Source organism: Prionailurus bengalensis, chromosome D3 (genome assembly GCF_016509475.1).
Source record: "Prionailurus bengalensis isolate Pbe53 chromosome D3, Fcat_Pben_1.1_paternal_pri, whole genome shotgun sequence".
NCBI lineage: Eukaryota > Metazoa > Chordata > Mammalia > Carnivora > Felidae > Prionailurus > Prionailurus bengalensis.
Genome location: NC_057356.1, coordinates 65,663,365 through 65,906,418, shown reverse-complemented (window position 1 = coordinate 65,906,418; position 243,054 = coordinate 65,663,365). Strand labels below are relative to the sequence as shown.

The 243,054-nt window shown below is 43.4% G+C and overlaps 2 long non-coding RNA genes across 2 annotated transcripts; both read left to right on the top strand.

Annotated features, from left to right (window-relative positions):
• The first annotated feature begins 9,450 nt into the window (after nt 1-9,450).
• On the top strand, nt 9,451-19,767 carry LOC122470728. The gene is made up of 3 exons (XR_006293982.1): nt 9,451-10,204; nt 11,069-11,224; nt 19,380-19,767. It is a non-coding gene; the product is annotated as an uncharacterized LOC122470728 (long non-coding RNA).
• Nucleotides 19,768-27,961: 8,194 nt separating this feature from the next.
• LOC122470727 lies at nt 27,962-143,840 on the top strand. Its single transcript, XR_006293981.1, has 7 exons — nt 27,962-28,550; nt 119,726-119,906; nt 120,076-120,187; nt 125,947-126,035; nt 127,690-127,944; nt 142,817-142,894; nt 143,663-143,840. It is a non-coding gene; the product is annotated as an uncharacterized LOC122470727 (long non-coding RNA).
• The last annotated feature ends 99,214 nt before the right edge of the window (nt 143,841-243,054 follow it).

Genomic DNA, 243,054 nt, shown 5'->3' with positions numbered 1-243,054 from the left:
CAGTCCCTTAGCTCCACCAGCTCCCTATCTCCCCTGCCCTCCTTAACCAACTTAGACTTTGGAGCAGTCACTTTACTTCTTTCAACACCCTTGCTCTGCCCTCCCCAATCCCTCTCTCATGCTTGCGTGGTGAAATCCTGGCCAGGCTAAACCCAACACTCCATCTCTTCTAGGCTTTCATCAAGCAACTGAACATTGCCTGAGAAAAGCTGCATAACTGGGTAGGCTGCCGTCACTTTAGATTTATGCTTGCCATCCTCTTGGGCAGACTCCTGGCACTCCCCTTTCCGTCTTTGGCCAGCCCAGGCTGGTTTCTGCTGCTACTGCCCCTGCTGTAAGACCTCCATGTTGGCAAATCTGAAACATGCTTTGGTCTTCATCTCATCAGACAGCTCAGGGCATCCACACAGCTGACCATCCCTCCTTGACACACTCTCCTCTTTTTGGCATTTACATTGATTCTCTCTCTAGCTGCTCTTTCACACTGTCCTTGGCTGGCTCCTCCTGTAAATATAAGCATTCTGTTGAGCTCTGTTCTGGACCATTTTCTCTTTACTGATGCTCCTACCCAGCTGACGTCAGCTCTCACTGTGGCTTTATCCTCCATCTGTGTACCTATGACTCCCAAATCTAATATTTCCAGCCCAGTTTTGAGCATTGGATTCACAGATTTAATTGTCTACTTTACACTTGCATATGGATGTTCCAGAAATAGCATAAAGTTAATGCACTGAAACAGCTCATAATGTTTCCTTCTCAGATCCTGTCCTCTCTGAAAGGTGCCTGTCCCAGGAAAAGTCCTCTCTCCATTCCAAGCTATTCCTTATAATACCCCCTCTAACCTCCCCCAATCCAGTAATACTACCTCTAAAATACACCTGGATGCCCACTGTCACCATTTGGCTGCCATGACCTCTTGCCACTGCTCCAGTAACTCCCAATCGGACACCTCACTTCTCAGATTTCTCCTTCATGCCATGCTCCACAGGGCCACCAGTGCTGTCATATCAATACTCAACTTTGCTCATGTCTGTTCCCTGCTTCAATCCCATCAATGGCTACTGATGGAAAAATGCATCTTAAACATGCACACAGAACTCTGTACCACCATGTTCCTGTTATGTTTTAGCCCACCCTGGGTTTCTCCTGCCCCTTGTCTCTAAGTTCCACACTTGCCTCCTTTCAGTGCCTAAGTGTTGAACACTTTCCACCTCAGGGCGTCTGCAAATGCTGGTCTGTGTGCCCAGATGGGCTCTCCCTTGCTAGTTACCTAGAAACTCCTCTTCTTCCCTCAAGCATTGTCTCCATTACCACTCATCAGAGAAGCCTGCCCAGATCAGCTCCTGACCATGTTCTCCTATCATACTCTCATGGGACCTAATGTCTTTCCTTATAGCATTTTTTTTTGCACCAAGTGATGATAGATTTATTTTTATAGTGTATGTCTCCCCACCAGAACTTAAGATACATGAGGACAGTGACCTTTTTTGTTCTGTTTACTGCTGTATTCTATTCTTAGCTCCTAGCTAAGTGCCTGGCACATAGCAGATGTTCAATAAATAGTTAAATGAGGGAAGGAAGAAGGGGAGGAAGAAAAGGAGGAAGAATAGAAGGCTACAGGTGATTGCTGGAGTGGGAAAACTTCCTTGCACAACTTTACAAGTATCCTGAGTCTTGAATGGTTTAAGAAGGGCATGGGGCCACTCATCAGCTCTGCATTTTTTGTGGCAAGAACTCTGCCATGTCTAACGCGTGTCCTCATTCCCCAGAGTTGCTCATTTAAACCATAGCTGATTTTTATTGTAGGTTTGCAAACATCATTCAGAACTAATTCCTCTTTCTGACTGCCATTGCTCTGGAAGAGGGCCCTTTCCTCTATTCTGACCTTGCAGGTGGAGTTTGAGTGTGTTTCAGATTGCCCTGGAGGGGGCATGCTGGAATGGTTTAAGAGAGAGGGAAAACCAGCAAGCCTGAGAACCAAGGTGCTCTCTCCCTCTGGTGGCCAAGAGGTGATACAGCATCCTGGCCCATTGATATGAGATTGCTTCCAAGCCATCCAGAAGAAAAAATGAGGGGCAATCAGGTTATCTAGACACATGATGTGTGTGACACCATTCATCTGGATGAACTAGAAATGTGCTGGAAAAACCTTATGTTAAATTCAGTGGCTGTTAATTCCTTTAAAAGCCCAATTGAAAAGTGAAATGAAATATATTTCATTAAATCTAAGATGTGATCATCTGTAAGATGATCATTATTTGGTGTATCGCCAAGAAGAAAATGCTGCCAATCAAAATTGCAAGATGTGTGCTGATTTAATAAATTTTGAAATATGAGAACAATGTATATTATATAGTCAAGGAAATATTTTTTAGTGATAGGGCTTAAGTATACAGGAGTGGAGAATGGGTATATTCAGGATTATTTTCTAACCATGACAATTCAAACACTTATATGTATATATATACATATTTTTTTTTTGATGAAAAAATGGCTTACACATTAGGAGTCCTTTAAGAACAGGGGCTTTATCTTGTTGATTTCTGTATTTGTTCTGCCTGGCAGAGAGCTTGACACATAGTAAGCCCTCAATATGTGTCTAATGATTTTGGAAAGAATGAGTGATTGTACGAGGGAAGTACTCTCTCCAGAGTCATCTCCAAAAAGGTACTTTCTTCTCTACCTCTGAGTCTCTCCTGTATGTGGACAACATTTGCAACTACAGATAGAGAAATCAATGCCCAGGAAAGCAAAATAATTATTTCTCACATGGATTTAAGTCTGCACTTTTCGAAGCAAGCTACTGCCTTGTGATGGCAAGAGGAAGCAGAGACCCAGGAAAACCAGCAGCTTGCTGCAAAGTCAAGATTAGACCCAGCTCTCCACCCTGGGCTCCCTACCCTTCTGTTACTCTAACTGCCTTGCAGGGCACAGCTGGGGGATTCAGGGGAGGGGTGGCTGCCCTCAGCCCGTGTCCAGGCCCTCAGCCCAGTTCTATTTCATAAGCACACATAGCCTAAGCAGGAACAACGTGATTGCATCTCCTCTGGGGAACACAGTGTTCCTTTGCCATGGGAATGTTTATCCTGTTCAACTGGGGGAATTTTGGCTATGGGGTAGGATTGAGACGTGCAGCAAGAATGGCCTTGTAAAGAGAAGGTCGCTGTGTCTGGAAAGAGCACAGGCTGCAGAAGCTGAGATGCCCAGCTTCACTCTTTTCTCTGCCGCGAGGGGCTACATGGGCCTCTGTTTCTCCCTCTTCAAAGGGCAATGTGGGACTCTTAGGACAGTGAAATTGCTGACTTGGTTCTTGGCACGTAGTAGGCACTCAGTGATTCTTAGTTTCCTTTCTTCTTGTGCTCTCAAATTGAAGGAAAGATGGGTAAAGTAACCAGATGAAGTACAAGCTGGCTGGCCTGAAACAGAACGCCTTTCAAAAGTTTCCATAAGGCGTTGGCCACTTGTTAAAACTGGACGGTGAAATCCTTGCCTGAGCCACGTCCCGTCTGAAGGCGGCAGGCCTCAGAGCCCATTCCCAACTCAGCTCTGAGCCAGTCCATTAAATCAGCTTCCAAGAACACATAATTATCTGCTTGGCGTGCAAATGCTCCCCTTGGCTGCCCGCACCTCTTCTCCCTCAGAAATATGGACGGAAAGGGCTGTTGGATCAGCCTCATGTCTCTCCAAAACCCAGGCCTTGAATGTTCCCACAAGGGGGCTCCCGAAACACTAGCTCCTCCATCCTCCTTGTAAGAATGCTCTCTGTTGCGCACCTACTGTGTGTCCTTGGACTCCCCCAGAAGCATCAGAGCTGCCTGCACAGTGCTTATGTTTGGGCTTGGGCTTCGGAAGGCAGGGAGAGAGAAGTGAACAGACTTTCAGAACAGAGGAAAGGCAATAGCAGAGGGGATGCGGGGCCAGCTGTAGGAGCACAGGGCAGCTCCTGGGCACGAAAAGACTGGGGCCCAGGCTTTCACGTGGAGACTTGGCTGAGCAAGACAGAGGGAGGAGAACACTCAAGGCCAAGGAAATGCCTAAGAAAATACATCCATGGTTTGTGCCAGGAAATCCCAGTTGTACACCTTGCTGGAATATGGGGAAGGGTGTCAGCAGGCAATAGAAAGAGGAAGGTAGGGAGTCAGAAGCCAGACTGGGAAGAGTTCTCAGTCCCTATATTTGGACCCCAATTCTTGCAATATTTAGAAAACGTGTCTGACTCTATTGTACTAACTTTGAAATTCTTTATTTTTTAATTAAAAAATTTTTTTAAACATTTATTTATATTTGAGAGACAGAGAGAGGCAGAGCGTGAGCAGGGGAGGGGGAGAGAGAGAGAGATACAGAATCTGAAGCAGGCTCCAGGCTCTGAGCTGTCAGCACAGAGCCTGATGGGGGGCTTGAACTCACAAACGTGAGATCATGACCTGAGCCGAAGTCAGACACTGGACCGACTGGGACACCCAGGTGCCCCTAACTTTAATTCTTGACCTGACTTTTTTCTCTAAAGGACTATCTGTCCCTGGTAGCAATGCCAAAGCATGCCCATGCTCAATGGGGAGGGGCTGTGTCCTCTCTAGCACATTCTGGGTGTCAAGGGAGAATGGGGGCTTATGACTGGAGGGGTTTCTTGAGTTGTTGGTGTGAATTAGTGCAGAGCCAAGGCTCTCTCCCTTTCCCGTGGCCTATTGGGATTAAGTATGCCAGTGAACTTGTCATCCCGGGGTGAATCTAAAATGGCCTCGTTTATTCATCATCTACCCAAGCTGAGTTATGGAGGTCACAGCAGCTCTAGAGAAGAAAAAGTGATTAGCAGGTTTTCCAAAATATTTGTTGAATTAATTTTTCCCAAGAGTTTGTAGTTGATGCAATTATGGAAAACAGTTTCTGTGTATATCTACAACCTCAGGATCAAAAAGGATATTCTTCACCTCTCTCAATCAATGAAGGAATCTACTTTTTAGTGCTTCTGACAGTTGGCTGGTGTCCCACGATCCCATGAAGCAGGCTGCTCTCCTTGTGAACATGTCTGCATACTAGAAGGCATTAGGTCTATGGAGCTGATGTCAAGTCCCTGCGGTTTCACCCAGTGCTGGTTCTAGTGCTGCCTTCATATCTGCACAGGATATATGTCCTCCCTTCCCTACATGAGAGCACTTCAAAGATTGATCTTCATCTTCCTTTCTCTGGGGAAGACCTCTAGATTTCCTTTAATTTGGTTCACCCAACAAAGCCCCCAGACTCTCTGCCATCTTGCTTGTGTATCTCAGTGACATCAGGATCAAAGGCAGAGACATGACTCCAAAAGGACCTTGCTGAGTCAGGCTGGGTCCCTGGGCCAGGGCTCTGCTGATTTCTGAGCTCCGTGGACAGCTGTTGAAATGGAGAAATCAGCTGTCTGGGGCCAAGTTGATGCTGGAATGGGGACAGGACAGATCCATGGATCATACCTCAGTGAGGCCAAGGAGGGGATCAAGCCAGGAGAGGCCTCATCCCTTGACAGATAGGGCAGGGAACAGAAGGGGCTGGCCGGCAGCTGGGCTAAGGTGAGAGGTGCCTTTCTCAGGGCTGGCTTGTGTAAGATGTTGGCTGAATGCTCCTTTTTATTAGGGGGCTCAGATTTTTTCTTGGCAGCTCCAGCCCAGCAAGTCTGATGTGGGCTGAGAGGAGCCTGACTCACAGGGCCAGGGGTCGGGCTGGGAGGGATGGGAGTCAAGAGGGAGCACAGCCTCCCCTGGCCCATCTGCAGACTGTCGGGGTTAGAGATGGCTGGTGGTCAGCACATTGGGGGCTCTATTTTCTGGGTTCTCTCGCAGGGGCCAGGGCTGGTGCCTGCAGCTGGGGACCTAACCAGGGCCCAGAGTGGGATTGGGAGAGGAGGCTAGACCTGCATGGATCTCCTCCTTAGATACTGGATCTCCTTGCATTTGGAAGGACATTCTGAGGGGGTCACTGTACCCTTCTCAGCTGACATTCTTTAAGTGGGATGACCCTCTGATGTGCTGTGTATTGAGCCCCTGCTTCACCACATCCCTAAACCAGCAATTACTAAGCCATCAAATTTCACTTCAAGGGCCTTGGCTGTGTAAGTCTGTTTTCTCCCTCTGGGCTGGTCCTCTTCTGTCCAGGTCAGCTCTCAGCCAGTATCCCTGACTGCAGCTCTCCAGCTTCTCTCCACCTTGCCCCTGGTGATGGATGAAATACCTTAAGACATGGCTTGGTCCTGCCACTACTCAGAAAGCTTCTGAGGTGTTCCAAGTCTAAGGGCCTTGCTGCTGGGACTGGGTGCTTACCGCTTTTACCTTTTTTATTTTAAAACAGAATTGCTAGGAAGACATTCTGAGTCTGCAGATGGCTACTTCAGGTGTGTCCCCAGACTGCCCGGGGGGCAATGTGTCCAGTCTCCACACAGGTGGGGGCTACTTGGGGGAAGAGGTGAGTGTCACCGAAGGTGAAGGTAGCCATGTTCTCACTCTCCCATGGTTCTGCTTTGGTGCAGGGGGTGGGGGGCAGGGCTTCATCTGTGCTTGAACCAATCTCCAGCTTCTCTGTAGCACGTACTCCTGTTCTGGACAGGAAGTCTCCTCTGGGCCCACGGCTGCCTCAGGCTCCATTCTGTTTCTTCGTGTGTTGTTCTCCATTACTTCCCTGAATCCTGCCCACATGTCCCAGCCCAATTATTGCTATAGTGCTTTCCTGATCCAGGGACACTCTGACCTCTCCTTTGGCCCATGCAGTGGTTAGGATCTGTTTCCCAGTGCAACAGTCACACACACACACACACACACACACACACACACACTTGTACTCATACATATGCACAATCCTCATGTATGTGCACACATACTCATACATGTGCACTCACATGCACATATGCACTCCGAACTCTGCAAATTCCACACTGCTCTAACTCTCTGTGCACATAATATTTCATACTCTACAAAGTACTCTCCTATCCAGAACGGCATTTGTTTCTCTGAATGATCCCATGATGGGGAGAGGGGCAGGGTGGTGTTATTCTTATTTCACTGGCCCAGAGAAGTGAGGGTTCTCACCTGAGTCACACAGGGCATTGACACAGTGGCTGGGGCTGACCCTGCCTCCTAATGCTCAGGCCTGGGCTCTTTCCACAACACCATCACTGACCCCATGGGCTCTGCCCCCAGGATGTCTCTCTCCCCTCATGCAGAGCTCAGAGGCTAGTGCGGCCTCCATTCTCCCTGGGGCCTGGTTTTATGTAGTTTAGGTTTCATGTGTACAAATACATGCCTCCTTCTGGGAACTGAACCACGGCCTCAAACTGGAACTTCCTATGTGTAACCTGGGGCAGTATGCAACCCCGTTCTTCCATTTGGCAGGGATACAGTTCTTCCGAAATTAACCTCTCCAAGGACTTAGTTTGGCATGTTCTTTAGGCCCCTGGGCTACTCCTCTTCTTTTCAGTAAAACCTTGATAATGTTTTCCCTGCACAGATGTTTATTTTCTAGAAGTGACAGGGATGAGAGTGGGGAGGCAGGGCTGTCCCTGGGATGGTGCAGAAATTGGGACAGATCCCATCAGGCGCTGTCCCTGGAGCCTCTAATCTGGGCACAACTCAGAGTCAGGTGACACTGAAGGCCTTCTGGAGACAGAGTGGAGGTGTTCTTAAGGGGGAGGGGGTGGTGTTGGGTACAGGTAAAGAAGGGCAGTTAAGGGGATGGTGTTAAGTCTCAGGTCTTAAGCAGCACCCAAAGGGGCCCCAGGGCGGGGTTCTCCTAGTGCAGCACCCCACTGCCCCATCCTCCATGCTTTTGGATAGACTTCTCAGCATTCTGTAATGTGCTTGGGAGCCATTACAGGCACTGGCTTCCCCAAGTCACCCTCAGTCTTCAAACATGACCTCACTTTCTGCACATGATGGAAAAACAACTGGGTGAGTAGGGGGCAATGCTGTTTTCAGGGCACCTTCCCTTTACCTTCAGCCAGATGTGAATGCTCCTTCCTTTCAACCCTGAGAGCAGATTTTCATCCCTGACAGCACACAACCATCTTTCTCTTGGGAGCTTTAAAAAAATGCTGATGCCTGGGTTCCTCCTCCAGAGATTGTGGCTTCAGTGAGTGGTCTGGGGCACAGCATGGGCACTGAGAATGTTAAGAGCTCTCCAGGTGATGCTGAGGCTGATGTGCAGCCCAGACTGAGAAGCAATGACCTGGACCTTTGGGTGTCTGACCTTGCAGAACACATTTTATTGCCCTGTTACTCATGGTGCAGGCTGAGGATCAACTACATTTCTTTTTTCTTTTCTTTTTTTTTTTTTTTGAGAAGGGAGGGCAGAGGATGCGAATGGATGCACATATGAGCAGGGGAGGGGCAGAGGGAGAGGGAGAGAGAGAGAATCTTAAGCAGGCTCCATACTCAACGTGAAGCCCAATGCTGGGCTTGATCCCACAACCATGAGAGCATGATCTGAGCTGAAATTAAGAGTTGGACGCTCAACTGACTGAGCCACCCAGACAGACCCTCACTGCATTTCTAAATGCAGGTTCTAGGCCCTTTCTCAGAAGCGGACTTTGCATTTGAATAAGACCTTCAGGTGGTTCCTTTACTCATAAGCTCTGGGAAGCACAGGGGCAGGGGTCTAGCTGGGCAGTGCTCTTGTGGGGAGAAGGCACTGGGTGTGGGGAGCTACAAGAAGGGAGCAGGAGGAGAGGGCCTGGGCACAATCTCCATTCTTTTCAGAACTTTGGCTGAGTGGTGAAAGCATTCAGTAAACAAGTGAAACCAGATTAGATTTGCCAACAGCAAAACCAAAATGAAACCAAAGCTAGATTTATTATTTTAATTAAATACCATTTACATCCTCTACCTCCAGATGAAAGGAGATGGCAAACACCCCAGTCCTTTCCATCATGTGTCTTGGCCTGTGGCAGTTAAATCCCAGCTTCCCACGCAACCTGTGCAGGGCCCTAACCATGGCATGCTCCCGAGAAAGCCAGTTTGTAAGGGGTGCACAGTTTCAGAAATAAAAATGTAGCACCTATGGAAATGGAGGCTCCTCCCATTGTTGCAAATACCTAAATCGAAAACTCACCTTTGCTTTGTAAGCTCGGACAACACCATAATGAGGAGGTGAGGTGGGGTCCTTGTTGTGAATGGCCCCAAAGAGGGCATAAACATGGATTCATGTTGGGGTGAGTCAAGGTTAGGAGGCTTTAGTCATGACAGCCTCATGCTATGAACGTCAGTGGGATGCTGGGGTGGGGGTGGGGGTATGCAGGAATGAAGGGCACTAGTAAGAACATCAGTAATCAAACAATAAGTTCGTGCCATATTGGAGAAGACAGAATAGAGGAAGCCCCGCCCAGAGTGGAAGGGGACATTTCGTGGGGGTAGTGAGAAGAGGAATACAGTTGGAATTGGCAGGCAGGAAGGAAAAAGTGGGAGGACTGGGGCATTATAGGGAGACGTAAGGGAAGTGGCAGGGGAGGGAGGAGAATAGGAGGAAGGAGAAAGAGAAGAGAGGAGAGAAACCTCAGAGTCACAGCACAGTAGGAGGATTGAAGTGCTGGTGGGAGAGAATGTGCTGAGAAGGAGATGGAGCAGGTAAGGAGATGGGCTGGGGAGACAGATGGGCACTCCTGAGCCCTCTGTCTCTGCTCTGAAGGGGCCACAGACTCCAGGCTGCCAGACTCCCTGGCAAGGCTTCTCCCTCCTCCTCCTCTCTTGCATGAGTCCTGTGAAGGATGGAGCAACAGTCTTCCTGGGGAGAGGAAGTGAGCTGTTCTGTCACACTGCCCTGTATGTGGCCCTGGCACATCATGTGGTTCCAGAGACAGCCAGCTCCTGACCAGCTACCGAAGAAGGAAAAGCAGAGGGATCCTGGCGTGGAGATGGGGACTTAATCTAACTTTATCCCACTCTTTCTTCTCCTTCAGCCCTAACCAGATTTACCAAATGAGCTTTCCTCAGATCTCCAAAGAAGCCACTTAGGGTTACAACAGTTGAGTGTTAAAGAAAGTATGCATTTAGCAAGTGGCCGAAGACATTTGCCGAGATGCTTGTCCTCTGACTTCCTGCAGCTTGACTGATGTAATGGGAGAGATATGTTGGCTATATTTATGCAGTCAAGCCTCCGAAGAGATGGAATTTATCTGGACATCACTGGAAAACAAATTTTGTTGTGAAAACTCTGAAGATGTGTTTTCTCGAGAGCATCTGAAAGGAGGGTGAGTGTTGATGAGCAAACTCCACCGGGATGGTCACAGTGGGTGGAACCAAAAGAACATGGCCTTGGGAGTCCAGCCAAATTCTAGCTCTGCCATCTACCATGTACCACGTGGGGATTCCTCCTCATCTGGGAAGCAGAATAGTGATTGCTGCCTCATAAGGCAACATGTAGAGGGCTGAGCAGCACACTACTCCACGAACCGTAGGTGTCACCAAATGTCAGTTTCTGCCTACGTCCTCCCGGCTTTTCTGGGGCTGTTCATAAGCTCTAAAGGCTCCAACTACCAGGAATTTAATGAGAGTAGATTTGCTGATGTAAATATTTAGAAATGTTCATCTTCCTAAAACACTAATTTCTCCATAGCAGATCCTACATTTGATATTGCTTATTAATTCAAATGTTTGTTGAGTACCCACTATGTGTCAGTCACTAGAGATTCATCAGTGAGCAAGACAAAGTTCTTCTTGTCCTCATGGAAACCAGAAGGTACACTGTGAGTGTCCAGGGATGGGACTTCCCTGCTTCCCACTGTGGGGGTGGGTAGAGAATGAAGGTGGAAATGATGGGAGCATCTTTTGGTTGACTCAATGAAGGAGGGGTACCACTACTATTTAGTGGTGAAGGCCAGGGAGGCCACATATCCTGCAATATGCAGGACAAGCCTATATGACAAGGGACGGTCCCCCACAAAATGCTCAGTGAGAAAACCTGGTAAGCCAGGGATGCAAAAAGTCATGAAAGTCAAAAACTTCCCTGTTAGTAGAAAGGTTTTTAATACCATCATTTCTCCAAGATCAACTTTGAAGAGATATTTTAATTGGATGTGAAGGAGTCCTGTGTCCTGTTTCTTTCTGTTTTTCAGAGTTTACAGAGCCATCCTTCTAAGGGTCTGTGATTCCATTGCCTTTTTGGTGGTGCTCCTAATTCCTTCATGACCCGGCTGATACAATTGTGAACTAGGAAGTAGGATTCAACCAAGACTCCAACTTGCAGGCCCCTTGGTCAGTGCTTTGCCTCTGTAAGTGGTCCAGTTCTGGTTAGGGGTACAGATGGGGATCACAGATCAGGGAGAAGACAAATGGCTCATTTGGAGAACCAAACCCATTGTCTTGGTTGCATTAATTCTACACACCAACCCACTAGGGCAAAAGGCAGGTAAAGTACACCTCTCAAAACTGATGGCCCATCTATAACATCTTCAAGGGCTTCTGAGGTTCTAAGACATAAATATTTTGGGGAATATGCCTTCAAATGAGATGATAGTATCACCCACCCAATAATCATATTCTTTTTAGTTTAAGCCTCTCCTTGTCATGTTTAAAAAAGTCATATGTAGTCACTATGAAAATTTCAAATACTGAAGAGCACAGGAAGAATGCAGAAACTTACTGCCACTTCCCAAATGCAGAAATGGCCATCATAAACATTGGGGAGCTGTCCTTCCAGATACCTTTGTGCTCATATTCCTGAGCAGCAAAAGAAAAAATGGAAAGACAAAATTATTTCCTAGAAATAGGGTAATGTCTTATGAGCTATTATTTTTGTTTTGTTTTTGTTTTTTTGAGCTATTGTTTTTTAACGGAAAGTATCATATTTAATTTTGTGTGACTTGAACAAAAGAAAAATGAATTAAAGTGAAACTAGAGAAACTGCTAAACTTCAGATAAATGTTTATTCACCATGGGAAATATTTTTAGTTTTTGTAACCTTTTAAGGTTAAGAAAACAGAAAAAGCATTTAAAAAATTAAGAACTCAGTATCTTTAAAAAAAAAATCCAGGTTTCATATTTAGGTAGTACTGATTGCCTCCTAACTAAGAAAAATAGGAAAACTGTTTTCATATGCTTTTATCAATTTTTACTAATTTTATTATTATTATTATTATTGCATTGTCAAGATTTATACCATTTCATTCCATTCCTTAATTGTAATTCATAATTTCATACATTTCTGTCCCTATCTATTGAATAAAGAATATATATATATATATATATATATATATATATATAGGTATACATAAAAAGGAATTCAGCAATTATCACTAATTTTTTATAGTTTATATGTTCCCAAGTACTTTATTTTATTTCACTATGTGGGTGACATTTTATCACACACACACAATGCATAATTTATATACATATATATTCACAAGAAAGCCCCATAGATGCTTTATCTCTTGAGTTGCTCCATTTTGGAGAATGTTTATATGTTGCTTAAGGGACAAATTTATTCTTCCTTCACATATTTTCTGAGTGTCTAATGAGTGTGCTCCAGAGCTAAAATCTTGACAAAGATTAAAGTATCTCTAAGAATATCTTACAAACTTGCATTGAGACATTCAAAATCCCTTCCAAATCACAATGACAGTAAATGGAAGAGTTCATCTACCCTATTAGGCCATTATGAGGTGTGGCAGCCAACCTCCACAGTGGCCCTTGGTGACCCTTGCTTCCCGGTACTCACAGAGCTGACCTGTGTAACCAACAGGACATCATAGAAAGGAGGTTCTGTCCCTTCTGGGGCTAGGTTTAAAAGACACTGCCACTTCAGCCTTGCATTTTTGGGTCACTTGCTCTGGGGGAACTGCAGCCTTAGGAGTCTGTTGTGGAGAGGAACTGAGACCTCTTGGCAACAACCAGCATCTGCTGGCTAGATGCACAAGAGAGTCATCTTAAGAGCGGATCCTTCAGCTCCAGTAAAGCCTTTAGTAAAGCCATCATTGTGACAGCCATCTCATTAGAGACTCTAAGCCAGAACCACCCAGCTATGTTGCTCCCAGATTCCTGGCCAAAGACATTTTTCTTGTTTTAAGTTGCTAAGGTTTGGGCAATTTGTTACACATCAGTAGATAACTAATACATTAGCCATTAATACCTCTTCAAAGATCTAATTAACCAGTCTCTTAGCAGAAGCCCAGAAAGGTATACTTTTTTATGAAGGAAAAAGGAAGGAATTGATACTTACTGACATTTACTATGTGGTAGGTAATGCTCTCTGTGTTATCTAATCCTCATAGCAACCTTGTAGAATAGTGTAGAGAGCACCTTTTTTAGAATTTGGAGGTAGTCTTCTGCCAAAATGAGACAATAGTGCATATAAGAAAGATCTGTTGGCCTCACACTTTTGCAGGAAATTAGTTTCCTGTTGATTGAACTTCATAGGGCAAAAATGTCTTTTGGGGGGAAAAAAAACCACTTCTGGGTGAGAATCAGTTGTGAAACACAATCAACACACTAATTTAGGAGGAATGTATATGGCCAGCCCTGTGGCTCACTCTGTGGGGACACACCTGAGAAGTACCAACCAGCATTATCTTCAAGGGGGTTTACTTCAGAGATAACATTTAAAGGCAGGAACAGAATCAGAAAGCAAAGTAAGAAAGTCCTGAAACAGTGAATGTGTTTCATCATTTGATTATTTGGCTGTCCTTAGCAAGGACCTCTCATCTGCAAGTCTTGCAGCCTTGAAGGATGTGACAGACATGACCTCCAGCAGCTCTGTCCTTCAGGAGCTGAGGGGTGGTTAGACACATTAAAAAAACAGAATGTAATTTAGGATATCCCATGCTGGAGCCTGTAGGGTGGCTTGCTCAATCCTTCTAGGGTACCTTACTATATCCAAGAGGCTAGAAAGTTAAAAGTCAAATTTCTCAGGGGCGCCTGGCTGGCTCAGTCGGTTAAGCATCTGATTTTGGCCCAGGTCATGATCTCATGGTTTGTAAGTTCAAATCTGCATCTGGCTCTGCGCTGACAGTTCGGAGCCTGGAGCCTGCTTCAGATTCTGTCTCTGTCTCTCTCTGCCCCTCCCCTGCTCCCGCTTTGTCTCCCTCTCTCTCAAAAATAAATAAACATTAAAAAATAAAAAAATCCAATTTCTCAGCTTCTCTTGCAGCTGAGGTTTTAGAATAAAATCAGGCTTTGTCAATTTGAGGCATTAGGCAAAATTTAGAAGGTAGAAGTGAAGCAGAAGTCTTGCCTTTTCAGCTGTTTTCTCCTGAAAGAAAGGTCATGGACAGATGATGTTTTTTGCTGCTCACTGCTCAGCCACTAGCTTTGTGGGTTTGAGGGGCAGGAGCTATAGTGACTTCATGATTCTGGCTTCCTGATTCCTGGAATATAATGGGGGGTTTTTGAACTCAGTAGTTTCAGTGGTGGCCTCAGAGGTAGTAGCTCCTATGGTAGGTCAGTTCTGTAGTGTTTCAGGAGTAATTTCTGGCCCAAAGCTCACTCCTACAACTGTGTCCCCAATTTTGTGAGCCCCTAAATTCCTGTATTAAATCCCTTTCTGCTTAAAATACCTGTAGTGGTTTCTGTTTTATGTACTAAACCTTGACCAATAGATGCCATAAGAAAGGAGACTGGGGCAGGAGGCAGGGGACAAGAGGGAAGGGGTAATTAGGAAGGAATTTTTGGAGGAGCTAACTTTTTAGCTTAAAGGAAGAAGGACTGTAAACAGCCCAACAGAAGAGATGAAAGCCCCTTAGTGGGAGTGATTACAAGAGTCTATTTCTCTTTCCCCCAAGTTGGTACCTCCCTATCACCTTCCACCCTTCAGAAGGATGGGTTATGGCTTTTGTTAAGGCCTGGACTTGAGTGAATAGTCACTTGGAGTTTCAGTTTGTTGTCACTGGAAAGTGTGTTATTTCAGTACGGGATTCAATACCCAGAAAACAGATTCTCATGGAGCCCCCTCATGGATCCTGCAAAGATAAATACATCTGGAGAAGGCAGTGCTTTTCCTTTCCTGTTGCCTTCCTTCATCACCCTGCTGGAAACTGCACGCTGCTATCTGGGCTTAGCTCCTGATCACCTATCTCCCTGGGGGAGGATAAAACAGAGGGACCAGGTGTTCTCTGACATGGCAAATCAGAAGAAAAATCACTGTATTGGGAGTGAGGAGACCTGGGGTCTAAATTTAGCTTTGCTGCCTACCAGCTGTTTAACCTTGGGCAAGTTTAATGGATAACCAAATTTTTACTATCGTGTGAATCTTCCCACTTTTCTCCAGGCTGCAGCCTTAAGTCAGACCATTATCATACCTCCTGTTATAACTCCTGGTATCTGTGTATGCTCCACAATCCGTTCTCCTTGGTGCATTCAGAATAATTTGCAAGAATGCAAATCATGTCATATCACCCCTTCTTTAAGACTCTTTAATGCTTCCCAGTGAACCCAGGATGCCCAAACTCCCAGGCAGGACATTAAGTCCAACTTGGTCTCAGTGTACCTCTCCAATTTCCTCTCCTCTCTCCTCTCCAGAAGAGGCTTCATTTTAAGGTGAACTAGAACCAGGGGTCCCCAAAGTGGGACATTCATCCTGAGGGGTATTGTAAGACACTCAGTCAATTGGGGTGTGGATACATATTAGAACTTCTATGTATATTTTTATCTAAAAATTGAGATAAACTTAAGGTATCCTGGTTCAGATCCTTTTTCAAGTTGTCACATGTCATTTATGGATCTTATGTGCCATACCTTTAGTGTTGCAAGATTAGGAGGTTAGTGGCTATCTATTTAGGCTCTGGAGGAAAACTTTCTGAATAAGTGCTTCTTATTGGTTATTAATATTATTATTATCATTTTGGAATAGAGTGGAATTTCCATGGTACAAAAGGATTGACACAAAATGGACAAATGGATTAGAAAGACTCCTACAAAGAAATTTCAGAACATAAAAAATGACTAATATAAGTCCAAATAAATCACAGGAAAGTGGTGCTATTGCTTCTTCAGTTCTGATTATGTTCTGATGATTCCAGCCACATTAGAAAGTAAAGGCAATGACAACCTAATTAGCCACAATAAGAATTAGGCCCCCAAAATGTCAAAATTATGAAGTCTACTTTAAAAAGGGCTTACATTCTACTACAAAGCTGTAATCATCAATACAGTATGGTATTGGCACAGGAACAGACACATAGACCAATGGAATAGAACAAAGAACCCAGAATTGGACCCACAAATGTATGGCCAGCTAATCTTTGACAAAGCAGGAAAGAGTATCCAATGGAAACAAAGACAGTCTCTTTACCAAATGGTGCTGGGATAATTGGACAGCAACAAGCCAAAGAATGAAAACTAGAACACTTTCTTATACCGTACACCAAAATAAACTCAAATTGGATGAAAGACCTGAATGTGAGACAGGAAACCATCAAAACCCTAGAGAAGAAAGCAGGCAACAACCTCTTTGACCTCAGCTGCAGCAATTTCTTACTTGACACATCTCCAAAGGCAAGAGAATTAAAAGGAAAAATGAACTATTGGGACCTCATCAAGATAAAAATGCTTCTGCACTGCAAAGCAAATAATCAACGAAACTAAAAGGCAACCAATGGAATGGGAAAAGATATTTGCAAATGACATATCAGATAAAGGGTTAGTATCCAAAATCTATAAAGAACTCACCAAACTCCACACCTGAAAAACAAATAATCCAGTGAAGAAATGGGCAGAAGACATGAATAGACACTTCTCTAAAGAAGACATCCAATGGCCAACAGACACATGAAAAGATGCTCAACGTTGCTCCTCATCAGGGAAACACAAATCAAAACCACCCTCAGATACCACCTCACACCAGTCAGAGTGGCTAAAATGAACAAATCAGGAGACTATCCATGCTGGCGAGGATGTGGAGAAACCGGAACCCTCTTGCACTGTTGGTGGTATTGCAAACTGGTGCAGCCGCTCTGGAAAACAGTGTGGAGGTTCCTCAAAAAATTAAAAATAGATCTACCCTATGACCCAGCAATAGCACTGCTAGGAATTTACCCAAGGGATACAGGAGTGCTGATGCATAGGGGCACATGTACCCCAATGTTTATAACAGCACTTTCAACAATAGTCAAATTATGTTAAGAGCCTAAATGTCCATCAACTGATGAATGGATAAAGAAGATGTGGTTTATATATACAATCGAATACTACTTGGCAATGAGAAAGAATAAAATCAGGCCATTTGCAGCAATGTGGATAGAACTGGAGGGTATTATGCCAAGTGAAATAAGTCAGTCAGAGAAAGACAGATATCATATGTTTTTACTCATATATGGATCTTGGGAAACTTAACAGAAGACCATGGGGGAAGGGAAGGGAAAAAAAGTTACAGAGAGGGAGGGAGGCAAACCATAAGAGACTCTTAAATACAGAGAACAAACTGAAGGTTGATGGGGGTGGGGGAGAGGGGAAAGTGGGTGATGGGCATTGAGGAGGGCACTTGTTAGGATGAGCACTGGGTGTTGTATGGAAGCCAATTTGACAATAAATTATATTAAAAAAAATAAAAAGGGTTTACATTGACTATCATTATAGATGACCCTGACCTGTGTATTGTGCCTTGACATATTGGCTGATGTAGATACATAAATATAATTTGTAATTAAACAAACGTATTGGGGTGCCTGCTCAAAAATATTTTTCTGGTAGAACTGCACAGTAAAGAAATTTGGAAACCACTGAGCTAAGGACAGATTTGGGTCTAAACGGTACAAGACACCCCAGATCCAATAAACGTCCTCTGGCCCTAATGTAAGAGTGTGAACTTCTTGGTTATTGATGTTTTTAATGCATTCATAAAGCAGAGTTGTTACCGTGCAGTATATTTTCAATGGATTTTAAAAGAGTAGACTTCAAAATTTGGGAGTATTTTATCTGCAAAATCATTTGATCTGATATTATCTGATATTTACTCAGAATAAAACAAGGTCAATGTTATGTACCATACAAAATTTTGTCACTGATAGGATGGGTTATGTGACTTGCACCCTCATGACGGTGAATTGCCTGCTGACATTAGGACCAACTGGGTCGCACACCAGCTCCATCATTAGAAGCCAGAAAGCAATGCCCTTTTTGCTCCAGTTATTCTTGAAGTAATTTGTTTACCCCAGCCATCAGAACACAGTCAATAAACTGCAGGGATTGACAAAGTGGCACTGTACAGGCAACACGGAAAATTGGAAAAGTGAATTGTAGGTGGTGAGTGGTTAGCAATAAATAATCAGCTTATTCCAGTTGCAGAAATGTCTATGACCAGGAGAAAATCTGACCAGTGAAAATTTTGAATTGGACAAAAGTGGGCCACTTAATTCTCCATGAATACATTCAAGAGTGAATATGTTTGGATTCTCTAAGCAAGACTGCTCTTCACAATACTTGGCTTTGTTAAAATCCTGTCTGCTGACATTTGGATTCTCTCCAGTTACCTGGCATCTGAAATTATATCATTAGTGATTTACTCCTTTGAACTAAACATAGACCTCTTCAGGTATCCTCTTTTGAAAAACAAGCACCCTTGGAAAGATTTAGCACAGTAAGTAAAAGATCCCTTGGTATAACTTGGTCTACTAAATGGCTGCCCCTGCAGGGAGAGCTCTGGAACAGTAAGTATCAAGGCTCCAGGCATCCTGGGGAGGGTGTGTGAGGAGATGGGGAGCTGGGAAAGGGTGAGGTGAGGCTTGAGAAAAGAGTAAAGGTAGAGAAGGAGGGTGCCAAAGGCCAGGTTGAAGGGTTTCAGTTTAAACAAAGAAACTGATTTTAATTCTTTAGTTCAGGTCTAAAATAGACTGTGTCAAACACTGAATTCATCATAATCCTCTGGACTTGGGAAGGCATCATATCTTTCAGAATTAATTCAGTATAATATAACACTCAAGGGACCCCAAATAAATACAATCAACTTTCAGTTTTCAGTGAACCTGCCATGAGCTTGTTGATGGTTGACAGGCAATTGGGGACACAAATCAGCACTCCCTGGGCAATCACACCCATTTTCTTATCAATTATGGACAAACGAGACAGGAAGGTGAATTTCTAGAAAGAATAGAAAAATGCCCTTCAGTGCAGCAAATTGTCCTGATTAGGGACTACCTGTCATACATCTTGCAGGATCCCATTCCTCATTGTTATTGTGGATGATTGAGCAGTGGCCGTTCTGATGGAATCTCTTTGATGATTTCATTTCTGATGTTCACCTCCCTGCTTGTTCAGCAAGCGGCACATCTGGTCAATATCCTCCCCACCCCACACACAACTGATTGATTTAGTAGATTCAGTGGGAAAAAAAAATCAAAGTAGTTCGACAAAAATGTACTTTTTGATAGAAGTTATTAGTCAGTCGCTAACTAAATTGATAGGTTACTTTTATCTTGATTTTTTTATTTTTGTTTTCAGAAATAACAAGTTTAGCTGACTAAAAAGACCAGGTGTCTAATCGACTTGGCTGGTTGTGCTGACAGATATTTGATGTGACATCCATTGACTACACTGACGGGAATTTGAATGAGTTCAAGTCAAAATGTTTGAATTCATCAGTGGGGAGTGTCAACCAATTTTTGCTCTGGAGAAAGCACTCAAATGTCTGCATTTTACAATGAGGAAGTACAAGCTGTTTGGCCTCAAGAAATAAGTGATCCAAGAGGAGATTTCTTTGAAAGGACCTGAGTGATATTTTGTGTCTTCTGATCTCTTGTAAGAACCTGAGTTTGTTCAGGAAAGACCAACTCATGTGCCCATTACAATTACATGGTCTCTGGGGGAAAGTAAAAGCAGTGGAAGTGATTCTGAGTAGAGATGTTTTTCACATTACACCAGAGACCTCATACTAACTCTCTTCCTGAGGTTTCTAGAGCCAGACCATGGGAAAGCAGAGCAGGAGGTAAAAGGGGTTTTCAGTTTTCCATAATCCCTGCTCCCGCCATGCCTCAAACTCCTTTGTCCACCTCTGTCCTCCCTTTATCAGGGTGTCCAACTCTCATACTGTCCCTTTCTAGGGCAAATAGCCTCTAATCCCCCCACGGAAGGAGTGACAAATCATGCTGCTCCCTAAGCCTCCCCAAGAGAGATTACATTTGTCAGGGACTGACATTTTGGTCAAACACTTACTATGAACCAGGCGCTGTACTGAGCAATGTACACATGTTCCTAACAACCACTGACCATCATATGTCTCATCTATGGCCTTAAAAATTTTTTTTAATGTTTATTTATTTTTGAGAGAGAGAGCATGAGCAGGAAAAGGGCAGAGAGAGAGAGAGAGAGAGAGAGAGAGAGAGAGAGAGAGAGAAAGAGAGAGAGAGAGACAGAGTCAGAAACAGACTCCAGGCTTTGAGCTGTCAGCACAGAGCCTGATGTGGGGCTCGACCTCATGAGCTGTGAGATCATGACCTGAGCTGAAGTCAGACGCTTAACCAACCAAGCCACCCAAGCGCCCCTCGTCTATGGCCATTAGTTAATGAAATAACTCTCTTGGCTGAAGTTGAGAGCTGAAATTCTGTCAAATATGTTTGGCTTGGTCTGGGCAGTGAACTAGCACTCCTCGAGCAGGCCCTGGATCCCGGAGAGATGGGGGGCCCTTGGGCATCACGCACGGCCATGCACGCCCTCAGCTGGCATAAATTACTACAGTGGCCAACGCAAAGGCTCTGACTGTTTAGATCTTTCAGCCAGTCTTGCCAAAGCAGAAGTTTCTATGATGAGGCCAAAGGAAAGCTCCCAAGCTTGTCTGAGGAAGCACGTGTCACTCTAGTTCAGCAGAAAAGACATAAAGGTTGAGGGTCCCTAAGGCTTTTTCTCGCCTTACTACAGTTTTGGGTCCCTTAAGTCAATGCTTACTAATAGTTCAGTCTTACTTTCAATGCTTACTACTGGGTCAATCTGATGAGTTCATTTGAGGAAAAACATCATGTAGACTTTTGATGACTTCATTCAGCAAACATCTATGCAGTGGCGCAAATGTTGGCTGGGCAGGGGAAGTCCTGGATCATCAATGGAGAGAGCTAGCCCGGTGGACTGTATGCATATAAGAAAAAAAATCTCCATTGCAATTAAGATGATGAACTCAAAGCAGGTGTACATAGACCCATAAAATATTACATCCTTTAGAAACCTGAATGGTGGAACTGGCCCAGCCTGTCCCTTTCTTACTGTGTGGCTACAGAGTAGTTATATTACAAAGCATGTGCATTGTCCTCTCTGGACATTCAGGGTCAGAGTCTGTTGCCTAAGAGGGGTGGGGAAAAGCCTGGGAAAGAAGGAGATGGTTGAGAGGTCCAGTTCTGGTCAGGCTTTCCTACTTGTCTTATATGTATTAGGTAAGACAGGTGCTTCCCCATAAGTGTACCTTTATTACTTCAGATTTTTTCTTCACAGTGCCCCTCAGGTGGCAGATTGGGCTAAAGTTCAGAGAGGCTACATGACTTGCCCAAAGACACACAGCCAGTGGCTGGTTGAGTCAGCATATGGTGCAGGTTGGGGTGCGTACTCTCTTTTGCTTTTTCCACCAGACCATGTGGTATTGTGCTGATCACCCTGAGGGGAGGCAGCCAGGTTTACTGGAATGAGGCACAGCATGGGGAAATGGCAAAGAATGAGGTTCTGGAGCCAGATTATGCAGGTTGAGTCTTAGTGTCCCCCACTTCCCAGCATCATGGCCTTGGGCTAATTATAGGGCCTGAGACCCCCCCCCCCCCATATGCAAAATTAGGACTGTGGTAATATCTACCCAGAGTTGGCTTCAAGGGCATGTGACCAGTGCAATTGTATATAGTCTTGTGCTTAAAAGGGCCCCAGGCTTGGGGTTTGAAGCTCCACAAGCACCATCTTGAAATTCTTAAGAATTCAAACTTATTCAATTGTTCAAAATCCTAACATTGTGTTTTATATGTGAAGTTTGATAGGTCAGTGGACCATGAAGGGGGGTGACTTGGATCCTTGGCTTATACTCAGTCCTGCCTCCTGCTGCCTCTCCTGTTCTCAACTGCCTTTAGGTGCCCAGGGCCTCTCCCTCCTGGCCCCTCCCCCTGGGACTGCTACTACCCTCTGTGCTCAGGTGCGCACAGGTGTGGGGAGGGTTGGAGTTAGGTGATGCACCCTGCAGCACTTTGGCCCATTCCTGGTACTGGGCAGAACCTGGCACATAGATTGCAGTCCCTTGGGGGTCATGCATTCACAGTGGGCTGGGCTGGAGGCTTGTGGGAAGGGGAGACCCCTGGCTCAACTCTCCAACTTTGGTTGGGGCTCAGTGTGGCAATCTGATGGCTGGTGGGAGGGAAACCTGCAGAGAGTGGATCTTTTGTGTGTACACTTAGTCACTGGGTGGGGCCCTGTGCAGTGAGAGTCTGTGCTCACCTAGCAAGAATCCCTGTGCTTCTGGGACCGCATCATTAAATAGCAGATAAAAACATCATGATAGGTTATGACAGGTCAAGAAGAGAGAGGGAGGGAGTGGTGGTGGGGGTGCAGAGGAAACCACCCAAGGAAGAATGAAAAAAGTTTTATATTTTAGTACCCTTAACTGCATGTTTCCCCAGCTTTTTTTTTTTTTTTTTTTTTTTTTTTTAGTAGGCTTCACACTCCAGGGCAGAGCTCAATGTAGGGCTTGAACTCACAACCCTCAGATCAAGACCTGAGCTGAGGTCAAGAGCTGGATGCTTAATGGACTGAGCCACCCAGACACCCCTCCCCTGCTTTTTAAACAAAGGCTCCATTAAATCTGTATCTGGCCCTGAACTACCCCAGGGCTTGTTGAGGACTGGACCAATGAGGACCTGGAAGCAGTGGAAATGGCCAGTGTATGCGTGGTGCTGCTCAGTTCACTCTTGGCCATTTCCTGGCAGGACACGTGAGCCATGGTTAGGTTCCTTTCCTTTGGAGAGGGAGGGCCACAGCCATGCTCTAAGCAAGGTGGGCGGTGTCCCTCCACCCATCAAGCCCATAATAAAGCAGAGTCATGTGCCCTCTTCCTAACTCCTCACAAGCTTCTTTAAATCGGGCCAGGCACAGAGAGGCAGCTCGCTTTGCAATAGGGCTGGCAGGGGCCAGGGCTGCAGCAGGCATCTCGCTGAACCCAACTGGATGGAAGCAGGGGGATCGTCATGTGGTCACATCCGCTGTGATTCAACTCATTTCCAGCATGATAATGAATTCAAGAACGAGCTTCTGAAATGAACTCTCCATCAGGAGGGAGGCGGTAATTGTGCTGGTTATTAGCGATTACTCCTGGATGGGGGTTAGGGGTGTGAGCAATAGAATTAAATGAATTTCCTTTGAAAGTTCTGCTGCGCAAAGTAAGAGATATAAATGCTACATTATGCGTTTAAAATACCTCCCGGGTTTGGTTTATAGACTTGTTTATATTTATATATTTATTTGAATGTTTATGGCCTTCTCTCTGTCATTTCACGTTGGTATCTCCATACTCATTATGGTTTTATGGCCGCTTTTTGGAAATCAGTGGCTGCACACACCAGCAAATGATTTGATGAGAGAAGGAGATCCAGAAAGGAAAACAAGTTTAATATTGTAGTTAGTGGGGTGGGGCGGGAGGGGGGAGGAAGAGCCTTCCCTTGGGGTCAGAAAGCTAAAAAATGAAGCTCGAGGTCTGCATGCTTTAGTTAGAACCTTGGGAGTTGCTGCTTAGAAGGGCCAGGAGATGGTCAAGTTCCACCCCTCCTTGGAGAGATTAGGAGGCCTTGTGAGGTGGAGACACTGATCAGAGATCTCATAACTTATTGTTCGGGAGTTAGGACAGGGGCCCAGGTCTCCTGATGGCCGCTGTCGCTCCAGACCCACCCTCTTCCGTTCCTATACCCAGGGACACTTCTCTATTGGGCACAACAGGCACTGTGCCCGGAGCCCATGATAGTCTTCAGGACCACAACATTGCTTTAATTTCTTTAAAATCGGAAAGAAAAAACACATATAATCCGGCCTGCATTATATTCATCTCAATACCAATGTGGTCATAAAATATAATTTTTAATATTTTTTTATGGAGAAAGAGACCTATGAAAGCTGAGTGCCTAGGGTCCCCACAAGTCATAACGTGGCCCTGCCAATACCGACCACCCAAGAGGACTGTGGGAGAAATGAGGGAGGTGAGGAGCAGTCCATTGAATCCTCCCCACCCCACCCCCACAGCAATGAGGTTCTGCTTCCTCCCCATCCCCACCTCTTTTAAGCCACCATATCTCAGATGTTTTTCTGTCTATCTCTCCGCAGGGAGATCATTTCAAACAGGAAAGAGGAGGCTCTGAGTATAATACCTTATGATGGGTAAAGAGTGACAGAGATAACCCATGTGGGTAAATGCACACTGAATTGCAAACCCCTGCTGAGTTCAGAAGGCACTTGAGGATGCTCTGAGTCTCAGGGTCTCCATGGTATATGTGAGCCACAAATGCTGTGTGAATGTGGGGGTGGCCTATTTAGTAAAAAAGTAAAGATGTGAGATGTGTCAGGTACCTCTGCTTGGGTACATACTGATTAGCCTGCACCTCCTCAAACCTGATCAGCCTGAGGTCCCCAGTCTCAGTAAGAGAGACTGTCACTCACTGCTATGGACTGAATGTGTCCCCCAAATTCATATGTTGAAACCTACACCCCAGTGTGATGGTATTAAGAGGTGGAGTCTTTGGGAGGTGATTAGGTCAAGAGAGTGCAGCCCTCACGAATGGGATTAGTGCACTTGTAAAAGAGACATGTGAGGACACAGCAAAGATAGCTGTCTATGAACAAAGAACAAACACCAAATCTGGGGCGCCTTGATTTTGGACTTCCCAGGCCCCAGAACTGTGAGAAATAAATGTTTGTTGTTTATGAGCCCCCCACCCCAGTCAATGGTTTGTGTTGCAGCAGTTGGAATGGACTAAGACACCCCCACCCAAGTGCTCTAGACTCTCTCTCACACCCCACACTGCAATGTAGCAGCAATTCCTATTAGTTCCACCTCTAAATTACATCTGGAATTGGCTTTTCTCATTGCCTTCATTGCTAGTGGTGGAGCCTAAGGCACCATCATCCTTCTCCTTGTTTATGTGTCTCAGCTTCCTCCTGTGCCTGCCTCAGTCCAGCCGGAGCAACCTGAGTGGTCCTTTGAGTACGTAGCGCGAGTCCCTTCCCTGCTGAAGACCTCTCCAGAGACTGCCCAGCTTGTGTAGACACAAGCTGAAGTCCTTCTGCCTCCCGCTTGGCCTCCACACCTGACTTCTGGCTACATCTCTGACATCATCTTCTCCTCTGCCTAGAGCATGTTAAATCCACCCCTGCTCCAGGATCTTTGCATGTGCCACTTCCTCTGCATAGACCACCCTCTCCTGGTTAGTCATGGTTCCTCAGAAAGGTATTCTCCAGACACCCCTCTACTGCAGCACCCCATCCCCCACTGACTTTCCATCTCTCTTACCTGTAACTTTCCACAGCACGCTACCACCATCTGACACTCTGGCACACCCCCATTTGTTTCCTGTCCTTCCCTCCCACTGGGATGAAGCTCCTTGAAAGCAGGAACCTTGTTTTACTGTCAAATCTCTAGGCTTCTAACAAATTACGTGTTCAAATAATATTTACTGAATGAACGAATTAAAGTCTGGGGCTGTAAAGTAATTTGTCCTTTAAAAATGTCTGAACATCTGTCTGTATGAGCAGGTTTCCTATTTTCACCCTAGATTTGGATCCTGAAATCTTGGTGATTCCTCTTCTGGCCTCTGCCTAGTTCTATCCCTCATCTCCTCTGAAGGGCATTCTAGAAACAGCCAGGTGGCTGGTCTCCTGCCCCTCCTCCTGTTGCCAATGGAGGGTACTCCTAAGATGGACTTTAGCCTGTCCCTGCCCTGCTGAGGACCCTTGGAAGGCTCCCTGCAGTCTTCAGGGTCAATGGCCACTCCTTAGACCAGTGTCCAGCCCCGCTTTTTGCCCTGCCTGCCTTACCCTCTTGGCTGCACTACCCTATGGTTTTTTTTTTTTTTTCAGTTCCTGAAATGGGCCTCAATACCTCAAGCCGTAACTTCTGTATACCATAAACTATCATGACAGTATCATTGCTCAAAACAGTTCTCAAATTGGAAGACAGAGAAGGGAGAGGGATAAGAAAAAACCACTCCCTACCCCCAATAAATTTCCAACGGAACTACAGGCAGAGGAATAACATGAGGAGCCAAGCTAACACAAGGTGCTGGGGAAACCCTGCTGGTGTATTTTGTCCATGAACTGAGCCAGCATTTGCAGGACACACATAGTCAGCCCTATGGATGTCAGGATGGGCGCTAGTGGGGCAGAGGTGCGATGGTCAGTTTGCAGTGGGGGCAGATGATAGACAGGTAGTTCTGGCCCAGAGAGGGAGCTTCTCTCACCAGGGGAGCTAGTCCTCAGTGAGGAGGCAGGTGGGGAGCCAAAGACATGGGTGAAGGTCAGAGGAGAACATGGACCTTGGCATGGAGGTGAGCAGTGTGGTCAGTTCCAGGAAACGCAGAAGCACAGAGGGGAGTGTGGGCAGATGAGAAGGTGGGCTAGACACCACTCTGAGGAAAGCATGATTCAATAGGAACCCTGTGGGTGGTTGCTGAAGGAGTCTTAGTCCCCAAAGAGATGGACCAGGTGTAGAGATTAGAAATACACTCTCCTGACAATGAGGATTTGGAGGCAGGGATAGCAGGTGGGAGGCTATTTCAGGCAGCTGCTGGAAAAGTGATGACAGGGAGAAGCCATGCAAACACTCTATCTTGGAGACCTGGTTTTGATAGGGTTGGCTGGCAGACAGCTCACAGGGCCATTCCTGGAGGACTGGGACACTGGAGAACCATGTGAGATGGGGAGGCTTCAGTAGGAGGTGGGTGGGTCTGACAGTAGAGGAGGTGGGGGCTGAGTGGCGGGAGGACAGAGCAGTTGTGATGGGCAGTTTAGCGTGTCAGTGTGGCTGGGCTATGTCCCTAGTTACTCAAGTACCGATGTAGGTGTTGGTACATAGGTATTTTGTAGATGTGATTATAGTACATGATTGGCTGATTTTAAGTAAGAAGATGATCCTGGATGATCTGGGTGGGCCTGATTCAATCAGTTGAAATTCCTTATGAGCAGAACTGAAGGTTTTCTGAGAAAAGAAGTAATTCTGCCTGTGGACAACAGCTTCACCCCATGCCTGAGAATTCCAGCTCACCCTGTGGATTTCGGACCTGCCAAGTTAGCCTCCACAATCATATAAGCCAGTTTCTTGCAATAAATCTCTTTATGTACCATGTATTATCTTCTACTGGTTCTGCTTTTCTGGTTGACCTCTGATGATACAACCCCTAGGAGAGAACCAAGCCCAGCCCCTTGCCTGAGGCAGGTCTCTTGGTTCCCTCCAGTAAGTCCTGCCCCAGGCTAGGGTACTTCTTCCCCTTCCTCCTTTTTCAGGAGCTGATGGAGTCGCAGAAGCAAAGAGGAGTCTGTTTAGGGAAGGGCATTATGTACCTGCCCATCCTCTGAGTGCTCACAAATACAAGCACCCATAATTTTAGGACTGGATTTTTGCCTCTCAGAGAGACCCAAACCCACCCAGCCCCATGTGCCTCACTTTAGTAGGTATCCCCTTTCTCTTGTCCTAACCTTGGGCAATTCCCTTTGGGTCTGATGCATCACAGGAGAATCCCTATGCTGGTGTCTTTCTTTCCTTTTTAATTCTGTCTCCTTGCTCCCCAGTAAGGGCTTGAAATATATCCATAGTGTTTTTTAATGACTATCCTGCTCTATCTGCATATGCCTCCATTAACCAAAGTCAATCTCAGGAGTCCTGGGGGTGAGATCAATTTTGCTCCAGATAGCCGTGCCAATTTCCACTGCTTCCAATAGTATTTCAAACCTATCAAGAGCACTTGGCAAGCCAAACATTTCCACATGGTTTACACACATTAATTAATTTAGCCTCATGCCACCATAGCAAGACAGGAGAGGGCAACTGGAGTGCACAGGTAGAATTTATGGAAGGGCTGATGGGGAGAGGTTCCCTATGAACAGGGGAAGGGGGACCTTCCGGAGCAGATGCTTTCCTCCCATCCACAATGGGTGGTTGTCTTTTTCTTGGATGGAATCTGTACTACTCAGCAGGAGAGCCTCCATGAAGCATGAGCAACACAAGTTCTGTGATCCCATTTCTGCAGTGTCTTCATGATTGTCAGGGGACAAAACCTTCTTAATGAGTATGCTTAGGGCAGCCTGCTTGGTCTGATACTGGCTCTCAAGGACGAGGTCAGGCAGACGGAACAAGGACACTGCCCACAGGCTGCAGTGTGTGGGAAGGGGGGTGGGTGGAGACCGGAGGAGAGAAGAGGCTGAAAGCTAGCTCTAGTTCTGTGCCAGGAAATGCGTGGTCTTCTTTGGTCCTAACCCCCACAGCAACCTGGCTAGGTAATTATTGCTATTTTCTTTTTACAAAAGGTGAAACTGAGTCTCTGCCTGGCTTTAAAGTCCTTGCTGTTTCATGTATACACTTCTCTCACATGGAAGGAAGAGTTCAATTGCCAAGCTGGAAAGAGGTGGTGATGCTCAGTGGAGAGTGCCTGGTTTCTAGCCCCAACCACGTGACTTCAGGTAATTCACTTAATGTCTGTGTGTCTCAGTGTAGTTAATGGTTAAATGGAAAGACAGTTGTTTTGTGCAGTGGCAAAAGTGTGGCATTTGAAATCAGACTGCCTTATATTCTAGAATCTTCTATGCCACAGCTTTTTTTTTTTTTTTTTTTTTTTAAATAAAAAATCTAGGCATGCCTGGGTGGCTTAGTCAGTTAAGCATCCGGCTTTGGCTCAGGTCATAATCTCACGGTTCATGAGTTCGAACCTCACATGGGGCTCTGTGCTAGCAGTGTGGAGCCTATTTGGGATTCTCTCTCCCTCTCTCTCTGTGCCCCTTCCCTGCTTGTGCTCTCTCTCTCTACCTTAAAATAAATAAATACACTTAAAAATAAAAATAAAAAATCTGTAATGCCTATCTTCTAGGGTTATTGATGAAATGGGATATTGTATATAAAGTGCTTAGCACAGTGCTGGTGGTCATGTTGTTAAATGCAAAATAAATGTTAACTATCATTAATTCCTCATAGAGACACTTGTGGAGATCATTTTTTTTCAGCTCATTTTTAATGAGCTTCTGCTTTTTGCATAACATTATGTTTGGTACTATAATAGGTATGCAAACACACTGAAAGGTTGTGAGCATACTATTATTTTCATATGAAAGGCAATAGTTTAAAAAGCTGGTTGCACAAGTAGATAAAATTGTTGAGTAGACAGTTGAATAAATAAGGTGGTCAGATTTTAAGGATTAATGCAGAAAGGTTTCACAGAAGACTGAAAGTCTGGGCAGGGTTTGGAAAGAGGAAAGGGCTATGTTTTGGAGAAAGAAGTGTTCATTTCTGGAGAGGGGATAAAATCTCACAGAACGGGGAGGAAATTGTGGGTTTGTGTGCATGCATGTGTGTGTTTGTCTGCATCTGGGTGTGTGTTTGTGCATATGTGTGTGTGTGCACATGTAGGTAAATGTGTCTCTGTGTGTGTGCATGTGTGTGTCTGTGTGCACATCTGGATATGTGTGTCTATTTGTGTGTCTGTCTGTGCCTGTGTGTGCATGTGTGTGCTTGTGCCTCTGTATGTGTGTGTACATGTACATGTGTGTGTGTGTGTATGTGCATGGCTGTGTATTTGTGTGTACATCTAGGTGTGTGTGTGTGTGTGTGTGTGTGTGTGTGTGTGTGTGTGTTGGGCAGTTACCTGGAAGGAGCCTGTTCTGGTGGGGTGTGACCGCTGCCCAGGGTGGAGTCAGAGTAGTGGTATGCCATGAGGTCCATGTGTGGGAGTCTCATTTTGGTAGCAAGACTTAGGCTGTAGAGTTCTTGGCTTGTTTCCTAGAGTTCTAGAATTGAACACTAGAAGACATCTGGTTCAGCTTCCAGTCTATCAGGCTAGTAATATTATCCCAATTTTTACAAGGAATGGAGGAGGTGGTGCCGAGTTGTATGGGTCTGTATCACCGACCCCGCTCCCCTTGGTCCTCCCCTCTGTCCCACCACCTTCTGTTGGCAGAGGTAACAATTGATCCAGGAGAGAGAGGAGAGGAGGGTGTCAGGGAGGAAAGAAGGAAGAGACAAGCGAAACCTTGTCCTCACGACAAAATAAAGACCAAAAAAAGCTTGGTGAGCAAGCCATGGAGTTAGTAGAAAAAACCTCAGTGCCATTTTATGACTGGAGGAGGGCTGTTCACTCTGCTCCACCTGCTGCCATGCCCTGGTTCCCTTGAACCTTGTATCTAATGTCCAATATTCTCTGATGTGTCTTATTTTTAAAACTCACACTGTCCCAGCCAGATCCTAATACTCGGCGTCCTTGTGTTCTCCAGCCTGGTACCCTGTACTTGACTCGTCTGTACCACAGTACTTCTCAAACCTCTCCTCTACCGGCAAATAATCCATCCAAATGCATTCACGCTTCCCTCCACCCCCTAATGCCCTGACTCTGTTCTAACCCTGAACCCATGCATGCTGAGCTCTGCTGTTCAAGGTCCTCACTTAAATCACATTTTCAAAAAGAAACAATACTGAATACTTCATTTGTTGAGAAATTTCCCCCGCAGGTGCTTTTTTGCACCGACCAATGCCTTCTCCACTGGTCAGTCAGAGTTCCAAAAGTATTTACTGAAGGAGTATAGGCGCAAGTTGGTGGGAATGGGGTGGTGTTAATGTTGCTGTGTTGACAACACAGAGCCCGATGTGGGGCTCAAACCCATGAACCGTGAGATCATGACCTGAGCTGAAATGAAGAGTCAGACATTAAATGGGCTGAGCCACCCAGGCACGCCTACTAAAAATTTAGAATTACATAGATACACATTGATGGCTTGTAAGCATTTCTAACCCTGGATCTTTAGTTGTTCCACAATACAGGTTCCAAGTGTCTCTTGGACTCTGTCAGATTGGAGAACAGATCTGGAGAGTATCTGATTTATTATCAACAGTCACTCAAAGGAATGGTCTCACTTTATGGCCCAGTTACTCTGTTCCTAGCCCTTATAAGGAAAGACACTTGTAACATTAAAGGCTAGAGAGTCTGCAGCTCAGATCCAGGGACCTGGGGGTTTGAGCCCAGCTCTGTGGGGCTGGCTATACTGGGCCACCATGCCCCTCACTAGGCCACAGTGCTTTGCGTCCTCTTATCAGAGGGAGCCAGACCAAAGAGGCCAGGGGTCAAGTGCTGCCCCTTTCTGCTCTTAAATGCCTGTTTCTCTTGGCTGTGTGAGGTCTTCAGAGCTGGTAGGAACACAACACGGTGTGTTTTGGCTGTGAAACAGAGCCCTGGGGACTAGGCTCTGCCTTCCAGTCTCCGGGCTCAGGCAGCATGCTTGGCTACTCGGGGGAATCAGCCTCCTCCATCTGCTTCCCAAGGGGGGGACCAGGAATGGGGCGGCCAGGTTCCTGTGAGAGCTGTGTTTGTGGTGTTCAGCCTCCACTGGAAAGTTAATGGGTTAATGGGTTCTGTCTGATATCCTGCTATGCGGTGTTGGCAACAAGGACATCAGAATATTTAGATGTGCAGAACAGTGGCTGAATTTTTATTTATTGTATAGGCATTTGTAGACTCATAGATTGGGATAGGAAGGAGGGGAAAGATTCAAAGATTATCTAGTGCAATCCTCTCATTTTATATGTCAAACAAATGGAACTGGAAGGTGAAATGTCTGTCCAAACTCCCCAACAAGAAGGTGGAAACTGCCACACTGGGCCAGTTCCTCTTGGTCAGCAGGATGTAAGAGCTGCTGATGTTGGTGTTGACTGTTCCTGACCCTGGGGTCACCATACACTTATTTCTGCCCCCGCCAGGGATGTATAGATACTGGACTCTCTGGTCCAAAGAGCTTTTCTCTTTGCTGCTGCAAAGATATCAATCCCACGGTTTCTTGTGACCCCAAAGACCTTCCCCAGGTCTTCCAATGCCTGAGACTTGAAGCTTGGAAATCTAGTGGCTCTACTGATGGTGGGGGGAGGAGGGCTAGCCCCATCACAGCTGTGAAATTGATGAGCCATCTTTGACCCTCTGGCTGCCTTCTTATGGGTGCCTCTTTTGGTGGAGGAAAGCACTCAGGTAAATAGCCTAGAGCCTTGTCACTCAGAGTGTGCTCCTTGGACCACTGCAGTACCTGCAAGCTTGTTAGAAATGTGGAATCTCAGGCTCCTTCACAGACCTACTAAATGAGAATCTGCATTTTGACGAGATGGCTAGGCAATTTGTATGTCCATTTTAGTTTGAGAAGCCTTGGCTTAGAGTATTAGTGACTTAATGCCACCCACACTCAGGGGCTATTTATATTTCAAAAGGGTAAAGAGAAAGCCTGAGCTGTTTATTTCAAAAAGTATATTTCCAATGGGAGTGAGAAGAAGGAGAGTTAAGACCTTCTCCTCTGACATTGATATTTAAGTCTGTGTGTTTGGGTGTGGGGTTGGGGAGGGTGGCAGGCAGTTTGAGAGCTCAGGCTCTAGAACCTGATTGTTGAGATTCAGTTACTGGCTCAGTCGCTTATGTCCATTATGTGATTTTAGTTGGCTACAAGACTTTGGGAAATTTGTCTCAATTTTCTCATTTGCAAAATGGGGATAATGGTGCCACTATATCATAAGGTTGTTGTTATGATGGAATGATTTAACTCATGCCAAGCTTTCGGGACAGCACCTTAGCATACTGTAAGCCCTCAATCAAAGTCAGCTTTTATTCTGATCTCTTTCTACACATGACACTGGGCAAGAGATGCAGCTGCTTGTACCATGCTACGTTCCTATTTCAGGGACCACTACATGGATGACAGGTGAGTCACGATGTTCTGTGTGCCCTTCCATTTCAAGAGTCCGGACTTTGGATCCCTAGGGTGCCAAGACGTTTGGGGAAGAAGGGCCCCACTTGGCTTCCTGCAAGGTGAACTCTGCATGTACATGTGAGCTCCTGAAATTGCCATGTCCTGTGGAGGTTTCCAGAAAACAAAACCAATTCACCTCCAGGGAGCCCTCACCCTGATCTGTTTGAAAATAAACATGCAACAGTTTTATGATGTGAATTATAGTCCAATAGGAAATGAACTTAGAGTGTCCAACTTCTTTAGGATAGACTGTTTCATAGCTGGGGTTGGGGGGTAGTCTAGGCCTATGAGTTCATGCAAAAAAACCCATGTCGTCAGCAGCTCTGATCTGGGGCAGGCAGTGAAGGTGTCTGAGGTGTGCTTTGGTAGAAAGAACTACACTGGGATTGAGGAGCTGTGGGTTTTCTTTCAATTTGCTGGACCTTGCAGGGAGTCACTCTCTTCCCTCCTGCTGCCCTTGGCCCCTCAGCTATGAAAAAAGGGGTGGAGTCTAAATATCCACCAGGGATTGCTGGAGTCTCCTGTGCTCTGAAACAATCATCCCAGCAGAGAAACTGTCACAACAGCCGGCACTTGAGACAGCTCAGCAACTTGAGAGGGAGAGGGATCATGGTGACCATCCCCTTTCCTGGGAAGAGTCAAACCTTGAGAAAGCCTTGTGCTGCTGGGGTCTGAGGGAGCGCTCATACCCAGACACAGAAATCTGCAACCTCTTCAGAATTCCTGGCACTTCTCTGTTTCCCTCAATAGGGCCTCCTGTCTCCCAACCCTGCCCCAGCCTCGCCACTTCCCCCTTCTTCGGCAAGTTAACCAAATTCTCTCTTCATGGACAGTTCAATGGAAAGTTAGTCTGAAACGACAGTATATCATATTTCACGAATTTAATAGGGTTTTCATGATTTTACAAAGTGCCTCCACCAGACACTCACAGCTGGAGGCGGCTCAGCAGGAGGCTGAAGCCCTGCATCTGGGTTTTTCAACTCTTGCCAAAATCCATTGAATTTGATCCGGAATGACTATGAATCTTTGGAATGTACAGTCCCTTTTCTCTTGCCTTATCCAAATAAAAGAAGGGGAGGGGGGAGGGTGGTGTGGGGAAATGTCCTATGAGAATTCCATATGGAAACACTAAACGTGCATTATGAAGGATTTCCTATAAACAAAATCACAGTCAGAGATGTTGGACCCTCACCATGTCGAAAACAAAGGGCTCTTGTGTGTGTGTTTGTGTGTGCTTTAAAACATATACATGTATTCATTCGGGGTATCCTGGCAGCCCCCTTCTTCTCTCTAGCTGACTCTCTCCCTTTCTGTCTTCCCCACCCCCCAAACTAGCCCCAAACTCCTAACAAGAACAAACTTTAATCGTTCTGCGCAGTAAATCCCCTACAAATAAATATCCAGGGCAACTTCAAACGCGCTAAATTGGAAGCACATGGGAAGAGCTGCACAGTCCTGGCCGAGGCCGCTGAGTTGTAATTTAATGTTATGATCTGCCATAAATGTGTGCCATAATGAGCCGAGTTTGGGTTTCCCTTCTGTGTATCAGAAAACTGCAGGTTTAAGTTTTTTCACATTCCTTTTTCTCTTTTGCTTTGCTTTTGTTCGCATCAAACTTCACATTTAACACCCCCACAACTCCCACCTGAACGAAAAGGACAACCACAATCTAAACAAACCTTCTTCTTCCTTTAACCTCTCCCCGCAGCTCCTATGCTTCAAACCATGCATGACTGTCCTGTCTTTCCCTCTGCTGTAAAAGAATTATGGTTTAGGGTTTATAGGGTTTAAAAAAAATGTGTTCTATCACCAGAATGGGAGAAATGAGGCTAAACCACCTCTGGGCCCTCTAATGGCTTTATCATAGAATTATAGCTGGAATGGGCTGGCAGGAACTTGGAGAGGTCATGAATTCCATCTCCCTGCCTCCACACTGCTTTATCTGTAGCACTGAGGTCGACGGGTACCCACCTTCTCCTTAGACATCACCCAGAGAGGTGTTCCTCTAACATTCTCTGGCACGTGAACCCCACCTCCAACCTTACAAGATGGAAAGGCTTTCACAAGTCCTATGGAAGTCACATGATTTAAGGCCATTTCTCCTTATTCCATCCTGGGGGATGGCAGACTTTTAGATGTCAGACTTTAGGATGACTTTATTGGAGAGAACACCTCCAGTCAAGTAGGTGGGAGAAAGTCTGGTTTCAAAAGGAAGGAATCCAATGCCAAGTTCCCTGTGTACAGAATTGCTGAATGCCAGGCTTAAAAGGGACTTCAGAGGCCATCCAGTTCAACTGCCCCTGTGAGTTGGGGATCCCTGAACAGTGCCTCTGACTGGCTGACTTCCAGCTTGGACCCAGGTCCTTCCAGGAGCCCACCATCTCCCCAGTCCATTCTCTTTTTTCAGAGAGCCCCAGTGATCAGAAAGCTGTCTCTCCTCCTGAGCCGAGATCTACATTCCATTTCTCACTTTTGGGGGTCCTCATTCTGTTCTCAGGAGCTACATGGAAGAACTGGAATTCTTCTGAATGACAGTCATGATTTATTATCATATATCATTGTAATATTTATGTGCTATCATTATTATGTTCCTATCATATCATTATATCCATATATCATTGTCATATTCATCCCAAATTTCCCCCTTCCATGGATTAAAAAAACCCAGCTTTTCATTCACCCCCCTCATTTCAATATATGGTCTAGACCACTCAGCGGAATCTTAGTTTTGCTTGTTCTACCTACGAAATGAGGATAATTTTGCCATTAATTCCTACTGTCTAGAATGGCTGCAAAGATTGGAGTGAAGTGCAGTTTTATCCCCTCAGCGTTTTTTCTTCAGCACTGACACCAGCATTGGTTGGTGAGGGTGGGGAGCCTCTGGTGGCCTCTCATCTTCACTATCTGCACCTGCCTTTTCAAGCTGTGTGGGCCCTGGGCCACCCACTTCACTTGTCTGGGGGTTGGTTTCTTCCTCTGGGAAATCAGAGCTGGATTAAACAACTTCCAAGATCCCTTCTAGTTCAATAGACTCACAAAGATGAGTGCTCATGCCAACTGGAGCCAAAGACCTGGAAGCTTCTGTATCTCAGATCCTACTGTCCTCTGCTCATCTATCAACTGGTGCCAGCAGTGCACTAGACCAAGGAAAAGAAGGTGTGGCTCTTGCCTGCTGGGAACCTACCTCCTGACTCATGAGACAAGACATACACAGAGGACAGAATCAGAGGATGCATAACCATGTGCCCCAAAGGGTATCCTGGAAGAAGGTTCTCATTCCTAGCATTGACACACTGGGTGTGTGGCAGTATGTGGCAAGCCAAGCATTATCAGTAACAGTTACGGTACTGAGTTTGTGAGTGCAGAACTAAAAAGATAAGACAGAATGGAGCTGTTTTCCTATAAGGTCATTCCCACCCATGCACGTTCTATTATAGGTTCTTAAAAATGGTAGATAAAGGGGCAAAGTGATAGCTGGCATTTTATCTCCCTCCAAATCCCTGCATGCCCATCCTTCCTTGGGAGCCCCATTCAGCTTGCAGGTGGAAGTAGCTGCAAACCACTGACACACATGACTAGATTGAAGGATGGAAGACAGAATCTGTGAGCTCTAATGGAAGACCAGGGCCTCAAATGGTGCAGTCCACTGGGGCATGGGGGAGGACAAACCAGTCAGGGCCTGGTTGGAGCCCCCATTGAGCATCACCTGGACTGTTGCAAAGGCTGCCATTCTGCCTCCACTCTTATTCGTTTACAGAGTATTCTCCACCCAGCAGCCAGAAGGATAGTTTAAAAACAAGTTAGATCAAGTTGCTTCTCTGCTCTGGATCTTTCAATCCTTTCCCATCAGACTGGGAATACAATCCCCATGTACCAAGGCCTCCACAGTTAATGAGACTTAGCTTCTAGCTATCTCCACTACCTGACTTTCCACCCCTTCTCCTTTCACGCTCTGCTTCTTAGCCACACTACCATTCTCTATGTTCCTTGGACAAGCCAGGGACACTCTTGCCTCAGGGCTTTTGTACTGGTTGGTCCCAGATATGTGACTCATTCCCTTATACTGAGGCTGTCTCAGTGCCTAGAGCAGCACTCCCTGCCATTCTCTCCTCTAGCCTACTTCACTTTTTCATAGTATTTATTACCACCTGATAGTATATTACATATATTTATTGGCATATTTGTTTATTACTTGTCTCTGTCGTAGGTGAACAGGGAACTATGTCTTATCTACCTCCATATTTCCAACATGCTCAATAAATACATGTTGAATGAATAACTGAGTGAATGAATAAAGCCTTCCCTTTCCCAGTGAGAGATGTTGTCAGAGGGAGAGACTTGAACCTGCTTCAAGTGTGAGATAGGGTGTCACTGGTTCCTGCTCAGGATGAGGCAGTCCAGCGACTCACATTCACAAGGAGCCACCCATATATTGGATGGGTCATCACAGCATCTCCTGAAAATGGCTCGAGAGGAGGGAGAAAGGACAGGAAGGGCCTGGGGGCATCTCCAGTGGGGTGGGAGTGGTGTCAGGACTGGAGCAGGCACCAGGAATGGGAGGCTGGGGCTCACCAGATGGAGCAGAGCACCTTGGCTATTTCACTTTTATTCCCTGAGCTCAGTGCTACAGGTGAACTAAGCTGGCTGTACCTTTAAAGGGGAAAAAGGTAATTTGAGTATTCCTGTGAACAGAAGTTTTCTAGAATCTTGGCTATTAATCTTTTTGTTTCAAATATTATAGGAAGTTGTAATTTTACTTAAAAAATTTTTTTTAATTAAAAAAAATTTTTTTAACATTTATTTATTTTTGAGACAGAGAGAGACAGAGCATGAACGGGGGAGGGTCAGAGAGAGAGGGAGACACAGAATCTGAAGCAGGTTCCAGGATCTGAGCAGTCAGCACAGAGCCCGACGCGAGGCTCGAACCCACGGACAGTGAGATCGTGACCTGAGCCGAAGTCGGATGCCCAACCGACTGAGCCACCCAGGCGCCCCAGGAAGTTGTAATTTTAGAATGTCAGAGCTGTAATGGTGTCCATTCATTCATTCATTTAACCAATATTTGTTGATTACCTGCTATGTACTGTTTTAGGCATGGGAAATATATCTGGTTATGAAAACAGACACAAATCCCTTCTCTTTATGGAGCTTATATTCTAGAGAAGGGAGATAAAGATCAAATACATAAATACAATTATGCTAGGAGGTGATAATTACTATGAAGGAAATAAAATAGGGGAGGGGGTTTCAACTTAAACAGGGACATCACCAAAAGGTGTCAGGTTGGGGACATGGGGACCGTAAGAAGGTCAGAGTGGCTGAAGGCTAGAGAAAGGGGAAGAGGGGGAGGGGATGGTGCCAGAGAGGTGGGGTGGGGGCAGTCTGACCCTAGGGGGAGGTAGGAAGCCATGGAGTTTGCTAATACAGGATGGCATGATCTAACTTACGCTGGTTGCTTAGATGGGCCCTTTCATTCTAGTGATAAGGAAAAGGCTTTATGCTTTGCACAGCTTATTTCTGACAGATCCAAGAAAAGAATCCAGGTTTTCCAGTTTCCAGTCTTTGCAGCTCTCACTAAGGTCTGCTGCTTTTAACCTCGATATCCCAGCATTTAACAGTTTTCCAGAGCATTTTCATAAACATTGTTTTGTTCGATCAGAAACCTGCTGCCTCTCAATGTCAGATTACAGAAGGATAAAGCAAACTACAGAGATTATGGGATTTTCTGAAAGTCCCACAGAGCTGAGCTGGAACCCATGACTTCTGATGCCCAGGCCACTGCTTTGGGAGTTGCAGACTCTCCTTTCCAAAATGAAGGCCTTGTATTCTCCTCCCTGAGGCTCCTATGTGGCAGCTTACCTCCTCCACTAGTCAACAGGTACATTTTTAAAAAATTTTTTAATTGTTTATTTTTGAGAGAGAGAGAGAGAGGGAGAGAGAGACAGAGCATGAGTGGGGGAGGGGCAGAAAGAGAGGGTAACATAGAATCTGAAGCAGGTTCCAGGCTCTGAGTACAGAGCCCAACATGGAGCTCGAACCTACAAGCCCTGAAATCATGACCTGAGCCGAAGTCAGATGCTCAACCAACTGAGCCACTCAGGTGCCTCTCAACAGGTGCATTTCTGTCCACTTCCCATTCACATTTAACTTCTGAAAAGTTCAGCCTCATTATCTGTGTACCCACAGTCTCTAGCAATCATGTGATGGGAGGAAAAGTCCTAGGGGTTGTGGGGGGGGGCAGGCAATTTCTGATGCTAAATTGGCATGTGGAGCAGAGGGAAAAGTACATTTGGGTGTTCACTGGGTGCCTTCAATCTTACACTTTGAAAGCTGGAAAGAAGGTGTAGTAATTAATAAGTGCTCAGGATCCTAATGGAGCAGCCATATGGGTCAGAGGGACATGATGTCCTGCTGAAGTGCAACAGATTCTTCTCTTAATCTAGCCCATGGGACAAGCACTGTTTCTGCCTAAAGTTTTAAAAAGCAACAGCATTTAAAAAATCACTGACAGTATCCTGAAAATGACAGCTGTCCATGTCACTCTGTCTCTGTGTGGCTCTGACTCCGATTCTTGTGCTGTCTGTCCCATACTGGCAGCCACTAGCCACATGCAGCTAGTCCCAGAGGAGATGCCCTACTTGTAAAATACACACTGGAATTTCAAAGATTAAATATGAAACCAACAATATAAAATAGCTCATTTGTAATCTTTTGTAAGGATTCGATGTTAAAGGAAAATTCTGGGTATACTGAGTTAAAGCATTAAGATTAATTTTGGCTGTTTCTTCTTACAATTTTAGTTGGACTACTAGAAAACTTAAAATTACATATGTGGCTTGCTTTCAGTGGTGGGCTAGAACCATATGGCTCATGAGAGCCAATTGTGTACTGACTCTGTGTCTAGTGAGTTCACGTTAGTAGCTTACAATCAGTCATGGAGGGGGTTTTTACACCATGGAAACTGGAAAGTATTGCAAATTATGGCTTTTTTTTTTTTTTTTTGAGAGCTGGTTTATCAACATGCCACTCCTCATATTATATTTCTCAGTTCTATTCTAGATGTTTTGTTTTCCTAAGATTTATTTTCTGGGTGTGCAGGTTGAATATGGGAGTTTGTGTGCTTTCTTATCTCTTTTCCCTAGTGCCTGTATTATTTCATTCATCCACAAACACTGAATAAGTACTATGTATAAAGTACTGGCTTAGACCACAGAGATTTACAATGAATAAATCACATTCTGGCTCTTGGAGCACTCAGGATCTGGTGGGAGGGGCAGCAGTGATAGAAGTTGGAGCAAACCACCATGGCAGTGGTGCAGGTAGGACCCAGTGAATAGGACAGTCTGCAGTGCCTGCACAGGGGTGAGAAGCAAGAAAGGCTTGAGAGAGGAAGGACTATTCGAGTTGGGTCTCTAAGGATAAATAGGAGTTTGTCAGGAGAGATTCTGGGAAAGATCATTCCAGGTGGGATGGAGTTGGCACCTCATGGGGGACAGGAAAGAGGAGCAATGTTAGATGGGACCGGAATATGATTTTGGAACACAAGGGAGGCTTTGTATTACATGCTAACAAGCCTCACACATATTTTCTCTTTTCCTCCGATTCCCCAATATCTCTTTCCAGCAATGGAGAATTGGAATGGAAAGCATTTCATTTTTCAAGCCTCATCTCCCAGGGGCCAGAGATTCCATGAAAGAGACAAGGCACTGGTGGGTGGTGAGGAGATGAGACTGGCACTCCCACCCCCAAGGGCCAGGAGTGAGGTAGATTCAGAGACTCCATGTGTGGAGACTAGAAGTCTTTGTTTAGTCATCTGAAATGTACCTAAGGATGTGGGTGGCTCCAGAATTTCCAGGGATGTATGTATTGGAGATGCAGAGTGAAGACGAAATAAAATCTCTGCTTGTTGGTGCCAGTGGCAGGGTGGGGGTGGCATAGGGAATAGCAAAGGGTATAGAAAGAGCACATGGCCAACAGCTTGCTATGTATGTGACATGGGAAAATCATCTCCTCTCTGGACCTCAGTTCCTCATGTCTAAGATGAGAAAGTCATACTAAACCTTGTGAATTTTAATGTTTATTATATTTGTTGATTACTTTATCTTTTCTCTTAAATTTTAAACACGTGACTAGAGTATTTTCTATTTCTTATAAAATCAAGGCTAAATGAATTTATTTTGTACTGATGTGGCTTTGGTCAGTATCACAAATGGTTAGTAGTACATAATGGAAAATAAAAACCTTCGGGAGCTAAGCCTGGGTGGCTTAGTTGGTTGAGCGTCCAACTTCGACTCTGTCATGATCTCATGGTTTGTGGGTTTGAACCCCACATTGGGCTCTGTGCTGACAGCTCAGATCCTGGAACCTGCTTCAGATTCTGTGTCTCCCCCTCTCTCTGCTCCTCCCTCTTTTGTGCTCTGTCTCTCTCTGTATCTCAAAAAATAAATGTTCAAATAAATGTTCAAAAAAAACCCCCAAATCATTTTCATCTCTACTTTATACCTCTGTTCTACTATGACTGGCAATACTAAGACCTAAAGTGTGGAATTTCTAACCCTGGAGCAAAGGGATTTGCACATTTTCCTGGCATCTCTGGCCCTATATCATTTCTTTCTAATTAGTCTTAGTCCATTCTGAGATCAGCAATTGTCTTATTGGGTGCCAGAGGTAGAGACTAGGTTGCCTGGCCCATGGTTGCCCATGGTAAGCCCTTCCTTTCATCATCTCCCCATGGCCAGGGGTTCTTCCTGCTTCCCAAATCAGTGGGTCAAGAGCACAAGTTTTCTGAACTGGATGGTATCTTGCATATTGTACTGGACTGTTTACCTTTTCATCTAGAGCTCCCTCTTTGGTTCACTCTGCCCACCTATCAGAAAGTGCTTTTAAATGACATCTTTTGTCTTGTTTTTTTTCCCTCTTATGCCCTAGAGCCATCAGTGGCTTCTTGGGGCAGACAGAGCACATACTTCCCCTGGGTGAGTGAGGCTTCAGCTTTGCTTCTGCAGCTTCACTACTCCCTTGATATCATCCTATGAGCTGTCCCCCAACACCCTTCCTTTTCCTCACCCTGATGAATTTGGTCACCACAGATCCAGAGACACCTCCAGTTTCCTTTCTGCCACCTCAGTTTTTCAAGACTCTGAAAGTTCTCATTTCTTCGTTTCCCTTAGTCTCCAGCCTGCACACCCCTAAGCATCTACAAATGCTTGCTGTGGGTCCTCTTTTGGTCCCTCCTGTCTGTACATTGTCTTCCAAAACAGGCAGTAAGTCTGGGAGTGCAGGGATCCCATAGGTGGAGGAGCAGGGTGAGACTGCTGCCCGCCCAAGAAAGGACTGTGAGACAATGGGCACAATATTTCACCTCTTTGGCAATCTCAAGTGCTTTGTCTATAAGATGGGAATAATATCGCCTGTCCTCCTTCATTCTTGGAGTTGGACATCTACTGGGAGAATCTGAATCATGTGTACATTCACTAAATGATGAACTGCATGGTGGCAGGTTCCTATTACTCACAGCACTGGGATCACACTTCCTCCTCTCAATGCCTGCCATTTAAGGAGTTCTGAAGGTTATTCTGACTCCAACATTGAATCTAGAATTTCAGCTGGGAAATGTGGTATTAACAGAGGGGCAACTGGATTTGTTAACTTTCAAGTCTAAGGCTTCTGAGTTGTAAGGGATGAGGAAGGGGCCCATTAGTCTTTATGATAAGTTTTATAGCCTCTACTATGGAAGCTGTGCTGGTTTTAAAACATGCTCACAAATTCTTTGCTACCCTTCCATCAAAAGGTGGAGTCAAATTCTCCTCCTCTTAATTATGGGATGCCTTAATGACTTGCTTCTTACAAATAGAAAGTGACAAATGATACTGCAAGACTTTTCAGTTAGCTCATAAAAGGCAATGATAATGTCTACCTTGGACATGTGCTTTTGGAGCCCTGAGCTACCATGTGTACTAACCATACTTTTCATTTTCTATATTTTGACGCTTTGACATCTGAAACTTTGCTGACTCTGGAGGGACTGCCCTCCTTAGGATTAGTGAATTCCTAGAGATGGCTAACAACTCACCTGGGAGTGCATCTTTCATTTGTTAACTAACCAATAAAGGGCCCATACCCCTAATTGCCTCCTTTATCAGGCTCTCACATTGTAGGCCACTATCCACCCGCTCTCATCACCCTAGGGCCAGGTACCAGACAACTAGGGGACAGATCCTATGCTCCAGAGCCTACTGAAATTAGTCAAATTAGTGGATCCTAAGGCTGCATACTTTGCCTCATCTGTTCTTTCCCACAGAGATACAATATAGGCTTGTACCTATATTCCACCCCTCTCCCACCCCTAGTGCTTCTCCATGTGGTTCCCCATAGCAAGGCATGCCCCTTCTTCTTAAGATCTGTCAGTATAACAAACTACCTTTTAAATGGCAAGTGTCTCTTGATACACTGGCCTCACCATACTAAATAATAATACAACCTTATGTTTTAAAACACCATGTAAGAAGTCTGGGTACCTTGAAGCCACCACGCTGGAGGGACAATATGGAGAGATGACATAGAGAGGAAGGAATGCCTGAGGAGCCCCAGCTGTTGTAGCCTTCCCAGCCCAGATGCCGGATATAGAAGGGAGCCTTCAAGAAGACCCCTGCTCCAGCCAACTTCTGACTGCAACTTCATGGAAGATCCCAATCAAGAACTATCAGCCACTCCAGAACTATGAGAGATAATCATATTAAATGACTATTGTTTCATAACACAGTTTGGATGGTTTGTTACAGAAACACAGGTATCTGAAATAGAAGGGGTGATCAAAAAGAGTGGTTCTGCTGATTACATTCATATTCCCTTTGACAGCCAAATTCCTGCTCATGCCTTTTTAGTACCATTTAATTCCTGAAATTTGAAATTCCTCCAGTTCTAGCAAGATGCCACAGACTTCCCCCCGCCCCTCCCCCCACCACCCCACAGTACCAGTAATAGCCCACTTGTATCGCTTTATGCAGTGCCTCAAAGAAAACATCTAAAACAATTTAGAAATAATTCTAGGGGCAATAGGATGAAATTTGGAGCTCAGCATGGTCAATCAGAAAAAAGAAAAAAAAAAGAGAAGGTGGCAGGGCGGGGGGAGAAAACAAGACAAAGTAGGCTTTCAAAGAAAATTGAGGATCTGGAGAGCCTTCAACTATTTTGATTTATATTTAAACATTTCTTGAGATTGAAGTCTTGATTAGCCCAGTCCTCTCAAGTTCTGCCTTAGCCCTGATTTATGGGAAAGCCAGGCCTGAGCAAAATGAAAGCAAAATGAGGTATTCTTTAAAATTACCTTGGAGCACTTGAAGGAGGGCACAAGTGCTAACGTGGAGATTAAAAGGGAAGTGATGAGATGAGTTTCTGAAACCCAAGATCTGTAGATGCCTGGCAGTGTAGGGAGGGGAGCCTATGAAAGATGGGCTACAATCTCTGCATGTGAGACCCCTGCAGGATGCTTTGTTTGGTTTGGCTCGCCATAGACTGAGCTCTCCATCAAAGGGTGGATCTGAGAGCCCAGGCTGGCATTTTGATTCAGTGACTCTTCCATCACCAGCTGGAAGTGAGAAGCTTCTAATATGGAGAGAATGGTAGGGGTATGGAGGGAGGGGACTGGCTCACAGTGGGTTGTGACAGTAGAATCCTAGCTTACCATGGCTCAGGGGCTGAATCACTGTTAGACCAGGAGACGGGAGCCCCTGATCCATCTCTCTACTCTTGACTGTCTTCCAGCCATACTTTCCACATGGGCGGGAAAGCCATGCGAATAAGAAGATGTGCTCACCTGGAGTGTGTCCTCTTCTAGATTTTACCATTAGTTCCTGGGATCTGTAATTCCCTGACATAATGGCTCCAAGCTCACTTCTAGGGGCTGCATGAACCTCCTCCTTGGTCCATTCTTCTGAGGACAGACTATATCCCAAGACTTGAGGGGTGGCTAGGTGGTAGCTATTTACGGGAGCCTGTGGAGGCACTTGGACACATTGTCTGGGATGTTCACATGCATGAGCATAAGGCCTTTACTATGTGGGTGGAGCCAAGGGTGAAAAAAGAGAAGAGAGGTATATGGCAGAGGCTGGAACCTACACATCCCCAGGCCTGCAGGTTTGGTACAGAAAACTGAGAATTCTGAGAATTTTAAATTGAAACTTGGCTTTCTTGGTTGATATAAAAGTACATCTATCAATAGAGGAGGAGGGAACATATTGTATTTGACAGTTGTTATCTTTATTTATAACTCTTACATATGTAGCCATATGGCACATGTGGGCCTCCATATGTACTCTTGCCCTGGTCCTACAAATATTAGGAGAGGTCTGTGCAAAGGACAGAGGCAGAGTGTGCTGTTGGTCTGCTGTGTCAGCTGCAGGGAACTCAGACTTTCTCCAGCCTTATCCCTGACGGTTGGATGGTATTGTTTTCAACTTTGACTTCTCTCACAAACCCCTTCCCTGCACCCCAGCTCAAGAGTCAACAATGATTGTTCTCATCTACAGGAAGAGTCCTGAAGGCTTATGAAACATTCTGGGCCCAATCTACTGTCCTAACCCTACTTCCCATCACTCTTCTTCCCCTCCATGAACCTTCTATGTGGTAGTATAAACCTATTCCCTACTCCCTACTCCCCTCTGCCTGCCTCTCTCTCTCTCTCTCTCTCTCTCTCTCACACACACACACACACACACACACAGTTTTCCTCCTCTCAATTTACTCATGACATTTATTCTGCCTCAAATGGCTTTCCTCGTCTTCTCCACCTATCCAAATTCTACCTATTTTTAAAGATCTAGTTCAATTTGAATTTCTTACACTGTGTTTATTTATTAATTAATTTATTAAATGGACTAATCAGTGAAACTCAGTCATGTACCATTGCCTGGATTATAGTCATCTAGAAATTTTTTTCCTACTCTAACTCATCTTGATCTTGATCTTGATTTTTCCTAATTTCTACTTCATATGACATCATTACTACTAAATTTTAACAAAATTTCAACACTGCTTTCTTAAATTTTCTTATAGATTTTATATCTAAATTGGATGACAGATTTCTTGTGAGCAGGAGTGCTCTGTTGAACTATTTTCATATCCCACTCATTGGCAGGCATAGTTTAATAGTATAAAGTTGATATGCAGCAAAGACCCATTGACTGAGTGATAGGCAGATTGATGGAGGGACCAACTGATTTGTTGCCAAACTTCTTTCCTTGCAAAGGAATTTGCAAAGAGCTCGGGTGGTCTGGCTTATATTCTCTCCTTGCCATTTTTTATCATTCTGCTGGATTATTTCTAATGCATTTTGTATCTATCATGCCTGAATTTATTTCAACCCCTTTGAACATATTGATATTTTGGCTTGAAGTCTTAATAAGAGTGATTTCTTTACTACAAATTTGAGTTTTTATTTGTAATTTACACCAAATTACTCTTATAGACAAGCATGTGTTGAAATAAATAGGTTAAGTCATTTATTATTTCTTATTATTTCCATATGATTTTGGTTTGCTTTTCTAACATCTCTTCTCTTAGGCCTGAAGTCTCTGTTTCTATCTGTTTTCTTTTAGGAAATAGTTTGTATTAGAACAGTGGTCCTCAAAGATGTGGTACCTGGGCCAGTACCATCAGCACCACCTGGAAACTTGCTAGAAATGCAATTATCAGGACCTGGCCCAGATCTATTATTTGAACAAGACTTCTAGGTGATTCTGATGCATTAGCTAAAGTTTGAGAATCACTCTATTATTTGAAAGAACACTGAGCTGGCAGGGTAGACCCTGAATATTGGCTCTGACTCTATTATTAAAAGCTGTATGACCCATTCTGAATGTTAGTTTCCTCATGCCAATTCTTCTGTCTGTCTTGGTGTCTTTGGGGACAAAGATGAACTATTCTCCTTTTAGGTTTTTTTGTTTGCTTTTGTTTTCATTTTTTTTACTGGTGACATGGTAAAAATAGTAACAATACCTACTTCACAAAGTTGTTCCAAAGATGAAATAGTTTTTTATTTTATGAAAAAATAATAAAATAAAATAATTCACTGCATACACATCCTTACAGGATTTTCTTTCAACTCTCAGAATTCCCAAGGGAGCCCAAGTTCTCATTATTTTACACCGGATCACATAGTAAGAAATCTTGGTTTCTACCATATGTAAGTGTTACAGCCCCTTGGGGAATGAGCACATACATGGTTGTGTGTGTATTTAAAATGTCTGAATAAATGGTACTTATAATGAACAATAAACTCAGAAGAGGAAGCAGCTTCTGAGAGCTATGGTGGTCACACAGAGAAGGCTGCATATCAAAGATACTTGTTGAGTTGAGACATAAAAATAGGCTACAGAGAGATGGGTGGGTGGGGGAAGGACACTTATAATCAGCCCTAGTAGGTAAATGCCAGGATTAAATATGTAGACTAAAATGGGGGTGCAGAGGAGGACAGTGAGTTTACCAACTACCAGCAGTTGGGTGTGTACAGAGAGATATAGTGGAGGAAAATTTGAAGGGGATGTTGAAGCCAGTTGTGGAGGGTCTTGATGGTAAGCAAAGTGATCTGGAAACTCATATTGAGAAAAATCATCACTAGTCATGATTTAGATTCCTCTAGGGTCAGTGGGCTATTCACCTGGTGATGTGTTGGGGGCATCTGATCACATGCTTTCAGGAAAGAGGACAGAAGTCTGAGGCCTGAACACTTGAAACCTATCTTGGGAACTCCATGGCTGGCTCAATGGAGCCAGTCTAAATGTGTATGTGTTAATTAACTCCTAATATCTTTAAAGACTAGCCCAACCACAGAGTTTAAGACACCCCAGGGGAGAAGAAGCAAGTTCATCATATCAGTGGTTCTCAACCTTGGCTACACAGGATCACTGGAGAGCTTAAAAAGTCCATATCAGGAACTCTGCCCCAGAGATTTTGATTTAATTGGTCTGGGGTGGGGTCTGTGTACTGTTATATTTTAAAAGCTCCCCAGGTGATTCTGAGGTTCAGCTAGTGCTCTGAACCATGGTCCCTGCAGAGTTCAGAAGATATAATTGTAGGACTCAGATAAAATTTGATCAACCCCAATGACTTGTAACATATTCTCAGTAAGTAAGTGTTTCTGTTGTCTCAGACATCGGTTGTCTCTGATTTTTGGTGGCTCTTCAAATAATGTGGCAGATTGCCATGGTCTTGGCAGGCTGGGGAGTCTGGCAGACACAAGTGATCTTGGCTGGAGTGTTAAAAAATATGAACCCAGAAAAGAAAACATAAGGTGAGGTGGAGCAGTGGAAAGGACTCTGGGTAGGACATCTGAAGACTTCTATACAACACCAGTAAGAAGTCAGGAACTGCAGATCAAAAGCGCAATTATAAAAACATTGTCCGATTTCCTAGACTTTATAACCATCACATGTTTATTTTTTATACTTCCTTCCATAGCTCCACAGAAACTACCAGTAAATCTCTGGAATTGAAAAAGGATGGAAGGCTTGTTGTCAGGGCCTGAAAGGAAAACTGGAGGGCTTTGTGGCACAATGTCTTGGAGGGAAGGAACTCTCAGGCCAGGCCTGGGTAGGGACAGTTTTCAAGAGAAAAGAGAACATGGCTTCTGGGAGGACAGCCAGAAGTCTCTTGTAACTTCACTGTGTTTAAAAGTACAACTAACCCATTACCCAGCACACAGCATTAATTAAATACATATTTGTCTAATTGACATGTGTTCTAGTCCTGGCCTCTACTCCTTCTGGGTTGTGTATCCTAGAATATCTTCTTTATTCATCTAGTGTACTTCTTCCAAGTGGGGTAAATCATAATCTAATTTCCAGTCTTTAGGAAGTGCCCCAAAGGCATGGGCAAATGGACTGATAAATTTGAAGGAGTCTAGGTTTAGAGGTTAAAGTGACATGCTTTTGATGACATCATTTTCCCAAGCCTGAAGTTTTAGCTTAGAAATTTATATATGATGTGCATTCATTCATTCATCAAAATTTTAAATGTTTATTTATTTATTTTAAGAATGAGAGAGAGAGGCATAGAGTGAGGGAGAGAGAGAATCCCAAGCAGGTCCCACACTCAACACAGAGCCTGATGTGGGGCTTGACCCACTACCATGAGATCATGACCTGAGCCAAAATCTAGAGTTGGAAACTTAACCAACTGAGCCACCTGGGCACCTCCATTCATCAAAATTTTACTGAGAGTCTATGATAAGCATGGCATTACCCTAAGAACTTCAGACTCAGCAAGGAATCACTAAAATAAAAAAGACCCTAGTCTCATGTTGTTTCTCTTCTAGTGGAAGGAAACACAATAAATTATAATTTATCTGTTTGTTTAATATAAAAACAAGGAAACATTATTTACATGTTCAAATTCCTTAAAACCCCCTCTACCCTTGCTTCATCTTGGTGTCATATGAGGCTCCAAGAGGAGGTATAAGGTCTGGGCCCCTGGCCATGGTGGTATACTGCCTAAAGCACATGGTCCCACGTGGGAAAGCTGAGAAAGAATATTGTGAGGATCAAGTAAGAGATGGAAGTCACTCAGTCGGGAGACTTCAATATACTGTGTAAACTTAAAGGATGAATACGATTTTTATGATTCCAAGTTACGAATGCACTCTGTGCCAGAATATGGTGGACTCACTCAAGCCTGTGAGCTGTGAATACTCTAAACTGCTGTCTTACTCTCATGTGCCCCTCAGGCCACAGTAGTTGGGTACATGAGGGCATGGGGTGATATCAGAGTTGATGTTGGCCACTCAGTCTGCTTTGGGAGATGTGAGGAAGAACCTGTGCCATGGTGCTTTGATATCTACCATTTTGGTTAAGTGCCAACCACTATAATCCATGAAGAACTTCACTTCAGGGTAAGGGTTGGGTGAGGGATTGGGGAGACTGCAGACTAGGCGTTCAAGAACATGTACAATATCATGGAGTTTTAGAGCCAAAGCGTAGTCCAGAGTGGTTAAGTGGCAAGTTCAGGATCACACAGCTAATAACGGTTATAGCTGGAATGAGAAAAGACAGCTGTTTGTCTGTACTTCTTTTCTGTTAAGAAGTGTTGACTGCACCACCAGTCCATATCACTCTGTCACCAGCTGGTCCCCCTCAAAGGCACACACTTGCTATAGGTTGAAAGATAAATGTTTCCTGTTTATCTGGAACAGATTGATACAACTCCAGCTCTTCATTCCTGACAACACTATACTTTAGCACAGGAAAGAATGATGAGAAGAAATCAATAATGTTGTAGTTTGAAACACCATTGCAGGGCTTTTAGTCAAACTCTCTTGATTAGGGGTGGAGGTGGGTGGGCTACAAACTGCAGCCTGAAGAAGGAATGGTACTGGCTCAAGGTCACATGTCTGGTTAGTTGATAGCTGGGAAAGGACCTCAGGACTCCTGACTTCCATGCCAGGGCTCTGTCTCCCACTGTCATTGAGAACGGATATTGGTGTGGACCAGCACTCTTGGCAGACGGATTATTTAATGAGCCAAATTATTTTACCATAATGGCAAGAACATTTCATAGTAAATCAGGTCCATTGTCACTACAGCATCACTAATTACCCACATGTAGTCAGCAAGGGTGAACTTTCCTCTTGAAATCGCTATTTCATAGAATATTGATTTCCCAGATACATTGTGAGATGGCTAACATTGGCTAGGATGAGATATGAAGTCTGGATAAACATACCTTGATGTGCTTTTTATAGCCTCTGATCCCTAAATCTTGAATTTTATTTTGTAAGGAAGAAGCTCATAGTAGATTCTATAGGAATAAGGAAGTATAGAATTGGTATATTAATGAATCATTTAGACTAAAGGGGTTCGTTCAAGGTTAAGAGATGATTTTTATTTCAAGTAGGGAGGCATCTGGGAACATTTATAGGCTGTTGATAAGGAACCAGTGGAGAGGGAGGTACAAACTCAAGAAAGGGCAAGGGTAGATCACTGAGGGAGTAAAGTTCCTGAACTGGTAGGGTGACTGGATTTGGACAAGAGCAAGGCACTATATTTTCTCAGACTGGAGGTTAAGGATAAGCGAAGATGGAAATCACCAGAAGATTGAAGGTGTGTGATGGGAGGCAGTTGGGATGAAGGGAGGGGGTCATGAGGGGTGCAACTGAAGCCTATTGCCCTCTTAGTTAAAGAAATGTTGGAAGAACAACTTAGGCTGGAATAGGTACCCAATGTTCAGGGAGAAGTGAGAGAGTGGGGATTTCATCTCACCCTCATCAACCTAACTTCAATCCTACTCAGACTTCTGCAGGTGCAAGTGATCTCAGGCTATGCCAGCTTACAGTAAATTCCTCTTCTTTTACTCCATCCAGGGTTTACCCCCAAATCCATAACATCCAGAATATGACTATCCATAGTCCTGTATTATGATCATTTTGTCGAAGACCTACACACCTTGTGTCCCTGTATCAGTCAGGGTTAGGTTAGGTTGTGCTACAGTAATAGCCTCCCACATCTCTGAGGATTAAAACAATCTAGGTTTATTTCTTGCGCGTACTAAATGTCTCACTTGGGGTATGAGGGTGGGGGTTGGGCTCTGCACAACACTGTCCTGCAGGGACTCAGGCTGACAATGGAGCTGCCTTCTTGAAGTAGCTGGTCCTCATGCCAAATATAAAATAATGTTTTGTGAGGTCTTGCCTCAGCAATTAGATGTTCTGGCTTGGAAGTAACGTGACGCTTTTGCTCACAGCCGATTGGCCAGAACCGTTCTTCTACTACCCCGCACAAGGAGCAGTAAACGTAATCCTATTATGTGCCTTGAATGGGGAAGGGTGGTAGATCTTTAGCCAACAGAACTAACACTACTATACTCCTCCGGTCAGACCACATGCTCTCTGAAAGGAAGGCCAGCCATTCTGGGCCTCCTGCTTCTCTAGCAGAGGTGCCGAATATGGCAGCCCCAGCTCCAGTCACAAGGCAGGGATGTTCTAGCTGCACCCGCCCAGCTCACCAATTAGCCCAGTCCTGAGGCCACAGGCTACAAATCTCATGAAGCGGGCCAGGCAGGGAGGGGGGAGGCAAGACCTGCTGGGGGTAGCAGTGGAAGTGAAGGTCACAAGGAGATAAGGAGCAAGTAGTAAGAAACATAAAGGAGTCTGCTCACAATGACAGGGGCACTGATGTTGCCATCTTGGGTGGTTCAGCCCCCACAGTGCTGGGCACGTACAGGAGTGTCTGAAAGAGGGTAGGAGAATAGCCCAACAGCTATGCTGGTTTGATCGCAGTGAGTTGAGTGTAAGAACATTAGGAAGAGTAGGCTGGATCAAGCCCTATGATATTGAGGGGCAGGCTGGAAGAGACCATGGCCACCCTTCTCCACGTCTTCACAGCCTTCTCCTGAACATCCTCAGGTGGATCTGTTATTCATGAAATGATCTGAATTTGCCTGGTGTTTTTTAAAAAAAATCTTTTTTTATTGGTCTCCTCTTGAGGTAACTGACCAATTTGCCTTTGAACCCAACAACTCCCCAGTGAAGTGGTCAGCCAAGGTGGAGGCCCAGAGAGGCAGAAGGCTTACTGCAAGCAGGGAGGCTAACGATTGGGAGTCCCACCTCTCTCACTTTCCTCCTTGTGCCACATGGTCACTAGGCTAAACCCAGACAAAGGTTAGTTTCTTCAGAAGTAGAGTGAAAAGAACCTCAGGCTTCTGAATTAATGGATACTCTGACTCCTTCCCAAATTTTAAGGTGTCCTAGACATTGAATAAGATAAAGAAGCTTCCCTCTGTTCAAGGACAACAGCTCAAAAGAAGCAGACAGATCTGGACTGTCCAGCCAGCTTGCTCTCTCTCAGCTGGGGTCCCTTTAAGACTCGAGAACTCGGAGGTAGGGAGGTCAGACACAGGCCAGTGGAAGTTTCCACACTCTATGTGTCTGGGCCAGAGTCTCTGTCTATCTCTGCTGGGGAAGGGTGGGCCCTGTTCCCACAGGCCTGAGATTTATGACTTCAGTCTGGGAGGGGGCGTTGGCCTTTACTTCTCGGCACGAACAATGGTAAACACTTATGAAGAACATTTGGAACTGGTAGCCCTCAGCCTGTGTCAGGCTAACTCTCTAGTCCTCTGTCTTCTTGTGAGTTGTGCGCACCAGCACCTCTCACAAACCTGACCTCTGAGCAAAGCTGGAAGTTTTCTCAGCCTGCACTGCCTTGCAGTTATCTGTTAGTGGAGATAGCATCTCCTGCCCCTAAGATTCTTCCTTTAATACACGGAAGTATTAAGGGGCCAAAGTTGTATGTGGAGCTTAAATGGGAGTCAAAGATCAGTAGCTAACCGGCTGAAGCCTTAATTATCAGTGGAGGGACAGTGACAGGGAAGGAAGTCTGGCCAGATGAGGGAGGCAGTGATGTGTGCGTGTGTGTGCGCACATGTGTTGGGGGTGACAGCATGGAGAGGGCTGACATCAGCTTCCTATTTAGAGGATTTTTAAGTGGCTGCATGTAGAGGGGTTCTGGTCGGGGTTCTGTGCTTATGGAAGAATTATCCCATTTTCTTCTGTTGAAGGCAGTAGACCATAGAGGTTAAGACACAGTCTCTGAAATCAGACTATCTGAGTTGAAATATCCTGGTCCTGCTACTTCTACCTGTGTGACTTGGGCAAACTCCTGCACTTCTTCTAAGCCTCAGTCTTCTTGTCTATAAAATGGGCATGGCTAAGAAACTGACATTGTAGAGTTGAGATTGCTGAGTGCCTAGCACAGGGCCAGAAATCCGCAGTTACTATTACTATTTTTTGATATTCTCCCTGATTTCCTCACCTGCAGCAATGCCGAGACCATTGAGAACTCCTTCTATGGCAGAAATGGCCTGTCCCTACTTGCTTCCTCAAGAAAGCAATACACAAACCCACGTCTACTCTGCCACTGAAGCAAAAGGCACACCTCCCCCGAGCCCACCATCCCACCTGACACCCAGTGCCTGTGGCTTTAAATAGGGATGAAGCTGGAGTGGAGGAGGCAGGGTAAAAGGACAAGGCAGCTTTCTTCTCTTCTGAGTCAGGGCTGGGTGGGGGATGGATAGTAACAGAGTGACCCAAGGAGGAGGCAGGTGGCCTTCAGACACAGCGTCCCCCCTGCCACCCCTCGTGCCTGGAAAGCGCTCTGCCCATGGATAGGCCTGTCAGGGTACACTGATACAGTGCCCCAGAGGAGGCCGAGGCTGTGTGGGGTGCATGTGGTGACGAGTGGCCTGGGAGTGGCTCAGTATTCTGCTACCGACTGACTGCAGAACCCGGGACAAGCTGCCTCACCTTTCTGGGCCTCAGTGTCCTCCTCACATGTCAGACTGATGTCCGCCGTTATGCCAGGCCATCTCTCCTGCATCCTTCACACAGATCCCTTAATTCCCTCTCTTTGCACACTCACACAGGCACATGTGCACACACACACTCATGCACACCCATACAGAGGCACACATACGTGCAAAGAGTGCACCATAGGTGCGGGTGCACATGTGTACACACACATGTGAACATAAGTGTGCTCCTCCTCAGCCGTCTGACTCACACCCAGTTCAAGTTCCACCTCCTGCCTCCCTGGTCTTCCCATTCCACCCTGATCTCCTGCTCTTCTGAACTTTCATGGTGGCCCGCACGAAGTCTCCCTTCAATTTCCTTGTCAACTTTGGGGTGTGTGTAGTTCTGCACTATTTTTTCCTCCACATGCACAGTAAGCCCCTGACAGTCCAGGTTCTAGGTCCTCCCCCCCAACAACTTCCATGGTACACAGAAGTGAATTTTCTGTGCCACTAATGATGTGTAAGCTTCACGGCCTTCCTCAACACCGTGCTTACATGGTCACATGTTTGCACACAGTTGGTGAATGCAAGATATTTTAGCTATGATCTGTTAACACCTGCATTTCTCTCACCTCTGATTTACCCCCTGTCACGCTTCTCTGTTTGGTGGCATCAGAATGCCAGTTTGGAAACTAACTAAGGAGCAGCTGAGTTGGGGGTGTTGGGTTTGCATTGAGCGGGATGTATTTAATGTGGTACTTAGTCCCTTCTATAGAAGCAATTCACTGTTGCTAGCTGTCACCGTGGAGCAAAGGCTTCCAGGGACAGGCTGCTGCCCACTGTGCAGAGGTATTCTGTGTCATGCCACAAAGAGCCACCGGAAGTTGTGTGGAGACCTGAGTGAATGTGTCCTACAGTGTCCAGCCCTGGAGGTACATGGAGAATGGAAGAAAAACAAGGACTAACATGTACAGACCCCAGAATCTAGCTGGTGGGGGATTCCTCCAATCATCAGGCAGGTGAAATTGTAAGCAGAAGATTCTATTCTCATCACTGCCTAGTCAAAATGAAAGTTCTCTCTTGTCAGGAATATACTCTATCATGCAAAGTAATACAATTACAAATGCACTATTCATTTTGTTTCTTTTTTGAGGCGAATTACCGACACAGAATTTATCAGAACCCCCATGTTTAAATGTCTTGCTGATTTGACAGGAAATACTGACACTGACAGAGATAACAGAAAACTCATTATACGCCACCACAATGAGGACATCGATGACAATCTGGTTATAAGTTTCATAAATTCAAAGAGTATTTTAGATTTGTCACTATAAATGAGAAGTTGAAATGCCCTGAAATCTCATAGCTCATATATGAAAGATACTTGACAGAGGTTTTCCCAAAGTTGATAACAATCCTGAAAATTCACATGGCATTACCAGTGACAAATTGAGAGACTCAAAGAAACCTTTCCAAACCGTGAATAATAAAATACAAAAATTGGATCAACTTGTTAGAGGAGAGACTGAATTATCTTTGTATTCTCTCTACAAAAATGATATTGAAAAATGATAGTCATTTAAAGAGATGATCAAAGAGTTTGCAGCCAAAAAAAAAAAAAAAAAAGTAGGAAGAAGGGTATTATGGATGCGTATCAGACACTTATTCTAGATTATGTGGTGCCTGTGGAATTTGTCAGTGTTTTACGGTTTGTAATTTGTTGTGATTTCTTTTGTTTTTGTAAATACAACTTCACTTTCAAACATAATTTTGTACTTGGAATTTTGAATTTTTTCCCTGCAACAGGGTCCCCTAAATTGTGAAAGTTTCTGCCCACCCCCGCACCAAGGTGGGTCTGCTCTGTGTAGTCCTAGGTCCCTACCAAGAGCTGCCTTGGCCCGTGGCTGCCAGCAGAGGTTCTGGATGTGGGGACAGGTGTGGGTGGCACTGACAACAGTGGCCACATTAGCCGCTGGGTGACATCATACATCCTTAGAGACCACCTGACTCTTACTCTAAAAGGGGCAAAAGTTCTGTCACACCGCCTATGAGGGGCAACAAACCTTTCTACCAACAGTCTCGTCGGGGCCTGGCTGGGCCCCGCCAGCTCTTCCCCCTCCTTGCGTTTCCTTTTAATAAAATTTAATGTTTTCATTTTCAAAGACCTAGAAAATCCAAACACTTTTTAAAAGCCCCGAGGAACTATAAAAATTAATAGCACAGGGATAATTTCTTTTTCAGTGGCGACTCAATTAAACCTGCCAAAGTCAGACAGTGTGATTTAAACGCACCGCTTGCAGAGAGACCCGAGCAAAGCAGGCAAACATGGAATGAACAATAATATTTACCAATTACCCTCTTGGATGTTTCCCACCCGGCCCCTTCCCCCCGGGGAGAATTTTTTCCTTCCCTCCCTCCTCTCTAGGGGCCAGAGGTCAGCATCCCTAATTGTTTTCTCCTTGAATGGTCACATTGCTATCAACAAGTGACTGAACTTCTTCTCTGTTCAGGGTAATGGAAAAATACCACCCGGGCTGGCTGCCCAGGGCAACAGGCCACGTGGACATTATCCGGACTGTGGGGCTGAGCTCAGCTTTGAAAATGGAAGAATGGCTCCCCTCTGGCTCATCTCAGCCAGGCGCTCCAGCCAGACTAGACATCTCACATTCCACACTTAGTCCTGCCTCAGGGCACTTGCTCCTGCTGTTCACCCTGCCAGGAATGCCCTCTCTCCTGTTCACTGACTCTTACCACAGAACACTTAAATATTATATTTTGTTTGAGGCCCCTATCAAGATCAAGTTCTTTTAAGAAAGCTTTCCTGATAAAATCCATATCCATGTAGATTTCCTATGTAATCTCATTGCCTTCAACTTCTCTTCACTGAGTTGATTGCACATTATCTCTTAACTCATAAGGGCTGTCTGGGCACTGTCCTAGCCCAGAACTTTTAACCTGCAGGCTGGTAACTGGCTTCTCCCTACTTCCAGACTGTAAGCTCCTCTAAGGCAGGAACTCCTCTGGATGTATCATTTGCATTATTCATTGCCTTTAGTTGGGTGTTCTGCCTGTGATGGAGGCTTAAAACTTGCATGTAGACTGGAATGGAGAGTCTCAATATTTTCTCTCTAACAGGAGAAGGAGTTTTGTGCCTCAGGAAATGGTACAAGGATTTCAATGCAGCATTGTTTGCATAAAAAAATTAAAAAATAAATAAATTACAAGAGATAAAAAAGACCTGAGCTAAGTGTCCGACAGTGGGGAATGGATAAAGAGAATATGGGATATAGTAACATGCTCTGGAGCAGTTAAAATTAAAGGAAATGGAGTTGAATTATCAATATGTATAGATTCCCAAAACAGAAACATTGACTGCAAAAGGCAAACTGCAGAATAATATGTTTGTTAAGATATAATTTATGATGATTCAATGCCACATAAACCAATACTATGTAGCATTTTATGGGTCCATATGAACATATCCATGTGTGAACACATGGATGAGAAAGAAATACACACAATTCTTGCCAGGGGTTGCCTCTGGAGAGGGGGGGGGAAAGGAATGGGGAATGGGACCCAAGATTCTTCATCTTGGATATCTTTTTCTTCTCATTATAAAACTCTGAAGCAAACAAGAGAATGTTAACATTTGCTAATTCTGCTTGATGAGTACATGGGTGTCTGTGGGGGAGAGAGTGGCAGAACGCCCACCTCATGGGCTCCCCCTCCTCTAGTTCACCCTGGACCCCCTTTCCTGGCCTCCTCTGTGGCAGCCATGTGACTTCAGTCTGGCTGGGGAAGCGGGCAGGTGGGTGGGAATGATAAGACAGTGGCTCCAGGTCTGGCTGCTGAATACCTGGCCTGGGTCAGCAGCCCTAGAAGCAAGCAAACCAGCCATTCATTCTGCTGTCACCCTCCCCAGGGAGCTTCCCCGGATTAAGCCGGACTGCAGGGAACAGGAAGAGCCAAGTCCAGGGGACTTTTGTTGCCTGCAGGATGCAGGTGAAGCATCCAGTTGCCAGCCTGTGCCCCGCAACAGGCACTTTGCCCTTTGATTCATGTTAGCCAGCCTCCTCACTGTCCCCAGACCACACTTTGCTCATTTCTGATCTGCTCGCCACTAGGGATATACCCCTACATTGCTTTTTCAGCACATACTCAACCATCAAACCTTTCTGCCTGGCTCAGGCTACTGTCCTGGTGACGCCACATCCCCTCATCCCAACCTATTCCCAGAACTCTATCTGTACTGCTTGTTTTGGCTTTAACCACACACTGTCCTTGCTGTTGCTTATATCTTCGTGACAGGGACAATGCCTTATCTTTGCATTGTCTGTCAGGGAAGGACCTAAGTTGACTTTTTCTGTGCTGCGCGGGGTGGGGTGGTGGTGGTGGGGCGGGGGGGGAGAATAACAAAGTCTAGTCTGGTGCCCTCTGCAAGTCTGATGGGTTTAGAACACATTGTTTGGAGTTTCCAGAATTGAGGTAAAAGAGATCCTTACTGGAGAGGGGTGAGGGGGGCATGTGCCCCAGTGAGAGCACAGCAGGGAAGCCCCCTTATGAGGAGCTGTTGGGGAAGAGGGTTCTGAACCCCCAGCTTAGATTCATTCTCATTGCAGAGAATATCAAGTTTAACTCCAGCCGGGTTTCTTAACATTGCTTGTTTCACTTCTGGTTCCTCTGTAGGGACTCCAGATAAGATCCCATAGAATGCAATAGTGTCTATTTCAGAGGCAGCGGGGAAGGTGGGGAAGACATCAGGAAGCAGCATCCTATTCCTGAGGTTTATCTGTAGAAAGGAGGTGGCCGTGTGGGAGCCTAGGATGGAGAGAAGATCCTGGGGGCAGGGATGGGGTCCTCATCTGGGACGTAGCAATGGCCAGTTACAGAGGCTCCCTGAGACTCAGGTTCCTTATTTTTAGAAAAGAGATAATACAACTTTGCTGGGCTGCTGAGGTCGAAGTGAATAAAATCCATGAAAGGGTTTATCAACCTGTGAGTGCCATGCAAATAGTCGGGATCTATGTGTCTTTAACAGATGTGGATAACAAAATAGATGCCAGATAGAGAGAGGCCTGTCAGAATGAAAAGGCTACTGAATGCGTGAATGAAGGGATGAGGGAATGAGCTAGGGAGGGGGCATATGCTCACAAGGTGGTCCAGAGGACCAGGGCATGGTCACGTGGGCAGAGGCAGTATCTAGACAGACACTGAGTAGGGACTTGGGACTACACCCAGGAAGCATGACCTTGATGTGGTTGATCCCTTGTCTCCTACTAAAGACTGGAGGGCTTGGTCAAGCATCCTCTTCCCCAGGGGAGAGCAAATACCTGGTGCCTGCAGCTAATGGAGGGTTCCCAGGGCTCTAGCACCAACCAGAGCCCCAAACTGCGTCCACTCCAAGGAGGACATGGGAAACAAAGCCGTTCCTCAGATGTTAGTAATCTGGACAAATGGCATGCAGAGCACCATTACTGCATGTTTAGAAAAGGAACAGACAATCACAAATGTAATTAGGGGAGACCCTGATGCAAACTCAGGATGGAAATACTTTGGAGGAGGGTGTAAGGACCACACATGTTTTATACTACAGAGTTTTGTCTCTCTGAGACGCTTACCTTCCTACTTCCCTGAGAAATATAATCTGAGCATTGTCTTTGGACACTGGAGCTTTCCACAAACGGGCCAGCTGGTCCTTCTGGTGTGTTCTCCCACTTTGGCTGCCTTGCACAAACTCCTTCCAGTCCATGGGTCCCATCACCAGGGCACTTCTCAAAGCTCACCTTCTTCCCAGTGGATTCAGACCTTCCCCTCAAACTATGTCTTTTTGTTTTCACACTCTCCCATTTGTATCCTCCACATGCTCGGCTGCCCCTACCCTCCACTGGACACACCATTCTCTGCCTAGCATTCCACCTGTTTGTACCTCACCTTTTCTTTCACACTGTGAGCTCTCTGAAGTTTAGTTTACAATTTCTGTGCCCTTTAATCCCCCTAGCACAGTGCTGGGCATATAGGGAACCCCCAAATATTTGATGACTTGTTGGGAAGATAGCATTCTTCATGACCCAGTAACACCTTGTCCCTTGTATCTGTGGCTAAATGGACAGTTACGGGCAGTCACAACTTTTCATGCTTGCCAAGGTGCAAGCATCAGCAGGCGACACCTGGCTTCAGCTCCCACCTCCAAATACTCCCCTTCCCACCCCGTGTGTGACGCTGGACTCATTACTAGACCCTACATAACATGCAGCACCTGTGTAATCCTGCCTTGGTGATGCTGCATTTGCTGTTTTTCTCTCAACACTACACTTCAATGCCTAACCACTCCCCTTGTGCTCCTGAGAAACAAACTCACAGCCCAGGGTGATCTCCCAGAGGATGGGACATCCTCCTCAGTGTCCCTCCCTTTTCATTCCCACCTTCTTTGCATTGTGTGGTCCCCTCGGGGTGGGGTGGGAGAAACCAGATTCGCAGACTACTGCCACCTGTGCAGGGTCAGATGCGTGACGAGGCTGTTCAGAGAGGGTGAGCTCAGTTCCAGACTGGGGGTGGGTGGGTGGGTCCTCAAGGATATAGGAGGCGGCACTGGAACTGAGCAGTGAGGATGGGCAGGATCTGGACTGGCCGAGGAGAAAGCTGCAGGAACAACAGGGCAAAGAGTGCCTGGGAAAAGTAAATCCAGACAGTGGCTGGGAAAGAGGAATTATAGGACATGGGGCAGAAGTTAGATGATGGCCCAGGACGGGGAATTATCCAAAACGACACAGTATTCGTACCTGAAGTCTTTCTGAGCGTCTATGAGTGCCCACCTTGTGCTGGACTAGAGACAACCAGATTGGCTCGTGCCTGTGCCACTCTCGGAAATACCCAAATCCTCAGGCATGGGGTGAATTCACTCTTTTCTAGCCAAATGGGAGTTGGGGGGAGGGCATCCTTCTTGGTCCACACTCATGTGGGACTTAAGGATGGTCCTCTTAAGTGCCTTATCTGCTTTGGGAGTGTGACAGTCACTAGGCAAGATCAGTCAAGTGGGCAAGGCTGCGTGTGCTTCAGAGAGAGAAGGCTCACCGAGAGAACAGGCAAAATAAAAGAGGAAGCCACATGAGGGGGATGCTTACACACAGACCCCAGGCCTAAATGTGGGGACTCTGACATGTCTTATGAAGGCAAGAACTTCTCCTGGCCATAATTCAAGTGCAGAAAAGTGGGACCCTGAGAGAGGCACTGTTGAGGACATTTTTGAGGCAACAGAGGAGTGTGTCAAATCCAGCTGCTCCAGGCTATTTCCAAATGCCTTTTCCTTAGGAAGCTCAGGAATGCAGAGCCTCGGCACTCAAGCCCACTGGGTGAGGGGGCTGAAAATGAAATGCAAACTCAGACACGTCACGGGGGCTCAGTAGCCTGGCCTGAGCATGCAACCCCTTTAAGAAAGACACTGGCAGGGAGAACACCCAGACCAGCATGGCAGGGACTAGAGGAAACCTCCTCTAGGAACTCTGAGAGGAGGATGAGGTGCATGGGGAACGATGACAGAGGGCACAGAACAGCAGTTGTCACTGGGTTGAGGCCTTCAGCTCTGTGGACAGTGCTCCCATGAGAGCAAGACTAAGACTTGGAGGATACTGGCGTCCTAACACCCTAGGGCTATTGTGCAAGCACGGGAACTGCCTGCACCGGGATCGCCTGGTCTTTCTGAGCACCTCTCATGTGCGGGGCCTGATGCTGTGTCCCAGCACAGTAGAAAGCTGGCCATACTCAGGCTCACAGAGACCACATTTTGGCCTTTTTGGAACATGTAGGGGAATGCTTTGTTTGGTAAGAGTATTCTGAAGATATGCATAAACGTTTCATAATGAATAGAGCAGTGTGCTCTCAGGAGTGGGAAAGTGACATACACGTCCCCCTCTGTGGGTGATCCATGTGAGGAAACGACTCTTTACAGAAACGACGGCCGGCCGGCATCATTTTTGGCATGCACACTCAACTCATCCTGAATCGGGCTACACACAGATTGCAAAGAAGGTCGTATGTAAATATAAATACATTGTATCACATAAATAGAAATTTAGAATTCCAAGCAGCAGCATAGAAATCACAGCAACATATCTCATTTAACACTCATGATCATCCCATGTGGTGGGTGCTATTATCTTCATTTTACAAAAGAGGAAACCAAGACATGGAAACATGAAGCAAATTGGCCAACGTCACTTAGTTGATAGGTGGCTGAGGCAGGACTTGAACCCAGAGCTAAGGTCTTAGTTTCTATGTTCTATGGGAGGGATGTAAACACAGGAAGAAGGGTGCCTTGCCAGAGACACCGATGGGGAGTTGCTGCCTCAGGGCTGGGGTGGATAAGGTTCCTTCCACCTCTACAGGTCTATGGTCTGGCCTCTACGGTTTTCAGGCAAACACAAACATATGCCCAGTTGGGCACAGCCTCCACAACCCTAAGTAATTCAAAGAATGTGATACTGGGGAGGCAGAGAAACAGCCACAAAGGCAAGGCTAGGTGAAGTCTGTTTGTACATTCCTGAGTCCCTGTTCTCTTTGCAATTGTTCTTGCTGCCCCTTTAAGGGTACCTGGCCCCTGGGGACTGAGCAGCTGATCTGTCTTAACGAAGGAATATTAAACAGCCCAATGGAGAAGATGGGGTGGGAGGCCTCAAGTCCATCTACTCCAATCCATGGACCCATGATAAAATAAATCCTCTTCATCTCAGGGAGATCCAGAGATGCTCTCATTTTTGGTGGGCTGGAAAGTGCCTATCTTGCATACTGAAGTTAGTTTATGAATCCTCACCAGCCGGGAAGGTTCTGTGGAGCATTTCTTTCTATAGACTGTATTAGGAAAGTCTCTTGTCTTAGAAGCAGACTCTTTGGTTTTCCAAATACAACACTGTATTATACTACTGAATATTCTTTCTTTTTTTTTAAATTTTTTTAATGTTTATTTATTTTGGGGACAGAGAGAGACAGAGCATGAATGGGGGAGGGGCAGAGAGAGAGGCAGACACAGAATCGGAAGCAGGCTCCAGGCTCCGAGCCATCAGCCCAGAGCCTGACGCGGGGCTCGAACTCATGGACTGCGAGATCGTGACCTGAGCTGAAGTCGGACGCTTAACCGACTGAGCCACCCAGGCGCCCCCTGAATATTCTTTCTTAAACTATGAATGCCTTCTCCCTCCCCATGGAGTGTGGTATATGCCTTTGGAAAGACATGCCATCCTCTCTGCTGTCCTTACAATTGAGAATCACCAGTCTTGTGTAACGGTTGTAGCTGAGAAGCCAGAGATATGAGTTAATTTGGCCATAGTCACAAAATGGCTTATTCGGCTCATTCATTTCAGTTCTACTGAACAAAGATTTATTGAGCAACTACTATGTGCCTTGGATCTTAAAGATAACAGGTGCACATGCATTTTCAAATCTGTCTTGGAGGGGGCCCTTTGACCAAAGGACTGGATATTTTCACTGGTAGAATTTAGGTACCAGTAGGGTACATTCTCTTAGTTGGGAATCTTTGGATACCACTAAAATCTCACACTGTGGACAAATCTGCTCAATCAGTGCAAAAAGGGCCAGTCCTGCATGGGTACCCAGCTTTGAAGATGGCAAAAATGAGAAAGATTAGACCTCTCCCTAAAGTAATAGCATCTCCCTGCTGCCCCTCTCTTGTCAACACCCTCTTCTCCTTGGATTTGGCCTTATACCCTGCCTGCTGTGTTCTTACTAAATTGGGCAGAAGGGCGCCTCCCCCTTTATTTCTTCCCATCCCCCCCAACCCGGTTTCTTCCCAGCACAAGGTTCCATTCTTCATTAATGCTGTTTTAAAGCCAGCATGGAGCTGTTTTCCAGATGTGGCCATGCGCAGACAGTAATTATGCTCTGTGATCCCTTCCAGCTGCTCCCATCGCTTGCCAACAACCCCCTCCCCACCCCCACCTTGCAGCCCCAGGAGTCCATGTTTGGGGGCTGCAAATTAGGGCAAACGTTGTAAAATGATCGTGTGCTACACACGGCCTTCTCCGCAAGAATTATGGACTTTATAACTGAGCTAATTGGCATTAGGTCTTGCCTGAAAGGTCAACAGAGTGGCAAAGAAACAGGATCTTTGTAAATTGATCGGCTGGTTCCCCCTGCGTGTCCCCCCAACTCTCTCTCCCATTTTGAAATACGGCCTACCTGCCTTGCAGAATTGCTGACTCTTGTAAATTACTGCTTTGACTGTGTGGGACTGTGACACATTGTTTCACGTCACCTCACGTGGAAGGTGGTGGGGATGTTGAAGGGGAGCATAATTAAACGCTGTGAATTCTTCTACCATGCCACAAGCTTCAGCCTTCACACACCTCGGTGAAGCAAGCAGTGCATCGTAATGCTCCTGACCTTCAAATCAAGCGTGATTTATCCAAAGGTAGCATACAGGCTCACGATTATTGATTGATTGATTGATTGATTGCTCCAAATACACGAGTTCCTTTGGGATGATCTTGTCTTTCTTAAATGGGAACATTTGTATAATTTTTTTTTTCACTCCACACATTCTTATTGAGCACATAGTAGTGGCAGGGTTAAAGACTGACCTTAGGAGGGAACAAAAGTTGTGTTTCTGGGAAACTGAGATGTTACGTTTTTATCTATACTTTGTGCTGATCTTTCTGCGCAGGATGAATTGAAGCCTTATGGTTTCAAAACGTCTGTCCTCCCCATCTGGTGCTCACTGTTGGGGTTAAGCATTGGAAGTCCTTGTTCAAACATGTATGGTATCTGGGAGAAATAATGCATCAAATTTGTGGTTCTTACTCCCTTCCTTCTTCTTTTTCTTCATCAGGGACCCTTGAGAATCTAATGAAAGCTGACCTCATATTGCACACACACATGTTTTGCCTACAACGTAGGGCTGTTCTTGGATCTTCCAAATCCCTGCTATGGATCAACTCCAGGTTATGAATCCCTGCTTAGTTATCATCCTTGCCCACTGACAGTCTAGCTCACATGGACTTATTAGACCCCTTCTAGCAGGGAGACCTCAGGGAACAGGTCTTAGGCTGGCCAAGGTAATGGGAAAAATGAGAGAAGCAAAATTTCAGTGGCCTGCTTTTGGGCCACAATGCTAGGGGAGGTCTGAAAATCATCTACTCATTAAACTTGCAGTCTGCAGACCTAATAAACAATGCAACATGCACATATCCACATGCAACTCTTTTCCAAATGTATGTAAATGCTGTCGAGATGTGAACATTAAGTGTTGGCCTAATCAACAGATACAAAAATGGTAACTGTTGTGCTGGGAGGTTATTTAATGCAAAAAAAGGGATCTGAGCTGGGAAGTTTAGGAGGCCTTGGTCTACTCTATCAGTGATCCAGGTCACCATCCCTTCTTACCTTGATTGCTAATACAGCCCGAGTATGTTTCTCCCTCACATCCTACCCCTAACACTGTGGCCAGGGTGGTTTTCCCAGATGCCAGGTCTCCTAAGCCTAAACCCTCCCATGGCTGCCATCCCACTCTGGGTCCTAGCCAAACCCTTGTCATGGCCTCCTGCTCTGCCCTCATCTGCTGTTACTCTCCCCTTTGCTCATATCACCGCAGCCCCTGATGCTCCTCAAACAAGCTGGTCAAGCTACCAACTCACATCTTTTGCCCTTGCTGTTTCTCTCTGCCCACAATACACCTGTGTCAGGTGTTCTGATGGTTGGTCTCCTCCCCTTTCCAGGTCACTGCTCATGTTTCACACTTGCTCCTCACCTCATCTAACACAGCCACCACCTGCCCCACTACTCCCAATCCTTCTTCCTTGCTTTATTTTCTCCCACAGCCTCCAACACCACCTGACTTCATATTTACTTTTGTCTGTGTCTTCCCACCAGAATATCAGCTCCTTGAGAACAGAACCTTTGTTTGGGGCGTCTCCTGCTGAATCCAATGGCAATAGATATTTTCCTGTCGGTGAGCTCCAGGCCGCCGGACCCCATCTGCTGCAGCTCTGTGCTTTGAGCATTGCAGTGCAGCTTCTCCTTAAGAGGTTTTCACAAGTTCAGAGCAGTCCTGGGTATTGGGGAGTTGAAATTATTTTTACCCATGTGCAGCTGAAATAGCCATCTGCCATCACACCGCCCAATTCCCCACTGTGTTTAAAATCCATCTGGAGTTCTTTTTTTTTTTTTAATTATCCATATTAAAAAAAAAAATCAGTGTCTTGGTGCAAAAGAAGGTGCCTTGTTTTCATATCTTTTCTGCCTGTGGAAGAACCTGTCCTAGAACAGAGGGATAGATTTAGGGCTACTCATTGCTTGTTTCAAGCTATATGGATTAATTATTGTTTCTAGGTGCATGGTTGTTCCTTGTTCTAGGGATGTTTATCTTCCTGTACCTAAATATAATTCAAAGCCCAGCTCATGTTATCTCCTCCACAAAGCCTTCATGATTACTCTAGCCTTCCCTTCTCTGACATCATCATGGTAGAAATGGGTAGCTCCTTAGAACAGTGTCCTTACTTTTCTTCTGTTTTCCTCAGCTGTGTTGGGCTTGTACTTGTCAGCTCTGTGACAACTGAGACTATACTTCACGTTGATCTTGCAACTGCCACAGAGCCCAGTCCAGAAGGGCCCTTATAAAGTCTTGGAAAGCCTTCTAAATCCTTCTTTTCCTTCAAGGCTCCTCAGATCCTTTTTGAACAGCTCAGGTTTTCACCATGTTTGGACTCGTAGAGTGTCATCTAAATAATCTGAATTCAATACAGTACCTACGTTCCTCCTGCTTTGCCAAAGCACTCTGTGAGCTCTGGATTGTGGGGAAGGTATCTCACATCCCATTGCCTACATAATGACCAGACCAAAGCGATGCTCAGTGAATAATTTTGATTTAAATTACGATGGCGATGATGATGGAAACACTCAATCATTGTTCCTACCTTCAAAGGGCTCACAGTCTATTAGAGGAGAGAGATAGATGGCGGGGCCGGGGAGGGATATGTGGGCACCTCCATGTGATTTTAAAAGGAGAAAGCAATGAACTCATCATGAAATTTAAAAATGCCTAACATTTGAACTTGAAGTTTCAGGAAGAGGATGCACAAAGGCACAGAATTAGGAAGAGTCTGGTGGATTCTGGGAGCAGCTGTGGTTCTGAGTGGCTGGGGTATAGGAGGCATAGGTGGTGCTGAGAGGTCAGCCTTGGAAGGTAGGAGGGTTGGGCAGGGGGCCCCATCCTGCTCTGTTAGACACGCCCATCCCCGCTCTCCCTGGTCATTTATTCCAATCTCAATGCGTGCATTTATCTAAACTCTTTGGTAATGAGGTTTATGGGTTTGTCCTCCTCTAGGTGAAGTGGGACCTCCTTTGATTCACCTTAAATTGTGGGTTGGGGCTCTGGGGGGTTGATGTCCTTCAAGTTCCTCCTATTCCTTTCAGTCCAAGTGACATGTCCTTTATAAAAAACAAGACACATACAGACAAGTATTTGGAAACTAGGTGTCTGGAGATAGACCCATCTATTATTATCTTCACGACTTTGGACAATTTCTTTAACTCCTCTGAGCCTCAGTCTTTTCACTTGAAAAACAGAAAATAACACCAGGCCCACCTACTTCATTGCTCAACTATAACATAACAATCGGTGTAAAAGAGCCTCCAAACACGTACCACTCTGCACAAATGCAAGGGCTTATTACCCTGACGGAAGGAGACAGCCGCTCCTTCCTCCCGAGAAGACTCCCTTGCCAGGCGGTACAAACGTCAGTGGGGGTCCCTTGGTCTCCCATGGCAACTCGCCTCATCAACCCACTGGCATTTTTGCCTCCACAGAAGGCAGCACTTGCTCATTAGGCAGAACAAATTACCCACGTTCCATTGGGGTATAGATGGAAAGCTGCGAGGTAGAATAGATTTCTTCCCCTCTGCTTCCCTCCCTCTCCCTTTTCATGTTCACAAGTGTCTCCGGAACAAGCTGTCTCCTGTCTGGGGAAGGCAGAGCCCAGGCCGCGCAGAGGTGGTGTGAGAGATTTGAGAATGCAGCTGCTCCAGCCCTCTTCCCCAGTGCGTCCCACAGGGCTGGCTCTGGCCCTGCCATGCTTGCAGCACATCTGAACATCAGCCGTTCGCGTAAAATGTTAGCCCCAAACACTGCAGACCTTCGTCTGGGGCACCGAAGGTTACTGGCTCCACATACCCTCTGGGGGCAGGGCATCAAGGGACAGGAAGGAAGCCAACTTCCTATTTCTTTACCTGCTCCCATCTAGTGAATGGTGAAGGAGCCCCTTGTGGCCACATTTCCAGCCCCTGGTCCATTTTACTTCCATTCAAGCAGCAGCACATATCCCAAATCCTGAATGGGAAGCAGGGGAAATAAGCAGTACAGGAAGACAGATGGGAGAGAGGCAGGATGGTGGGACTGATGAAGAGCACCCACTTCACTCTCTGGGGTTCCTTCTTTTAGGCCCTTGGGACCTCTACAATGCCCACTTCACATGTCCCAGCACCCTCTGCCCCAGGCTCCAACAGAGGTGGAGGTGACTTCAGGCCAAGAAAAGTAAAAGCATTGTCCAATGCTTTCAGAGATTCAATTTGATTTGGTTTGCTTCAATGGGATTCGATTCAATTCAACTCCGTTCCCACATATTCAGCACTATTTGTGTGTCAGGAAGTTTTCTCAGTCTTGGGGATTCTCAAATGAAGCCAAGTCAATCCAGAAATAATTTCAAAAGTCTTAAAAGTTAGGCTAATCTGACTCAGCAATTCTTTTTCTAGGAGCTTAAACTAAGAAGATAATCTTGAATGTATGGGAATATTAGCTATGAAGACGTTCCTCTTTGTTTAAAAAGCAATACAAATTTCTCAGGGATAGGAGACAAGCATTAGATGTATTTAATACAGGCCTTACAAGCTCTAATGACATAGTCAGGCAGGTTGAAACCAGTCAGGCAGGAGGAAAACCAGTTAGTGCAATATCTTTAGATGCACAAAGAATGTGCCAAAGGTTCCCAAACTTTGTCTCAGTAGTATTTTTATAGCACCCATAAACCAAAATAGGTGACACATGGTTAAGTTTATTAAGGATGTAGGGCCAAATAAGCTGATAAGTATTTATTTCCTAACAGCTTAGTAGCTGTTTGAAAAAATATTTCACATAAGTTGAAAGAAAAAAATATTTATAATTCAGTCTTAAATAATCATAATCATTTACCAATGGAATATGTGCACCTATTGGCCATTGTACAATTAGTCAAACCTTGGAATCAGATTGGACAGATCCACCCTAATTTCCTGTTCTACAATGATTTTTGTATGGTACTTTCTTTTTAATACATCAACCAATGAAAACCCAGAGTTGCAAAGATATGATGATATCATATATATGTAGCATGATATAATCTCTCAACTCCCTCAGGCCGGTAATTTGTGTAGTATCTGACAGTATTAAGTACAATGGTGCATCCTTTGATAATTAAAGATATCTTGTACTACCCTTATGGGTTCCCTGTGGCACCCTGGAGTTCCTTGGGACAAAGTTTGGGAACTGCAGAAATATGTTCAATTCCATTTTGTTGAAACAAACTGCCTTCTTTATTTTCCCTTTTGGTTTAGCTTTTGATAGACATAAGAATACAAGAAATATTTTACTTTTCTATTGACTGTAGAAAAGAAAATCAGTCCAAGACTCTTATAAATAGCAACTGACCCTTAATTTTAGTTTAGTTTCAAGGAGGCCATTGGTCATGGTGGGGACTGAGGCAAAGAGTGAACACAAGTTCCATCTAAAGAAATAAGCTTCTACTCAGCTTCCCCCATGTAGTTTGATGAGAATGTGATTATTACCATTTTTTTAGAGAGAAACAGAAATTATGGACTTTTATGTAAAGTCTCCCAATATCCAGATACTGGCAACTAATTCTAACATATTCTTTTTATAACTATTGGGTAGCTCAATACTATCCTACACAGAAAAGACATACCTTTAGGTGGTGGTATTTCACTTGTGAGTCATTGGGTTTGTGACACATAATAAGTTATTATGTCACCATTAAAAATGACATTATTGATAAACATATAATCACACTAACACATGTTCATGGCAAGTAGAAAAAGGTAACAAAGATCATACCATTTTTATAAGGGCTATTTATGGATAGTAAGATGACTAAAAGGATATATAACCAATTGGATAAACTTGTTTTTGCTGGGAAGAGAATCATTGCTGTTCTGTATTTTCTAAGTTATTTTTACAATAATCATATATTGCATCCACAATTTGTTTTGTTTGTGTTCGTTTTAAAAAAGAAGCTTAGAGCAATTACCATGAATAAGACACTATTAGGCACAAACACAAATACAAATCAAAGTTGTATGAGTCATACAGAAGCTTATTAATGAATGGGAGAGACATCACATTTACTAGTGATATATTAATTGATGAAACAAGAGGGAGAGTTACATGATTATATCTAAGTTGTTGAAGGGGTTCAAGATAGGGAAGCAACTGGAGGGTGGCATGCAACTGGAGGGGGCATGGCCATGGAAGGCAGCTATATGTGGGGTCCCGGAAACCATCCCCGGGTCAGTGGTTCGGGACTCAGCTTAGGGTTGCATTCACAGCTAAGATTTACCGAAGTGGAAGGACACGAAGCATAAGCAGCAAAGGGAAAAGGCACATGGGGTGAAGTCCAGAGGGAACCAGGCACAGTCTTCCAAGAGTTTTCTCTCAGTGGAATCACATAGGACAAGCTTAACTCTTGCGCTGAATTGTGACAACACATGGGAAGTACTGTCTATCAGGGAAGCTTATCAGACATGAAGTGCTCAGGGTTTTACTGGGGCTGGTCACACAGACACCGCCTACCTAGCATGTACCAAAATTTTAGACTCCCAGAGGAAAGCGGGTTTCAGCATAAAGCACATAGTTTGTATAGTGTAGGCACAGTGAGCCATGCTTGCCTATTAGGGAATAGTCGGAACTTTCCTAAAATCCAAGTTCCCAATACCAGCCAAAGACAACCTTGCCTGCAGCACACTTTTCTAAGGATAGCAATCTCAGGCCTTCTGTTTTATCTCTCCTCTGCACAGAAGCCTTCACAGGGGAGATGAGATTTGAGCAGGGCCATGATTTAGGGAGATGGAGAGAAGAAGGGAAAGTGTTCCAGGTGTGGCCAATACTCAAAACTAAACCTCTTTTCAGAGATCAGAGAATCCTAAAATTGGAAGAGGTCATAAAAGTCATCTAGTCTAGTACTTCCAGAGGGCAAGCATATGCCATCAGCAGTATGCCAGTCCATTTTAGACTACCCATGGATGAATGTTGAATTGTTTTAATTTGTATATATTAATGTTCATATATTCATCTTGATGCACAGTTACAGGCATACCTCATTTTATTGTGCTTTGCTTTGTTGTGCTTCTCAGATATTCTCAGTGTTTTTTACGAATTGGAGGCTTGTGGCAGCCCTGTGTTAAGCATGTCTATTGGTGCCAACTTTCCAACTGCATTTTTTCGCTTTGTGTCTCTATGTCACATTTTGGTAATTCTCACAGTATTTCACATTATTATTATATTATTCATTTTTATACTTGTTACGCTGTAATCACATGGACACATGTTCATGATCTATTAAGTAAAAACAGGTAACAAAGATCATGATACCATTTTTATAAAAGCTATGTATAGATATTTATGACATTTGTTAGGGGGATCTATGATCAGTGATTGCAACTCTCTGAAAGTTGAGATGATGGTTAGCATTTTTTGGCAATAAAGTATTTTTCAATTAAAGTATGTACATTTTTATACATAATGCTAAGTATAGTGTAAACATAGCTTTCATATCCACTGGGAAACCAAAACATTTATTTGAATTACTGTATTGTGATGTTTGCTTTATTGCAGTGGTCAGTAATGAAACCCACAATATCTCTGAGGTATGCCTATACATATATAATGTAAAGTTAATAATAATATTTTATAATATATCACAGACATTATGTATATATGTGTATATTTCTACGTATCTATCTGTTATCTGTATAAAAACCTGATACTGTAGGTACTATCTAGGATTAGGCTAATTTTTTTTAATGAATATAACTTATTGTCAAATTGGCTTACATACAACACCCAGTGCTCATCCCAACAAGTGCCCTCCTCAATGCCCATCACCCATTTTCCCTCTCCCCCACCCCCTACCCATCCTTGGTTTGTTCTCTGTATTAAATAGTCTCTTGTGGTTTGCCTCCCACCCTCTCTGTTTGTATCTATTTTTCCCCCTTCCCTTTCCCCATGGTCTTCTATTCAGTTTCTCAAGATCCACATGTGAGTAAAAAGGTTAATTTTTTTTTAAAATGTGTTAATTGAAAGACAAATATTAAATAATATTAAGTAATTAATAAATATAGAATAATTAAATCTTAAATAAATCTCAAATAATATCAAATATTAAATAAACAACAGCCTCAGGGGGCTGAGGCCACATCCAACCCCTGAGGACAGTACAGTGAGCAAATGGCTGATGCTGATCAGCCCAGCCTCCCTCCCACCACGGAAACCTCACTATCACGTTTTTACTTTGGTTATGTAGTGTCATATGCTACCTGTGTAAAGGAAGAGCTTTTTGCTAAACTTCTAGGGTACCTTCCAGATCTACTAGACAACACTTCCCTGATTCTATGAGACCTTGTAATGTAAGTCAGTGGGAAAATGGAATTCAACTTTTACTTATTATTTTAAGAATTCTTTTTTTTTCCTGTATAACTCAAGATACTTCTTTATGGATACTATCATTGTTTATCCACTGCAGGAAGTTCATTGAAAAACGAAAACACACAAATCACCCAGAAGCTTCCTGTTGTACATTACTTTCTGCATCTTAAATCCAACTTCCTCATCTCTCTGTTCTTTCACCAAATTCCACTCTAATACCTTTTACGCATGAGACACTGACTGGCATTGCCGACTTGGCCTGATTCTGTTTCCCTTGCCCATCCTTCAGGAAAGGCAGTCCTTGGTGACAATATTTTGGCTCTGACTATCCACTCTGGGTTCCAGCGGGACTTCTAAAACCACTCACTGCAGTTCTCAGCCATGCCCTCTGAGATTTCTGAGCCCACAGAGACTAGGAAGTTATTATTAAGCAGAGAAATATACCTTTGTGATAGTCCTGGAGGCTATTTCAGGCAAGTGAGCTGAAAACCTAAGTGAGGCTTTTTGATTGTTGATGCCTGGGGGACCCAGAAGCAAGAGCCCCTCTTCTCTTTCATCTAACAAGCCCCTAGGATAGATGCACCTTATAATGTCTGTCAAAGAACTTAGCTTGCTGTCAGGAAGAGGTCTCTGCCTTTCAACATTATTAATTCACTTAACAAAAGAAGTACCTGTTTTGTGTAAGACCCTGTTCTGAGCATTGGGGACACGCAGTGAGTGTGGTGCCCTTGATTTCTGTCCATATGGAGATTACATTTCAAGAAGCCTTAGCCACAGGCAAAGCAGACAGCCTGATGACTTTACACAAGTCCCATCCGCCTCTGTGCCCACTCCCAATTCTCTCCCTTTCTTTCAGATGTGAAAATCTAGATCTTATTTTATAGGTAAGGTTTGGATGTCTAATGGCCACTAGACAGTGTTAGATCAAGCGCTTAAGTCAGGCACTCTCTTAGGTCTGGAATTACACCTCTATCCACTTACATACGAACCAACATTTAAGGCTCAAATAAAGTTAAACCTCTTCTGTGAACTATTCTGTATTAGAAACTCTGAGAAAACCTGTCTTTACTCAGTTCTCCCATGGGCACAGGTCTGCTCCATTCCTTTACCTGAGCAGTCAAGCTGGTGCCTGTGAGCCTGTCTCTTACAGATAGGTGACTGGACTACGGTGGGCACCTGATCCTGGGTCAGCCTATCTATCTCTAGGCTGGCCAGGTGCCTCTGAGCAGGTCTTCGTTTGAGAGATTTGCTTAAAGGAGCAGTGTGACTTCAGTGGGCCAGTCTGGCCTCTGAATTGGGCTTACAGGGCTGTTGACAGAGGAAGCAGATAAGAGGAAGGGACACACACACACACACATACAGCTGCATCATGGGAGAGGTGGAACTCTGGCAAGAAGACGGTAGACTCCTGCTGTCAAGGGGCACTGCCAGAATGGCCTTAGATCTCAGTGGTCTTTGATTCCCATTTATATTATTGTCCTGTGAAGAGGCCCCACTGTGCTTGAGGTATTCTGAGCTCCTGTTCCTTCTAAATCAAAGGGCTGAGGTGAGATGTTTCTTCTCCTCCAGCCCCATCCCCTCCCTCTTGTCATCTTCCCTCACATGCTTTCTCTCTTGCCTCTCTGGACCAGAGCCTTACAGAATTCCTGATACTTAGCTTCTTAATCCCAATAACTTGTGAAGTTTTTGCAAAGTGCTCAGTCCTATGCCAGGTGCCAAAAGGGATAAGAAAGGAAGTAAGATGTCCAGCCCCAGCCCGCAGGGAGCCTCTATTCCGGCAAGACAGGGAAGGCCTGTGAGCACCACCAAGCTTGGTAACCCGCCAAGCCAGGGTCCGACTATCCCTGAATGCAGTGTATTTGGGTGCCTGTGAAGTCAGAGGAGGCCTCTGGGCACTGGGGGAGGTGAGAAAATGTGGCTGGAAGGAAAGGATTGGGGAGATCATCCCAGTTACAGAGACCAACATGAGCAAATGTCTGAGGAAGGGAATGAAGCTGGTCGAGGGGGCCAGGAGGAAGGTCCAAATGGGGAGAGGAGAAGGGGGCTGGAGATGGCTTCACTCTGCAGTCCTTACCCTGCCATTAAATCTGGGGGGGTAAAATGGTGAGCTGGCCAACCTGCCCTCTCAATCACCTCATCAGGCATGAATTACCCGGGATTAAAAAAAAAGAAGAAGAAGAAGGAAAGGCCTCATTATGTGGTTGGAAATCCTCATACCAGAGATAAAATTTTATGAGTTGCCTATTGCTCAGCACCCCATATTTTTGACATTCCCTGTTTCACATACAGTATTTTAAATACATGAGACACAGACATTACTGTTTTTTTTATTTTTTTTTTTTACCCTTTCATTTTTTTTTCTTTCTGTCATGGCTTAGTGGGTAGCTCTGAAGTTTTTAATACTGAAGGGCCCATTTCATGTTATTTATTACCCTGCTTGCGTGAAAGCTGAGGCCTATAAATCGTCAACACAGGCCGTCTAATTCCAGCAACAGCAGGGCTTCGTCACATGTAATTAAAAGATCCCAAAGCCATTGGAATGTAATGGATTTGGAAATGACACCATAGGGGCGCGGGGAGCAGGCCCAGGAAGAGGCAGCCGTATTTCAAAGGCTCTCCTGCGTGGTCTGGGATCGATGGGGCTGCCTGGCTGGCCTCCAGCAAGGCTGGCTGCAGTAGGGATAGAGGAACGGTCTGGATTTGATCTCACCCTCAACTCGGAGATCTTTCCAGCTCCCACCTGCATGGAGGCGCACCTGGCTCTTGGCTTCACAAACTCCTTCAGCCTGGCCTGCCAAGGTGCCACCTCTGGTGGCAGAGAGCATCCTAGCAGGAGTGTTTCTAGAAGTCAGGAGGTAACCCCGCTTCACAGACAGAGAGCCAGTCTAGGATGGGTGGCAAGGGCTTGGTTCCACCTTCCCCACAAGTACAACTGTCCTCTCATTCTTGGTCCCCCATCTGTCTCCCTGAAGCTGTTTCCAGCTGTTCTAGACAAGGTCACCCGTGTACAGCTCCAAGTTTGGCAGTGAAGTTTCCTTGACTGTCCACATCCACCTAGAGTCCCCTACCTCTTCCTGTGAGCCCCTGGGGCACCTTGTCTGCCCAGCTGTGAGACACTATGGGGCTGGAAGCGGGTGTTCATTTGCCTGGCTGCCTCATCATCCCTGACAGCTCCTCAGCAACAAGGGCTGCATTTAAGTTGTCTTAAAGTTGTTAGCCCAGTGGCTTTTACACAAACCTGCTGCGTGGTAGGTGGTCACAGGGATGGGGCAGGAAGGAAGACAGGGAGGAGAAGAAAGGACAAAAAGAAAGAAAGGAAAAAGGGAGAAAGCAGAGAGGGATCTTTGGTGATCTCTCCATCTCCTGGTTTTAAATAATAAGCTAACCAGACTCCAAGATGCCCCCAATGACCTCCACCTCCTGCTAGCACATCCTTGTGTCCCTCCCCACCCAATGCACCGGGTTAGTGTTTGTGACTAATGGCATGTGGCAGAAGTGTGGTACGTCACTTAGGAGATCAGGTTATACAAAAGACTGCAGCTTCTTCTTTTCCCCTCTCCTTCTCTCTTGAATTTCTTATTCTGGGGAAGCAAGCTGCCATGTTGTACGAGCAGCTGTATGGGTAGGCCCGTGTGTCTGGAAACTGAAGCTTCTGGCCGGCAACCTGACTGCAATCCCACTAAGCTGCTCCCAGGTTCCTGACCTCAGAAGTCACGTGACTAAATGAAGATTCTTTAGGCTTCTCAGTTCTGGAATAATGTATTGCACAGTGATAGATAACTACATACAAACACCATCCGTATGTTGATGACACCAAATTTTTGTTTCCTACTCAGACCTCTCTGCTCAACTGCAGAATTGTATACCCAACTGCCTCCTTTACCTCTCTGCCCTACATTCCAAACTGAACTCCTGATCATTCTCTTAACCTGCTTCCTCCTCAGTTTTCCCATGAGAGTTGGTGTCAACTCCTACCCGGAGGCTAGCTACAGCCTCCTCTCTGCTACCTGCCTCCTCCCTTGGCCACTGCAGTCTGTTTTCTACCCCACAGTTGGAAATCCCAATCAAACATAAGTCAGACTATGATACTCTGAACCAAAATTTGCCACTCAACCGCCTGAATTCCCAGGCCTCATTACTCTGCTCTTCTCACCATCACCTTTTTATACAACACTTAGAACCTTCAAGAATATTATACAATTAGTTTATGATGCTTACTGCTTATTGCCTATCTCTGCTGGTTTGTAAGCTCCACGAGAAGAGGGGTTTTTGTTGATGTTTTCTATTTTGTTTATTGTGGCATCTCCTAGAACAGAAGACCCAGAACTATGAGCCTGGGACATAGTGGTAGGCAATAAATATTTGTTGAAGGATGGAAGGCAGGGAGGAATAGATGGTAGGGGGTCAGGATGGTGAAGGAGGGAGGAAGGACAACTCTATGAGAATGCTTCATTTTAATCTGAATTGTTCCTCTCCTTGTAAGATGTTTGAAGGTGGGAGAGGCTATCCTACCCCAACATCTGGTGGCAGGCTTGCTGAGACCAGGAGTCAGGGAATGTATATGAATGATCTGCTTGGGCCACCCAGGAATCCCTCAGTTTTGCTGTTCTCCCCATCCAGAAAACCTGGATATTTTCACTTCTCTGGTGTTTTGCTGCTTTTCACATCCACCTCTATGCTTTTCTGGCTTTGTCATGGGTTGACTTGTGTCCCCCTAAAAGATACGTTGAAGTCTCAGCCTCTCAGTACCTTAGAATGTGACCTTATTTGGAAATAAGATTGTGGCAAATATAATTAACTAAGATATGGTTACATTGGAAAAGTATGACCTTAATCCAATATGATTAATTGTCTTCTTAAGAAGAAGAGACACACAGGGAAAATCACATGTGAAGACAGAGGCAGAGATTGAAGTGATGTATCTACATGTCTAGGAGTGCCAAGGACTGCTGGCCATCACCAGAATCTAGGAGAGAGGCATGGAATGGATTCTCTCTCAGAGTCCTGGAAGGAACCCACTGTGCCAACACCTTGATTTCAGATGCTCAGTTTCCAAAACTGTTAGAGAATAACTTTCCGTTCTTTTAAGCTACCTAGTTTGTAGTCCTTTGTTATAGCAGCGCTATGACACTTACACACATCTCCATGCCTTCTCCAAGACTATCCCAGTCCTGCCTTCTCTCAGCATTAACAGACTATTAGAACACAGCAGTTTTGGCGACCCCTGGGTGGCTCAGTTGGTTAAGCGTCCGACTTCAGTTTGAGCTGAGTTTGAGCACCGTGTTGGGCTCTGTGCTGACAGGTCAGAGCTTGGATACTGGAGCCTGCTTCGGATTCTGGGTCTTCCTCTCTCTCTGCCCCTCTCCTGCTCATGCTCTGTCTCTCTTTCTCAAGAATAAATAAACACAAGGAAAAAAAAAAGAACACAGCACCTTTGATTTGCCACAGAGTGTTTTTTCTCTCACGTACAATAGAATGAATCTCATATCCTCCAAGAAAAGAAGCCCTCTTGGACAGCTTGAGAAGAAGGAGGCCAAAACTCTTAGCATTCTAGTATTTAAAGGTTAAACTCTAGAATATATGGTTTCTTTCACATTTAATGTGCATTCTACTGGCTTGAGAAAATGTAGATAGTCCATCTTATCTATTTTCTTGACTTGCTCATTCATTACCATTTTGTCACTCTGATTAAATGTCATCAAATGATAAGAAACAGATGTGTCTCCTTCATTGCCCATAGTTATAAGTCCAACTGTGGTAAAGAAAAGGCACTCATGCTGACTGATAAGGACTGTTTGGTGAGTAAGGGTCTGGTTGTCTGGTTTACCTATTCCCTTTCTATTTTACAAATGAGGAAACTGAGGCCCAGGCAGGAAAAGTGACCCCGAGAGATGAAGAACCACCAAATGTTTCCATTTTATCTCCATATAGGATCTCTAACACTGGGGCTTTTGCTCAAAGTCAAACAGTTACAAATATAAGCCCTTGTATAGTCATTGCTAACCATATACCAAGAGCTATATTCAAATCCTAGCCCCATCATTCTTTGCTTGTACAATCTGGTGCAAGTTATTTAACCTCCCCAAGCCTCAGGGTCCTCATCTGAAAAATGAGGGTGGAAATACCAACCTTGCAGGGTGGGAGGGGGATGCAATGAGAATGTCATCGAGGAACTGAGCCTGTGTACTGTGGGAATGCAACAAACGTTCATTTCTTAACTTTTATTCCCATCACATAAACTCCAAACTAGAAAAAGGTAGAAACAAATTACATTTTCAACAAAATCTTGGTCTATTTGTCACATTCAGCTTAAGTTGGAAAAGTTGTCAGAAATAATGGAAGTGTGTAAAATAATCTATCCCAGCCTTGTCACTAATAGCAAGTGTTATATAGTGCTAGCAAGATCCTTCATCAGCAAACAAAGGCCCAGTGATGTTCACTAAACTTGACTGAGTATAAAAAGGAAATGGGAACCCGACATTTTGGAAAGATTTCCAAACACCAGAGCAGAAACAGGAGGAGCTTTCTGGTTGCCCCATGGTAAAGGATCAGATATCATTGCACATGGGAAAGTGGGCAAGAGTTACAGACATGGAACAGACCTTGGGTCTCATTAACTAGCTAATTCACTTAACCAGAATGCCTCATTTTCTGAGAATTTCAGTGAACTGAGATTTTACAATATAGTAATATTTGGAGGATATATTTTTTCTTCCCATCAATGGCTGCAAAGATGTCCTGTGTGGTGCACTGAACAGCCTATAGGGCTGATAATAGTAGTGCCAGGATTTAAGAACCAGCTCTACCATTAATCGACTATAGACCAGCCAGTGCACTCGTCTAATCTCAGGGTCATCCTTCAGCTAATTCAAGGTAGGACTAACGCTCTCTGAGGTTCCTAAATTTATAATTTTATATACTGCCGCTCCATGTTCAACCCTTTGTCCAGGTTACACATCCTCCATGAAGGCCCAATTTGTCCCCTGCTTGACCTTGAATAGATAACTGTAAAATGTAAAAGTTGGACCAGATAATCTCCAAAGTTCCTTTGACACTTCACATGTTATTGTTTACGGCAGTATGATATCCAAGGAACTTTAGAGTTTATGTGATCCAATCTCACATTTTACAGATACTTGTAAGTATCTGGAAGAAAGTGAACTTCTTTACTATTATTAATTAATTAGTTAATTAATTAAAGGGTTAAGTTTACAAGGCCTTCATCTCAAGTGTTTATGGTGAAAGAAAATGAAAAACTTCATAAAGCTGCCTCAGAAGGTGTTATAGACTGAATGTCTGTGTCTCTCCCAAAATTCCTATGTTGAAATTCTAACCCCCAGTATGATGGTGTTAGGAGGTGTGGTCTTTGGGAGGTAAATAGATCATAAGGGTGGAGCCTTCATGAATGGGATGAGTACTACAAGAAGAGACACAAGAGAGATGGTCTTTCTGCCACAAACTTTCTATAAACCAGGAAGAGGCCTTTCATCAAGAACCCAAACATGCTGGCACCCTAATGTTGGACTTCTGGCCTCCAGAATTTTAAGAAATAAATGTTTGTTGGTTAACCACCCTCCAGGCCCCCAGTCTACAGTATTCTGTTACAGCAGCCTGAACTGGCTAAGGCACATGTATGATGGGGAAAACGCTGGTCTTGAGTTTGAGTTCTTACCAGCTGCTAACCAGCTTTGCTATCCTGAGTAAGTCAACACACCTTTCTGTACTTTTTTTTTTTTTCTATCTATAAATTTGGATGCTTGAACTAGTTAGTCTTTGGGCCTCTTCCAGCTCTCTCTTTCTGAGACTTGCCATAGCACTGTAGAATTATCTCTCCAACTTCAGCAACATCTCATAAGGGAATAATTTACAGTGAGGAGTAGAGTGGAATTTGTAGAAGGAATACATGCAAAGTGAACTCGTAAGGTCTCTTCCAGCTCAAAAGTTGCAGCTTTAGTTCCTCAGACTTAAAGTACCTCCCTGACAGAGTCGCAATTTCACCACACCTGGATGTGAAGCCCCAAAGCCCAAGACAGCTTGAGATCCTAAACAAAGGTGTTTATTCTTTTTCCACCTTCTTCCCGATTTGAGTTCTTGAGCCTGGCATGTTTGGCTTTATAAAACTGCTGAGACAGATTCAGTCATTAGAAAAAGTGGGGCTCAAATGCAAACCCCTGGGTGAGATTAGTTAACCACTTCAGCTTGCCAGTTGGCATCATTTGATCTCTCCTGAAAGCAGTCTTTGACCTTGGCCTCTGGACTCTAAACAAAAGGAAGGTGATTTCTAATAAGACTTCCCCCACCAGAAGTGATGCTATAGTAAACACATTAATTAACATAGACTTTGAAATTGATCACATAAAATGAGTGGAGCCACCACTTTTCAAAGGACACATATAAATCTGAAATGGCTCCAGGTTCATAGAAACTTCTGTGTAGCAGAATACCTGAAGCTCCTTTGGCTGCAGTTGCCCTGAATGCTTTATCTTACCAAGAATAATACCCCAATGCTACTTCAGTACCACATTTATTCAGAGGCCAAGCTAGTAGCAGCTTGGACCTTGGACCCTATGGGCAAGGACAAGACCCTTCTGGACAACTGAAATAGCTTCCCACAGAATATTTTGCAGTATGTGAAGTCCATGTACCTTCTCTCTCCTTAGGCTATCATGCAGCACTTTATTGACTCTTATTCAATACACGGCTTCAACACAGTCATAGATGGTTGTCAAAGCTTACAGAAGACTAGATATGGAGAATCAGAACTGAAAGTGGGTTATGAGAGGCACTGGCATTAGGAAGAAATAAGATTGACAGTATAGGATCAAAAGAAAAAACTTTTTAGACTTAACATGAAAACATAGCAATACAAGGACATTTTTATATTAGGGCAGGTAGCCTCATATAATTCAGTAACCCATGAGACTTTTGCACTGTTTAATGTTTATTTATTTCTGAGACAGAGAGAGACAGAGCATGAGTGGGAGAGGGGCAGAGAGAGAGGGAGACACAGAATCTGAAGCAGGCTCCAGGCTCTGAGCTGTCAGCACAGAGCCCAACGCGGGGCTTGAACTCACGGACCATGAGATCGAAGTCAGTCGCTCAACAGACTGAGCCACCCAGGCGCCCCTGCACTGTTTAATAATGGGTTATGGAGAAGAAGCTACATTCAATTTCAGAGTTTCCTTTATATAATAGTAGGGAGGAAATAATCTTGTCAGGGAAATTGCCAACAAAAATTGTCCTCCCCACCCCCATCACGGTTATTATTGATGAGATTCATCTGAGCTCAGGTACTCTGATTTGTACCTCTGTGTCCCCAGTACCTAGCACACTGCCTAGTACACAGCAGGTGCTCAACACTTGATGAATGAAAAGAAGGCATGTTTTGAAGGGTTGTATTTTTTAATTTCTGGAAAATTCACTTATGTACGATATCATGCTTTCCAATGATTCACTGAATAAAAATCTTTGTGGAAAACCTACAAACTAGGGAGGCAGGGCCTTCCTTCTTAGGGAATGGTGCTGGATCAATGACAGCCCCTTGCAACAGTAAGTGTGAACCATCCTGATGCCTGGTTCTGAAGATTGGGCATACTTTGGGACCCTGGAGTTTTGTGCCTATTTGGAGAAATTAGAGGCCGTAGGGGAGTCCATTCCAGACACTCGTTTATTTTAAACCCTTAGACACAAGATAGTCCTCCACCAAAGAGCTTCAGGGAGGGAATCCCACATACGATTGGCATGCTGAAGAACACACATGAGGTGTTATTTCACTCCACCTTCCTGTACCTTGGGCTCTTTTGTTAAATCAAAGCTACTTTTCTCTTGCTGGCTGATTAACTACAACTCAACCTTAAGTCTTGGGCCTCAATATGACAAGGCTAAAGATTTCAGAGAGAGAGGTTAATAAGCTAGGGATTGACATATGGGTCAAACTATTGAAATCAATCTATTACTGGTGACTTATATGCCCAGCAAACTATGTCAAGATCTTTACTAGAAAGGGACAAAGAAATAGGAGACCTAGACCTTTTCTTATAGAAAACCATGTAAGGGCTAAGATACAACCAGCTTGGGTTGTAGGAGGTACAACTTCTGCCTCTTGGATTTACCCCAACCCCCAGGGTTCCTCACATAGGATTATATACTTAACACCTATGTGGGTATATGGCCAAATAACCAATGGTTAGTGGATCATAGTGAGATAGTTTTTTTTTTAATTTTTTAATTTTTTAACATTTACATCCAAATTAGTTAGCATATAGTGCAACAATGATTTCAGGAGTAGATTCCTTAGTGCCCCTTACCCATTTAGCCCATCCCCCCTCCCACAACCCCTCCAGCAACCCTCAGTTTGTTCTCCATATTTTTGAGTCTCTTCTGTTTTGTCCCCTTCCCTGTTTTTATATTATTTTTGTTTCCCTTCCCTTATGTTCATCTGTTTTGTCTCTTAAAGTCCTCATATGAGTGAAGTCATATGATTTTTGTCTTTCTCTGACTGACTAATTTCACTTAGCATAATACCCTCTAGTTCTATCCATGTAGTTGCAAATGGCAAGATTTCATTCTTTTTGATTGCCGAGTAATACTCCATTATATGTGTGTATACACACACACAACACACACACACACACACACACACACACACACACACACACACCACATCGTCTTTGTCCATTCATCGATCGATGGACATTTGGGCTCTTTCCATACTTTGGCGATTGTTGATAGTGCTGCTATAAACATGGGGGCGCATGTGTCCCTTTGAAACAGCACACCTGTATCCCTTGGATAAATGCCTCGTAGTGCAATTGCTGGGTCATAGGGTAGTTCTATTTTTAGTTTTTTGAGGAACCTCCATACTGTTTTCCAGAGTGGCTGCACCAGCTTGCATTTCCAGAGATAGTTGTTTTTTAAAGAAATCTTTTACTGCACCAGGCTAAACAGCTGTTTTGGTTATGTTCATCTTCCCACTGCTGACTTTGTTTGTTATAAATTGCTGCCTAACAGCACAAAAATTTATTATTTCTCATGATTCTGTGGGCCAAAAATTTCAGCTCTTTTGTGCCCTCATGTGAGCTGGAGTCACTCATTCAGCTGTTTGCCAGAGAGGAAGGTGCAAGAAGGCTTCACTCTCATGTCTGGTGCCTTGGTTTTCCCTCATGTAGTCTCTTTCTCTCTAGGAGAGAAAGAGTAACAAGTGATTAGTGGTATCTAATCATTCAGAAGTCTAGCCTAAGGTTCTATACAGCTGGCTTCCCCAGAAAGCAGAAAAATGGAAGCTTCTAGTCTAGGTCTGGCATTGACACAAAGTCATGCTCACCTCAGTTTAGTGGTCAAAGAAACTCACTAGGCCAGCCCCAGAGGAGATGAAATAGCCTTCCCTTCTTGATGGAAAAAGCATACAGGGAAAGGCAGAATAGATGGCAGCCATCCTTGGATGCTTTCTAGCATAGGCTTTTTGTTCGAATCTTTGTTTTCCAATTAATTGAATAGATTTTAGGGTCTAGTAACTTGAGTGCCAGGACCAGGGATTGCTCTTTTGTGTGTGTATCTTGAATATTTCCATGGTTCTGGTTTAGAATGAGTCAGTCAGACTTTGATGGAATCAAATGTGGACTGTGTGTGTTTTAACTGGGAGTAGAGGAATGGAGTTCCTATTGGCTGTATGATTAACTCATTACCGAAGCAATCTGAAACAGAACACAACTGTATGTGATTTATGACCAGGGTGGTAAACACTCCTGATGCTACAGGTTCTCAGCCCAGGTGAGGAAACTGGTGTAATCCTAAGATGTCAGAATGTCAGTGGGCCTTCTTCAACAACACTGATTTTGAAGTCTAATTTAAAACTACAGGAATGATACTGAAAGCTTACTGGCAGCTTCCAATGTCTGCCTCTTTGCTTAAATCTAGAACAATCCCGTTCCTTTCAGATACTTTTTTGGAGGAATTCCTGAGATGGTTTTGAAATCAGAATGTCTTCATATGTAGACATAGAGAGACTGAAGAAGTGTGTGTGTGTGTGCACACGCACACACAACTATTGTGAATAGTTGTGCACCTGGTGAAGGGAGCAAGTATGGTCTGAAGTCGAACCTGTGTGCCATAGTCAGTGTGGGGCTGTACCTGCCTGGAGGTAGGGGAAAATAATTTCCACAAGAATGTCCTAAGGTCCCTTTAAGCTGGTGATGGTTCTATGGGCAATACACACACACACACACACACACACACACACACACACACACACAGCCAGTTTCCTGCCTTAATTATAGGACAGTGTTCCTTGGAGGTAAGTAAACTTCTTTTCTTGGAAAGAGTTGTTGATTTGGCCCCAAGAATAGCTTTCTGGGAGAGAAGTTGTGGGTGGTAGAGAAGAGTCACGAACTGTAATCACATTTGTACACCAATTTGCATGTTTTCAAAGCACTTTCAAATATATTATTGCACTCAATCCTCACAATCTTGTAATACAGATATTGCTATTTCCATTTTACAGTTGAAAACACAGAGAGTAAGTGATTGTTCAAGAGGCCACAGCTGCTAGATGTGACAGTTAGAACTGAACCTGGGGCTTTGCCATGGCCTTTCCATGTTACTGGTAGAAAAAGCTTAGATTTATGTTTTTTCTCTAAATGTTTTTTTTTCTTGTAAAAAGTTTAAAATAGCTTAAAGTATGAATTGGGCAATTTCTGTAATTCTATTGCTATTGCTAATTTTAGGGGCAACATTATCTTGCTTTTCTCGTAAGCTGTTTTCTATAACATCACCAAACATCTTTATCAAATACCTCAAATCTACATTTGATTTCATCTACATCATCTACAATAAATAAGACAAGTAAGGAGGTGTGCCGTTAAGATTTTCGAGATGAAAAATGGGATCATGAAGGTGACTTTACTCCTAATCATTTCATGTTTTGGATCCACTAGCATTGCCTCATTAGCTGAAAGGTGCCATCTAAAGATTTAGGATCCTACTGCTCAACAGAACCTTGAGAAATCTGTCACCACAGGACACAGCAAGTCAAGCTTTGTTTTCTTGGAGGAATCTTGGGAAAAGACACTGGAAGATCTCAGCTCTGTCATTCACCAGCTGTGTGACCTTGGGCAAGACATGCCCCTCTCTGGGTCTTAGCTTCCTGACCTATAAAATGAAGGCTTTGTTAGGTGATCTCTGAGATCCTTGTAACTCTGATATTTTATGTTTATAACTTTCCATCTTGTCTACCCATCATCTAGTATTCTGATTTTGAAGAATCTTCTTCCTGTTCAATTCCTTCTTCTTTAATTACATTTCCTCTATTTGTGCTCTGTGTGAGGTCATGGTAAATTTCATAGCTGCTCCCTCCTGGCCTATAAAGTCCCTGCTCCAGATTATCATAAAAGATTGAGAAAATTAAAATCCATCCCCCTTAGCCTGGCCAATAAGGCTTTTGCAGTCTTGCTCCACTCAGCTTGTCTGCAGTGTATTTCTACTTCCTCTTCTGCAGGAACTTCCTGTTGCAGCTAAGTCAGATATTCTACCCACATCCCCTTCCTAATGGCTCGGTTTTCTAATATTATATACCCTGTGACTTTTTACTACCTATCAAATTCGCTCCATCACTTCTTCTCTGAAGCACTACTTTGGACCTACTGCTTTCCATTATTGGATTTTTAAAAAATCTTTCCAAGTAAATTACAAGCTATTTAACTCAGATATTGTGTGATGCTTCCTTCTGCATCCCCAGAGTGCCAAACACAGTTAGTGTGGGTCTATTGATAGGTGAGGGTGTCTATTGGTTAGAAGAGCTTGTCTCCCAATTAGGCACTGGAATTAGGAATTAACATCTCACTGCAGTGTCAAAGCATCCTGACAATGACTACTGGTCATGTCACCCACGGTTCTCTTAGATTACACCAGCAAAGAAGCTTTTTTATTCCCTTCAGCTGGACAAGGAATCCCAGGGACTATAGTCCATGAGGGGTCACTGTTGGGAAGAGAATGGTTGTGCAGGGTAGGCTATGCTACCACAACGACCCTCCCTGCATAACCCAAATATTTACAGCCACAACATTAGTTCATTTTCTCTGAAGCTATCTTTCATACAAAAAAGAATATTTCTATGCCTTATGCATTTTTTCTTCATTTAACCAAATGAAATGATGCTTTTATTGACCACTTAGCTTTTTTAATTCCTTTTTGCTTACAAATCTCCTTTGAACTAGTGAATTGATTTTGATGGGACTTGTTGGGATATTAAAGGGCCCCAAGGTGTGCCCTGAATTCCATGGTGTCTCAGAGGACAGTGAGAAACAAAATGATCACCATCAGCTGCATTAAAAATGGTACACCTGCCATCAATTTAAATTTGTACAGTTGGAAATTTGAAGTTGCTGTTGCATCAGGTGCGTTCATGGGCCAGAGTTCATCTAGAACGCCATCAGAGAATATATTCCTGGTCTTAGGAGTCTCATCTAAAGTGTGAAAATAATTCTTGAGCAGATTTACAAAATGCTAATTGGAATGCACAGCAAATAGGTCAGTTAAGTTCGTGAGCATTTTGAAATTATCATGGGTGATATAAGCATATTTTTATTCCTAGTGTTTAATAAAAGCCATTTCTGCGTTTGAGCCAAGGGCTTTGGCACATGCTCAGTGCAAGTCAAAGGACTAATAACCAGTAATAAAGGGAAATTGAGCCAAGGAATATCTAAGCTGCATATCTCTAGGGATCTTGGAAGCGGCAGAAGGGACAGTCCTCGAGACGTGCAGGGTGGACTGCACTCATGTCACCATAATCAATCATTCACTGCAAGCCCAATCTACCAGACCGTTCCCAGGAGAAAAGGCCAGGGCTGATCTCATGAAGTCCTTGCTTCATTTGCTTATTTCTATGATTAACTGCAAGTAATTCTGTTTGCTTCATTACCAATAGAAACCACATTAAAGAATTGCCAGGTAGGTGGGAGCAAGAATTTTAAAGGATGGGCAGAGGCAGGAGAGAGGATACTTTATGGCATTTCACTTGGTAATAAAGGAGCTCCTCTCTCTGTCTCTATCTCTTCCTCTGTCTCTGCCACACACACACACACACACACACACACACACACACACACAAATCATCTGCCTTGGGATTTCCAAATTACTTCATCTTTGGTGACCAAATGTGGTGAGAAGATGGGTTGGGAGGTCTCCTGAATTCATTCTAAAAGAAATCTCACTGAATTTTGAAGAAAACATTCCTTTACCTTCACGTGCCAGAGTCAAGACAGGAGGGCAGAGGTCTCCCATGTCAAGGTTAGGCTAGGGGGTAGAGCAAGGCAAAATTTGGGAAAAACCTTTCAGCTTTAGGATGAGGGAAAATAACTTTAACCACACTGCCCAGACCCCTAGTATTTCATACAATTTAAAGCATTTTACAGAGGGGGATGGGCACAGTAGGGAAGAGGACTAAAAAGTACAAACTTCCAGTTGGGGATGCAATAGTACAGCATGGAGAAAATGATTAATAATATGTAACAACTTAGTATGGCGACAGATGGTAGCTAGATTTATTATGGTGATCACTTTGTAAAGTACATAAATGTTGAATCACTATGTTGTACACCTGAAACTAATATAATATTACATGTCAACTACACTTCAATTTAAAAGATTTTTACATATATCTTCTACTTGGATCATTGAAAATATCCTGCACACTATGGTGGGGTTCATCGCTCTTAGTTTGAAAACAGAAAATTCTGAAATTCAGATGAATAAATCAGATTGTTTGTCCAAATACACCTCATGGGAGGCAGCCCTTGTACCAGAAACTGCTTCTTTGATGCCATGCTTTGCTCTAAGCCAGACAGCATGACCCTGTGGCAGGTGCTGCAGCTCTGAGAGTTTCTGGGAAACCAGATGGGGTAAACAGACAGAATCTGAGACCAGGTTCTCTTCCTGGTTCTGTCACATATTTAGACAAGACGCTCATTGGCTTTCTCAGCTCAGGATTCACCATCTGTTCACTGGTAATGGTGATGGGGTGGGAGCAATCATGCCTACTCTGTGACTCTCAGGGAAGGTGTAGGGGTCTGTGGACACCCATTTCTGGGATAGGCGCTTCTCCCATTTGATCCTGACAATAGCACTTCGAAGTCAATATTATCTCTATTTTATATGTCATATGACAGCCTGGAACTCAGAGAGGTTAAGTAACTTGTTGAAGGTATGTGATTTGGTAAGTGGCAGATGTTAGGATTCCAATGCAAGTCTTGTGCTATTTTTACTGTGCTTAGCACCCTAGATGGGATAATGGCTGTGATAGTTCTTTAGATATATACAAAGTTATCCTAATGTAAGAGGAACTGGGTGGTGTTTCAACAAGTATCTGAAGTCTGGAGCAAGCTGGAAGGAGACCAGGGTGAGATAGAGGGGGCCCAGAGCTCCTTGATAATTATGGCAAAGCTGGACACAGTCCCCCACCTCTTCAGTCATCTGTTCTACCTATGTTGAATGTTCTAGATTAATTCACTCATTTGTTTTTTAAACAAGTATCTACTGAGCCTCACCAATGGCCAGGCACTATGCTTAAAACTGGGGTGGCAGCAGGGACACAGGGGAGTAGCAGGCCATCACAGTACATGTGACAGGGGCACTCAGAGAAGAAAAACAGAAGAAATGGAGGGACTTGGTATCTAGAAGAAGCATGGAATGCAAGGTGGGGGAGGAAGGGGGAGCTTCCAGGACAGAGAGTCAGGAAGTGAGTGAAAAGATGTCCAAGAGCAGGCAAAATGGCCAGAGAAAGGCATTTCCCACTCAATTTCAGGAACTAGCATTGCCAGGAATGGTTCAATAGGTGAGACTGACCACAGACAGAATCCATGGATGTGGAAGCCATGGGTCACCCAGCTTGAAATGGTCATCAAAGAAAACAGGCCTTCTTGATGACTCTGAGAAGAGAGTACCTTTGTGTCTTGAAGAACCAGCTAGAAAGCCAGTTGGAGGGGCTCCTTCCAATTTACAAATGACTGGGAACAGGGCAAATGCCTTCAGAGAGAGCATGTGGCATTGGTTGCCTCCCTTGGCAATGAGCCACGCTGCCCTCATCTGCCATAACCTGGGTCAAGCTCTGGAAGCCTCTCTGTGAGACCCTGGCTGGGGCCCCAGCCTGCATGTCTCTGTCCAGCCTCACACACTGTACAGGGCTCAGAGGGAGGTGTTGCTGGGGAGTCCAGCTGCAGTCAGCGAATGCTAAACCTGGAGCCAGCAAATGAGCATTTAGTGCCCTCCCTGCCTTGCTCTTCCCCAGTGGCTTCAGGATCGTTTTTCTGCTTTTCATACTAGAATTAGACTCTTTGAGGACATAGGCTTTGTATTTTTCATGGTGACTGACCCCGATCTGGGCATGGAGTAGGTGTTATTTGTTAGTTGAAGGAATGCTAATTGGTGCTGTTGTAGAACAAACTGCTGTGGAGATTTGTAAGGGAAGCCACTCTGAGTTTGAAGCTTCACTTAGAGCCACAGAATCATGGAATGCAGGAGCTGGCAGGGTGATGGTGCCTATACCTCATTTTACAGACAAAGAGAATGAGGCCAGAGAAGGCAGGTGAGTCATGTAGGTGCTTAGAAGAATTACATCTACACTTGTTGTGTTTTCATTTCTGGGCCATATTCTTGCCACCAAGACATCACTCGTCTCCTCTCTAAGTGAGCCCTGAACTAGGAAGAAGAATGAAATGCTCAAGTTTCACACACACCTGCTATCTGTTCGCTGTCCCATGGGCTGGATAAAGAACTGAGGTCAGTGTGCCTTGCCTGCTGTGGGTGATCAGGCTGCTCTAAGTTTCCTCAAGGTCTTGTCCAACCTTCCATCTCTCTTTGGGTCCAGTTGGGCTGGTCCCACACTGGGTCAAGTGCACATCCCTCTTAATGTCTTTGTCTTCTCTTTTTCCCGCCCTATTCAAACCCTGCCAGGTCTTCAAGGGCCAGCTGTGTTCAGTGCAATGTAATTCAATTCAACAGACATTTATTGAGGGCCTCATGTATACAAGGCATTGTGTAGCCAGACATTTACTGGAGGTGTTGAGGACACTAAGTGAATAAAACACATTTTCTGTTCAAGGCTCAAGGGGAAGACATATCTGTAAACAATCAAGACCCACAGCTCAAGGCTGAGAGTACTAGTAATAAAGATCATTTATTGAGCACCCACAAATTACCGGACTCCGTCCCAGGCACTTAATATTTGTTACTGCCAATCCTTCCAAGGCCAGAAAAGATAAGTATTAGATGCAGCCCAGTGCCTTCAAAAGAGCTCCAGTTTTGCAACTGGTCCTAAGACTAAATTCCATCTCCACTCTACAAATTATGTGTCTTTGGGCAAGTTACTTAACTTCTCTGCATCTTTCATTTGCAAAATGAAGACAACAAAACCTTTATAGGAAGGGTGTGAGGATTAAATGCTAAAATGCACACAAAAGACCTAGTGTTGGCAAAGTGCTTGACAAATGTGACCAGAGGCCCAGATGCTCCAGGAAATGTAAGACATCTGTGAGGGAAGACCTCAGTGAAGCTAGCCATGGATTGGGGCAGGTCATAGGTGGGAGGCATCATTTGAGTTGAGTCTTTAAAGACAGGGAGGAACTGGGTGGGGTTAGAGAATGGTGGCCACCAAAGAGCTCTGGTTGCTGCTGCCCTGAGGGTCCTGTCTTCGTGACGCTTCCCTACACTGTAGGGTGTCTGGGCTGGATTACCCAGACCTCATATAGTATTAGAGGCTTGGGGGAATTTCTGGGCATTTCCCCCCATTATTTATTTAATCCCTTCCTCAACTGAGTATCAGCTACAATCCTCACCAGCTTGAAAGTGAAGACCTCTGAGTTCCCATTATCTTAGTGATCTGTGTAGACTACAGACTGCTGCAGATCATCTACGGGGTTCTGTTTAGACCCTTGGGCTGCTCCTGACTTGAACCCTAAATGGACCAGTTTTTTGGCTGCATGTGTACAAAGACGTGTGTGTTCTGTATTAGAATTTAGCGGTGCTGGGAACCTCAAGCAATCCAGATTGTCTAAACTAGGCCTCCTTTAAAATGTCTTCTGACTTCCATTGCCCAAGGCAATGGGGTGTAGCTGTTGGGTAATATGATTTTCCAATGACCCACATGTCAGTGAGAATCAGATGAGAGCCTGAAGAAAGCAGGCAAGCAAGCAAATGAAAATCCTCATGCAGCGAACAACAACAGCAGCGACAACAAGAACCCTGAGAAGAATCGATAAATAGTTGTGGTGCGGAATGAATGAATGAATACATGAATGGAATTTCCTGAAAAAAGTCCTCTTACCAAAACCATCAGCTTCTTTTAGAGCACGAGGGAGAACTAGGCCCGCTTCCCGGGAGCTGTCAGTGCAGAATTAAGTGTGCTTGGTGGCATTTCCATTCCGGGTAGTGAGTTATGTAGGACTGTCCCCTCCCCGAGCAGAATGAGAGACGGGCGCTGACGGGTGCTGCCAGGAAGCGGCTGCACCTAAGATATGGCAGGGTTAAAACTCGCCTTGGTCTGAAATGTTAAGGGCAAGCCTGCGAGGGCTCCCTTCCCGAGTTTATCACTGCAAACTAGACATTTTCTCATGGGCTCACAGTGTTTATGCTTCTAGGGCTTAGCTGCTTGGATAACAAGGCTAATGAAAGAAATCCTTCCTTTTCACAGAGCATCATACCCATAACACGACACCAGCGTGCCCACGGCACTTTATTTCTGAAGGTGCTTTTGTGTTCACACTCCCATTTGAAACCCACAGTAACCCAGTGAGGGAGACGTTATCTCCAGTCATGAGACTCGCAGGCTGAGGGTCAGAAGAGGAAGCTGACTGCTTTAACATGACTCAGGAGGCAAAGAATCAAGGCAGGATTAGAACCCACAACTCCTGACTCCCAGCCCAGTGTGCTTTCCTCCTTGACAAGCTGCCCCCAAATGAAGCATCTTCTCAATGAGTGCACACAATGCTTGAGCCAGTTTTCCCATATAGCTTGGAGTAAATGCTTTCTGGTGATGTTCCCTCCCACTTATTATAAGCACAAGCCTGTTCCTGCTTGAGTCCCCAGAATCAGCTGGCAGTTTTGTACAAATACAGATGAGGGGCCCAACCCCAGATATTCTGATTCTTTAACAAGATGCATTTTTGACACACACATTAAGTGATTCTGATGCATGTTAAACTTTGCAACTTGCTGGTTTAGGGAATACAGTACATTCTCAAGATCACTTGAGCCAGACATGATCTCACATATAAATCTGTTCCCTTGAAAGGTAAGTGAAAAGGGGCGTCTGGGTGGCTCAGTCGGTTCAGCGTCCGACTTCGGCTCAGGTCATGATCTCACAGCTCGTGAGGTCGAGCCCCACGTCGGGCTCTGTGCTGACAGCTCAGAGCCCGGAGCCTGCTTCACATTCTGTGTCTCCCTCTCTCTCTGCTCCTTCCCTGCTCATGCTGTGTCTCTCTCTGTCTCAAAAATAAATAAACATTAAAAAAAATTAAAAAAAAAAAAGGTAAGTGAAAAAGAAGAAAAAGAAAAGATAAAAAAGAAACATCCTTTTTGGCAGCCTTTTCCAAGACTACTACTTTTGCCTTGACACCCCCGCCCCCCTTTCCTTTTACTCCCAACCTGCCAAGCTTTTCTGACCCTCTCTCTGCGCTAGTGTCTGCTCCCTGAGCTGCATCATACTTACATGACTATGTAGTCACTGTGGGTCGGCCTTGTGGTTTTTGGTCCCTATCCTGCACAATCTCTGAGGGTGAGTCTTCTGTAAGAGTCCTTGGCACAATACTGGAAACTGCAAAGATGCTTTTGGCACATTCTTGGGATGAACCTCTTAACTCTGTTGGATGCTGCCTAGCACCACTCCCTGCATCGATTTGGACAATCAAGTGTGCTTGCTACAGATGCCAAGTCCATTATCAAATAGGCACTGAGTTCCTACAAGGTGAAAACCTAAAATCTCAAAACCCCCCTTCAAAAATGTGGGGACTCATAAATATGGATGTACAAAACATGACTGTTGATGGATTGGCTGATACAGAATTGTGTTGGAAGGTGCAGAGGGTGGTCCAGCCCACAGGTGGGCCTGTTGGTTGGTCGTCGACATCACTCTTGCCTGGGCCAGCTGTTCAGATCCTGGAGGATCTCCCAGGAGGCAGGGGAGAAGGTGTGCACGCTGTCCTACACAAATACGTAGGTCCTACTCAAGCAGTGCACAGAAAATCACCTTTGTCATTCAAAGGAATGGAATGCAGGCCTCTGCAATTGTAACAACTATGATAATAACTGTTTATATTTGCTCCCAACTTTGCCATTTACTAAGTTCTTTCAATGATCTTTTCATAATCACCTACATATTAGGTAAACTGCTACTTCCAAGTTTAGGGAGGAGGAAATGGATGTTCCCAGAGGTGAAATGAATTGTCCCAGGTCATACAGCTAGATGTGTTAGAACCCCACTTTCCTGATGCTGAAATGTCATGCTCTCCCAGGACACCATGTAGCTTGTCACCTGTAGGCCACACCTCTTCAGGATGTAAACTCCCAAACACTTTTCCATATAGATCTAACTCATTTTACATGCAGAGTTTATTCCATAAATCATAATAAAAAAGAATAGAAGGAACTGCAATTAAAAATGTTTTTAATGTTTATTTATTTATGAGAGAGAGAGAGAGAGACAGAGTGCGAGTGGGAGAGGGACAGAGAGAGGGAGCCAGAGAATCCAAAGCAGGCTGCAGACTCTGAACTGTCAGCACAGCACCTGATGCCGGGCTCAAACTCATGGGCTGTGAGATCATGACCTGAGCCAAAGCTGACACTCAACCGACTGAGCCACCCAGGCACCCCAGAAAGAAGAGTGATTTTAAACACATTTAATCAATCATTTAAAAAGTATCAATATAGTCCTTAGTACTATGAAAACATTGTGCCTGGCACTATGGGGGACACAACTGATGTGTAAGGCATGCCCACGGGCGCAAAGCGCTCTAAGCACTGCACAGGGGTGGTTTCCAGTGAGTGAAGGTGACAGCAGCTGCCAGTTCCAATGCATGTATGCAGAGCCCTGCTGAAGACCAGAGAAGCTGGGCGAGTAGCTTGATGCCACTGCCAGGTACCTGGTGCCTGTCCAGCTTGTTAGTTCCTGGTTCAGGACTCACTCCACCTGACTCTGGCTTAGCTCAGAGACCTCACTGTAGGGTAGAGCCCAGAGCGTTCTTACAGCCACAGGGCTTCCAGACCAAAGGCCCTCAGTAATAAAAGAGTAACAGGAGAAAAACAAACAAAAGTTTAATAACAAATATATCTCCTTTATATATGGGAGAGACCCAGGACAATCAAGTCACTCTTTGGAATGGTTCAAGCTATCGCCCTAAATATCATCTTCAGCTGAAGATAAGATGGTGTGGGGGCCTGGGAAGGTAAAGGTGCATATGGAGAGCTGACCAGGAAGGGCACAGTAAATAAGGGTAAGGATTGTTATGCAGATTTAAGTCACCTTCTCCACTTCTAAAGAGTTTTAGATATTTAGAATGATCTCTTCCTGATACAAAGAGAGACATTCTTACAAATAGAGATTTCCCTTACAAATGTAAATGTCTCTTGCAAAAGGTAACTGGGTTTACTGGATTTTCAGAGCTTCTCCTCTGTTTGCTTCTTAAAAATAATCAGCTGAAGGGGTGCCTCTGTGTGTGGCTAAGTGGGTTAAGCTCCACTTCAGTTTAGGTTGTGATCTTGAGGTTCCTGGGTTCAAGTCTTGCGTCGGTATCTGTGCTAACAGCTTGGAGCCTGGAGCTTGCTTCTGATGCTGTGTCTCCCCCTCTGTCTCTGCTCCTCCCCCACTCACTACCTGTTTGTCTGTCTCTCTCAAAAATGAACATTAAAAATGAATTTTAAAAAATCAGCTGAAGACACTCCTTAGGTCCAAAAGTCATATTATGGGGTGTCCTATTCTGTTCCCCTTCACCAGTTAGCAACTAACAGAGAATTATGAGTCTGGGATCCCCCCTGGGGGGGTGAGCAAGTGAGATGTGTGTGTGCTTGCATGTGAGCTTCTGTGTGGGCACGGGGCTGTGGGAGTAGAAGATGATCCAAGTTCAGAACTAACACCGGGGACTGTGAATGGGCAAATGATTTCCCTGGAGGGTCAGCATTCCATCTCCTACAAGAAGCCATCAAATGGAACTATGCCTGGTTCAGGGGTAGCTAATCTGCAAGGGAGATTTTTTTTTTCTTTTCAGTCCGAGCCCCACCTTGCCTTTCCTGCCTTCGTGGATTTCAGTTCATTTATACATGGATTCAGCTGCTTGTTAGTGCGCTCTGCGGTGCCTCCCTAAGGATATAACTCTGCAGATGGACGACATTTTTTATTTTCTTAATATTATTCTTGGCTTTTCAGAGAAGAGTTTTTAATGATTATTCCTCCCGGTATTATTTTAGTCTCCAATTACAATGTGGGTATACTCCAGCACACTGCTATTTTGTAAATGGATGTATATGCTTATTGTTAATTGATTCCCCAAACAGGCCCCAAATGCTTGCATTTAGATTGTGTATTATATTACTTGTATGCCACTGGGCTGGCCCCCTGCCAGCTGGGGCTCTCAGTTCACCAAAATCACCGGTGGACACATCTTGTTTTCCCTAACACCTGTGCAAACTAGTTTGCCTGTCCTTGGCTTTGCTCTCCAGGGAAAGGGAGTTAAGGTGGCACACTATTGAAGAGATGTTCAAAAACCTGAGATCCATCTGTTCTTTTTTCATAAGAAAAGGAAGAGAAAGAGATTTCAACTCCAGTCCCTAGATTATCCATCATTTTGTGAAAACACAAAGGAAAGTGAGCTCTGGTCACCATGTCTTAATGTCTGACCATCAGTGGCTGAATTCTGACAGCAACAACTTGAACCACTCCTCCATGAAGCTCTTCCTGGGGACCTAGCATGTTAGAATTCCTTGCTCTGGGTTGTCTGTCACTACTCCATCCCAGTGCGTACAGGGCTGCTTTACTCACTAACGTGTCTATATCACCTCCAGACTGCACGTGTGGGCTGAGTTCTCTTCTTTCCCTGAGTAATCCTGGTGTCGAGAACTGTACTTGATAGCTGCTAAACTGAATGAATGACAAACAGCTGAATACAGATGCTGTCACAAAAGAGTTTTACTGAAGTTTAACACTGGCTACATGCAAAAAATGGACATGTGATTTTTAAACAAGATGATTATCTATTTTTTAAAATCACAGTATTCAATACAGTATGAAAGCTAAAGTGCATAGCACATGGTGAATAGGGATCTGATCTGTATCAACTGCGAAATGAAATGGACCATCTCAAAGATGTCTTGGAAATGCTGTGGTGATCCAGAGCTATGATCTATGCTTTAGCAGGTAACAGCTCTTATAAAGCATGGAGTTGCAATTGGGAAAACATATTATACATCTTATTCCTTCTTCTATATGATGCAGTAGAGACCAGATTGAATCTAGATCTGTGTTCTTTATCATTATCATTATTATTATTATTGTTACTTTTTTGCATTTAGGATATCTAATCGAAGATGTCAAAGCTAAGGTATGGTATTAGTTTGAACATTCCAGTTCCACGATCTTCTAAAACAGATGCAACAAAACACATTACCCTATAGAAGTCACCCATTGAGGAAGTTGCTTCTTTCCTAACTCTTCTCTGTTACCAGTGTACTTTTATTTTTTTGCGCCCCTATGAACCTACTATTCCCTCCCAGAAAAAAGAGGGATTAAAGTCTTCAGGAGAATGCCCCAAATCCCAAAGGTAGAATTCCAGGCATCAGTCAAAAGGCGAGAAAGCTCTGGGAGGGAAGGTCACTGTATGGGGTTCCTCAAGGTACAGGATTTACAACTCCCAGCCAAGAACTGGTGGCCACCTTCACCTCCGGGTGAGACTGGCCTTGGCCATGATAAAGCCTGTCAAAAGAAGCTAATTCGGCAGTTGGATAGCAGCATGAATGTTTATGTAATGCTAGCCTGAGGTTTAATGCCACAATTAAAAGAATAACAAACCCTCCTGCTGAGGAGCCTTTTGGCTACTCCAGACCCTTTAATTCCCTTCAGAAAACAGCATGTCACTTCCAAGGGTTACCCACAACAGGGCTTGCTTTGGAGACCTAAAGGGGTAATTATCTATTGGGAGAGGCAAGGCTGAGGTCAGTCTGGCTGGGGTGAGGGCCTGCCCTTTGTGCAGATATTGGAATGTCTCGGAATCCCAGCCAAACCGAATCAGCCAGGGCCGTGTCTCATGAGAAGTTACTTCGGGAGGTCATTTTGTCTGCCCTGCTGCTGACTCAGGCGGCCTTTTCCAAGCTAACTAGAGTCAGATGAATTCGTGGGAAAAGCTCTGTCGTCACCATCGAGGACCCAAATGGAGCTGGGCCCTGAGCCCACTGGGTTCTTTGGTGGGCTGTCCACGTCTCACCAAACGGTGATGTCTGGTTCACCTCTGTGTCCCCATGCCCACGCACAGACGGCACACGGCCAGGACTGTGGGGGGAAGGGGTGGCCCTCCCTGTTTCCTGTGTGCTCTCCCTTCTTTCCTTTCAGATGCCACCCATCTTTGAAGGCTTAATTCAAGTTCCATCCCTCTGTGCATCTTCCTCTGCTGCTGACATTGCTCCCTGATCTGTCAGTGACCCCTGCACTCAAGTACCCCATGGTGAGTGCCAGAGTCCAGGGAGCCCCTCGAGCCACGGGGTCCCTGCCTTACAGTCCTCCTGGTTTCATTTTACAGGGCCAGCACCATGTCTTTTACATGACAGAAACTCAATAAACACTGGAAACCCACTCCCCTGGTGTGTGAAAGGACCTTGGAGATCAAGTGGCCCAGTGGGTCTCTAACATTTTGTTTTTAAAAAGCAAAGAGAACACTTTAATCTTTTCAAACAAACTATTATGAAGTCTCCTCCCCTGTGGAAAGCAGATAAGAAACCAGCTTCCTGATTGAGGAGAGGGCAGAGGGCTGCAAGCCCCATGTCTGATCTTTCTCTCCCCCACTCAGCCCCCTGAGGCAGCATCTGAAAAACCACTGGTCTGTTCAGACCCTTCACTTTATACATGAGGATGCTGAGGGCCAGAGAAATAAAGTGACCCCACTAGGTTCACACTTATTTCAGTGGCAAATTTGGGAGGAGAATTAAGGTCTCCAAAGTATTGCCTGGGTGACCTTTCCAATTTATGATACTGCTTTACTTTAGGCTAAGAGAAAGGAAGGAAGGAGGCTAGGAAGGAAGGAAGGAGGACAGGAAGGAAAGAAGGAAGGGAGGAAGGAAGGAAGAAAGGAAGGAAGGAAGGAAGGGAGGAAGGGAGGATGGAAGGAAAGAAAGAAAGAAGGAAAACAGTGGGGAGAGGGAAGGGAAATAAAGAAAAACATGAAAATTCAATATGTTCTGGATAAGTTTAATTTAATGTTCTCTTTGATTCCAGCATCAACACAGCCTTATACTTGGTATAGCATACCCCTTGCACTCCCAAAAGTCCAACTGTGATGTTTTTTTAATGAGAATCTTCAGAAAGGGAGTTTAGGAAACCATATCAATGATTAACTCAATTACTTATTAATATTAAGATTTCACACTGCCTATCAAGACTTTGAATTTTCACAGTGAGGAATTTCCACTTAACAGGGCAGTTTGGGTATGCAAGGTGCCTCACACTTAGGGAACACAAAGGAGAGCAATGCAGATCAGACCCTGATTAATTCCCAAGAACTAAGGGTCTGTGTTAAATTCTTCTTGCTCCAGGTCCTGTTTCCTGTGAGGGACAGTTTCTCTGCCCCAGGAATGTCACCCCCTTGTGACTTTGCCCACCCTGCTTTCACAGGCCCCATGTGTCTACATTCCATAGGGGGTGAGCTGTGGAGGGTGCCCCCATTGGATGGGAGGTGCTCCTTTTCTCTCCTCTGTGCCTCCTTTTGACTATGCCTCCTGCTTATACTGCATTTCCCAGACTATTTTGTTAGGAAACAGAGGCTCAGAAAGATGAAAGGACCTTCCCAAGGCCAACCTGGCTACTTGATATTAGTCAAGCTCAGTACCCAGGTGTTTGGATACAAATTTACATTCTGTCCACAGTCTCCATGATTGCTCCTTAAAATGGATTTTAGCTCAGTGATGCTACAAGTTAGTATGACAAGGCAGTTACTTTAAAATCATAAGTTTCAGAATCTGTAGTTGTATTAAGAGCACTTGAGAACTCTTCCATTTTCAATCGATCATTCATTCATTGAACAAATATTTATTGACAAATCACTTAGTGCCAGGCACCGTTATGGTGCCGGGCATACACCACCAGGTATTTTAACAGTTCTGTGAATGAAGCGCTCATCCTGTTTAGCTAACACACCCCCCTCAACCTGCCCCGGGAGAATGCCATTATGATTAATGCTGTTCTTATTGTTTTCTTATTAGGTTTCAAGAGAATCACTGAATCTGGTGCTTGCATTTCAATTTTTGATAAATTGGGGAACAGAGGAAAGAAGATAGCCGTAAGGGTAGGAATAAAAGCATTTATTAATATATAAATTAACATTTTAATGAGTATTAATGGCTATATTAGTAGCTATCTCAGTGCCATGTAAGCAACAGGAAGTTTGCCATGGGTGGATTTCCACCTAAATCTTGAGGGCATGGGTTGATCTTTATTCATCTTTGTATCCCTCACAGAATTGAGCCTTGCCCATCATAGATGTGCAATAAAATTTGCTGATTGACTGGTATGCTTCCCAATATCACCATTTACACAACAAGTAATATAGGCCAGGTCCCCCTAAGAACTCTCACCTAAGGCATCTATGGGAAATTTCTAACAAGGCAAGTTCGTCTACAGGGCCAGATTTGCATTTTATCAGAGTCGATGTTTACCTCCACGGTATCATCCTTGGGGGAAGCTTTTTTTCCCCCATCTGTGGCTGATGCTATTGGTCTGATTAGGGCTGACTTGTGGTTCTAGAGATTAAACCAGGAGCTGCAGCATGGAAAGGGCAGGATGCCTACCCAGGGAGGCACAGGAAAGGTTACAGTTTTTCACCACTCCAGGGCAGAACACTTTGTGGAGGTGGAGATGTTCTCTTAGTCTGGGATCCCCATGGAGATTGGGTCCATTCTCAGCTGGTCAAAGGAGAAACTTCTTCCATCATGAGTCTGAGTAGGTATAGTGAGAATAGCACAGACCAGGTAAATATCTCATTCTTTTCACCATCAGACATCTGGGGCCAGGCACTATAGGCCCAAGTCAACTATCAATTCTTTGCATATGTGTAGGTAAGATCTAAACACATTTACCCTTCCTTCTTTACTTTGGGGCTAAGGTCAAACTGTCATTATTATAATTACACGCATCACAATTAATTTTGTATTTGAGTCCTACAGGCCCTAATTTGGAGCTAGTGTTGTGACTCAAAGAAAGGCAGTATCATTACACAATGGTATTACAAAATGTGTTTTGTCTGTGGTGTGTATCCCTCCTATGTATTCCACACCCCCCCATCTCATAAATGTAATGATGCTGGAAATTTCTTTGCCAGAGAGTTAGTGATAAGGCTGAAAGTGGAGGTTACTATGGGAAAGAGAACATAATGACTTATGTTTACACTGGGGGGTAAATGACCAGTTTGAGAGTTTTTCTTAAAGTAGGTTTTGGCTCCGAGACACACAGAGAGGGAAGTAAAGGCTGGGGTATATCAGATCAGGATATGCCTCAGATGGTATTTGTAATAGAGACCTGTGTTTGCTACTAGCTGGCTCCACTGACCTCTACAGTGGCTCCATGATATGAACTTTCGGGGCATCCCTTCACCGAGGCTGAGGTGTAGCCATGGAATAGTGAGCCATCATTGGGCACCTCTCTGGGCACCACACTGGTTAGTGGTAAGTTTCTGGAGACCATCTATACTGAAACTTGGTCAACAGGGATCCTCAAAGAAGCCCTTTCTCTGATCACAGCCCAGAGTAGACAGACCCTTGGTAATGGATTTACCAAGTACTTGAAAGTATTCTGAACTAGACACGACCCTCACTGTTGAGAAATGATGTCTGGGAATTCCCCTCTGCCTTCCCCATCCTTCCAGCCCACCACCCACTCCAGTAATGGCCTTGTGATCTCATCCCCTCAGACAAACTCTGAAGGCATAGTGAACCTGATGTATGTAAATCCTGTGCCCGAGCCAGACTCTCCCAGCAAGGCTGCCCTGAAGAAAATCTATTGCTCTAATCAATTACCAAACTTCCAAATGAAATAGATCGTTCTTTCTTGCTGGAAGACTATCAAGCCGTCATTTTTCTTGGTAATGAGCAATAGTGCAGAGGGGGAATTGCACTTTCTCTGTGGCACTGGACGGAGGGTTCCAGTAAGCAGGGCCTGACCAGGAAAGCTGGGAGTTACCTGCCAAAATGATGGAAAGGTATCTGGAAACTTCTCTCACTCCTAAATGCACTCCAACAAATCTCTCTTGACTGCTTCATAGGGATCAGGCAGTTTTCTGGGTGTGGGAGGTGTAAAATTGAAAAAGGACCCTTCCTCCTGGCCTGGGAATCTCCTAATCTGGCTTGTGCTTCCCTGCTCCCCACTCCTTCCTTGCTGGGCCTGTTTACCCCAATTCACGAGCTATACCTGGTGAGGCGAAGAACTCATTTGGGAGCCTCACCTCCACCATCTGATGGACAGTGTATAGTCTGTTGCTCAGGGATGCTCCATGGGCACTGGTATATAGTCTCCAAGCATTTATCTTTCCCCCAAAATGTGCTCCTGTACGTGCATCTGGGTTCCTGCTTCAGTTTCCCTTCCCAGCCTCCTAATCCCCCTGTGGGCTTGAAACCACATCTCAAACTTTAGTCTGTTAGGCTGGGTTCTTGCTAGGCTTATTCCCTGAGAACCGAGAGCCCATTTTTCTAGCCCCACTCTTCCTAGGAGGGCCCTGCCATGAGCAGACTGATGAGTCAGTGCCTTGAGGCCACAGCCTACCTGTTTTCAAATAGTACGTGTCCCTGGGCATTTTCTGCAGTAATGCTTTGCCTACTGTAGCAAACCTTCTGATATACAAATGGAGGCCTGATCCCTGTGTGATATCATCCCACCCCTTGGATTCTGGACTCTTCTTCCAAGGCAATGCTTTTTCCAAGATCTGTTTTGGGGACAGGACTTAACACAAATGGGAGAATTCTTGTGGGAGAATTTGGGACACTTGGATTAGGTCTTCCTTCTTTCCCACCTAGTTCCAACTGCGTTCTCTCTCAAGCTTACATCCCTGAGATCTCACTTGTCTCCTGGAGCTGTTCCTGGGTATGGCAGTTACCCACCTAGTGCTCACCTTCTGGATGGAAAGACATCTAGATATTTAGCAGATAAAAATGAACCATTGTGATCAGGCAAAGATAAAGGTATGTATAAAGGGCCATGGAGCAAGCACAGGGAAGGGGTTACTAATGTCATTGGAGTATGGAATGGAGCCAAGGACGTCACAAGGAAAACAGTGGAAATGGACCTTAAAAGAGAGGTGAGGGTTGATTTGGAGGACAAGGGTCTTCCAAGGAAAAGTTACCCTGAAAGGGTCCACTGTTATGAGTAATATGTGAGAGTCTGAAAAAGAAGCTCTAAGTTACTATATACACCCTAGAATTTCAGAGCTTGTTGCCTCAAATATAGTTTCTGCCCCACCGAAGCTATATCCTGGTTGAAAAAAGTTCCTCACGTGGTAAACAGTTGACTAAGGATGCAAGGCTATACATAATAAAGTGCTACTTTGAATACAGACAAGTACCATGGATGTGTTAAGAGCCAAACTGTCTGGCCCAGGTAATGCTCCCTGTAAAGGCTGGGAAGAGAACAAGGCTATTGGCTTGGGGTGACTCTGTACACAATTAAAAGGGAGTTACTACATCAGCTAGGAACAGAGACCTTTTTGCTATCTGTAAAATCATATCATGTGGGTGGCTGTCTTCTTTGGCCTGTGCCCTGCAGAGGACTCTATGGGATCTTCAGGAGAGAAGGAGAAAAAAAAAAAAAAGACAATAAAAATAACAGGACTTGATGTGCATGTGTATGAATAAGTGTGTGTCCAAAGAAATGTCTAATGGTGCAACTAGCTCTGAGCACTGGCTGGTGGGGAGGTGTCTGAATCCAGAGTGGGGAAAATGGCCTTTGTAAATGCCAGCTGGAAATGCTGCTGTGCTGTGCAAGCAGGATGAGAACAAGCTAGTGAGCTGTCACCTTTCCAAGTAAGTTTCCTCTCTGAGTTCAGGGGATCATCTAGCTGTTTGGTGTGGGGCTTTGGGCATCTTGAAGCCTCTTTCAGTGAGGCAGACACCTGTGTGTGGGGAGCAGGGCTGAATGCCTTTTTATTCCACAGCTGGTTGGGCCACTTTCTGGAGGCAGGATCCTGACAGGCAGGCCAAGGGGAATGTGACATTGTGATACTCCATGAAAGAGTGGGCCAGGCTGCTTCCCTGTGAGCTTGGTGACCTACTTCTTCACTCCTACTGGTGGCGGGGTTGGGGGACAGAGCAGCGTGGAGAGTCTGGGGAGTGTGGGAGGGCATGGTCATTGGTCCAAATACATCTCATTTTCTCTAAGCCTGTGCTAAGTACAGCTGTGGGGGGGTGGGGCAGGGGATGGGTCCTGGATAAACTGCTGGGATCAGGATTCAGATTCTGACTCTACAAGTTTCATGATCTTAAGGAGTTCGCTTAATCTCACAAAGACTAATTTTTCTCCCCTAAGTACGGGAATTTTTATGACTACTGAAAAACGCAGAAATGTCAGGTTTAAACACGAAAATAGTTGTAAACACTTGTTACTCTACAAGAAGCCCTCAGAAATGCTCTCTTCCCATGCTCCCTAATTCTGTAGTAAGAACTCTGAGGCTCAGAGAGGTCAAGCATCTCACCCAACATTGCCCATTAGAGATGGTGATGAGGCAGGAACCTGGGAAGCACAGTGAGAAGGTGGTGGAGAAATGCTCTGGGCTGGCTCTGCCCCAAACTAGCTGTGGAATTTTGGACAACCTCATCTCTCTCGCTTCAAGTTCCCTCTCTGTTAAGCACAGGATGGATCAGACACTCTCCAAAGCCTCTTCCAGTCCTGACACTGAAGGAGACTTATTTACTCCTCTGTGCAGCAGAGGCCTGGCCTATGACCCATAATCCTATGTATTCCAGAAGAAGCAACCATGTGGGCTCCAAGTGAGATAGCTCTACAAAGAGAATTTATCTTAGCAGAACTTCTCAAAGGCTTTGGCCCCAACACCTATTGTGAAAACAATCAAAGGGAGGCAGGGGGTGAGGGCCAACAGAATGCAGAATCACGGCCATTATAGCAGCAGATTGCTGACATAATATAACCCAGCCTTTCTGGGTCTTAACTTTTCAATTCTGTCCAATTTATTTTTCCTTCCCTGTCCCCTCAGTGACCTGAAATGCAGTCACAACCTTATCATGGCTTTCCTGTAAGTGTCTTTTCTTCTTCTTTTAAACCTTGATCTCCTTCATGCTAATAAATTAGAACTGAGGCTCACTGTGACAAGGATAGGGGGTTTCTCCCCAAAATATAACTGTGTGCATGTAATAGAAAGAGACAGAGACTGTGAGGCAGAAAGAGATAGAGAGAAAAACACAGAAAGGAAACTTTTGGAGAATTTGTGAGAGAGACAGGTTTTTTTTTTTTTTTAATTTTTAACGTTTATTTTTGAGAGAGAGAGAGAGAGAGAGGGAGACACAGAATCCAAAGCAGGCTCCAGGCTCTGAGCTATCAGCACAGAGCCCAACATGGGGCTTGAACCCACAAACTAGGAGATCATGACCTGAGCCAAAGTCAGACACTTAACCAACTGAGCCACCCAGGTGCCCCTAAGACAGACAGGTTTTGACAGAAAGACAAAGAGAGGAAGATAGGGAGCCGATGACACAGATGGATAGGCAGAGATAGGGACATTGGTCCATCTCCTCTTTGTGTCCCTGGCTACAAAGAGGGATGGGACAGAAACTGCCAGGTCCACAGATGAGTTGGGTAAGGTGTGGAATGTATTCCATGAGGGGGCATATGGAGTCTTTATTTTCATCCTTGTTCTTTTCAAAGAGATTTCAAGGCCTTTGGCTATACTGGAAGCTCCAGGATAGACCAGCACCATCTGCAGTCCCCAGGCTAGGGCCAAGGATCCTTCATCCCTGAATTTTCCCTTGGATCGACCTGAAAGCAATGATTTGGAGGATGCTGGCATTGCTACCCATGATATCAGCTCAGAGGTCATCCTTGATTTCCAAATATCTCTACATTTTGTGATTCCGTTTACATTTTTACATGTGTATGTTTGGTCTCCACAACCAGATTGTAAACTCCTTGAGGACAGGTGCTTTTGTGTGTGCATGATGCCTTGAACTAAGAGTCTTTAACAAAGTCTTGTTGAGTTACTGGGCTCACATCTTCAGACCACTTTCAATGGTCCATATGAATGGATGCTGGAAGGTTTGAGGGGACTCACTAAATCAACACTGGTTACTTGTATAGGAAAACTTTGTAGATGGCTAGGCACCCATGAATGGGTTGGCAAGCAAAGAAACAATAAAGGACCTGTTTTTGAGGAACTTAGGACTCTCTTCCAAGGGCTGAGAGAGAGAAGAGAATCACACCAAGAACATACATGAAGACCAGTCTGTAACAGTCAGCATAAGAAGATTCAGGAGGCCGGCCACTACTGGGAACAGATCTACCCCAATCAGTCTTCCAGAGAGCTAAGGTGCCTTGTTGATGATATTGAATGATGGCATTTCTGAAAATTATTCTAGTCTTTCTTACCTTTGAGAAAAGCAAAGGACAGTGAATCTATTTTGAGCTTGTATTTTAGGTTCAGAGTTGTACTTGGAAGGCCCTAGTTTGTGCAGGGATATTTGTCCCTGTGCCAGATGGCCCCAGATGGCCATGTTTTTCTAACTGATTATTCTTCTTGCCTTTTCTTACTGTTCCTATTTATTCCTGTTGTATGTTTCTGCTTTTTTTATTTTACACATACTCAAATGAGGGAGAACTAAAGGAAGCCCTCACCATTCCTGTCAACTAGCCAACTTTTATTCATTTTTCAGGTAGCTTAAAGTCATTTCTTTTGGGAAGATTTCCAAGCCCCTCAAACTAGGTGGGACTCAGCTTGAGGTATCCCTCTGTTTATGTTCTTCACTAAAATACCCACCACCTTGAACATAGTTACATGCTCAATGATCGGCCTCCACCATCCAATTGCAAACCCACTGAGGGCAGAGGCTGTGCTCACCACTGACTCTTCAGTGCATGGGCCACTGCTGGCTATATGGTGAGTGTTCAATATGTATTTGTTTAATGCATGGATGTGTGCAAGCTGAGGAAGAGTCTTATTTCTCCCACGGAGCAAAGTACATCCCTTGGTGCAGGGATGCTGGCAGTGGAGTAGACACTACCAAAAGATGACTTTTGGGTGAGTGGGAATGTGGTGTTCTCATGGTCTTTCTTGCTCTGCCCTGGCCCATTTCCTCACTGTGACCCACTCATCCAACCTCTGCATGTTACCTCCCCTTGGCCCTTGTGTCTAATGCTCTCTCTGCTCCTCTCCTTTACCAATCTGTGCTTGAGATCAGTCTGCCTCCTCTGCCGGGCCTTCACTGACATTGCCGCATGTGAAGTTCTCTTCTGATCCATGATGGCTTTTTTAGTCTGCTTTTCACAGTGGGCACTTGGGCTGATAATGTCCTCATCCTATGTAGTTACACTCTCTCTTTTTTGTATAGCACATATAATACTAGACCTGCAAGAGGTCATAGACATCATTTTCTCCACCTCCTTCAATGTGCAGGCCAGGATATTGAGGCCCAAGGGGCTTATGTGACCTCTCTGAGGGGACATAGCAGACTAGATCCCCTAGTGGCAAATCTAGGGCTGATTCCAATTCCCATTTTTAGAATTTTGTGCATCACGTCACCCTTGCCTAGGGCTGCTTTACCATAGTACTACAAATTTAGTGCCTTAAAACAACAAATTTATTCTTTCACAGTTCTAGAAGTTTGAAGTCCAAAATCAAGGTGTTGGCAGGGTCATGCTTGCTCTGAAGGCTCCAGGAAAGGAGCTTTTCTTGCCTCTTTCAGCATCTGGTGGCTCCCAGCATTCCTTGGCTTGTGGCTGCATCACTCCAATCTTGGCCTCTATCCTCCTCTCTCATTTCCTTTTCTGTTTCCTCCATCAGTGGATTTAGGACCCACCCTCATGCAGATGATCTCATCTCAGGATCCTTACCTTAAAGATGTCTGCAAAGACCTTCATCTCCTAAAGTTTGCATCCTGAGGTTCTGGAGGGGACAACTTTGGAGGGGACCACTAATCAACCCACTATGGCTCTAAATGCAGCAACAGCACAGTATGTCCTGATTCCTGACTGGAAGCAGTGCTGCTGAATGTGTGGCCCGGCCCACTGGCCAGCTGTAGGGAGGTTCTGTGGAGATGATTAGCTTTGACAGAGAAAAGAAGGGAGGTTTTTCCGTGTGAAGGGCAGGGTCTCAGAGGCCGGTGGGAACGGGGCTTGAAGGTGACTTGAGGATGATAGCCCTGGCTAGTGTGTGAGTCAGAGCAGGGGAGGGACATCTGCTGGGCGGGTGGTGGGAGAGGCCCCACCACAATCTGGGGCCAGGGGTGGGAAGAGGGAGGCAGGCGTCTCTCTCCCAAATCTCTCCTTTCCCAGGAAGGTGACTTTTTGCTCTCCATTTGGCCCTCCCCACCCTCGGTTCATCTGAGAGAACCCCAGCACAGAGCAGACTGGGGTGAATGCAGGTGGCCCTGTCACATGTCCCAGTCAGCCACTTGAGAAGAAAATGAGAGAGGCAGTGATGCTAGGCTTTGTGTCCCGCCTCCTGTGAAACGCGTAGGCGGGTCTGTACACAAACATCGGCTCATACAAATAAACCAAACCTGGCCAAAAATAACAGAAAAGGCAACAGATGCTTCCAATTAAAATGTCAGCGTCTCCCGAGAAGCCGCATTCTCACGTGGTGTGGGTGCTCTGGGGCCGAGGACTGCGGGGAGGGACTGCATATGGAAATCTGTGTGCATTATACCATGTCCCAGATGCCACGGAAGACACGGGCCTGACCCTTGCAATTAACACAGTGACTGTTTCTGGGGTGCAGACATGGACTCAGGGAAAAATCAGGAAGTTGTGAAACAGAGAGACTGTTCCCACTGTGTCCCATAGATGAGGAGGAGTCCAGGAGCGTTCTCAGAAAACACTACCCTGGGGGCTTCCTCACACCTTCATCCTCTTTCCTCTTTGCCTTCATTTCCTCATATTCTTTAACATTATCATAAAAGGAAGATCAATGCACAGGAGTAATAGGCAGTCAGTGGGGAAAGGCTGTCAGAAAGATGTGTGTTGGGGATAAAGGGTCAGTACCCCTTGTTCCCTAGTGGTGAGGGTCGGGGAATGATGGACACATGCTGGTGTAGGAAAACAGCACACCAACTCATAGCCTCCCTGACGCTGCTGGTCTCCTAAATCCTTCATAAGATAGTTTCTTTCCAATTGGCTTTGCTGTTTCCTGGTAGTAGGTCCTCATTCCCCTTTCCTTTCAGGGTAGCCTTGCTGTGTTTTCTTTCGGTTTTCCCCAAACTCTTTCTGGCCCCGGTTGGGTAATAACTAAGGAAAGCAATTAAAGAGGCAAGGAAACAAAATGGCAGAAGAGCAAAAGGAAACCAACATTGTTCTTTCCAAAATTTCACCATCTCCTCAGACTAATAGGAAATATGTATTTGAAATGGTGCCTTATTCTAATAAATGAATCTCTTTCTTCTCCTGATTATTTTTATTATCATCACTATTATCATAAAATCCACACTTTATAGCTGAAGAACCAACTACAGTAATGTCCATGGACAGGAAGAGCAATGGGGAAAATTAATGAACTGAAACCTCATTTGAGTTTCTATTGGGAAAGATGATAATTTGTTGATTTTAATAAGCTCCTAGATTGAGTTGCTACCATAGGCCAGGGCTGGTAGGCCTCAGTACCCACTAGGCAATACAAGATGTAAAATTTAAATATTTTTATGTGAACTCAAACACATTTTAATTTCTTAATGGTCACTATTACTAACCAGATAAGAGAAAGACCTGTCTGCATAAAACAAACAAATAATTAGTTTTGACAACAGAAGCTTAAACAGGACATTAATTAGCAGCCATAGAGATAGGGAGGTCCTGGATGGGAACAATTACACAGACAAATCCACAGTATGGCTACAATGTGCCAGGGTCCCATCCCTCACCATATGGCTGCAGTCTGGCGAATGGCTCGTTGGCAATTCATTACCATATCGCTTGGAACTCAGGAGCGAATGGTTTATGATTAGCCAATTCATTATGCTATCCTTGGTACCTCAAGGGGGCCCTGAGGGCTTGCCTCCCCCATTGTGTTATTTTAAGGACATATGACAGGGAAGGAACAGCCTTCCCTTCCCCAGCTGCCTCAAAGTACTGTTTGCTGGAAAGTTTTCTGGAATTGAGATAGAATCTTTCAAAAGAAAATAAACAAGCAAAAAATCCCTGCAGTCATGAACTGTAGCCACAGCTGGAACCATTGGAACATTCCAGGAGATGAAAACAAAGATTTCCTCCTCCTTCCCTTCCATCCTACCGAGGACACATCAGCCAACCTTGTGAGTACACTTTAGCTATGCAAGAGCGTGATCAGAGGGGGAAAAAAAAGGACTAAAGACAATTAGACCAGCATACAGGAAGTCATGGTTCTTGAAGGGGCCCTATTACTAACTAACTTTAGGTAAGTCAGCTTGATCATTGATCCTTAGCTTCAAAACCTGCAAAATGGACACAATCCTTTACAATCCTTTCTGTCTCACCCATTTCCCAGTGGTGTGGGAAGCCTTGTGAGAGAAGAGTCTTTGATGGGGAAAATTACTCTGAATCCTCGAGGCTGATTACAATGCAGCAGATAGCACTTGAGCCATCAGAGGGATTTATTTTCAAATCATTAGCACAGGTGGGCAAGGAAGAAGGGGGCACAGCCTCTCTCATTGGATCTACTACAGATGGGGTCCGCCTACCTCTGTAAGTAAGTATTTTAACTAGAGTTGCCAAGAAAGAGTGTACAAGATTTTGCATAAGGAAAAAAAGTGAAGATGTGCCCAAGGACTGAAGAAAAGGAACCCATCTCGCAGGGAGCCTGACATAGTAGCAAGAATACCTGAAGAGTCAGAAAACATTAATATAGGTGGGTTACAGTGACAACCCAAATTGAAGGAACAGAGAATGGAGGGAGGACACATAAAACCAGACATTGAGTTAGTTGCATTAATGTGATTCACTAAACATTTGGATGGGCAGGGACATAGCACTGAAGAAGAGAAGCCCCATTGGCAAGTGCAGAGCACAGGATGGTTCCATTTTGGTTAATGTGCATAACATGGAGATGCCGTTTGTAGAGCTTGTTCTGTGAAATCCACTGCAGTCTGTTCCTCAATCCTATAAAAACCTGCCTCTAGTAATAATCCCAAGGCCAAGACAAGGTCCCCATTTCCTGAAAACATACTCAATGCTATCACATGTCACAAACACTATAGGCCACTGCATCATAAATCTGACCTAAAAGAAGCATGCTTGCTACAATCAACAGTAATTACACACTTAATTAGCTCTAATTTTGTTTCCTTCTTAGAATTCCAAAGGGCTCTGGGGAAGACTTTCCATGGCCCAGGTTCTTGGTAAGAGCTGTCCAGGGAACTTTAAAATGATGCCTTCTTCGTGTGACAAATATCCCTGTAGCAAGCAGTAGAGGCATTAAAAAAAGAAAAGATTTTATTGACCCTTCTTTGAAAAAAGAAAACACAAAAACCAATACAGGTTCTCAGAATCTTACGGCTTTAAGGAAGCTCTGCCCAGAAAATCCAGAGAACTGGGTCTAAGTTTTGGGCATGACACTGATTCAGGGTGCAATCTTTAATTTGTCAGTTAGCCTCATTAGGCTTCCATCCCCTTGTCTACAAAGTGACTGTAATTACGTTGGCTAGATGATCTCTGAGAAAATGCTTCTCAGAGCATAATCCTACAGACTCAAATAATTGCAAAGAGCCAGAGTTGTGCCTTTGCTTTAGGGATGCTAAAGAAGGGATTTGGGTACTTTTCAGTTCTATCGCTCTAGCATCCCGCCATTCAGTACTGTTGCCATATTTACGGTATATGGGGATTACCAGTGATGCTTGTCAACAACACAAGCCCTAGATCTGAAACCGTTCCCATGGGAATGGGTGTATTTTTTTGGCTCATTCTTGAGCACAACCAAACACCTATCATGTGCCAGGTGCTCTGCCAGGCTCTGGGGTACAAGGATGAGGAGACACAGGCCCTGTCCTGGAGTCTGGTGGGGGGAGTCAGACCCATAAATAGATCATTTCAATACAAGATAGTATGTGGAAGAATAGACTATCACAAAGTTTCTCAAATCTTTTGCCCCAGGGCTTAGCTGCATTGGAAACAACTAGGGAGTTTGTGAAAGGCACATTTCTTTCCATCCTTGCCTCATGAATCTGAATCCCTAGGAGCAGAACTTGGGAATCTCCCTGTTTAATAAGTCCTCTAGGATCTTCTGCCTAACAAAAAATTCATTATGGGAAAAGTTAGCTGTGGGAACTCACAAGGCAATGGCACAGCATCTTGTCTTTATGGACCACTTATTTGAGCTCTGTGCTCTTCTAGGTTCTATGGGAAATCCAATAACATCTGAGACAGAGTCCATTCCCTTTGGGATCTTACAGCCTATACTTTTGTCTAGAGCCATAAAAACAGGAAACCATATCCAGGGATAAGGGGGGAAAAGCAAAGTTGGAGCTCATCTCTCTTGGTATTTTTGCTCTAGCCAGCTGCAATGACCTGTCATCTTCTTTCCCCACGACTCTCCTTTTCCCAGGCTGGAAGCCACTAAACTTAACACAGGAAGACTTAGCTCTGCCCAAGGCTCTGGGACCCCATCGATCCTAGGAAGGTTTTAAGCAGCATGTGTGGGGTCCCTTGTCACTGCTAGTGCTGCTATGACCTAGTAATTCATTATCAGACCTCAGCTGCATTCTAGGCTCCTGCTTCATTCTTATCCAGTGCTCTAGGACCTCTGTAGCGTTTGCTCTTTTGTGTCTATGCCAGGGACGTGGCCTTCAGCTGCAGCTCTGCGAATGGAGGCAATGCCACCTTCTCTATCTGACTATGATGAAGTATTTTCACAAATATCACAGCATTTGAATTACACAACTTACACATTTCCTAGAGAGATAATGTTCTGTTTATTTTATAGGTAAGCATGAGGGACGTAGTTAAGTTTACAAGACTTGCGTCTTCCATTTCAGACTGGAGTCTTCTTATTCACCTATAGTCTGTGTCTATCACATAATAATCAAAGGTCCTTTATCAAGGGGAATGTCTGTGGACGGGACATAACTGGAGAGTTACTCTTTATCTGGGTGTGCCCAATACTTGGAAAGATCTCTGACACCTATGGTGAGCCAGTCTGCAGAGTGGAAATGGTCTGGAATTTGGAGTCCCTCTGTTCCTTACTCTCTATGTGATCTAGGGCAAGTTTTAGCCTTTTTGGCCCTCGGGTTCTTTGCTGGTAATATGGGACAATAATCCCAGGCCAGAGGGTATTTGTTGAATGAAATAATGTAGGTAATGTCCTTGGCTCAGTAGATATTAGCTTCCCTTCCATTTCGTTATTCTTCTTCCTCTCTACATGGAACCCAAGACACTTTGTTGCTCCTCACTTCTGGAATGAAGGGCCAGTTTTGCACCTCTCAGGTCCTAGAGACTGTTGAGAAATGCTTCTTGCTCTGTTATTTGACTCTGACAGCATCCCTGATTTGTCTTCACCAGATAATAGCTAGTCCTCCCTTCTCATAGCACCATGGAAATCCCACCTCTTTCTGAAACCAAAGAGAACCTGGTGAAAAGGCAGAGATGGATCAATCTTAAGCTTGATAATTTGTCTGCACCTGTCCCTGACCTACTGCTCTGAACTTCAGCTGGGCACAGCAGGACACAGAAGAAAGGACTGGGAACAGAGAAAGCACAACAGTTCCAGCTGCTGTGCTCTTTCTTGGAGAGCTGGAAACCTGTGCACACCTACTAGAGGCTAGGAATGCTCATGCATCAAGGTAAAGCCAGGATTTCAGGTCAGGAAGTATTTTATAGCAACCCAGTATACCAAAGAGACATGCGTGCTCCTTGGGGTGGATTCAAATATAGGCCAAGTGGCTAGAAGGAGTGATTATTTCTACAATGGATAATCTTTCTCACACACTATATTCTTTCTCTCCATGTCCCCTTTATAAAAATAATAAGTAGCCAATTATTATCAATTTATTTGCTGCTTCTTATAATTACATTATCCATGATTAACTCACTGGAGTCTAATTTGACTCTAGAGTTATTTTGTAGGAATGCTCCATCACTGGGCACGGTGGGACTCTTGTGAGCACAGCCTCACTCTGCTGGGCTTATGGAGCTCAATTAATGCACATGGAGAGAGACAAAGAAGAGGATGAGAAATGGCAGGCACCTCGGTCTTGCTGAGTTGCAAAGCCGCTCCACATTCATTATTTCATTTGATACACATAGTGGTTCTATGAGGTAGCTACAAAAGCTGTTATCTACAGTTTACAAACTGGGAAGCAGACCCAGGTCAGATCATAAGATGATGCCCAACAGAGGAGTAAAACCCATGTTTACACCCTGCTAGTGCACCCCTAAGGATATTGATCAGTGATTTTAATGGTAATCATTTCTGTAGTGCTTTGAAGTTTGCAAAAATGTTTTTAAATTCCTGATCTCATTTGACCTTTACAACAATCCTGTGCCACAGAGAAGAAATTATAATGCCCAATTTTACCGAGGAGGTAATTCTGGTTTAGAGAGGTTACTTGATTGAGCTTTTAAGGTATGAAAACTGGGATGGGAATCATGGGGTCCTTCTGATAAAGTGTGTGACTCCATTATAGCACCCCTGGAAGCCAAGAACTTACTAGAAACATGTGATTTAACAGCAATATGGGGTAGACACATGACATTATAACTGCATTTTGTACAAAAAGCTATTCTCTGGGGAGAGGTCCTTAATTTAGGGAGTCCATGAGCTTCTCCTGAAATAACGCATATCTATCCTATCTATCTATCTATCTATCTACCTATCTACCTATCTATCTCTATATGTCCATATGCATGTATATGTAAATATAAACTATATTTTAGGGAGATTCTTTAAAACGTCCATCAGATTTTCGAAAGAGTACGTTAACCCCAAACATCCAGGGTGTTGAATTATTCTGGTCTCTTTTCCACCAATGGACTAAGATGGTGGTCTGGGGAGAGTGGACCAGGAAGGAGATGAAAAGGCTTCAGAGGAGCACAGGGGAAAGGCATCATGTAGGCTAGAGGAGACAACTATTTTAAGATGTTGGGTCCAGGCAATGGTTACAGTGACAAATGCTGTAGAGACCAAACTGAGGCTTGGACAAGTTGGCATATCTGGCAGAGGAATTTCTGTGGAATTGTGGGACCAGAAAGCAGACTGTGAGGTGTTAAAGAAGGTGGAGATGAGGAAGGGAAGACAGTGAACACAGAAGTACTTCTTTAAAATCTGGCAATTAAGGAAAGTGGAGAGATGGGGTGCTAGCCTGGGGGGAAAGCAGGACCAAGGAAAATTCTCTCCCTCTTTTTTTTTTTTTTAATCTCCTTAAAAATGGGAGATGATGTGTTTGTGGAGGAAGAATCTAACTGAAAGGGAGAGACCAGGTGAGAACGCAGGAGCCTAATTAGGAGACAGGCGGGGATGAATCCTGAGCTGAGATGGAGCGTTCACTTTAGAATAGATTTGAGACTCTCCTGAAGCAGGCGTGGTGGTGGGAGGGAGAGGTGAAGATGCAGAGAAAGTGTGAGCTTCACGCACTTTTCCTGCCAATTTCGTCTACAGCACTACTTATGGCGCTTACAGCGAGCAGCGCGCTCCCATCCAGCTGGGCTGTTCCTGTCACCTCCAGGCACAAGGCCTCCTGGCTCAGGGTGTCTGGCAGCCTCTTGCTGACCTTCCTGTTCTGAGTCTCTCCATCTCTGGGCATCCGACGCTGACCCTGTCCAGGGGCTTCTCCACCTGCTCCCTTATGGCTGCTCCTTGAGCCCCCAGCAAACAAAATTCTCCTGGGCTGATTTCAGTAATAAAATACAGGAATCTATTTGGGCAATGGTTTTCCTTGTTGTTGATTTATTTGATTGCTAAACCTTTTAGAAAACTTGTGTTACACAGGGTACAGATACATTATCACTTTATAGCTATACAATAGATGATGTATTTGGCAATTTCTGTATAAAGGTTTTTTTCTGGGTCTTGGACAGAAACAGACTTTAATATTGTTTCTAAGGTGCAATCAGAGACTTGTTATTATTTTACTTTTAGCGCCTTTAATTAATCTATGAAAAGCACTCAGACTGGTGTTTGACACAGAGGGTGAGTGTTAGCTAATGCTGTCATTATCATCACTGTTGTTAGGAGCTGTATGACCAAGGACAATTCAATTCTGACTTAGGGCAGCAATGTCTTCATTCATAAAATAAGGGCAAGATGTTCTCTTTTCAGAGCATGTTCTGAAGACTTTGGGCTCCACCCCATTGCACACCACCATTTTAATTCATTTTACCCATTTCCTTGGGGTTTCACAGAATGTTCAGTTGAAGAGGGGTTCTCAAAAAAAAGTTACGAGCACTGCACCAGACAGTTGAAGGCCCATCCTCAATAAAAGTACTTGACTGTCTATGTGAAAGAAACTATTGACAATGGACAGAGAGATGAAGTGGTCTCAGGGCAGGTACCACAAGCCAGGGAAGGCTCTTTGGAAGAGGTGAGTTGGAAGGTTAGAATCCGGGTGTTTTTAGCAGTTGATGAGCCTAGAAGAGAAACTGCAATTCCTAGAGTGGGGGGTATAAAGTATAAGTGCAGAAGGACAACTATGGGGGGAGAAAAAGGTTAGCAGCCCAACTCAGACCTATCCCTGAGTGGTAGAAGCCAAATGGGCAGATAAGGGCTTCAGGTATAATTACCCAAGTGGAAATTTGACCAAAGTGTGACGGGATTAACAGCAAAGATGATTGGCTCCACTGAGGAAGCCACCTAGTCAATGCTCTTTCTTGCATGGACAGGAAAGCAGTGTCCAGAGGAGGCAAGCTCCTGTCTAGGGGCACAAAATGCATTACTGCTGACTGGGAGCCACCACTAGCTGTTAACCAACTAGCCTCTCCCCCTCTTCCTTAGCATTAGAGCTCCCAGCTTTTTAGCTGGGCACACTGCTGACTGCATTTAACAAAACATTTCCTAGCCTCCTTTGGGGTTAGGAATGGCCAATAAAATGTCCAGGCAAGTTACGGACTTCCAGGAAAGAACTGTTGGAGGGTATAGGATGGCCCATAGGAAACATTTTGTCCTTCCCTGCTTCTTCCTGCTTCTGACCTTGATGACTTTTAGTTGTGGGGCTGTCTCAGAACATGAAGTGACCCTGGAGATGGAACTCATGTAACTAGGGATGGCAGAGCAGAAAGATGGAAAGAACCTGAGTCCTGGAGAGATCGCACAGACATTGTTATCAGCCCCGGACTGCCAACCTCTGAATTCTTTTATGTTGAGAGAGAGAATGTCCTATTGTATTTAAGCCATTGTCATTCCTGGGCCCTGTTCCTAGCCACAGAATGTTCTTGATGCCCTGGCAGAGCTGGGGCTGGCGGAGCCCCCTGTGTGCCTTGACTATTTTGCTTGGCAGCGCTTTGTGCATGACCCCGCTGCTCCCGTGTGTGGAACTGTCTCGGTGTGTGTGCATGAGCAGAAATCCAAAGCCAAAATAATCTTCAAAGCTGTCAGCTCTGTTTCCTGCAGACTCATGCTCCCCACTGCCTTCTCATTTCCACCGGAGGAAAGAGAGGCTGCTGGTGAATAACTTTTTCTTTCTTGAATTGTTTACTATGTCACACACTCAATATCCACAGCACAGAATGGTACAATGTTCACATCTTGCTGAATTTGTTTTAGCTTTTTTTTTTAATTAATGAAATAAAACATTGGTTCAGTTGAATCTTCTGTGTACTATCCTTAAGCCTATTAGCCTCCTCCTTCTGAAAATGATTCTCCTGAACTGCATGGATCTTTCTCTGTGTTTTTATGTTTTTACCACACCTATGCGTGAATCTGTAAGTAATAGTATTGTTGTATATGCTTTAAACATGGATGTAAGCGGTACACTGATATGATATGATTCTTTTTGTTTAACTTGGAATTTCCAAAATAATCCTTCTCTTTTTTTTCTCTAAAATAATCCTTGATACATGAGTCTAGCTCAGGGAGGCTCACTGCTATGAAATGTACAATGCTTTTCCATTGCCCTATTGATGAACATTTAGATTGTTTCCAAATTTTCAATATTGCACACCATACAATAATAAACATCCTTTTACAAGTCATATTACACATAGGAGTGAGTTTTGCTAGGGTATATATCTAGACATAAAACTAGTTGTCATAGAGACACATATCTTCATTTTTACAAGATTTCTCCAAATTGTTCTCTAAAGGGGTTAAATAATGCGCTCCCTCTAGAATGACAGTGCCTATTTCCCTCAAAAATTCAGCACCGTTGAACTATTAATGTTTGACAACTGGGTAGGTGTGAAATGGTATCTGTTTGCTATAATTGGCATTTCCTTGATTATTAATGAGGTAGGGCATCTTTTCATGTTTTTATAGGCCATTTTGATTTACATTTCTATTTTTATATTTTGCCTGTTTTTCTGTTGGGCTGTTTGTCTTTTCCTTGTTGCAGTGTTTTACCAACATATTTTAGATATTAATCCTTTGTTGGTCAAATGCATTGCAACTGCCTCTTACAAATATCTCACTTGTATTTTGGCTTTGCTCATGGTGTCTTTTGTCTTATAGAAATCTTAAGTTTTAATGTGATCCACTTTATCTTTTTCTTTTGTGCTTTTTTTGAATCTTAAGAAATATTTCCCTGGTTTGATATAAAAACATCTTTCTGAACTTTCTTCTAATAGTTTAAATTAAAAAAAATTTTTTAACGTTTATTCATTTTTGAGAGATGGAGAGAGACAGAGCATGAGTGGGGGAGGGCAGAGAGAGGGAGACATAGAACCAGAAGCAGACTCCAGGCTCTGAGCTGTCAACACAGAGCCCAATGTGGGGCTTGAACTCATGAACCATGAGATAATGACCTGAGCCGAAGTTGGACAGCTAACCAACTGAGCCACCCAGGCACCCCATTCTCCTAATAGTTTAAAAGTTGTTGTTGTTATTTGAACTTTTAGCTTCAAATCCACCTGGAGTTTATCTGCAATATTCTGTTATTTAGTATATGAAATAGAACTCTAATGTTAATTTTCGAGTATGGGGAGACAATTGTTGTGACACTAATATCAAAAGTCCATACTTTACCTATTTATTTGTAATCAACTGCTGTCTTGTACCCAACTTCCCAAAATGCATGGGTCTCTTTCTGAACTTTCTAGTTTATTTCATTAATCTCTGTATCCCTACACCTCCATCACAAGGTTTTATCATGAGTTTTGATGTCTGTTAGGTAAGCCCCTCTTCTTTATGTTCTTTCTCAAAACTCTTTGGCTATTCTTGGCCCCTTTTACTTTATGAATTTTTAAATTTATTTCTTCCAGTTTCATTGAGATATCATCAATGGACAGGCAATGGACATGTAAGTTTAAGGTGTACAGCATAATGGCTTGACTTCTGTATATTGTGAAATGTATATGAATATTGACGAGTCTTTTAAGGCAATGCCTCCTTACTACTTCTCTCAGCAGGTGCTCCCCACCATCCCATCCCCACGCAAAGATCTGGGTTCCAGCTCCAACACTGCCACCAGATGGCCAACTGTTCTTAGGCCAGTGGTCTAACCTCTCTGGGCTTCAGCTTCATCATCCCTTGTTAGATGTGCTCTGCCTACCTCACGGGACTGGACTGCTGAGTGGAACAAATGAGGTAAGGATATAAGAATTTTTTGGAGAATTAAAAACACAGAGCTAAAGTCAAAAAGAGTCAAAAGCAATAAACTCAGGACTGGCCTAAGATAAAAGGTGAAAGTTGGACATTTTTTTCCTCCGCTTTCTGCCTTCTCTACCATTCCTACTCCTTTCTCCCAAACTTCCAGGGTTATGAGACACAGCTCTTTCACTGGGGTGGACATACCATGAAAAGGTGGTGGAGGCAACTTGTGTTAATAAGGTCCGGCTCCAGTTTCAGACTCTAACCTGTGACTTGAGGTAAGTTACTCAAACTCTTTGAATCTCAATTTATTCATTTTTACAAGGGGCATAAAATGTTCCTTCCCCAAGTAGTATTGTCAAATTAAAATGAAATAATGGACATGAAAGTTCTTGGTAAAAATGTGAAGCCTTTATAAAAAACAGAAGTTTTTGTTAGTGTTTTTGCTGACAGTTACATGTGACAAAGGACTTACAGGAAGGTAATGGTGTTTACTGTGTTGAAGTGCTTTGCTGTCACCAGTTGAATCAATGCATGTAGGAGAAAGAAATCTACTTTGTAAGTATGGTAGACCCAGTGCAGTATCTACACAGATTTCTAGAAGATGCAAGAAGTCCCTATCATTTAAAACTATTTTTTTAATGTTTATTTTATTTTTGAGAGAGAAAGACAGAATGTGAGTGGGGGAGGGGCAGAGACAGAGGGAGACACAGAATCCAAAGCACGCTCCCGGCTCTGAGCTGTCAGCACAGAGCCCAACACAGGGCTCAAACTCATGAACCATGAGATCATGACCTGAGCTGAAGTCGGACTTCAACCAACTGAGCCACCCAGGTGCCCCAAGAAGTCCCTTTCTTAAATACCATTTCCTTTAGACATTTTCAGTCTGGATGTGCAAAGAAGTGGAGGTGGTTGAGATTCCATGAGGTCTGTGTGGAAAAAAAGACTAAGCTAACCCTGGTGCAGGTATTGGGCTCAGCACTGACTAAAGACAGTGAGCGTCACAGAGACTCAAGGGTGGGAACATATCAGTCTTTGTACCCTCCTCACATATACCATTTTGTTAAAATTAACATTAAGGTTAGCCCTGATGTTCTGTGAAAAGACTTCCTGTGGAGTGAGCACACAGCAATGCCTCCACATCTCTCTACCCCTTGGTACTGAGATGACTGGAGCATCCTGTGCTCTTGTGCCAAAATCAGACTTGGCCTTGCACCAAATGACATCCATGGGCTAGATGACATGAGACCACAGCTCACCTGCTTAATCTCATACAGAACACCCTTTTCCTTCGTAATTTGGTTCCTGTTCTTTCCTCAGTTCTACTGAAACAGGACATCTTACCTGTTCCCTAGTCACCTCCATGGCTGATGATGGACTGCAATGTCCTGACCAGTCTCTGATGGAAGTTGCTGGAATCCTTCTAAACCAATTAGCAGCATTACCACCCCTGCCTGTAGCCTCTGCCAATGTCCACTTCTCTGCTGTGGCTTGGGAAGAGTCCTGGACTTTTGACCTGGGTTTGGATCTTAGTTGCCAGAACTTGCAATCTGTCTGTCCTTTCCTTTGGGGTCCACACCATTTCTGACCCAGTCTTGTTCTCCTCTTCCCATGTGACTCCTTCCTGCTTTTGCTTCCATGTTCATGCAAGTCTCCTTCTAGACCCTGTCTTGTCTTGCTATAGATGAATCACTTTGCAAAATCTGTCAATTAGGTATCATTCAAAACAGATCACAGCTGACTTTATTATTATTAATTTTTTTTTTAAATTTTTTTTTCAACATTTATTTATTTTTGGGACAGAGAGAGACAGAGCATGAACAGGGGAGGGGCAGAGAGAGAGGGAGACACAGAATCGGAAACAGGCTCCAGGCTCCGAGCCATCAGCCCAGAGCCTGACGCGGGGCTCGAACTCACGGACCGCAAGATCGTGACCTGGCTGAAGTCGGACGCTTAACCGACTGCGCCACCCAGGCGCCCCTTATTAATATTTTCAAACGTGGGCATGAAACATAGGCACAAGTTCTCTGGTAGAAGCTGTGATTGTCTGCTTATAAACTTCTTTCATCAATGAAGGACAAATTCCACTAGCTACTGGGAGTTGTCCTCTCTGAAGAAAGCAGACTTGTTCAAGATCACAACCTTTCGTTGGGGCAGCCCACACCCTGTGACTGCTTGATGTGGTCACAGCAATCAGAGGGAAAGAGTTTAAAGGCTGAGACCTTGATGACAACTCTGAAGGGCCATCCCCTTCTTGGATTCTCATGGGGTGAGCTGAGGCTTTGGGAAAGCCTGCTGCCCAGCGCCTCTCTCTGCCCATTCCTCCCTCCTTCCCTTACCCTGCAGGGCTTGATCCTAAGCATTCTTACTTCCAACAAGTCTCCAAGTGGAGTCAGAATCTTAGAGACTCTAGCCTACCACAAGGGTCCACAGTTATTTTCTTGCTCAAGCAATCAATGCTCTATCTCACCATTTTCTTTCTCCATAAATTCATTCTCCCTGTGATGGGCAGACTAATGCCCATCCCCACCCAAAGATGTCCACACCCTAATCCCCCACAACCTGTGAATGTGTTATCTTCTATGCTAAAAATGGACTCTGCAGATGTGAATAAGGTTATTGACCTAAAGATAGGGAGATTATCCTGGATTATTCAAGTGGACTCAGTCTCATCACATGAGTCCTTAAAAGCAGAGAACCCTTCCTGGCTGTGGTCAGGGATGTGATTACAGAAAAAAGATCAGAGAGACCCAATATTTCTGGCTGTGAAGATGGAGGAAGGGGCCACAAGCCATGGAATGCAGGCAGCTTCTATAAGCTGGGCAGGGCTAAGAAATGGATTCTCCCCAGAGTCTCCAGAAAAGAATGTAGCACTGCCAACACTTTGATTTTGGCCCAGTGAGCCCTGTGTAAGACCTCTGGCCTATGGAGCTGTGAGATAATAAATTTGTGTTGCTTTAAGCCACTAAGTATGTGGTAATTTGTTACAACAACAATAGGAAAGTAATATATGGCTCAACTTAATATTTGTGCATCTATATGATCTTGGATATACACTTCACCTATGTAAGTCTTACTTCTCTCATCTATAAAATGGTTATTTGGGGCCATATGCTTACAAAACCCCTTATAACTTGATATTTTATGGCCCTAACGGGCTAGATTCCCTACTTAGCAACATTTATTTTTTCCTTCCAATGAGGCAGTTGTTTGCTTGTTTTTGATGATGATACGAGGGCAAGCCTATCTGAAATGCTGCAGGAAGCAACAGAATGGCCATGCACCAGGGTCGGGAGTGGGTATTCTTTCTTTTTGTCTGTCTGGCCCTTCTAGTCTGTCTTTATGTTGATTTCTAAATTTCCTATTCCCATAACTCCTCATGACCATAGGAAAAATGCATCTCAGCTGGTGAAAAATTTATAAACCAAAGCCTGATAACAAATAGATTCTGTCATTTTTCTCTCTACTGGTAGACCTTCAAGTACAATTTAAAAAATTTGGTTATGCTGAAAATAATTCATTAAAAGTTGTAGGTACCAAGCTTAGAGGTAAGGTCGCAGTGTTCTGGTTGCTGGTGAAAGTTAGCATTTCTTTAGGGAAATCTACCATTTTTAAGATTAAAAAAATGTCCTTGGCCTGATTTTTGTTAGGAATAAGTATAACAAAGTGGCACTGTAATTAAAATACTGATAAACCCACTAGATATAGCTGTTGTGGAAAAAAAAAAAAAACTGGACACTAAAATGGGATAAAAATAGAGCCTCATTTGGCCCCGTCACCCTCCTAGTGGGAAACCAATACAGTTGCCACTTCATTAACTGCTCTGCGTTAAGAAAAGCTGAGCTGACCACAAAATAATAATGGCAATAGCACAGTGATAATGATGACGCCTACTACATTTATTTAGCACATTATGCTTCTCAAAGCACTTTCTGTCTATTTACTTGTTTGAGCCCCTAGGTCTCAGTATTTCCATAAGAAAGTGGGGGAGGTGGTGGAGAGCATCATCCACCTGATTTGACAGATGAGGGAATCCTGACCTACAGTGTCTAAATGACCCTCATGTCGTCACAGCTGTGAGCAGCAGGTCTGGGCCTGGGGGCTGCGCTGTACATGGAGATCCACGTTTGTTATAGCTCACTGCCCCTGGCAGTTGGAGTCACCCAACTCAGGGTCAAACACTATCTCCAGAGACATTATTTATACTGCAAACCTAAGGCTAGTAGAAATATTTTTTTTCTCTCAACAGAAAGAACAAAGTCACTAAAGAATTAAAAATTTTTTTAATGTTTATTTATTTTTTAGAGAGAGAGAGAGAGAGAGTAGGGGAGGGGCAGAGAGAGAGAGGGAGACACAGAATCCAAAGCATGCTCCAGGCTCTGAGTTGTCAGCACAGAGCCCAACACGGGGCTCTTAACTCATGAACCGCAAAATCATGACCTGACTGAAGTCGGACGCGTAACTGACTGAGCCACCCAGGAGCCCCTAAAGTCACTAAAGAATTAGTCATTAACATCAGCTGGGAAAAGTCCGAAGAATTGAATGGAAGAGAAAGAAAACGGTAAGAAACCTAGAAGTGGTTTTTAGTCTGTCACCCATATCACTAGGATTGTGGTGCTGGCCAGTGTGTCTGTGTATGAGCCAGAGTGGAGGAAAAGTACCCCCTTTTCCACCTTCCTGGGATCCTGCTCATGTTCCCTGGTACAGTTTCCAAGAGCCCCATGTGTTATGTCCTCTGTAAAATGACATCAACACTCACTACTTGCCTCTATCCCCATCCCACAACCCAGGTCCAATTAGCCTGACTAATCTGGAAGGAGATAAGACAACCTGAGGCCAGTGGCACAAAACGGAGTAGCCCTCAAAGGCATCCCCATTTCATCTGAACAATGAGGGGGTGAGACTAGGTCTCCTCAATGATTCCACTTGTTCCAACAATTTCCTATTTTACTTCTGGTGCAGTAGTATCATTTGGACTTGGGTTTGAGAGCCAAGTGGTAACTCTGTGAGTGGGCTACAATGTGACCTTGGTTATTATCACTTAGCCTCCATGAGGCTCAGTTCTCTCACCTATGAAATGGGTGTGATAATAGTGAGTCTCCTTCCCACTTTACACCATTGTCGTGAGAGTCAAAAATCCAAATGTAAAGCACTGTTGATCAAGGCTCGTCTATGTAGATCTTGCATAGAAGAGATGTTATGGATTTATTATTGGTGGTAGTGCTAATTATTATAATTATAGTTTAATAGTAACAAGGATCTTATTAGAATCAACAACTGTGGTAGTGCTGGTAAGGCATTTCAGAGATTATTCATCATATGTGGATATTGGCTGGAGAAGTCACTGGTGTTGAGAAAATGTGTACCATGCCCTTTCTCGAATTATTTCCTTGGGGCTTTACAACAATTCTAAGAGTCAGAACTTGTTACTGTCATTTGACACAACAAGAAGCTATGGCTGAGAGAGAGAGAGAGAGAGAGAGAGAGATAGGCAAACAGACAGAAGTGATTTTAAAGCTGGTATCATGAGAACCTAGTGGCTTCTGCAGACTTCCAGCATTGGCAGGCATATCTAGCACTTCTTATATAGAACAATCTTTAGAGCCTTGTTACCAGGGGCTTGTTGCCTTAATCACAAGAAGGGGGTATGGTTGGTATTAGAAGTTCCTTCAGGGGCGCCTGGGTGGCGCAGTCGGTTAAGCGTCCGACTTCAGCCAGGTCACGATCTCGCGGTCCGTGAGTTCGAGCCCCGCGTCGGGCTCTGGGCTGATGGCTCAGAGCCTGGAGCCTGTTTCCGATTCTGTGTCTCCCTCTCTCTCTGCCCCTCCCCCGTTCATGCTCTGTCTCTCTCTGTCTCAAAAATAAAATTAAAAAAAAAAAAAAAAAAAGAAGTTCCTTCATAGGAACAGAATGATTCACTATTCAAAGTCATTGATGAGTCAACTGACTCTGAGTCAACTGCTCTGTGATTGATGTACAGATGCCCATTAAGAATTTTCTCAGCAGGAACTCTCTACACTATGGTTTTTCCTCACAGAGCCCATGAGGTGTGTTCTCCTACCACATAGTGGATTTGTTAGGAAGTGACTGCCAGTCATGGACTAACCCAAGGCCTTTTTTATCAAGGTAAGGCCCATGTGACTAGTGCTCATCGATGGGATATAATGTGTATCAATCACAGGCCAAGGTGGGTAGGAAGTGGGTGTACCATCTTCACTTTCTTCTTCCCTGTCAACCAGGTAGATGAAGAATATAAAGCATAAAACTCAAAGGCCCTAAAAGATGGTGAAGCCACAAGACAGGAGACACCTGGGTTTCTGAATCACCACTTTGATAAACACCCAATGGGGCCTTATAGAAGGGAAAAATGATCTATGGTGTTAAACCACCAAGATTTGAGTGTTATATGTTACACCAGCTATTGTACTGTAGATCCACTGAAAGATCCACCAGTGTTTCAGACCTGGTCCTAATTCCCTGCCATTTAAAAACTACTGCATTCCTTCTCCATGGATACCAGCTCACCCATCCTAAGCAGATTTCTTTGTGTTCTGTATAGGTGTAGAGAAGCTGGTCTGCTTGTCAAACAACCAATAAATCTATGTTAAGCAAAACAGTAGTTTTCATCAGTAAGTGACCTTATGATAACATTTACATTGCTAGAGAAATCATTCCAACCCTGAACCAGGGGCATCCCAACTCAGGCCCTCCTGGTGGCACATGGCAAGGAAACTAATGAAGTGTGGGGATTATTAATGATTTTATCTTCTCACTTACCCATCCCCTTTCCTTTTACAAACTCACAAATATGTCCAGTAGTGTCAGATCTGTTCATCTATTTTTGACATATAAATAGAACCTATCCTATTGGAATTTTGCAGAGAAAACAGACACTATGTGATTATGCTAGCTTATGTCTGAAAGCAGCCATGCATGACTGAGCTGGGAAGACAATGACTCAAGGGGAAGAAGGTCTTCATATGACCTAGCTGTCTCAGGTACTTCTCATGCGCTCCTAGTGACCTCAGAGGGGAAATTTTTTTTTAGTTTTCCATGGCAGCATTACTGGTGGTAACAGTTATTTCAGAAGACACAAATATAGAAAGTTCTAGAACATACTCACAATTTCTTGACAGTGGGGTCAGTGGGTTCTACAAAGAGTCCTGTGAACTCCTATTTAGGTGCCTTCAAGTAGTAAGCAATAAAAAGTCCTGTAAAGATAGACAGTGGAGGTCAACTCTAAATTGCTTTGGGTTTGATTAAATAACATGTGCTCTTTTTTGTTTTAATTGTAAGCAAAAATGTTCATTTTAGAAAAAAATAGAAAATAAGTATTAGGAAACAAGACATAAAACTCATCTGTCATCCCACCATCCAGATATAACCACTAGTTAACCCATGGAACACTTACAGATTGTTTCATGAGTATTTATGTATATATGGATATATTTTTTTTTCTACTGTTTTTCATTCATAGAATTGAGATCATACTGCATATGCTGTTTGGTGACATGCTTTTCTTTCATTGAATAAGATGTTATGAATATTTTTTGCCACCAGATAAATGTCAACTGTGTGGTACACAGCCTGTAAGATGGTTCCCAGGGATCCCCACTATGTTGCATCCTCACCATTGTGAAATCCATTCCCCTGGAGCGTGGGCGGGACCTCTGGTTTACTTCTAACCAATAGAATATGGCAAGAGTGATGGGATGTCAGTTTGAGATTAGGTTACAAAATCGCTCTGGCTGCTGTCTTGCTCACCCTCTCCTGCTCTCAGGCTCCTTTGCTGTGATGAAACAGCTGCTGTGTTGTGAACTGCCCCAAGGAAAGGAGGGCAATGGAACTGAGGGAGACCTCCACCAGCAGGCTTAAAGGACCTGAATCCTGCCAACACCCACTGGAGTGACCTTGAAAGTGGATTCTCTCCAAGTTAAGCCTTGAGATGGTTCAAACACCTTGACTGCAGCCTTATGAGAAGTCCTGAGTCCGAGGATCCAGTTCAGCCACTGCCCACAGACTCCTGACTCACACTGTGAGATACTATGTTTGTTGCTCTAAGCTGCTAAGCTGTGGGGTAAAGCAGCCATAGATAGCTAATATAAACCACACAGTTTGTAATAGTTGTTTAGTATTCCAGTGTAAGGTTTACTCAATCTTCTACTGTTGTGTGTTGCTTATTTTAGTTTATTTATTTTGCTATTATAAACAGGGCAGTAATGGATATCATTGTAGCTAAATCTCAGTACACATCCTTCATTCTTTCCTAAGGATAAATTCCTTGAAGTGGAATAGCTGGATTTCAAAGGGTTTTAACCTTTAATGCTTTTGAGATGCTATTTCCCAGTTGCTCTCTGGTAGAACTGTACCCTTTTACACCTCTGCTGGCGGCATTGTGGAGCGGCTGCTGCCCACACCCCAGGGCTTACGTTTCTGAGCCATACTTTTGGTTAAGTTCAACCACTCTCTCTTGAGCTGTGTCTCTCTGCAAACCAGTTAGAAACAAAACCAAAACCAAATCCAAAAACCCAAGAATGAAGCCTAAGGTTGACTCTTCAAAATTACTAGATAATCTGATGCTAAACAGTTTCGTCAAAGTATATTGTTTTGAAGTCAGGCAGATGAATTCAACCACCCTCAAATTGTTATTCTTATCTCTCAGTGAACACTGAACTTCTGAAAAGATGATGATGCTCAAGTCCCCAAGAACTTTGAGAGGGAAAACCACAGTGCTAGTTGAAGTCAAAATAATAATGAGCTATTCTGAAAATCTTAGTTTATTTCAGTCACACAAAGGACTGTCAGTAAATTCAACTTTCTAAATTAGCTGGATGAATTCTATGTTTTCTATATTTTACATATAGATATAGATAGATATAATTTATTTTTTTAGTTTTGCATACATGGATATCACCACCATTTCCAAATTGCAACTTCACTGTTGGGGAAAGAATAAATATTTTAATGACTATACATTTTAACAGGCTTTGAACCCTGTGGTTGGTTTAAGCTAAGGGTGCAATTTCAGGCATCTAAATAAGTAAATAAATGAGGAAGAAAATCCATGTTAATTGCAGTAATTTGCGGTACTTTCAAATTCTTAATTAAGAAATAAAATAGGATTCATTATCCATGCCCACTGTAGATGGCACACATAGATCACCATTATGACCAGACACAAGACCTGAAGTTATTGCCATAAATGAAATAACAGAGAGAAATCACTGTTATTGGTGCATTATTGGTCAAAATGTGCAGGCACAAGGAGGGAGGAAAGAGGACACACAAAATGCCTGTTCTCCATAAATGCCCTTCTTTCTGACCTGGAGATTATGTTATCCCCAAATATCTCCCCTGAGCCTCAGGTCCTGCCCCTCCCTCCTACTCTCTGGGATAGATTCTTCCTTCAAACCTCACATAAAAATTTCTGAGCCTGTCTGGACACCCTACAGCATCAAATTTTCCCCAGTCACCTGTTCCAGGTCACTTGTGTGCTGGGACTTCAGGTATCTGTGTCATTCTTCTTGGTGTCATTCTTTTGGTGAGTCCTAATATTCTTCTACAAAGGTGGGAAAAAGAGAAGGACTTTTCTTATAACCAGAGGCATTCTGACTCATGCTGCCTTTTGAAAATCATGTATTAAATTAAACTAGGGACAGCATATAATTTGTCATACAAAAATCACTTTTGATTGGGACACATGCTTAATTTGAGAGGACACCAGACATAACCTGGGACTGTTCTAGACGAAGCAGGATGCTTGTGTCCCTAATGAAAATCCATCAAAGTCCCCAGGATAGGGGTAGGGTTGGTGTGGACACAGGTTTTCAGGCAGGTAAGCAGGGAGGTATTCTGCTTTGGTGATGTGGGCGGGAAGGGTAATATCATGTACGTCTGGAAGGAAGAGCACTTATGTGCTGGTTGTAGGCTGGTCATTGTGCTTTTGTTTGGAGTATTTATAATAAGGACTTTGGGTATGCATTTCCCAGGCTCTCCCTTTCCTGTTGTCCTACCCATCTTGGTCTTGCAGGCTGGCATAGATAGTCCATGGTCAGTCAACATGACTCTGGGTTTCATGTCTGTCAACAAGGGCAGTTATGGGCAACAAACTGCAGTCAGCTCAGCAATGAGAAGGGTGCAGAGTGTAAGCAATTTGGAGGAGTTTGAGTGACCCAAGACAAAGGAAGAAGGGAAATCATCCATTGAAGATCTCTTAAAGGAATGAGGAATCTTGTCAGAGATTAGGCACTGAAGTTTTTGAGCAAGTAGGACAGCTTTTGGTTTTACCTATAAACCCAAGGACAATCAGAAATTAACATGTATATTTCTCAGATGCCTATTATATCCTATATGGAAGGCATAAGAATAGTCTGAGACATACATCTTATTCTCAAGGGACTTAAGGAGTAGATTCTTTGAGTTAAAGGCTCCTGTCTTTTGGAAGGGAAACCAGAGAGAAACCTGGACTTGGTATCTCTTCTGACAGCCGGGCTGATCTTTTCTTGGATCACATACATGCTAAAGACCGCCATGGAATTCACAAGGGCTGAAAAGAGTGTCTGTATCTTACAGTGTTCCATGTCTCAAAGGATCCTTCCTCTATGGTTGCAACTGGATGGAGTCCAGACCACAGTGGGGCCCTGGGGGGACCTGGGGAAATGTGAACAATTCCTTATTTTTTATATGTGATCCTTATATAAGGATCCTTTCTTACCAAATCATGGCGCAGAATGACATTCTGCTTTTATTTTCTGATGATTTATGGTAAAGAAGATACAGGGCTTTTCCAATTTCAGAAGTAAGCCAAGGAGAAACAATCATAAAATGCATCCATAAAAACGGGCTAGATACCAAGCTAGAAAGAAAACCCCACTGTATAAAGTGTTTCTGTAGAATTTACTGTTTCATGGGTACTGGTACTCCAAGCTTCAATAGTAAGTGACATCAGGATGCTAAGAAAAGGTGTGAAAGATGGGAGGAATGTGGGCAGAAGATCTTTAAACCATGAGAAATGCCTTGGGAAATATGCCTTCTTATGCTGTAGCGAGGAGGAACCAGATTAGTTGCAGAAGGTCTTTTGAAGAAAGGTCTTAAATGCAGTTATGTCTCAACTATTACATTTGAGAACTGTTTGTTCATTCTTTCATTTATTCATTTAATCTAACAAGTATTTATTGAGGATTTTCTCTTTCCCAGATATAATATTACGTGCTGGGGATTCAGAAGGAGCAAGACAGGGATTTACAGCCTTTTAAAGGGGACTTCTACTTTTAAGATGATAGTGTTAAGAAAGCCTTGCCCACTTCTTTCTAAATTCATTCCCAAACAATAAGGAAAATGAACAAGCAGAAATACAAATTTCACCTTTGTTGAGGAAAATCTGTCAAATGCAATAAAACTCCAAAAGGAGCAGGTAGATGTTGAAGGATGTCTTGGGCCAAAGACCTCAAGCAAGGTTGGCAGAGCACAGAGTTCATCAAAGAGAACAAAACCAACACAATCTTTTGGGAAACAACTTGTCTACAGTGAATCAGCTGTCTGTGAGAGAATCCCTGGACCCTTTCTGGCTCCATCAAGAAACAGGGAATATGGTATAAACAAGAAAACAGCTAGGGGTGCTATCTCTGGTTGGGCAAATAAGCACAGACAACCAAAACAATAAACTTTAATGGAAAATATCACTTATATAAAATAAGAACTCAAGGAAGAAATGTCAAGACCACTGAAAGAGATAAAAAATGAGCTAGCAGAGCTCAGGAAAGAAGTAGAAGAGACATAATGTCCTCACAAAAATTAGGAAGCCATCAGAGGCAACAAGAAGGTAAACAGATAATGCTCAAAAAAGTGGGCTTAAGAACTGGAATGCTAAGATGAGCAAGACAAAATGGAAATGATTAGTCAACAAGGATTAGAAAGAGAACATGGTAGCTGTGGAAGATGAAACAGATCAAATAGACGTATGTGTATACATAAATAGACCAAGCAGTGCTTGATAAAGAATATTGAAAAAAAAGAATAGAAATTTTATTTGGAGAATTATAATCACAGAGATAAGATATTTAAGTCTACGTACAAAGCAAAGCCCAAACCAAGCAAAACTATCTGAGAAAGTCAATACAGAACCAGCAACCCAAAAGGTAAAGAAAGACTCTTTACCATAAAAACAAATGAAACAAAACAAAACAAAACAAAACGAACAATACAAAACTAAAATGTCTTTTCTAAGGGGAAAAATTTGGGGTTGTTTTCAGACTTTTCCATGGTAACATCTCATGCTAGGAGACAGTGCAACTGTGCTTACAAAAATCTCAGTGAGAATTAAATTTAAGGAAGATGTGCTTGGGTGGCTCAGTCGGTTAAGCATCCAAGTCTTGATTTCAGCTCAGGTCATGATCTCATGTTTCATGAGATCCAGCCCTGTGTTGGGCTCTTTGCTTGATAGCATGGAGACTGCTTGGGATTCTCTATCCCTCTCTCTCTACTCTTTCCTCTGCTTATGCTCTCTCTCTGTTTCTCTCAAAAAAAATTAAATTAAAAAAAATTTAAAAACGTTACATTCAAATTTTTGTTCAAGTACAAATGCTGCTACTAAACATCTGACAACCCAGAAAATGTGGTCACTAGGATCCTGTCTGGAATAAATTGCACTTTAACCAACCAGTAGAGAATAGAGAAAGTGTGGCAGAAAGACTAGTACTGGGTTTTTAACAATTTAGTTTAGGCTTAAGATGAAAAAAAAAAAAACCTTAACAAACACTGACCTGTGGCAATTATGGTTCTAGAAAATGATGTACTTTCTAACAAACTAGAACAACATGAAAAACAGTAAAACTAACACAATTCAGGGGTGCCTGGGTTGCTCAGTTGGTTGAGTGTCTGACTCTGGATTTAGACTCATGGGATCAAGTGGTTCATGGGATCGAGCCCTGCCTCCAGCTCTGTGCTAACAGTGCCAAGCCTGCTTGGGATTCTCCCTCCCTCTGTCTGCCCTTCTCCTGCTTGCATGTGCACTCTCTCTCTCTCTCTCTCTCTCAAAATAAATAAATAAACATTAAAAAATAAACTAACACAATTCAGAAGGTGAGGAAAGAGAGAAGCTGGGGGAGCCAAGAGTCAAAATTACCATGTAGGGCTAATGAATCAAGGAATAGAAAGAAATATATATTAAAAATTATAAAATTAACAGAAATATTACCATCATTGCCATTATTATCACCATCATCATCAACTAAAATTGGGTATGATAGGAAAATGAGAGGCAGGAGAAGAGTAAGTATGAAAATTTCATCATCTTGCAGAGCTATATTTAAGGATATAGAGGATCAAGTATATTATATTTAGTTTACTTAAAAATTAAGAAAAAATATTAAAACTTTCTAAAGCATCACTATGAGCCCATGCATCTATTAAATTAAAAGAGAACAAAACAAAGACCATCTAGTAAAATAAAAGCAGAAAGCATATGATATTAAGACTGGTTCTAAGTATATCTAGCAAATTAAAATTAATAAAAGTCAAATGTATCAAGCAAAAGAAATAGATCCTCGGTTTAAATTACAAATAAAAAAAACAATCATTATTCTGTGTACAAGAGAAACAAGTAAGACAAAGTGACTGGAAAGTTGAAAATAAAAGGTGGGCAAGGCAAACCAGCAAACCAAACCAAAACCAAAACAAGGAAAGATCCCAGTTTTAATATTAGACATGTTTCAGACAAGGTTGAGTTCAGGGCACAAAACAGTAGATGATGCAAAAATGGGAACTTTATTGCAATCTCACTGATGCTATAATTATTAGGAGGATTTATGTATGCCCATTTTTTTTATAGCAGTAACATTTATTTAAATTTTTTTAAATGTTTATTTATTTTTGAAAGAGAGAGACACAGAGTGTGAGCAGAGGTGGGACAGAGAGAGAGAGAGAGAGAGAGAGAGAGAGAGAGAATCCGAAGCAGACTCCAGGCTCTGAGCTGTCAGCACAGAGCCCGACAGGGGGTTGAACCCACAAACCGCAAGATCATGACCTGAGCCAAAGTCAGATGCTTAACCGATTGAGCCACCCAGGTGCCCCTAAAGCAGTAACATTTACTACGCTGAAAGGTGGAACATATAAAAATAAAGGCAGAGACACATGAGTAGTAAAAGACTAATACAATTCCCTCCATTCAAGTAATTGAGGATGCTTTCAGAGTCACATAACAATTCATTTTGAGATTATCTGTATTTTTCAACTTCCTGTATTTGTACAAACAGCTATGAGAGATTCTTACAGTGTCTCTCCCTTGCGCTAAAGCCTTCCAAGCTCCCAGTGCCTGCTGCCTGAAGTCCTAAAGCTCCTCTGTGATCTAGCCCCTGCCTAGTTCTCCAGCCTTCCCCGACTCTTCATGTGTTCAGAGACATCCCCACAATGGGGGGTTCTCTTTTCCACACTTCCCTTCCTTTGTCTTGGTCCATGCTGTTTCCTCTCTTTGGATGCTCTTTACTCTCTGAGAGCAAGCAGATGTAACCTTTAAGACTTCACGAACATGTCACTTTTCTGGGAAGCCTTCTTTGTCCCCAGTCCTGCCAGCTACAGGACTGTTAGGGCATGCTTGCGACTCCCTATAACTAACCCCGTTCTTTAGGATCAAGGCAATGATGTCTTTACTCCAGACAATGATGTCTTTACTCCAGAACATCCTTCATGCTCCGCATGCAAACAGGTACTAAGTCCTACCTTTTCTTCCTTTTTTAGTCTTCATTCCCTCTGTACCCATCTGACCGTTGCCCCCTGCACTCCTGAGCTCCTCTTCTGTAAGTATTTTGCCACCAGCCTCACCCTGCGCCCTGTTTATTCAGCATTCTACTCCTGTACCCATGTGCCTAAAGCACCCCTTGGTCAAGCCAGCTCCTTTGCTCCAAAGTCTCTGATGGGTTCCTTTTCCTTTACGATCAACTCCTTCATATGATGTCAAGGCTTTCTGCAACTGGTCATGATGCCCTTCGTGATGATTGTTCATCACTCCCAACTATTTCATTCATACTGACAACCCCTCCAACCATGCCATCACCATGGGCTTCCTGACCTGCTCCTTATGTTCCTCATGTTCTCTCTCCTTTTCTCTGCTTACTGATCCAAATTTTGCTTCAAGAGCAACTCCATGGTACCCCTCCCTGGTCTACCAGCCCAGTGATTTCTTTTTTTTTTTTTTTTATTTTTTAAATGTTTATTATTGAGAAACAGAGAGACACAGAGCATGAGCATTGGAGGGGCAGAAGGAAGGGGAGACACAGAATCCAAGGCAGGCTCCAGGATCTGAGCTGTCAGCACAGAGCCCAACACGGGGCTCGAACCCACAGACCGTGAGATCATGACCTGAGCCGAAGTTGGACACTTAACTGACTGAGCTACCCAGGTTCCCAGCCCATAGATTCCTACTCTGAGCCCTTTGGACATTTATTATCAACACCCTAGCTTGACTTTTATCATAACTCATGCTAGGAGTTGTGCTTATTTGTACATGTTTATCTCATTTGATAGACAGTAAGCCTCAGCAGTAAGATCTTATGCTTCTTCTACACTATTCTCGACATCTTACAAGGGATTGAGAATATGGTAGGTGCTCAGCAATCATAGATGCTTTTTTAAAAACAGAGAATCTGTTGCTTCCATCTGTGTCATTTAGCAGGATGGCAGGTCACCTGAGTCCCGAGCCTTAAGCAGCCTCCTTCACTGCCCTCCTCCCTTCCAGGGTTGTAAGTGACCCAATTTCCAACTGTCATTTTCTAATCATTTACCTAGCCTAATTAATTACGATAGAGTTGCTTAGTATTTTAAAAACTGCTTCCCTACCCATCATCTCAGTGGACCTGCACACAATAGTGTGTTGTAGGCAAGGTGGAGATTTATGGGGAAATAAAGTCAGTGCATCTGGTGCCAGTGAGACCAGACCCCTGGCTTCTATTTCTAGTCTAATAGCCTTTATGGCCGGGCAGGCTGTGTCTCTTCCCTAAGTTTCTAGAACTTCTCTCTGGAAGTGTGAATGTGTGTTTTTAAAACATTGATTTTTGCTCAAATGGCTCTTTATTTTGCTTTTGATTTCTCCTTCCTAGTGAAGATACTGCCCTCCCCCCCTGACGGCAAGCATTCTTTTTCCTTCCTGAATGATGGCCCCACTTGGTCCCCCTTTGGTTTTCTTTGCCTGAGTTTCCACTTAGCCCCGCCACCCCCTGGAGAACCATTCTGGCTTAATGCCTCCTGCATCCTTTCAAATTGTTCTTGTTCCTCAGCTCAGGATTTCCTGCAGGGCTGGCCTTCTTGGCTAATGAGGAGCCTCTAGCTGAAGGCACTGTTCCTGACCAAGTTTCCCAATCCTGCTGGGAGGTGGGGGTTGCGGCTGGCGGGAGACCGGGTTGCAGTCCTGCACTGATACTCTGCGATCACAGGCAGGAGTCTCTGCTAATGCAGGTCTGGTGAGCCTTGGAACTTGCTGGTACCTGGTTTTGTTTTGAATGACCCACTCTCTTCACACCCCCCACAACCCCAACACTGCATCTTTAAAGTGACTCACTTTACTTTCCTCCAGGAAGGCTCGTTCATATTGTGTTTTCTCTTTCTCTAAATTGTCCAGTGCTATTACTATAATTTGTGGAGGTGGAGTGGGGAGAGTACTATTTATGTTTCAGACTAATTGAGTAGGAGTGACCTTGTATTATGCATTTTGGAGAGATGCTGGGGGCACCCCTCAGCATAACTGTCCATTAAGTAAAATGGGTTTCAAGTTATCACAGTACTAGTAGCAGAGATCTATGATTTTTGTTTCCCCTTCTGTCTTTATTAGCCATAAAGGTGAACAGGCTTTGGCTATCAGACTGGTCCAAGGGGTGCATATGGGACCCAAGCCAGGCCAGCCAGAGTTCTTCCCTAGGAGTCGCAAAGTGGAGCTGGGCAGAGGAAGCCAATCTTGCCGTCCGGCTATTGAGCTGTCAGGATATGAAACTGCAGGAGCTGATGCCAAATTCTAAACAACAGCCAATTTGAGGAAATGACATAACACCCACCGAGAAACGTAAATGGAGATTGAGGGATGGGTGGCATTAACATCTCCAATTCTAGTTATTCATGAAGCTAGCTCCCAACCCTGCTTTTTCAGGAGTCTGGCTACATGAGCCTATAAATCACTTTTTACTGCTGAAGCCAGTTTAATTTGTTAATTGCAACCAAGAAAGTCCTGGCTATACAATCCTTCCTGTCCGACTTGTCTCATCAGAGGCTCCAGATGCCCTTGTATTGTCCTTAGCTGCCCCAAACGAGGTGTTCTTACACAGCATCCTTGGGGCCTCCTAGGGGGGTTGATTCCTGCCTGCATATGAACCCTAAAAGTCCTGCCCTCATGGACCCAGTCCCATCATTGGTAGAAAAGGCATAAAATGCATGTGTCCCTATAAGAATCAGAGCTCCACGAGGTAGGGACACAAGGAAACTTGCCTGCTTTCTCTCTGATGTGCCCATCTATCCAGACAGGGCTAGGCACACAGTGGGTACATGGTGAATATTTCTTTTTTAAAAAATTTTAAAATATTTATTTATTGAGAGAGAGAGAGAGAGAGACAGACAGAGAGACAGAGAGAGACAGGAACAGCACAAGTGGAGGATGGGCAGAGAGACAGGGAGACACTGAATCTGAAGCAGGCTCCAGGCTCTGAGCTGTCAGCACAGAGCCCAAATCAGGGCTCAAACTCATGAACTGTGGAGATCATGACCTAAGCCGAAGTCAGACACTTAACCAATTGAGCCACCCAGGCACCTCAAATACTTCTTTTTAAGTAGTCTCCACGTCCAGCTTGGAGCCCAATGCAGGGCTTGAACTCACAACCCTGAGATCAAGACCTGAGCTGAGATCAACAGTTGGATGCTTAACCGACTGAGCTACCCAGGTGTCCCCATGATTGGTATTTGTTAAGCGAAAGAAGCACTGAATGCGGCCATTCATTCATTCATATGCCTTTCTTCTTCTGATTAGACGTCTTCAGTCACTGCCTACTGCACTCTGAATTTAACCCTCCCTCAGCTCAATTTCAACCCACCTGTCTAGCTTCATCTCTCACTGCTCCTCCACGTGTTCAAAGAGCCTCCTAGTATGAAGTAGGAGTTAAGCTCACCAGATCGTAGCCTGTCTCTGCAGCCTCTGTGCCTTTGCTTGGGCAATTCCAATCATCTGGAAGTCACTTTTTCTCTGCACTTCAAAATCTCATGTTTTGAACTCATGCCTCAAGGCCTGGCTCAGAAGAAGCTCATGCCACGTGCTGGCCCTGTTCTTCTCATTCAGAAAGAATCTCATGCTTTTTTGAATCTTCATAGCACCTTCTTTCAGCCTTTGTCTTCTGAATTTGCAATAATAAGAGATACTGAGGCACGTTCATTCTCTTGCCCAGTGGACTCCAGGCTCCTTGGGCACAGTGCTCCTGTTTCTCTCTCTTTGTCCATCAGCTTCTCCTTCTGGCCCTCCTCTTCACCACACATCACCACATTTTCTTACCAACTAGATCCTAGCACAGCCTCACACAAGGTGATGTCCAGTGAATATTATTATGCATGAGGAAATCTGTGCACATCAATGCAAAACAGTAAACTCTGGCCTGACTGGGACAAGCCCGTGGAATCACTGTGCATGGCTTATCCATACAGTGGAGTCAATAAAACTACAGACTTTACTGGGGTTGGCTAATAAAATACATAGCTTATGCAAAGTGCTTAGTCCATGCCGGCACATTATTAGGTGCTCAATAAGTGTTGATTGTTGTTATTGAACAGGTCTTAGGTACCCAGAAAGCCAAAAGGACATTTTCTTTCCATTTTCCATCCAGGCCAGTTCTCTGACATTTACAATCGGATAGTTCTCTCCATTTCATACCTAGCCATGTGGCTTGCCACACATCTACCCCATTCAAGAGTCTTCCCTGTGTGGCTGCCTTCCAGCTAGCCAAGCAGCCAGCTTCTCCCCTCACTACAAACTGTCTCGCCTGCTAGACCAAAGGAAAAGGAAAGGAAAGGGAAGATCAGGCCAGTCAGGGACTCCCCGGCCTGGGCCTGGGAGAGACGGGACAAAACTGACATGTGAAGCAAGGCTGGCTGCTTCCATTAAACTAACTCCCTCTGTCACCTGAGCTGCTGACAATGAGGCCCCACGAGGACATGGATCTGGTCTGGGTGCTTTTCTGTCTTTGCCTCTCTGCACACTCCTCTTCTCTTGCTGGATGCTCAGATAGCTCCAGAGGCTTTCAGGGAGGTGAAGTGCTGTGACAGAGCTCTCTTCTTCTCTCCCTCTCTTTCTGTTTCTGCACTACTCTCTCTGGCTCTGGCTCTCCTCCATCTGTCTTGTTCTACAGATCTGCTTTTTATTCTCTTTAGCTGACCTCGCTGCAATTCCCATCTCTTGCTTTTCTGTCATTTCTCCAGCTATCCCTTTATTGTTTCTGTCTCTCTTAGGCTGACTCTTCCTCCCTCCCTCCTGCCCTCCCCCTGCTCCCCACTCCTCCACCTGCAGTTTGGCTCCCTTGCTCTCCTTTTCATGGCCATAATGCTGCAGTGGTGAGAAGGGGACCATCTATCTGTCAGAGACAGGCTCCGCCAACCTCGACCACCTCTCTCCTGCTGCTGGCAATTATCTGGAGGTTGGCACAGGGCCCGGAAACTGCCGCTTGCACCACCCCGCGGCTCAGGGTCTGTTCCCCCAACCCAGCCCCCTTGGAGGACCGCTTGGTGCCATGCCCAGGATGTGACAACCTGCAAAGGTCACACACACTCCAAAGAAGATGGACTGCTCTACGGGTGGAATTGACATTGGGCAGATTTGCAAATGTCCCTCCAGACTTGCTAGTGTTTCACAGAGGCAAGGAATGAGGTGCAAAAAATAGAAACTATAAATTGCACACAGTGCCCCTACCTCCCCTTAACACACACACTTTAACACTGCCATACATCCAGATTTTTACTTTCTTTATTTTTTTTAAAGGGTGGCTTTCGAATCTGCCTTATTTGAAATATTCATACAAATTCATCCATATGACATCACTGGAAGTTAGTGTACCTGGTACCACCAGGCTGGGAGCTGACCTGTTATTTATAGGAACCTATGTGGCTCTGTAAGCTGAGTCACAGCTGTGACCTGGCACTCTCTTTTTCAGAAGTCGATGAGATTTCAGAGCTGACAGAGACTTTTGAGGCTGTTTATGCCAAGACTCTCATTTCGGGGCTGGGAAATCTGTAAACAAGAGTGGCTGAGAAAGGTACCCAGAGTCAACCGGCAAGTTGGTAGCAAAGGCCAGGGACTCCAGTTTTCAGGCTCCTGGTAAAGTGCCCATCTCACTCTGTACTCCACTGCCTTTAATGAGGGAGGAAACAGATCTTCCAGGAAGACAAATAGTTCTACCCAGGTTACTCAGTTATTAGGTGTTAGAGTCCCAGTATCTTCTGATATCTCATTTATTTGTCCTTGAAACCAGCCAACCAACTCATGAAGCATAATGGCAATCAGAGATATTGAGAAAAGGCTGGGCTAATTACCTTGGGCTGATTTGGGCCTTTGCAGATGGTTCCAAGCATGGAGACTCTTTTCATCAATACTGAAGCAAAGGTATCAATACCGTCAGAAAGTGCTTACGTATGTTCAATGAGTCTTTCCCCCAAGGTCACCATGTGTTATAGGTTCATTTCATGGTAGGGCACCCTGTACCCGCTGTGTGCATGCAGCCACATTCCACGTGCTCACTCAGAGACCTTGTGTCCAGGGTTAGTGGCTCACTGCCACCAGCCTCACGGTAGGCTATATGATATGTGCTGTGCACTGTGGTGTTGCCTCACTTGACATGTGGAAAACCCCAAGTGGAAATGGAGGCATGCAGAAAGGGTGACTGAAGGGTTAGAATATGCTATGAACCTGGCTGTGACCAGATCACGGCTCACTGTTGGGTCAAGTGTAAAGTTGCAGACTGAATGGCCTTGGTTGCTCCCCTGTGGCCACCAGTTAACAAGAGTTGCCATTTATTGGGCATCTGCAGCGCACCAGACACTGTGTCAGAGGCTCCTGCAGCATCATCTCCCTTAATCCTCACTGCCACCCAGGATGGTGGGGTCACCATCACTGTCTGGTACCCTAACTGAGGCTCAGGGAGGCCAAGCCCACAGGGCTGTGGGGAGAAGGAGTGGAGTGCTGAATTGAGGATTTCTAGCCACAAGGGCCGTCCCTGTTCTTTATCCTCTGTCCAACTGCCTCCTGGTTTGTCTATTTACACGGACTCCAGACCCAAGGCTCCTGGAAAAGAAGGGACAGCAGAGTAGTGCAGGTAGTGCAGATGGGCCTGCTTATTTGGGAGGTGAACCTTCCTGTTTACTTTCTAGGCTCCCAAGGGCATCTCAGGATATTACAGAGCGAATACTTATCAAATATCATCCACCCTAAGGGAAACAAAAAGTTAATGCATGCTCAGAATGTTCGTTTTATTTTTTAAAAAAGAATTTTTAAAAACATTTTTATTTAATTTTAAGAGACAGAGAGACAAAGTGCAAGCGGGGGAGGGGAAGAAAAAGAGAGGGAGACACAGAACCCAAAGCAGGCTCCAGGCTGTGAGCTGTCAGCACAGAGCCCAACACGGGGCTTGAACTCATGAACCAGATCATGACCTGAGCTGGTCAGATGCTTAACCGACTGAGGCATCCAGGTGCCCCTAGCATGTTTTGTTTTAAAAGGGAAGGAATAATCCTAATGATGTGAATGATAATATAGAGAAACATTGAGAATACTGAGTACTTAGTAGGTGATAAGCAGTTTGCTATGTGCCTCACATATATCATAGACATCTGTGAATTAGGCATTATCCCATTTTGCAGGTGAAAAAAACTCAAGTCCAAAGGTATTAAAAGCAAATAATCCCCCCACCCAAACCTCTTCATATTTATTCACATTTTAAGTGTGGGACTAGGATTCAAATGTCAAACTGCTTGCTTCCAATGCTTTTCCACCATCCTGCTCTCAAGGAAGTACACATTACCAGTTAAAAAGCTTTCTATTAAATAATTAAAACTTCAGAATGGTCCCAGTCCTAAAAGGGATACATTTCAATTACCTGGAACAGTCACCGAGGCAGAACAGCCTCTCTGTCTATATACTCTTCCTCGACTCACTTTCAAATCATGTATCTCGAAACCCTCAGGCTCAAGTGGACAATATACACATCCTGCCTGGCAGCTTCATGAGGGGGCCCTAAAAACTGGGGAATTTACAGGCCCTGCTAGACGGCCTACAAGGCCCTCGCCTGCTCGGCATGCAGGACGCCGGCTGGCCAAAGACTCTGTGGAAACAAGGGCCCAGTTCCAGCAGTCAGCTGGGCTCTAAAAGTCTATGCCTTTGGTACTGAGGTTTTATTTTCCCTTTCGATGCTGTTATGGGGGACAGTTGAAGAGGAAATTCCCTACAGTTCAACAGACTCCAGATTTATGGAGTAGTAGGAAAATATTTGCCCTGTGTTTGAAACTGCTGAAGAGGGGAAAAGAAATGTTGTTTTCTACAGATTTATGAAAACAGAAACATTGATTTGTTTTGCTTGGGGTTTGTCACTTTTCTGAATGATGGCTTGATGTTCTCGGGTGCTTTGAGAGGGCCACATTTCTTTCAGGTAAGCCTGGCACCTGGGAAAATTGTGAGGTTTGTCTCCTGCACCTTCTTCCCCATCCTCTGTGTCCCTCCCATCCTGTGTTCCCTGTAATCTAGACTTTCCCAGGGAGGAAAATAATCTAGCATTAATTCATAGAAATTATGAAGAATGGATGGCTCACAATTCCTTTTGTATTTGTGTCTTTTAAAAAATGCTGAAGGTGAGTAATGATAGCTAACTGAAATATATTCTCACTCTCAAATGATATGATTTTAGGCACTTGGGAGAGAAATAAGTTTGAGTGGAATCTGAAGATCTTTTCACTGCCCTTCATGCTGTATCATATAAGCAAAGGTGGGTTCTGACTAAACAGGAGACTGGCTCTGGCTATAAACATAGATTTTGCTTTAGAAGTAGCTCTTTAGAGAGCCAAAATTATTCTAGACACTTTGATCTCAAATATCAGCATGAGGATTCCAAGCACAGTTGAGTGATAGATCCCAGGGCCAAAACTAAATTAGAGTAGGTCCTAAAAAAGGAGATTAGTCTGGGTCTACCAAAGGATAGCTCAGAATGCTGCCCCTAGCAGAGGAGGAAGAAAGAGAAATGCAATTCTCATTAACAGATCGCTCAATTACACCCAAGCTAGGCAGCTCCTGGAGATGACCGTGTCACTCAGATTCATCCTCACATTCTCCAATGTCCCTAATGCAAAGGAGCATCTCTGAGAAGTGACCACAGTAATTCTCTGCCCCGTGCAAGTTCCCCTAATGCAATAAAAATTAGCAAACTCTGATTTACTTCTGCATGTCTGCTCAGCAACCACGGCTGCCAGGACCAGCAGGTTGTCAGTGTCGGGAATAATAAGAAACAGAAGGACTTGGAAAGAGTACAGTAGGAAATAGAAAGTAGGGATAAAGTTTTGGGGGGACAGTGAAGATGAGTTGGGGAAAACAATGTTGAATGGCCTTTGAGAGGGAGGTAAGAGGTGAAATCTGGTAGGAAGGATTGGGGCAGGTGCCCAGGGCCTATGACATTATGTATTGAGACGGGATTTGAGAAATCTCCACTTGGCATCCAAAAAAGTTAAATAAAGGCAAGCCAAAGCTTTTCTCTCTCCAGCTTCCAAGTCACACAGTGAGACCCAGGAGGCAGGAGCCAATAAAATCTTAAAAACACCCAAGGACCAGGCCCACACATTCCAAATGCTTCTTAGGGTGAGTATTTTTTGCAACAAAGCAAAATGAATTTACAAGTATCTCATTAAAGCTGCAGGGGAGGAAGAACGTGAGAAGTTTCCAGGGAGGGAGGGATGGTAAATGGAATTAATAGCACAGAACTCATTAGGACCCATTATTACTAATTTAAGATATGTGAAATGTTACTGATATTTTCTTTATTTGGTGCATAGTCTCTGTTGTTGGTTGGAGTAGATTTCATTAGAGCTTCTTTAGGGTTTTTAAACCTAGACTCTAATCCTATTTTACCTAAGTTGGAATTCACAAACGAAGATTCTCTTATTGTGGACTAGTTTTGGGAATAGTCAGGAAGTTCCCCTGAATCACAAATTCTGGGCGGGCCCTACTGCAAGGTGGATTGGGCAACCCCAGAGTGTACCTGTGGGGACAGCACCCCAATAGAAGACTTCGCATAGAAGCGGTGGTGGGAAAACAGGTGAGGGGTCAGTGTGTGATTTGTGGAGTGCTGTCAGTGAGGAGTCTCAGCCTCTACCTCCTCTCCTTTCTACATCCTTTCCTTTACCTGCCTTTGGTGGCTGTCTGAGATGTATATGTTGGAGCCGTCACTGGTTTAAGGCAGCACTGTTTCCTGTCAGATGAGAATATGCTTGAGGAGGTAATAGATCACAGCTTCATGAAAATGGCCTCTCAATCCGTCAGAAGCCAATGGCTCTGTCTTCAAGAGAAGTTTTGAGTATTAAAGGAAGTTGGAAGAGCCCAGAATATAGAGTGAACTAGTGACCAGAGTGGGTAGACAGGGGTGGGAAATGGCTGAGGGTAGGAGGAAGGAGACTCAGTGAAGGGGTAGGGGAGCGAAGATGCTGGGGCTGAACACTCAGTTTTCTTGTCTTCTGGTTTGGTCAGGCCAGGCCTGCAGCACACAGTTATAGGTTCTTCTAAAGAACCTCAAAGCCATGATGAAAACCACCCACTGAAGTGAGACAGGTCATAGCTTGAACGCTTCTAGCTTCCAAATCTGGTCCCCAAATGTCAGAACTGGATAGGGCTACATACTCCCTTGATTCCTGACTATTTTCTTAGCAGCTCTATGGACCAGGCACTGGGTGGCGTCTTGGGAATAGAAGGTTGCAACTTGCAGGGCACTTTTGGGAGATGGATGGCAGGTTAGAGTCTTCTACTTGAGCTGGCACTCTTTTCATTGCTGGAGGGAGTTTGGATCTGACAATCACCTTCATGGAATCACTCATTCAGCAGAGGGATCGCTACAAATCCACTCTAGCCCAGAACTGATGGCCATGCACGGTCCTCCCATGTCTAATCTTCCTCCGCTATACAGACAGCATCTCATTATAATTGTCTTATTTTAACTGTCATTTGTACCCCAAGGTACAGTTTCCGTATATCAGTATACTCACTTGCACCAAACATTCTGTGAGTTATTCTGACTTTGCCAGAACTGTGAAAGGTCATGAGGCAGGATAACTCAACTCACCATCTAGATTTCAAGTGACATGATTCTACCTCTACCTTGCTGTCACAGCTCCACAAACCTACGAGGACATGGGGGCTCAGACATCATATCATGGCTAGTAAATGTGCTTTTGGGCAAATTAAAAATCCTTCTGGGTGCCAGCTTGCTCTTGTATGAAAAGAAATATTCAAAGCTTTCTTCTAGCTCTAACCTGATCACTGAGGTAGGGATGGCTGACGAGCCAGTAGAGGTGGTGCTGAAATCAGTGCATGGCTAGCTGATCATTTCAAGACACTGTCAGGAAGAAAAGACTCTTTAGCAAAGGGAGAGTGGGTGAACAGATTTGGGGGGTGTGGGTAGCCCATGGCCCAAAGGGAAAGGCTCCTCTTCCTAGGGTCACCACGAACGGGGGGTTTCCTGCCCAGAAGCTGCAGGGCCACTCTGGGTTTTGCAATGATGCCAATTCTCCTTTCCTAATGTTCCGGGAAGAACGTTTTCATGGAACACAAATCACTGGTCCTTCATTCTGTGACAGCAAATGGAGACTAATGATAGGAACTGGGACTTAAGAGATGCCTTTACATTAGTGTCTGTTTCTGCAGACTTGTTCCAGAAAGCTCCTTTGTGCTGCCTGGATTGTGGCCTGAGGGCCTCCCCCTGGAGGCTGCAGGATGGCAGATGTTAGGCAGCAGTGCCTCCCCTGGGGCAGGCATCTCTTCTACATCTATCTCTCTTCATGCTGTAGCCTGAAACCCCCAGTTCCCTCATACCCACAGCAAAGCCCCAGCATGGCATCTGCCCTTTGGCACATCTCTCAACATCATTTTCCTGGGACAGCCTGCATGTGCTTTTCCTCAGCTTCCTGCCACCCTTCTCAGCCACTTTTGATCCTTGATGTTCAGTGCCCTGTTGGAGTGCATCTGGATCGAGGATACCCCTTCTCCTCCCACTTCTAAGAGGTAGCTACTCCTATTTTCTCCATTTTACAGATGGGAAAATGGAGGCATAGTGAGGTAAAGTGATTTGGTCAAGGTCATGAAGATGGCAAGTTTCAAAGCCAGAATTGGAACCCAGGCAGTCCAGCTCCTGAGATTGCTGTTGACCTTGTGGTTCTTTATTATTGTTATTATTATTATTTATTATTATTATTGTTATTGTTATTATTATTATTATTTTACCAGCACAGTCTTCTGACTCCCAGTCACAACTTCCTGGTCCCCATGAAAAAAGCCACCACCCAGAGACTCTTTCTAAACTGTTGCTTTCAAACAATGCTTCTAAGATTCTAGAAGTCTCCCAACTGCCTGTGGACCTCAGAGAGAGGGGGTAAAACTGACCTGAAGCAAACCTGGCCACCTTCATGAATCTCCCTTTGCCACCAGAGCTGGTGCTGGTGAGAACCCCAATGAAGAGGTGGGCCTGGGCTGGGTGCTTCTTTTCATTTTCCCTTCTGCATGTACATGTAGTTGGTTTTGGAGGCCTTGCATCAGGGAGAGAGAGAGAGCATGTGCTGCCCTCTCTAAACTCTACCAGGGATGCTGAACATCTGGGATGGGGTAGGGGAGCTTTTGGGCACCACTGTTAAGGAATAGGTTGCAAATGTGCTATACCATTTATTCTGCCCTACTGATCCAATCTTAAATAAAATCCAATCTTACTTGATAACTGAATCTGAGACTCAAAGAGATGAAATAGGTAAGAAACAAAAAAAAAAAAAACAAAAACAAAACACCTCTTCATAGACTGCAAAATACTGTGCAAGATGTGCTTTGTTATAACTTATTAACATTCAACTTTCACCCAAAGTGGAATTGATTTTTTAAAATTCATATTCATGCATGCTCCCTAATTGGGGGGAGTGTCTGGCAGCCCTGAGGTCTCTAGGTCCCTGCATCTCATGGGTCCTGTAGGCTCTATCCCTCCAGGCACATCTCGCCTGGAATAATAAGGCATTTCTTCACATTCCCTCCACCCCACTGCCCATCTTGCATTCATTCCAAAGGCTGTCTTTACCTCAGCTTTGAGAATCTACAACAGCCCTGCAGCTGGGAAGAGAGTGTATCATTTGGCTTTTTGCCCAGAAAATAAGATGCTTCAAAAAGGTCATCAAAAAAAAAAAAAAAAAGTCTCTTGGGGGAGAAAGGGGGGAAAAAAAAACCACCTTCTCTCTCTCAAGGTTAATTGAGTGGAAGGTGAACTTTCATCACATGTTGTCCTTTTGTGAAAGCACAGCCTTAAAGATGTGGAGAGGGCAACTGACAGGATGGCATGGACTGGGCTGCTGTGCAGGGACATGGTGCCTCCAAAGTTGGCTCTGAGCTTCCCAGTCCTTGGACAGTGTCCCCACCGAGCAGGAGCAGAAGGGAGTATACAGGCATGCAGCCAGAGCCCAGCCTTCATAGGATATAAAGGAATGTAGGCTGGACGCCTACCCTCAGGGAGCCTTTGCTCTGGAGGATGAAAGGAGGCCCACAGCCAGCCTGTGTGAAATGAATCAGAGACCAGTAGTGTGTTGTTGGTGCTGACTCTGCAGGTGGTGGGTGCTCAGGGCTGACGGGGTTGCCTGTGACCGAGTGCTGCTCTAAGGTATGGAAAAAGCCTGACCTGTTTGGGGCCTTTGCACTTGCCTCTTACCATGTGTGTTGACTCTGGTTCTAGCTGAGGATAATTTTGCTCCTTAAAGGGCACGTGGCAATATCTGGGGACATTTTGCCTGTCATGATTGGGAGGGAAGTGCTACTGGTATCAAGTATGTAGAGGCCAAGGATGCTCCTAAACATCCTACAATGTGCAGGTCACCCCTGATCCAATAAAGAATTATCCAGCCCCAAATATCAATAGTGTCAAAGTGGAGGCACCTTGCCCTAGAACTAGCTCCCACCACCTCCACCCTGGCCACATAACTTCCTCTTTCCTTCACTTTATCTAGGTGTTTGCTCAAACCACCTACCAAAAATCCCTTCATGACCATCTTATATAAAAGAGAAACCCCGATCTCATTCCACCACTCCTTTCCCTCTCCCCATGATTCAATTTTTTCATGGCTCCTATCCTTGTCTGATATGTGCATGTGTGTGGTTGTGTTTGTTTATTAACTGCCTTTCCATGCTAGAATGTAAGCTCTGTGAGAGCAGGGATGCTGCCCCTTTCGCTCCTTACTCTGTTCCCAGTGTCTACAACAGAGGATATAGTAGATATTCAGTCAACATTTGTTGAGTTAATGAATAAATGGACACTAATCCCAAGCAGCTGTGTGACCCTGGGCCAGTCACTTAGCTCCTGTAATATGCACTGAAATTCTCATGTGAAAAAAAGAAAGCAAAGGATTAGAATGTTTCAATGGGTCTTTCCAGCTTAAAGTTTTTTCTATTCTCCAAGAAAGAGCAATCTGGGAGTATTGGATGACCCAAGAGGGCAGGTTTCAGTAAGGCAGCACTGTAAAGGCACAGCACGTGGGGTGGAGTCCTACCTGGAGGGGATAGTGTCTGGATTAAATAAGCAGAGCACTTAGCCCAAGGCCAGCTTCCCACCAAATGCGTGGTGAATGGCAGCTGTTGTTATTTATGAAGAATTCAGGGCCAGGATTCGGGTGAGGCAAGAGAGGCACTAACCTCAGGCACAGAATTGAAGGTGTGACCAAAAAGCTCTGCCATCTAGACAGATAATATTTTAATCCAATATTTTTTAAAAATAAAAATTAATGCAAAAATCCACAAAGAAGGAAACACCAAGATCTTAGCTAAAGACAAGATCAGTTTGACTGTTTCCTTTTGCTTTAGGCTCCCATAGGCCTTGGCACAGTGCTGCTACTGATGCTGTCTTTATTTGAAATTTTGAGATATTTCTCATCAAGGATTTTTTTGGCATGAATTTTGATTTTTAAAAAACATGGCACTGAAATATGATTTGTCTTGATTACTGAGATCTCCATCACTTCCTTCAGTTTTGTGCCTGAGGGTGAGCACCTCACCTTCTTCGCCTGGCTGGAGAGCAATGGACTGTCTAGAAGCAGAGAGAAGCTCCAGACATCCCTCTCTGAGGAAGAGAAACAGGGTGAGGGACGGGTTACACAGATGATGGGGATTAAGGAGAGGGGAGCTTTTGGACAGCAGGTGGGATCTTAGAATTTGAGGGCTAGGTTTCCTAGGCAGACTGGGGCTGAGGAGATGGTCTGATTCCAAGTGAAAAGGAAAAAGACCCCAGGGCTGGGATGGCAGGTCCTGGTTTGCTTGGGACAGTCTTGGGTGCACCAGCTGTCTCAGCAGTGATGAATAATTCCTCCTCTTGCTCTCTAAAGTGTCCAGGGCTGGGCCACCCAGGATGTATGGTCATCCTGGGTCCGGCTGCTGTCCATGCCAGTGCTGTAGTGGGCCTCTCTGAACCCCTACAAAGGAGAAAGACACTGCCCTCCACCTGAGACCCGGTGTCTGATGATGTCTGGTGCTGCTGGAAGAATTCCTCAGACCCATCTCAGACCTTAGCTATGCTTCATAGCTTACCCTTTGCCCTGTAGCCATTTTTCATGTTTCTGACCTTGCCCTTATCTTGCCAGACTCTTTGCCCCTCATGGCCTTGCCGTGTGACCTGCTGCCAACACCACAGAGTAGCTGTCCTGGGAGCAACACTCACAAAGAAGCATGGCATTGTTTTAGTCCATGGTGTTGGAGAGAAGAAAAAAGTGAAATTGACAAGAAAAATAATCAATACATAAAATTAATGTCAAATTTTTTAAATGCCCTTATTTCTATGATATTAACCTACACTTGGATTCCCTTTCACTTGCATTGTTTGTCCTGAGCTTAAAATGCATGTATGGACTAATGTGCAAGGTACCTCGCCAGAAATAGCAGATTCCCATATCACTTATGCATGGTATGAACTAATACAATGATTTAGTGTGTGGTATGTAAAATTAAGCAGTAAGAAGCTCTGAAACCAGAAGGGCATGCACTGTTTTGATGACTGCAAATAATGCCCTTTGATTTCTTTTTTTTTTTTTTAATGTACTTGTTTTCATTATCATTGCATATTGGATTAAGTTTTCAGACCCTGGACTACATATTTTACGGGCACTGTCCCTTTTAACTTTAATACATACAGCAATTCTGACAGCGGGTGCTATTGCTTCCATTTTAGAGATCAGAAAATTAAGGCTTATAGGAGTCAAGTTGCCAAAGTCACAAAGTTGGCACATGGCGGACCTGGGATTCAAACCCAGTCTTTTCTGAGTTCAAGCTCTCAGCTAAACCCAAGCACTGTTTTGCCTACCATGGAGGGTTAAACCAGCAGCCAAGGACATCTCTTACACATGTGTCCAGTCTTCTGTCAAAGGGGCATGTGACCAGACCTGTCCCTACCCTTTGTATGAGCACCTCCCACCCCCAGTCCTAAAATGTTCTGCTTAACTGAGGTTTGAGTTACTGAATGGGCAAACAGATAAACCAGGAGGTAATTATTTATATAACCAGCAAAATAATCTTTCAAAATAGAATATCATTAGTCCTTTGAGTAGTTTATTGATGACTCATGATTCTTAAAATCTCTGATAGGAAAGGAATTTAGAAGTTCATCTGATGCAAACTTCCTTGACTACTGAATTGAGATGCCATGAAACTTAAACTAAAAGAGTCTATTGGAGTGAAATTGTGGATAATCATGGATATCATCTCTAAGATGATAATGTGAATGTGAATAGGAAGGAAGAGTTCACTGGACTCAATCTGATTATTTATTTTTCAAGTATTTTTATATCCAATTTTGGGAATAAATAATTTTATCCAAATCTTCCTCTCCCTCCTTTCCATAATCCAAATTCTGTCCATTCTTCAAGTCCTAATTTAATTGTAAGTTTTTTCATGGAAATTCCTCAATGGTGGGACAGCTATTTTTCCTTCTGGACTTCCATTTTTCTCAGTCTTGTTTATGTCACTTAGTGTTTGATTTTCAGACTGCATTCTAATAGTTTCATCATTCTAACTGATTGCGTGAAGGACACAGAAAGTGTATATTCAGTTTCTTGCTTCCCAGAAGCCCCTCACTTAGGGATTGACTTTGTAGCAGGTGCTTTCAGGGCCCCGCCCTACTCTTTGGACCCTTCAGTGGGCTCCAGCTAACTTAAAAATGTCAGTATCTGCCTTTGTGTGCCTGAAGGCTCCCCTTCCTTCACCCTCAGTAGGGGAAAGCTTGCTCTTTGTATATATGGCAGGCCAGAGTTTCAAAGAGTTACCACCCTCTAGCAATAGCCCTCAAACTAATGAAGCTCTTAAGTTGGTATATAAACACCCCAGCTCCCTCACTCCTTGAAGTGGTTCTGAATCATGTGCTTTGCACCATTTCCCAGAGTTTTCTTGAGACGTAGGCTCCAGCGGTCCATAGCAGTAGCTGGCTAAAAAAGTCATGTACCCTTTATTTATTGCATTTTCTCCTTGTGTTACCTGCAGTGCCCAAGTAGATAGTTTACACTCACATCAGGATCTGCTTCTGGGGAACTCAAACCAAGACAGGTATAGAGGATATTGTCAATATTGACTTATTGGTTGGATGATTAGCTGACTGTCAGTGTTTTTCCTTGCAGGTACAGGGATTGTGCATTTTTTTTCGGAAGCCATGGTGCTTTTCTGCCCAGTGGTACTCATTCATTCCTAGTTGAATGGAACAATGATGAGGGCAAGGATTCCCACCCCAGGTTCATCTAGCTCTGTTCACTACTCTGTATTTGTGATCTATTACTGACTTCGGTAAGTAGCAAAGAGCCCAGGGGAATTATGTCAAACCTCTATTCCCTCTCTCCCATCCCTGCTGCTACCAGCTGCATGCAATTCTCATGTTTTATTGTCTTTACATTGATTACCTTCTGACAAGGCCAGGAAGAAATGCTGACCCTTGGTTACAACTAAGCAAAGGCCCCTTCCCTTTGGAAACACAAAAAAGAATGAGAAAATGAACAACAGAAAGATGTTTCCTAACAGGGCCATGTCAAATTTATAGATAAATAAAATATCAAAGATCAAATGAGGCTAGATCAGCAGTTTGGATCTCTCCCCAACCAAGCAGAGAATATGCTGTCGACTCTGTCTTGGACTGATTTCCAACTTTGTGATTCACAGCTGTAGCCAGGCAGAGTACGTCCAATAATGCTATTTGTTTTCCACTTAAAAAGAAAAAAAGGCTGGGGAAATATATAAATGGCTCATAGGAGAAGAGGGCATTAGCAGACAGTCAGTCTGACCAAAGCGAGACAGGCAGATGGTTTGTGGGCCTGACGCCAGCTGGGTGTTTCCATAAGTGATCGCATATCTCCTCTCTGTGCCCCAGCACTCGGCTTGATTAAGAGGTCAGGAGCAGGCTGCCACAGCACGAGGCCAGAGCACACATGATATACGGCCAACCTGTCGGTCGCCTAGAAACAGCTCTGTAAAGGGGCCCAAAGACAAATCAATTTATAAGCCCACAAGTTTGGGCCCAGTAGTCTTGGCTGTTATTAAAACATGAAGTTTGATTCTTTGGGCTTGCTTTCTCAAATGTCACTCAGCCCCTTTAACTTTGACCGGACATCACTTCTTTTCCTTTTTAATACAGTAGTATCTTTGGATAAGTGATAATACCTTCCAGGTGGGATTCCGGGAAGTGAGTGAGGCTGGAGGCAGGCAGGCAGGAGAGGGATGCATTCAGGGAAAACTGAGGTGAGGTCTGGTTCTCCTTTCTTCATTTGCTGAGCACTGGGTTCCCAGTACTGTGGAGAAGTAGAGGGAGAGGAGGACACATCATCCTTTTCTGGATGGTGAAGGTTTATGTGTATAAAGCAGGGCAACCCAAAGATGTAAAGGGCTGAAATGAGTGATGTGGATAATGCAAATTTTTAAATGGTCGGCGAGGTGGTCAGAAAAAGACTTAGAGAGGAAGTGGAACATGAGGTAGGTGGGATTCACACAAATGAAGAAGTCAGATTTGCAGAGATGCAGCAATCATCTGGGTAACCTTCGGAAAACCTCTTAACCTGTATATGCTTCGATAGATTTTATCCTTGCTTTTCAGAGAGCATAGGATTGAGAACTTTCCAGAGAGAGGACTCAGAGAACAAAGGCTAAGCATGATACTCTAGGGCCAATGAGGCACTAGTCTGCCTGGAGTGGGCCTTAAGACTTTGTTCACCGATCTGTGAGTAATCCTATTCTCAAGTGATTTCCACGGCAGACCTGAATGGCTCTTGGAATGCTGCCTGCTGGCCACACCTTCCCCTGCTATGTCCACTCTGCAAACTTATCTGTCCAGTTACAGATTCTGGTTAGTGATCTGGATTGAAATTCTGTCTTCATTCCTGATTAGAAAGATGAAGGATTGTGCTTCCCAACTATAAAATCTGTTTAGTAAATGTTTACTATATACCTACTTTTAGCGAGGCACCAATGTAAGCATGGATGGAAGAGTTAAAAGTCTGCAAGTATAGTCTGTCTCTTACTGTAAGGAGTTTGCAATCTCTTTACAGGGTGGTTAAAATAAATAAATCAAGGCGCAGCAAGCCTCTGAGATAGGCCCCAACAGAGGTGTAAGCAATGTGATGGGGGTTAGAAGTAGTGGTCATTTCTGGTTGGAGGGACCGGGAAAGGTTTCCTGGGGAAGACTATGGGCAGCCCAAAGTTGCCTGAAGTTGAGGGAAGGCAGCAGTCCAGCTTTCTATCTAAAACCCTATGTGGTAAGCAGCAGTCAGAGGTAAAAGGTGACTCTTCAATTCACAACACGGTAAAGGCAACCCAGCTTGAAGGGTAGGTAAAGGCCATGCTAATTTTTGAAGGTTCAGTCTTGGTTTGCCTAGAACGCTCTCAATTTACATATTATTATTAGTAACATCCTCTTTCATTCTCAAAATTGTCCTGGTTTGGACAAGAATTATACAGTCATCTTCATTATAGGTAATGTTTTCAGCAGCCCTTCAGGAGCAGCCAATCTGAGCTATACCAACATAGTAGACTGGGGATGTTCCCTTGAACCAAGAAATCCTCTTTATGTTGCCTCCAAACGAACACACACAGATCAACAATGAGAAAAAGCCAAGGTATTCCTTTCCTGTAGAATGAACCAAGCAATGGAAGCAGGTGGGCACGCCAGACACACACCCATTGTCGAGGTACACTGATAGAGCATGGAATGATCACAAAAAATCTATTAACACACTCGAGCCACATTCAGTCTTGTTTTGCAGATAAACATGGTCTGTGATTATTTTACAACACTGTGAAGGTGCTGGGGGTTGTCCCTCATTTATTACTTGACTAATAAATACTTTAATTACACTTAATAAATAATGTAAGCAGGGCTCACTGAAGTGGTAATTCTTTAAATTAATTATTAACTGCATGCAAAAGGCTGCACTGCCAGTACCACTAAAAGAAAATTCAGCCTTTAATCTAAAGTGATTATTCATTATCTGGTATAAAGGCTCCATTTGCATATTATTAGGGAAATAAACTTTGGCCTCCTTGGCAATACAGATAGATCTCAAAGTCCGTGCATTATGAATCTCCAAATACTAAAGTAATGATAAACAATATGTAATAAAGTCTCCAGTTTATAGCTTTATAACAGCTGGTTTTTGATTTTCCAAATATATTACAATGATAAAGTGACCAGTTAATGTATAAGCTCTTTGTGAAAGGTGGTGCCTACAGATGGTCGACTGATAGGAAACGGTAAATGTGCAAACTGCTCATTTCCCTTGAGATTGGAGCCATAAAATGATCTCAATAAGATATGAGAAGAAAATCTCTCTTTAACCCTTTTCTTAGCTGCAATCCAAACATGGGGCTGCGTTTAGCTGTCTGGTGTGTCTCTTTCTCTGCTCCTCCCAGACTCCCACCTTTCCCCTGATAACAAGTGAAGGGGGAATATCTGGATATGCAGACCTTGTGGTATCCCTGACTCTACCTTGGGGCAAAGAGGTAAGGTAAGGTTCCAGTCAAAAGAGAAAGATGATCTATAAAACAAGCAAAAGACCAAAATTCATGTGCCCCTTGCATTCTCTAACTTGGTACTTTCTCATTGAGCCAGGGCTTCTTCCAGAGGAAGTGACTGACCCCAGATGTGATGGCTGGGGAGCAAGATGCATGGAGCAGCCTCCTAGCATTTAAACTATAAAATTCTGTGGAGAAATTATTGAAAAAGAGGTTTCTGAAGGAGAAGGAGAAATCTCTCTCCTTGACTCCCTTTGGCACAAGTAGGGTTGGGGGACAGGGGGAGGGGATAGGGGGAGGAGATAGGGGGAGGGAAGAGGAGGAGGAGACAGGACGCCAGGAACTCATGAAAATGGTGACAATCACAAGGAGGCAGGGATGACCTCTTTCCCCATTTCATACCCCATCCTATTCATCTCTCTGAACCCCATTCAGAGACTATCTCTTTCAAGAGATCTTCCTTAACTCTCTGTGCATTCCAGCAGCATTCACCTACAGTGTGGGCCAGTCAATAGTCACTGATTTCTGGGAGGTGGGAAAGGGGCTACATGAGAATGAGGGGTGTCCTTTATTTTTTAAAAAGTTTTTATTTATTATTTTTTTTCAGAGAGAGAGAAAGAGAAAGAGAGAGGGGGGAGAAAGCGTGGAGAGAGGAGGGGCAGAAAGGGAGGGAGAGAGAGAGAATTCCAAGCAGGCTCTGTGCTGTCAGGGCAGAGCCTGATTGATGTGGGGTTCAATCTCATGAACCATGAGATCATGACTCGAACAGAAATCAAGAATTGGACATTTAACCAACTGAGCCATCCAAGCATCCTGAGGGGTGTCCTTTAAAGTGGTCATTCCAAGAACTGAAATTCGTTGCAATACTGTTGCTGTGCTCCAAATATGGTTGAAAATCTTTGAGAACTGCCTTTCATGTTTGTTTTAGTCAGTTTGCACTGCTATAACAAAATACCATACACCTTAGGTGGCTTGGATAACAGACAATTATTTACCATAGTTCCACAGGATTAAAGTCTGAGATCAGGGTACCAGCATGGTTGGGTTCTTGGTGAGGATTCTTTTCTTGGCTTATAGATGGCCACTTTATTGCTATGTCCTCACAGGGCAGAGAGAGAACTCTGAGTCTCTTCCTCTTCTTATAATGACACTAATCCCATCGGGGGCCTCTACCACCTAATGGCTCTTCCTCCTAATATCATCATACTGGGGATTAGGGCTTCAGCATATAAATATGGGGGTGGGGGCACAAACATTCCATCCATAATAATGTTTTTATGAACATCTTCAGTGGGAGAAAAGTCATGTTAATAATAATCACTCTCCTCTGAGTATGAGTGATGTATGCAAATAGTTTCATGTTCATTATCTCATATTATCCCCATAGTACACTAAGAAGTAAATATCATTAGCCAATTACAACTGAGAACACAGAGGTTCAGAGTTCAGTAGCTTGCCTAAGGCCACATAGCTGGTAAGTAGCATACCCTAGATTTGAACTGAGTGACTCCAAAGCCAAGGCATTGATGAGTATGCATACTGCTCTGTCTTTTGAAGGTAGACTAAAGTCTGGGAAATAACTAGTAGTTAATGTCTGAATGTGTTTACCTTCTCATATAATTTATATCACCAATGGAACTTCTCTGGGCATTTTTTTTTTAGCTCAAAGGGAATTCTTTTTTTTTTTTTTCCCAAAGGGAATTCTAAGAGTAGGAGTTTTAAGCATACTACTTCTCAGTGGCATGATGCCTGGGGAGAGAAGGGCCTCATTGACCTTCTGAAATCATGCCTTAAAGGCAAGTGCCTAAGTGCCTTCTGTGGTACACACATAGGGCCAACTTCATTCTCATCTAGCCTAATCTGTAGCTCCTTGGGCCATAAAGTGTAATTAGTGTTCATACTTATTATCTCCTTCTGTCTTCCCACTATCCCCAGGCACTAGATTGGTATTATTAATATTTTCATTTTAGAGATGAGAAAACTAAAGCACAGACAGGTTGAGCAACTTCCCTAAGTTTACACAGCAAATGAGGGAAAGACCTAGGGCTCAAATGTAGGAATCTCTGTTTTTATCAATGAAAACTCAATGAACAGATGGATGGTACATCACAAATGTTTCTCATGTCCTATCAAAAACGATGTCAATTTGACAGAAAGAGCGAAAATTCATCTGTACATTTTTTCCCTTACCTACAAGGTTCCCATCCATTATTCATGCATTCCTTCATTGTTCCTGTCACTCACTGATTAATTAATTTAATAAATACTTTCGAAGCACATTACTTGGTGCCAGCTACTGTCCTAGGTACTGGCTATCTAATCTAAATTTAAAAAAGGAAATTGAACCAATGGGCTGTTAACTGAATTGACAAAGTGATCCAATTACTTTGGTGTTGGTGGAGACTTCGTTAGAGACCCCTCCATATTCTCAATCTCCCAGAGGCTCCAGGAGAGATGTGGGGTCTTCAAAAGAACTGCAGACGCACAACTACCTGTGAGCTTCGCCACTGGCTCCCACTTTTGAAAAGATGACTGCGTGATTTCTGATTACAGCCATTAGGCAAAATAAAACACAGAGAACGCTGGCTCACCAGTTTCATCCTGCTTAATCAAATAGCCTCATTCATCATATTCACTCACACTATTCAGGGAAAGTGCTTTTCCGTACTTCAAAGATGGGCATGAGCAAGCCTGATCTGTACTTCCCATTTTGCTCTCCTTCCTTTTTAAATACAAGCAGATGATCTTTCCTTCCTTTTTTCTCCCTTCCAATTCCTGATTGAGAGGCACAGCCTCAGCACAGTAGCAGTCCAGCCAGGAAGAAATCCAAGCTGAGGACAGTATTATCCCTCATGACACTCATAATTCAGCAGGATTTCTTTCTAACTGACTTTGGGGCTGGGCCTGAGCAGGGACCAGAATATCATAGAATGTCGGGCTAGCAGCATCCACAGAGAGAACGCATTCTGGCCACTCATGTTACAGATGAGGCCAGAGAGGGGAAGAAGCTTGTCCAAGGTCACACAGCAAGGTTGTTGCAGAGCAGGGGGCACCAGTTCCCAAATTGGCAATTCCCAAGCTAGTGCCCTCAACTGTCTTATCACCATGACTATTGCTAATACCACAGGAAACCCCAAATGGGCTTGGGTTCTTCAGCACCTTCCCTAATCCTACATTCAGGTAAATTGCTGATGGTTTCACACAGGAACCAAACCTTCTTTGTTTATGATAGAGGCCAATTTGCAAAATTGGTGATATTCACTCTATTGTGCTTCTACATCCTCCCTCTGGGTTCCTTTGCCATTTCTGGGTGACTCATTCTCTAGGCACATTCCCCCAGAATTTCATACTGCTAACCAGGTTTTCTCCACAGAACCCAGGCTCTGGAAAGACCCCTTCCTCCTCCTTCCTTAGTCCTAGGTTTCAAGTAAAGAGGAATGCTTTACACTCTCATTTGAATTGAGATCTTACTGGCTAGCAACTAATCTGGGATGAATCTCAAGGTTAAATTTCAAGGGGTTTAGATTTTAGAAAAAAGATTTTTTTTTATATATTTTGCAAAAGGTGTGCATATATAACTGTCCATTTGCCAGTATGGCTGGCCCATATATTGTTTTTAATTTTTTTTTTTTTACCATTTATTTATTTTTGAGAGAGAGAGAGAGAGAGAGAGAGAGAGAGAGAGAGAGAGAGAAGGGGAGGGGCAGAGAGAGAAAGACACAGACCCAGGCTCTGTCAGCTGAGAGCTGTCAGCACAGAGCTCGATGTGGGGCTTGAACTCACAAGCTGTGAGATCATGACCTGAGACAAAGTTGGATACTTAACCAACTGAGCCACCCAGGTGCCCCGACTGGCTCATATACTGACATTGTATGGACGTAGCCTAAAACTTCCTATAGCCTAGCACCTCCCCACCTCCCAGGCACACACACATCCTGGGTAACTTAGATGATGTGATTGATGTATATGGGAGGTGATTTTTTCCCTGTCATCTGGCCTAGCTAAAAATAAATCTTTTGTAAATCAATGTTTAGCAAAAAAATAAATAAGTATCAATGAAATAGCTTCCTTTATCGAATGCTTATTTTGTAATGGAGATTCTGTTAAGAACCTTATACATATATGTCATACTTTTTAATTCTTACAACAATCGTGTTAGGAGTTGAACTGTATCTCCTCCACTTCCACCCAATTCAATATGCTAAAGTCTAACCTGTAATACCTCAGCATGTGACTTATTTGGAAGTAAAGTTACTGTAGATGCAATTTGTTAAGATGAATTCAAACTGAAATGGAGTGGACTTCTAGTCCAATATGACTGTTATCCTTATAAAAAAAGGGGAAATTTGGCCACAAGAGACAGACACACGGATGGAATGTGATGTGAAGATGAAGAGAGAGAGATTTGGGTGATGCTTCTACATCAAAAGACTGCCACAGATCACCAGCACATGACCAGGAACAAGGAGAGAGGCATGGAACAGAGTGCTCTTCACAGCCTCAGAAGGAACCAATCCTGCTGACCCTTTGATCTCGGACTTCTGTACTCCTGAACTGTGAGATAATAAGTATCTCTTGAAGCCACCCGGTCTGTGGAACTTTGTTATGGTGGCCCTAACAAATGAATATAAAGCCTCTATGCACTATTTTCTTTATTTTGCAGACAAAGAAGCAGAGGCTCAGAGAGGTTAAATAACTTGCCTTAGATCACACAGCTGGTAAGGAGCAGAGCCAGAATTTAAACTTAGTACTGCATGCTTTGTTGCTTTTATGTGGGAATCTGTTCTGGAGAGGAATAGAAAAGGTCAATTTTCTCTGTATTTCAAGCAGGATGTGATATATCTTCTTTCTCAGCCTGGCACAGGGCAGTTGGGTCTCCCAGTCCACACCTCATCACCAACTCTGAGGTACATCTTCTATTTCCTCCCACATTTTTCCCCTTCCAGCAACAGCAGAACCCCAAATCAATTGCCTCGGGCTAGCATTAGAAAAATAAATTTTCTGGGGTGCCTGGGTGGCTCAGTCGGTTGAGTGTCTGACTTCAGTTCAGGTCATAATCTCGCCATTTGTGTTCGAGCTCCACATCGGGTTCACTGCTGTCAGCACAGAGCTGGCTTGGGATCCTCTGTCCCCCTTTCTCTCTGCCCCTTCCCCACTGGTGCATGCACTCTCTTTCTCTCTCAAAAATAAACATTAAAGAAATAAAAAGAAAAATAAATTTTCTCACCCCAGTCTTCTTATTTTATTTGATCTTATTTTAATTTTTGTTTAGCCCTGGGAATACATCTGAGGCCCTCAAGTACAGTGTACACTTTCATACTGTTTCTGAGGTGGTAAATACCAAAATTCACCAGGAGTGGAGAGAAGGGTCAAGTATAAAATCAAATGCTCCCTTATTCCTGATCTCTGTGGTCAAACGGCCCTCTTGCTGCCTGGTATTCATCCATTCAGCCTTCAAACACACACACACACACACACACACACACACACACACACACCCCTGAAAGTTGAACTGGGCTCTTTTACCAAAGCCAAACAGACCAGCTTCCTCCAGGGCCTCCTCATCTTACCGTCCATCCAGCACTAAGCTCTAGTGGGCCCACCCTCAGATCGCTTCTCCCACCATCTTTCCTGAAGCCAAGATCCATGGTGGTCTTGCCTTAGCAGCTATGGCATTCCTGTCTCAGGGTTTTGACTGGGTGGAGAAAAGGGGAGCCCTAGGATAGAGAAATGGCCACCAGCTTGGATTGGATTCCATTTCCAAATCATTTGAATCTAGTGCCCCTCAGCAGGAGGGTACTGGGAGACTTATCCTTGGAATTTCTGCAAGGAAGGACTTCTCAGCATTTCCCAAGCTGAGAAATTATGTAAAACTATATTTTTTAAAGGGGACACTGTTAGTTTTCCAATCCATTGGCCTAGGACGTTGGTGTGACAAGGATGCAGACAATCTGCCAAAGTGGAGGGAGAGGGGGCATGGTTGTCCATCAGAAGGGACAGTCTGGGAGCAGGCAGAAGCAGGTCAGGCAGTTACAAACCAAGAGTGCAGCCTTGAGCCAGGCAAAACAGGAGACCAGAAACAAGAAAGTAGGTCAATACTAGATCAAAACTGTGCAGCCCCAACAAGGCAGCCTTGCTACTCCTCAGACAGGAAGCTCTTTATTTCCCTTGACAGAGTAGGAATCAACACCTAAGTCCCAGGGCAGCACCAGATTGAGACCTAAGAACTCAAAGTGTCCATCATTCTGAGCTTATGGAAGATTCTTATCTATGACTCAAAGTAACAATAGCAATGGTTTTCCTTTATTGCACAGTGTCTCTGTGTCTTGGGTCAATTCAAGGACTTTATCTTTGAGGTAGCTTCTATTACTCTCTTCATTTACAGATGACAAAGTACAGAGGATAACTTGCCAAACGTCACACAGCTAGTAAGAAGTAGTGCCAGCCACTCAGATAATTTACTCTTAGAATTCTGTCCATCAGATAGGAAAGTACTTTTAAGGTTGTAGTCTTCAGACCCTGTCCTCTTGTAGGTTAACCTCCCATTTACTAGGCTTACTAGGTTCACCTCCCTCTTAGTTGCTGATATGAGTATTCTGGTGCCCAGAGAACTCTTTTAACTTCTAATAAGCTGGAGAAGTTCTTCTCATGAGGAGAGAAAAGAAAACCAGGTCCAGAGTTTATGCTGAAATCCCAGGCTACCCAATTGCTGTTATGGTCCTGGAGTGAGTGCCCATAGGTGGACCTGGCCAGGGCTGGGGGTGGATGGAGCATTAGGAGGCAATCACGTAGGATTCAGAGTATGTATGTGAGAGCAAAAGCTATAGAGCAATACTTCTGGATTTAGTCCAGGCTGTCACGAATTAATGGCTGACAGAAAGAAAAGAAAGACTTGGAAAAAAAATTCTTGAAAGCTGTGTTTGCATGGAGAGGAGCTCAGTCTGAGCTGCCTGGAGAAGGCCTATATTCATGCCCCTTTGGAAGCCCTGGCCATCCATTTTCATTAGTTTTATGATTTGATCAACTTACAAAGGTCACTTTTTAGCTTCCTGTGAACCACAATATTATGACTGGGCTTAAATAATGCCAAAGCGATTCATTGAGAAGGGAAACATTCAGTTACACCAGTCACTGGGCACTGAAACTAGCTTTCCAAAGCTGAATTGCTCCCTTGTAAGGCAAGGGTCTTGCTTATGAAAACAGAGCACAGAGTCTCCAAGGACTGCTCCATATAGGGCAGAGCCTGGGGAGACTGTCCAGGTAGGAAGTGTGAGCTGGCACCACTTCTCTCCCTGGAGAGTGGTGTGGTCTCTTTTCTTTGAGTTCCCCCACACTGTGACTCCTGTGCCTCTCCCACCCCCAACACTTGCTAGTGTAGACATGGTGCCATCTTCTTGAAAATTCTGCACCAAGTGTAGACACAACTCTTCTGTGTTTTTCCTTAGCACAGCAGAGACCAGTCTACAATGATGTGGCTAATTACATGTAATGATTTCTTTGGCATCTCTTCCTCGCTAGCCTCTAAGCATCATAGGAGCAAGAACTAGATTGGCTGTTTTCATCCCCACATCCCGGCACCTACCACAGTGTGCGAAGCCCATTGTAGATGCTCCAGGAATAGCTGCTCATTGACAATTTTTTTTAAAGGGAAAACCAAAAGAGAATATCCCAGAAAATACAGACAGCATGAGAATCAGTAGTTTCTTTACTGAATACTGCTAAACATCAAATCCCTTATTCTAACCCAAGTTAACCACACGTGGGAATCTGAAAAGCAAATCATATACCTTTGCTATTTCAATGCCAAGTCTGCAATGTCTTTCCCTGATCTTGAGATGCTATAGGTCTCAGATAACATTGGGGTTACATAGGGTCATTGGGAAAATTAAAGGAGATACTGCACAGAAAATGCCCAGTGCCTAGTATGGCCAATAATGAACTCCGTGTGTGTCCCTCATAGCTCTGTGCTGGGTTCTTAGCCAGGTAACTTTGTTGGCACTGGATTACCTCTAGGCACTACAAGCTGGTCTTCTTGTCTATTTTCGTAGCATAGGACAGACATGAACCTTTAATTTAACTTTCTTCTTAGATCATTACTACATTTTTACTCTTGGTTTCTAATCTGAGGGATGCTATTCATTGCTTGCTTGAGTGGAAATGGTATTGTTTAGCCTTCAGCAGAATGGGTTTCCTTTAAACAGTTGCTTTGGCTATTATATATATCATCTTAATCAGAGTCTTATATAAAAATCTCTCTTTCTTTTGTAAACACACATGCATGAACATACATGTGTGCACACACATGGAGCCTTTCTTTAAAGTTGTACCTGACCTCTGTCAAACTAGTTTGTGTACATACAGATAACAGGAGGTGAATCCTCTCGGCTGTAGGGTCAAAAATATTTCTTTGTGTTTTTCAGGCAGGGTTGTGGTTTCAATAGTAATAGAAGGGACCCCTTCCCCCATTAGCATATGTTCTCCTTGACCTGCTTGAGCCAGTCATGCAGGAAATGCTGATTTGCTGCCTACTATCACAGGAATGATTTTGAAGGTTTAATTCAAGTGATTTTATTTAACCAACCTGCACTGAGCACCTACCATAAACAAAGAACTTACCACATTTTGTACTTAATAGGAGTCTTTATTTTTGTCTTTCCATATCCTTGAGGGCACCATGTTGCTGTTCATTTCTACAGCTTCAGTGCCTGGCACAGTATATAGTAAGTGCCCAATAAATGTTTTGTTGAATGTATGACTGAAGACAGAAGGGCAACAGGAAGTCAGGAGTGTAAGAGTATTTGTAACTCAAGCTTACCAGGCCCTCAGAAGGCAGCAGGGAATCACATACAATAAGAGTATGGGTTTTGTTCTCAGTATGAGTGTGGATTTTCCTTCTGGCAGGAACTATCTACTAAGAAGTTAATTATCCTTTTCAAGTCTCAATCTCCTCATCAATAAAATGGTGGAAACAACAGGTGATTATGAGGGTTAACCCACTGTTGATATGCCATAGTGAGTGTTCAACACACAAGTACAACTCCCATACTGCTGCTGGGGTGATGGTGAACATTTCTGCATAGTGAACACTTAATAATCTCCAATGTAAGTTGTGTGTGGGGAAAAGACAGATAGGGGCCATGTGAGATGGAGGTGGCTGGGGGGCTGGAGCAGATGGGTCAGCTCTCTATGGGGGGGCTTAAATGAGGTGGGGACCCTTGCAGTGTACCGTGATGGTGGGCATGGCTGGCTCTTTGGTGGGAGCACATCTGGTATCAGCAGAAGACAACTACCTTGTCTGACAGTAGGGTTCTGGATGAATGACTATATCTCCTCAATGTGTGTTCCACCATCTAGAAACAAGGAAGTGCCAGCCCCATAGCCCTGATCTCTTTTATGTCCCCTTAGGGTCTGCCAGTATTAGCTGTGTCTCAGTAAGGTACACTCTCTGGTCGCTTTTTACCAGATTTTAGAGTCTAACCACAGCTCTCAAGGACCTTGCTTAGAGGGCCAGAAAAATGGGAGGGAAATGGAAAGAAGATGAAAAGACAGAGCAAAGCAGACTGTGGGGGGTGGGGGAGGGGGGAGGGCAGGTCTGGAATGGAAAGCACTAATTCAGAACAGCATTCCACCCTCTGTTGTCTATTCCTTGGCCCAATCTGGCTGAAATCCTGAGCAGAGGACTATGCTTTAGAAGAAAATATGCAAAGAAGTTCAAGTGTGCCTTTCCTTTTTATTTGCATCTCAGTTCATTTTAATCAAGCACCCTCCCCCTTTCCTTGCAACCTGTTTTTTGGGTTTGTTTCTTTGTTTGTTGGGAATGCGTGCCTTTTGGTTTTACCTGCTCTACTGCAACAGTTTTGGGTTTTGACTTTTCCAAAATGAAATCTCTAGCCATTCTGACTTTCTCAGCTTCTGGCCCCACTGGCATCTCCATTTTGCTTTAATTATCCAATTACTGAAGCTATCCAACCTATTTATTCAGGCAATCAAGGCTTTAAATGCATGGATTTATCATCACCTCAAATCACTTGTCACTGTGGTTGAACAAAAATAGAAAGGTAACCAGAATGCTGCAGGAGGTTTGAATCAACATACTTCTCCTGGTCATTACTTTCAAGGTTTCCATATGCAAACACAAAATTGTAGAAGGGGATGCTCTGACAGGGGTGGGGGGGAGAGGACAAAAGAGTGTGCACAGAAAGGGGATGAAGACTGGAAGGGTTTTGTTTCTGTTCCTCTGAGGATTGGCCTGTACTCCTTACCTGATTTTCCCCACATCCCTCCTTCCCTGCTCTTCTCTCTGTAAGAGGGGCACAGATTGCTGCTTCTCCCTATTTCCTCTATTAACAATGTTGTTGAGTACCCATGTGAAAAGATACAGAGGACTTGGGGGTTAATTTTTATCTGTCAGTTGTACCTTAATAAAGCTGAAGAATGAAAACAAAAACACAGAGCTTGGGAGTTATCAGAGGAAAGAGGAGTGGTCTATAGATCTGGGCTGTTACAGGAAATTCATCTGCTTTCTGGAGTTACCCAGAGTAAGTCCATTTCTTCATTTATCAGACTGCTCTGAACATACTTAAAAACAGACTACTTTTTAAAACATAAACAGCCTTATTTCTTTCAAGCATTTCTCATTCATCATTCTAGGCATTTTACCCCAATGTATCAACTTCTTTATTAAAGGGTGGTAACGCTCAAATTTAACATAAAACTCCAAGGGTGTTATGTGCAGTGAAGGGCAATCACCTCCCTCTCTCCGGGCATGGTATTACTATTAATAGAGCCTCAAAACTTTTTAAGCTTTTTTTGGCATGTCATATGCTGCTGTTTAGCCACGTTCCCCATAATGTGCTTCCTTGGTTGTGAGCTTTTGAGAAACCTACATACAGAAACTTATACTTAGCCTTCTACATTTTAATAGGTTAAATGTGGCCCACTGTATGAGCCATAAAGACCAGTTTAGATTGCAGCATACCTTTCAATGTATTTACCACTTTTACTAAAACTGTAGTTTTCTGTATCCTCATCCTTGTTATTAAGGCTGTCAATCTAAACAATGTTGATACAGAACACTGGGACAGGACACTAGATACTACCCTATTGCTCCATTAATCAGTATTCTCAGGGTTAGCTTTCCCAATCAAAGGCAAAATCTTACACTGTTAGGTCCCTGGTGTCCCACCAGCACTAATATTTTTAGTATGAAAGTAAGAATAATGGACTAGCTTTGTGAAAACTGTCTTAGTACGACACCAACTTAAAAGAGGACTCTACCAGGTCCAGACCCATCCACAACTTCACAATTTGTGTTTTCTCATGTGGGTGATATCATAACACTAGCTGATGCTGTACTCACTTTTTATGTATAAATTTCTCAATAATATACTGTGTGGTAACAAATGTAATTGACCCATTCTATTTGTTTTCTCCAAATTAATTTAAAATACTCTCTCACTTCCTTTGTCTTTGAGTTTGGCTAATATCCTCACACTTGCAGGTTTCCATCTGTGAGTTTGGTCAAAGCAAGTTTATCTGCAGAATTTCGAAGAATCAGCTTCATCTCCACTTGGCAGCATGTGGTAAATGAACGTATTTCTGGTGAGATTTATTGTATCACCTTCGAGGAAATGCTAACTCCAGAGAGGAGCAGATTGCACAGAACTGTATATTAAAGTTCCTCTTCCTATCTCTGGGCCCAGGTGGAGGGGACAAATGGATTCTTACCTGACTGCAAAATATGATATATTATTATAAACAGAGTCTTGAATTATAGAAAATACTAGTTAGCATAATTACATTACCATATTTTTATATGGAGATTATTATTCAAATACCAAACAGGCAATCTTCCATTGGAAAAAAACCAATAAACACTCTCAATCCAGACTTCCACTGTTATGTATGTCACAGTACAAAACAATTTTAAAGTTTAAAACCCATTACATTACAAGAGCTATTCACTTCAAGTAGGTGGCAATTTGCTTCTTTTTTTTTCACCCCACGTTTTGATAGCTATTCACCTCTATCAATTCTTATCTTGCCCATTCTTTAGAAACCAATTGCAGTTTAAAAAGTGCCCATCTATTTCTGATTGAAATCTTCACATGCTGGTTTTTTAAACTATTTTTCAATCTCTTAATAAAATAGATTGCCTCCAGGCTGTCAGTTAGTAAACCCACTAACAATGTAGTGATTCCAAGGACTGCCCTAGCTCATGGGTTTTCCTTGCTCTTGGTTCTGTCCAAGAAACCCCAGATTTCCATTATTGCTGCTACATGTACAAAACAGTTTAATGGATTAAACTTACGGAAACTTGTACAAGCAACAAAAACAATATCCTGATTAAATTGAGTTAACCTCTCAGACTTTTAGTCCATGAAATAGAAAATAGGTCTTACACCTTTTTCTTTTATTTGTTAACAGTTGACATCTCAGAGTCTCGTCGGATTGAAAAGTCTTTCCCTATCATTGAGCACAACCTCCATTTGTAAGAGGGGCTCTCAGTCCATCAGTCTTAGAGCAAATACTTCTTAAGGACCCACCCTTGTCTGGAAAGTAAAGGAAGCATAGATATTATGTTGGTCCCTGAGGGCTCCTGCTTTAGAGAGAGAATAATATGAAGCAATCTACAAAGTTAAAGGGGGAGGTTCAGACTACGGGATCACCTGTGATTCAGAGATGGAAGAAATAAGGGGGTGAAGGAGTGATCCCCAATACCCAGGAAGGTCCCTCAGAGATGGTGATGAGGTTATGTGAGGTGGAGAGGACCATCTGGTGCTGAAGAATAAGTATTATGAGCATGGGGTGAACCAAAGGCAGGGAGAAGTTGGCCATAACGACACTTTCCCCTCCATCCACCTCATCTCAGAGGAGGAAAAGCCACATTTTCTTTTCTGTTGTACCACAGTCATACTCAGTGCCCACTCTGGACTTTCATGCCCATTCCACAGCCTGGGTCTCATCATTCCCCAGGGTTTGAATGTCCTGTGACTTTAAATGATTCTCACATCATCATGATTTGAATCAGATCAAGGTAAATTCCTTCCCAAACACAAATACGGGAATCAGGAAACTTTAGGATAATGCAACTCCACAAGCATTTATTGATCTCATGTCAATTGATGACATTGCACATTGTCAGACTTCCACATCCTTCTACCTCACAGAAGTGTGACAGATAAGGTAAGGGCCATGAGAATAGCAGGGAGAACTCTGAGAGGGCATTTCCTGTTTGGAGAAATCAGAGCAAGTTATATGCATTTGAGATGACTTTTAGAAATGACTGAGGCTTTTATATTCATCATAAGAAGAAGGCCTAGAAATATAAAAGCATAGGAGAGGCAAAGCATGGACATAGGTAAGCTGAGATCACATTCAAGGAAAAGCAAATAGTTCTGTTTGGCTAACTGCATTGACAATACAATTTTATTAATTATAAAACAATATCTAGTGCATGCTTTCTGTTAAAGGCATCACATTCTGCTCTTTACAAGCATTATTTCAATTAACTCTCGCATATATATCAGCATGTGAGGGGGTACTGAACACATGGGGAAACTGAAGCTTGAGTAGGTTAAGGATCTTGTCTGCAGTCTCTTAGCTAATAAATGTTGAGGCCAGGACGTAAGTCTCATCCATATTGAGAAGGATATAGTTTGGGGAAGATAAAGATTTATTTTGAGATAGGTAACACAGAAGAGTTGATGGAGCACATCTCCAGAGAAAAGGAAGAGAGATCACTTAGAAAATTTGCTGTCATGACAAATGAGAGCCTTTGTAAAATATACAAAAGGAATTTATTTGCTAATATAAGGGAATCAAAATTTCAGACAAACTCTTACCCCTGATGTTGGATTTGATGACTCAAGCTCAACCCAGCAGACACTTAATAACTGAGGCTGTGTCTATGTGCCATCAAATCCCATCTTGAGATCCCATCTTCCACCAGGCTGTCCTGAGCATCCACATGACCCTATACTAGGGAGACAAAAATGCTGGATAGTTGTAGTCCAGGCCTTTGTAGAGAACCATGTGAGAACCATGAACACACCACAGGTGCCTCACAAGGCCAAATCAAGATTGAAGGTCAGGGGCTTGCACATTAGGGAACAGCAGAGCAATTGGAGTTGGTGACTTCTCTTGGGCTCTGCCTCACATTGATCATGCTGGCTGTTTTCCAGCACAGAAACTAGCTCTCCTGGGTTAGGATGTATGTGCTGGGCTAACTCCCTGGGGTATGATGAGCAAAAGTCTGATCAGAGACTGAGTATTCTAGGCCACTTGTTAATTAATTACCCCTTTAGTGTTCTAGCTACTTTCTTTGGAAGAAGGCTTCATAATGGTGATTTCCCCAAAGCTACACCGGAAACTCCTTTCAGTCACCTGGGACTGCTCTGCCCCTGCAATAGGGGAGTGTCTTGTCTTTTTTTTCCTTCCTTGCCATGAAGAACACTGAACAAGGAGGGTGACATGCTGAGGAATGCTGTTATCCTTTCTAACACTGCTATTTTTATTATAAAAGATGGAGACATAGTAGGAGGTTAATGGCTGCTCAGAATAAAAACAAATAGTGACTAAGAACAAATATGCAAATGAGGCATTGTCTTGCTGGGGGAATGATATTCAACAGTGAAGCTCTGTGCTCCAAGCCTCTTTGCACAAACCAGGGGATGTGTGGACTCCTCTACCAGCACTGTACTGACTTCCATTGTCAAGTAACCTAACAAGGAGACTCGGTTGGAAAAGTATGAGCCCTCCAAGGGCCAAGGGCTCTACCCAGGGCAGTCTGCTTCTTCCTCTCCCCAGCATCACTCTTCCCATTTCTTTCATCTGATTGAATGAATCATCATTTCACAATGACTTTCCTGTATGCCTTGCAAAGCCCAGGCCTGGGCACCGAGGGGCGAGTGATCCTGATAGGCCATCAGCCCTACACCAGATTCACTGGGCTTGGGTAATGCTTGTTTCCTCTGTACAGTACACACTCTGTAGAGTCCACAGCACACACATCACTGCTCCCCGGCACTGCTTGCTGACAACTTCCAATTTCTAACATTTTCTAACTGTGCTGACACAGTGTCCTAACCTCCAGCCTTCTGTTGTCCCCATGCCCAATTTCCCCACAGTGTTCCGTCTTTGCAGTTATGAAAGAGGAAAGAGAACCAACCTTATTTGGGTGCATAATGTGCTAGGCGCTTCATAAGTGTTTTTATCTTATTTACTTCTTTTGATAATCCTACAAGGTATCTTTATTTTACTGTAAAGAAACTAAGGCACACAGAGGTTTAGTAAATTACCCAAGGTCACTGAACTAGTTAGTAATAGGCCAAGATTCTTCATTAACCAGACATTGCATGCACACACATACACCACACACTCATTCACTTGCTAGGCATGTGTGTATTTTTTGATTGATAATAGGCATGATATATATAACTTCTTAATTCTTACAAAATACTGTCTCCAGAAATCCCTTGAGAAGAGAGTCTAATGGTCACTGTCAGACTTTAGCATGAATAATGCCATATAAAGAGCTATTCCCTCTACCTATTCAGCATTTAGCTTTATCTAATTATCAACCTAAATGAAATGTTTCATTATTGTTTCCAAATACAGTATAAGAGATCTAAAATCAATTATGGAAGATCTTCTACATTCTTCTTCACTCATCTGCAGATCCTTTGTATCCCATGCTTGGGTCCTAATCTCCTTGTTTCCTCCCCCTTCTAAAATTAAGCCATTCACACCCAGCCAGAGAAGTCTCCTTAAGCATGGGGCTCACACTGGCCAAGGGCTAATGGAGCTCTCTGGCTTGCCCACTCTACCTGTTAGCTCCATTGATCTATAAATCTCTGTGTTTTGGAGGGTAGTGTGCAGAACTTCTTTCTTACCACCATGCGAAGTCCATCCACCTCTGCGGTCCCTCTGTATCTGGGTTATGTTTGCTTTCCAACCTGCCTTCTCAAGATACTCCCTTCAGCGTCTTCCTGAGGTCACAGTTCCCTTCCATAGGCAAAAACTGACAAGAGACTCCCACCCATACCACTCTCTCCCTTTTTCCTGAAATCTGTTAGTCAGTGTTAAATGGGTTACCACAATAGCCCTCTCATTTCTCTTGTGTATGTTTTGCCTATTCAATTTGATTTATAGCTTTGAGGGTAGGAGCCAGGCCTATGCTTTTCTCTAACCTCTGGTAGCAAATGTTCAACAAATCTAACTGCTAAAATGAAGCCATAGAAAGACACCGAGTTAGTGATTTGGAAACCTGTCTTTCATTCCAACCCTGTTACAAACCAGCTATACTTAACTCTCAAAGACCGTTTTCCCCATCTGCAAAAATGGTGATGTGTGAGCAAATGGCTTCTAACACCTTTTTCAAAGTTTAGTGAACTGGTTAAACATTTGAAGAGAGAGGAAATTACAAAGAAAGACCTGGCCCAAACACTAATTAACACACAACTGTCCTGAAAATGGAGGCTGAGCTGTGAGCTATATGAATGAAGGAGCAAGAGACAGCACAGTTAATTAAGGCAGATTATTAAGTTTCCTTTAAAAAATCACTAGGTCCAAGCAATCTGGTCCTCCTTAAGTGAGCCTTTAGGGAATGATGAAAAGAACTTTTGGAGGAAGACTGTGGCGTAGGAGGACACTGGGCTCACCTTGTCCTGCTGATCACTTAGATTCCACCCATATCTTCCTAAATAACCCAGAAAACCGCCAGAAGACTAGCAGAATGGACTCTCTGGAGCCAAATGTAGACAAGAGGCCCATGGAAGAGGGTAGGAAGGGCGGAGAGACGGTGCACGCTATGCAGACTGGCGGGAGGGAGCCGGGTGGTGGAGGGGTAGCCCACCTGGCAAGGCAGAGCCCCCGAGTCTGGCTTGCAAAAGCAGAGGGGCCAGACTGCATGAGTTCTGACAGCCAGAGGGACTTAACATCTGGAATGTTATAAGTCAACAGCTCTGCTCAGAGAGTGGGAGGGCGAGAGGACACCAGGAGGGAGTGGGGTCAAGCCCCGGAAGACAGAGCTCAGCTTGAGGGGAGCAAAGGCACTGGCCAGTGCCATCTCCCTCTCCCATCCCCCAGCCAAAATCCCAAAGGGAACCAGTTCCCATTACTGAACTTGCTTGCACTGCGCAACACCCAACGCTGTGATTCTGTGGATCCATCCCTCTGATGGGTTGGCCTCCCTCCCAGTGCTGCAGGGCCTCTCCCACAGGGGACCACCACCAGCAAAGTGAGCTAAGCCTGCCCCTCCTGCCACTGTGCACCTTGCGGATCCACCCCGGCTAATATGCCAGATCCCATCGAAGAAGCACCACAAGCCTGGCAGTGTGCAAGTGGCCCAGACAGGGGCCACACCACTCCACAGTGAGTCCTGCCCGTGGGAGAGGGGAAGATAAGGTACACACCATTCTTACTGTGGCCCCAGCAGTGGGCTAGAGACAGACATCAGGTCTGACTGCGGCCCCGCCCACCAACACAAGTTACTCCAGACAGCACAGGGGAAGTGCCCTGCAGTTTGGCAGTCACCCCAGGGACTATCCAAAATGACAAAACGGAAGAATTCTCCTTAAAAGAAACTCCAGGAAGTAGTGACAACTAACAAACGGATCAAAAACGATTTAAGCAATATAACGGAACAAGAATTTAGAATAATAGTCATAAAATTAATCGCTGGGCTTGAAGAAAGTATAGAGGACAGCAGAGAATCTATTGCTACAGAGATCAAGGGACTAAGAAATAGTCATGAAGAGTTAAAAAATGCTATAAATGAGGTGCAAAGTAAAATGGAGGCGACCACAGCTCGGATTGAAGAGGCAGAGGAGAGAATAGGTGAATTAGAAGATAAAATTATTTAAAAAGAGGAAGATGAGAAAAAGAGAGATAAAAAAATCCAGGAGTATGAGGGGAGAATTAGAGAACTAAGTGATGCAATCAAACAGAACAATATCCGTATAATAGGAATTCCAGAAGAGGAAAAGGGAGAGAAAGGGCTAAAGGTGTACTTGAACAAATCATAGCTGAGAACTTCCCTGATCTGGGGAAGGAAAAAGGGATTGAAATCCAAGAGGCACAGAGAACTCCCTTCAGACGTAACTTGAATCGATCTTCTGCACGACATATCATGGTGAAACTGGCAAAATACAAGGATAAAGAGAAATTCTGAAAGCAGCTAGGGATAAACACGCTCTAACATATAAAGGGAGACCCATAAGACTAGTGGCAGACCTATCTACTGAAACTTCGCAGGCCAGAAAGGAATGGCAGGAAATCTTCAATGTGATGAACAGAAAAAATATGCAGCCGAGAATTCTTTATCCAGCAAGTCTGTCATTCAGAATAGAAGGAGAGATAAAGGTCTTCCCAAACAAACAAAAACTGAAGGAATTCATCACCACTAAACTAGCCCTACAAGAGATCCTAAGGGGGATTCTGTGAGTGAAATGTTGCAAGGACTACAAAGTGCCAGAGACATCACTACAAGCATGAAACCTACAGACATCACAATGACTCTAAACCCATATATTTCCATAATAACACTGTAAATGGACTAAATGCTCCATCCAAAAGACACAGGGTATCAGAATGGATAAAAAACAAGACCCATCTATTTGCTGTCTACAAGACTCATTTTAGATCTGAGGACACCTTCAGATTGAACGTGAGGGGATTGAGAACTATCTATCATGCTACTGGAAGTCAAAAGAAAGCTAGAGTAGCCATACTTATATCAGACAAACTAGACTTTAAATTAAAGGCTGTAATAAGAGATGAAGAAGGGCATTATATAATAAATACAGGGTCTATCCATGAGGAAGAGCTAATAATTATAAATGTCTATGCACCGAATATGGAAGCCCCCAAATATATAAAACAATTAATCACGAACATAAGCAACTTTAGTGATAAGAGTGTGGTAACTGCAGGGGACTTTAATACTCCACTTACAACAATGGATAGGTCATCTAGACACAAGATCAATAAAGAAACAAGGGTCCTGAATGATAATTGGATCAGATGGACTTGACAGACATATTTAGAAGTCTGCATCCCAAAGCAACAGAATATACTTTCTTCTTGAGTGCACATGAAACATTCTCCAAGGCAGATCACATACTGGGTCACAAAACAGCCCTTCATAAGTATAAAAGAATTGCACCATGCACACTTTCAGACTACAATGCTATGAAAGTTGAAATCAACCACAGGAAAAAGTCTGGAAAACCTCCAAAAGCATGGAGGTTAAAGAACACCCTACTAAAGACTGAATAGGTCAACCAGGCAATTATAGAAGAAATTAAAAAATATATGGAAACAAATGAAAATGAAAATACAACAATCCACACGCTTTGGGATGCAGTGAAAGCAGTTCTGAGAGGAAAATACATTGCAATCCAGGCCTATCTCAAGAAACAAGAAAAATCCCAAATACAAAATCTAACAGCACACCTAAAGGAAATAGAAGCAGAACAGCAAAGACACCCCAAACCCAGCAGAAGAAGATAAATAATAAAGATCAGAGCAGAAATAAATAATATATAATCTAAAAAAAATGTAGAGAAAATCAATGAAACCAAGAGTTGGTTTTTTGAAAAAATAAACAAAATTGATAAACCCCCTAGCCAGGCTTCTCAAAAAGAAAAGGGAGATGACCCAAATAGATAAAATCATGAATGAAAATGGAATTATTACAACAAATCCCTCAGAAATACAAGCAGTTACCAGGGAATACTATGAAAAATTATATGCCAACACACTGGACAATCTGGAAGAAATGGAAAAATTCCTAAGCACCCACACACTTCCAAAACTCAAACAGGAAGAAATAGAAAACTTGAACAGACCCATAACCAGCAAAGAAATTGAATCAGTTATCAAGAATCTCCCAACAAGTAAGAGTCCAGGACCAGATGGCTTCCCAGGGGAATTCTACCAGACATTTAAAGCAGAGATAATACCTATCCTTCTCAAGATGTTCCAAAAAATAGAAAGGGAAGGAAAACTTCCAGACTCATTCTATGAAGCCAGCAGTATTTTGATTCCTAAACCAGAGACCCAGCAAAAAAGGAGAACTACAGGCCAATATCCCTGATGAATATGGATGCAAAAATTCTCAGTAAGATACTAGCAAATCGAATTCAACAGCATATAAAAAGAATTATTCACCATGATCAAGTGGGATTCATTCCTGGGCCGCAGGGCTCGTTCAACATTCGCAAATCAATCAATGTGATACATCACATTAATAAAAGAAAAGATAAGAATGATATGATCCTGTCAATCGATGCAGAAAAAGCATTTGACAAAATTGAGCATCCTTTCTTAATAAAAACCCTTGAGAAAGTCGGGATAGAAGAAACATACTTAAACATCATAAAAGCCATTTATGAAAAGCCCATAGCTAATATCATCCTCAATGGGGAAAAACTGAGAGCTTTCCCCCTGAGATCAGGAACACGACAGGGATGTCCACTCTCACCACTGTTGTTTAACATAGTGCTAGAAGTGCTAGCATCAGCAATCAGACAACAAAAGGAAATCAAAGGCACCAGAATTGGCAAAGATGAAGTCAAGCTTTCACTTTTTGCAGATGACATGATATTATACATGGAAAACCCGACAGACTCCACCAAAAGTCTGCTACAACTGATACATGAATTCAGCAAAGTGGCAGAATACAAAATCAATGTACAGAAATCAGTTGCATTCTTATACACTAACAATGAAGCAACAGAAAGACAAATAAAGAAACTGATCCCATTCACAATTGCACCAAGAAGCATAAAATACCTAGGAATAAACCTATCCAAAGATGTAAAATATCTGTAGGCTGAAAACTATAGAAAGCTTATGAAGGAAATTGAAGAAGATATAAAGAAATGGAAAAACATTCCATGCTCATGGATTGGAAGAATAAGTATTGTTCAAATGTCGATACTACCCAAAGCTGTCTACACATTCAATGCAATCCCAATCAAAATTGCACCAGCATTCTTCTCAAAGCTAGAACAAGCAATCCTAAAATTTGTATGGAATCACAAAAGACCCCAAATAGCCAAAGTAATATTGAAGAAGAAGACCAAAGCAGGAGGCATCACAATCCCAGACTTTAGCCTCTACTACAAAGCTGTAATCGTCAAGACAGCATGGTATTAGCACAAAAACAGACACACAGACCAATGGAATAGAATAGAAACCCCAGAATTAGACCCACAAAAGTAACGCCAACTAATCTTTGACAAAGCAGAAAAGAAAATCCAATGGAAAAAAGACAGTCTCTTTAACAAATGGTGCTGGGAGAGCTGGACAGAAACATGCAGAAGAATGAAACTAGACCACTTTCTTACACCATTCACAAAAATAAACTCAAAATAGATAAAGGACCTGAATGTGAGACAGGAAACCATCAAAATCCTAGAGGAGAAAGCAGGAAAAAACCTCTCTGACCTCAGCCACAGCAATTTCTTACTTGACACATCCCAAAAGGCAAGGGAATTAAAAGCAAAAATGAACTATCGGGACCTCATGAAGATAAAAAGCTTCTGCACTGCAAAGGAAACAATCAACAAAACTAAAAGGCAACGACAGAATGGGAAAAGATATTTGCAAATGACATATCGGACAAAGGGCTAGTATCCAAAATCTATAAAGAACTCACCAAACTCCACACCTGAAAAACAAATAATCCAGTGAAGAAATGGGCTGAAGACATGAATAGACACTTCTCTAAATAAGACATCTGGATGGCCAACAGGCACATGAAAAGATGCTTAATGTCACTCCTCATCAGGGAAATACAAATCAAAACCACACTCAGATACCACATCAAGCCAGTAAGAGTGGCTAAAATGAACAAATCAGGAGACTATAGATGCTGGCAAGTATGTGGAGAAACGGGAACCCTCTTGCACTGTTGGTGGGAATGCAAACTGGTGCAGCCACTCTGGAAAACAGTGTGGAAGTTCCTCAAAAAACTAAAAATAGATCTACCCTATGACCCAGCAATAGCACTGCTAGGAATTTACCCAAGGGATACAGGAGTGCTGATGCATAGGGACACCTGTACCCCAATGTTTATAGCAGCACTCTCAACAATAGCCAAATTATGTTAAGAGCCTAAATGTCCATCAGCTGATGAATGGATAAAGAAATTGTGGTTTATATACACAATGGAATACTACATGGCAATGAGAAAGAATGAAATATGGCCTTTTGTAGCAACGTGGATAGAACTGGAGAGTGTTATGCTAAGTGAAATAAGTCATACAGAGAAAGACAGATACCATATATTTCCACTCTTATGTAGATCCTGAGAAACTTAACAGAAGACCATGGGGGAGGGGAAGGAGGAAAAAAGAAAGGTTAGAGAGGGAGTGAGCCAAAACATAAGAGACTTAAAAACTGAGAACAAACTGAGGTTTGATGGGGGGTTGGAGGGAGGGGAAGGTGGGTGATGGGTATTGAGGAGGGCACCTGTTGGGATGAACACTGGGTGTTGTATGGAAACCAATTTGAGAATAAATTTCATATAAAAAATAATAATAATAAAGAACTTTTGGAGTGCAGCGGATCACGTTCCTCAATCACAGACCCTCACTGGACCTGGCTGCAATGGCAGGTTCCCCCACTGCAGAGATCAGAACTCGGCGACCCCAGGGGAGCCACAGAAGAATTCCAGGTGCCCCAGAAGGTAGCTTGACTTGGAAGATCACACTCAAGCACTCTGTCTTCCTTTTACTCTAGACTCTTATCACAGACTAGAATTTCTTTGTGGGGCTGAAATGTATGCAAAATGTTAAGTTAATTCTATTCTAAGACCGGCTAGGCTGGACAGGGATGTCTGACTATGAGTGGGGGTCCTAGGAGCTAATGGTTGTCCATATCACAGAGTTTGACAAGAGGGAATGGAATGATGGGATAGGGCTTTTCCAGTGCTACTATAGAAAAGCCTGAGGGCTGTGCAGGTGAGATGGTCCTCCTTGAGCCTTTCCAGCATGCTTCTGTTCAGATAGGTCCTTGCCTCTCAAAACATCTGCACAAAGAGTGGCTTCTTATGCTTAGCCGTAAGTCTACTGTCACAGGCAGGTTCTTGCTAGAAATGTGAGCATCCCAGACTCCTGGATTGATGGATTTAGCTTTTAAAAATGTAACTGTGTTAATTTATCCAGTAAGTATTTTTACTTTTGCAAAAAATGAAAATACACAGTATATATTATTTTATAAGGTAATTTTTAATTTAATGATACATTATAAACATCTCTTCATGCCAATAAATTCAGCATCTAACATCTTTGTTCTTTTCTTCCTTGTCCTTATTGCATAACTCCATTTGTGGTCCCGATCAATGTTCCTCCATATATATAAGACAGTGAATTTTGCCTTTGCTCCCTGGACTCTCTTTCATCCCTGTTCATTAATACACCCGTTACTCAGTCCTTTTATGCATCAGGCACTTGTGAGGGGATGTTGTCAATGCTTACAGGAAAAGTACATGGATTTCTCCCAAGAGAGCAACAGATTCCCATCTCCTCCCAGAAATCTAGAACCAATGGTAGAGAACAAGTTTTGGGAGCTCATTAAGAATCAGTTTATCACCAGTTCATCATGATGAGCCACTATTCAACAAGAACTACTAGTCATCATCCTGAATGACTTCAGGGAAGCTGAATTTATGTCTTATATTTATTAAATAGATCCCAAATGGAAGTTTCAGTTAGTTTTCCTTCTTTTGGCTTGGGGTAGTAAGTGGGGCAGGATTTTTTAAAGTGCAATCCCAGGGATTGGTCCTTTCTATCATTAAATCTGCTATTCCTTCTGCTCACTTCCCTACCCTGACCCATGTCACCTTGAAGTGGTCCTCCCCCTTTTTGATTTTCCAATTATAATCCACATTTCAGGGCAAACTTATATGGTATATGCTCTGGGGGTTATGTGCCCATAACCTCCAGCTCACAGGGGCAGCTCTCTCTCTAGCCCTCAGGGATTTCCCACAATTTTGTGGTGCCCATTGTCAGTATTGTTCTCTGCTTATATTCATGTTAGCACTATTTCCCTCTGTACTTCCAATATTGTGTACAATTTCTTCAGTTACAATTCTGCAAAGCAGGTTTTTTTATTTTAAAGTTATGGTCTGTGGTCGCCATTTTATAGCTTCTTAAACATGGATCATTTCTATTCAACAATCCAAAGAAGTGACACTGCGCCCTTGAAAGGTGTTGTTTTATTTGAGTTGGATATAATACTGCTAAGACATATGCTATCCCCAGGGACTGGCTGTGTTGTGAGTTTTCCTTGTAAATGTCTAGCTTCCATCTTTAATTCCCAGGCTGGTGCTCCTTGTGTTGAATGACACATCATCCAGAAGTAATGCAGGTATAGTAGCAGGGTAATTTGCATATAAGCTTTCCCTCTGGGACTCCCTTTTAGGAAGGTAGGCTTCTTACATGGAACGAATGGACTTCAATCCAGATAGACTTGCTAAAAACAGTGAACTCTTTCTTACTTGAAAACAGTGTTGTATACCTGTCAATGCTCTTTCATACATCTTATTTCAGATCTTCACTGCACCCTTGTGTGAAAGGTAGGGCATTTATTTTAATCCCCATTTGACAGATAAAGTAAGTGAGGCCTTGAGAGATCTTATGACTTGCCTAAGGTCACGTAACAGCCAAGTTAGAACCACATGCCAGATACCCCTACCTGGGCTATCTCCTTGGCAACACAAATGATGATGTTCTGACAACCGTATCTGTTTCTCTACATCATTTTGCTTCTAAAATATGATCATATTTCTAATCCCATTTAATTCTCAAGAACCTTGGAAGAAACTTATCTGCATCATTGTTTCCAACTTACAGTCAGAGAAACAAACACAGAGACAAAAGGGGCTTTGCTGATCACATGGGGATCAATGGATGAGGTAGGAGAGAACTTGGTTCCCAGACCCTCCAGGTGGAACTTTGACACCCTTTTACACACACACTGTATACCTCAGAGGTTGGTCTCCCTGCTGCCAATAATTTTAAGTAGCATGAGTGTCAGCAGGAACTTCTGGGTGGTCTTCAAAGGAAACATGCCACCCAAATGAACCCATCACTTGGTACTAAGTGACAGGCAGGTGTGCAAGTGGTGTGGTCCCATGGAAAGAACCAAGGGGAGGAGGTCTTGGGCACAGAGCCAGGGTAAGAAGCCAGCTCTTCTGACTTCCAGGCCAGTGCTGTTTTTTTCTAATCCCACTAATAGGAGAAGTCAACAGCTTTTACCATGAAGAAAAATTAAGTGAATGTCCGATCAGGGATTTGGTTTCACCCATGACAAATATAAAGAATCACTCTTACAATCTTCCAGTGAGAAGGGGTTGGGTGTCCATTTCCAAGCTACTTATGTCCCTCAGTAGGCATTTTGGAATGACTCAGTCACTATTAACTAAGTAAAATGACCCAGAGTCTCAGCTCAGCCAATACTAATATTTCCCCAATTCTGTGTTGAAGAAGGAATGAATATATTTGGCATCTTAAGAGGTGAAAAGAGATGGTTACAATGCAGTCATTCCCTGAGGGAGGACAGCAGATGGATAGATTTCCTGCTGTTGTGATGGGTGGTCCAGAATCAGCAAAAGAAGGGACTTCCTCACACAACCATGTGTGACCAATGCAAGTTCCCTGGGGCAGAGACAGAACTGTGGGACAGCACTGTGCTTCCCCCAGAAAATGTCCAGTCTTATTTAAGAGCCATTATTCCACTGAGTACACATATGTTTTGCTCACTCAGTTCTGCTTTGTGTTGTGAGGCCTAAGTCAGGATATACTCTGCTTAGAAGTCATTTTTAAAAGAAACTAACATATTCTATGCGATTAGCAAAAGTAAACCATAGCAAGGAACAGAGATGAAGAAAGTATGTCTTCCGCCTTCAGGGAGGCTATATTCCAACTGGAAAGTCATGATTACACACCTGACAAGTCAGTGAGCAACTGAAGAATAATAATGATGAATGACACCCAGTGAAGAACAGAAAGACTGGCTGTCATCGCCCTGGAAAGGGAAAGGTCCAAGGTAGGTGGGACAGTCTGGACAGAATCAGAAGTGTGGGCTTGTGTTGGGTCTTGACTGCTGGATGGCTGCTGGATAGGAGCAGTCACCAGGCAGGTGGTGCCAAAGGCAAGGAAGGAAGTGCAGATGGGAGAAAGCAGGCACACTGACTTGGTCATTTTCCCCAACACAGACTACCCTTTTGTGTCCAGGGACTTGCTCTCTCATAGTCACAAAGGACTACAGAAGGCAATGTGGATGACTCAGGAGAAACTTGCCTCCACTTCCAGAGGCTCAAAGAGCATCCTGGGTGAGAAACACCATTTCTGAGATGGAGGGATAAAACACAATTTTTCAGACAAATAAAATCTACCTCCCCCGCCTTCCGCCCCAATTTGAAAAAAAAAAAAACATCTGGGCTGTGTTACCTACCTATAGAGAAAACTTGAAGGGAAATGTGGAAACAGGGATTGCTTTGAAGATCTGCAGAACGTTAATGTCATGTTTGTCAACTAGAAAGTAATGGACAACTTACTAATATATACAAAGGCTTGACTGAAGGAACAAATTCTGGGACACACCGGAGGTAGTGTAGTACTTCCTGTGAGTATATTTTTTAAAGGTGGCAAGAATCCCAGTGCCCTCTCCCAAGGCAAGAGATCTCTTTCTGAGCCATCTCTAAGTACTAGCCATCTAGCCTCTTGTTCTTGCAACTGCTTATTCCATTGATGTACCAGCACATCAGTGGGGCTTAGTAGGGACTGAACCAAGGATACATTTCTAGAGTGGAGGAGACTGTGGAATCATGGTGTTAAGAAGGGAGAGATTAAGACAGCACTGAGAGGTTGGAAAATATTGCTATATGCTTTGCTTATGTCAAAGCAAAATTGAAGCCTGGGCCTGCTACCCTCATCAACTGTTACTATTGTCCTGCCATTCCTATAAGAATTATTCAGTATCTCCTAAGTCATTAACTAGGGCTAGAAGGCCATCTAAAAATAAGAGTGGGTGGTGGAGGACCACTATTTGGATGTTTGGGTGGTATATTACCATTGTAGAGCTATTTTGTCTATGCCATATTTAGAAACTTCTTTCAAGAGTTTTTGTTTTCACATTAAAAATCACAGCTCTGGGGCACCTGGGTGGCTCAGTTGGTCAGGTGTCTGACTCTTGATTTTGGCTCAGGTCATGATCCCAGGGTCATGGGATCAAGCCCTACATCAGGCTCTATGCTATCAGCTTGGGATTCTCTCTCTCCCTCTCTCTCTCTCTCTCTCTGCCCCTCCCCTGCTTATGCTTTCTTTCTCTCTCTCTCTCTCAAAATAAATAAATAAACATTAAAAAAAAATCACAGCTCCTAAATGCACTGGATATGCACTTGAGATCTATAAGATCAAAACTGGCCTTGCCAGTAGGCAGTCGTGTCTGGGTTGTACTTGGTGGATCATAAATGCTCTGTGAGAGGTTGTTGGATGAATAGAAAACTTAGGGAAAATCACTTAATTTCCCTGGGACTCAGTTTCCTCATCTCTAAAATAGGGGAAATGGTTCCTAGTATCCTAACTAATAGGGTCATGGCGGGTGAAATATGAGGTAATGTTGTTGTTTTTTTTTTAATACACTTTAAAAGTAAAAAGTTCTGTAGAAATGCAAGTGGTTATTATTGCAAACTGAGTGGGAGAAGGCCTGTGAGTAGGACCTAGGAAACTTTGGAACTTGTCCAACTCAGCTCATATACTACACCTTGGGAAGTCTATTACCTTCCTGGAGCCTCAGTTATCTCCTATGTAAATGCAAGATTATAGAATCTGTTTACTTCACAGGGGCGTTCTGAAAGTTAACAGAGATGATTATGAATTGCTCTTCTTTGATACACAATAAAAAAGTTAAGTTATGAGTGCCTAAGTCTTGCCTGTGCTCAGTTGTGATTTTGGAAACAGTTTGCCCCTAGAGAAGTGAAGCTTTTACAGGGAGCTCCCGGGCCTCCCTTTCTTCCTGCTTCTCATCCTCCATACCATGTGTTTTCCATTAGCCTCTCCTTAGCATTCCCCTTCCGGCCCATGCTCCTTGCAATCATTGTTCACCATAGCCCGGATGCAGTCTCCACAGAATCCCAGAATGTTAGAGTTGAGCAGGGTCTCTGAGTCTACAGAACAAACCCCCTTATCTTAGACATGAAAGCATGGAGGCTCAGAATGGTTATACAGCTATCTGGTTGTAAAGTCAGAACCAGAACCTGGGTCCAAGTCCAGTGTTCTTTTTACTGCATGTCACCTTAGGCCTTTTAAACATTGTAATTCCCAACCCCATCTTCTTACAGGAAATCCCATGTGCCCAGGGTTCAGCTGAGATTCTTAATAGATACTGTTATGTGAAGTCTGTGAGTCTGTGCCGTCCTCCCTCTGCCATTTCAGGCATCTCCCTGAAAGCCAGCCCCAAGAGTGGCATTGGTTAGCATGTCCCAAATTCAGTGGGGAGGGGCTACTCCACTCAACTCCAGTGTTTTCTCTCTTTTTCAGGAAGGCAAAAAAGAGATGAGTAAGGGATAGAAAAAACTCCACCTCAATAAATCTTGGGTGGAATGATGCAGTTTGACAAGGTAAATCAAAAATGGAGCACTTGAGCACCAACTCTTGAGACAAAGGCATGCAAATTACCAGGGCTTCTGTTTATTCTGTTTTCTCAACATAAAACATCAAATTAGAATTACTCTATGTCATAATCTGTGGGTTTTTGTTTCTACTTAGGACAGTTGAGCAGACATGCTGGATGTCACATCTGTGATGTATTTAGCAAAACAATTCTTTTAAGAAGATATTTTTTGACTGTCAGAAAGCTTAGTTTCCTATCCTGAGGTTGTCATTATATGTGTGCCCTGGCTGATCACATCCCATGTGTGAGCTCTAGTCTCTTATCCTGAGGTTGTCATTATATGTGTGCCCTGGCTGATCACATCCCATGTGTGAGCTCTAGTCTCTTCATCCGTGAAATGGGTGGGATAGCCTAGATGCTCACTAATGAATCTTTCCATGTCAGCGATTCACTGTAGCCCCTCAGCTTATGCACACTGTTGTTGAATATGAGAGCCTTTTAAAAATTAGTGGTCACCTGTCTTTACTGTGGCAGTTCCTCCACACAGGAGCTTCAGAGCAAAGGGCTGTCACCAGGGCAAATTCTGAACTGTCAAGCGGTGGCCGATTATCCTGTCTTTCAGTTCCTGTTTCCTGACAATTCACATAACCATCCTTCAGAAGGACATGATAATGCAGTGTCTGGATTGTAAAACTGCTCATAAAACATTATGGGATTGTGGGAAATCTGGGTCCCTGTAAGGACGGTGCTGGAATCCAACTTGAGCCTGAGTGGAAAATAAATAAGGAGCTATTTGAAACCGTCATCTTTTCCCCAAACGCAACAGAGAAAGTGAAGATAAATGGAGATACTATCAATTACTGTTTTTCCCAGTGGGAAAGTGATAAAGATATTTAAATAATATGTGACACAATGGAGTGTGGGTCCTAATGGAGGGCTTCCCATCCTTAACAGTGGGAAATTGTAGGTAATGGAATGAGTAGAAAAGCTAGGAGGGGAGAACAAAGAAAGGGCACACATAAATGAGAGGATGGGGGAGCCAGGCTGAGTCTACACATAAAAATAAAAAGCTGATTGAAACAGAGCACAGGCTTACACAAAGTTTGATTGCTATTGTTTAAATGGAGATCCAGAAAGGAAACATAGAGGATGGGACTCCCAAAAAGGGGTTGAATGGAGAAATGAAAAAGCTTGGGCTGTAAGATCTTAGACAGCAGCACCTTTAGCTACCATTTCTGGGCCATGAAAACATCTGGCTAAGGGGATGGAGCAGGGTTTTGGCTAAGGCTCAGACTTGACACTGGCTTTCTTTCTCCCTGCAAGATCCTCCTCAGAGGTTTGACCCACCCACTTTTAGGGTCTCTCACAGGCTGCTCTATAGATGACTCCTTAATCTACCCCTTGGGTTCCATCCCCTTTCCTTGGGTCCAGTCCTCCACCTCATACCACTCCTCTTCAAACTGCCCCTCTACCCTCCCACTCAACCTAAATCGGCATTCACTTCCTTATCCTTCCCGTATGTTCACACTATGACGGTGGCACCAACTATTTCTCATATCTCTCTAGACTCATTCTTGCATTTCTTCTACTCATCTTCCCTGTTTTATAGCTTCCAAATTCAGTTATTTTTTTCTAGTGAAAACTCTGCAGACACAACCTACATTTGTCAGGACCCTCTCACACATTGTTTCTAAACTACTCTAATAGCTCCTTGCATACTGACCTTGACTCCAGCTTCTTCTTCCCATTTGAATCTACTCAGTGCCCTCTTGACAGTCTGATAGTCCTCAAATACTCTCAAATATCTCCAAGAGATCACATTTTCAGCTTTTCTTTTCCATGTTCTCTTTGCTATTCTACAAATATTCTTATCATTTCCATTCACACTCACTTCTGTAGTAGAACCTCCTGTCCCATTGGAGGTCTAATATCCTATTCAAGGCCAAAACCAAGACCCTTTCCTCCAGAAAGCCTACTCTGACTACTGATACTGATGCTGACACACTTATTGCCACATATTGCCATTCAGCATTGGATTAGAAGCTGATCTACATTATCACCCTAAGGTTTGGGGCCAAACATAATTAACTCTTAAGCATTCATTTTTCCATTCCTAAGATCTTCTCCAGGCCTCTCCTACATGCTTGGAAAGAAGAGCACTGGGGGTTCATTGATAATCAATGATTATCTGATCAGCTATACGGCCAGTTAAATGATTTGCAAATTTGACTTTTTTTGAGGAAGGAGCACAAAGCTCAGTCATTTAAATGCATATTTTAAAAATACTGACCATAAACATTGCCTTAACACATGACCATATAACCAATGCTGTCCATCCCATCAAGACATTCTGATGAATTCTGGGGCTAGCACAGTCCTCTCCAGGAGCCCAGTGCATTCTATTTCTACCTGTCATTCTGTATGCTTTCTTAGAATCAATTATGTTTGTTCTCAAGCCCTTTTATGCTGGTTGTAGTTGTAAGTATGCAATTTATGTGGAAATTATGCAAAAATGTGAAATATGAATGCAAAGAGAGTTGTTTCATTGATAAAAACCAAGTCCAAGTTGATTGCTTTGGAAAAAGTCAATAAATAGGAAGTTGATTTTAAAAAAATGATGTTGAATTGACTGTGGGTGAAGCAGCTTTAAGAAATTAGCCAAAAATCATAAAGGTCTTGACAAATTCTGTTTTCACATAGCTTGGAAAATACATTTTAGATTCTAGCTTTACGTTAAAGAAACCAAAACTAGATTATGTAAATTATGTATTCTGGGAATGGTTTTGGGGAAAAGATGATGCAGAACTTTAATTAGAAGGTCCTTACTCAAAGGAAAATTATTATTTTCTCATGAAAAAGAAAAATGAAAACATTGATAAATGAATGCGTATTTATAAGCATAAGCTACAATAAAAGGCTTACTTTCTAAATGTATGTTTAAAGTACTATGACCCATCGAGGCACCTGGGTGGCTCAGTTAGTTAAGTGTCTGACTTTAGCTAAGGTCATGATCTCATGGCTCATGGGTTTGAGCCCCACACTGGACTCTACAGTGAGAGTGCAGAGCCTGCTTGGGATTCTCTCTCTTTACCTTTCTTTCTGCCCCTCTCCAACTTGTGCTTTCTCTCTCTCAAAAATAAATAAACTTTAAAAATAAAATAAAATAAAATAAAATAAAATAAAATAAAATAAAATATTTTGACCCATTATCAACCATTATTCCAGACTATGTCAGATTAAAGCAATTCTTCTCCAATGAGCATTGCTTAACCTTAGTACAGGTAAAAATTTTCCCAGAGTTTTTGATCAGAAACAGGGAAGTTTCTCTTCTTAATACCAGAAGTTCATACATTTACTTGTGAGGTACAAGATATAGCACTTCTGTGATAGGCAGCCTCTAAAGACACCTCCCAGTGATCTATAGTCCCTGGAGTTCACACCTGTGTAATTCCCTACCTCATCCAATCAGGCTGTCCTGTTGCGTGACAACAGAATATATTATAATAGAATAAACACAATATATCGTACAGCCAGTAGAATGAATCATTAGTGGTAGTGTGATTTCTAAGACTGGGTCATAAGGGCTTTGAGCTTGTTATCTTATATTACTTATCCTGGGGGAAGCCAACCACCATGTTATGAGGACGCTTGAGCAGTCTGGTGGAGACCCTGGTAGTGAAGAAGTGAGGACTCTTCACAACAGCTAATATCAACTTACTTGCCAGCTTGTGAGTGAGCCACCTCAGAAGTATATTTTCTAGCCCTAGCCAAATCTTCAGATGACAATAGCCCTCCCTGACATTTGACTGAAACCTCCTGAGAGACCCCTACCCACCATTGCCTAACCAAGCTATTCCTAAATTTATGATCCTCAGAAATAATGAGATACTAAATTGTTATTATTGTTTTAAGCCATCATGTTTTGGAGAGACTTGTTATGCAGTTATAGATAACACACAATCTTCCAAATAGAGCTGCTATTTCTAGCCAGGGAGAACCTGATATTGAGAACTAATAGCAAGAAGAATGCCTACTCTACTGAGAATACAAAGGACACATTGCTTTTTGTCCTCATGGATCTTATAAAATGAAAAAGGAGAAAGAAGAAGAACTCCATTTTCAACAGCTTCTGGGACAGAACCATAATACAAAAGAAATTTGCTCAATAGTTTGATGGTCAAGAGCAAGGCAGAGTAAAGACACCAGAGACAGAATTGTTTACCCTTCTATTCACACTTTAAAGCTCATCTACAGATGTCACCCCCACTAACAGAGTCAGAGGGAGTCATGAGGAGCCCCAGGGATCATCCAGGTCAGGGTGGGCTTCATGAACCCCACATTCCAGACACAATTCTGTGAAGATTCTCCACCATGTAGTGTGAACATGTTTCTCTCTTTTTTATTTTTTTTAACGTTTATTTATTTTTGAGACAGAGAGACACAGCATGAATGGGGGAGGGGCAGAGAGAGAGGGAGACACAGAATCCGAAGCAGGCTCCAGGTTCCGAGCCATCAGCCCAGAGCCCGATGTGGGACTCGAACTCAGGGACCGTGAGATCGTGACCTGAGTCAAAGTCGGACACTTAACTGACTGAGCCACCCAGGCGCCCCCATGTTTCTCTTTTTAATATCTAAGTAAAGCACTCTTGGGTCTAACAACAGCAATTCTCACTGGCAGATTGATCATAGCTTACTGAGTGTTGGTCAGTACTGATCACTTGTTTCCTCTTCACAAGTCTTGTTAAAACTTGAGAAATCAAATGATGATGATGAGTCTGGCTGTATCTTTGGTGCTTCAGCCTGATCAGCCCAACTACGACCAGTTGCATATTCCTAACTATTCTCCTACCTAATTGTTAAGCCACGGATCTGAGGCTTGCACACCGAGGGATCCTCTGATCACTTCTAATATAGTACTTCAAAGCCATCATTAAAAAGGAAATGCATTTCCGCCCGCCCCCCCCCCCCCCCCCCAGAATTAAAACAAGAAGGAAAGCTAGCTGAACAGGGACTTGGGGTAAATCCACCTTTCCAAGTGATAAAACAACTTCTGAAATGTCTTTCTCTTTCTCACCCCAGTCTCATTTAAATTTTCCTACAGCTTTGATCAGATCAATATTCTACTTAAAACCTGAAATGACTCTCTAATCACTCAAATAAATGTCCAAGAATCTTAGCATGACACTTAAAGTGTCATGGTAATGACACTTCAAATCTAGCTTGAAAATACTTGCCAGTCGTATGTCTACCCACAACTCATGGATGTGAACCTGGAGCCCCAACAAATACTGACCAGCCTCAGAGCACACCAAACACTTCTGCACCTCTTGCTTTCACTCCTGCCATCTTTTCTCCCTGAAATGCTCTCTTTCCAATCACCAGCCCTCCATACCTCTTTAGAATCTAGAAGTTTGAACACCACAAAGTACAGGAACCCTCTCATGACAATACCAAGACTATTGTCATCTCTGGGCTTTTATGCTACTTTCTTACAAGAAGTTGGTTTCTCACTCAACAGTGCAGCTACTACCTAGGGTCTGTACGTATTTTATCTGCTCTTTAAGCTGGTAAGGCCCTAGAGGATAGGAATCAGATTTCATTCCTTGCCATTTCCCCCACGGCACCTAGCAGTATCTTTGGCATTTACAAGAACTTAACTCATTGATGCATGAATGAATTACTGTGTTCCCACTATTGCTCTGTGTCTTTTCCAACTCAACTTACTGCCTGCCCCAAGCACACATTTATTTCCAAGGGGGAACTGCAAAAAAGACAAGAGCAGGGATCTGATATGGGATGGGCAGTGCCATTTCCCTGAATAACTTGACTCAAAATCTGCCCACTTAGCTACTTTTCACCTCCAAATCCAATCAGTTAACTTCATTTAATTGGACTGACTGCAGGTTTTAGAAGGTGGTAAAGTACATGGCTACGCTAAAGGTAAAATTGGATGGGGATTTTTAAAATGTTCCTTCCTCCTTCAATCCCTTCTTTAAAAACACTATTCTTTACTGATTTTTAAAAATTCTTCCATTTGAGATTTAATACTTAGTTTTTTTTTTTATGTAACTATTCTTGGGAGAGGCCACACTTAAGGTGTGAAAATTATTATTAATGGGATAACCGTGACAGATGACCTGTAAGAAATATGACTCTAGGACTAGGAAAGCGCAAGAAGAAGGCGCAAGAGAAAGGGTCACTGAAAATGGTAAGTGTTAAAGTCCCCAAGAAAACAACAATTTGGTGAATTTGCTGAAGTTTGTTCTCATCCCTAGTAGAATTTTACGTGGCAACTTTTCATGGATCAGAAAACCTCTCTGCTGATGAATAACAACAATCCTGACATTTTTTTTAACCCCCCCATCCCCCACCCCCCCCCATGCTCTAACATAATTGCCTGTGACAGAGCACCAGCTGTATCCCTGTGATGTAATTATTTTCTTTCTGGGGTCCATCCTGTGGGCTCATGTACCTACACATGAACGCCGGTGTGGGTGTGCATACACGTGCATGCTGTGTAGGCACAGAGACAGCTCACTGGTCCTTTACACCCCATTCATTTTCCCTCCTAATATGCTACATCAGAAGCACATTGAAATTTCTGGATGTGTAGTAAAACATGAATTTATGGAAAATAAATTAACCTAGTAAAATCCATTCAAATGATCAAATATCCTGTAAAGGTAATTTAAGAAGAAAAAAAAAAACTACTGGTTTTGATGGCAGTTTAAAATATCTTTTATTTCTCATAAATAATAGGCTAGTTAAAATGCCCATTTTACTTATATCATGGTAATGAGTTCTATGTGCCGTTCTCAAATCCTCATTCTTCTCTCGTTAAGCCTTCTCAGTAATAATAATGACAATAACAATAATAACAATGGTCATATACAACAAAGAGTAAAGATCATTCGAAAGTTTTCTTCCTCCAAAGAGGAATTTTTGAATGGCTGCACTCTGTGTCTTGAATGCATTATGGTTAATTTCAGATTCCGAGGATGATTAACTCTGACTGGTGGAATAAAAGGCCACGACCAATTATTATTCAGAAAAATCCTGCTGTTTAGCCAAAGAGCGTACAGTGCAATCCAGTCCTTGATGTTCCTGTGATAAATGCTCACATGACAAGGTTATTTGGTGTAGAGCAGCCAGAGTGGTTGCTATGGCAACCTGTTCACAATGCTCATAAATCTGAGGTGTAGTTATCCTTGCTGTGTATGCAAAAAAAAAAAAATAAGGAAAGAAAAAGGAAACCTACAAAGCCAACTCAAGCGGTTTAATTTACAATGCTGCCTCAAAAAAAGAAAAAAATGGGCAAATGAATTCTAAGATAATAGACCTCTCCATATTATATTCTTTCACAATACGGGCACTTAGGACTCAAACGCTCTCTTCAAAGCCAAAAAGACTTTTAAGATAATCATTATGGTAGAGAATATAGGTCATCATTAGCACCAGGAGTGACAAAAATAAAAGAGGTGGTTAGAAATTCGAGTTTGCGGGCATCAATTGTTTTCCCTTGGCACAGTTAGCAATGCAAACAGCTGTTGACAGCGCATCAGGACAGGTACATTCAACGGGGAACAAATGGCTTTTTTAGTCGCTGCTTCCCAGAAATGATGGGCTGTAAGTCTAAGAGGCCAAAGGTCAAGCAGACAATGATGAAATATCCCCCACAGACCCAGTGTCAGGTGGTTCGATGTTAAGATCACTCTGATATGGTCTCTCGGCCTCGATTTCAGCTCTACTCAAGCCCCATTAGAAATAAGGGCAGACTATTAAACCAGCAGGTTGCAAGGGTTTCTCATCTTGGGTATAAGCTCCCTGGCCACCTGGCTCTTTGACCCCCTGTGGCTTATTTCAACCATTATCAGTTTTCTAAATAAAAATTGGGGAAGAGTTGAACCCTTTGAAGTGGCAATTTTTTTAACACTCAGGAATGTGAGAGCGATTGGCTCTGAAGTTACCTAGAATGACAGAGAAGTCTAGTATGTTAATGGTCTAATTTAAATTAAGACTAATATTTGACTTATGCCATCTAACAGTGGAGATGGCTCAATTAGAGAGCTTTGACGGGCACGTTCAGTATGTGATCAAGACTCAGCATATTCACATATTGCAGCGTTCCGAGGAGTCCAACAAACCACACATTTGCTTGGACAACAATGTAAGTACTCAGTTGTAGAAAATTGGAGAGACTGATGACAGAAACACACCTGCTGCCCTTGGGCCTTAATTCTGAGCCACAGCTTAAGTCTTTCCACTAGTCTGTGATAAAGGATACCTACAGGATATGGGACTTCTAAACCTACCCAGTAGGCCAAGGAGGATCCTGACCAACATATTTGGTAGCCAAATAGCTGGTTTACTCACTTGGTCAGCAAATACATACCCAATTTATCAAAATTTGCTCCACCTATTCTTTTAAGAATGCCTAAAAATATGTCATTTGAGATCATCTTTTTGGTTTAAGATGTATCTTCTCCTTTTAAAAAGCAGACACCCTTGTGATCTGAGAAGAGGTTAGAAATGTAGGCTTGTGTGCAAGGTAGCCAGGCAGACTTTAGTACAAAGAAGCTGAGCAGACTGTTTGCAGAGAACAAGTGAACACACCGGGCATTCAGGATGGGAAGAACCATAGACGGAGAAGAAGGATGACTGAAGATTTACAAAGATAATCTCGTTTCCAATGCCATGAGACCCTTGAGGATAGGCACTATATTTTCCAATTATTGTATCTTCAATGCCCAGCACTGTGCAAGGCACGTGGAAAGGTCCACTGGATCTTTGAAGAACTGATGCAATTATGTAAGTATGTGGAGGATAAACTTTCCTCTGGAAAAGTAAATTGCTCGTGTGTCCAAATGTTCTAATGCACTCCTCATTATAGACATGGATGGATCAGTAGGAAGAGAGAAAAGAGTGATGAAAGAAAGACAGAAGAAGGAATTTCCTTCCTCTTAAATTGTTGGGTTCTCTTCGAAGATTCCTCTGTCCACAGACATTTATTCTAGGATTCCAAAAAACTTGGAAAGCTCTGTGCCATTGTTTATTATTTAACCAGGGCCACTTTCCAACTAGTGGCATAGAGGGTTGGACTACATGCACTGTGCCTCAACTCAGACCTACAATGCTGCACGCTGAGTGCTGGGCCTGGAGGGGCACATTCCTCCATTGGCCAGGCCAGAACTCATCCACCACCAACATGACACTAAATGTGGCTTTGCCTAGGCTGACTTGCTGCATTTGCAATGAATTAGAAATTGTGCAGATGTACCCTTATTCTCACAATACTCCATACCAAAAAGTATTTGTGCTCCTGTTTGATAATACGGACTCTCTTTAACTGAGAAGCTTTTAAAAATGTGTATTTATTTTTGAGAGAGAGAGTGTGAGTGGGGATGGGGCAGAGAGGGGGTGGGTACAGAGAACCCAAAGCAGGCTCTGCATTGACAGCAGTGAACCTGATATGGGGGCTCAAACTCATGAACTGAACCATGAGATAATGGCCTAAGCCGAAGCTGGACGCTCAACCAACTGGGCCACCCAGGGGCCATGAACTGTGCATGTTTTTAAATGTCAGGTGCAGATCTCTGTGTTTCACATATAGACCTATGCATGATCTTCTCTCTTATCAAACTCTGTGGGATACCTATAGAGTTTTTTATGCATGTAAAATTACATATATGATCTCATTTGTTCCTCATAAAACAATCAGGAAATAGGTACTATCATTACCTTATAAAGAGATGAGAAAACTATGGCTTAGGCATCAGGTTAAATACCTTGGCCAAAGTCACACTGCTAGTATGAGAAGAAAGAGACTGCAATCAAGAACGGTTGCTCCAGAACCCTACATATTAACTACTATGGCTCAGCACTGGCAGAAACAGGGAAAGTCTGATTACTTGCTGAATGACAAAGTTGACGAAAAAGCAACCATGTTTTAGAAAGCACTGGAATTCTGAATCTCAAATGTTCCCATTACCTTAAAGTTCTGGTTGCTCCTTTTTCATAAGCAAAGACAGGAAAGAATGCCTTACTGGAAGTCAGGGACTTAGATCTGAGTCCAGATGAGGAAAGAGGAAAAGGAAAGGAAGCTGAAGAATGCTGGCACAGTATGGTTGTTTGACTATATTTTAACTCAGGCATGTACGTGATGCAACCACCTTCAGTAGCCTTCTTACCACATTGCAACACAATTCTGTAAGCAATTCTACAATTCAACAAGCTAAGCAAAGAGACCCTTTTGGCAGAAAAACCTTCTTTTTCTGGGAGCAGAAACAGTAAACTTTTTTGTTACTAAAGAGAGGAGATTCTCAACAAAATTGCCTAATAAAACTTTGCAACACTCTTTCTCCAGATAACATTAGATAACATAAGCTACTGTGTATAATGATCTTTGAATACATGGGCTTTAGCTCTCCCCCTGGACCATTGGCTCCTTTAAATGGGCACATGGTTCCGTTTATCTTTATCCTCTTCCTAATGATCGATAAAAGGCACTTCAGAAAAACAATAACAACAACAAAACTGACAAGCTGAAGATAGAATGCCAGAGTTCTGCCTTTTCTTTAAAAAAATCAGAAAATGTGGCAATACTAGTCCCAAATTTTTGCATGGAGTAGCAGTTACCCTCGCTAGACAGGTCTTGTCACAGTTCTACCTGACCACTCTGCTTATCTAGCAGCCATGTGAACAGCTGAATTTAAGAACACCACAAAAAATAAGTGAGAAACAGAAGGGCAAGGCCGCCTGGTTCATACACCTCATAGTATTCTACCATCTTGGGGTTGGCCATTCTGGTTATCCTGGCCATGATCAGCACCTATGCACCCTTTGACTTTTGTCCCACTTGGATGTGCTTTATCTTACTTTGTACACCCAGAGATTTGGTGTCTTCATGGTAAGGGAATTTAAGGGGACTGAGGACAAGCAAATAATTCTTTGGGGATGGGATTCTGGGCTTATCCTCAAGCTCAAATCTGGGGATTATATCAAATCAAGTTATTATAAAAGTAGGTATGTGAACTCCTGCCCATGAGGGTAGTCTCCACTCTGAGCTGAGAATACAGGTCAAGGTGCTAAGATCAAAGATTGCATTTAAAAGTATGCATTAGAGGGCCTGAAACCTTTCTGTTTTCTCTTTTCAGTTCTAGTTACTGCTAATTTACCCATTATCAGGTCAAAGAGTTATGCAAAAAAAAGCTTAGAACATGATGACAAAAATACCTGTGGGATGTACATTTATTTCCCAGGATAAAACATTGTTCCGTATGGGAAAAATCCCCCCAAAATTTTGATTTGCCAAACCTCCTAGCAAAGCTGTCACTCTAGGGATAAGACTGTGGCCTTACTCTGCAATCTTCATTCAGCTGTTCAGCAGTTTGTGCCAGGTGGTGCTTAAGGCAGGAGATGCAATGGCGAACAACAACAAAAATACCTGGCCCTCGCTTTCAGGGGCACACACTCTATTTGGAAAGACAGATACTAATCAAATAAGTGCCAGGATGAAAAAGAAAGGAGTCCTATGGGAGGCTACAGATCTAGTCTTGGTTGGGACTGTATGTGTTCAGGGCATGTCTCCAGGGAAAGCTTTCTTGAAAAACTGGCCTGGGGTGCCTAGGTGGCTCAGTCAGTTGAGCGTCGACTTCAGCTCGGGTCATGATCTCACAGCTCCTGAGTTCAAGCCCTGCATCGGGGTCTGTGCTGACAGCCTGGGGCTTAGAGCCTGTTTCGGATACTGTGTCTCCCTCTCTCTGCCCCTAAGCCACTCGCATTCTGTCTCTGTCTCTCTCAAGAATAAATAAACATTAAAAAAAATTAAAAAAAAAAACAACAAAACTGGCCTTTGCGGGGGGTGAGAGAGGGCAGCCCATGATATCTGTTCTTGTGCCTTACATAGAGTAAATGCTGTGGACCCTTGCACCAGGGGATCCCAGCCAGGTCACCATGCTCATTGGTCTTTGTCTCTCAGTTCAAGCATCTTATCCTCAGGGCAATCTTTATTAACATGTACCCTCCCCCTTACACTGAGTCCTCCTCAGCAGTCTTCCCATATCTCCCAATCAGCCCATAACATTGTGGCAAATGTAAGATGAAGACCTGTCATCTCTGCTAACCAGGACCTAGTGCAGCTTGGGTGAGTGCTTGCTGCAGAGTGGACAGATGATCTCTGAGAGAACAGAGATGACATGATTTGCATTGTGGGTGTGGGGAACTGAATCTGTGTTATGGGGAGACTCAAAATTGACTTACACCAAGATAAAGCATCTTTGGCTGGATCAGAGCTCTTAACACAGTGACATTTGGTTTTGAAGCCTGACTATTTTGTTTCTTAAGACTCAGCTGACTGTTTTTCATTTATCCTAATAAAGCATGAATGCTCATTTAAATTAACAACTTTGGGTGAGATTAACAGGTTAAATAGAAAAGTACTGCATAAATTTGCTAATTATATTCCTCTATAGTCAGTGTCTGTTACTTAAGTAAATGACACAGGTGTGTGTGTGTGTGTGTGTGTGTGTGTGTGTGTATAATCAATTCTCAGTATTTGAGGGAGTTATGTTCTAGAAAGTTGCTTCTAATACTGGTTTAGTGAATACTGAGTCATTTCTCCTATGGGAAATACAGGGTTAGGTTCCTGAGAGGCTTTGGTCACATTTTTGCCAACCAACCAATATATAACTTTGTTTTATGTGTGTTTCTGTTTAAAGATACCTTATATAATATATATTGTTAATTCACTAACATTTAAGTCATGGCCAGCAGCATGATATCACTCATGAAAATATATCAAAAATACCATAACTATATATATAATTCATACCTGAATGAAGCTTATCTAACACATATATTTTCTCTGTAAGGCACACCACAGCCTTTTTGAACTTTAGGAATACTAGACAGGACCTCAGCACTGTGCTGCAGGCCATTTTAAACAAGAAAATCACAAATTAAAAGCACAAAAATGCAAAAAAATGTGTGACATTAAATAAACCACAAAAAGACACTTGTTTGTTGTATGACAGCTGAAACAAAAAGGAAGAATGGCTTCCTGTTCAACTTAGCTGAGAATGTGTGAGTCAGACAACTCAAAGTTTTCACCATTCTGCACAGGTCCTTGAATGACTTTGAAAACACTATGAGTATTGATTTGGGGATTACAAATAAATTTTAGCATGCAGACGAATTTTCAATATGAAATCTGCAAAGAGGGATCCAATATCTATAAAAAGATATATATATATATATATATATATATATATATATATATATATATATAAAATTATATTCTTCTGCACATTATCTGGCATACAGTAAGTGTCCAATAAACATTTTTTGAATGAATTAATTAATAAGATTTGCTATTTAATACAGTAAAAATAAAACATTTTGGTTAAGAGAAGGCATTCTTGGTTGACAGTTTGCTTTTTCATTTTGACTGCTTTAAAAATATCGCCCTACTCTCTCCTGCCTTGTTTGGGAAGAAGATCTTGTTGAGATAGATGATCCTTTCTGGTGTCTGTTACTGCATGCTGACCTCAGAGCCCTCAGAGCAGCGTTGGTTAAGAGAGAATTCATATGCTTTATATGAGGTATGTAATAAAGTATATTTAGTAATAAAGTGCTACTGAACATAATTTAACCCTAGGATAATGTGCCTCATAGATTCCTATAAAGATCATCCCAAACAACCTCACCATGAAAGTTTATAAAATTCACTTAAAGTTAAATAACTTCTAGTTATTCTCTAGAATATACCTCTCGTGTGGATTTGGGGAGTAGGGATTTGAAGTACAAACAATTATTTACTTAATACTTTTGCTTCTTCATTTCCATCTAGGAAAAGTCCTGAAAATGTTCTTTGGAAAAAAGGGGTGGGTGGAAAGAAAGTTTGTCTTGAAGCTCAGTGGGTCAGGTTTACTTTGAAAGAGGCAATACCACCATATAAAACTTTAGAATTTTCTGTTTCATTTCACTACTTTAGTCATAAAAGGGTTTAATAATTGTTTGTTGAGGGAAGCCTAGGTGGCTCAGTTGGTTGGGTGTCCAACTCTTGATCTTGGAAAAGGTCATGGTCTCATGGTTCATGGAATTGAGCCCCATGTCAGGCTTCTGTGCTGACAGCGTGAAGCCTGCTTGGGATTTTTGCTCTCCCTCTCTCTCTCTGCCCCTCCCCACCATCACAAATAAATAAATAAACTTAAAAAATAATAGTTTGTTGAGTAAAGAATCATAGGTACCAAAAGGTTTGATGATAAATAGTCTACTCTATATTCAGAAAAATAAAAAGTCAAGAATGAGCATTAAGGTAGGAGGAGAAGAAGGAGAGAAAAGCTGAAAGATGAGGGAGTAGCCACAGGCCCTGACATCACTCCCATAACCAGTTGTCAGTGGCCCTGGTAATGATGATAAAAACAAAAACAGTAGCTCACATACATATTACAGTTTTCAGTCCTCATATAAAATATCTCATTTAGTCCTTATAACAACTTCTTGCAGTTGATCATTTTAAGAGTGAGGGGCAGAGACCCAGATGCATTTGTTGACTTCTGGAATCTCACCTCTGGTAGCAGAGTGGAAGTGGGACTTGTGATTCTAAGTCAGTGCTCTTCCAGCTGCCCGTGGAGGGCTGTAACTGGAGGGGTTGGAGCTTTGAGCCACATGTTTGGGGAGCAGAAGTCAACAGATACTTCAATGGTTGAGTAACTGAACCACTTCCAGAATCCATTTGGTTAAATTCATAGACTCTCAGAGCATTGGTTAAATAAAATAAATCTTAGGGATAATGTTGTACATCTCTATTTTTCAGATTAGGAAACCAGTCCTAGAGGGGTAAAGTGAATTACACAGTCATAGAACTAGTTGGTAGTAAAGCCTCATGCCTCCAAATTCTGGGTCTTCTTCTGCCAGCCTTATGCTATTTCTACTTTCACTGCACTTTTTCTTCCCCACTGCCAACAGCTGCACAATTTTGAATTTTCCTGATGGAGTTTCAAATACATGGTGTGGGGAAATCCTCTCTGTGGTTCACAGATAAGAATTGTAGACTTCCCCACTGTATTAATTAATGGCCTCATTAATCCACATTTAACTGTTCAATTAAATGTTTAATGTAACGCTTAGAGGTGCCATCAATTACCATGTACGAAGCAACTCTTGGAGATCCTAGCCTAGAAGCTGCTATGTACATGTGCAAAATTACTGTCATTCGGACACACCATGTTATCTCCTAGAGCTCTATTCAGGGAAGGTGCATTACAGCTCTGGTTTAACTCAGGGTGGATTAAATCAGCGCGTTAGAGGAGAATGGAATTAAATGCTTTGCTGTAATGACTCACATCCTCACAAGTACCACTCATTAATTGTAGGTGCTACATGACATGAATGTGCTAGGGGATGGCAAATATAATATTTTGAATGCTTTCCTTTCCCAGAATTACCCCCAGAGAGGGAGAGAGAAATGATCTCAGTGGTGGTTACTGAAAACATATGCCAGCTTGATTTCCCCAGCAATGATATGAACAGTGAAGACTAAAGCATTTGTGCCTTCGTTCAAAGAAAGGCAGCTCAATTTTCACCAAATGTACTTCAGCCTGACCTAGGTAATAATTAAGCAAGCGACGTGGGGAGGTTCATAACTGCAATTGCTTATTATGTGAGCGAAAATGGTAAGATTTGTTTCTGTGGCAGAGTTCCTCTACGTAGGCTCACAGATTAGAGCTTGCAGTTGCCCCTTTGCAAAGCCGCCAGATGTATGTGACGTGTTGTTTGAATGGACAGTGGTGCTGTCTCCCAGCGCCAGGTCTATGTCTTGCACTAGCTGAAAGAATACAGGATTTTAAAAGTTTGGATCAGGCAATTAACTCTTGTTGTGGGTGAGTGCAAACATTTTGCTTACTAACTAGTGGTTTAGGTATCGAGGAGACTCAGCTTTTATGAGGAGTCTTTGGAGTGAAAGGTGAGAATAACTGGTACCTGGCTCCTCACAGTCTGCTTCTTTGAAGCCTCATGTATCATGAATTTCCTTCCAAGGTTCTGGGTGGGTCTGCTCAGTGTCAGGACAGGAGGAGATGGGGGGTGGTGTGCAGTGGGAGGAAGAGGCAGGTCCAAACCAGGCAGAGTCCAACAGCAAGGCTCAGCATCCAGAAAAAATTCTTGCTAGAGATAGCATTCAAAGCACCTCTTCTGAATGGACAACTGGGTTAAAATTATGAGGTGGATTCAAATGAAAGGAAAGACATTCAGGAATGAGTCTGAGTTAGGCATGAATGGGGGACCATGAGGTAGAGCCATACATGGTCAAACCTGGTCAAAATCTTTGCAGGCAAGGAGGTTTCCATCTGGGTGTTGGGTGGAGTCAGGGGAGTACAGTGGAAGATGAGGAACTTCTAGAATGAAAAGACCCTAACAGTGGGGATGGAAAAGAAGTGGAGAGGCAAGAAAAGTGGATTTTAGAGAACTATTGCTATGTGTTATAATTTGGACCTCAAAGATACCAGCACAGATTAGATATTTTTAATTGGCTTTGGTCATTAAATTTTATTTCTTTGAATATGACACTGTCCTGAAACAGAACCATACGGTACTAAGGGTTTATTAGGTTATATTTTCCTCCATGTGGAAGAATTAGATGGGATAAATCCTGATACTGACTGCTATTTCAGCAATAAGCACTCTCTGATTTCTTTTTATCTATCTATCTATCTATCTATCTATAAATAAATGTTTATTCATTTGAGAGAGAGAGAGAGAGCACGAACATGAGCAGGGGAGGGGCAGAGAGAGCGGGAGAGAGGGGGACAGAGGATCCAAAGTGGGCTCTGTGCTGACAGCAGCAAGCCCAATGTAGAGCTCGAACTCACAAACACTGGTTTCATGACCTGAGCCGAAGTCGGTGTTTAACCGACTGAGCCACTCAGGTGCCCCTCTCTGATTTCTTATTGAGGTATACAGGAATTTCTGGATGCCCTGGATTCATCTGGACTCTGCTACTTCAACTCTTTGCTACTTGTATCTCTCCCGGCTTTAGCTTGCTGATGTGTTTTGCTCACTGATGTCCTTCTCCCTACACCTTTTGCATCCCAGAGCTCCAGAGCTGTTTCAACTGTTTTTCTGCCTTTTTTTTCTTGGAACTGTTCCTGCGCATCCTCAGATTGCTCTTCTGCCCTGGGGGATATTCTGCAACTTTCCAGACACTTCCATAAAGTGACCTGAGGGCTTATCAAGTAAGTAAGCACACTGTTACCATGGAGTGACAAAATGCCAACTGGAAGAGACATAGATTTTCTGGTCTAAGGTTTTGCAAATTATATGCTAGAGAGCCCTGGAAGTCCCGCACGGAAGTGTCTTGAAGGCTTCTCAGGACAGTGCTGGTGGAAATGAGAATGAGGCTGAGTGGGAAGTCCTCTTCAGCCTCAGCCATTTTTTGTTTTGTTTTTTTTGTTTTTTGTTTTTTGTTTTTTTTGGTTTATGTATCGGGTTTCTGTGCAAGATTTTGTTCCACTGCTATGAAAATAAGACTGACAAACCCTAATCCATTTGTACTCTTTCTACATGCATAGAAACCAAGGTAAAAATCTAAAGAAATGAATGACCTTACCAAGGAGGCTCAGTTCATCAGTGGCCAGACCAGATAGAAACTTCAGCTTTGGTCTTCTTTCCACTGTACCAGTGGTTGCCACCTGGCTGATCACAGAGACACCTGGAGTCTCTCCTGGGGAGATTCATTCACTAGAAATAGGGGGTATAGTCTGATAACATGTAATCATAAGTTTCCCAGGAGATTCAGACAGATTTGGGAATTACTGCATCATTCCCACTGTCCACCAAGCTTCCCATTCCAGTAAGTATGAAGCACTATAAGAGAGACATCTCCCATTTATGGGAAGAAGGAGGAAAGGGAGGGAACTCAGGAGTTGGCCAAATTCTCTGAGCTCCCAAGACCATAAACTTTCTTACACATCTATGTACTGCACCAGCTTCTGATTCATAGATTAGAATCTAGCCTTATTATTACATAATGCAAAATTAATAATATCATAATACACTTGGCTAATTAATCATGTGTGTATCAGGCATTGTGCTAGATAGTAAGATATACAGATAACAGTGTCATATCTAATGGAGGGAGACAGGCAAGTTAATGGACACATATAATTCCAGATTTGGATAGAAAGCAATAAGAGCCCAGATAGTGTGAGAACCTCCAAAATTTGGAGGAAGTGAGGGTGTCTTGATACCTGAACTCAGCCAACCAGATAAAGGAAGGGTCTTTCTAGGCAGCATGAACAGTATGAGCAAAGACACATATGTATGGTAGGGCTACGAGTAGGCAGAAAACTGCAAAAAACTTAGCATGTACAGAGAGGGAAAAAGGGGCTGGTGTCAAAGTGAGAAGTTCTGAGCTTGGAAGAGTGGATTTAGGTGGATCATGGAAATCCGTACCAGCCTTCACCCTCTGGATGTAGGGAAGCTACTAAAGCATTGTAAGCAGAGGAATTTGGCAATCAAATTTGATTCGTATAAAGTATCCACCCACACATCCATCCATCCATCCATCCATCCATCCATCTCTGACTGTTTCAAAGGAGGATACAAAGGAGGACAGATAAACTATAGTCCTTACCGAGCATGCAGGGTGAATAATGCTGAGGCTGTGAACTAGGTTATGGAGTGTCCAGTAATTTCCTGCCTGCTCCTGTGCCCAGGGTGCACCCCTGGTACAGACTCTCTGGTCAGCTCACATGAGAAGAAGTGAGCAGCAATGCAGAGAGCTCAGGAATAACCCATTTTAAGGGTTTGAGAGACAACACTATATCCATATATAGTGGATATAACCCAAAGTTATGGAACACTAATGTCACTTCCAAGCAATTATTACCATTACTAGCTTAAAAATTAAAAAAAAAAGATTCTGTGATAAACTTAATTTATTATCCTTAGAATTCTATGATAGAATTAATTATTATTATCCAGTTATAGACTGAATTCTGTCTCCCACCCCATTTTTATGTTGAAGCCCTAACCCCTAATGACTATATTTGGAGATAGGGCCTTTAAAGAGGTAATTAAAGTTAAATAAGGTCATAAGGTTGGGGAACTAATCTGATAGGAAGAGGAAAAAACAACAGAGCAAGAGCTTTCTGTGCAACATAAGGGAAAGGCCACGTGAAGACATAGTGAGAAGGTGGCTGTCTTTAAGCCAAGGAGAGAGGCCTCACAGAAACCGAATCAGCTAGCACCCTGAACTTGGACTTCCAGACATTAGAACTGTGAGAAAAAAAGTGTCTGTTGTTTACACCATCTAGTCTGTGATATTTTTTATGGCAGCCCTAGGATATTAATACAACCTGTTAAGGAATACTGAAGTGTCTTATTCATAACAAGAATTTTTTAGAAGCTAGGAGCTGAAGGAAGATCCATCCTAAAAGTGTATGCAGGGGTGGTGAAGCCCCAGATGCCATCCTATCAATGGCTCACACCTATGACAGGAAATTAAATTCTACTTGAGATTAGTTAAATCCTGTTACATCTCCACTGTTCTAGATTTATGCAAGAGGTCTGGGTTCTGGTCTCAGGACAGCCACCAAATAGTCTGCAAGCTCCTCTCAAGGATTCAGATTCCTTGTTTGTAAAATGAGGATGTTGGGCAGGGGCTAGGTTGGGGGGAGTGGCTGAATTCTAATGATACCCTTAGACAACCAAGGGACAATGATTTTATTATTCTTTTCCTCCTGGTCTTCTAGATAGATATTTCAATATTGACAAGATCTACTGAGACATTCACCAGCTAAACACACCAATGGTATAACAATCTAGAAGTGGCCCACTTGCAATAAACCTGATTGGGGAAAGAAATGGACAATTAATTTCAGGCAAACAATAAAAATGTGTGAAAATTAAAGATGTAGAGAAACTAATAATGACAGCGATGAGGGCTGGCTCTGCCTTTATTAGTGTCTTTTGTGTTCTTTTATGAAACGTCTATTATCGGAGAACTGGCTGATTATTCTCTCATAATTACTTCATACAGAATAATTAAATAAAATGCAGACAATAATCTTTTATAGACATTTACAAAGAGAAACATTTTTATGGGAAGAAAGGAAAGGAGGGGGTGTTAGGTAAGAAAGCTAGAATGCGATTCCTCATTCTTGGGTTTTCATGGGGGTTCCTTTGCCAGCTCCTGGCTCTCTGCTAAGACCTCCAAAGGGACTGTAGGCCTCTGTGATAGGTGTTGAGGGCCTAGATCATCACTTCTTTGACTAGAGGGGGGTTTGGCTCCCTGGTACGTAAAGATGTATGGACAGATTTTTTAAAGCAATTCTTGATCCAAATATTCACCTGCTAAACCTTATTCTCTTATATACATCTAGGGATGTCAAGGCAGTTATGATGACAGGCTTTGAAGCTAGAGAGGCCCAGATTCAATTCCCTCTTCTTGAAACTATACCTTGGGGATCATTACTGATGCTTCCTTCTTCCTCACCCATCACATCTAATCTATCACCAATGGCCTTAGGGAGTCTGTCTCCAAAATATCCCCTAAGTCTTCTACTGTTATGTCTACTGCCACCACCCTAGGCAAACATCTCTCTCTTGGACCACTGTAACAACCTGCATACACCTATCTCTCCTAAAAATCTTGCCCCTATATAATTATTTCTCCATTAAACAACCAGTGTGATCTTTGAAAAATATAAGGCAGATTAGGTCACTCCTGTAATTTAAAACCCTGTAGGGACTTGCTGTGGCACTTATATGGAAATGTACCAAATCCTTTTGCTGAACTACACAGGCTGGCCTGGTGTGGGTTCATCTGGTTTCTCTGCCCTTGACTTTTTTTCCCCTAGGTAACTCCTACACATTGTTCACAATCTTTAATGAGGACAAGGATTTTCATTTGTTTTGGTCACCTAGCATTGTGCTTACCTTCATTAAGCCAGTATTTTTGAAGGGGTGGGTGGGTTAATAAAGTAAATACATTAAAATACTTATGATATTATATAATAATAAGTGATTGGGAAAAACTAAAGCAAGAATGATGGATAAACTACGGCTAGGTCTGGTGTCAGAGGTCGCCATTTTATATAGGGTAGAAGGGAAGGCCCACGAAGATGAAATTTGAGTAAAGATGTGTAGGAGGCAGGGAGTGAGTCTTGCCATTGAGAAGTCTTCAAAGCAGCAACACCCTAGTCGGTTTGAGCACATCCAGCACCCAGATCTCAGTTTCCAGCTGCCATCATCCACTAAAAAGAACCAGGCATCCTTGGAGGAATGGTTGACTCCAGGGCTGTGGCAGGGAAAGTATAATTCAATGAAGGGCTCAACGAATGACATAACTAGATGAAAAGGACTCAGGAGCCAGATTGAAAGAACTCCTGTTGGCCAAATCTAGGACAAAGCTGAATGTCAAAACAAACAATGACAGGAATGGATTATGACCCATTGAATGAAGTAGAAATCCATGAGTCAATGTTGATATACATAAATGAATACAAGCATGGGGTGAAATTAAAGCTCTTTGTTACAGGAGAATGCCAACTAATAAATGTAGAAGGAATGAAGGAATTAGGAAATCACCTTTTGTCAATCACAGTAACAGGCAAGAAAGAAACAACAGAGGAGGCTAAAAATAGCGGATGAAATGGGACCATGAAAGAGATCGTTACATTACCTCAAAATATCTACACAAAAAATATTTATTAAGTACAAAAGGGAAAAATAATTTCATAGTGGGGAAACCTGGAACATGCCATCTTAATTAGGTTACTACAGTACCAACACAACCGGGACAAACTGACACTGCATGCCACCTGAGGGGTGCCAACATGCAGAACAGCATTGATCCTGTGGTTTCCTGCCCAGAATGCATAACATGGGTCAAATCATGAGGAAGGATGCAACCAACCCCAGTTAAGGGACATTCCACAAAACAACTGCCTTGTAATGTTCAAAAAGGTAAAGAGCATGACACTTGAGAACAAACTAAAAGACTGTTCCAGATGGAGGGAAGCTAGAGAGATGTGACTATTGGGTGCAACTCAGCATTCTTTTGCCATAAAGGACATCATCGGAGCTTGACTGGCATGATTGGCTTGATGTGTAGACTGATTGGCATCTCTGGATGAAGAGTATATAAAACCTCCTTGTACTATTCTCGCAACATTTTTGGTGAGTTTGTTTCAAATAATATGACATTAAAAAAATTTACCCTAAACTTCCATACTTCAAATACTGCTAGGTGACAAGCTTCTTGCAGCATAAATTGCAATTGACTGTGATGCGGCCATGAATGGAGACAAGACAGTCGACTGCCTCAGGTCTGTAGGACCTTTGGGACCACAGCTGATTGGTGAGTATGAGGAGGAAGAAAAGAATGGAGAGGATGTTGACGGGGTGGCTTTGCCCCTTGGCTCTTACTCTTCGCATTTGCAAATTCCTCTGCAGGAGTAGTAGCATAATCAGACCCCTTTTAACTCTAAATGTAAGCTCACCAGTTTTCTTCCTGTGTGGTTGGGAGTGTGTGGGTGGCAGCAAATAGAAGAAAAATCTGAAAAAGTAGAAAAAAATAGATGCAAATGGAAAAAGAAGTTCCATCATAATATATATTCTTCTCCTCCCCTACAGCCCTACCAAACAGAATAATGAAAGGAAAATAAAAAACAAAAATCAGCCACCAGCAGGGAACCTCCCAAGTTCTTTACTGCCAAAAAAACAACAGAAGCCAAGGAAGTGGCATTTCACCCACATGGACTTCTTGACGATGGACCTCAGCTGGGTCTCCCACGTCTGGGATATTTATGAGGCTCTGGGAAGGTGTTCAGAACTGGAGATAAACTCTAAACTCCACCACTCAGAGAAGTGTGATGGCTTCAAAGCCTGTGGGTCGGCCAGCTCCTCCTCTGCTGGTTCAGGTGCTCACAACTTGGGCAGCAGATCCCCCACAGGGGACCTCACCCCGGCTCTGGCACTGCCTCTACTGCTTAAAGCCGAAGGTTCTCCTTAGACTCTGGAGCTCTAGTTTGCTTTGCCAATTTTAGCACAGGGGGCAAGAGCATAAACTCAGAAGCCAGGTTGGGTTCAAATCCTGACTCCAGCCCTTACTGGCTGTGTGAACAGAGGTAGGTTTCTGGACCTCTTTCGACCTCAGGGTTCTCATGTCAAAATTTAGAGCATTAATAAGACCTACTTCTTGAAATTATTATGAGGATCGAATGAGATGGAACTTAGTCTAATAAGTGAGCATCTACGGTATTTTTTGGCTCTTTAAATATACTTTTTATTGTGGTAAAATATACATAACACAGAATTTAACCATTTTAGAATGTGTAGCTCTGTGGCATTAAGTATGCACACATTGTTGTACCATCTGTCCATCTCCAGAACTTCATTAACCTCAACTGAAACTCTGTCCCCACTCAACAACAGCTCCCCACTCCCTGCTCCACTCAGCCCCTGTCAACCGCCATTCTGCTTTCTGTTTTAGTAAGTTCGACTACTCCTATAAATTCCTGTAAGTGGAGCTGTACAGTCTTTGTCCTTTTGTGTCTGGCTTAGTTCACATAGCATAATGTCTTCAGGTTTGTCCATGTTATAACATGTGTCAGAATTTCATTCCTTTTTAAGGCTGAATAATATTCCACAATATATATAGAAAACATTTTGTTTATCTGATCATCTATCAACAAACATCTGGGTTGCTTCCAGCTTTTGGTAAATAATACTGCTACGAACACTGGTACAGAAATATTTGTTCAAGTTCCTGCTTTCACTTCTTTTGAGCACACTATTGTTTTATAGTAATGTCTGCCCACCCAATCCCTGCTGCTTCATGATAAGAATCTGGCCTGATGCTCAAGACAGCTTGGAAGTGGCATGGTCATTTGCTTTCCCTCAAGAACCTTGGCCTTCATTATCTGATGTTGGTCAAAAGTAAACATCCAGCCTTAATGTCAGCCATACACTCAATGCAAAGAAATCGGAAGAAGAAAGGTTGATGGGGAGGGCTTTGGACTCTGAAGAATTCCTTTAGAATCCTGGTGTGTTATCTTAAAACTCCATGGGCCTTGCCTTATTCATTTAATCTCCATGAGCCTCAGTTTTCCTATATGTAAAATGAATTCTGTACATAGAATATCTACTTATTTTTGTGTGTGAAAATTAACAGAAATTATATATGTAAGCTCCTGGGACATAGTAGGCCCTCAGTGAATGCTACTTCCTAAATCCCCCATGAGGATTCATGTCACAAGTAATATCAACTGGCAGGTGATTTATTTGTATCATTATCATCATAATCATCATTACTGCTAATTCTTGAGGGTCTACATGGAACAGGCACTGGAGTAAGTATTTTATCTTTACATAGATTAATTTATTCAATTCTGTAAATATTTCTTTAAAGAGGTAAGTCCTATGGTTATCTCTAATTTACAATTGTGATAACTATGGCTCAGAGGGATTCATTAATTTGTGCAAGGTAGTAAGTGATAGAGCCTGGATTCAAACTAGGCAGGTCAACTCCTGAGCTGTATTCTTTACCTTCCTACACCACCGCCCCACTAACTAACTTCAATAATAAAAATAACAAAATAAAATGAATAATAGAAAGTAAAATAAAACAGGAGGAATTCTCACAGTTTGTTGAATGAACATGTATCTGAGTAAATAACTGACCTTAAGGGTACAGGTTAATGAACCACTATAAAGATGGAGAAAAGTGTCTAGTAGAGTTCCACAGGACTCTTCCCTTGACATGATCAGCAGTTTTATTTTATATGAAGTTATAGAAGGAACAATTATACAATCATGTGGATCTGGGAGGGCTAGCTACTAAGATGTCAAAAAGTTCTCTATAGAGATAGATGCAGAACAAACAACATAAATTTTGATAAAAAATATGCAAGGCTAAACTCAGGTAAAAAACAAAACAAAACAAAACTGCACAACTGGAATGTAGATGAAATGACTTGCCAGAAGTTAAATGAGAAAAGATTAAGAATGACTTATTTGGCCAGAAATGCTTCATGCTCTAGTTATGGGATATATTTGCCAAACATCTAATGTTCCCTGAGGCCTTTCAATTAGTGGTACAGTATCCGGATGAGGAAAATGGGCAAAGGACTTAAATAGCCATTTCTCCATAAAAGATCTAGAATGACCATCAGGTGTATGAAAAGATGCTTAACATCAGTAAACATTCGGGAAATGCAAATGAAACCAAAATGAGATAGGACTTCACAACTGCTAAGATGACCAATATAAAAAAAAAATAGATAATATTTTAAAAGTAATTTCTACTTTGATAGTTTGTGATTCTAAATTTAAAATAACTAAAACACTGTGAGTTGAAAAGGATACTACAAACCTCACATATATTTATGGCGAAGCCTGAGGACTTGATTCAGTGTCTCTTAACTTTCAATTTATACACCATTCTAAGAGCTTGATTCTTTTACTTCCAATATCTTAAGAAATTATATGAAAGCAAATAAAGTAAAGTAGCAACTTACATCAGTGGAAAGTGACTCCTGACAGCCTGGTATGCAACAGAACAATGAGAAGAAGTAGGCACAGAAATTTTCAATTCAATGTCATTTGTCCTCGTATAATACTTTGAGCAATGAAAGTATCATTGCAGCACAGCAAAGCATTTAATGTGCATAATATTTCTGGTTTCATTAACAAGGCAAATGATAAAAGGCTGACTTGCCTTAAGTAGGCAGACTTGAATGAATTAAGATCATCTGAGAGGGGCCCCTGGGTGGCTCAGTCGGTTAAGTGCCAGACCCTTGATTTCAGCTCAGGTCATGATCTCATGGTTTGAGGGTTGGAGCCCTGCATCTGGCTCCATGCTGAAGGTGCAGAGTCTGCTTGGGATTCTGTCTCCCTCTCTCTCTGCCCCTCCCCTGCTTGCTCTCTCTCTCTCTCTCTTTCTCTCTCTCTCTCTCTCTCAAAATAAACAAATAAACAAACAATAAGAACAAATTTAAGTAAGACCATCTGAGGTACAGGGTTAAGGATGGGCTAAGAGCCTGGAGCCTTTTAGACCTGAGAGTGGATCCCACCTCTGTCACTTACTAATGGTGAGAACTTGGGTCCCATTTTCTCTTCTGTAAAATAGGGATTATGATACCACAGAGAGCTTTGGGGTCAGAATTCAGCAGGATTATAATGCTTACAAGGTACACTGTCTAGAGCAAGAACTCAGTGAGTACTGGCTGCTGCTCTGGTATGGAGAACTGGCAGAAAAATGGTAGTGTTGTCCATCCAGCCTGCAAATCAGGCCAGAGTTATGCCAGAAAGGGTGGGGAAGAGAGTCAGCCTTATGTTCCCTCAGTCAACCTGGAGAAGGTGAAGTCAGAGTGGATGAACCAGGTCTACTCCTAGTGACTCTCAAGGGCTTCAAGATCCCTCCCACCTCGTGGGCTATCCAACCTTCAAAAGCTTCTGAGTATTGTCTTGTTTCAGACCTTGGCTTTCCATGATGCACAGGGACAAACTATTGTCACAACCTTTTCTGTAGAAAAAGATGAACTGATGCGTGCTTCCCTGTTAAAGCAGCAAGCGATGTGCCATGTCTCCCAGGAGTGCATACATTTTATAAATTTTTGCAGCAGAGGACAAGGTTTCAATTAAGGGAGTGACTCAAATACCAGCAAAATTTTAGGCATGGGTTGGCAGAAGGGAGCAAGGCATTTTCAGGAGTTTGGGTCTTCCTGGACCCTTTTGAGTTATTTCAAAAATAGGTTAAGATCATATGCATACAAAATTGATCTAAAATGTATCAACTTATAAAACTGATACAAACTGATACTATCACATAGGTACAAGGGGAAACATTGAGAGAGGAAAGGCTTTCCAGTCAAAGTGGGTTTTTTTTTGTAGAAAGAATGCTAGTGGAGACAATGAAGAAAAATCTTTCATGCTCTATCTTCACCAAGAATTTACTGCTTTCTTGCAAAGAAAATAAGTTGGTTCACATTATTAGAAAGCAAATGTGCTCTTAAAAAGAAAATAAATTTAATCCCAACATTTTAAATACTGAACCTTCTAATTGTCTACACATTTTTATTACAAAGTGAGATAGAAAAATTATACACATACATATTTGCATATACATATGTTCAAAGGTTCAGATACAAAGTCTACTGTCACACAAAATGATACCTTATTTCAGTATTTTAGATAAGGGAATTTTTTATGTAAGCATGTTATGTGCCAGTTAAAGCGAATAGTGTATACAATAGCCATTTTAGTAGAAGATCTTTAAAAAATTTGTTATTCTACTCTGGCCCATTTTAAGCAGAGCGATTAAATGTATTCTGACATTTTATGGTGAACTCCAGGTCAACACTATGCACACTGATTACCATGCTGTGCTGTGAAGAAACGGTGCTTTCATTGGCCCCAGTAATACCTGGGGCCAGTCATCTGTGTTTTTTCAATCTCCTCCCTAAACATTTAGCAATGAGAATGCATACACATCAAACAAAATTAAAGTCTTAGATAGAAAGTGAAAAACCAGCATATTATAGATGAAAAGCATGTGTGTGTGGAGAGGGAGAGGTTGCTGGTGACAGTGTGTCCTGAAGGGGCCAAATGGCCTTGGGTGGCTGTGCTCATTGTGGTTAAGCACAGTGAAGATCTGGGGATTTGGAACCTGCTTTCACTTCTTTCTGTGTGTCCAGGACAATGTATTTACACTCTGAATGCTGCCTACCTCATCTGTAAAATGGGCAACAGCAATACTGACTGCCTCCCCCTGGTTATCGTGAGCATTCAGTGAACAGTATGGAAGGTCCTCAGCTCAGTGCCTGGCCCCATTGGCCATTCGTGACAGGTGGCAATTATTATCACTTTCACCCCTGACCAGCCCAGCCAAAATCACATCCCTATTCACACTCACCTCCTAACTCCCTTCCCATTCTCTATATACCCTATTTTATTTGTGCATCTTTTAAAATTACCTGTCTTGGATAATAACATGCAGGCTCCTTTAGGGTAGGGTTTTCTTTGTTCACTAAGTGCCTGGTGTTTAGCAGGTATAAAGGGAACACTTGTTTAAAAAAAATTTTTTTTTTAAAAGGTGATTTTCAACGTTTATTTATTTTTGGGACAGAGAGAGACAGAGCATGAACGGGGGAGGGGCAGAGAGAGAGGGAGACACAGAATCGGAAACAGGCTCCAGGCTCTGAGCCATCAGCCCAGAGCCCGACACGGGGCTCGAACTCACGGACCGCGAGATCGTGACCTGGCTGAAGTCGGACGCTCAACCGACTGCGCCACCCAGGCGCCCCTAAAAAAATTTTTTTAACGTTGATTTACTATTGAGAGACAGAGAGAGAGCATGAGCATGGGAGGGGCAGAGAGAGAGGGAGACACAGAATCCGAAGCAGACTTCAGGCTCTGAGCTGTCAGCACAGAGCCCAACATGGGGCTGGAACCCACGGACTGTGAGATCATGACACCTAACTGACTGACCCACCTAACTGACTGACCCACCCCAGGAATGTTTGTTTAATAATGAATGAATACAATGGGGCACCTGGGTGGCTCAGTCGGTTAAACATTCTTCTTCAGCTCAGGTCATGATATTGCGGATCGTTCAAGCCCCGCGTCGGGCTCTGTGGTGACAGCTCAGAGCCTGGAGCCTGTTTCAGATTGTGTCTCCCTCTCTCTCTGCCCCTCCCTCACTCATGCTCTGTCTGTCTCTCTCTCAAAAATAAACATTAAAAAAATTTTTTCATAATGAATGAATTCGCTGATGAGGGTGTGGGGCAGATAGCACAATGGACACAAGGTGGACAGCCATTCCCACTGTGAAGCTTAGTGGACTGCAAAACCACTTACTCCATCCTGACTCTCCCATTCTCAGAGCCCCACAAGCTAGCGAGGCAGAGATGAGGTACTGCCTGAGGTTGTTCAGGGCTTGCCTCACAAAGCCCAGTGACAGGATGGCACATAGAACACAGAAAGCAGGGCAGATATATGTCTCTCTTTAGCACTATCTGGACATGCCAGGGTCTGCGCCAGAACTCAGCTCTCTCCCGGTGCTCACATCACCCTTATCCTGCAGCCTGGGATGTAGGGAGAATAAGGGGCCACCCATGCTCTGCAGCTCCAGGACCTATGGAAAGGCCCTTTTCCTCCTCTCAAATTCTCTCCAAATGTCCTTGGGGCTTTTGCATGCTACAAAGATGTTTTAACTTAAAGTGTAGATATCTGTCAAAATGCAAAGATCTTTAAGCAGGGTCAACATTTTTCCTCCTTAGAGTGTGAAATCTAATCTATAGATCTTTTGGAATGGGGATGAGCATGGGACACTCAGCTCAGGAAACAGGAGAGAAAGGAGAGAACCATTAGGTGAGGTATCCAAACTTTATCAGTTTTCTTATTTTGCTTAAGACCTGCCTAACCCTCTGGCACCTATAAGAAAAATATCCTCAAATATAAAGCAACTTCAGTTCTCTAGCTGAGTAACTGTTTGAGAAACATTTTGTAGCAGAACTCTAGAATGTCACAGTTTTGCAATGCTGACCTGTTAGCTTAATCCAAGGAAGACAGAATGCTGGTTGAAGTTGATTTGGGACTCTGAGAGTAACTACAAGAACAGTGCATTTTATCCCGGAAAATTGGTCAGATCTTCAATATGAGGAATGGTATGAATGAAGAATAAGACAGTTTTTTGGAAAAGCTTAGTTTGGCCACTGGGTTGACCATTACTTTTGGAGAAAATTCATGGTTCAAAAATCATGAACATGGAAACTGTAGCCCATATTTATGAAAAAGAAAATTTATAAAGCATCAAACCAATATCAAAATTTAGTCAGAAAAACAAGTTGCAAGCCTGTCCTGAAGTTAGCACACATTCTGTACCATTACTCAAGCTATACACTTCAATAGCTGCCTATTAACTGGTTGGAAAGATGATCTTTATCACCAGCAAATGGCTTCAGGTTGGCCAGCTTCCTCTCTATACAAAGCTTCGCACTTGTGTCATATATTTTAAGAAGATTTCTATCAAAACAATTTGAAATCAAAAGATTTTCTCTCTCAAATGGTTAACTCTTGTGCTTATCCATGCCAGATTACTGTGTGTCTATTTATATGCACATATTTTTATATATGAATATTTATTTGTGTCTTAATTATTTATTCAATATTTAAAAAAACTCCATGAGATGCTTCTAGCACATCAGCATGCCTTCTTTGAAGGAGCCAACCCACATTTGGAGGTAGAAGAATCCCTTGGCTTTACAGTCCTATCACGCACAAACATATACCTATGTGCACCTGTGGCCTTTATGCTCCCTCTATATTTATGGATTGCAGTGGAGGATTTGTGATCTGTACCTCTTCTCCATGCAAGTGCTGAGATACTCTTCTTTTCTAGCTAGCATGTGGAATCAGAAACATGGGTGGAATTCCTATCTTTTTCATGATCTCTTGGGGAGTAAAGGAGGATGGTGGAGATGAAGGGTTAGCGGTTATGTATCTGAATATATACAAATGATCAACTCCAGGTACTGCTGGCCTTGGGGCATTGAAGGGAAATGCCAGAGTGGCCCCAGCTGCTGGGAAGGAAAGGAAGGAGCTCTCAAATAGTTCAACAGCTCTTGTTGTTAAGAGCTAAGAAGTGAAACTCTTCTCTATCTGTGATAAAGTAAGGCCTTATTTCAGGTTCATGATTTCTTTAAGATATGAACAAGGTGACTGGGGACTCTTCCTTCTCTGAGCATTCCCAGACTGTACACTGCCTTGAAAAATCAGGTCAAGAATGACCTCCTTCCCATATAGCCTGACCTTTCAAGGGATCAATCTATTTTTCAGTCTCTCCTATGGACACAGTATATACCAGCTCTTATGCCTTTTCTACAAGTAGCTGTGGACTGTCTTTCAGCTATGTTATGTGTAAGTGCTATTTCATGTGCGAATCAGTTTTCTGAGGCCAAATAATCCCTTTAAGTTACTAACTGCCATAATAATTCATACAACTTTTTACATGTAAAAACACACAGTGTGAATAAGAGGGGAACAGAACTGTGACCAGTACCACCCCTTTGGACTTGCCCTGAGGATATCTGAAATTTCTACAAGCAGTCATTGAGAGACTTTTGATCTAAGGCATTGATCTTTACTGGGAAAGATAACATAAATGTGAACAACTATATTCATTCAGTTATTCACTCAAAGATTTCTGCTGTGCATTTACTGTGTATAAGGCACGCTGCTGGGTAAATAAGAGGGGCAGTGCAAAATGGAATGGGATATTGCCTTTGCTTTCCAGAAATGTAGTACCCACTACTCATTCTCACCAATAGCCAGTTCTCCTCACCTTGAGGGTGAGGAGGCACATGGTAGGATTGTATTTACTGCCTCCCTGTGTTGGGGACAGGGTATATGATCAGTTTGCCTATGAGCTGTGGCAAGAAGTCATGGGTTCTACTTTCATGCTGGAGCATTTAAGTGCTGGTGTGAGACCCTCCCAGTACTCTTCTTCATGCATGGTGACCAGGAAAGTGTGAGATGGTGGTTGAGTCTGGCCCCTGAGTGACTGCCACGAGCAGAGCCCCCCAGACGATGGACAAGGAACGTGAGAGAGTGAGTGTTTAAAACCTTTGAGACTGGGAGTCATTTGATGCTGCAGCATAGCCTGGCCTATTTTGACTAAAATAGGCAGCTCATCCTTATAAGACAGAAACAGGACGTGGGCAAACACAACTATGTTATAAGGAAGAAAGATGTAAAGGAGATACAGAAAAATTCTTATGGAGAGCGATTCCTTAATGTGTAGAGTGTACGGGAAAATCCAACGGAAGAAGTGGCAACTGGGCTAGGCCCAGTTTAGAGAAAAACTATAATTTAGATACGAGCATTCCACAAACAGTTTGAGCCCAGGTCTGGAGGGAGAGAGAGTTAACATTCATAGAATGTTCATAGAGAATAATTCAGATTGAATCACAATTCTATTACTACTAACAAGCTGCTATTTATTGCATGTGCTCATCCTGTGCCTGGTTATATGCCAAGTGGTTTGCATACATTACCATCAACCTTCACAGTGTCCCTGAAAGGTAAGTACTGTCATCATTCCATTTCTACAGTTGAGGAAACCGAGGTTTCAGGGAGGGTCAAGTAACATGCTGGAGGTCCCACAGCCAGTTGATATCGCTGCAAAAACTCAAATCCCAGCCAGAGTCCATGCTGACAACCACAGTGATGTTCTGCTTCTGAAAGCAGGCCCCTTGAATGGAGGGGGACTCTAGGATTACATGTTAGCAAGACTCTGTGTAACTGTTAATGTAGCTGTGCACACTGCCACTCAGCAAGAAGTGAGTCTTTTGGGGATGGGACCCCAGGAGGTGAGCTATGATGGAAGAAGGGGAGAAGCCAGGTATGGAGGCTATGCTTGGGTCCATTAGGGGGTGCTGTGGGCCTTCAGACCACAAGGTTGCGGTTTGCCCTGGTTTTCTAAGACCCTCCTGGGCTCTTTGATTTGTAGAGGACACTGCAGGAAACAGCTCCAACTCCAGGTGTCATGAAAACTGAGTTCCTTGTCACCAATCCTCACTCTACCTTGTCTTCTCTTCAGTTTTAATATGATCTCCCCTCCCATCCAAGAAATTTCCACAAGACCTTTGACCCTTCAGTTTGGGTTTTAAAAGCCAGCCAGAAGTAGCTTCCAGCTGCAATTTTTGAACCCACTCCAGCTAGGCAGATGTAATTTCTCATCTGGTCCTCCTCATTTACCCCAGAATAACTCACCACCATCACTTGCACCTCCACCATTTGGCATATGTTCTTTTCTCTGCTGATTTGAGTCATCTTTTGTCAGTGCAGCTCTCAACACTGAACCCCAAGCACCTCTCCTTTCTGGGCCAAACAATCTCCTCTCCTTCAAATAGACCCTGAACTCCTTGAGGGCAAGCACTGTGCTTTTCACTTCGCTCATGGCACTCAATGCAGTCCTGGGGACATGGAAGGGGCTCAGGGAAGACCTCGGCTGCTTCCAGTTTATTTATTTTCATCTTATCTGAAGCCATTGATTGGCTTCTAGTCTTCCTCTTACTTTTCCGTGTAACCTCTAGAACATCCTAACATCTGCAGTACCTCATTTGAACTCCTGTGTCCATCAGAGCCATTTACTTTGAAGGCTTTTAAAGTCAGTTCTGCATTCAAATTATGACTCCATAATTTCCTAGCTGAGTTATCTTGGGTGAGTCAGTTAAATTATCTACACCTCAGTTCTCATCTGCAAAATGGGAAAACAGTGATGTAACCATGTACTATTATGTGAGGATGCTAAATATATAAAATACTCAGCACCTGGGACATAGCAAACACTATATGGGTTTTTAATCCCCCCACTCTCCCTCTAGTTCATTTTCAAGCTTTACTGGAAACAGTCTGGTTCTTCATCTACTAAATCTACTTCCTTGTGCCTCTGCTAAGTTCGTTCGTTCGTTCTTTCTTTCTTTTTTTTTTTTCTGTTTAAACCCAGTACCTCAGCACCCTGGGAAGAGGGCTGAGCTGTGCTTCTTGGGGGAGGTTGTGACCTAAGGGTAAATAGCCTGCTGCCAAGCCAGCAGCAGCCCCCACCATTGGAGAGCCGCCCTGTGACTCCTGCGTGCTTAGAAGCGTTATCAAGTTGCAGGGAATTTGGTAGCACTAATCAAACATTTGCTGTGCACCACCTGGAACTGGTGTGTACTTTAAGATAATGTCTGGCTTCAGATTGGATGCTGGTGATTAGAGCAGTAAATTAGCCCCACTTCGTGGCTGCAGGTTTTCTTGGCCCACTTAGCACATCGGAGCAGATTTCAGCGTGCAGATGTTTTTCAGCTTCCCTTTTCATCTCCAAGGAGAACAATTACAATATCCTGATGTTCCCCTGCCATCCAATTATTCCCATTTTGCTTCTGTGCTTTAGCTCATCAGTAGCAGAAGGCAGGTAAAGCTTGAAAGCCCCCTGGTCATCTCTGCTTGAAGGTGTTACCGTGCCGGTAACCAGCGAGGGGCTGTCAGCTGAATGATACCTCGGTTAAGGTCTCGCTCGAGTCACAGAGAGCTTTCACCTAATTGAGGACAACTGGCCATTTGGGTTTTATACTTACGTGCCATCTGCCCTCAACACATACACGTACATACACCCTCCTGGGTCCTCAGTTTCTTTGTGGTTTTCCACTTGAACATGAGGTGCAAGATAGATTACGAGAGGGGACCACAGAGACAGTGGCTGGGCAGCTGGGGGTGGACAGAACACCTTGTGGGGTCAGTTGGCTACATACCACCCAGCAGAGGGCAGCAGTGCCTAACAGTCCATCCTAAATCCATCCCTATCTTCAGAGACAGGTCAAGGCAGATGGGGATGACTTTGGAGCATCCTCTGCATCCACAAGAAAGTGGGGAATGTTTCCTTTATAAAGTCTGTCGGCTGATTTCCATTGAAGAACACAGAAAATCCTAGCTCTATGGAGAGAGAACCCGCAGAGAGCAACAGTCTGATCCATTCACTTTATAGCAGCAAAACTTGTTCATGGATTGCCAGGAAGGGTTCCATGCTGCTCTTTACTCTGAAGGTGAAATCAACTGTTGGAGGTGAAGCCAGGATGTCACAGCCAGGGGAAGAGAGGATCTATATGGTGCCCTCAAGCTCTTACTCCTCCTTTTGGTGCATGAGTTAGGTCCCAGTGGTTTAAGAAAAAGTGCAAAGGCTTCTAGTCTCAGCTCTTTCATTTTCAAAGAACTGTAATTTACATCCAGTCTCTATTTCCTTCTGCAGTGCCTATGCTAGCATGCTGTATATAAGAGCAATTCTCTCCCCGCTCTCAGCCAACCCAGAGACTCTTCTTGGCTTCCTATACTTGTTCATGTTTCTGGGGATTTACCCTTGATATTGGTCCTTCTCAAATCCATTCCACAAATGAATCTCAGATTAACCTCACTCATTCTTCTCACCTCATCTCACTGTCAGAGGCCCCTTGGGGACTGCAGTGAGAAAGAAGAGGGAATTGATAGGTCCAGAAGTGAAGGAAGTAAAGAAGCCTGGAAAGCAGAACCCAGGGCAGCCACCCAAGGATATTTTTCAGATTGCTTTTATATAACATTTGGCAGGGATAGTGACGCAGATATTTTGAGTTATGGAACAACTTGGGGCAAGACTAAGCCTGGTTGAAGGTCTACACTGAGAGCATCATAAGGGTATGAACACCTGGAGGCCCATGAAAGGAGCCCCAGGAGGTTGGGGAGAAGTAGAGAAGGCAAGGATGTAATGGGATGATGGGAGTGTAACAAATCTAAATCTTGCCTACATCCAAATTTTGTTTAGGACCATCAGGGAAGCTGCCGACTGGCTGGATAGTTTTACTAGACGACTGCTAAGCCCATTTTAACTCCCAGCCTCTGGGATTCTAAGAGCTGGACGGAGTTCGGAAGTGCCTTTGGCTGAAGGCGCTTCCATATGGTCACTATGTTTTCCACATGGAGCTGAGCTGTTTTAGCATACAATAGGCCAATGTCCTCTATTTTCTGCAGACAGCCAGCATAGAACCTGCTTCTGGGGGCTGCCTAGGATTATAGGAAAAGCAATATACTTGGAATCAAGAGACATGGGTCTTGTTCCTACTTGGTCTTAACTCATTGTGTGATCTTGGGCAAGTCACTTTCCTCTCTGGTTTTTAATTTGCTTTTTTTTTGACAAATCCAGGTACTGGAATACATCAGGGAAGGCAAATGTGTAGCACAAAAGCCAAAAAAAAAAAGCCAGGCAGTCAAGGCCCACAGCACATAGTGCTAATAGATTATGGTACTCTTTCCTACTGAACTAGACTCAGAATTCCTTTCAACGCTGCATTTGAAACAGCCATTATCAACCAAACAGAGCTTTTTCTTGAGAGTAAAACTGTTTGCCATCACTGGATGAGACAATTTTAAAGGTTTTCACAGTTCTAAACTAAACTCTTCCTCTGCCATATATTACACAAGACTGCCATGGTCACAGAACAAATGCATATCTAGCAGCTCTTTTCAAAACAGTGACATGAAGTATAAAAAAAGACATTTGAAAATATTGGTGTTATTTGATATATTAGGAGTATTTATGAAGTGCCCACCAAGTGACCAGAACTTTCATAAGTTCTTTATGTAGAAATTAGGCCTAAAATAAATTATTTCCAGGGACTAATGGCACCTAACTTAAACTCACTGTAACCCATAAGGGCATATGGTTCTTTCTAATAATGCAGTGTGGGTAATCATTTAGTTTCTAGGTAGCAAAAGTAGGGTGGAAAGAGTTTACTGGGGAGAACCTGGGAGACGTAATATGGGTAGCTGGGATGCTGCAGAGCAAGTCATATAGACTTACTCTAGCATAAATAACTTTTTTGCATGGTCTTCTCCTATACCTTTAAGTAGAATGAAATACCATTGCCTTGACACTCATTATATTCCTCAATACACTCTGACATGTACTATCTTTCTTATAATAGCATAAACTCTTTGAAGGTAGAATTTGTGTTATTTTCTATATCTCCAACATCTAGCACAAGTATTATTCCAAAATGTTACTTGAATTAAGCTAGAGTCACATTTTTGTCTCCTACCAGTCTGCCCCTTAAAGCATTTATAGTCCATATTACTGGATCCCTCAGAGCTATTCTCAAGACACAGTGAAGAAGAAAATAATAAAATATTAACTCAAATGCTGAAGCTCTCAATTGGTTCAGGTCAGGATCTGGAAGCAAAGGGAATATATAAAATCCCATTCTGTGTCTTTGTGGCTCATGTAGTTTGGGATGATTATAGTCAAAAGACCACAGAAAACTAAATGCAGGAGGTCTTTTCTTTTATGATCCTTAATTTCTTAAACTATAAAATAAGAGGCTTGGTCAAGAATATGTCTAGTGTCTTCCAAATCTAATATCCAATTATGTTTTGATTTGAAGAGTGCAATGATTAATTAATCAAATATATGCTCAGTGTCACTATCAACTGCCTGGATTAAGCCTGCTAGATTCTGTCCTACAAGACAGCTCAGCTTCCGCTGGTGGAGAAGATAACTTACTGTCTAACAAGTGAGGAAGACTGGCTAGCTTCATCTATGGAGAGAGGTTTATCAGAAGAATTCAAGAGCAGCTTTCTCAGAAGACTCAAGCTATGAAGTTCTAGGTAAGATGTGTTAGCTCCTGAGGGGTAATATGAAGGTAATATGGCTCAGGAAAACTTGAGAAATTCTACAGGTCATGGATCTGGAGAACAGAACTGGCCAAGGCAGTTCCATATTTGTCAAACAACTGTAGAGTTAACAAAGCATTTTCACAAACGTTACTGCTTTCGATCCCCAACACAGTGCTTAGAATTGTGATTTCTGTTTTCCAGATGAGGAAACTAAAATTTAAGGAGGTTCAGTAAATAGTTAAATTAATTTTGGAAAAGAAAATAAAGAACAGCTCCTGACATCGGAAAGCTGGCCTGGCACTCACATCTAGGTCATGTTATTCTCTTATTGGACAAAAACAATCTCAAAGAATATTAAATTCAGACAAGGTTATTCTGAGACCATAATAAAATAAGACAAATCAAGGTCACTTCATAATTTTGTCTAAACATAGACAAAAACAAGGCCACCATGCCACCCACAAATTATCAAACTGTGGGTAAAATGAGTGACTTTTACTTCTTTACCAGTCATAGATTTATCCTTATTCTCACTGTAGATGAGATGAAGATAAGACTCTTCCCCACTTGTTATAGCATCCAATCTAGAGAAAATCTTTATTTCCTTAGACCCTGTCTCACATCATGCAACCAAGGCCCAAAGACTGTAATAGGCTCTTTCTAACACCCTATTACTGCAATGTCCTGTGGTTCCTCATGGTGTGCATTCTCCCTTGCTGCAAAGAGTAATAAGCCCAACATGTTTAACTGTAGTATGCTCCTGATGGTCTTTGGCTGGAGGATATTGAGAATTTCCATAAGGTTAAATGGATTGCCATGGAAAGACACACAGTAAGGGCTAGGCTTGTGGTACCTAGCCCCCCCATTCTTTCCAGGGCATGATACTACTGAACAGGGCTGACTTTTACCACCACCATAGGGGAGAGGCCCAGAGAGTATAGTGGATGCCACCAGGAGATAGTTGTAAGGCACAGGGATTTGAGGAGAATGAATCACCTTAATAATTTCTACTTGAGTCTCTGCTTCAATTTTTCAAATCCCTTTCAAATCTAACTTTAAAAAACATTCTTTTTACATATACTTATTTTTGATAGGGAGAGACAGAGCACAAGTGGGGGAGGGGCAGAGAGAGAAGGAGACACAGAATCTGAAGCAGGCTCCAGGCTCCGAGCTGTCAGCACAGAGCCCGACATGGGGCTTGAACCACAAACTGCGAGGTCATGACCTGAGCTGAAGTTGGATGCTTAACCAACTGGGCCACCCAGGTGCCCCAAATCTAACTTTTTTATTTGAGACTTACATTACTCTGGTGAGGAAGGTAGGATTAGTATTACTGTGCTATTTGGTAGGTGAGATAGGAAATGATCATCCTTGGCTGGTTTGGGGAGAGTCCCTTTCCTTATCTATCATATTACTCCTACAAGTCCATGCATGGAGGACATGCATAACATTCTTTTTGGCCATAGTCAAATACTGTGATAACCACAAAATTAGAGGATGGGGAGGATTTTATCTAAAATGGGCATGAAGTTTAATATAATAATAATGTAAGCAAATAGTGATGAAGCTCTGATAAAATTTGGTGTGCTCCTGGGCCTCATTAAGCAGTGGATGGGGCTCAGTTGTGGAAGGTAAGTAGTTTCGACAGAGCATAAAGACAGTATTTTTCTCAGGTCTGGGAACCACATTTTAGAGGATCAGTGGGTACTTGTAGCACATTCAGAAGAGGCTAGTGATTATGAAGAGTGGCTCTGAAACCAGGTCATAGAACAGTTGAGAGAATGAGGGCAGGAGCAGTTAGCCTGGAGAATAGGTCACATGGTGGAGACATGATAGCTTCCTTTAGACATGGGAAAGGCCATCACATGGAAGAGAAAATAGATTCACCATGTTACTTTGGAGGCAGAATTAGGACTAGTGGGTGGAATTTATAAGAAGCCAGCTTTGGCTAAATATAGGAATTGTCTTTTTAACATGAAGAGATGTCCAACAATGTAGATGTCAGAAAGCTTATTATTCTTAAGGGAATTTAAGTACAGCCTGGAGGACATTTTGTCAAGGACACTTGAGAACAGAACCTGTACTAGGTGGAAATTTGTATTCCATGACACCTGTGGCTATTCCATCTCCACCATGTCCATCTGGGTTGTTCCAGGCAGTGTGTTAGATTCTAGGTGGGAGTGAGGGTCAGGTAGGGGATTCAAGGATTAATAAGATGCAGTCACTTTCTATCTTTTTTTATTTGATCATTTGCTAATTTTATTAGCTCTTTGGTCAGGTATCATCTCCCTATCAGATCTATTTGATTAAAATGTGTTGCACACTTATGTTTTCCAGGCTCTGTGGATACCTTGCTGTATAAAATAGACATGAATCCTCTTCTTATAGATTTCCATAAAGATCCCAAACTTGAGGTCAGGAGCTATATCATAGTCTAATTTTTACCTCCCTAAGAGCATCAGTGAAATGGCATATTAATATGGCTGCATATGTAAGAATAAATTAGAATTCAGGACAATTGTCTAAGCCCAGATACCTTCTGCTGAATCACTTGCCTCTATTATGTTATCTCAAGAGTTTTAAAGGAAAAACTACTTCCGGAACCCTTTGAAGTCAGTTTCCACTAGAGATGGGAGATGGTAATCCAATTGCAATTCTAAATGTGAGCTGTGCTGTAGCTCAGAGATTCTTTTCAAGAAGTAGTTCTCCAAAGATTTTAGTCTAGAGACGAGGAATAAAGGGAACGGTCTTCAGACCTCTTTACCAATATTTCAATTCAGTTCAGTTCAATTCAATTCACTTCTTAATGGGAGCCTTTAAGGCACTGTGTTAAGTACTCCAGAGAATTCAGAAACAAGTAAGACCTAGCCCCCAGTCTTAAGAGCTTACTGTCTAGTTTGGAGCCCACAGATAAATGTAAATTCAAAGTAAAATATCTAAGTGCCTTAGGGGAGAAATAAAGAGATACATTATAGTAGTTTTTGCGTCAAAGAAGGAAATGATAATTTCACAGGAATTTTGATGTATATGTAAATTTTTATGGTAATTGTTGGGGGTAGGATCTTCCAAGAAGAGAGGTGAGCTTGAGAAAGCAAAAGAGATAGGAATTTGTGGGACAACTCTGGAAAAGTCAAGATATCTATAACTGGGTGGTTGAGTAGATAGTGGTAGGGGCAAAGATAGAAGATAGGGCCACAGAAGACAGAGGCTCAGATGCCTAGACCAAGGGTTTATTTTAAGTTCAGTAGGTAATAGAGAATCATGGAAGGCTTTCAACCAGAGAAGAGGAATAATAAGAACCATACCATAGAAAAGGTACATTTGGCAGTTTTAAATGGATTGGAAATAAGAGTGATAGGGCAGGTGTCTGTGAGGTAGAGATTACCCAAACAAAAGGGTGAACCAAAAATAAAAAGAAGAGGATGAATCTGAGATGCTAGAGTGGGAGAATCTATAAGGCATTAGCTTTGGAATAAATGTAGCTGGGAAAGGAAAGGGGGAGTAGGAAGGAAGTTAAAAAAAAAACCTAGGTTAAGGAAAAATAGAAATGCCTGGGGCTTAGACACCAGTTTTGACTTCAGGCTGAGAGTTTGATTGGTAGTCGGAAACCAGTGTCCAAAGCTTGGGATAGGAGGTGGAGTTTGCATCAGGGGTTTACAAGTCATATGGGTAGAAGCCAATGTTATATGAAAAGATGTAACCATCAAGGGACTGAGGGTAAGGATCCTCAACTGTGTTTAAGGAAGAAGAGGAGAGAGTGAAAAAAAACCCACAGAGAATGAAGTTTGTGATGAAGAAGTCACCACTGACGAGACCACATAATTCAGAGGTTACATTTCAAGAAAGCTGGGTTGGTGGTCAATAGATCAAATAGTGTCAGAGGTCAAGGAGGACTAGTAATAAGCAATAGCTTTGAGGTTTGGCAATTACAGATGTTTTGGAAACCTTTAGAAAGTAGCATCAGCTCATGGTAGAAGAAAGAGTCATATTTCAGGAGGTTGTTTGAGCAGTGGAAGCAGTGATGGAAGCCACATTTAAAAGAGGTTAAGGAGGTAATGGAACATTCTGAGAGAATAGCATGGGCAACAACATGTTTTACTGAGACAGAGATATAAGAACCTATCTTTAGAAAGAAGTAGGTAGAAAGTGAGAGGCTAGAGGTATAAGCAAGAAAAAAGAACCAAATACTAGTTGTAAATGTCTCTTATTGAACTGACAGTCAGAAATCATGGACCATAGCTCTAGAGGTTGCCATTCCCATTCTGCTTATACTCCTGCCTCAAAGCCATGCTGTGGCTCCCATAGTCATCTCCTCTTTGCCCCCACCCTGTGCCCACCCACCTACTACCATCAAGAACCATCTTTAAATGCCCCACTTGGCAGAGATCTCTCTCTTCTCTGAATCTCTGTTACATCAACTAAAACCAACCAGCTTAGCCTGAAATGACTTTCTTTACTGAATGGGTTTGTCTTTCTAACTAGACTTGTGAGGGGCAAGAACAGGTTTCATACTTCCCTTGATTCTTAGTAACTCCTACCAGAATTTGAGTACACAATGGGTGCAATAATATCTTAAAGTCACAGAATTAAGTTGAGAAAGTCCAACTACATTATTTTCCTGATGCAAAAATTGAAGTCTGAAGAGGCTTTTATGACATAGTTTACTCATTCCATCATTTGTCAAACACTTGCTAAGCATTTATATGTGGCAGACACTGTGCAAGATGCTCAGGACTTTAGGAGACAAAGAGATTCACAATTTAACCTGGAAAAGAGACATGTAAACAGCTCAGAAGAGTATAAATTATACAAAGTAAAATAGTGGTTTGCACAAGTTGGAACAGGAGGAGGGGCTGTTGATTAAATCTGAGAAATGAGGTCAAGTCCAGAAAAAAAGTGTCGGGGAGGAGGAGCTATTTGCCCTGTGCCTTAAAGAAATATTGAGAACTTACAGCTTGTTAATGTCCATGCCAGCGTGTAGCCCAAATCTCCCAAATCCACACTGTTACTCTTCCAACTTGGGCATTGGTTAATTGCCTGATTGAGTAATTGAATGCTTGGTCTCTTGCCACAGCTTCCAACCCTGCCCTGGCCAGCAGGGATGTAGACTTGACTGGTGCTTGTTAGATATTTGGGTGACAGAAGGTGCCATGCCTCAAGGCAAGCCTCTAGGGAAGGGAAGGAGCATAATGGAAGTGGTGAGGCTGCCTAAGATTGGCAGGAGGACAGGGAGAGAAGGGAAGAGGTTAAGAAAATGTGGTTGCAGATTACTCACAGAGCCTGCACGGCATCTGAGCCTCCCAATCTTCTGTCCTACAGCCCTAGAAGTTGGTTCTCTAGGTTAGAAGTCCAGATTATCAAAGAGAGTTCAACCAAGAGAGAGAATGCAGGGGAGGGAAAGCTAGAGACAATTCCATGTAGACGGCTGCATTTTATAGCAGCAACAGCCCAATCAGCAGGAGAGACATGTATTGACATCTCATGGAGAGCTGAGACTGGGAGTCTGTTGCTGTCTTGTGACCTCGATCCTACTACTAACAGCACAGGAAGCCTGGGAGCCTCCATATATTTTTGGGCTTTTGACTCCTAATCCTTAATGTAAGACTGAACAGTTCCTGAGATCCCTTCCAACCCTAGTGGTCTCCAGATTTCTAATTGGAACCCCAAGAAGACGGCAGCTTGTCAATTTCTCTTCTCACCTCAAGAGGAGTCAGAAAATATTTGGCTCTGGCTTTTTAGCATGGGAAGTGGTGGCCCACAGACATCACAGTCGAGATATTAATAGATTATTCCAAATGTTATATTTGCATAGATGCACCACTCATTATGCAGATTGCCAATTATGAACTATTTGTTCTTTCTTCCAGGGGAGAAGTTGTTTATTTGCAAAGTGCAGGAGGGTGACTTTGGGCAGCATGGTGACAGAACCTTAGCCAGGAGATTTTTGTGAGGCTCCCTGAGATGATCTGCACTTTGACACCAGCTGAAGGTCACCAGTGAGTGCTGGGCAGTGAGGTGATGAGAAATGATGAGAAAGAAACCAGTGGAAGATTTTTAAGAGAAGGACTGAAATCAAAAGGTCTTGATACAATAGTGATCAGATGTTTAATGGGAAAGAGAAATTATTTTGCTGTAAATTAGGCACAAACTAAAATGTGCTCAGTCCTTTAGAGCCACAGCATTTCTTCTGGCTGAACCATGCAAGGATCAGGTCCTTTCCTTGTAATGCAAAAAAACCCCACCAACTGGGGTGCTTGGGTGGCTCGGGCAGTTAAGCCTTCCACTCTTGATTTCCGTTCAGGCCATGATCTTTTGGTCATGAGATCAGGCCTGTGTTGGGCTCTGAGTTAGGTGTGGAGTGTGCTTAAGGTTCTTACCTCTCCCTCTCCTTCTGCCCCTCCCCTGTTTGCATGTGTGTGCATTCTCTTTCTCTCTCAAAATAAATAAACTTAAAAAAAAACAGCTTCAATAGACACCTGCCACTTACTGAGCATGAATATGTAGGGGCACTGTTTTAAGTCCTTTACTTGGGTTATCTCATTTAACCTCATAGCTCTTAGGAGGCACTGAACTTTGGGGAATTTACATATGCCTCATGCTGAACTTAATATTTGATCTTAGGCTGTCTGATCCCAGAGCCAGTGCACTTACTGGCTACAGTACATACTACTCTTCCTCAGACTCTTATTGCTTTGACCATAGGCCATTTTTCTTGGGGCCATATATAAACACAAGACTGGCTTCTGAGGGCAGGCAGAAACAGGAGCATCTGATATAATGCCCCCAACTGTCCTCTATTAGACTCCAGTTTTCCGCATAAGGCTTTAAATCTGAGAGTTGCTGAAGTTGGCTCCAGAGGGAGTGTGAGGGTGATTAATGAGTTTTTAAGAGGGGAAATGAGTGAGGGATATAGGAGAGGCTAAGAGGGTGTCTGAGACAATGGCTGCCATTAATGCTGGAAGGGATAAAAGCAGAGACTCTTGCAAGAAGAAAGAAGCTCGGAAGTCACCTTGTCTAATGTCATACACAATGCAGGAACCAGAGAGCCCTGAGCTGAACAATATAAATGCATGAAGATGCTGGGAAATGCTGCTGTCTCTTCATAAGAGATCAGGATGAGCAGAAATCAGTAAGTTTCCATGGATGGCATGTGTATGTGCCCAGACCTGGGCAAGATGACACAGGACATACACAGAAATGAGCCCTGTTGTGGGATGAGCTGGCTTAGTTGGGTTTCAAGACTTTTACAAAATGACATAAACTCCACAAGATAGTCTACAAATGACACCAGTGTGGTATAGAGCTGTGCTGTCTAATTTGGTAGCCACTGGCCACAGGTGTCTATTGAGCATTTAAAACGTGAATAGTCCAAATTGTGCTGTAAATTTAAACTACATACTGGATTTTGAAGACTTAGTATGAAAAAAAATGTAAAGCATATATTTTCTCTTGCTTATATGTTGAAATAATAATATTGTGTATATATTAGATTCAATAAATATTATTAAAATTAATTTTACCTTTTTCTTTTCTTTTTAAAATGTGGTAGCTGGAAAATTTGAAATGATACAGGTGGCTTCCATTATATTTCTATTGGATAGTGCTGGTCTAGATTAGCTCCTGGCTACCTAAGGTATAGTTAACTCATGGACCATTTGCATGGGCATCATCTGTGAGCTTGCTAGAAACACAGGCCCTGAAGTTTGAGAAGCACTAGATAACACCAGTGTTCAATGTCTCCTTTGCGGGCTGTTCTCCTAGTCTGCACACTTAAACAATGCAAGGACTAATAGTAATTACCTGAATGACCAAGAACAAGGTCTGTTCTTAGTCCACATCTTAGATTTTCTCATCTAAGACAAAAAGGAGCTGCCCTTAGGGTCATTTTCAGCCCTATCTAGTGTGCTCTGACTCTATGATTATACTGTAGAAATTTTGTTATCTGGTAGAAAAAGTTAATTGTTCATAACAATTAATTTTTGAATCTCTAGTTCACAGTCAAGGTCTTATCTAAGAAAGTAATACCTTTCTACTTCTTTTCAAGAATATTTAACTCTAGATCAGATAACCTAGTCCCATGTTCTTCTGAAAACTTTATTCCAGCATTCATACTCATGAATAAATTTACTTGGAAAGTAAGCAGTGGAGGGTTTAGTATTTGGAATATATGCACTGAATAATGAAAATGGTCAGACATAATGCCATTACTTACAACTGCTTTTTGAACATCTTCTCTGGCTAGATCTGCAAAATGGGCATTCATCAGTTCCTCCTCAATAGACAAACAAAAAAAATTCCTCCTCAATAAGCAAACATTAAGTAGAAAAGCACAGGGGTGAACAGCAGAGTATTTCAAATCAGAAGGACTGAATTTTATAACCAGGCTCTGCCCATATGTGTAATTACAGATAAGTATTTTTACCTGGCTAAGCCTCAGTTCATTTCTCTGCAAAAAGGATAAAATAATGTCACTGTTTATTCACTAAATAGATTATATAGGAACTAAACTAGTTTAGCATGGTGTTGGGATCAATAAATATTATTAATGTTACTAGATGAGACTAACACAGAGTGGGGCTAGGTATTATGTGGGTGAAAAAGTCTTAGGAGAGGGTCTTAATTATAGTTGAACACCACACTGGGGTGGAATTTGAAATGGTCTTTGAAGTATAATAAAGTTTGGAGAGATGGAAGAGAGAAGGATGGGATCCTAGATAGAAGAAACTCCTGACCTATGGAGCATGAAAGAACTAAGCATGTTTGAGTCATCTAATTTGGTGAATATAAGGGTATAATGGGAATTATGGTGGAAAAGGGAGGTTGGGTCCTTGGTTGTGGAAACTGAGGTAGAAGAGATTTCAGGGCTACAGGATTAAATTTTTTGATTAACATTGAGAAAATGTGTGTCTACACTACCAAACCATGATGCAGAGCCTCTTTACCTTTGGGGTGTTGTTTGCTTTTGCTACAACAGATTATTCCATCAGACCCATCTCTCTGGCCTGTCTTCCCCCAACCAAGCCATTGGCAATCGGATCTCGCTCCCATGCTGACATTTCCCTGAGACTCATTTCATGCTATTTCTTCACGGGGGCATCTGGGCTGACAATGCAAAGAGACTTTTCCCACATAATTGAAAGGAATTTCTGATTATGCGCGGGGATGTCAGCCATGATGAAGTCTTGGACTGTTTCCAATTCCAGCTGCTTCTGATGACAGTGTTCCAGTCCCCCTTTCTCTCCCCCTCCCTGGCATTCTCCTTGTGAACTTTTTGCTCCCTTCTGGGAGTGATTTCTCAAGATAATATGCTATTTCCAAGCTTTCCTTTCTCCAGCCAGATCAATGGGTCCTGCATGAAGTGTACTCTTTTGGGGGGTCCAGGTCAGAAGCACTGCTATTGCACAGACCTGCACAAATTTCATCAGTAGTTACCCTGTCATTTCCATATCTGGAACCCTGTGCCTGACAGGAAAAGGTTGAGTGAACACACATATATTTTGGGTCTTTCTTTAGAGAAGTTCTTTTGAATATGCAGAACAAAGTGAGGGCTGCATTTATCTCTGACCTTTTCCGGCTCTTTTCTTGCATCTGTTAAGGGAAAAGCAGGCCTCTGAGCTCACCAGTCTCCTCTCCCACGGAGCAGATGATAGAGTTGCCTGGATTCACTTCCTCACCAGCCTTCATTGCTCAGGCCTGCCTGAATCTTTCTCTGTGGCTGATTTTCCTGCAGGTTTCTGGGGGATCCCAGAAAAAAAGGAAACAGTGTCCTTGGGGAGTAGTTGAGGTAGCAGCTAAACATCTAGGACCTTGGGTTCTCACTGTGTGTTCAAACTTTAAATCTCTTTTCCACGAAACAGTTAACCCCATTGTTATCTTCTATGTGTCTCCTAGCACAGGATGTGAGGAAAGAATGTGTATCAAGAAGAGGGAAGGGAAAGTTGGAGAAAGCATCAGGTCCTTCCCCCAGTGCCAATCAGAGATGATGCCTTGGCCTGGAGTGAACAGTTCTTGGTCCATGGTGTCATTGCTGATCTGGTGCAATCCAGGGGTGACTCTGGGGGCAGAAATCTACCAATATAAGCTTTTTCCATTTCTTACAACTTCTCTGGGAAACAGTTAATAACATAGTAGAAAGAACTGGACTTGTTATCAGGAGTCTTGCATTTAGTTCTGGCTAGGACTTTTAGAAGGTATATACACTAAACTGTGGGCTTCACAAAAAGTCACTGCATCTGCTTCCCAACGTGTCTCAGATTTGGCACTGTGCCTGGTGTATAACAGGTGTTTAATAATGAAAATATGATCTGGAGCAAGTTCATATATTAAATATGTTATATATGTGTGTAACACACACACATACATACTCACAGAGTACTTTTATGTTAAAAGAGATTAAATAAAAGCACTATGAACAATACCCCAAAACAATGTTCCTAGCATAAAACATACATACATATAAATCTTAGCTTATCCTCCACTGGAACACTGTCCTTCAGCCAACCCAACTATATTTAAAATACCCATCTTGGATCCCTGAATCCTGAGATTTCACCATTAAGTGTATGATATTTCTTTTTATTAGCCTTACATTTTCCTATGACCACCTTTAAAATGAAAATGTACTTGTGTTGGGCATCACATTAAATTCTATATGTGAACTAGTTTGAAAAATTACTTCCTAAGATAGACAGAAAAGACCAACTATCCTTTGGGGGTTTTGTTTTTGTTGTTACTGTTTTAATTTTTTTTAATGTTTATTCATTTTTTGAGAGATACAGAGCATGAGTGGGGGAGGGGGAGAGAGAGTGAGAGGGAGAGAGGGAGACACAGAATCTAAAGCAGGCTCCCAGCTATGAGCTGTCAGCACAGAGCCCGACACGGGGCTCAAACCCACGAAGTGTAAGATTAAGACCTGAGCTGAAGTCAGGCACTTAACTGACTGAGCCACCAAGGCACACCAGCCAGTTCTCCTTTCGTTTAGCTTCAAAGAGGAGTGGGTAGGTAGAAGGATACTAGATGAGAAAGCTGGAAACCGAGTCTTCATCAGAGATTGAATTACCCCCATCTTTCTGGTCCAGGTGATCAGGCCCAATTTATTTTTGTATGGTAGGGGAAACAAAGAGAGGATGTATAGAGGGGATACCCTCTGAAAAGATGAGCAGTGACAGTATTTATTTGTTTTTTCCCATGTTGACTAAGACTAATACAAAATAATTACTTTTACCTAACAGAGAATCTTAGCCTCTCCAGAAGAGCTGGTTGCAGTCACTCATTCAGGAACCCCCATTACAACATCCCAAGTTGTTGCTTGGATTTTTCTTGGCTGAAGATAGCTCCTGAGTCTTAAGGCTTCCCATTCTACTGTTGAATGACCAAAAATTTTAGGAAAGATTTAATTTAGTTGTATGTTTAAGATCTTTGGTATTTACTGGCTATTAACATCATTTGAAACCCTTCAATGTCCAATAGGACCAATTTCTCTTTGGTGTGAGAGAAGTAAGGGGTTAAGCCAAATCAAAGCAGAGTTACGAGGAATCTGAGATTTGTCTTAAGCCCCTTCCACTTGCTCATTATATCTCTCTTGTCCACACGGCCTTTCCTTTATGCTGTCAACACTGGAGGCCGAAAACCTTTCTGGGTTTGACATTTGCACAGTTTCACTAATTGTTAAATGGAAATAAACCTGACTTCCCAAATGCTTAACAAGGGAAACATTATAAAGTCATATGCCTAATGTGATGGGTCTTTCCTTAAACCTTGCCATTGAAGCAGTCATCAACTCTACCCACATCTCAGTCTCTGACTCCTAGGAATTTATACCCAGGGAAAAACTAACAATGAATCCCAGAGACCGAGGTTTCTTAGCTCTTGGTAAGCAAAGATATGGCTGTTATTTTAAGTCTTTTTTTCCCTCCCACACTGCCACCCTCAACTTATGCCTCTTCTATATATTCTAATGTCATGAAATTCAACTGCAACAAACCAAAGTATACATTCAAAGGAAATGAATAACCATATGCATAAGGATGTCACTCTTTTGGGAGAACTTGCTCTTTAGCACTGTTCATAAGACCTTTATTCAGGTAAAGGGACAGCATCAGAATATGTCTCTCCATGTCTCCCTGGTTAAATCTGCTTGAAGGATGTATCTGTTGTTCCTGACCTCCGTGTCCCCATAGTAGGATTGAGGAATGAGTGTGTACAGAGCACCAGAGGACATGAAGGGTCACAGGAACCCAGATGTTTCTGATCCAAGGTGTCAACCAGTGAGCCTAACATTTGCCTTTCATTAATCAAAAAGAGGATTAAATCTTCAGTGTCTCTGTTTCCAGATAAAGAGGTGCCACTTTGTTCTGATTACAATTCCTCAACTTAGGAGCCAGAAGTAGGCTGAGCCAAGATTGCCTCGGAGAGCAGGGTAAGTAGGGGCCCTGGGAAAGGAGAAAGCTGATGAACCAGTGCAACATCAATAAAAAGCTCTGATCTGTAGCATTTGCTGATTTCCATGGTGTAAATACTTCCATCATGACCAATTTCAAGCTACCAACATGAAGTTACTGAAATTGGAATTGGAGAAAGATGAGCACAGTTGGCTTGGTGTGAGCCAGCTCCAGCATACCAATGGGAGAGTGACCTTTGTGAGGTCACAAGGTCACTAAAATGTCAAACCACAGGATGGCATGATGTTCCAGCATACTTGCTCACTGTTAAAGCAATTTGCTATTTAAAATTGAAAGGTGTTCTCCAAAGGCAAGGGAATTAAAAGCAAAAATGAACTGTTGGGACCTCATCAAGATAAGAAGCTTCTGCACTGCAAAGGAAATAATCAACAAAACTAAAAGGCAACCAAAGGAATGGGAAAAGATATTTGCAAATGACATATCATATAAAGGGCTAGTATCCAAAATCTATAAAGAACTTACCAAACTCCACACCTGAAAAACAAATAATCCAGTGAAGAAATGGGCAGAAGACATGAATAGACACTTTTCCAAAGAAGACATCCAGATGGCCAACAGACACATGAAACGATGCTCAATGTCGCTCATCACCAGGAAAATACAAATCAAAGCCACACTGAGATACCACCTCACACCGGTCAGAGTGGCTTAAATGAACGAATCAGGAAACTATAGATGCTGGCAGGGATGTGGAGAAATGGGAACCCTCTTGCACTGTTGGTGGTATTGCAAACTGGTGCAGCTGCTCTGGAAAACAGTGTGGAGGTTCCTCAAAAAGTTAAAAATAGAACTACCCTATGACCCAGCAATGGCACTGCTAGGAATTTACCCACAGGATACAGGAGTGCTGATGCATAGGGGCACATGTACCCCTATGTTTACAGCAATGCTTTCAACAATAGTCAAATTATGGAAAGAGCCTAACTGTCCATCAACTGATGAATGGATAAAGAAGATGTGGTTTATATATACAATGGAATACTACTTGGCAATGAAAGAATAAAATCATGCCATTTGCAGCAACGTGGATGGAACTGGATTATGCTAAGTGAAGTCAGTCAGTCAGAGAAAGATATCATATGTTTTCACTCATATGTGGATCTTGAGAAACTTAACAGAAGACCATGGGGGAAGGGAAGGGGAAAAATAGTTACAGAGAGGGAGGGAGGCAAACCATAAGAGACTCGTAAATACAGAGAAAAAACTGAGGGTCGATGGGGGTGGGGGAGAGGGGAAAGTGGGTGATGGGCATTGAGGAGGGTACTTGTTGGGATGAGCACTGGGTGTTGTATGTAAGCCAATTTGACAATAAATTATATTTAAAAAAATAAAATGAGAAGATGTTAATTCCTATGTATGAATGTATGTATGTATGTATGTATTCATTCATTCATTGTTAAGAAAGACTGCCACATGCAGCGCCTCATTTGGATGTGTCTGGAGTCTTGGAAGCTTGACTGCCCTATGTTTTCCTATAAATGGACCTTGAGAGCTTGTTTGGAGATTCTAGCAGGAGAGCACAGCTACTCATGTGTTCTTGACCAAAGACCGATTCTTCTCCACCAGGGAAGACTGTACTCCACTGAGCATGCAGCTTTGGGAGGGGTACACTTGGAGTGGAAAGAGAAGAAGGGGACACCTGTCTAGCCAGTCACATCAGCCAAATGAACCCTGGTGATCAATGGCGTGACAGATTCCACAGCCAGATAATCCCTCACATCCAAAGATGGTAATTCTTCAAGTGCAGTTTCTTTTTGCTCTTGTGTATACCAGATTCAGCTGGTTTCTGAGAACCCAAAAACCAAGGAGAAGGATATATTGAGGCAAGTGGCCCCATTCTTTCCATAATGTAGAAGAAACCTTACTTCATTTTACATTTGTGAAATCTTGGTAATTTCCCTCAAACACATAGGGCACCATCTCACTGTGAGACCTTGGTCAAGTCATGTCTCTTTTCTGGGTTCTTGTTTTTGCATCTGCAAAATGAGGCATCTGGGTTACAAAATCTCCCAAGTCCCTCATAGTTTTAACATTCAGTTTTAACAATACTGAAAATCTCAGAGCTACAAATCCACAATATAAAACACAAGTGAAAATTTCCAGTCAAAGAAACACCTTTTTCTGTTTACATGCTGCTGGATAACTGGTTCCCTGCCCCTTACCCAAATGGAGCTGTGATTCTGACAGATTTCTTTCCACACTCCTCTTGCAGGGCCTCAGCACGCCCTGGTATTTGAAAGGATACCAGCAAGTACCAGCCTTTGTCCTTAAGCTGCTTTCCCACTGGCCCAGTATTTGGCCTGACATCCTACCTTTATATATAAACTCTGTTCCATTCTGAAGTGCATAGACCACTCTGATGAAGCAGATGGAATCCATCAGTCACCATAAATGCTTTTGTATCCATAAATATTCTACCAGATACCAGCTGAGCCAATTCTCCCAATGATGAGAGACATGCACCAGGTATGTGTGGAGAGGGGTAAACAGGATACAGAGTCAGTCTCAGGTCTTGGGGAGGTGGAGATATGTCCCAGGCAGAAAGCTGCAGCTAGTTCCCCTGGGCAGCCAGAGGACAGCCAGTGGGTGGTGGGAGAGGGGAAGGCACTAAAGGAATAAGACGGACTCCAAAAACGAAGGTAGAAAGTGAGAGACAATTCTCTGGCTCACACTTTGCTGAGAACCACTTTGCATATTTCTAGTTTTGCTATAGATGGTAGTGGTGACAGAGGGGTCCTCGGCATGAACTATGCTAGTGCCTTCGTCTCTGTGATTGTCAAGAGTGACTTCCAGACCTGGTAGCACCTGGGTGGACAGATCTGAGTCTGACTTCATCACAACCTTTCCTGCAGCTGATCTAGCTGCACACACTTAGGAGACCGAAGGGGAGGAGAACAAATGTGGAGAGAAGCCAAGAAAGAGGCCGCTGGGTCAAGTGGGGGGCTAAGTCCAGAAAGGGCAATGTGATTGAGGTGACTGCTACGGCTAGTGAGCACAGGGGGCAGACCAGTGGGGCTGGCGAAGCCTGGCTGAGGTGCTGGGTTCAGACTACTGACTGGGGAGGCAGCTGTGCTCTGTTTTCCCCTCTGGGGCACTCTGCTTCATGGTAAGTCCTTTGGAAAGGAAACACTAAAACATATAGTTATACTCACTCTACCCTTGCTGGTGAAATTTTCTAATTACAAAACGTAGTTTACTGAAGTTCATTGAAGTTATTTTTTTGGTTCCTTTGCTTGGGTGTACGTGCTTAGTCTGTTTATGGGATAATCCAGCCCAGTTGCAGCTCTACATTGGCTAAGCGTACAGCTTATGTGTTCTGAGCACACAAGAGAGAGTCCATTCATAGTCCTAGAAAAACAATTAAAAGCTACAATAGTAATAATAGTAATAGTAATAGTAGTAGTAGCTAACAGATACAGTGGTTATTATAAGCCGGGTGGGAGAGCTGTGACTTGAACCCAGTCCTTCTGGCTCTAGAGTGTGTGATGACCTCCACCAAAAGACAGATGTCTCCTTCTCATCGAGAATGTAATCCAAGTGAGACCAGGGGAAGAATACCGATGTAGGGAGCTATAGGTGACCTGGGATCTGTGACACTGGGCACAATACTGTTTCTAATCCTCAATGCCTTCTGTAAATAATCAGAGTAGCAAAGAAGACTATTAAGACCAAGACATCTCACTGTTATGCATCCTGCTTTGCATTTGGTGATCCTCATGCTCCACAAGGGAATGTACACTGTTTTCTACACAAAGAAAGAAGTACCTGGGGCGCCTGGGTGGCTCAGTTGGTTAAGTGTCCGACTTCGGCTCAGGTCGTGATCTCATGGTTGGTGAGACTAGCCTTAAGTTGGGCTCTGTGCTGACAGCATGGAACCTGCTTGGGATTCTCTCTCTTCCTCTTTCTGATTCTCTCTCTCTCTTTCTCTCTCTCTCAAAATAAACAACCATTAAAAAAAGGAGTACGTGTAATGACCACTTTCTAGGCAAGATTACTAAGATTACACTAGAAGAATGGATCTCACAAGGCCATAAAGCTAGAAAAAGGCAGAATTGGGACCTGCCTCAGAATTTCTAACTGTAAATCTGGGTCACTGGAAGAAAGAAGAGGTTTTGTACAGTGTTGCTCTGAGCCAGGGGGCCTTGGAAGTCTCTGTACCCTGCTAGGGCTGCTGGGGCTCGAGTGGAAGGTCAGAGGACAACGGGAAAGAGGGTGCTCTTGACTTATTTACCTGTCTGCAATTTCATTTGAAGATGTTATGGCTTGAAAAAGCTTGTCATTCACCCTGTTCCAGGTCTTTCACCCTTCACATCTGGGGCTACAACAGGGCTTCTGACCACTGTCCCCAAGAGCAAAGATGTGAGGAGAGAATGGCACTTTAGTTCTCCATAAAAGCTAGTGAGGCCCTGTGAGTGAATTCCTATTCAGGAGACCACACATTCCCACTCCTGGAAAAACGACTTGAGACAACATTGATAATAAAAATGAACAAAACATGTCATGCTTGCTAGGTGCCAAGCACTATTCTAAAATTGTGTGTTGCCTAATCTATGTTGCTTATAAAAACCTGCAGTTCTTGTTTACAATGAGAGACCATAGACCCCTTTCCAGAAGAAAACTGTTTCCTCTCTTATTGTAATTGCTCTGTTGAAATACACGTGCTCCCATTCCATATATGTATGGATATATATACCTTTCCAGACATTCACACACCCATATATAACACAGGTACTCATTCATTTATATTTACATTCTTGTAAAAATTAATTCTTCTTTTAATTTGTCCATATTTAGTATTTCCATTATTACAGAAGGGCTACCTTATTGCTTTTATCTGACTTTGAACTTGGCAATGACTGAAATAAGTAAGTCGACCAACCATGGGTAAGAGCCTTTAAGCATAGTGTAGGGAAATTTTGATTTTAGGAATTTGGAGACCTGAATTTCAGACTCAACTTTGGTTAGTTATGTACCTGGTTCAAGTGATGTTTATTAATTATCTCCTAAGCATATGGGATTGTGGGGAATACCATAAGTACATGATACAGTCATGGGGGCACATAGAAGATAACAGGACATAGCAGGGTACAGGGAAGATGAAGGGACATGGGGGGTACAGGGAAGCCCAGGGATACAGGTGACCCAGGGAAGATAAAGGGACATGGGGGTACAGGGAAGATAAAGGGACATGAGAGGGGCACAGGGAAGATAAAGGGACATGGGGGTACAGGAAAGATAAAGGGACATGGGGGGCAAAGGGAAGATAAAGGGACACGAGGGGGGCACAGGGAAGATAAAGGGACATGAGAGGGGCACAGGGAAGATAAAGGGGATAGAGAGTTTGGAGGAATGTGAAGGGGGTAGGGAGAGTATAAGGTGAAGACTGGGGAAGGCACTGGAATTTGCAATGAGTCTGGAAGGATAGAAACAGATACTTATTTGTACAAGCCTCTTTTGGCAAGTGAGGGGAATGAATTTTAATGGGGAGGAAGGTGGCCTGGTGAGGCAACAAGAGCCTGGGGTGAGGGGAGCATGCTGAAGCCCCTTCTCTGCTCCCACTCTTTCTTCTCATCTGTTAAAGGAGCAGTGAGAACTGAGTAGGTGACTCCCCAGGGCCCCAGCCCAGACGTGACACCCCAGGAGGTGGTTCATGCCCATTCCTAGCTCTCCCAATAGCCCGGTCCCTCCCGTCAGTGCCACATGGCAAGGACCCAACTGGTGCTTTTGTCTTAATCCATGGCGTTCCAGAATCAACCTCTGCGTTTCTCCATCTCCCACTTCTAAGCACAGCCTCATTGATATTCTGCAAACTTTCCTGGCCCCCTTCTTGTCTAATTCTGTGAGAAGACATTTCAATGAGTCTGAGCTGGGACAATTTAGAGCTGAGACTCGGATCTCTATTCACAGCCAGGGTGCGTTCTCACCAGATTTGAGTCAGGAGGCTAAGCTTTTTAGATCCCCCAACGGCATTGTCTCCAAGTTTTCTCGGGGCCAGGCTGCCAAGTTCATGCGAGGTGCTGATCTCCCTGCTTTCACAGACCTACTTATTAGCAGCTCTCTTTCTTTCTTTTTCTTTTCTTTTTTTTCCCCCTTCCAGGCCCATAGATACAATTATTAGAAATTCCTGGTTTTGTGCCCATATTGAAAGAAGGCCTGAATGGGTATGCTAAGGACCCGAAAGTGAGCCACTCTCCCTAACTCCAGCTTATGCGGTTAATTAGATTTGGATGGTTTCAGAGGAGCAGCTGGAGTTTTCAGAAAATGGGAACCATAAAAAGGGACTATTCAAGGTATTTTGGAGGGGCCTTATAAAACAATACAGCTGTGAAATGGGGTTTGGGAAATACAACGCTCTTGATTTGGGGGGAGGTTTCAGAGGAGAGGGGCGGGCAAGGGGTGACAGGAATGGGTGTGAGCAGGCAGAGAAATGCCAGGCCAGGGCAGATTCCGTTCACATGGATGCTGTTAAGCTGGTGCCACACAGTTCTGGTCCCCATAGCAGCCCTGTCCCTAGTTCGGGGGAACAGCTCCAGCACATGCCAGAGTCAGGTCGACTGGAGAAGATGGGAGTTAAATATTGGCCTTGGAGTACGAGGCTACTCTCATTTGGCTGAAACTATGAAGTTTTTCAGAAAACACAGTTTCTGCAATGCTGGCTTTGTACTCTGCAGGCAGCATGGGTGACAATCCCCCGGCTGTGTCTGACCGTAGGAGAACTGTGCTCTCCCTACTTTGGATTGAATACAGCCTAACCTGGAAGTGCCTAATGCCTGAACCTCTGTGAGAGCCCTGGGTGCTTGCAGTGTGATATTTTGAACTTGTTGAGTATGCAAACACCCTAAGGCAGGAGTCTCCAAAGCCACAGTCTGACAGTGTGACTGGGCCTTCATCTTGCCTGTCCAGAATTCACAGTGGGTTTCTTCATCTCTAAGACCAAGAAGAGTCTGGACGCTCTCGCATTCAGTTACTCACTTGTGATAATGCAGAGCCTTTATGAGAAGGTGTGGAAGGGGGCAGGGTGCAAGAGGGCCTGGGGAGCCTGCAGATGAACAGGAGGAAAGGCAACTTTCCAGAGTTCCACCTGTAGGAGGAGGGAAGTTCATAGCCAAGTTCCTCATGCAAATTCTACTGCTCGGTGGTCAGCAATCTAAGCATTTCTGGGGTCTGTAGTCAGGAGTGCCCCCGGGGCAAAGGTGGGCATGAACAATGGCATTTTGTTCCATGGAGCAGTAATTAGGAAACTTTATGGAACCTAGTTTTTTCTTTTCTTTTCTTTTCTTTTTTTCTAACTACCGGAAGACTTTCTCCAGACCAAATTCTACCTACAACCCCAGACTATGAAACTGGGAGAAGCAGAACAGCCCTGGTTAAGGGGGAGGGAGCTTGCGTGTTCTCACTCTTCAGATGACCTCTTGGGCGCAGGCACAGAGCACTTGGGCCCCCTTGTTGCTTGGAGCCTCTGCATTCTGCAAAGCAGCCTTCTGCCAAACCCAGACATTTTAACCTGTCCCATATGTTTTTTATATTAGGGTCTGTCTGTGGGTCTGCCCCTTTCCTCCATTCCCGATTCAGATGGAGTCAATGTGTGACAGACTGTCTGGTTGTGTAGGTGGGAGCTCTGTGGGACCAAAACATGGTTATTAATATCAGTGTGTCCATGGGCTGTCAAGCCCTGGAGAGAATCATGGTTTCAAAGAATAGCTCACTCATTCCTTTAGCAAAAGACCACCTTCTTATACCAAAAACACTGTACTGTGTCCTGCTGCTACTGGGGTGAATGAGACACAGTTCCTTCTGTTAAGGGGTTTGTACTCTAATAAGGGTGAAAACCACACACACAATGACTACAGTCCAGGACCACTTCATCAGTACTGCATCAGAAGGGCACCAAATGTTCTCAGAGGAAGGAGGAAGACTTTCATCTCAGTGATCTGACAGGAGCTACACAATGTGCTACCCAGTTTCTGGGGAGAGAACAAGCAGGGATGGATGTGGGCGCTTGCTGCCCAGTGGATTCTGTTTTGACGTTTTAAAGGATTAAATATTAGAAGAGAAGGAATGAATAGAAAAAAGAAGTGAAGAATTTAGGGGTGAGGGGAGGGAGGAAGAGAGAGAGAGAGAGAGGGAGAGAGAGAGAGAGAGAGAGAGAAAGGGAGGGAGGGAGGTCTGCTTTGGACAAGCTTTCAGCGGGTAACACTATAAAACTTCCCTCATTTGATATTTTTAGACACTGTCTGCTCTTAGTTCTTGTATTTTCAATTGTCTGTGTGCCCTTTCTCTCTGTGACATATTTTTAGATTGTTGGCTTCTAAAAGGCAAGAATGGTGGGCAGGTATCTTAGTAAATCAGTTTACATTGCAAGTGTTTCCCTTCCTTGGAAACCGGATCACCAGCTGGAGAGCCTTTAAGCAAACGGAACACACATGGAGCACTCACCTTTCTGTGTTAGCTGGGGTGGAGGTGAAGTATGAGGAAATCCACATGACATAGGGTGCTGGTCCCCAGAAATGGACTATTTGGAGACACAAGACAAACTACCAGAAGCTTTTTAAAAATGAATTTTAGTGAATTCCTAAACTCTGGGACATTGTCTGTGACTATAACTGGCATTGACCATTTGAGGGACTACAGGACATTTCCAAGGGACAGGGGTGAGCTAGGCTCTGCAGAAAGTTCAGGAGTTAGGATAGAAATTGAATTACTAAGTTATTCAGTGCCTAGACTTTAGTCTCAGATACTGTAGGGGACACAAAAAGTAGCAGACCCTTGAGTCACTTTCTGTTTTGTGGTGGGGGTGGTGTAACACACCCAGGAAACCAACCTTACCAATTAAGGAGTGCACAGAGATGCACTGTTGGGTTTTGCAGTTCCAAATGGTAGAGAAGAAAAGGGAGAGGTCTGTGTGGGGCTGGAGAGGCCATCAAGGGAGGGAGTGCCCTTTGATGAAGAAGAGGAATCTGGAGAAATCATAAATCAAACAGTAAGGTTAACCGGGAAGGGAGGAAGTGGAGGGGAATCTTGGGAAGAAGTCCAGAGGCAGGTTAAGCATATCTGGTTAAAATTAAGACATGTCCTGATATGTGTGGAGGGTCTGGGTTGGCAAAGAGCATGAGGGGAATGTGGGCAAAGGTTCTGAATAAAGATTGCATGGGAATTTGGAGACTGGAGGCCTTGAATTCCAAGCTAAGAGATGTGAACTTTTTCCTGTAGCCTAGAGAAGCTCTTTTTTGGACCAGGAAACTGAGCCCCTATCATTTCATCAGTTGGAGAGAGGCCCTCCCCAGTGGTTGGTGGTCAGATAGGAGAAACCTGTGCCAGGACACTCTGCAGCATTCGGAGACACAGACAGAAGGAGCTGGAAACGTCTCGCCATAATTGGCTCTCTCTAGGCTGCTGCCTTGTTGTGAGGAGAGGTGGTACTCCCTCCTCTGCACAGTGATTGCTGGCCCAAAATAGCCCTGCACCTGCTCTGAGATGCCTGCAAGATAATTTCAGCTTCCAAGGAAACTGCCCTGATTGGTGTTGATTTTTCATGACCTCCCTTCAGGCAAACACCTGGAGATAAGCACCTGATCACAGAGGTGCACCCTGGAGAGTTGAAGGCACAGAGGTATGCAGCCTGGGT